This window comes from Pongo abelii, chromosome 4 (genome assembly GCF_028885655.2).
Source record: "Pongo abelii isolate AG06213 chromosome 4, NHGRI_mPonAbe1-v2.0_pri, whole genome shotgun sequence".
Classification (NCBI taxonomy): Eukaryota; Metazoa; Chordata; class Mammalia; order Primates; family Hominidae; genus Pongo; species Pongo abelii.
The window spans coordinates 157553882-157775228 of NC_071989.2; the positions used below are offsets into that span (position 1 = coordinate 157553882).

A 221347-nucleotide genomic window follows, 5' to 3' on the forward strand; every position below is an offset into this window, starting at 1 on the left:
CAGAGTCCCAGTGTGGCCATAGGCATTTAGGCTGTGGAGGGTTCCTGGGACCATCTTGCAGAACCATTCTGCTGTCTTACACTTCTGGGCCTAGGCCATTGTATCTTGGAAGCAGCTTCTAGGATCTCTGAAATGGCTGTGTGGACTTTCTCCCATAGTCCTGATGAAGAACACCTGGCTCCCTTCTAGTCATACTAATCTTTTTAGTAACTGGTAACTCAGCCACACCCTTATTTTGTTCTTGCATACATGCTTTTTTGTTCTTTTCATGGCCAAGCTGCAAATTTTCCAAATAATTATGGTCTACTTGATCTACTTCCGTTTTAATTATAAATTTCTGTCTTTTAATCATCCCTTTCCTCCTGCATCTCATTGTGAGCAGCCAAAGGTAACCACACAGCATCTTGAATGATTTGCTGCTAAGGCATTTCTTCCACCGGGAATCCTGGTTCATCACTCCCAACCTCCCACAAGGCCCTAAAGCATGACATAATGTAGACAAATTCTTTGCTACTTTATAACGAGGATGGCCTTTATTCCAGGATTCAACATCTTGCTTCTCATTTCCATCCAAGATACATCAGAATGGCCTTTATGGTCTATATTTCTGTCGACATTTTTGGTAATTTCTAGGAAGCTCCAGATTTTCTCTAGTCTTCTCTTCTTCTGCGCCCTCACCAGAATCACCTTTAACATTCCATTCATGTCAATATAGACTTTTTCCACGATTAACTTCAAAACTGTTTCAGTCTCTACCCCTACCAGTACCAAAGCTTCTTCCACATTTTCAGGTATTTGTTACTAGTAACAGCATCACCTCTCAGTACCAATTTTCTGTCTTAGTCCATTTTGCATTGCTGTAACAGAATCTCTCAGACTGGGTAGTTTATAAAGAAATTTATTTCTTACAGTTCTGGAGACTGGGAAGTCCAAGATCAGGCAGCCACATCTGATTGGCTTCTGGTGGGGGTCCTTTGCTGTGTGATAACATAGCAAAAGCCATCACTGGGTGAGAGAGGCACAGTGAGAGCCAAAACAGCTTTTATAACAAACCTGCTCTTGTAATACTCCATTAATCCATCCTCTCAATACTGTTATATTAGACATTAAGTTACATCTGCTCAACATGAGTTTTAGAGGGGACAAATATTCAAACTGTAGCAAGTTCCTTTGACCATTTTTTCATCACATTATTTACTTTTTTGCTATTGAGTTCTAGAGATTTCTTGTATATTTTGGATATTCACCCTTCACCAGATATATGGTTCTCAAATATTTTCTTCCATTCTGTAAGTTGCCTTCTCATTTTGTTGGTTGTTTCCTTTGCTGTGCAGAAGTTTTTAGTTTGATGTAGTGTTACTCATCTGTTTTTGCTTTTGTTGCCTGTGCTTCTGGTATCATTTCCAAGAAATCATTGCCAAGGCATTTGTTATTTTTTTGAAGCCATCTATCAGAAAAACAAGATAACTCTTCATTAATACTCATTAGGAAAATTATGATAAATAAAAGGGCATCAGACAAAAGCAAAGGCCAATGGATCCTACTACTGGCTCTACTGTTCAATGAGCCCTGAGGCTCAATTTCCTTAGCAGTAAAAATGGGTTAGATTCAGTACCCTTTAGAATCCTTTCAATGCCAATATTATTCTGACTTCTAAAAGATGCAAGAAATAATTTTAAAACTAATACATAAAAGAGGAAGTGAAGGATTATTAACAAAATCAATATTTAATAATTATTTATTTACCATTAACATTTATTGGAAATGTTACAATGTACCAGACATTTTTCCAAGCACTTTGTATTTATGATCTGTTTAGTCTTACAGCATCCCTATAAGCTAGGTGTTATTATTACCTTGTTTTATAGATAAGGACACTGAGGTTTAGAAAGATTAAGTGGCTTAGCCAACACAACACTGTTAGTAAGTAATGGAGCTGGGATTTTAATCCAACTGTCTGACTCTAGAGCCACTACACTGTTGATTTGCCAAAATACTAAGCTTAAAAATTTTGTAACAGATGCTGGTGTGCATATCTTGTTATGATATGAAATGTGTGTGAAATACAAATCTAAGAAAGGAAATATAAACACCTAAAGGGGCAAGATTTCTAAAGGGTCAGGTTATAATAGCAAAATTAAATTGTTCAGCCAGAACACAGATGGGAATCTATTTCATGTGTGCCCCCGGAGCCTGACATGTGGATCCCAGGGTTGGTAAGTTGGCACAGCAAGTTTCCCGAGTTGGGTTCAGGAAGGAGTGAGGTAAGCTTCAGGGTGAGTCCCAGAGGGAGGAAACTGGCAGGCATCCAAGGGAAGGTGGTGTGAGCCTGACAATGGAAACTTAGAATCCTGTGTCTCTGAACTACTAGGAAACCTAGAGGTCATTCCATCAAACCTTTCACCCAAACAAGGCACTCCCTTTATAACACCCTGTGGGCATTTATCCAGCCTTTTCCTATGGATTCCCAGAGATACAGTTTGCTCTACATATTAGACAGCCTGTTTTATTGCTGGACACCTAAAGATATTAGAAAGCTGTATTTCTTTTAATGAGACAAAATATGCCTTATGCTGATTTTTACCAAAGGTCCTTGATCTGCCTCCAAAAAATCTGAAAATGCCATTTGACCCCCTTTCCTATGACAGGAATCAGCAATTAGAAGACCAATTGAGTCTTTTATGACCAACTTAAACTTCCTTGTGACAAGTTTTGTCCCTTCACCATCTCAGTCACCATCCTGTTGGCATTATCATACTGGCCAAGGCCTACAACTCACTGACCATGGTGTCGTTTATGGGACCTAGCCAGGGGCCTGCCACACAGTTACAGACACAGTGTGATTATTTGAATTGAACTAAGAAACTGCAAGAGGAAAATATGGGAAAAATGGTAACCTGGGCCATTGACAGCATTGCTTAGACAGTATCTAGATCTAGCTCTTGATCTGGGCCCCTTTTCCAGATCCTCCACGGCAAGAGATATTTTCCCCACATGCTGAAGTTGGGGAACATTGATCGCTGCCCCAGACTTGAAAGAGGAGTTTTGGGGATCACCATTATGACATCAGTACCTAGCCAGGGCCTGGCCCACAATAGCTACCCGATAAACACTGAACAAATGAATGAGCAAGAGAAACTTACGGTGCACCTACTAAGTTCCAAGTACTTAAGTATGTTCTACTTACGGCACATATTAAGTACTTAAGGTACATACTACCTTATTCAAACCTTACAACTTCATAATTAAAATATGAACATACCCATTTTACAGATGAGGTAATTGAGAATCTGAAAGGTTAAGAAACTTGCCCAAAGTGACTCAGTTAGTAAGGGAAAAGCCATGATTCAAACCCAGACTTGCCTTTCTCTAAAGCCCATGCTTTTAAAAGCATCACAATATCTCCTGAAGGAAACAAGGAAAAACAGACAGGATGCAGATAGAAAGACAAAGTGACTGGAAAAAGAAAATGCATATATTATAAGATAGCTTTGTGAACTGTGAAATTTTCTGTTACAGGAAGCATTGAGGCCTGTCTGTGTGGAAGGAGGACCCTCTAGACCAGTCCCATTGGGCACCCTGGCTTCTTGGCATTCACTTCCTCCATCCCTGGCATTTCTTCTAGGCCCTTCCCACTTCCACTGTGTCCTTTGAACACTAGCAAGAACACCACTGTCTGGTTTTATCCCAATGCAGGCCACAAGGGCTTTACAGGGCACATGTCCTGTGCCCAGCTTCATGAGTAACACCTACACTAAAAGAAATCACAGCCGGATTCCAATATCCCAGGTGTGTGTATGCTAATGGGGACACTGAGCCACAGAGGCCATGTTGGACTGGGTAAGGAGCCAATGTTTACATCAGACCTGTGCTCACCAGCCATTCTTTTCAAAGCAGCCAGAGAGATCTTACTTAAAAAGCAAATCAAATCTCACCACTTCCTGTTCTGCTTGAAACTCTCATGGTTCTCCCTTGCATATAAAATATAATCTAAACTCCTGTGAGGTCCACCAGACCTCCCCCCACCACCACCTTCCCAGCCTCATTTCATGCCCCCTCATTCTTGCACTGGCCAATTTTCAGAGCCTCCCTCCTGCCTGCCTCAGGTGCATGCTAGTCCCTCTATCCAGAATGTATTCTTTCCTATGCTCCACGGGGACCAACTCTTGCCCCTCCTTTGAGTCTCCATCTAAACCTCATTACCTCAGTGAAGCTATCCTTTAGCCCCAGGCCAGGTTGTGGTCCCTGGTTATAGGCCCATAAAGCACCTCTATTCCTTCACTACCCACTTCCAATTATTTGTTTAAAGTCTATCTTCCCTGATAGAATCTAAGCTCCACATAGGTATATCTGATGTGCTTACCATTCTCTCCCAAGAGCTGTAGTAATCATGGAGGACATAGTTGAGGGTTATGTAGGTGTTCTAGCCCAGCCACTTACTCTAGTCAACTCCCTTCTGACCTCTCGGCCTCAGTTTCCCCAACTGCAAAATAAGACAGCTGGGCTGAGTAACCTCTGAGTTCTCTCATGATTCTAATGTTCCAGGTTTGACAACTTGAGGACACTTATGCTATAGCTTCAGCCTAAAGCAAAATAATTTTAGAGCAATGCCACTCAGGAAGGAAGACCCTGGGAATGTAAGTCCCCTCCTTGGTGTGGGTCGTGTTTACATAATAAACCCAAGAAATCATCATAAATCATTCCAAGTGGAGCTGCCGGGGTTGAAGCAACAAGACAAAAATACTTCTGGGCTCTGTTCCTCTGGGCCCCCACCCAGCTTAAGAGAAACAGGGCCAGCCAGCACTGTGCCTTCTGAAAAATCAGTGGTCAGAATTTTCTTTCTGTACAGGGCCCGTCAATGGGCCCTTCTCTCCCACCCTTTGAACTTCGATTCCCTTCTAGTGCCTGTCTGTTTTCTAGTGCCTTACAAAGAGGAAATGTCCTGAGAAGACCAGGGACTGAGTTCTAGGTCAGCCACTGCTGAGATGTGTGTAACTCTCCATAAATGATTCTTTCCTTGTGATCCATATTCTCAGCTCTGTTGCATAGGGGTTATAGCTGGCCTCTAATGACACTGAAAAAACACACAGGGGAAACATTTTTAAAACCTTAAAGGGACATACAAATGCATGGATTGCTTTTGGCCATTATTTCCGACTTGTTCACTGACTAAAAGGTACTCAAGAGGCCACCTGGAGTTTCTATTTTATCTCTAATTGGAGAATGAAAAGTTTGGTCCTCAGGTCAAAAAGTCTCAGGCATCTGGGTAGCAGGTGGTTGAATTGCCCTGAACTGGCCCTAAAGGCAGATCTAATTCAAGGCTTCAATATGTTCCTGAGTTTGGGTCAGAAACCATAACTTTAAACCAGACTTAGTCCCAAAATTTGCTACCAGGTTCAAGAAAGTCTTTTAGGCCCTGTGGCCTAAAAAGGTTTAAAGTAGCAGTGTAGCTGAGGGGTTCAGAGAATGTACTTTGATGCCAGACAGGCCTTGGATGAGTTTCTCTCTGCCACTTACCAGCTGTGTGAGTTTCTGTTTTCTCTTCAAAGAAATAGAATTCACTGCCCTCAGTATGCAAAGTGCCAATGCATGTGAAGCATGTAGCTTAGTATGCATGCAACTGGTTAGGCATTCAAAAAGTCATGTTATTGTTATTGTCCTTTGTATTCCAGAGCCAGAAGCCATACCCCCTACCCACCCTAGCCTTGTCCAAATTCCCTGGGCATTCTTTCCACTTCCTGCCTTGTCTAACCCTTGCCTTGCTCATCTTGTTTTCCTCTCTCCAACAATTCTACAAGACAGATACTTCCACATTTACCTTATTTTACTTAATATTGCTCAGGACATACCTCTGCAAGCAAAAGTTCTGGAAAAGGAAGTCTCTTGGTCAACAAGTATACTAAATTCAAGTGCCATTACAGAGACACCTGGGCATCTAAGCAATAGATGCCGAAGAAATAGATGCCCAGACCATTGGAGGCTGAGATCTTTTTAGATCTGGCTGTGCCACTATGACAATTGCCAAGATATTTAACATTCTCCAGCCTTTAGGCTTCCTAGCTGTAGAACTAAAACATCAATTTTAAAAATGTATAAGCCTTTTATTCTAGCTAGACGAAACTCTTTCCCTCTAATAAATCTTTTGCAGAAGCCCAATATATAAAATATTTAACCAAATACAATCTGCTACAACTATAGGAGGGGAGGACACACTCGTGCCTGATGCCCTTTCTCATCTTCTCCTGGTCTTGCCCCTTCCCCTCATCCCCGGGGCAGCCTGGAAGCTCCCATGCACATCCATAAGGCTTCATAGAGTTCCATTTATGTGACCTCTTTGTGCCTTATTCCTTACCTGTTGAAAGAGGATAATAACTAATTCTAATTCAAAGAAAAATAAAATGAGTTAATATAGATAAAGCCCTTGGCACAGTGCCTGGCCTAACATAAGTGCTCAGTAACTGTTGGGTGTCACTGTTATTACTGCTGCCACTTGATTAAGGTGTCTGCCAGCCAGAAGCAGGAGGCACCATGAAAACACGCAAATGTACGGAGATTGTTAATTGCCCCCACCACTCACCACCCCACTCCATCGTCTTCATGGACACAGTTCGAAATATCATGTTATTTCACAAGATGGGCAAATTCTGTTTCTACTGAAAGCATGTGTTTATAAAACAATATTTCCGTCACTCCTTGATTTATTTGGCAAAGATTTACAGAGCTCTCATTCTGTGTGCCAGGGTTGAGGCTAGGAATGTAAGTTGAGTCTAGAGAACTCACAATAATGATACCAGTCTATGTTTTATGGCTGGTGACCCATGCAGCCATTCATCCTGCAAATATTGTGCTTGACTGTGAGCCACACAGTATGCTAAGGATGCAGCCACAGTCAAGAAACACCACTTTGGGAGGCCGAGGCGGGTGGATCATGAGGTCAGGAGATTGAGACCATCCTGGCTAACACGGTGAAATCCCATCTCTACTAAAAATACAAAAAATTAGCCGGGGGTGGTGGCGGGCACCTGTAGTACCAGCTACTGGGGAGACTGAGGCAGGAGAATGGCGTGAACTCGGGAGGCGGAGCTTGCAGTGAGCCAAGATGGCTCCACTGCACTCCAGCCTTGGCGACTGAGCAAGACTCCTCCTCAAAAAAAAAAAAAAAGAAACACCAAGCCCCAGCCCTGCAGAGCTTGCTTTCTATGGGGTAGAGGTAGAATGGGCTCTGGAAATGACATGGAAGGGAAGATCCACAGGTGCCAAGGATTAGGAAGGTGGAATAGGGATGAAAAGTCAAGACTTCAGCAGAGCTAGATTCAAGACAGGAATAAGGGTGTAACCTCAGGTGAGGTGGGACTACAGAGAACAGCATGTACAAGTTATTTATCCAAGAACACTATTGTTTGCTTCCATTAATTTGCTCTGAAGAGGACATATTCTACTTTTTTGGGCACGAACTTTTTAAAAAATAAGCTCTTACATAAACAATTATTGAAGGGACATTTGTCATAAGCAAATCTTAAAGTGATTCCAGAATTAATCTTCTCTTTATGATTAATAGACCAGGATCTTGTTTCACAAAACTTTCATTCTGGGAAGTTAATTTGAAAAAAAAAAAAAAAAGTCAATTTCATTTAAAGGAAACTGAGTATGACTTGAATATGGTACACAGGAAAGAGCTAACAATTTGAATAAGAAGACCTGAGTTCGAATGCCAGCTTCTTACTAATTGAACTTCCTCTCTCTGAACCAGTTTCTTCTTTGGTAAAATTGGGGAGGGCAGATCTAACACCCACTACAGAAGGGGAATATCCTATGAAATAACAGGTGGGAACACAACCTGTAGATGTTACAGCATATATAAGCCATTTGCATTTATTTTAATAACTTCCTTTCTCTGTTCCTTTGTTTTTCTTCTCCCCATGCATAATGAAATGATAATAACTGGATCATTTTCATCGCTCCTGTTTCTTTCCTTTCAAGAAGAAAGGATAAATATCTAACAATGGCATTACAATTCTTTTGGGGCTCAATAGTGTCACCAAGGAATGTCCAATACAATCTGTCAGCAAAGCCCATTCAAACAAAGAGCCTCTTTGGGCGGCCCTAAGATCCAAAAAGAGCAGGCTGGGCTCTCTCCTGTCAAAGACAGCCATTCTGAGCTAGAGTCCAGCCTCCAGACCCCTACTATCTGCCCCCAGACACCTAGGAGCTTTCAGTTTATTCCCATAGACCCCATGATAGAGCCTGGCTCTGCCCTTCCCATTGTCCTCTCTCCCATCCCCACCACAGCAGCTCTTCCCCAGACCACACATTTTTCACATTTGAATTCACCACTTATTGCCTCAGTGTGTCCTCAGTCATGTTGGTTAAGGTCTCTGTGCTTTGTTTTTTAAAATTTCTATAGATACAAAATATTTGCGGTACCTATAATATTTTGAGGTACACATAATATTTTAATACATGCATAGAATGGGAAGGATCAAGTCAAGGTATTTAGAATATCCATAACTTTGAGTATTTATCATTTCTATGTGTTAGGAATATTTTAAATCCTCTCTTCTAGCTATTTTGAAATATGCAATACATTGTTGCTAACTACAGTCACCCTACTCTGCTATTGAACATTGGAAGTTATTTCTTCTATCTTGCTGTATGTACTTGGGATTATTTTAATCCATAAAAAGGACATGATGAAAGAATCTACCCCCATAAGATTGTTTTCAGCAGTAAAGGTTGTTATTCATTTTAAGGACTTCACACAATTTGAGGCAATTATAAATATTCAGGAAGTATTTCCTATTGTTACTATTACCAATTTTTCCTTCTTTCCTCCTCCCTTCCTTCTTTCCTTCTTCCCTTCTTCTCTCCCCTTCTTTTTTCCTTCCTCCCTCCCTCCTTCTCTTCCTCCTTCTCTCCTTCCCACCTACTTCCTTCCTCTTCTCTCTCTTCTTTCTTCCCTCCCTCCCTCTCATTCTCTTTCCCTCCCTCCCTCCCTCTCTCTTTCTCTCCCTTTCTCCTTCCTTCCCCCTTGCTTTCCTTCCCCCCCTTTCTCCTTCTCTTTCCCTTCTCTCTCCCTCCTTTCCTCTTTCTCCTTCCCTCCTTCCCACCTGCTCTTCCTTTCTCTTTTTCCTTCCGTCTTTCCTTCCCTCTCTCTCTTTCTCCTCCCCTCATTTCCTCCCTGGCTTCCTTCCTCCTTATTCTGCCACTAACCCTTACTTCCTCCTTGCCTTTCACTCTCTCTTCTTTCTGTCTCCCCTCACTCCCTTGCCCTTGCCTTCATGTACCTCAGTCCCTACCTCCCCTTACCCTGACAGCCTCCCCAGGCCTGAGCCCATATGGAGTTGGCTCCCACAGTGGCTCCCCTGCAGGAACAGACTCAGGCTTAGCTGCTCCCAGGGCTGGGATCTATCAGCCAAACCAGTACTTGACTTTAGGGTATTTCTAGGACTTAAATTACATTTGTGGAGTCACTAGCCATTATTTTTGGGAACTCTAAGAGACCCAAAGTCCCTGAGGACTGAGAGAAGATAAATGTTGTATTGCCCATCTTTGCTTAAAAGTGAGCAAGATTGATTCCGGTCATTTTAAACAGTTCTTTTAATATCTGGGCAACTCTCCACTAAGTCCTCTCCAATCTACTAGCATGAGGACTCAGCTGAGTCCTGAAGTTCTTCTCATCCTTCTTCTGTCCCTTGTTTCTTTCCCAGCCTGAATTTGGCATCACGCCCTGACACTCACAGACTTTTCTCGCTCCTCTGCTGAACTCTGAACTCTCAGGGACATGAACAGGGACATGTTTACAATCCTTTAATTACCCTGAAATGCCTTAACTCAGAGAATTTGGATTCAAAAGGACCTAGGTTTAAATACTGCCTTTGGCACTTTGTTCTTATGACCTTGCACAGATTATTTAATTTCACTATGTCCATTTGCCTATTTGCTCACTCAACAAATATTCATTGAGCCTCTACAACATTCCAGATGCTGTGCTAGTTATTAGAGATGAAGTGGTGAACACGGCAGGCATAGCCTTTGCCCGCAAGCAGCTCAGAGTGGAGGAGATATCTAACAACTGAAATCACAAGCAAATGAACAAAAATAAGTTGTGATGAGTACTATGAATAAAACATTCAGGAGCTAGGCTAAGCAATAACAAGGTGGGAAAAAGTAGAGATACCTATTTCAATATGGTACACAGAGATGGCTTAGAGCTGCATTGGCTTAGAGATAGCTCCAGTGCTATCCACATTTTGGCCTAATGCTTATTTGTTGGAGTATGGAGGGACTGTCTTGTGCATTGAATGACATTTAGCAGCATCCCTGACCTCTGCCCACCAAATGCCAATAGCCATCCCCAACCACACTGTGACAACCCAAAATGTCTCCAAGACATTGTTAATGTCCTTGGGAGAGCATGAGAGGGCCAATCATCTCCATTTGGGAAGCCCTGGCATAGAGTATGGTCTTTGCTGTTGCACTGATTTGGGTTTGAGTCTCCCCTCACTTATTTACTCGCCATGGTGACTTTGAATAGGAAACTTAGCTCTCTGAGCCTCAGTTTCCTCACAGGTGAAATAGAGATATTATCAACATCATCTTGTAGTGTCGTTAGAGGAATAAATGGATAGCAACCAGTCCATAGTAAATTCTCAATAATATGGTGATTATTGCTGACACTATTATCATCACATATATCTCTCCAACTGGCCACTAGCCCCCCCTGGGGACAGGAACTGGCCCATAATCACATGCTATAGTTTGGATATTTGACCGCTCCAAATTTCAGTTTGAATGTTAACCCCCAGAGTTGGAGGTGGGGCCTCGTGAGAGGGTGAGAGGTATCTGGGTCATGGGAGCAGATTCCTCATGAATGACTTTGTGCCTTCCTGAGGTAATGAATGAGTTCTCATTCTGCAGTTCAGGTGAGAGCTGGTTGTTTAAAAGGGCATGGCACCTCTCCACTCCCTCTCTCTTCTTCCACCTCTTACCATGTGACATGCTGGCTCCCCTTCACCTTCTTCTGTGATTGGAAGCTTCCTGAGGCCTCACCAGGAGCAGATGCTGATGCCATGTTTCTTGTACAGTCTATAGAACTGTATGCCAAATAGACCTCTTTTCTTTATGAATTACTCAAACTCAGGTGTTCTTTTATAGCAACACAAATCAACTAAGACACCAGATTTATACCCCCAGCTCACAGCACAGAAGCCAAGACACCTTACAAACCTGGTAAACCTCTGCAGTGAAATCTAAAAAGTCCCCACACAGACTGGATGGACAGAGAAGGCAATCAATGCCAAGTAAATGACTGTGACTTTGATTTGACCCCAGGCAATTCCAGTCTCTGTGCTGCCCTGCTAAGAGAAGGGAGAAGGCTGCATGAAAGCTTATTCCCCCGACAGGGAGTGGCTGATGAAAGATTATATTGCCATTGGTCTTCCTCTTCTCCTCTGAACAATTGCAGGGGTCTTTCCTCTTCCCATTTGGCTGATGTGAAACTCCTGATTCTCTTTTGCATAACAGATTTCACCTCTGTTCAGCCTTTGTGGCCCAGCCAGTGGACCAAAGGGCATTTATTTCCATATTTCCCTGCTGATCTAGGGTGAGCAGGTTGACACTTTGTTGCCTCTCTGGTTCTTTCTGGGCACTCAGTGGAACTAGGATAGTTCCTATCCCCACAGAACTGAGTTTAAGCAGAGAGACCAAGTCCAACTTCCTCCAGCCCCTCTGTTATTCCTTCTCTCTATCTCTCCCCACCTCATCACCCTTAAAGTCCTTACAGATCTAACAGTCCAGGGTTCATTTATCTTTATAGAGCCCTGAGAGATTCCTCCATGGGAGAGATAAAAGCAAATCAGAAGGACATTGGCCTTAGCAGTTTCCTTTCCTAAAAAATTATTTCAAATACTTTCCAAGACCTTGCTTGCCCCTGTGCCTGGCAATACCTACTCAAGTCCCTTGCTGCCTCTAGATCCTGTGTTGACGCAATTTTGGCAGGAGAAGATTGGCTCTGATTTTAAAAAGAGTATTTCCTGAGAAATGATAATGTACGAGATTCTGTTCTGGGCCCTGCAATGGCTATAAAAATACTAGGCCCACTGATCTGTGAGTTCTTATAGCACCTGCACAAAAGTGATCAATATATATTTGTTGAATGAGGACATGGCCCTAAAAAGAGAGATGAGAAGACAAGCATCTGTTGAACACCTGCCATGTACTAGGACCTAATTAGGCATCTAGGTACAAAGGTGAACAAGATATAATCCTGTAAAAAAACTGAGACCTGGTGGAGACCGGTCCGTTCACAAAAAAATGTAATATCACTTGATAAGTGCTGAGAGAATGCTATGTGTATGCAGCAGGGTGATACGCAGCCCAGCCTGAGACTTAGGGAAACCTTCCTAGAAGAGATGATGCCTGAGCTGAGTCATGAAAAATGGGAATGAGTTAGCATAAAAGATATCCTAGACAACAACCAGAGACATGAAAAGGCATATGATCTGCTGGGAACTGCAGGCAACTGGGCATGACTAAAATGTCAAGGAAAAGGTAGGAAGAGGCAGAGGATGAGAAAGCAGACACAGTCAGGGCTGGGCACTGGAGGGAACCGCCAGGATTCTGCTGCCCCGCTGCCTCTCCTTCAGGGTCTGTATCTGCTGCAGGGAGCCCCTGGCCTGGCCTGAGTCCCCTCCAGCAACTGAAGGAGGTGGTGCCCTGAGGGCCTGGCCATCTTGCCCCTCTGTGGGTGACACTGAAGGACAATATTCACTCCTTACTGGGTTGTCTGAGGGTTTGTCGGGCCTGCTTCAACTGCTTCATCTGCCCAGTTCTGTGTCCTCCCCAGTCCTTTCATAGGTATTGATTTGCATAAACATTTTCCACTACAAGCCCCATCTTCACATCCACTTCTGTGAACCCAGTTTGCACCAGCCTTGGATGCCAAACCAGGGGTTGGGATGCATTTTGTCACTATCAACATTCAGTTACTGTTCCTTTGCAACACAGGCACTCCAGATGTTGTCTGCCCGGATTCTAACATTCTTCAGTATATAGTGGTTACCTAGGCCATGGGCTGGGAACAATTCCCAGAGAACTGGCTGTAACCAGTTAGTTATACAGAATATTCTTTTACTCCTTTCCCACTTTTAGGTGAGAATTTGTCTTCCTCATCACCCATATCTCTAAGTGGAAGAACTTCATCTAGAAAACACTTGTCACATCTCTTCCAATAGCCCTCCTCATCGGTGGAAGAGGGAGTTATCTGACTGATCAGTTTAGGAGAAGAGATCTGAGGTTCTGGGTACCCTCTCTTCTCTCAGGATGGCCTCCCAAAGGAAATGAGACCACCATTTGGTCTGTGCTCAGAGCCATGCAGAAAGCTTGTTGGGGCCAATGCTGTCCCCTCCAGGAAGACATTGGTGGACATGCCTTCCAGGACTGGGTAGGGAGCATTTCCAAGCCCATTCAGCCCCACAGCTAAGCAACATCCCCCAGTCTAGCTTGAATCAGCAAGAATGATGACATTTTGATCTTTGTCAATCTAACTCCACTATCCTACCTGACACTCAGTTAGTTCTGAACTTGAGCAGGGAAGAGAGATGTTATTTTTCAAGGCCTCTAAAATAACCCAACATTCACAATCCAAAAGCTTACAATGTCTTAATGTATCAATTTATCAGTACTCAAGAATATCAGTGACTGCTATTGCATACATAAATGGTCAAATAAATGCATATTGCTCTATCTAAAAGATAGACTGCCACCAATAAGATTAGGTCTATATATTCTATGGAGGGCTTCACTCAAGCTCACCAGGGACAATGGGCAGGAGCTATGGGCATGAGGCCGTGGACAAAGTGACTTAAAAACTGTTTAAACTGCATGAAAGAATATTGCCTTCACAGCAATCCAGAGCATGTTTATACAAGGGAGAAGCTAATGAACTTAATGTCGGTGTATTTTGCATTAGGAATGCAGCTGAATATTTTGAGTGTGAGGACTATAAGACATTTCTAAAAAGATTAAAGGGTCTTTTCCTCTAGTATAGGTTTAGAAAAAAATCAGACAAGCCTCTTTCTTGGATCACATACCAGAAGTTAAACAGTGGCAGGATGTCATGGTTTGAAGGGCCATAGACCTTGTTCCTGACCTGATTCACCAACACCAACTGGCTAAACGACCTCTCTCCAGTCATTTTAACAATCTCAGCTTCAGTTTCCACATCTGTCAAATGGCTATGATAACTTATACGCTCTCACAAGGGGTGTTAGGAGAACCAAGTATAATGTTTCATTATAGATCATACTAAGTGATATCATTGACTGGTGCTGTGTCCTGAAAACATTGCTAAGCATTTTTCATGGACTTTCATACTTGATCTTTCACCTTAAGCAGCTGACATTTTCCCTGCTTAACAGATGAGGAATCTGAGGTGCTGAGAGTTTAAGTAATTATCCCAGGTTCTCATAACTAGCAAGGGTGAGCTAAATCTTCAGCCCAGAACCCTGATTATCTGACCCCAAGGCCTGTACTTCTAACCACTCTGCTTTATGCCTTATATATTAAAAACAATGTTGTAGAGTGGGAAGAATACTGAGCATTAGATGTATTCCTAGCTCTGCCTCAAGTGAGTCATTGACACTGTCTGGGATCCCATGTGTGGAAGATATAATAACGGCCTCCAAAGATATCCACACCCTAATCTCTGGAACCTAAGAATATCGTATGACACATGCCAAAGCAGAATTTAGGTTGCAGATGGATTACTGTTGTTAGGCAGCTGACCTTAAGACAGAGTATACTAGATTATCCAAGTAGGTCTACCTGAATCAAAAGGGTCCCTAAAAGCAGAAGAGGGCAGCAGAAGAGGAGGTCACGGTGATGTGATGTTAGACAGACTCACCCTGCATTGCTCACTTTGAAAATGGAAAAAGAGGCCATGAGCCAAGGAATGCAGGCAGCCTCTAGAAAGAAAGGCAGCCCTGCTAGCATCTTGATTTTAGTCCAATGTGATGCATATTGAACTTCTGACATACAGAGGTGCAAGATAATAAATTTGTGTGCTTCAAGCCATTAGTTTATGGTAATATGTCACAACAGGGATAGAAAGCCAATACACTATACACCTGTTTGACAAATGAAGGAATTGGGCTTGAAGTTGATTTCTACAGCTTTTGTACCTATGACATCTTTACCAATAAATAGTTTTTTACTCTTTACTCATAAATAGTTCCTTCTAAAGCATGGGAAAGAGCACAGGTATAAATGACAAGCAGTTGTTCCTGGAATATAACAGGGCACACAGCCAGAATCTCAACACATGCCTACCTCCTCCCAAACAAAACTGCTTCTGCTACTCTCAGCTCCCCAGGCACCAGTCATCTCCCCCAGACCCCTCTCCAAGCCTGGAGTCCGCTGCAGACTGGCTGGCTTTGAGCCTAACACCATTTACTGTTGTGAAGCTGCGTTATTCATGCTGCTTGACAGACACTGTCCAAAGTGGCTATTTAAAAATATGAGAAATGGAAAGAAACATGAAGCACCAAGAACAAGAGTCAGGGTTCTCTCTCTCTCTCTCTCTCTCTCTGTCTCTTTCTCCCTCTCTCTCTCTCTCTCACTATCTCTCTCTCTTTCTCTCTCTTTCCCCCAACTCTATCCCCAGCTGATCCACATTCTGGCTTTATTCCAAAACACTTGAGCCTCTTCTGTCCAAAGCATAGTCTCATTTTATATTTTCAGGAGCCATGGAAGACTGAGGGAAAAGGAGTCAGCCAGGTATGAAGGCTGGTGGTGACTAACAAAAGGCTGTTACCTAGGGGACAAAAGTATTCAATCATCCTTTGTCTTTGTTTTTGTTTTTTGTTTTTTCCAACATGTTGAGATAGACAATAGAGGATGGGTTATAAGAAGAGAAAGAGAGAATAGAAAGTTCTGAGCACAGAAAGGGAGGAGATATGAGGTCAGCATCCCTCCAGGCTGCAACTCCTGGAAAGCTCAGGTGGGGATTCCTGGCAGCAGTGCGTGGCCTGAAGATCTCTGCAGGGTAATTTCTACAGTCTCTGTCACTGACTATGACAGTGCAATAGGAACACAGGATGACAGACCTTTCCGACTGGCCATTTTCATACCCCCTTTTTTATTTTTGCCATAGCATACACCGTCTCTACCATTCTTTACCTTAAATTCTTCTTTAAGTGACATTTTGCTTTAAGAACTTCTTTCTTTAAAGGAATTTTTTAATCATTTTCTCCTATTAAAATGCCTAGTTTTAGATGAGATTTCTCCCCAGTTGCTCACCCTCTTCAGTCCTCTTGTCTCTCTAGGCACCTGGGAGGATGATCACTCCCTACACCTCCTGCCTTCTCCTTGAACTCTGCCTTGAGTTAGGTGGCACCTCATGATGGTTCTGGCTGGGAAGAAGAGACTTGTGTCACTTCCCAGCCAACCAGAGCAATTAATTACTACTGGGAATCTTTCCAGTGCTGCTGCTTCTGACAAAGAGGCTGCATGTTCCAGGTGGAGATGCTCAAGGATTCACCTTGAACCTGGATTGCTAAGTCACCAGCTGAGAGTAGTTGCCGTAGAGCTGTAGTTTTTCAAACTGTGGTTCCCAAATCAGCAGCATCATCATCACCTGGGAACTTGCTACAGATGCAGATTTTCTGGCCCAACCTAAGAGCTACTGAATCAGAAACTCTGGGCAGGAGGGGGCAGCAATCTGTGTTTGGACAGGGGATTCTGGTGAAAGCAATGGCTTAGGTTTTCTAAGGCCTATAGGGTCATGTGGCCCCACAACAGACTATGAGCAAGAAAAAAGCTTTGTTGTATTAAGCCATTGAGATAGCTGGAGTGTTTGTCACCAGGATATAACCTAGCTTATTCTGGTTGATACACTACTAGAAATGAAAAACAAGTATACTTTGCCAAAAGTAGAAGGTAACTGTAAAGTACAAACATCATAAAAATAGTTCTATTAAATTTGACGGTTATCACCTGCTAAAGGCTTTCAGCCTGGAGTCTACTCAAATTTCAATAAAAAGGGAGATCAGCACATTTTAAAATGTGGTTAAGGAGATGTTAGCATTAATGTAAGACTTTTTCCTTGAGGAAGAACTGACTCAGAATTGGAAAGGGAATATTGACTCTGCAAATCAGTGCTATTCAATGAATCATCATTTTACTGCCTGAAATCATCTCAGATACCACTAGTGTTATGTGAACTATCCTTTGGGAAAATTGATTGGATCAACCTCTTTGTCTTGTGTTTGTGGAAAGCTGTGGTCCAGAACTGTGAATGTCCTTGCCCATGGTTACACAGCAAATTAGAGGCAGAACTCAGACAAGAACCCAGGTCTCCCACAAGCCCTGATCATGGGTACTTATTTTCCCAACACCCGACAACCTTCAGTCTTTCAGCAGCCATACATCCCCAATTCAGCTCATGGTATTACTGCAGAAACCCAGGCCCCTAACATGACATGCAGGGGGTTGCTGAAAGGAATGGTCAGGGATGGGATCCTGAGGACAGGAAACTCAAAGGCAAATATAAAGCCCACTCTGATCTCATTTGTGCAAAGAACTGTGGAAGTGGGTAATTAAAGAAAACATAAAGAAACAGCTAGTATAGTGAAGGAGAAACCAGGAGATGGAGAATGAATTAGTTTCCTGTGGCTGCTGCAACATATTCCCACAAACTTGGTAGCTTATTCTCTCACCGTCTTAGAAATCTGAAATCACTATCCCTGGGCCCAAAGGTGGACCAGCTCAAGGGGAGAAACTCTTCTTTGCCTCTGGCAGATTCTGGTGGCTGTGAGCATTCCTTGACTTGTGGCTGCTTCACTCAACTGTCTGCTTCAGTAATCTCTAACTGCCTCTATTTTGTAAGGATACTGGGATAGCATATAAGTCCTGCCTGGATAATCTAAAATCATCTCTTAATTCTCAAACTCTTGGGAATTTCATCACATCAGCAAAGACCATTTTTCCAGATAAGGTAACATTTACAGGTTCCTGAGATTAGGACATGGCTAGGTTGGTGGGTGGGGTGGGGATGTGTGCATTCTTCAACCTACCGTGGAGAGTCTAGTTCAAGGTCTACCACCAGCAAGAGCTGACCTCTTAGGCAAGTCCATTTCCCTCTCCGAGCCTAGGTTTTCCTCTGGTAAAATGAGAGGGTCTGCATGAGATGATTCCAGAGGGTTCTTCCAACTTTGGCAGTAGGAGTTCCCTGGATAGTAGGAGGTCTCCTCTATGCCCCTAAAGGGCACATGTAACCCAAAGCAAGAGGTTCTCAAGGATTACTTAATGGCAGAAACTAGAGCAGAGCCCACCTCTTTTGACTGGTAATTCCTCAATACACTGACCACCCTCCTCCACTCCTTATACCTGCCTCCACCCTCTCCTCCTTATACTGGCCACTCTCCGGTGGCCACTGAAAAACTACTGTGGCCAGCTCCCAGAGAGGTGAGATGCCACGTCACAATGAGGACTTCAGAGAACCTGCCTAAGTCCTGAGGTGTGCCAAGGACACCTAGTCCTCACCTCCTCCAAGGCCCTGGGACATCATGAAAATAAACAGAGATCTAATTCATAAATCCTTTGGGGACAAAAATAGGCTGAGACAAAAGGAACCGGTGAAAGCTCCAGAGCCCCTAGAGTTGGGTTTTTGAAAAGAAGCTTCTAAAGCCCTGTCTTGACTCTTTCCTAGGACTGGAATAGAGTAATGCAAGCACCCCCAGGGCCTTGACCTGCCTGGACGATTGGCTGTGTGGAGGGTGAAATAAGTGTAGATACTAATCATATTAGCAAAAATGAACACATTTGTTAATATTGAGTGATGGCAAAGGTTGGAAAATGGGTACACCCATACAATGCTAGTGGGAATGTACATTTGTACAACCACTTTGAAGAGCAATTTGGCAGCATGTACTAAATTAAAAGGTATATGATCCTATGATTGAGTAACCCCACTCCTGGCATTGCCTGTGCTAGAAAAACACAAACAATTGTACCAAGAGGTATTCATAAAGCTATCTGTTGCCACTTTGCTGTCAAATGCACTCCCTGCTCTGTTCATTGCTGGGAACTATATTCCCAGGATTCCTTGCCCACTGGCTTCTGGGCAGATTTGGCCAATGGGAGGCACTGGTGAAAAGCTAGAGAGAGGAAAAGAGAAACTAAGGTGTTTCTTCCCTTCTGTCCCAGAGCACCTTTCACAGTCCTAGCTTGCCCTGACTTCTGTGCTCTGCCAACACCACTTCCTCCTAGGAGTGCCCTCCAGCTGTAGGAGGGGGGTCACATCTTCCTGTTGTTCCTAGTCTCTAAATAGCCTCATCTTCCTACTTGGCTTCTCAAGTCTCTTATCCCCTTGGTGACCAATTCTCTGCATTAAATCCCCTCTGTTTGAAGTGCCTAAGAAGGTTTTCTCTTTTCCTGACTAGACCCTAGCTGATAACAGTGTTTGTTTCAGCATTATTGGTAATAGCAAAAAGTTAGAAATATCTCAGATGTTCACTATTTGAGAAATAGTACAGAATACTCTGCAGCAATTTTTTAAGTTGACATAAATCTGCAACATGGAATATATACTGAAGGAAAAAAGGAAGTTGCAGACCAATATGTCCTGTAGTGTTTGATTGATGTTTATTCTTTAAAAATAATAAACCAATTGCATATGTATTCTATAGTTTTATATAATCTTTAGGTTTATATATAAGTCGATACATTTATAGAAATATCTGGAAGGATTTATGGCAAACTAATAGCATTATTTCCTTTGTGAGGTACCTAAGATAGAAGTGGAGTAGGAGAACCCTAACTTTACTATATTGTTTAAAGTTTTTACAAGAAAAGTATATTTATGTATTACTTATGTAAGTAAAAATTAATTTCAAGGTAGACAGCAAAACAAAAAAAAGACATAGAATGGGAAAGTTATGTTGAAACTACATTTCGAGGCATCTGATGTACCAAGATAAGAGTTTGCACTTAATTCTATAGGCAGCAAGAAGGTATGAAGTGTGAATGGTCATGACATGACCCAGTCTAGGCTATGATAGTGCCTCCTCCTGTGGTTGTCATTGAGGATCGGGTAAGTAAACATAAATAAACCACCCAGACAGCATTTGACATACGGTGAGTACTTTGTAAGTGTTAACTGCTGCTATTGTTTCCTTCCCTTTGCTCCAGCCACATGAGCCTTTTTTTAATCTCATGAATATGCCAAGTTATTTGAGGCCTCAAAGTTTTCATACATACTGTTCCTTATTATTTCTTTTTTCCCTCTCTTTCTCATCCTTCAGTGTTCAAATTAATATTACCAGCTCAGTGAGCCTTTCCCTTACCTGCACTTCTAAGTTGTTTCCCTGGCCCACTATGTGTGTCTGTGTCAAAGCATCCTGTTGGCTTTTATAGAACACTTGTCCCAATCTGTAATAAAGTCTATGGAGAATAGGAATTGCTACTATTTATTGAGCACTTACTGTGTGCAGATATGTTTTTATGTGTTTTATATATACTAATTCACTCCAACATCCTAATAACCCTTTTAAGATGGCATTAGTATTATTCTTATTTTACAGATAAAGAAACTTATGAATAAAAAAATAGAAATTTGATCAAGATCACAGTCAGTAAGTGTCAGAGCTTGGATTCCACCCATTAGTACACCATAATACTTATTGAATGATGAATCAATTATGAATACAAAGCGCTTTATAGTACTCTTGATGTCCTCATAATTAATTAATCCCATACACAGTACAAGTTGTTTCAGAATAAATGGGAGTGATTAGCCTAACTGATAGAGTCTCTAAGGGTAGGTCGTATCCCTTAGGAGGAGGAGGCAGCTATTCTCTATGCAGAGGCAGTAAATTGAGCTTTGTGAAGCAGGGCTGATGGCAGAGTTGCAAAAGAGGAGCAGAGTGTGCTGGCAGAGATGTAGGAAACTCACCAGGCTCCAGACCACATTACCTGGTTCTTCAGAGACTGCTCCCTGCCAAGCCCAGTCACAGCCAGAGCTCCAAGAAAGGAGTTCTGGAGCAGTGAGAACTGGCTGCCCTGAGAGGGATGCCAAGGAAGTAAGAAAAAAACAGCCCTTGACTCAGGCCAGGGAGATTTCTGTTTAATCCTGGCCTTTAGAAGCAAGACCTCCCAGAAAACCACACCTTTCCCTGAGTCCCTGTTATGTGAATCCCAGCAGCAGTGAGCCATGACTCTGTTGTTTGCAGATGTCAGGAGGGAAAAGAACCATAAGATAAAGGCAGCTCAGTTAACTCTCTTCTCCTCATGTGCCTGGCACCTTATGGGAGCTTTAGATAAATTATCTCCTTTAAATCTTTTAACAACTCTAGAGATTCCCTCAGCATTCATTTGGTCAATAAATATGTATCAAGCACACACTGTGTTGATGAAGTGAGCACTATTTTTAACTCTGTTTCACAGATGAGGAAAAAGAGATTTAGAGGGATTAAGTAACTTGCCCAACTTAGACATTGGCAGTCAGAACTTGAACTCAAGTCTACCTGATGCCAACCCCCCTTCCTTCTCTCTACTCTGAATTACCTTCTAAACTTGAAACCAGAATTTATTTCTATTTATGTATCAGGTACTGTACAATAATCATAATTAGGAATTATTCAATGAAATAATGGTTCCTTGCTGATAATAAATATTCAGTAAAGATTAGTTTGTGTTATTCTACATATTATATATTTATACATTGTGATGGTTAATCTAGATGCCAGCTCGTCTAGGCCACAGTTCTCAGCTATTTGGTCAAACATATCTGGATGTTGCATTGAAAGGATTCTTTAGATGAGAACAACACTTCAATCTGTAGACTCTGAGTGAAGCAATTTGCCTTTAGTCATGTAGAAGGGCATTATCTAATCAGCTAAAGGCCTTCAGAGGAAAAAGGATGAGGTCTCCCAAGGAAGAGGGAATTCTGCCAGTGGACCACCTTCGGATTCAAACTGCAATATCAGCTCTTCCCTGGGTCTCTAGCATGCCAGTTAACCTGGCAGGTTTTGGGTTTGCCAACTCCACAATCAAGTGACCAAATTCCCTAAAATCTCTCTCTGTGTCTCTGTGTATAGAGGTAGAGATAAAAATAGAGGCAGAGATAGAAATATCTGTAGCCTGTAGATATACATCCTGTTGGTTCTGTTGTCAGAAGCTTCACTACTACAAATATATATTCATAATAATAATAGTAATTGGATGAGCAGATAAAAGGAATGTCTATATGAGATGCAAAGAATGTATACTGCCTGAATTCTTCTAGAAATCCAGCTTCTAATGAAAAATATTGCCTATGATATTGCCTACAACTGTCACAAACAGGTCCCCTTGTATGAAAAGAGCTGATTTTCCTAATATAGTTACAAGATCCAAATTTTTTTTTCAGACAATCTCGCTATTGCCCAGACGACAGTGCAGTAGTGCAAATACAGCTCACTGCGGCTTCAAACTCCTGGGTTCAAGTGATCTTCTCGCCTCATCCTCCAAAGTAGTTGGGCTTACAGGCATGCATCACCATTTCTCCTCTCCCTCCACATCTATTTCCCCATGCACAAATTGAAGACCTCAGGACATTTGCATGACAAATGCAGGAATGAAGGAGGGGTGCACTCTCAGTTTGAGCAGGATGGCTGGCAACCTTGCAGGTACCTGCAAAAGAGCACCTGTCTGAAAGCCAGGATCCCAGCATTGCCACCCACCAGGTGGGTAACCTGGGCCAGATCTCTTTCATGGTCTAAACTTTAGTTTCTTATATACTAAAAAAGGAATAATAATCATTATTCTGAGGCTTATTGTAAAAATCAAAATAAAATCCCACATGGGATAGTATTTTCTGAATGGCAGTGTTTTCCTCGAAGAAAGAGCAGGCCAAGCTGAGGAGTGAATAGAAGCTGTTTCTGGGCTTGGGTCGGAGCAGGGTCAGCCCTGGCAGTGCTATGGGGTCAGTGCAGATGGTTCACAGCCACGGCTCATGTGCCTCACGCTGCTAAACAGGAGAACATTGATCTGATCACAACCCCTTTGATGGCACTGCTTTCAGGTTCTGAAATACCCAGTCTCATTTTCCCTTCATAATAGCCCTCCAAGGGAGGCAAACCAGGGAAAGGGGGAGCCTCATGTCTACACCACAAGTTGGAGGCAGAGCAGAGCCCATGAGACTCAAAGTCCAGCATCTGTCCTCCTCACCAGAAGGTAAGGGCACTGACATTCAGAACCCAACCTCCTGATCGAGGGGCCAGCAGAGCAAAAGGACATCAGCCACAAACTCTTCCTCCAAAGTTGAGTGTCTCACCACTGCAGGGGAACTGGGAGACAGATAAAGACTGGAAGGAAAAATTAATTTGAAAGAACAGGAAAGCATCAGCCAGACCCTAATCAGAGAATCAGGCTGCTGGCAGAACTGCAAGTCATTTATCAAACGCCTCCTGAAACTCAAACTTAATGTATCACTTTTCCTCTTATCTTAGGATTTGGGGAAAATGAAATACATTTTTATATGACAAAATTCAGCCATTAAGTGACTCTATAACGTTGAGCAAGTCATGCAGCCTCTCTGAGCATCTGTTTCTCTTCCTCAAAATAACAAAGTTGTACAAAATCAGTTTCTCAAACTTCAGGTATGAGATTTCTGGGATCATGAGTTGCCATACATAAGCACCACAGCTGCTATTTTTAACCTAATATTGCTTTTTGCAGGTATTTATTGTAAAAGGAAATGATCACCTCGTAAATGTAAAAGCACAACCTTTGGGGTTCATAATTTATTATAATGAATACATAGTTCTTGCAACTGAAAAAACTCTCACGTGCCAGGCTCCTTCAAGCATCCCTCAGACTCTCGTTGGAAAACTCTTGGCCTAGATGATCCCTGAAGGCCCTCCAGCCCTGGCATTCCACTGTGAAAATCCCGGATCCCTGGCAGCCTGGATAACCCCTGGGGAAGTTTTCTGACAGTGTGCATGAGACTAGCTCCCTCTGCATGTTCCTATCAAGGCATTTATTGTGCTTTTCTGTAACCCTAGTGAAGTCTGTCATCCCTGGTAAAGGCAGTGGCTGAGCATATTGCCCATCACTGGGTTTGAGTAATGGTGCTGGCACAGTGAGCCACTTAACAATGTTACTTCACATCTCCAAGACTCAGTTCCTTTGTCCACAAAAACGAGGTTAATTGTTCTTCTGTAAATGGAATCTCAAAACCAAAAAAAATGTCAAAATTCACTTGGGTGGGGAAGGCAGAAGAGATGTAAAATGGTGGCCCAGAAATGTTGGAGTCAAGAGAAGAATTTGCCAATTGGAGGAGAGGAGCATGTTTAAAAGCAAAAGGAAAGAAGCCACCCCACCCATGGCACTCAGTATGATTATAATGACCCCAGCTGATACTTATTTAGTGGTTACTATTGTGTGAAGTGCTTTTTAAGCTTGATTTTATTTAGTCCTCACAGTCATTATTATTCCCACTTTACACAAGAGGAAGTTACAGTCCATTGAGATGATGTATCTTGTCCAAGAACACAACTAGAAAGTGGCAGAGCAGGGACTTGAACTCAATTCTGTCTGACTCCAGGAACCATGTTCTCATCCCCAATGGCAGGGGATTACTGAAACAGGTTCTGTGATCACTACTCCTGCAGGTCCTGACCTAGCTGCCCAGTCTGCTCCACAGGCTCTGTCACTTGTCCTATGACCAACTGAATAAGATTCCTGATAAGACATTCGCAGCACAGGCCTTAGCTCTCTTGCAACTGTCAACTTCCTTTTGAGTCTTCTCCCCTCCTATCTTTTCCTTCTGATGCCTCATGAATGCATCAATAGATTAATGTACCCTGGCCACAGTCTTCATTTTGTCACAGGAAGCCAGCACCCCTTCTCCTGCCAAGGAGTGGCAGTGGCTCTGGGTGACCTATGCCAAAAGCAAACTTGGTGGCTTCTTAATGGAGTTCCACAGTGGGGCTTCAAGGAGAGAGCCATGCCAAGAGAGGGAGTCTGCTTCATCTTTACTATACAGTCGGTAACTCGGAAATGACCAGCCTGTCTTACAGCTCTAGTGGAGGTCAAAGGAGAGAGAGTGAATAATATTCATGTACACACATGAAGTATACATGAAGTGTACATGTCAACAAAATTCATATGTACAACGAAGAATTACACTAAAAGCAATGCTTTTCTCTAGCATTTATAACTACCTCTTCTCCCTTCTTCTCTTCCATGGGTCCTTTCTTCCATTATTACTGATCTCCTGTTTCTGTCATTTTTATTTTGTCTCCCAAGTCCCTCTGAATTCCATCTCCTTCCTCTCCACCAATGCAAATTATAGGGCATCTTTAGGCCCTAAATCCAGTTGCTTGTTCTCTCTGATCCAAGAGGTTGGGTCAGTGATTTGGCATGACTTAGAGTAGCCAACAGAGAAAAGAGACCTGTCACCTTAGTGCTTACTTACCTTGCCTTGGTCAAAACTGAGTCCTCATTAGCTCTCTCTCTCTCCCAGAGATCTCCAGCCATCCTGGGACAGGTAAAAGCTAAATGGGTCAGCATCTCCACAGTTAGTCTTCTCTGTTCACAAGCCCCTCACCAGGCATCCACATCAGGGTGGCCATAGCTCTAAGGACCATTGCCCTCCGTTGGGTCTGCCCTGGGCCAGCCTGCAACTGCCCTACAAATGGGAAAATTATAGATGAGCCAGGAGACTGAAGCAGCAGGTCAAGGAGATAAGGGCTCTGAATGAAATATTCCTTGCCAAGGGCCAAGACTTTTCCATGATTCAAGATATCTCCACCCGAGCTCTTTTGCAACCCAGAATGAGGGGGATCAGAGTGTTCCCAACCCCACAGATTGTTGTCCTTGGCAGGAGCCATGGGATTGAAGCCTCCTCAGCAATGACAAATTCAAGGGCATTAGACATTTAGCTGCATTTGGGGGACACTGGGCCAGGGCTCATCTGTCCCAGATGGGCAGTGATTATAAACCTGACAATAAATAAATGCTTTATCCTGAAGGAGCTTAACTCTGAGCTTTGAAATTTAATTCTTTGTGCCTCTGCCACAGATCTTCTCCTCTCCCCTCTCTGGAAATGAAGGCTGTAGATTTTCTACAATATCGGGGAACCTGCCCCGATAGTCACGTAGGTTCTTTTCTATTTTCCCTAAGCGTCAGCAGGGTTGAGAAATAAAGGGACAGAGTACAAAAGAGAGAAATTTTAAAGCTGGGCATCCAGGGGACATAGCACATGTCGGTAGGTTCCGTGATGCCCCCTGAGCCATAAAACCAGCAAGTTTTTATTAGGGACTTTCAAAAAGGGAGGGAGTGTATGAACCACGTACTTCACAAGGTAATAGAATATCACAAGGCAAATGGAGGCAAGGCGAGATCACAGGACCACAGGACAGGGGTGAAATTAAAATTGCTAATGAGGTTTCGGACACCATTGTCATTGATAACATCTTATCAGGAGACAGGATTTGAGAGCAACCGGTCTGATCAAAATTTATTAGGTGGGAATTTCCTCTTCCTAATAAGCCTGGGAGTGCTATGGGAGACTGGGGTTTATTTCATCCCTACAGTTTCAACCATAGAAGATGGCCACACCCAAGGGCGCCATTTTAGAGACCCACCCTCAGGGGCGCATTCTCTTTCTCAGGGATGTCCCTTGCTGAGAAAAAGAATTCAGCGATATTTCTCCATTTGCTTTTGAAAGAAGAGAAATATGGCTCTGTTCCACCCAGCTCATCGGTGATCAGAGTTTAAGGTTACCTCTCTTATTCCTTGAACAATTGCTGTTATCCTGTTCTTTTCTCAAATGCCCAGATTTCATATTGTTCAAACACACATACTCTACAATTTGTGCAGTTAACGTAATTATCACAGGGTCCTGAGGCAACATACATCATCCTCAGCTGACAGGATTAAGAGATTAAAGTAAAGACAGGCAGAGGAAATCACAAGGGTATTGATTGGGGAAGTGATAAGTGTCCATGAAATCTTCACAATTTATGTTTAGAGATTGCAGTAAAGACAGGCATAAGAAATTATAAAAGTATTAATTTGGGGAACTAATAAATGTCCATGAAGTCTTCACAATCCACGTTCTTCTGCCATGGCTTCAGCCGGTCCCTCCGTTCAGGGTCCCTGACTTCCCACAACATACAAAGCTGGATTCCAAGTGTTTTCACTTAATTATTTAATTAATCAGTCCGCAAAGTATATAGTTAGGTATGCCCATCATTTAGGAAAATTAACACACAAGAACCAAAGAACTATACTTTGGTATAGAAATTCACATTACAAGTGGAGCTTCTTTAAAGTGAGAGCCCTAAGTATACTCAGGATATGATTTGAATTGTAAAATATCTTTGCTTAACCACAACTCTTTTGGAATACACATAGAGCACACAATGAAGGCCAGTTCAAAGCCTGTGTCACAGATCCTTTCTACAAGACGATCCAGGGAAATGGTTCCCAGACCTCAGCATGCATCAGAGTCACTTAGAGAGCACATTAACATGCAGATTCCTGGGCCCTCCTCCAGAGCTGCCTTATCATTATCTCTGGGGGTGGAGCCCAGTAATCTCTCTACTTAAGCAACTCTCCAGGTGACTGGATGCAGGCAGTCCAAGAGCCATACCTGTGCTAGGCCTTAAAGCTGCAGTACTCCTATGCCTGGAACAAAGCTGCCCCACAGCTCCTGGCCCATTGCTCAGTGTGAGGCCATCCATGTGGAAGCCCCCTTTCACTTAAAAGCTGGACCCCAGGCTCCTTTGACGCCAGCTGAAAATGCCACACACCAGCTGCCCCAGATAGCTCAGGTACAAGCCCCTCCTAATCAAAACCTCAGGCTTGAAATGCGTGCACAATTACACAGATGGCAAAGCAGAAGGCCACAGGGGAGACGCGACTCGCCCAGCAGCAGTGGGCAAGCCAGAGAGCCATGTGGGGCAGAAGGTCTGCTCTTCTGGTCCCTCTGCCAGCCCTGCACAGCCTCCAGGTTTCTGCTACATGGCTCTTCCTCTCAGGATGAACTTGAGAATGAATCAGGTGTTCCTGTTATTATCTGTCTCCAAACATTGTCTTTCTCCTTCACACCAGTCACAGTTGGTAGCTATGTAGTATTTTTTGACATTTGTCTTTCCAACTAGACGATGGACTTATTGAGACAGGGGCCTGTTTTGTACATCAGAGTGTCTAGCACCTAACACAGTGCCCAGTGCATAGTATAAAGTCAATAAATACGGACAGACAGAAGTTACAATGATCTCTTCTACATACTAGAAAATAGAAATATTGAAAAAAAAAAAAAGAGAGAGAGAGAGGTTTGCCATGGCTAGAAACAAGTCTATGCCATGAAGCCCTGGGAGGCAGAGGGAACTCACTCTCCCTCGGGCCTCAGTGTCCAGATTGAACTACCGGCTCTCCCTAGCGTTCCAACTCATAACAGTCTATAGACTTTGGAGAATGGATTGAATAGAAAATGACTGAACATTAGACGTCCACCTCTCTACAGGGGGTTGGGGTCCTAGAGTCCACCCAGCTTTATGGCTTCCCAGCTCCCTCTAGTGGCCGGGGCCATGTTTCACTATAATTTTGTCATAGTCTTTGCTTATCAAATTGAGCTGCAATCAGTTATTTAGCTGAGTTAATAAATAAGTGTTATTAAACTGAGCTTAAGTTCGTTTAGAGGTCTGGCTTGAGTATAATTAGTAACTTACATATGTGTGGAGAGTATTAAACCCATTGAGTTCGTCGTTTATTAATTCAGCATCTCATGGCCCAGTGCCTAATCTATACCTGGGACAGTGCCAGGTGAAAAGACATAGCAATGAGCATGTCAGGGATCTCCACTGCCCATGGTGCTTATATCCTAGGGAGGGAAGGAGACATTCAGAAATTATGCAAAAGCGAGGTGTTCACCACTGGGGTGAGAGTCAGGAAGGAAATATGCAGAGCATTCATGTAGAATACAAGTGGTGGCCCCTCTTCAAGAAGGCTTCTCTGAAGAAACAACGTTTCAGCTTGGGTTTGAAACATGAGGAATAATTATCAAGGCAAAAGTGGGGAGAGGGATTGGAAGGAAGGAAAAGGCAAAGAACTCTAGGCAAGAAAGAGCCCCGTGAGCTTGAGGTAGTGAGAGAGGGCCAGGGTTGCCTGGGTAATGAGCAGAAGACAAGGCTGAAGAAGTAGGTGGTGTTATTATTCCCATCAGTTTCTCACTAATATGGAAACTGAGGCCCGGAGATGTGACATGAGCTGGTCACAGTGATGCAGCTTCTGGGTAGTGATAGAGAAAAGGGGGCCTGGGGCAGCCAGAGTGGATACTGCAGGATGGAAAGAGCTGGGCCAGGGAGACAGAGGCATGGGGTGGTTTGTGGGAGGGAGGGAGGCACACAGTTCCCAGTGTTCAGACAGCAGTTCTGGGAGGGACTCAGCGGTCATCTAGGCCTCCTTGTCCATTTGCCAGGGGAGAAAGCAGTGAACAGCAAATCTCCTTCACCCACATTCCCAGTACCCAGGCCTGCAGCAGCTGGGTCCTCATCACTGCTCCCCAGAGACACTCCCACCAGGCTCCTGCAGCCTCATGCAAAGCCCCAGTTCCCATGAGCACCTCCATCTCTCATCCAAACTGTCCACTCTCAGCCCATGGGCTCTTCAGTCATAGGCTCTGTTGCCATCACCCTAGGGAGCAGTCCTCAGGAATGAGCTGTGCATGACGGGACCCTGCCCTCCCTGCCACCACCCCCACCCCGCTGCTGCCACTCTGAACTCCTGCCATGTTTCTCCTTTTGAGGTCTGCCCACTGACTGTTCTCCTCCTTCATACCACATTTCCCCATCTCCTAGCCTGGCTCATCCTCCAGATCTTGGCTTAGACATCCCTTCTTCCAGAAGCCAGCACCACTCTCCCTGGAGCTCCTCTTCTGAATCCCCCTGGAGCACTGATCACACTGCGTATTTGTTTCCTATTTCCTTGTCCACCTCCCCAGCTAAACTTGAGCACCCCCAGGTCAAGGACTACGTCTATCCCATTTTCTCCTATATCCCAAGCAGCTAACACGGTGCCTGGCACTTAGAAAGTGCCCAGAACTATTTCTTAAATAAATGAATGAATTAAAATAAATGACTCTAAGCTGAGCCACCTGCTTTTTACCACCACGCATTGTGTTTCTCATCTCCATCTGCCCATCAACCTCTGCCTTCATTATGTCTAAGAAGGGCCTCCCTACTGCTGTAAAATAAAGAAAGCAGTCTGCCTCAGCCCAGACAGTGACTGGTCAGTCTTACTCGTGGCAACTGCTGGTGTCCCCTAACCTCCCAGGAGAAAGTGCAGTCAGAAGCAATAAGGAGCTGTCTACATTTCAGACTTGTTAGACATTCTCTCCCTCAAAATGTGTTTTCCTGGTGACTAGGAATGCATTTGAAAATTAGATTTTTTTTTTTTTTTTTTTTTTTTACCAATTTATACAGCATTCTGAGGCTTGGCTTCCTCTGAGTGAGCCTCCAAATCATTAGAGACCCCGTGGCTAAAAACCCCATATGAGACATCTTGTGCAGGGTACCCCAATATGAATAAGCTTATTCTTCAGCTTGCATGCAAATGAGATCCTGGTGGTTCTGTTCAATCAGTGGCATCTATGTATTGAAGACATACTATGTGCCAGTCTGCATCAAATGATTCTGATCTGTGGAGAAGAGTCAGCTTTATCCCTGCCTTTCACAGAACTGGCCTTCTAGCAGGAATTGTAGAATTAAGCAACTTATTACAATTATTCAATGACAAGCAATGAGATGCAAGCTGAGGAGGATCCCTGAGCACCCTGAAGCTCCCTAGAGTGATAGCAACAGAGCCTGGGACTGAAGTACCCATGGGCTGAGAGAGGACATTTTGGATGAGAGATGGAGGTGCTAGGTGCCAAGATAGCTCAGCCTGAGTGTCCTGGCCTGGGTCAAAGTGGCTGCTCTAAAGCTGTGACCTTTGGCCTGAGAGCTAAAGGATGTGTAGGTGTTCACCAGGCTAAGGAAGGGAGAGAGTGTGTGCAGATGCAATGTGTGTGCACGTGCATGTCTGTGTGCATGTATGTGTGTGCATATGCATGTGAGCATGTGTATGCTACAAGTGTATTGTGTGTGACGCATGTGTCCATGCATGTGTGTGCATGTATAAGAGCATTTGTATGCCACAAGTATGTTGTGTGTGCATGTGTATGTTACAAGTGCATGTGTGTGCGGGTTGCAGATGCATGTATGAAAACATAGATGCCATGAGTATATTGTCCATATATGTGTGTCCATGTGAGAGCATATGCAGGTGCATGTATGTGAGCATGTGTGTACAAGTATATTGTGTGTACATGTGTGTGCACATGTACATGTGTGTGCACGTGTGTATGAGTGTACATATGCCACAAGTACATGTGCGTGCAGGTTTCAGGAGCATGTATGTGTGTATGTGTTTGTGTGTCCCAAGTGCCTGTGTACTACTTATAGACACTCTTCAGCCTTTACATCTCCTTCCTATCACAAGTCAGTCACTGCGAAGTGGATTTCAAGCCTTCTCCATGTGGTGCAGTGTTTCCAAGCCTCTTTTGGATCATGGATCATTTCAATTAACAACATAACAACAACAGCTATTCCATATTAACTGCATGGAAGTCATTGTGCCAGATATTTAATGTGTGTTCTCTCATTTTCTTCTCCTTCAAACTCAAGAGGCAGGCCTATGGTTATTGTTCCATTCTACAGAAGAAGAAACAGAGGCTCAGGGAGAGGAAGGCTCCTTCCCATGGTGGCCCTGAGCACAGGTCTGTATGATCCAAAGTATATGCTCTAATCCACTAAACTCTTTCCTGCCACCAGAGCAAGTGACACAGCAGATTGACCTTATAGCAGGTCCCCCTCCCACTGTTAACTACAACATTCTCCTAGCAATGAATGAAAAGTCTTCAATGAAGTTCTGTTCCAGCTCAACCACTGATTAACTGTGTGACACTGGAAAAGTCCCCCACTCTTTGTTGCCCTGGAGTTTGCTGAGCTCTATCACTCCACATGAAGAGCTTAACACCACCATCCACAGATGGCAGGCAGGTTAAATAATCTCATGAAATCCCTGTTTCCTCATCGCTAAAATGGAGCTAACAATGGTGCACTCCTGATAGTACTGTGGAGGGATTGACCAAGCTCATGTGTGAAGAATGCTCAGCCCTGTGACTGCCTCACAATGTATGCCCAATAAACTGCAGCTGTCGCTGATGCTGAGCACACAGGAGAGCCAGAGAGCTGAGAGCACCAGCTTGGGAATCAAGTGGACCTGGATTCAAATGATTAAAATGCTCACTTTGCCTTCTAATGGCCGCATGACCTTGGCAAAAGTTATTTAGCTGTCAACTTTTCCTTGCTTGTAAAATGGGAATTAAAATAGCACCTACTTCATAGGTGTGTTTGAGGAATGCATGAGATAATACACATAGCATTGCCCTATGAATGTTAGTTAACATCATTACTATTTGCACATATTCAGTAATATCATAAATAAGGATTATGTGGGGTCTAATTTTGTTCCAGTTCAAGGTTCTAGAAAAAAATAAATAGAGGTATCTGGTTTGGTCAGATTTACCAGACATTGTACTGTTTGTAAAAAATTTAAAAGAAAAAAAAAACCGGACCTGTCTCATGGGTCAATAGAAAGTCAATTTTCTTTTGGCTGAGGCCAGCGGTTGTGTGCAGTTTATCCTGGTGCTGGCTGGCGGTTTGGTTAGGTTCAAGGCCATGACCATGAGTAAGTGATTCACTCTTGCCAAAAACTGCAATCATGGTCATATTCTAAATATTTATACTAAAAGAAACCAAACCTGCTCCACCTTCAGGGGTCACAGGCACCACTCCCTCACATACTGGAGTTCATTCATTCATCTAACTCAGGCTTATTAACCATTCACCTCGTGCCAGACACCAGGCACTGGTCATACTGGTGGCTAATGGGACAGAAACCTGCTAGCAGCTTTGGCCAATTTTGGAGAAACAACCGAATCAGGGCCCTCAATGATGGTAGCTGCACCTGGGCTGTGCAGGCTCCTACAGAGAATGCAGGCCATCTGTTTGGTGCATATCACAATGTGGTGTATTCCAGCTGGGAAAGGCACTTGGGGATCGTCTCAGGCAACACACACCCTTTACAGCCACTGAGATCTCACAGCTGAGCTAAGATCCTGCTATTCTGACTCCTGGATCAGCACCTCTCCCTCCCTCCTAGATGCCCCAAGATTTCCTCCACTTCACACAGAGCAGGCGGTCTCCAGATATTTTAGCTCACAAACGACTTCAAACATAGTGATAATGAGAATTGAAAAAGTAATATTACTCATAACAGTATCTTTCACTTATTGGGTGATTTCTGGGTGTCAGATTCTTCGTTAAACATTTTATATGGTATGCCTCATCTAACATTCAAAGAACATTATTGGTTAGGTCATTATTATCCCATTGTACAGAAGAGGACACTGAGGTTCAGACAGGAGAAGGGATTTTCCCATGTTAACACAGCTAGAAGTTGCAGAACTTAACTTTATCTGACTCCAAACCCAGTGCACAAGGCCACCACACAATATCCCCTCGGTGGGACACACAGCACAGGGGACCTGCTCTCGTGTATCCTCCTCCTGTGCTTACCTGGCCAGCAACAGTTTGATGCCTGCAGCTAGGAGGGAGGAAGAAAGAGCAGTAGGTGGGCAGAAAAGAGGCTTCAAATCTAGTCCTGGGCTTTAGCACCCACTAAAATCCAGGATTATAACGAGCTTAAGGATGATGAAGAAAGACAGCCGTGGAGAGCAAACTGGTGAGGAGATGGATGGGTGGGTCCACAGATTGTTCCAGTGTCTGCTCCAGGTGAAGGGTGGCACCAGGTGCTGGAAGAATACCTGTGTCATGTGACCTGGGGCAAACCATTTCCTATCTACTAGAGAGGGAGCACAGCATAGCAATTAAGCCCGTAGCCTCTGAAGCCAGACAACCCAGGATGAAACCCTAGCTCTGCCTCTTACCAGGTGTGTGACTTCATACAGTATTTAGCATACTGGGCGTTAGCTTCCTCTTCTGTAAAATGGGCATAATAATACCTGTCTCAGAGTATCACTATGAAAACTAAATGAGTTAATACACAGAATGCCCTCAGGACAGTACCCAACACATAGTAAGAACTATAAGCATTTTTGCTAAATGTTTTAAAATTATGTAAACTAGAGGTTATAGTACCCAACTGTTTGAATTAAGATGCTTTTGGCTGCAAAGTAACAGAATGTCTGATCCTATGTGGTTTTAACAGAAAGTTTTTATTAGTATTAGTTTCTCATTAGTATAATAAGAATTGTCCAAATGGAGATGGTTCCAGGCTCAGGGATGTCCCAGGAGCTCTGGATCTTCCTATCTCTCACCCTCCCTTTGACCGTCTTCCACAAATCATTTCCCAACCTGGCCCAAGATGGCTGCCACAGCTGCAAATATCACGTCCCATTACCATAAAGCCAAGTATCACATCCAAATGTCACAAAGCTACATCTAGAAACAGAAAGTAAGGAATAGGGGATCTCTCTTGCACTATTGCAATAGTGCACTATATGCAATAGATTCTAGGAAAGAGAAACTATTTCCTAGAAGCCTCTCTGAAGACTTCCTTTCTCTGTCATTAGCCAGAACAGGGTCATGTGACCACCTCCAGGCCCTGTAGAAGGATAGCAAAGCAATATCCTGTCATTTCTGTCACAATATAGAGCTGGGCTCCACAGCAAAGAAGACGGGAGGAAGAAGAGTAGTTGAATAGGCAATCAGCAAGCCTTGCAAGATAGCCTTGAGAAGGAAATGTGGGGAAAAGTGCAGGAACACTGTGAAAGAGTTAACCACTTCCACTGTACCTATGTAAGATATTGTTCTCAGAAATAATCATATCAATAGCAATGCTTCTCCCTGTGGGTTAGAGGTAGAGTCTATAGAAATGCAGGATGCCCCGTCTCTACTAAAATACAAAAAAAATAGCTGGGCGTGGCGGCATGCGCCTGTAATCCCAGTTACTTGGGAGGCTGAGGCAGGAGAATTGCTTGAACCTGGGAGGCGGAGGTTGCAATGGCCAAGATCGTGCCATTGCACTCCAGCCTGGGTGACAGAGAAAGACTCCGTCTCAAACAAACAAAAATAGAAATGCAGGATGCCAATAATTCTAGGTTGTCCTGTTCTTTCCCCATGGATATGGCAGGCAAGGGAAAAATAAAAGGAAACCGACTGCCCTGACACTAAAACTGACATTGTATGGCCTCATAATAACCCAGGCCTGGAAAACAATAGATTACCAACTTCCCCTCTCATTTTGGTGGATTATAAATAAAGCCTGAAGGGAAAGTAATGAAATTAGTTTAAGAACAGTGATAGGATTCCTCTGGCCAGGCGCAGTGGCTCACGCCTGTAATCCCAGCACTTTGGAAGGCCGAGGCGGGTGGATCACGAGGTCAGGAGATCAAGACCATCCTGGCTAACACGGTGAAACCCCATCTCTACTAAAAATACAAAAAATTAGCCGGGTGCTGTGGCGGGCACCTGTAGTCCCAGCTACTTGGGAGGCTGAGGCAGGAGAAGGGTGTGAACCCGGGAGGCAGAGCTTGCAGTGAGCCAAGATAGCGCCACTGCAGTCTGGCCTGGGCGAAAGAGCCAGACTCCGTCTCAAAAAAAAAAAAAAAGGATTCCTCTGAAAGCAGAAAACCTTTATTTAGAAAATACCTTGTGGGCCATTCTGTAGTGAAAAGTCAGCCCTCTGGCCATGGTCTAGATCTGAGCTCAGCAAACATTTTCTCTAAAGGGCCACACAATAAATACTGTAGAATTTTCAGGCAATATGGCCCCTGCCACAACTACTCTACTCTGGGTAGTATAGGCAATGACAATGTGTCAACAAATGAGTGTGGCTGCATTCCAGTAAAACTTTTTTTTTTTAATTTTTCATTTTTTACTTTTGAGAAGGAGTCTCGCTCTGTCACCCAGGCCGGAGTGCAGTGGCATGATTTCAGCTCACTGCAACCTCCATCTCCCGGGTTCAAGCGATTCTCCTGCCTCAGCCTCCCAAGTAGCTGGGACTACAGGCATGCTCCCTTCCCACTTTCCCTTGTTTGTCACCCTGCTTCTCAACTGCCCCCTGATTTTTGTATTTTTAGTAGAGATGGGGTTTCACCATGTTGGTCAGGCTAGTCTCGAACTCCTGACCTAGTGATCCACCTGCCTCAGCCTCCCAAAGTGCTGGGATTACAGGCATGAGCCACCGTGCCCGGCCATAAAACTTTATTTATAGAAACAGGTGGCGGGCCACATTTGGCCCACGGACAGCAGTTTGCCAACCATAGTTCTACGTGGCAATAAGACAACAACCTAAGCCAAGGGACTCAAACTCTAGTGCCCATGGGGCTGGAGAGGTAAAAAAGTAAAGCAGGCTGGGTGGGGACTGTGACATGTGGAGAACATATGACTCATGGAAAGGAGGCAGTTGCAAAAACCAATGTAATAAGACCCTCCAGTATTTTAGGAAAACCAGAAATGCAAATATTGAGGGAATCTTCTCATTTTTAAATATTGGCACGCATTCAAAATTTTAAACCTGATGCAGACCTAATTGAAAAAAAACATCTGGGGGCCAGCACTTTTTAGGGGCAGCCAGTGTGTGTCCTCTGGCCCAGATCACCCTTCCTGAGCAATGTGCTATGACAACGGAGTACACATGACACATTTGAGTGGCATGATCCAGGAAACTTAGCCCAACGCCAGTCTGACCTATTGCTAATGGAATGCATAACTGCCGCCGTCCTGCCCAGTGGCCGGGCATGTGGGAGGCCATTCGCATGCATGACTGCAATGAGCTGCACGTGCACAGCCACTCCAAGTCTGGACTGTAATTCTCTCCCTGCCTCACTAGTCCTCTGCTTTCTATAAGCAGTGTTGGCATAATCAGTGCCCTGTGACATCAGATGCCAGGTAATATTCATCATACGGACCCTCCTGACATACTTCAGAGAAGCAATGAGATCATATGAAAGGGACTTAACAAGCCATGAAACCACACAGACATCAGCTGGATTGGTTTCTGGCTTCCCCAGCCCCAAGCACAAATTCAGATCCTCCAATAATGGGTATATTCTTTAGAGAGATCCAAAAAACCCCAGAAGCATGACAAACAGGACAGACACAAAGCAGAAGGACTCTCAACCAGATTTCCTCCTGGTACAAAGGCCCTTAAGCTGTATCCAACGCTGCCCTGGGGAAGCCCAGGCGCCACTGAAAGGCCCCAGGCTGCAGACAGCTCAGCTTGGGACGTTCTGTCCTTGGCTGTCTTTCAGCCTGTGTTCTCACCTGTTCACTGACTTCTTTGCCTCTCCCTCCAGTTCCTGTAAATCTACAGCATCCTTAGTATTTGCCTTGAGCTTATCTCTCACTTGGTTCAGCTCTACATCTTCCTGCCTTCTGCCCTATTTGCCTAGGTCCTCCACTTCAAAGGTTGCACTGACCTGCCTTTTCTGATGTCTCTGGACATGCTCCACCTTCAGACCCTCAGCTCCACTGGGACCACCAGCACCAGGCTCCAGCCCACCCTGTGCAAGGCCTCCCCTTTTTTAAGGAGCTAGTTTGATGTCTGCTCATCTTACCAAGGACTCTACACCCACATCCATAACTTGCTAGTGAAGACATCAACCTAGGTGCCACCTATTTGGGTCGCAAAGATTCCCTCTCACCTCGTCTCTGAAGATCACTGAAAAACCATCCTTTTGATTCCCTCTGCTATATATTGGGGGTGGAGAAAGGGAGGGATGAGAGAAAGAAAGAGAGACAGAAAAAAAAAAATGCAAACTTCCTACCACAAATGATGTTCATCCCATGTCCACTGAATCCTATGATGTTCATCCCATGTCCACTGAATCCTGTGATGTTCATCCCATGTCCACTGAATCCTATGATGTTCACCCCATGTCCACTGAATCCTATTCTGTTCAAATTGGGTGCTGAGCCAGCAGTTTTCTAATGGCTCCTTAAGTCTTGTGATTTTTTTCAGGTTTTTCAGGGACCCAGGTAGGAGGGTTAAGGGGGAATGCTGCATATCAGAGGTGACTTCAGCAGAACAGCTCCATCGGATCTGTTTTGTATACCATAGTCCTGCATGAAACTGTTGTTTGAAAAACTTATTCCACCACTAAAAAAGTTAAAATTTCTGTGTTAGCCACTGTGACCAGGTGCAGATGGATCAAGGCAAGCTCCCTTACTGAAGAAGCCCATAGGATAAACTTGAGGTAAGCAATATTTTTGGCATAGAGCAATTTGGAAAGTAGTGGGCTAAATTTTTGTTTATAATGAAAAGTAACTTATTGAGTCTCACATTAGGTGTGTCTGTTCCCACAATTTAAGTTATCTACTTTGTTGAATAGAAGAATAACATCAAGGAAGTATTACTTTTTATATGCTTAAGTATGAATGAATGTTTCCATTTTCCCAGTGGTGATATGGGGGGAAATTTCTAATCTTTCCTTCTGAATTTACACAATGAAGCATTTCTCAGAGGTGTCATGAGGCCCTGCTCATCACTTGCCTAGTGCATAGACCCTTGGGGCCACCTCCAGAGGATTGCCAACAGGGCAAAACCTCTTAAAGCAGTGCCCAAGCTCCTGTTTTCTTCACTTCATTGTTCAAATTCATATTTCTCCCATGTGGTTTGTAGATACCTCCTAGGGGTTGGTAAGTCCCAACGAGTCTTATGGACAAGTGAGCAGACTAGGCTAGTAGTGGCCAAACAATATGGAGCCTGCAGGGAGAGTTGTGTTCTGTCAGCTGAGCTCAAAGTCTAAAAGCCCTCGCACACCCTCAGCTGACAGCTCAGGCAGTGACAGCTCATTTGGGAAAGAGATTTGCAATTGTGAACACTGACCAGCTCTAAAAGAATAGAAAAGTAATTAATCATATCGTTTTAGAGCTGTGCATTCTCAGACTCTCAGAATCAGAGCCTCTTAGAACCTCAGGCCCGGGAGAAAGCGGAGAGGCTCCAATATTGCATAATAAGTTCACCAGCTTTGAGTCAGATATACCTGAACTTCAGACCACCAAGGACTCTACCTAAAAGGAAATTTACTAGAGGGCATGGGACAACTCACAATAAGGAAGAAAAGGTGTAAAACAAACTCGAAGCAGGCAGCAGAAGTTGCAGCAAACTGGTCCAGGAAGCAGGGCGTAATCGATCCATCCTGAGCATTTCATCAGCTCTCACACATAGGTTCAGGATTCCAAGTCCTGGGCAAAAGATTCCAATCTTTTCCCTTGTCTCCCCAGGGAGGTTTGAAGAAAGTTTCAGGCATCATAATGGGAGGGGAATACATCTTGGTTTACCATGCCAACAAAACGGTAAACACTAAGGGTGAGGCTCCCAAAGGAAAGCCAGGGGCTGTGGGGAGGTGAGAATGGCTGCCTGGGAGCATAAACAACAGAGATCTACTATCCTGCACCTGCCACAGTGTTGCTCAGAGGACAGACAGAAATGTTCCACACCACGGCCTTAGCACACTTTGGGACACAAAAAAGGGCCTCCATAAACATGAGTGCCTTCATTTACAACTCATGCTCCTGCGTGGAGCTAGATCCCCTCTAGAGCACACCTGTTGAAGCAATTGCCACTAACTGAGACTCCTTCCCCTTTGTAATCATGTCCCCTAAGTTACCCTGAATGTAAAGGCCATTTGCTTGGAGAACTTTAAGAGATTTTATTCATCATGTGGACGGCCCGTGCCACTGAGAGTCCAACAGTAAATATATTGGACCAAACCTGGCTCAGAAAAAGACTCCCTCCACTGGGACTCAGAAAAAGACTCTCCCTCCCTCATCCTCCCTTAGGATTCCAATATCCTCCCTTAGGATATTGGAATAGGGAATGTATTCACTTCCCTATTCCAATATCCTAAGGGAGGATAAGGGAGGGAAAGTCTTTTTCTGAATCCCAACGGAGGGGGTCTTTTTTGATTGGAACAGGGAATACATTCCCTATGCCAGTAACCTAAGTAGTGTCCCCCTGCAGGTTCATTAGACTGAGTGAAATGTTGGGTTCTGGCAGTTTAGCTTCACACACTCTCTTAGGTCAGGAAAGAAAATAAAGGCAACACAGCCTCAGAGACCTTATATTTTGTCTTAATATTCCACTAGGTCAGGAGGAGGCTCCTTGGATGCTCATGCCAAACCTCAAAAACTCTAAAAATGCGTGCCAAATAGGGGGACAGTCTCTTGCTTCACCATTTCCAACTATGGCCCTATTAAAGGGCTGCTGCAAATATCTTAGCCTGAGGCATATCCTAAGTTCAAAATCAATTATGCAGAAAAGGGAGGGCCAATGGAAAGTCAGTCAGCCGCTGTCTAGCCAGTCAATGCCACCCTGCCCTGAGGACATCAGCTGGCCTGATGGGGGCAGAGCTACAGCACTGTCTCTGAGCTTATTTCCATCTCTATTCTGATGTTAGATGGGAGTATCAATATCATAGCTCAACAATGCTCATCTTCAGCCTGGACTCCTCTAGCTCCCTCCCCCTAAGGCAGCCAATCCTATCATGAGCTCATCAACAAACATACACTAAGACCCACTAGAAGCCAGTTGCCATGTGAGGGTTAAATAATAATAGCTATAGTTTAGGGAGTGTCTCCTACAGGTGGGACACAGCTTCCAATGCTTTACCCACATTGTCTCAATTCATCATCACAATGGCCCTGTCACTTTCCTCTTTCTGTAATAACTATTCACGCTATTTGAATCACTGGGAGGTTTTTCATTGCACTGCACATAATTCTGCTTTTCTTTTTGCTTATTTTGTTTGTCTTTTGCCCTCAGAAAAGGCTAATAAATTCAACCAAATGGCTGGAGTTGGAGGGAGGAAGCAGGGATGACCTTGTCTGAACGATGGTCTCAAACCCCTTCTCCTGCCTCTATCCAAAGGCAAGCCTTCACCTGAAATATGAAGTGAGGCTGATGAGAAAGTCCAGTCTCTGCCTGTGTTTCACCATCTCCAGTTTCAGAGGCAGCCGCTTCAAACTACTGTTGGAAATCAGAGCCAACTAGGGCCCCAGGGGAAGAAGGAAAGAGAACACAGGTTCACCTGCATGAAGGTCAGTGATGGCTCCCCCTGAGTCTGGCAATCTCCCCTGGACCTGAGGAGACCACCTGGTCCCTCAGATCCCCCTGCAGGGGCAGGAATGTCTGAGCCAGGGCATTGTTTCTGTGGAATCTTCCCACCAATGAATCTCCCAGCAGGACCAACTGTTTGGCTGTATTTAAACTGTCATTTAGCCAAGGCAGTTAGGTGGCACACCCAACTTCAACCCAGCAAGCACAATAGGTCTGCAGCTCGCGCCAAAGCTTGTTTAAACATCATTTGAACCAAACAGCCAATCAATTTAAAAATACTCCAAGCCAAGAGCCAATGAGATTTGAAAACAAGAAAAACTGAAAATGAAAATAAAAGGGAAATACATTAATTTATGTATGTACTCATTTATTTATTAGTTAAATATTGCCTTTTTCCAGAGAGAATCTAAGATATCAAAGGCCAAATTGCTTTTTAAAATAAAACAGTACTAGATATGTTCTGTAAATTTCAATGATATCATAAAAATTCAACTTGGGTAAACATTTAAAACACAAAGTGTGTGTGTGCACGTGTGTGTGTGTGCATGTATGTGTGTGTGTGTTAACAGATGAGGAAATTGAAGCTCAGAGAGGTTAAGGCCCTTACCAGAGTCACACAGCAGTGAATGGTAACATAAGGACTGCCCAAGTCCTCTGCTGTGTATGGATGCGCACGCACCTACCTATACTTGCTGAGGCCACACTCTTGTTTCAGGCCCAACAGGGTCTGAAATGCAAAGGTTTTCTTCTCTTTTGCTCCCAAACATAAAAGGGATGTCATATCTTATTTTCACCTGAGTCATGCATTTATTCCTTCAGAATCATTTGTTGAAGTCCAGCCACATGCCACCCACTGAACTGGACATTTGGGATTCAGTGGCCAAAAAGCCACATACAATTGCTGTGCACACAGAGCTTACATTTAAGACAGCTTGGAAGCCAGCAATGTGTGCTCTGTGCTGAAACTGGGGCATTCATATTTATAAGTCCTCTGAGCCAGAAAAACATTTAGAGGTCACCTAGACCAGGGTTTCCCAAAGTCCAACCATTCAGGTACCAACCCCACAGTTTTTGTCATATGTCAATAACACTTTCATATATGTCTTCAAGTGTTCTCATCTACATAAACACATCTATTTTCAGAGAAAGCCCTCTATCACTGCTATAAACAGAAAACTGGAATCACTTGTCTAAAATAAAAGGTAATCATAAAAATAAATAAAACAAAGACAAAACAATATGATTAAATTATCAGCTGAGCACAGTGGCTCCCGCCTGTAATCCCAGCACTTTGGGAGGCAGAGGCGGGTGGATCACCTGAGATCAGGAGTTTGAGACTAGCCTGGCCAACATGATGAAATCCCATCTCTACCAAAAACACAAAAATTAGCTGGGCGTAGTGGCGGGTGCCTGTAATCCCAGGTACTCGGGAGGCTGAGGCAGGAGAATAGCTTGAACCCAGGAGGCGGAGGTTGCAGTGAGCAGAGATCGCACCATTGCACTCCAGTCTGGGTGACAAGAGCGAAATAACATCTCAAAAAAATATATGTATCATCTAGAAAGACACTTGTAGTCCAAGTAAGATTGAGCTTGAAGCCTGTTCTCATTTTGTAAAAACATAAGCTCAGGAAGTGTTGAAAGGGTGTTGAAGATATTTTAACTCTACACTGAGACTTTCTTTTTTCCTTTATCAAGAAGATTAAAGGAGAATTCAATCAGGCACAACTTTCTATGATTTAATTGTTTTTAATGTTGTGTTAAACAGTCATGACATTTAGGAAATCATTATCTAATCCAACCCTAAAACCCAGAGACAGGCAGCTACTGGACCAAGGTCACATAGCAAATAAATGGCAGAAGAAATAAACCCAGTCTCTGTTCCTACAGTAGACTGCAGATCAGCAAACTAACATCTGAATAAACTCTTGGATTTGCTCTTTACCACAATTGAAGACTGATTTGATCCACTTAACTTTTGGATGAAAAACAACTGTAATCCATCTCAAAGTGGCAGATGTGGTGATCTCTCGCAATTTTCCTTTTTTTCTGTTTTATCTATCCACTCATTTTCCATGTGTCATGGGTCTTGTAACAGAAATATGCTGAGATTTCTAATAAAACCTAGAAAATTCTGTGGAAACCACTGAACACCCCAAAATTCAAATATAATCCTTAGATAACATGCTGTAATATGGAATTCAGGAAGAAAAAAATCCCCAGTGCCACCTGACAAGAACTCCTTGTCCTATAAAATCCTCAGTGTCTGCAGCCCATACTGGGCAAACCTCACCACATACCAAGTATAACTCTTTAAATCAGGCCTGGACATAAATGAGAAGAAACCCTCTCTCACCCACTGAGGTCACCTGCAATTTGCCTGCCCCTAATCCCCCTCAGAAGGCAGCTTTCAGCAATGTCCCCGGGAAATAGCTGGCTGTGAGAACACACAGAAGCCTCAGCCTGAAAAGGAGGAACATTCTGGAGTCCTTGCACATGGTTTCCTCTCCAGGAAGGTGAGGCCAGGGTTTCCATGTTCCTCTCCCAGGCCAGAATGGAAAAGAGGAGAAGATGACAGTGAATGACATCTGGCCACTTTTTCTCTTTGAGCTGACACAGGAACACTTTAGGACTGCTCAGAGGGACTGAAAGCCATCCTTTATGGAGGTAACTCAACCTCAGCTTTTCTCTGTCTGAGGGAAGGCAGCCTGCTTAACTGCCCAGATTAGACTGTACTGATCTACCTTATTTGAGTGGCAGAATAACCCTGTGCCCTCCAGAACTGATGCCCTGTGAACACCCAAAAGCAAAGAGAAGTGACTCTTGTTCCTAATGTGGAAAGAGCAGAACTTCCTATGATGCAGCTGGCACTTCCTGAAATAGAACAGGATTTGAGCAAATGGTTTTCACTAGGCGGGTAGGAAAAGCTGCGTGTGGCTCGATATTTCCTCAGCGGTGACTCAGACCCTTGCTCCTGGCTGCTGTCTCAGCCTTGTTGGGTCTGTTTTCCAATTATCACACTCAGCCCTCAGATTCCCTCTCCCAGGGTCCTCTTTTGCCAGTGTTTATTGTCTCACCAGCCTATTCTAGTTCTGGGGAGGTCACGTCTCCGTCTTACCTTTTATGTCACTTATACTCAGCTACAATTTCTATTATGAAATTGATTAGAATTTGATCAACAGTTTATGTTTGTTTCCAGAACACCTCCTGTCCGGCTCTGCCTCCTTCCAGAAGAGATGATTATTTATGCTTATCTCAGTCAGAGGCAATTCTTCCAAATCTGTAATTTGGAACTGTTTTCAAATTTTGGGCATATACCCAGTTACTACCAAAATTACTTGGAAAGAAGTGTATCAAGGGTGCTGATTCAGCAAAGACTGCCTTAGACATGCTGCATCACCCAAAATCCATTCCAGACTTTCAGGCCCTGTCTCAAATTGGCTCTTATTCAATCATCATTTAGTGAGTCCTGACTATGAACCAGGCATTGTGCTTGGGGTACAGACATAAAAAAAGCCTGGTCCACATATAATGCCCACATTATATGCCAATGTGGAAAAGACTGCAACAGAGTTATCTCAAAACACGGGGGGAGTCTCAGAGTGAGGTGTGACCTGGCCCCTGCCTGCCTCTCCAGCTGCACTCACAGCATCCTCACCATCTTCACTCTGCTTGGTCCCACTGCCCTTCATTCTGCTTTGGGTTGCCCTGCTCTTCCCTCTGCCTGGAACAATCTTTTCCCATCACTTCACTTGGCTAGCTCCTTCTCATCAGTCAGTCTCGGTTTATGCATCCTCCTCAATAGGTCTTCCCCAGTCATCTCATCATCCCCTGTAGCTTCTCTACACGAACCCCGGCAGTCTCTATCATGTCACCTTTGTTTTCTCCCTGGAAACATTCTTTCAGTATCTGACACTACCTTGTTTATTTATTTGCATATTGCATATTGCCTGTTTCTCCAAAACAAAATGGAGTCTCCACAGGGGCAGGAATTTTGAACCTGTGTTTATCACTATGTCCTTAATACCTCCAATAGGCTTGGCACATATTAGATGTGCCAACAGTAAATACTTGATGATTGAATGAATAATACTTTCTGTGGGGAAACTGGGAAAGGATTCATAAGGATGTGACTTTAGGAGGTAGCCAGGTGAGCAGTTATACAGGTGAGCATCTCCCATAGAAAGGCATGATGCTTTAGGGGAATAGCAGCAGGTACCGCAGGACATGCAAGTGATCTCGAACGAGGGTGAAAACTCAGGCAGGGCCCCCATGGTGACAACCTGTGGATGTCAATCTCAGGAGTTTTTATTTTTTTCCACTAGGGCAGTGACAAGGTCACTCTTCAACTAAATCTGAAGGAGGCAGCCAATCATATTTCACAGGAGGTCTTCACCCATACAAGTGAGAGACTAGGGGCTCACGCTGTGAAATTGCCCAGGCTCTTTGTCAGCACCCCTAATAATGCTATCATGACTGCTTACTAAAACTCACCATGTGTCAAGCACTTCACTGACATCATCTTATTTAATCCTCACAACATCCTTAGAAGAGATCTTATCTTCTCCATTTGACAGATAAAGAGGAAAAGAGGAGAAGTGATTTGCTTAGAATCTGCTAAGTAGAAGAGCTGGGATTTGAACCCAGGCATTCAGACACCAGAGTCCATACCTTACCAGCTTCTATTCCTTGGGAATGGAAAAGGCTTTCTGATTTTGCATGAAAGGGTGCCCAAGATGGAACATTCTAGATTCCTTGCTGTCCTCATTTTCAGGCACTGACCTGCGTGTTCATGATATAAATCATTCACCTTCCTGCCTGTTTGGAATGTTGGCATTTTGCCTTCAATCCCCTGCTGCATACATTCTTTGGACATTCACTGAGGATGGCATGTGTGGCCAGGGCATTGACTGAGTTACTCAGCTCAGATTTAGTCTCTTTGGGTCTCACCACTTAAGACCTAATTTCTGTCTTCAAGTATGTCCCAGGGAAGTAGGAGACTAAGGCAAGGATAAAAAAGTGGACTAAGATGAGTGCTAAGGGAGTTTCTACGCAAATCATCCATCTTCGAGCCCCTCAGTTGGCTGGACAGTACTCTTAGGATAAAAACAAAAGTCTTTGTCAGGGCCCTGCCTGGTTATCCTTCAAATCCCAGCTCAGTGGGAGAAAATTTTTGCAACCTACTCATCTGACAAAGGGCTAATATCCAGAATCTACAATGAACTCAAACAAATTTACAAGAAAAAAACAAACAACCCCATCAAAAAGTGGGTGAAGGATATGAACAGACACTTTTCAAAAGAAGACATTTATGCAGCCAAAAAACACATGAAGAAATGCTCATCATCACTGGCCATCAGAGAAATGCAAATCAAAACCACAAAGAGATACCATCTCACACCAGTTAGAAAGGCGATCATTAAAAAGTCAGGAAACAACACGTGCTGGAGAGGATGTGGACAAATAGGAACACTTTTACACTGTTGGTGGGACTGTAAACTAGTTCAACCATTGTGGAAGTCAGTGTGGCGATTCCTCAGGGATCTAGAACTACAAATACCACTTGACCCAGCCATCCCATTACTGGGTATATACCCAAAGAATTATAAATCATGCTGCTAAAAAGACACATGCACACGTATGTTTATTGTGGCACTATTCACAATAGCAAAGACTTGGAACCAATCCAAATGTCCAACAATGATAGACTGGATTAAGAAAATGTGGCACATATACACCATAGAATACTATGCAGCCATAAAAAATGATGAGTCCATGTCCTTTGTAGGGACACGGATGAAGCTGGAAACCATCATTCTCAGCAAACTATCGCAAGGACAAAAAACCAAACACCGCATGTTCTCACTCATAGGTGGGAATTGAACAGTGAGAACACATGGACACAGGAAGGGGAACATCACACACCAGGGACTGTTGTGGGGTGGGGGGAGGCGGGAGGGATAGCATTAGGAGATATACCTAATGCTAAATGACGAAGTAATGGGTGCAGCACACCAACATGGCACATGTATACATATGTAACAAACCTGCACGTTGTGCACATGTACCCTAAAACTTAAAGTATAATAATAATAAAATAAAATAAAATAAAAAATTATAGTAAAGAGGAAGACTTAAAGAAAAAAAAAAACAAATCCCTGCTCAGTAGCTTCAGGGAAGCCTTCTCTTTTATGTCAAACCCCCCTCTATTAGGCTCTCAAAGCAATACCACCTCTTTTCCTTGGCTCTTATCATAGAGGCACTGTTGTATTTACATGGGTGATTATTTGTTTAACTAGGTCTTCCCCACTAGAATGTGAGCACCATGAAGGCAAGGACCTGCCTGCTTTTCCTCTATATTCTCTCTCCAGTGCCCAGCACAGGGCCTCTTCATACTGGCTGCTCAATAAATATAGGTTGATTAAATGAACTCAGAGTTGGAAGGCAGTTACTGTATGAGTGACTGAGAGCATTACTTAATCTCTTTAATTTTCTCATTTGCAATTTGGATAATATCTGCTATGTCCTTTTGAAAGCCATGAAATAAAATTAAGTGCTTAATAAATTATTAAGTGCTGTACAGATTATTTCTACTAAGGAACTACAGACTGAGTCTATCCCCAGGATTTGGAGCACTTTCAGGAATGTCAGCCTCAAAAACTGGAGCTGAGAGGACAGTGAATGGAGGCACAACATACTGTTCCTTTGTTTAAATGGAAATGGCCATAGAAGCTTGTAAACTCAGTCATCATTGTGTCACCTGAGGCCAACTGGAAATCTGGGCCTTTCCTCCAGAAGCCATGCCTGGAATAGCACAGGGTACTGTGGTCTTTGCAATTGAACTCTGATGGGTCTGAGGTCATGGTTATTGTCAGGACAGCTGTGTGAGTGTGTGGTCTAGAGGGGAAAAAGAAGAGACCAAAAGACATGCCTGTGTGCCTCCAGCATAGTCTGAGGAAGAAGAAGCTTTGATGGGCAAAGCTCCAGTACAAATATCCTTAGAATTGGAGAAGTGAACTCACCACACTTCTGAGGAAACTCTGCCAGCCGACGGCCCCCATATTCAATTATTGCTAAGTATTTTCATTCCTAACCTCATCCTCTAGCTGAGCTGACCCCTAGTTTCTACTAACCTGGGAGAGAGAACCCCAGCTTTGGAGACTGAAAACCTAGATCAAGTCCTAGAAAATAAACAAATGACCAAATACTGAGTCCCTGCTGTGTGCCAGGATGTGCTTTAGTTCATTTGCTCTCCCCAGCGGTCCTCTAATGCAGGCAGAAGTACCCCCAACCCCATTTTACAGATGGGGAAATGAGTCTAGCCGCCTGCCCAAGGTCACACAGCTCAAACATAAGCTTCCTAAGGCTCAGTTTTCTGATTCACATAATGAGACAAAGCAACTCATCACAGGATAAGCATAAAAATCAAGTGGACTGACGGTGTGAGTGTCATGTGAGGCTTAGATTTTGGGACCAGCAGCATCAACATCACCTTCAAGCTTGTTACAAATGTGGAGTTTGGGGTATCATTCCAAACTACTGACCCAAAGTCTGCATTTTAACATGATTCGAAGGTGACATATATGCACTTTAAAGTTTTGAGAAGCTCAGATGTAAGGTTATTAGCCTCCACTATAAATTCTTGAGCTAGCATCCGACTCATTACTGTCTTCTCATTTTGGTTAGTAAGAATCTATCACTGTCTACCTTGATTGCTTCTAGGACAGTTTAACGTGAACACAAATCAATGGGGGCTGTTGAAAACTGCAGATTCTCATCCAAGGGTCTGAGGTGAGTCCCCAGAATCTGCACTTCTCACATGCTCCCAGCTGATGCCACAGAAGGCTTTGAACTACACTCTCAACAATGAGGGGTGAGAGGAACCTGGCAAATCAAATATCTGCATCTGCAAAGTGGAAACCAGGCTTTGTGCTTGAATGACATTCATCAGGGAAAGGCACCTGCACCAGGGCATACACGTCTAGAGGGAAGGGAGCATCTCCAGTCTTCCTTGCATTCTCAGCACTTAGCTGAAGGAATGGGCATTTCTCCCCTGCTTAACACTGTCCGGTGGCTTCCTATACACACAAAACCCCACACTGCTCACCAGAGCTCACAAAGCCTGACCCAATCTTGCCCCACTGGCCTCCCTGACCCCTTCATACCTCTCCTCCTTCACTGAAGCCCCACCACACCAGACTTTTTTCTGTTTCTCAAACACACCAAGCTTTTTCCTGCCTCAGGGTCTTGGCACCTGCTCTCCCCTCGACCTGGAATGCCCTCCCTCCAGCTCTTTCCATAGCTGATTCACACCTCAGCTCAAATTTCACCTCCTCAGCGAGGCCGTCCCTGACTGACCTGCCTAACCTGGTGTACCCACACCCCACCCCAAAACTCTCAAACATGAGATTTTTTTTTTCTTGCTTAGCCCTTATCAGCCTGAAAATGTTTCATTTGTTTATTTACTTATTGGTAGTTGCTTTTTCTCTCTGATTCTTACGAAAGCAGAGACTTTGTCCACAACCTCTGGTGCACAGTAGGTGCTCAATAAATAGCTGTGGAGTGAACGGATGAATGGACTAACACATCTCCAGGAACTCATAATTTGCTCCTGTCGCTACAACAAAGGAGGGGAAGATGGAGGGCTATGGGAGGCCAGAAGAGGAGCGAGCATTCCTCCTGGATGAGGAGGAGGCAGGGACGGGGAGGAGGGGCCATAATCAGGGCCAGCTCCCTGAAAGAAGTGGTGTTTAAACTTCACCTGGAAGGGTGGAAAGGATTTTGACGGGCAATGATAGGTGGAAACAGCCACCCCAGGCAGAGAGAACAGTTTGTACAGAGGCTCAGAAGCTGGCAAGTGCGGAGGGCTTAGGGAACAGTGCATACAACTGACGGGTGGAGGCTGAGAATTTGCCCCGTTCCTGCCCAACCCATGGCTCCAGGCAGAGACAGCCCTCCCTGCAGGAGTGACAGAGTCTGGCAGGAGTCCTGCAGCTGAGCAGCTGAGGTCAGAGCCTCTCCTCACAAAGCCTCAGCCACACCCATAGCCTAGATGACAGACGAGGCATTAGGAGGGGACAAGTGGGTCTGGGGATTGGGACCCACCTCCATCCTACTCCCCACCTCACTCTAGCAGGCAGCTCCGAGGCCCATCTGGCTTCTGCCCTCTTGTCTCTATGGTTCCTTTAGTCCAAGGGTCAGCAAACTTTCTGTAAAAGGCCAGGTGGTAAATATTTTAGGACTGTGGGTCAGATAGTCTGTGTTGCAACTACTCAGCTCTGCTGCTGTGGCATGAAGCCTGCCACAGACAAGACATAAGCAAATGGTGGTTCCAACAAGACTATTTACTAAGACAGCTGGGAGGTCTATGTTTTGATTTATGGATCTCCTGCCACTTTTGAGACCCCAAATGCCCTGTGCCGTCTGCCGTCTGGGCTAATCCCACCTCTACAGTCTACAGCCTCCTCTCATTGCCCCCTTGGTTCTTCCCACCCAGGCACCTGGATCTCTAAGGGCTTCTGCAAACACATGGTTCTCTCTCTCTCTGTCTCTGTCTCTCTGTCTCCCTCTCCCTCTCTCTCTCTTTCTCTCTCTCCCCTTCTCTATCTCTTTCTCACCTGTGCTCCTTTACACCTGGCTTCCTGCTCCCTGTGGAGCTCCTTTTCTCTCTCCAGTTGTGCCTTAGAAACCCTGACTTGTCCTCACTTACCAGTCACATCACTCTCTCAAGGGAACCTTTCAGATGCTCTAGATGAGGTGCCAGGCCCTCTCAGGTGCCCATATCTTCTCTCTTTACAGAGCTTGGCACATTGCAATTATTTCATAAACCACTTGTGATCATTTGTTTCAGGTCCATGCTTATCTCTAAGTCCAAATGGGAAGAAACCATGTTTATCAGCCTTTTCTATTCCATTCCCAGAGCCAAGGACAGGGAGCATGGCACATAAAATGTCCTCAATAAACATTTATTGACTGTTCCTTAGGTCATGGCCCATAAGACTTGTTCATTCATTTGCCACTGTTGCTCATGCACCTACTATGGACCAGCCATTGTGCTACACAGGGAGGATACAGGAGTGACACATGCACAGAAGGTCTCTGCCCTTTGAAGAGCTCACATTGTATTGGGGGTAACACATTCTAGAAACTGGATTCTATTAGTCTCAGTGTGTGACCTTAGCAAGGCACCTAATTGTCTGAGCTGCCTAGAAAATAGAAAGGGACAGACTGAATTGCCTAATTTAGAGTTTCCAACTACATTTTGAGGGATCCTGGGGTTCTGTAGTGCTTCCTAGGTTCAGCAAACAGTGATGTGTTTCTTTCCAGGAAGATTTCAATGGCCTAAATAAGCTATTTTGTTGTTGTTGTTGTCGTTGTTATTGTTTTGCCATTTTCTGTTATGGAGTTCCACTGAAAAGTTCACATGTAAAGTAGGTTCCACTGCTCAAGAAAGAGTTAGAAGCCACTTGCTAAGTCTGGACATGGTATGGGCCAGAAGAGCTGGGGAAGGTAGAAACTCTCAGTGCCTCCAAGATGGGGTCAGGAGAAGCTGGCCAGATGTGCATGGGGGAATGACTTTCTGGGAAACAGAAGATGGTGTCCAAGGAAATACACAGATGGAGTGCCAGCCAGAGAGAGAGAGAGAGCAATCCGACAGAGATCCAGCAAGATGGGACGGAGACGGGCACTCCCTGGGTCTTGAGCACATGGAACTGCATGCCTGGTCACTAACAGTGGTCAGAGGCCTCGGCAAGAAAAATGAAGGTTCTGAGAGTTCTGAGAGCAATAGGACCAGAGCCTAAGGGAGAGATAGGGGAAAAGGTAAGCAAGTTTCCAGTCTCAAAGAAGCTGAGACTTAAATACAAAGAGATGAGACTTAAATCAGAACTGAAGCCCATGGTGGGGACCTGGCTGGTTTCTGAGAGGGGCACCATGACCCACAAATCAGGTCAGAGTCGGAACTGCAGCAAGCTGATTCATGCTTCTAATCAAGCTTCCTGCCCAGAAGTCTTTATGTCTCCCACTACTACTTGTCCAAAGTCTCCCGGACAGCAAGAGGGAAGAAGCAGAAACACAGCTCCCTTTACCTGATCCCTTGAGCCGTGTTTTTCCCACTACCTGACCCATGCGATGCAAACTGGACTACGTTCCAAATCCAAATAGGATTTTCTAAGCCTGCACTAGACAATGAGTTGTTTATTGAGTGCTTAGTGAAAGGGAGAAGATAATGTACTCTTAACTGAGTTCTGGCTCATGTCCTCAGGAACCAGACTGACATTTATGTTTTAGCACTAGCCCATTAGGGGAACTGGAATGGCTTTTTCTGCCTCTAGCTGAGCGTCTCCGGGGCGGTCTTAATGGTGATCTTAAAGTTCCGTCTACATAATACCAAAGCTACAGGTCAGTTCAGGCCAAAAATAATAAATAAAAATCACTACTATTAATAGTAAACTTGTGAGAGCACTCTGCTCACTTTGCACTTCATCCTACTTGCTCCTAAAGATCACGGATCTTGGGGAGGAGGCAGAGGGACAGGCTAACGTGCCCCCACCTCACTTTAGGCGTTCCCTCTGCTACATCACCCTGTTGTACTCTTCAAAGCACTTAACACTCTTTAAGCTAATAGTCTATTTTTAAATGCCTTCCAACTAGACTATAAGCCCCACAAGACAGGGAGTGTGTCTTTCTTGGGTAGGGCTTTATCTCCAGTGCCTAAAATCTGATAAATGCTCAGGAAATAGATATTGTATGTTCTGAATGATGTCAATAATGAATTTGGGGTGAAAAAAAGGTGGAAACACGTGCGAGGATATTACTATCATTTGAGTGATAATAAAAATTACTCTGGAAACAGGATTCCGGTATTTTTTTTAATTTCTGTAGTTTAAATTTTAAAACATTGAGATACCATCTCACTACTATTAAACACTCAAAGACAACATTAGTAACTGGCTGTGTTGGGGAGGGCCTGAGGAAAAAGGCACTCTCGGCATCGTAGGAGAATACCTTGACAAGAGCATCATGAAAGGCAATTCAGCATCTATCAAAACAACAAATGCATATGCCCTTAGCATTCTGCTATTTCACTTTTGTGGATTTTTTCCTACATATATAATCACAATCACATGAAATGACATGTGTATAAAGTTATTGATTGCAGCATTGTTTATAGTAGCACAGTATCAAAAATAACCAAATTGATACCACTAAAGAACCAGCTAAATAAACTGTTATTCCCATCATGCAAGGAAATACTTTACAGCTGTAAAAATGAATGAGGATACTGTTTGTAGAGTCATATGAAAGATTTTCCAAGGTATACATTTTGAAATAAGCAAGGTACAAAGCAGAGTGTATAGTATGCTATAATATTTAAAATGGCGGGAGAGTATGTCACTGAATTGTTTTTATACACACAAAATATCCCTGGAAGAATACACATTTTAAGAATAAGAATTTTTAAAATGTGGCCTATGGTAGGGGAATGGGAGCATGCTATTCCTTGTTTAATTTTTGATTTGGGAATCATGAGAATTCATTATTTGTTCATATAGATTACTTAAAAATACTTTTAAAATAAAAAATGAGCTGTTTTAACACCAGTGGACCTTATGAAACATAACTTTAGGAGACTGACACAGCAGAGGCATCATGTCTGGAAGCAGAAGATGTTGGTTCCAGGCCCAGCTCTGACATTGACATTGGCATTGGCATTGACATTGATGCTGATGTCAAGGTGTTCCCTTTCCTGGGCCTCAGTGTCCCATCTATGGGATAAAGAGGGAGAACTAGCAGGTGTTTTAAATACCTCCTGCTAGTCTCACCTTCTGGGATCTAATCTGTGGCTAGGCTTTAATTTGGCTTAAAGCACATGCTGTATAAAACATGTCCTGTTAAAAGCATTTTGAGTACTGTATTTTTGTTACTTTGCTTCATTCGTTTGTTTGTTTGTTTTTCAAATTTCCACTTACCATTTTTAGTACAAATTCCTTTTGAAAAGCTCTCACTCTCTCCGTCTCTCTGAAGAGGGGCACCTGGGTGTCATGAATACACCTATGGCCTGAGATACGGTCATGGAGGGAACAGACCAGGTTCTGAGTGGATGAAAATAGCTCAAAAGGAGATAGCAAGGAGCACCAAGAAAAAATTTACTGGGAATAGGAGCATCCTGTTAGATGCATGCTGAACCCCTGAACTCAGTTTATCCAGGTGGAGGTCCCAAGAAACCAAATGCAGCTCCCTTTTTTACAGTTCTGCATATGTGGGAGCTGAATTGCATATTGGTTTCATCTTGCTGAAGTGCACATTCCCCTTCCAGTAACAGCAATGTAGTTTCCTATTTTGGGGTTTCCTTCCCCCTACTCCGCACCCCATTAGCCCCTGTCTGTGTTTTCTATCCCTGAATTCAGATGTCCCAGACTGGTCAAACAATGGTATTCTACTTCCCTGTCACAAATGGCCATCATGTCCAGAGCTTTTGTCCAAAGTGCTAGGGAATAAGACACTCTTTTTTCTGTTCCGGTCAAACCCAGGGGAGAGGGAAGATAAGATGTAAACTTCTGGTCACCACCCTGAAACTGCATAAAGCTTAGGAATGAACAGGGAAAGCACATCCAGGAGATGGTGACATCTTTGAGGTACTATCAACCTGCTCCTGGAACCAGTATGGTTTTTAAGTCACTTGAACCAATACATTTTTTTAAAATTACTTAAGCCAGTTTGAGTTTCACCTTCTGTTTCTCAAAGTGAAAAGAACCTGCATACAGCTTCTTGTACATGAATATTGATATCGCTTCCCAGATTTGGGACGTTTTTAGCTATTATTTCTTTAGATAGGCTTTGTGTCCCTTTATCTCTCTCTTCTCTTTCTGAAATTGCATTATGTAAATATTAGTTCTCTTGATGGTTTCCCATAGATCCCATAGACTTCTTTTATTCTTTTTTCTTTTTGTTCCTTCGACTGGATAATTTCAAGTGTACTGTCTTTTAGTTCACTTATTCTTTCTTCTGCTTAATTGCACCTACTGTTGAAGCTTCCTATTGAATTTTTCAGTTTATTCATTATACATTATAAATATATACAATTATTATTTATCAATTAAAAATACATTTTAAAAGGAACAAATGCCATATAAATACCAACTCCACTTGACTTATAGTGACTTCCTGAAGAACTATATTGGGAAAAACTCTGGGGCCTTGTCTGGGCTCATGACTCATGAGGAAGGTATGCAGGAAGAGGGAAAAGGTGAAAATTGAGCATTCCTTGACTAAGTCGAAACCCCTGACTCAGTCTTCTGCCTCACTCTGGACTGGGCAATGCTTCATATATCTCCAAGGTTGGTCTTTCAGGTTGGCATATAGGAAGGAATTTGTCAGCATGTATCCCTGAAGGGTAAATGTCCACATTTGCTTAGATGTTTAGTGGGTATTCCAACCCTCAAAGAGCTGTGCTTGGTGCCGTAAACAAATTTGTTCCCAGTATCTGACCTAAGAGAACTTATACTCGGAAGGAGGCATCTGCTTCCTGCTTCACCTTGAAGGTTATGTACTCCACTCACTTCTTTGACCTCAAATAATTTGTAATCTGCAAATAGTCAAAGTGAGCAATGATGCCAAAAAGCATAATGGGTTATAGAGGTACCATTTACAAAGTGTATAAAACAGGACAGGAAGTGAATCCTAGGGATGGAAGCAATGGAAGATTACTCCCATTATTTTTGATCTGGTTTTCATGGTTCCACCAATCTGGGCAAGCTAATCTGGTTAACTGAGACTCTTCTTGATAGAACTTTTATTGGTTCTGACTCCACTTGACATCCTCAGAAAACAAACACTGAATAAGAATGAGCTACTTTTCTGAAAAAAAAAAAATTATTCACTCAAAGCACTTAAAATCAAAACACACGCAAAAATATATTACTACTCATTTGAGGGTACCCTGTTATGAAGGTATAATTTATATATAATAAAATTCATTCTTTTTTAGTTACAGAGTTCTATGAGTTTTGGCAAATGCATTCAATGCCATCACTACTACAATCAAGATATAGAACAGTTCCATCCCTTCAAACAATTTTCTTGTGTCTTTTTTCATCAATTCTTCCTCCAACTCACAGCACAGATCTGTTTGCTGATCCTGTAGTTTTTAAAATGCTATATGGATGATATACAGTATGTAGCATTTTAAGTCTGACTTCCTCTAATTAGCATAATGCATTTGATGTAACTCCAAGTTGTTGCATGTATTGGGTGCTCATTTCTTTTTATTACTGAGTAGTATTCCGTTGTATGAATATACCATAGTTTGTTTATCCATTTCCCAGTTTGAAGACATTGGGTTGTTCCAATTTCTGGCAACTATGAATAAATCCACTCTAAACATTTGTGTATAGGCTTTTGTATACATAAGTTTTCATTTCTTTGATATAAATACCTAGGAGTAGCAATTCTGGATAATTTTGTAAGTGTATGTTTAATTTATAAGAAACTACCAAAGCATTTTCCAAAACAGCTGTTTCATTTTGCATTCCCAGCAGCAATAGCCACTTTTATTTTTCAATGTGTGGAATGTCATTTTTATATAGATTTGGCCCACTATCATATCTCCATTAGGGCTCAAAAGACTTCATGTCTGTGCTGGGAGCGAAGTAACCTATAGATACCACTCGATCATTTTTCTGACATGAGACTTACAGAGTATCATCTCTAGGGTGATTTTTGAAAAACACATAGATGCACAATCTTGGTGTTTAAAAGGAAATTAGAACTCATTAGTTCAACTTCTTTAAGTAGGGCTGTTTTGATCCAATTATAATCAATTTTCACTCACTAAGGCCCTGCTTAATAGCCTATTTTACTGCCCATGTGAAATTGGGTATATTACATAACTGCCTTAAACCACAGCTTCTTCATCTCTACAGGGTTTTTGTAAGAACAAGAGAAAAAAAAATGTATCTGAAATCAGAAAGCAATTAAATATTGTGCTAATTAGAAAACAGACATTGCTAGTGACTGTTCTTAAAACCTAATAGCACAAATCATGTGATTACTAAATGTTAGAACTAAAAGAACCTTAGAGATCTTCCATTAGGTCCCAGCTCTTAATGATAGACTTAGTGAGAAAACGGAGGCCCTGGAAAGCCAAGGTAACCCCACTCACTCCCTATTACATCTCCTTGTCTTACTTTTATCATAGCACTCATTTTTCTGCTGTCTCTCTGACCCTTTGTGAGTTAAGATCCGCCAGGGTAGCAACCTCTATCAACCACATCGCTTAGAACCCAGTAAGTTCTTAATAAATGCTTGTTGAATTATCATTTTAAAAGTGAACTTCAATTAGATTATTCATACACAACAGGTTTGACTACATGACAGATACCTTTTTTGACAAATTATTAAGCCACTTGTTAGGGTGACTTGTAGGCATCATAATAAGCCAAATCAGAGCATAAGAATTGCTCAGTCAACCAAATGTGACAAGCCTAAATCCCATTCCCATGCTGTAATCTCCCAGTCCTGTTCTGTCTTGCTCCTCCAAGGGACACGTTGTATAAACAGCATCAAGTGTTAACTTGTTAAAACAGTTACACCCAAAAAATGCTGAGATTATTTAACAATGCAATAATATGAGGTCATATCAAGAATTCCAAGGAGAGGCAGAGTTTGCAAAGACTCCAGTTCAATGCCAGGGAGCTATTGTTTCTAAAATGATTTTTGGAAAACGAAATATTAATTCCCCAGCTAATGTATTTCATGGTAGTTCATTGTGCTTAATTCTCTAATCTGAAATACTTTATTTTAGATCATTCCAAAATCATCTTATTAGTCTCACACTTTAGAAGAAATGTGTAAATCAAATGCTTCTAAATTTAATTTGATTTAAATTATATTTTAACCACTGTAACCCCTCTGTGGGGAGAAAAGAAAAAGCACATTTTTGCCAATGGTCTTTGTTCTGAACAAAGATTGGTTCTATCTGTCACCATTGGGAATGTTCAGGAATATTCTCACTGGATTGTAAGTGCCAAGAGGACAAGAACTTTATAAGTTTTTGTCATTGATCTATTGCTAGAGCTTGGGGCAGTGCCAGGCACATAGAAGGAATCTAACAACTATTTATTGAGTACTTAAGTAAACTTGAGGAGATAAGGTGTTGAAACTCTCCCAGGCCTTATTTAGGAGAGATCAGGCTGAGCTTCCAGCTAACATTTCTATCCCACAGCAGACCCGTATGGTCTTTACATCTATAGTCTTGGGCATATTCCATAAGACTTCCACATATTTGGCTGGGTTTCTCACCTATAGCATTTTCAGAGAGTCTCACTATGTACAAACACTGAAATAACTAAGTGCCAAGAATGACTACAGAAACAAAGGGAAACCTTATAACGAGTGTGGTGGAGTGATTCAGTGAAGATCATCGGATTAAGATTGAGAAGAACAAAATTGTGGTCACTCTCCCACCACTTAACAAGTGTGGGAAGCTGACCAAGTCATGTCCTCACTCTAGGCCTCATTCAAAATCTGTGTGTGTGTGTGTGTGTGTGTGTTTGTGTGTGTGTGTGTGTGTTCTTTAGATCATGAAACTTCTCATCTGAAAATCTCCACTCTGTGGCCCAGAGTAAGCTTACATAGTGAGTGCACCTAAAGGTGAGCCATCTCCACTTTGGCCACTTCTCCAGATACCCACAAGGAAGTGCCGAGAATGCTGTTGCACCTCCTCTGGCCAAGGACAGAGAGTCATATCATCTGCCCACTTGGAGACAGAGAAGGTGACTTGCCTAATATCTTTCCTGCGTGTCTTAAGGACAAGGCTGGGTTCTTTTGGCCTCACTGGGTAATAAAAACTCTATGCACACAGGCTAGAAGTTGAGTGGTGGAAGATTCAAGAGAACAAGCTAGATTTTATGAAAAGTGGGTAACAAATCATCTTTACTCCTTCTCCCATGGACATGAAAATCATTATCAAAAATCCTACCCCAGATGGGAGTGTTATCTGGTCTTGTAAAGCTGCCTTACTATCTAGTCCCCAAGATAGCCCCAAGTGAACCAGGCTTCCCAGTGCTCATGCCATTGAGTAATCCCCTCTTATACCAGCTCTAGGCGGGCTTTGTATAACAAATAAAATATAGCAGATGTGACACTGTGTGACTTCTGAGGCCAGGTCATAGGAAGCTTTGCAGCTCCTCGTTTAATCTCCTGGAATGCTAGCTCTTGGAATGCACTCTCTTGGAACTCAGCCACCATGCTGTAAGAAGGCCAAGCCACATGGAGTCGACATGGCTCATGGCTCCAGTTGATCACAGCCCCAGCTGAGCTCCCAACCAACCGCAAGCATCAACTGTCAGCCCCGTGAGGAAGCCATCTTCGATGCCCAGCCCAGAGGAGCCTTCGATGACTCCAGCTCTGGCCACTACTGGACTGCAACCACAGTAGAGAACGCAAGCAAGAATTGCCCGGGTGAGCCCAGTCAATCCATCAGACCAACAGATGATGATAAGCTGTTTTAAATCAGAAACTTTTGGGGTGGTTTGTTATGTCACTTGTTCCATCTCATGGTTCAAAAACATGATCCCCATAACTTTAATGTTCAAGGGTTATCGCCTTGCTTTCTTCTTTGGATTTGAGATGTCATTTCCAAGCAACCTTTTCTCTCACTCAAAATGTTTCCCTTATCTGGTCTAGTTGTGCCCTACTGAGCCCAAACATGAAGGAAATAAAAAAACAACCACCAACCACACACTCATATAACACACACAACACACACAAAACACTGTCTTGGATTGTGGAAGAATTTGCTATTGTCATTGTTTTTTAACGTATTTTCTTTATATTTCTTTGAGTTCCTTTTGGAGTCATTGAATTCCCTTTTTGAGTCTTTTTTCCAAGATTACAGGCTCAAGTCATGGGTTTTAAAAATAGCCATAATCTATTAACGACCTATTACATTCCAGCCACCATACTAACTGCTTTAGACATATTAATTCATTAATTTTACAACAACTTTGCTATATAGGTATTTATTATTCCCATTTTACAGTTGAAAGAGCCATAGCTCAGAAACATAAAGTGATTTGTTAATGCTACACAGATACTAAGCACTTTGAGACAAGATTTGAACCTAGGTCTACCTTAACCAGCATAAATATGGCTGAGGAATATCTGAATTCATTCACATCCAGAAATCACATTATAGTTGTTGAATCCTTTGGCAGGAGCTATACCTTGGTCAGCAGAACTGTGTACCTTGAAAAATCACTCTGAAGGAAGGACTTACATGTGAGTTTTGGGGATTGCAAAGTGTTGACATTTTCAGACCACCTATGTATATTGCTGCAGATGTTGGTACAATTCTGTATTGTCCGGTTTGCACTGATAATAAGACAGTCTGATAAAATCTTATGCCAACCTTCCAGAACATGAATACTGGAACCACTCATTCAAGGGGATCTGAAGAGTGACCCAGGATAGAGTGAGTCACAGGGACCCAAGAACTTCAACAATCTGGTACTCAGAAGCAGCTGGAATGAACTGAGAGAGAAGAACTATATAGCAACCAGGACATTTGGGAAATGTCCCTATGAATCAATCCATCTGCGCTGGGGAAAAATGAGATACATAACAGAAAAGAATGAGTTCTTGGGGTGTGGGGATACACATGTGTGTGCATGTTTGTGTGCATGTGTGTGTGTTTGATGGGGTGGGGGCTGCTTCTTTTCTAGGAGTCATTTCCAAGCAACCTCTCCTCTCACTCAAAATATAGCTCCCTTAAGCCAGTTTTCCCTGCTTTCTCTCATAGGTGAACCATCCTGGGGAAACTGAGATAGCCCCAAAGTAGGTTTCATGATGGTATGCTCTGGGTGCGCTAGGCTGCTCTGTTTTGTTCTTTCTCTGATTTATTCCTGTCTCTGCTTGCACTTGCAGTTCCTTTCTCCTACTAGGACATTGGTCATTTAAAATATATTCATAGTAAGATGACAAACTGTTCCTCTTTAGAAGTACAAATATATGCCTCTCTGAGCCTTAGTTTCCTTAGTTTGCTGTAAATGTTCACACCTCCCATCATAAGCAAGCTGGCCTTTGTCAACAAACACACATACCTACACAATGTTGTGCTGCCAAGTGGTTCACAGGAGAGGATTTGAGGGGAAGACCAGGTTAACCTAAAGACAACCATGCTGATGAAGCCAAGTCAGGAGCAAAAGGAGATCAGAGCAGCTTGGTGGCAAACAGCATGGGCCGTTGGACCAGATCAACTGAATGCAAATCCTGCCCCTGCTACTCACAAGCTATTGGACCTCAAACAAGTTACTGAACTTCTCCAAGACCTCGTTTCCTCACCTATAAAATGGGTATGTTAATAATACCACCCTTGAGGTTGTTGTGAACACAGAAAATGAAATCACACATTCAAAGAATTTAATCCAATACTTTATACACCATAAATGCTCAGTAAACATTAGCTGTGTTATTTATTATAGAGTACACAGGATACAAAATATAATAGCAATTATATATTAAATATTTGCAATAATCAAGACCCTGAGTTAAGTATTCTAAGTACATTATCTCTTTTAACTTTCAGAGCAATTCTATAAGGCAAGTTCTAGGATAACCCATTTGACAGGTGAGAAAACTGAGACCCAGAGAGGTTAAGTCATGTCTCCAAGATCCCAAAGCTATCTGACTCCAAGCCCTGAGGTCCCAGCCAAGTTCACAAACTTCATTTCCCAAAACCCAGAATTAGATCACTTGTTGAACACCTGTTGACACTTTCCAGGGGACTGTCAAAACCCCAATCCCTCAGAAGCCCCAAAACATTTAATATGACCCTTTGAAACAACAGGAACATTCACAGCAAAAGACCAATAACTACACATGGGGTAGAAATTAACATATGTAGAGGACTTTTTCTTCTCCATACAAAAGCTTTTTTCCCATATACCACACTGGATGTGAGAGTGAATATACTGCAAGAATGTACTTCCTGCAGCTGAAACCAGCAGGGCAAAGAAGGTGCTTTCAGTAGGGTAATGTGTACCCCTTGCTGTGCTCTGAAGAAGAGGGTCAATTTCTTTGTGGGGAGTAGCAACATAAACCATCCCGCCAGCAATAAAATCCACAGTTCCCTCAACAACAAAGCTAACTTTAGCCATATGGGCTCATCCTGTATTTCCCAGGACCCAGGAGTCTTTGGAAGTTTCTTGAGTGGGCTTCCACCTTAGCTTTTGCTTTCTGTCAGATAGTGCAGTGGTTATATCTGAAGGGTTTCCCCCAGGAGCTCCAGTTCTTTTAGTGGTAGTAACATCAAGTAGTCTCCAGACATTGCAGCTGGGTGGTTGAAATGCTTGCTCTGGGAGGGGTGGCCAGTCAGCTGGGGTCACAAAAGCCTTGTAATTAGAATCAGTGTGACTAACTTCCAGGTAGAATGAGAGGCTCTTGCAAACTGCTTTTGTAGAAATTATACTCACTGGTGTCCAACCTGCCCTGAATCACTCTATACTCACAACAGAAACAGCTGGTGTCAGAGAACTCTACAAATATGGCAGATCATCACATGGGACTTTATCCATGGAGGTGAGCCTCCTCTTGCACTGGAAGCTGGTATGTTGATGATGTCATGGTGGCTCAACTTTCCTGGTGTCTAAGGGGAGTGTCAGAGAGCAACCCTAACATGTGTTGGGTGACCGTGGGTAAGGCTTTCCCTTTTCTGGTTCACCTTTCATATAATAACAACAGAGCTGAGCTAGAGGGTCTCCAAAGCCCACCAGCTGCCATTTTGTATGACATAAAATTATCAGAACACGAATTCAATCACGAGGTAATAAGAGGTAACAATTGAACATTTAGCTGTTTCATCCAACAGCCCTATGAAGTTGTTATCATTAATACTTCCATATTATAGATGCAGAAATGGAGGCCCAGAATAGTTAAGTGTCTTGCCCAAGGTCATGCACAGAGTGGGGATTTTTACCCAGGTAGCATAATCCAAAGCTTTATGCTCTTAACCATTCATAATATTAATGAAAACACTAAGAAACCAACAATGCATACAAAGGGTTCCAGATCCTGCTTTTCTGGATGTCTTCACTTTTATCCATAAGCAGTGTGTGTGTCAGTTCTCAGGCATCACCTGGAGGATACATATATAACACCCACCTAAGCCCTAGCATGTCAACCCTGGACAGGCCCTGACAGATTACAGAGACTGAGGTTTTTAATTCATCATCCTTGGGCGTGCATTAAAGGGTCCATGAGCCCTTTGAAATTATGTGTATGGGTGTGTATACATAATTCCAAGAAGAGATTTCATAGGTTTTTTTTTTTTTTTTCAGATTTTCGAAGGGGTCTATGAACTTTTAGAGCAATCTTTTGACAATTGGTAAAACTGAGACCTCAGGTGGGAGATGGACTTGTCCCAGTATACACAAGGAGTGACAGAACTGGGTTCAGACCCCAGATCACCTGACCCTAATTCCACTGCTCTTTGACTACATTACACTGAGCTAACTCATCCCTGCAACATGCACCAAGAGTCTTCCAGGATTAAACTGCTGGGTATAACATGCACAGCTCATAGGGTTTGGGTATAGTTTGGAAAATCATCATGCTTCACATATATCATTGACTTTAACCTTGGTCCTCTGTATCTCGTCATTTCTTTGAAGTTTGAATCATTGATAGTTACCCCTGATCTGCCACTCTGCCCACCTTCTGTGAATGAAAACTTAGCCCACAGCGTTTCATTTAGATCTGGTCTGGACTGCCTTTACCTGGCCTCACTCCTGGCTCCCATAGACACTTAAGGTGATTAGGCATTTGTGCCTCACCGTTTTGATTGAAATAATCAGTTCAAAATAAAACTGACAACAGCTAACCTACACAAAGAATGTGTTAATGAGCAAACATTCACGGGGGAATCAAATTATCCCAATAAAATTCAAATCAATCAAATTTAAACCAGGAAAATTTGACTTAGTAGAAATAAAACTACAATGGAAAATTCACAGTGGCAGAAGCTAAAATTTGACCCAAATAAATTATTGTCAATAAATTATAAGCCATCATTGTAAAATTCCAAATGCAAAAGAATTAATCTCCATAAAATGATTTTGATAAAACAGAAGATGGAAAAAGGTAGAAATTGTTTTGAACATTTATCTTGGAGTAAAAATGATTGAGTAAGCATTAATTAAGAAAATACTTTCTTGATAAAAATTCAGCTATTATTGATGTTTTTAATGTTGTACTTATAAGCATGGAGTCAAAACACCCTCAGCAATATATCACAGAGGTCAAAATATCTGCCAGACTAAACATAGGTTCAAAATGACAGCTCCAATAAAGGGAGGTCACAACTTCCTGTGACTGTGCTTGGTAAGTGATGGAGGCAATCATTTACAGATGATGTTCTGACAAGGGAGGCAGACTGAGACCATCACTGTCACATGCTCACTTGAATAGCCAAGCATCTAGCCCAGATTACATTCCTCTAAGTATGCCTTAACCCCACAAGTTCAACAAGGAAGTGTTCATTAACTTCTTCGCCCAAACAGGTACTCTTCTGAAACATCTGTCAACACAATAACAATAATAGCCAACACTTATATAACATGTGCCAGGCACTTTACATATATTTACACATTTGATCCACACAACAATCCCATGAGATAAGTACTATTATCATCTCCATTTGCCAATGATGAACATGAAGCACTAAGAGCTTAACAACTTGCCTGAGGTCACGCATTCGATAAGCAGTGGAGCTGTTCAGTCTGCTACCATGTATCCCAGACAGGATGTTCAGGTGAACAAGATCTATCTAGCTTAAGTTCCATAAAATTTATCAAAATTTCAGCTGAGGTTTTATGCAATACTTGCAATATAGATAAGGCTTGGACGGGTGTCCTGAAGCTGCCACTCTCTATTTACAGGACTTTGGGTAAGAATTAATCTCTTAACCTCTTTGAACTCATTTCTTCACATGTGTTATGTGAATAATTATACAATGCAATTACTTCTTGCAGGTAGGAGAAATTAAGAGAAGTCAATGATATAATAAGAGTGTAACCTTTAGTACAGTGTTTGAGGTAAAAGTGCTCAAATCTAAGCTGTGATGGTAAGAATAATAGGTAAGTTATCAGAGGACTCTGACTTGCCCTGGAGCCCATAGGACTTATGAAGACAGGGACTGTCATTATCTTGCTCACTGGATTGTGAGTTTAGCACATAAGAGGTGTTGAATATTGGTTAGTTGGTTGATTCATTGGTTGGGTATGTGGGTGGTTGGGTGGTTAGATGGTTGGTTGGTTGGTTGGTTGGTTGGTTGTTTGGTTGGTTGGTTGGTTAATTGGCTGGTTGGATAAATGAACGGATGGATGGAAGGATGGATGGATGGATGGATAGATGGATGAATAGATGGATAACCGTCTGCCTCCTCTGTCCCAAAGGAGCTAAACTCAGACTTTTCTTCCTAGTGCTTTGCATATATGCATCCAATCTCCCCCAAACAGAATGACAGATACTCAAGAGCAAGGATGAGGTTTTTATCCACATCCCACAATACCATGAACTTATGATTTCCCAAGGAAAGAGACTTGGGATTATGAAACAATACTCTGGACCATTCAGGCCTCAAAATACCTTAAAGGTACTGCCTATCCCCTGGCTCTTAATTCCATAGAACATTCATCACTGAAGGGATTTCCTGTGATATTTGGTGCAATAAGGCTTATATAAACCAAGGTCCCTGCCCCCTAGATTTTCTATCATCCCTCCTCCTTAAGACAAAGGGAAACATTCAAATGTTCAAAAGAGAAATATTTATCTTGAAGATCCTAAGTTCTGAAAGAGAAAACATGTATCAGAATTACATAATTATATAAAGCACTGATTTTCCAGGTCAGACAAAACTGATTTTGAATCTCTGCAAACATCTGAAGTACTTTAAACCTTGATTCCATCACCTGAAAAGGGGAGATAAGGTCACCTTCTTTGGAGGATCATTTGGAGGATCAAATCCTATACTGTGGGTAAATTACTTAGCACAACGATCATTACAGCTTCAGTAAAAGACCATGATTATCCCTGGTCAAACTACTATCTGTTTAAAAATTAAGAAAAGACCTACCACATCTATAGCAACTTATTCTAAACAAACAAAAATTATGCTTATTATTCTCAATAAACTTTTGCTGAATACCTGCTATATATGTGAGCAGCCCTATCACCTGATTTCTCAATCACTCATGAGCAATAAGTAGTTATATTATAGTTTTAAAACTTTCTCCCTAAAGGTCAAAACCCAAGTCCAACATTTCATTTCTTTATTTTTTTATTCACCCATTCAACAAATCTTTATTGAGAGCCTGCCATGCATCAGACACTGGGCTGGGCTCTGGAAATACAGAGCTGAGTGACCCAAATAAGATTTCTGTTTTCATGGAACTTCTAATCTAGGTGGTGCACATGGATTATTAAAAAAAAATACTCACATAAAGTACACTTTTAAACTATGATAAGTGCTTTGAAGGAAAAGTACAGGGACAAATGAGCACAAGCAAAAGGGAGATGCTAAGGACATGAGGAAAAAGAAAAAAGAGACAAACTGGCTGGGTGCCATGGCTCACACCTGTTACCCCAGCACTTTGGGAGGCTGAGGTGGGTGGATGATTTGAGCCCAGGAGTTTGAGACTAGCATGGGCAACATGGTGGAAACCCATCTCTACAAAAACTACCAAAAAAAAAAAAATTAGCTGGGCGTGGTTGTACATGCCTGTAGTCCCAGCTACTCAGGAGGCTGACGTGGGAGGCTCACCCAAGCACCTGAGTCTAGACGGTCGAGGCAGCAGTGAACCATGGCCACACCACTGCACTCCAGCCTGGGCAACAGAGTGACACCCTGCCTAAATAAGAGAGAAAGAGAGACAGAGAGAGAAACAGACAGCTGGACTTTACACAACTTGGAAAGAAAGAAAAGAATGCCACAGGACTTGGAAGAGGATCAGAATATCAGTTTATATAAGCTCTTAGGACTGTAAAACAACCGGAAATGAAAATCCTCCAAGTAATCTTTCTGTTTGCTATCCTTTCCCTCCACCCACTAGAGCCCCAAAGCTACATGTTCTAGAACAGACAAAAGTTAGTTTTGTTTTGTTTTATGAATAAGTAGCTTTTTGGTCACCAGGATTACCATGCAGCTGTTATTTCAGCCTAGCCCATGGCAGCTCCCCTGGGGAGGAAAGCAGATGTAGCCATTGTCTGGTACAATGTTCTGCTTGCTGTCTGGTACAATGTTCAAAGAATTCAGGGGCATTCCTATGAATGTCTCTATGAAGTAGGTGTCAGATATATCCCCAGATGAACAAACATCAGAAGTTCTCTATGTGCAAGAAAGTTCAATAACAAAAAAAGTCACCTTCACACACATTTGGCCCGTGCAAGGAAGATCAAGTAGCTGAGAGTCATACAGATCATGTTTAAATATGGTCCGCTAGATTTGAAAGGTTAAAATAAAAGACAGAAGCGAGGTATCTATTTTCAAAATCCTTTTCATAGATAACAGTAAAATGTGTGACCCTAAATAAAAATACAGTAAAATGGAAGGTTAGGGAAGTAGACAATTAAGCATTCCTGAATACTAAGTGAGTAAAAAAAGTGCTACTACCAACATTTATGCATAAGAAACAAAGCATCTGTACATGAACATGGGCTCTTCCCAGGCTATTTGTTTTGCAACACATATTTGGAGGAGAAGGATGTTCCTAATAGCTTTTTCTATGATGTCAAAAGTAGGCTGTTCATGATCTTCCTTCTGCTACCACCATTGGAGCTTCGGGTACCATGATGGGTGAGACCCACGAAACTCCACCTGGCTGCTTCCCTTCCTCAGATGTCCATAGTCTTCTATGATTGGCTCTGGAGTCTCTTGCAAGTTTCCCTCATTCACCTCACTCCCAACCTGAAATCTTCTTCAAAACATAACTTATAGATCTTATAATTTGTTTTGACCAATCACTACTATAGGTCAAAGCTTTCTGTTCCTCCTTCTATTTTCCATTTGGGAAATACAGTCTCTCTTTTTTTCTAGGCTAAGTTACCTGACTGTGGTCAACAATAACACCAGTATTTCTTTTTCAAGACCTCCTGGAAAGTCAGTTCTCTCCAATCCTGTTCTAAAGTAACCGATTTTGATTGATTCAATTACACCAGAATCATTGTGTTGATTTCAGCCCAGTATTTCAGGCTGATGAAACAAGTTTTAATCTAATGCTCCTATTCACGATCATATTAGTGATAGCATTTCTCTCAGAGATGTGTCACCTGACAGAAACACAATATAATATAATGGTTTCATTTCCTAGCTCCAGCATCAGAGGACATGAGTTCAAATCTCACATCGATCACCACTAACTGTGGACTTAGACAAGCCACATCAATTGTCTAAACCTCAGTGGAGATAAAAATAATAGTAACTACACCAAAATGTTGTGTGATTACATGAGAGTCATCACAAAGGTTTTGCATGGGACTTAATGCATAAAACACATTCAACCTTAACTGTAATTTTTATTTTGAGATGTACACATTCTCTGGTCTGAAAAAGAAGTAAGCCATCAAATAATACATAGAAAAGAACAAAGGCTAGAGCCCTCCTGCACTTTTTTAGAGACCACCCTCCAGGTCAGCACTTTTCAAACTACAGGTTAATGAATGAGAAATTCATTTGGTGTGTCATAAATTTGATATTTTTTAACTAGAATAGAATGTTTTTAAAAATGAATAGAATAGAACAAAACAGAATGTATCAGAGTGCATTTCTCTATGTTGTTGCATATGCACGAACATATGCACACAAGGATACAATATAAAATGCATTTCTTACTATAGGCCACAACAACAAGAACATAACAACAAAAAAGGATTTGAAAGCCACTACCCTAGTCTGATTCAGAACTATTAATATTAAATACATTCTTTACCAACGATATACTATTTAGGAAGACATCACTGCCCCCTACTGGAACTCTTGGATTTCTCACAGAAAAGGACAGCAATGGATTAGCCTGTCTTCTCATTAGCCATGTGACTTCAACCATCCTCTCACCTACCCTGTCTGGAAGTTCATCTCAAAGAGCCTCATCCCTCAAGCTAGTGTGATGCCCTGGATAAGGAGTCAAAGGCAGCACTAGAAGTGGCAGCTGGGTTCTCACTTTTGAAATCATTTTGAAAGCACAGCATCCTTCCCTCTCACCTGCCTCGCAGTCTCTACTGGGAAGCCAAGCCAAGCAGCCCCACTGTGCAGTCCTGGCCACGCATGTTATTCTTGATCCTGCACCATGGCAGCTGGGGAGAATCCCCACCCCCTAAGCAGCCATTTGTCTCTGCTTCTCCAGGGAGAAGACACCCCTTAGAGGAGGGTGAACGAAGTACACATTCCCAGAGCCAGCACTTCCAGCAGCCTCCATCCTCAAGTCCCCTGAGTTCTGGAATAATCAGACAGAGTTGGGAGAGTGAGGGGGTACATATCAGGAAATACATGCTGTCCCACCGAAGAGGGAAGACCGCCAAGTGAAAGGCCCAGTAGCAAAGAGCAACCCTAACATACACACCCTGCCACTTAACAGTGTGGGACCCAGGAATAGATGTGCTTATTAAGAATCTACTCAGTTCTGCTTCATTGTGACAGCTACCACCAATTGATATTCATACCAAGCCATCCATACATCTCGTCTCAATTAAAAGTCTGAGCAGAGGAATAATTGAAGCTTAAAGAGGTAAAGTAAGTTGCTCAAGTCACTCAGTGATGAAAAGGAGAAAGAGCTTCAGACCCAAGTGTCCCTGAATGCAGGACCAGGGGGCCTGGCCACACCTCTAGGTTTGGCTGCACTTCTCAATGTCAAGGCTTACATGCCCCCAAAGATGGATTTCCTTTAGCCATTTCCTTGTCTATGACATAAATAAGTCTGATGTAATTCTGACAGCCCTGGGCTCAGGGAAGTTAATTAATTTGCAGAAGGTCACACAGCTAGTAAGAAACAGATTCTAACCCAAGTATGCCCAACTCCAAAACACATTACATTGCCCCCACCTGAGCTGCCACCTGAGTGAGTGCAGAGCCCATTCCCTTGAATTTCTTCCTTCTTTGCCGCTTGTCCACACATCTCAATGGGAGCAATTAAAAGAGGAAAAGAGACCACAACTGACAAGGTCATGAAAAACAAGGAAAGGCAGAAACCGTCATAGACCAGAGATGCATAGGGAAATATGGCAACTAAATCCAATGTGGTATCAGAACATTAGTGGGGAAAAGAGTTGATATCTGAATCAAGGCTGGAGTGTTTTGTTGCAATAGCCAAGTCCTAATGTGTTTTCTACCTTCTCCACTGCTGCCCTAATCTAGTCTCATGCTGCTTCTAGAATCATCTTTCCAAAGCACAAATCTGACCATGTTTCTTTCAACTGCTTATAATCCTTCTACACCTTCCCCTCAACCTCCAGGTAGAATCCAAACCCTCTTTGCTTCCCTGAATCTGCTCCAGCCTCACTGCACTCAGAGTGACCTGTTCTCAGAAAACATCACCCCCAGTCCACCCTCTGGACCTTTGCTTGACACATGCACTGTCTGTCAATACCAACCTGCTGGCCTGCAGTTAGAATTAAGTAAGTCTCCCTTTCAGAACTCAGTTTGGATATCACTTCCTCCAGAAAGCCCTTCCTGATGCCTGTAACCCTGTCTGGGTAAAATCCCTTCCCCTCAGTGCCCGTAACATCCTGTAACTAACTCCAATCACAATGCTTCTGATACTGAATCATATTACATAATATATAATTTGCCCCTTTCCTGTCACCCAGCTGAATCCCCACTTCCCCAAAATGTGTGCCCAAACCTGGCATTGAATGACACTGACCCTCCATCGGAAGGATCCTCTTCCCGGCTTACTCCATTTCTCTGAGTGTGCAAGGAAAAAGTGGTTGTTGATGGTCTAGTCTGTCATCTACACTCTCTGCCACTTATTAATCTCTCTGTTTTCAAACAATGCCAAATAAGGCCTAGGCTGGGTGCTTGCAATGAGCAACAGGACCTAGCTTGAAGTTAATGCATTGTTTTATTTTCATTGTATTTGCCATTATTTACAGAATTCTGTTTATGGAAAACAATACAAGTTTTTCTTCTATATAGACTAGTCATCCCTTATAAAAATAAGTTAATATGAGTAAAAGAAGTAAATCAATTTAGAAAATGTTTTGTAAAGGCTCTTTGGTGCATATCGTGATAAATGCATGCATACACACACACACGTGTACATACATATATACAACTGTGAAGGAAGCCCTGAACAGCAGAAATCCTGTCATTTGTGCAACTAAATCCTTGAGTCATGAGACCCCCGCCTCAAGTACCGCTGTCTTTGCCGCTAACTACCAACGTGTCTGGGAGAAAGTTACCCTTCTGTTCCTCAGTTTACTCACCTGTAAAAAGAATATAATTGGGCTATAAAAATATATTATTTCATCTCTCCAATACTATTTCTTATTCTGTTCATACAGTATAAAAATAGCACTGCTGAAAAACCCAGAGGTGAGGTTCTTTTATCAGAGGACAAATATCTGAGATGTGTAGAGGTTAAGTGACTTGCCCAAGGTCGCACTGCAATTTAATATCAAAATCAAGACCAAAATACAGGTTCCCTTTAGTGATAGGCTTCCTGATCCCTCACCCTAACACCCTCCATTCCTGCATATTCCCTTCCTCAAATAAACTTCTGCCAAATGAGGTGCATTATATTTACAAAGAGGAAGAAAATGAACACACACACACATGAATATATATACACATGCACAATATAAAGGCATCTTAAAATAATGGAAAAGCAAATAAGAAAAGGACAAAAGCAATATTGAATTTCAGAATGTTAATACTGTTGGACAGGGAACTAGTATACCTGAAAGCTGAGAAAACATGTTACAGGGTTTTCCACAATGTTGCAATGCCCTCCTTGTTCTTTATTTAGATTAGATGTAAGGAGCCAGCAGTCACACAGCCCATATAAGATTTGAGGGAACAATTAGAATAAAGAGGGTAACTAGATTATGTTTGGCTATGATACACTTATTTTTTTTTAAATGTTTAAGTAGAGACCAGATCCAATCACCACTTTACTCTCTGTGGATCATGAAAAAAAGACAGCATCAACATGTTTCCAAAGGGAATAGTTGGCCCACATTTTCAAAATGAAATTTTTAAACACTTTTTAAAAGAGTTTTAGCAAGTGATTTACATATAGAATGTAGTAATTGCAATTATATAGCACAATGTTTTTCTTATTTTAAAAAAATAGTCTTACCCTTGTCTTTGGAAACATGATAAACATTTTTATAACTGACCTGGTTACGGGTAAATTCATCAGATTTAGAGGTAAATCAAAGTGCACAGAATTGGGAAATTTTAGCTAAAATTTCCAATGAAATGTAACATGGATAGAAACAACGCTCTTCACATATGTGTGTGTATGTGTATGCATATGCAAAGGCATATCCATATTTGCAGCAATTGAGAAAGATCTGTCCAAACAGAAGTTCAAGTCAGAAGACACAGAAGTTTCAACTGATTATAAAGCTCAATGGAAGCCAAGGACAGATGTGGCTGCTGGGGAGAGGAAGAATAAAATTAAGTATAGTAACATCCCTCTGTACTCTTCACCCACCGGCCAATATCAAAAGCCTCATGCAGTTATGGGAACTGCCTCTTTCAGAGAAACAGAAACAAATCTGGCCAGAGGAGAGTGAGTGGTCAGTGGGAAAAGGGAGGGGATCTGCAACCTGAGTCAGATGGGGAATGGCCAGTGGCATGGTTTCCAGGGCTGTGTGAGCCTTCTTCAAATACACGATATGTAACTGTTCTGGAATGTGTGTGCCCCTGACTGTGTCCCAGGAATGTTGTCAAAAGGACTATGCATGGGAGATTAGACTGAATAGCCTCAACCACAACATCCCTCCCAGCTTGGGGCTTTTACAGCTTGTGGTGGCGGCAAAACCACATCTATTCTGCATGGTAGTGGATTAGATAACTTTACTAACTAGACAATTAGAAGCTTCTCCTTCCTGGAGAACACTTTCTAGAGTAGACAGTCTTTTGACAACCAACCACATCTCTAAGAGAAAATATGTGCCAATGAGTAGACAACCTTGATGACTAGAAGATGCAATGGCGGCTCAACTCACCACTCCCATCTCACCCTGCCATACAACCAATCATCTGGTCAGCCTAAGAAGCTAGAAATTAAGGGCAGATGGTCTGATAATAAAAGCTAAGCTGATGGGCGTCAGATGCCGGGAATTATGGCGGGTATCCTTGTGGTTCACAAAAGGAGCAAGGGTGAACCACCTGCATCAGGCTTGCTTGAGTTGCTTTCTAAAAATGCATGTTCCTGGGATACATCCCAGATCTACTGAATCAGAATTATTGAGATAGAAACCAAGAAGTTCATGTTCAACAACCTCACCAAGTAATAGTTATGCACACTATCTGAGGGCTCTTGCCCTGCAGTGGTGCTTCCCATACTTTAGGGTGCAATAAAATCACCAGGAAAGCTTGGACGAGTCAGGGTTCTGGGATCCAGAGATTCTGATTCAGAGATCATAGGTGGGGCCGCAGATTTTCATTTCAAACAATCTCACAGGTGATGCTGATGCTGCTAGTTAGTGGACTATATTTTCAGTTTGCTGAAATTAGAGAATTCCTGATTTCATTATCAAAGAACTCAGATACTGTGGTAGGTCACTTCTGAAATGATCCCCAGTGATCCTCACCATCTGGTATTCAAGCTGTTGGTAAACACCCCCTCCTGTGGGAGCTAGACCTAGTGACTCACTTATTATGAATTGAATAGGCAAGACTAAGGAGATGTCACTTCTGTGATTAGGTTATAGAAAGACAGTCACTCCCTTTTCTCATGCTCACTCTGGTTCTTGCTCCTCTTGTTTGCTCCCTCTAGTGAAGCATGGTGCCATGTTGTGACTGCCCTGCGGAGAGGCCCACGTGGCAAGTGGCTGCAGGAAGCCTCTGGCCAACAGCTAGCAAAAAACTGACTCCTAACCACTGTGTGGGTGAGCTTGGAAGCCCATCCTTCTCTAGTTGAAGTTGAGATAACAGCAGCCCAGGCTGATTGCAGCCTGTGAACCACCCTAAGCCAGAGGGCACAGCTAAGTCATGCTTGGATTCCTGCCCTTCAGAAACCATGAGATTATAAGTGTTTTAGGCCACTCAGTGTGCTATGCAGTGATAGGTCATTAATACAGATGCTTTGTAAAGCAGCTGCCCTGAAATCAATAAGATGCCTTGTAGTTGGGTATGGTGGCACATGCCTGTAGTTCCAGCTACTCAGGAAGTTGACACTGGAGGATCACTTGAGTCCCAGGGTCTGAGGTTGCAGTAAGCCCTGACTGTACCACTGAACTCCAGCCTGGGCAACAGAGGAGACACTGTCTCAAAAAAAAAAAATGACATGTATTGGTATTCTCACCCATCCTTCAAGTCCTCCATCTCATCTGACTCCATTGTGGATGAGACAAAATGTGTGTGTAAATGTAACTGGACAATATTTAATCATATACACTATTTATATGTAATTTATGTCATAATTTTCTTAACATTCAATTTCCAAGCCTTGGTTCTTGGAAAGCTTCCCTGGAGCTTCTGGGAGGTTATGTGGGAGCACAGCCTTATGGCAGGAGGAAGATGGTGAATCCAAGTCAGGTTTCGTGCAATCCATCTGGCTATTCTGAGGCTGTGTCTTTTGACCTAAGATCCTGGTGAATTCTCTCCTGTCAATCCCTGTGAGCATGAGGAGTGATACATACTTTGGTTCTGAAGAAAGAAATGGAAAAAACTACAGGTTCCTCTGCTGGCAAGGGGAAGGGGTCTTTCCCTGAGAAAATCGGTGAAGAGCACAAATTCCAATCTGCTTGCCTTTGCACCAGTGCAGTGACTGATTTCCTCACTGGGGGAGGAAGGAAGGTTCCTGGAGGGCAAGATTCCTCATCTTCTCCAGAATTATGTATGGAGAAAGTGCTTTTCAGAGGCTGTTTGTGTAGAAGGCAACAGTCAACTGGTAAAGGCTCCAGATGCAAAGCCTGGAACCAGGAATTCTCATCGTTGCACCATCAAATCTTTCTGTGGCCTGCAATGAGCCCCTCTCCTCCTGGACTTCATTCTTCTTGTTGTGAAATGAGGGGGCTAGGCCAGGTAATGACTCGGACCCTCCCAATGAGTATTTAAGAGCCTAGGGCAGTGGGGTCAGAGTCTGGCCATGCCAAATGTCCAGAGACAGGACAGCTGTCCTCAGAGGGCCAGGCCACCGCCACTCAGCCACCGCGCCCTCTCTGAGGAGCACCCGGAGGGCCTGCTGTGCCACAGGGGGCTCTGGCAGATGTTGTCCAGCCTGCTCCTAATGGTGTCCTGAAGCTCCTCGTCACCCAGCAGGACCGCTGCTGCCAGGGCCAGAAGGAAGTACTCAGTGGCATCATGGGCATCCTAACCCCGTGGTATGGGGGCAAAGAAGAGACAGCATTAGCAAACACTTCCAGGACAGGCTAGGAGGCTGTGCTGGCCACTCTAGTTTTTTTTGTTTTTTGTTTGTTTGTTTGTTTGTTTGTTTGCCCAACATCCAATCCCCATCTCCTGAGTCCTTAGGGAGCTCCTCTCTCCCTCCACTGTGGTCCTTGGGGCATTGCTAATCACAGTGCCCTGCACTCCAGGCACAGAGGTGGTCCCTTACTGAGGCTCAACCAATCACGAAACATCATTGCCCTAGGCACAGTGCTTCAGGGATGTGCACATGACCCAAACTTGGCCTACATCTGCCACTCCCTGGGACTTTCCACTGTCTCTCAATAAGGAAAATAGTCCCTCTGAAGTGGCAGGTTCAGAGGTGGACTTGAACCTGCCAGTAGCTAGAAGGGGAAAAGGCCAAGAAACAAAGCAAAGTAGAAACATACAGAGTCAAGGAACACAATGAGAGGTGGGGAAATCCCTGATGATGATTGAGAAACAGGATCCAGAGCTATCTGCAGTTAAATTTGTAGCTCAGCTTTCACATTCTTTGAGCCAGTAAGTTGCCTTTTTTGCTAAAGGAAGTTTGAACTGAGTTTTTCCCTTTACAATCCGTGGAGTTCTTGGTTGACATGAACAGATCACACAATTTGTCCCTGAACCACTTACTGGGAGCTGTGGGGCAGAGGCGAGATGGCTAGAGGGTGCTTCACTACCCCCTGGCCCTCCCTACATGGTAAAGATGAGAAACAGATGCTTCTTTGGGTGAGACTCAAAAAGGCTGCCTGGTTTCCATTAACCCTCATAAGTCAGTAATTAATTCAGGCCAGAAGAAAAGCCTGGCAAATAAGAAAAGGACAGTAGAGCTGCCCTGAGGGTCCCCTGGGAGCCAAACACAGGAGTGACTCAGAAGCCACTATATTAAGAGATTAAGGGTTGTGCTTCAGGGGACAGGGACCTCTAGTAAAAGGAAGCCAATCCTAGGGACACAGTTTGAGGGTCAGGGTTGTAACGGAGACTTGCAACCAACACAACTCTAGAAGTTCTGGGGTGGGCATAATGGCCTACTACACCTGTAATCCCACCATTTTGGGAGGCCGAGGCTGGCAGATGGCTTGAGTCCAGCAGTTTGAGACAGGCAACACGACGAAACCCCATCTTTACAAAAAATACAAAAATTAGCCAGGTGTGGTGGAGTGCACCTGTGGTCCCAGCGTCTAAGGAGGCTGAAGTAGAAGGATTGCTTGAGCCCCAAATGCAGAGGCTGTAGTGAGCCAAGATTGAGCCATGCTACTCCAGCCTGGGCTACACAGCAAGACCCTGTCCCAAAAAAAAAAAAAAGCAAGCAAGCAAAAAAAGAAGTTCTAGATTCAGCAAGCAAGAGAAGCAGGGCTAAAGCCTTCTTAAGATCTAAGTATACTTAGTTTAAAGGCCCCATACCTCGTTATCTCAAACATGTTAATATGCACCCACATTTCTCATAAAATGTAGCTTTACATTACTTTATAAGAAATGAGTTGCAGTTGACTAGTTGGTCTGTAACATTTTATGGACATACTCTTAAGTATTCATTTTGATCTTCATTTTAGACCTTATAGTTCTTTTGTTTTGGGGTCTTGTATATTTCCATAGGCCCTTGAGAGACTCACAGGCAATGTGCCTATAGTATCTGACAGATAAAGAAGCCACAGACATGGTGGCAAGGCAAGGAAAAAGAGGAACCATAGTCTACTCCTCAGCAAAGATGGGAGCACTTTTGCGATCTTCAGCAGGGTTAAGTGGAAAGAGCTTCCATGTCCCCTGTAAAGCCACTCCTCACCCTATGAGACAAGACTCCTCATCTTGGCACTCTGGTTTTCTCAGCTCCACCGCAAAGGATCCTCATTGTCTTTGAGTCAGGAAGGAGAATGGTTGGGTGGTGGCTGTCAGGAAATCTTGGAAGTCTGGCTCTTACCTTCAGCTGGCAGAAGGTGAGTCGGCCCAGGCGATAATACACCTTGGCATAGTACAGGGCCTCCTTGGGACTCTGCAGCCAGGGTGGACAGAGGGACAGGGTCTTCAGGTAGCAGTCCTCAGCCATCTCATACATGTTCAGGGAGTAGTACACTGTAGCCAGGCGGTGAAATGCCACCAGCTCCTGCCTCCGATCTCCTAAGAATTGGAAGATTGAGAGAGATACCCTACAACCAACACTTTGCATCATTTGTTCACTCATTCATTCCATAAAACTTTTTGAAGGTCTACTAGATGTCAGGGACTGTGCTGGAGCATAGGGAATAAGACAGAAGAGGTGCCTGTACTCATAAAGCTTATTGTCTCACATGACAGACATTCCTTAAATAATCCCACAAACAAATGTAACATTACACGTGTCATAAATGCTACAAAAGAAAACGCAGGGCTCTATAAGAGTGACTAAGTAGAGGATGGGTCAAGGTTTCCTGGAATGATTCCTGGAAGAAAATTTTCTCCTTATTGCAGATGCTACTGTAATGCAGGATTCTGAGAAAGAATTCTTCTTAAACCCTTTTAATGGGACATGGTGACAAGTCTAGCTTGATGGAGTAGCTAAGAATTACAATAAATCACTCTGTATAATAAATGTCTTCCTCACACAAAAGTCTCTCTCTTCAGAGAGTTATCTTGGGTACCACCATGTAGCAGTCTCTCCTTGGCCCCTTTACCTACTGTCAGTCTCAGATAAGCTACAAACACCTGTTCACCCTTAAACCATGCTTTAGAATGCTGGTTTCTAATGGGTCTATGACTTGTTTGGTGGATTTGTTTTAATACAGAGCAATCTTTTACAGGGAACAAAGGCTTACAATCATGTCTTTGGAATATTTGCAAGGTGGCTGTTGGATACCATCTAAAAATATCACTTTTAAGCTTCAAAGAGCCAAAAGCCAAAATTAAAAAAGAAAATCTAAGAGAGAGAAAATTCTCTGATATGGAAAAATCAGCCACAGGGGAAGTACATATATAAAGGATGCATACAACCTCCCTTCAGCTCCCATCCAGTGAGGGATAAAGAGTGCTCAGAGGAGCTGCTTGGGGCCTCCAAGGCCTTTTCTGAGATTAGCACACAGTCACTCAGATGAGGTCTTATGCAATAAGGAAAAAGGTAGGGAAAAGAGGGAAGGCTCTCTCAAGAGTGCAGTTAGACAAAATAAAGTCCGGTATCATCCACATCCGATGCCCTTGAAAATACCCAGAAGTCCCTCCTGAAATCATCACAGAATATTACATTTACCCTTACATCTAATCAAGGCTTCTCTAATCAAACCTGCTTTTCTTCAAACACCAACATTCAAGATGAGGGGTTTTTAAATCTTTTTTATTCTGCCATTTATCTGTTCTGATGACTATTATTGTTTCCCACTAGCTTTTGACATAAACACAAGATATTCAGCTATGTTCTGAGTTAGGGTAATGGGAAACTGACCTTCATTTACATTTTAGCTTCATGGGAAAATGCACTTTTGACTAAAAATTAACTAATTTAAAATTTAGAGCACAGTCTTTTTGCAATGGGAACATAGCCTATGCAGAGAATAAAATATCATTTACTTTACACTTGGGAAACAACAGCAACTGTAATATAATAATTAGTGTGGCACAGGCAACACTTACCAAGGACTTACCATGTACCCAACATTGTGCTGTGGCTGTTACATGGATAATCACTGGTCTTCATAACAACTACCATGAGGTGGGCACTATTTTTAATCCTGATTTGGTGATGACAAGCTTGAGGCTTATAGAAGTTAAGCAACTTGCTTAACTAAGGTCTCCCTGACAGTCAGACCTGGGATTTGAACCCACACAGTCTGACTCCAGGGCCTGTGGTGTTATTGCTTTGCTGTCTATCCTTGACTAATCACCGCTCTCATTCAACACACCCAATAGTGAAGACCACCCACCTGTGACTGTGCTGAGCCTGGCGGCCAGGGTGGCAAATTCCAAAGCCTTCTCATAGCCTTCAAGGCTAATCTGCAGCTCTGTCAGCTTGTTGAAAATCCGGAGCTCAGTTCTCACCACCTTCAACCTCCTTGCTAAAGGAACAGCTCCAGCCTAGGAACAGAAGCCCAAGGAACCTTAGTCTAGATAGGAATCCTCAGTGCATACCATAGCTAGGAGACTTATCTTCTACAGGCAGGGGTTGGGGAATGGCAGTGGACTAAAACAAAGGGGAGTCAGCCATGTTTCCCTGTGTGCCTTTACTCAAATCTCTCTCTCCTGATCCTTGCTCATGATGTTTTGCCCAGATCTTAAAGTAGAAGAAGTAGAGGGCATTGGGCCTCCTATAATTGGGGAAACCTGGAGTAGGAAAGGGAAGTGGCTTTTCCCAAGGTCACGTGGAATGTCGTTCCCTTCTCAGGTGTGTGCTCCCCTAGCATCCACGGTGCTATCTATGAAGCACACATGAGTACATGCATAGTGCGGGAATATCTCAAAAAGTGGTCATTTCTATGTTTTTATCATGATAGAATTTTAGGCAAATCACTTCATCTTTCTGAACCTTAGTTTTCTCATCTACAAAATGCATATGAAAATAAGCCCCTCAACAGTCAGAGACGCGTTCCCTGTTCTTCCCCCACCCCTAGCTCAGTGCCTGGCACAGACTGGGTGTTTGCTAGCATTTGATGACTGAATAAACAACTGAACAAATAAATAAATGAATATCTGAGTGAATAAAATTTTAGGATCAAATTAGATAATGAGGCTTCCTAAACTTCAGTCAGTGATGAACAACAATCACAATTTTTGACATATCTGCTTAATATCTGGACATTCATTTAATTTGTGTTATTCTTAATATCAACTCTTTTTCTTGCCTCATCCTTCGCAATAATATCTGTGAAATCATAGGTTTGATGAGCTTGTATTATATATTTTTAATTTAAAAAAAATATATTTTAACACATGCTTATTAAAAATATGATCAAACAAAAGCATTCATCTACATAACCCTTTAAATAATCTCCCACCACACCCCCAGTAGTAAATGAGAAACACTGGTAAACTCAAAAGTGTGCTGCAGACTGTAAAGTACCATGCACCCAAGAGTTCGAGATGGTCTTGAACTCCTGGACTCAATTATTTTGATGTATTATCCCAAGAAGGATAACTTATCAAGCCTGAGAATGACTAAGTTTATCAGAACCTTCCCTGAGCTCCCACTAGGTTGAAGAGAGAGTGAGTAGGTGGGCACTGGACAAGAAAGAAAGAAAAATGAAATACAAGCAAGAGAGGAGAAGAGGAACCCAGGCCGAAGTCCAGTCTGACCCTTCCCATGCCCATGCCAGGACCTGTCTCAGCAAACTGCACAGCTTGGACTTACTCGGTAGTACTCCACTGCATGATGCCTGTGGCGGGTCCCATTGAAGAACACATCACCTGCTTCTTCATAAAGTTTGAGAGCCAGCAAAGGCTCCTCTGACTTCAGGGCTGTCTGGATGGCTGCCTAGGTGGGACAGAGACAGCTGTTAAAGGCAGAGAGGAGGGCTTCCCGACCTCCACAGGACTGGCAGAGCTAAGATGCAGACCACCTAAATCAACTAATCCTCTGATAAAGTCCCCCAAATCCTAAGTGTCTTCACACTCCTAGGGCTGGTAAGAGGACTTTAGACATTCTCCAGTCTGGCATTTCCCCATCCTGGTATGAGAGATTGCTTTTGGTGGTGCTAGATTATTTTTAACAGTATATAGAGAAACATTTTGTTTTACCAGTTAAGTATTTATTTTAATGTGTTTTAGAAAAAAAAAAACTAATAATGCATCCAACCTGCAACTCTAGATAGTATTGTGTAGAATAAGGCTAAGTGTAAAGAAAGCTACGTTGATTTGATGTTGAGTCAAAGAAAAAGAAGTAAACAATGGTATAGAAGGTACATGTATATAGCAAAACCATGAACTTAATATGTAAATAACTGAAATGGAAAAATAGTGATCCAGTTCAACATCTTACACTTTCCAGATGGAGATAGTGTAGCTCAGAAAGAAAACAGAACCTCCCCAGCTTCACGCCAATAGTCAGTGGCAAACAAATGTTGGTGTCTTCCATCCCAGTACCCTAGCCTCCACAGCTTCTTTATCTCTAGCAAGCTATTTTGGATTTCATCTACACCAAATGTGCTAAGGAAGTTGAAGAGTAAAGAATATGCCGCTGTACCTGCAGCACAGTTACAGGACCTCAAATAGCCTCAGGTCCAGAATGATTCACTTCCATGGAAATGACCCTGCACAACATCAGTTAGGTGGCAGCCTGGGGTTGGGTGAGGCCTGGGACCTGTTCTGGCCAGTGAACATTTCATCACTGGGGCAAGACGCTGTAGTTGCTGTGTTATTGCATGGGCAGCTACAGAGAGAGAGAGGCGCAGTGAGATGGAATCCTGGAGTCAGGAGGCTTTGCCACCAAAACAATGCACAATCGGAACAGTGCCCTTTGGGCTTCAGTCTCCCACAACATGAAAGGAGAAGACTGAATTGTCTGCTCTCCAGAAACCCTTTCAGCCCTAAAATCACAAGGCAGATGGCGTAGAGGCTGAGAGTGAAGGCTCTAAGTCACACTGTGTGCAGTTCTCAGCTCCACCACTTACCAGTTTTATCACCTTGGGCAAATTACTCAGCCTCTCTGAGCTTCTTCTGTAAAATGGAAATTATAATGGAAAATCCTACTGCGTTTATAATGAGGGTTAAACTACGTCATGCAAGTGAAGTGTTTAGCAAAGTCTCCTGTACATAGGAAGCATGCAATCAGGGTTATGCAGCTATTAAGTCTCAGTAGAAGTGAATTTGTGCAAGTTTATGTGCTAGTATAAGGAGAAGTAAAAAGAAAGAAAATAAAACATGGGAAAGAAAAAAATTGGTATATTTTTGTAGAATTAAACATCTTACATATCATCACAGTATTTAATGTCAATATTGTACAGATAGTAATAAAACACTAAAATATCATGTATTAAACATTTAATAAGTTCTGACCACTTCATAAATGCTTACTATGCATTTACTACTATGCAAGTGAGATATATAAATTTTTGTTTTACTAATCCTTATGCTAAAAGACAGAGTTCAATTTCCCCATGAAGAAACTGAATCCCAGAGATGTCATATGGCAAGCTCAAAGTCACATAGTCAGTCCATATGTGATGACCCTGGGATTTGACTCTAGGCTTTTCTCTCTTCAAAGCCCAGGCTTTTAACCACTACACTGTACCACATCTCTGATACTAAAAGTATGCAAACAAACAAAAAAATAAGAGAATAATATTGTTAATACCACACATACACACCAACCTTGCCTCAAACTGCAGCAAAACCCTAAAGTCAAGGTGTATGTTGAGCTTTGGAAAGACAGGTATACTTAATGGGACAAGTGACGTTACAGATGATATGTGAGTCTCCCCTCACATCCTCCCAGGGTGCACACATGTATATGGGTCTCAGCGACTGGCCCTTTGCTGTCTGTACTCAGCTTGTCAGACCACCCTGGTTTCCACCATGTGTTCAGGGAGCAGCCCAGTGTTGACCCTCTCTCCACGGGCTTAGGGTGAACACCATCCCGCTCTGGTTCCAGTTGGTTGATTTGGAGAGTACAGCTGCCTCCCCAGATGACCCAAGTCAACAGCTCCCAGAGAGCTCTGCAGGAGGCCTACCTGCAGGCACAGCTCCACCAGCTCGTCTTCCTGCATGAGGTAGTGGAGTCGCCCCGCCCCAAGCCAGGCCTCAGCAGCCTTGTCTCTCTCCCCCAGGTCAATGAAGATACGCAGGCTCTCCTTGATGCATGTGAGTGACCTCCTGAGGGACCTGGGGACAGACATGAACTTGTGAGGTACGAGGGCTCAAAGGGGCCTCAGGGTCCACTCAGCACAGAATGAAACAGAAGCTCTGAGCAGGAACAGCCACATCCCACATCACACAGGGAGGTGGGCCTGATTGAATCCCAGCTCTACCCCAATTAGCTGTGTGACTTTGAGAAAGTACAGGATTCTTCTGTGCCTTGGTCTCCTTATCTGTAAAATAGACCTATAATTGTGCCCACCTGAGTGGATCGTTGTGAGGATTAAATGAGATAAAACTAAGTGCTTAGAACAGTGCCTATTATGTCCTTGGCACCTGATGAATGTTTAAAGATCACTTATAATTATTATTATTACTGATGCATGGTCCATCAACCCTTTTACTGCTCTATAACCTTTTTTGGTGTTATGCTATTGAAATGGTTTGGCTGTGTCCCCACCCAAATCTCATCTTGAACTGTAGCTCCCATAATCCCCATATGTCGTGGGAGGGACCTGGTGGGAGGTAATTGAATCATGGAGCCATTACCCCCATGCTGCTGTTCTCATGATAGTGAGTCTCATGAGATCTGTATAAAGGGTAGTTCCCCTGCCAGTTAAGATGTGCCTTTGCTCCTCTTTTGCCTTCAGCCATGATTGTGAGGCCTCCCCAGCTATATGGAACTGTGAGGCCATTAAACATCCTTCCCTTTATAGATTACCCAGTCTTAAGTATGTCTTTATTAGCAGCATGAGAATGAACTATTACAGTTACTAACACAAAGCAGACACCAAATGCATAACTATTGAGTGAATGCATGAATGAGTGACAACAGTGATAACTTTAAATCATCAAAAAGATTTTGATGTTTTGTTTATAAAGAAAAATCAAAGTAGGGTGAAAGTTTTAACAGGCTGGTGCTTAATGAGGTGCGCTTTAATTTTTTGGAAAATTGTATTTTATAGAAAACTCTCCCTCCGTGACAATGGAGGGACCAATGAAGAAATGAGACATAGGTAATACATTTTCTCACAGACGATTCAGTATTCAAAAACAAGGAAGGAACACTGTGCATCATCTAGATAGTAGTTCTCAGTCCTGGCAACAACTAGAGTCACCTGGAAGCATTTTAAACGTGTACACTGCCACACTATTTCCCAGTGTGTTGCAACGTCATGATAGCCTGAGCACCAGGCTCTCGGAATATGGCTCAGGCACAAGCACTGTGTCTAAGTTCTCCATGTAATTCTGTTGCGCAGCTTGGCTTGAGACTTGCTGATCTAGTCCAATCTTCTTATTTTATAGAGGAAACAAGCCCAGAAACTGGAAATAACTTACATATGTTTGCACAGCACATTAGGGGGAGATCCAAGGCCAGAACTCCCTTCTTCTGAGTAGCAGCCTAGGACTTCTCCCATAACACTCATATTTCCCAAAACATGATTTGTGGCCCACCTGCATTAGCATTTCATAGGGAGCTTAGTCAAAGCACAGATCCCCCAGAGCTACCTCAAACTGACTGAAAAAGATTCATTACAGTTGCAATCCAGGAACCTGAATTCCTAAGACACATCCAGGTCACACTCCTGCACACCAAAGTTTGAGAACCACTGCAGTAAACCATGCAACTCTTCCCAGAAACACTGATCATCATCAACCACGTCTGTGGACACTTAAGTAGAAAGTCCTCAACAAACGTGGTTACCACTTGATTATGGACCTCTCAGCCGCCAGGCCCCTTTGTGCACCATGAGGGAAACAAGCATTGCTCTCAACTCCTAAGGCCCGGATCCTTATTGGCAATGAGGCAGCTGTTGGCCTTCTGGAGAGCGTGCCAGGCATTTGGCCCTTGTAAGAAATAGAAAGAAAAAACTCAAGTTTTCTCTTCCTCCCTGCTCTTAACATGGATTTATTGACATCCTGATGGGCGCTGGCCACCCTTTCTCAAGTTTTAAAATGTGAAACTTCCTCTGAGAATACAATGAGCTGAAAAACTCCACACCATGCTGCAGTGATCACCACCCTCCTCAGCTCAACTACAGTAACCACAGGCATCTTTCACTATAGGAAGCCCTGCCTTTCTCTCCCCACTTTTGTACCCTGCAAACTCAAGCTGGGTTGAGATTCAGCAGGCCTGGCCTCCACAACTCTCCTCACTCTCACTGGAGCAATTGATGAAGACAAGACTCATAAATCTCATCCTCATCCTATTTCCTGCTCTGTTTTTTTATATTCCCATTTACTGTCCTGGGATGCCCTTGGGCTACTATAGTTGTTTTCTCCAGACCTTCAGGGAACAAGATTTAGGTTATTACAGACAGGCCAACTGACAGAGCCAGCATTTGTTTCTGGCACTTTCTCCCTCTGAGTTCATTATGACTGTGGAAGAGAGGAGATCTCTATTTCTTTCCAAGAAACGCCCCATCAGGGGAAGACAAGACTTACAGAGACCTAGTGGCTCACACAGCACCATTGAGACACCTTGCAAATGGAAGATTTTCCAAAGACAACTGACTCTCACCAAGACTTGCACATGATCTATGATCTCCAGTAAAAAAACAAGTGCTTCTGTGGTCTAAAACTGGGCAGTAGTCCAGCTTCCTTGGTTCCTTCCTATCACCACTCACCCCCATTACTTTACATCGGCCAGTGGCCAAGCAGTGTCACCTACCAGTTGAGTACCAGATAGCCCAGCATGCCAATTCCTCCAGCCGCCACCCACAGACTCTAGGTTTGGTTTGGCTTCCAAAGCCAAAGAAGCATGGAGCACTGCTGGTGGGCCAGCACTGCATCAGCCTTGTGTACTTCTGAGTCTCCTGTGCCTGTGTTCCGGCATGTTATCTCCTCTCCTTTCCAATCTTGACTCTTCTCTTTGTCTCATTTTTCCTGTCCTCAAATTCAGTCTCTGGGGCTGTCTTTGTTTCTTCTTCCATGCCTGAACATCAGCCATGAGCCCATGGCCAAGTGACCCCAATACACCTGCATTTCCAGACTTCCTCTTACTACCCCCTGCTGGGGCTTCCCAGATCCCTGCCCTGCCTGGATGAGTCTCTCTGACCTCTGGCCAAAGCCCAGCCTCCACTAATTGGTCTTGTCCTGTTTTGATGACAAAGATGGCCAAAAACTGAGGGCTGATTCTGTGTGAGGTGTTGGGTGTATATTTTCAGCATACATTTTCTCATTTAATCCGCATAGAAACCCCAAGCCATTAGAATTCTTAGCCCATTTTGCAAATAAAGAAATCCAGAAGGATGTTGTTGTTTTGATTTGTTTTTTGAAACGTATCTAAGTTTTCCTGCACGTTTCTAAAGCCTTATTTTGAGCTCTCAGCTGCTTTGTCTTATAATAGTAACAATGGTAGTATTATTACCTGACATCTATTGAGCACTTAGTGTGTACTAGGTGCTTTACACGCAAAATCTCGTGTAATCATCACAACAGCCCCAAGAGATCAGTACTATTACCATATTCATTTTACTAACAGAAAAAAAATAAGGCTTGGTAAGGCTAACTATCTTGGACCAAGTAATAAGCCCTGTTTAAACCAGGATCTAACTCTCAGAGTCTGACCCAGAACCCTTACATTTACACCCTCAAGCAGTGCCTAATTTCTGGCTCAGATATTAGCACTTGGGAAGACTTTTGTTTCATTTACCACTTTAAAAATCCTGAAGTTTTAAAAGACATAAGCTATTTTAAACCTCGAACAAAGTTTTCTCATGTGTGAAACTGGGGTGGTAGTGTACATTATAGCCTTGTGATCAGATGATGACATTTCAGGAAAAGCAATTCTTTCCTTATTTACAACAAAAATGAGAAAAGAATTGCTTCTGTGTTAGGATTAACATATTAATTATATTTTTTAAAATGTACCACTTTTTTCAGTTCCAGAAAAATAAGAAGCATAAATATAAGAATAAAAGCCAGGCGGCCGGGCGTGGTGGCTCACGCCTGTAATCCCAGCACTTTGGAAGGCTGAGGCGGGCGGATCACGAGATCGGGAGGTCGAGACCATCCTGGCTAACATGGTGAAACCCTGTCTCTATTAAAAATACAAAAAATTAGCCGGGCGTGGTGGTGGGCGCCTATAGTCCCAGCTACTTAGGAGGCTGAGGCAGGAGAATGGCATGAACCCAGGAGGCGGAGGTTGCAGTGAGCCGAGATCGCGCCACTGCACTCCAGCCTGGGCGACAGAGTGAGACTCTGTCTCAAAAAAAAAAAAAAAAAAAAGAATAAAAGCCAGAAGCAATGGCTGCTAGGCTACTGTTGTATTCACATGCAAAGAGTTAATCATTATTTTGAGAGGACCTATTACATGCAAGGCATCCCTTCTTTCTAAAAATAATAATATGCACATCCTTTGTGGCACTTACCACAATTTATACGATAACTTTAGTGGCTATTTATATGTTTATTTTCTGTACTATTCTGTTATCATTGTGAGCTCATGGACTATTATCACCCTTGTTCAGTTTTTAGCACAGTTCCTGGGCAATAGTAAATGCTCGGTAAATTGTTGAATTGATTTAATAGATTTAATAGAGCCACAGAGTTCTCATGGACCCCATCTGGCTCAGTTCTAAGGCCAGTCTGTGTTGTGTCACCTCAAGATAGAAGACGAGACTCCCTAAGATCCCTCCCATTGAGAGATTGCAAACCTTTATCAAACTAAGTTCTGTAGTTGTTCCCTGGAAGGCAGAGAAGGCATGATCCTGCAGATATTAGACAAAGGGACAGAAAAGTGTCCCAGAGTAAAAACCTGAAGGCTGGGACAAAGTTTTCACTATCTACCTGTGCACCCCCCCGCCCCACACACACACACCATAACCCACTTCTAAACCCTAGAGAAAAATCTTTCAAATAAGAGAAATTAAAATCAGTAAAAAGGCAGCATGAGATCATAAATTGAGAAGTCAAGGATCTGAGCTAGTGCCAGTGAAATCAACTGGTGAAATTGTCTGGACTCTCTGTGGCAGGCAGGGGACAGACTGATGAAAAACGAGGCCCCTCCATACAATTCTACAAGGTTTCACTCTATAGCCTTCCACACCTATTTCTTTTGCCTAGGGCAAAAATTACTGGCTGGGTGGACAGAATACATAGAGTGCTTAAGACTATGCATTTTAGATCAGGAGTTGTTAAACTATGGCCCATGAGCCAAATACAGCTTTCAATCTGCTTTTGTAAATAAAGTTTTATTGGAACACAGCCATATTTATTCATTTATGTATTATCTATTTTCATACTACAACTGCAGAGTGGAGTACTTGTGGCGGAGATCATATGGCCCACAAGGCCTAAAACACTTACTATATGATTCTTTATTTAAAAAGCTTGCTAACCCTGCCCTAGATACACACTGTTTGGATATCAATCCCCGCCAGGAAGCCTCATGCAAGTTGTTTGGCTTCTTTAGTTCTCAATTTCCACAATTCTTTCTACGTCACAGGGTGATCCTGAGATTTACATATGGCTTAGTAAACAAGGCATGCTCACTGAAGGCTATTATGGCCATAATTTTCACTATGGATGTTCACTGTACAGGTCTGGATACCCATTGCAACTCCCCGCCCCCATGCCCACCAACCTCCATATCTCCTTCTAGGGAAGAAGTTGAGTCTTCTTTGCACCTGTATTAGTCTGTTTTCCCACTGCTGATAAAGACATACCCAAGATTGGGTAAATTATAAAGAAAAAGAGGTTTAATGGACTCATAGTTCCATGTGGCTGGGAAGGCCTCACAATCATGGCAGAAGGTGAAAGTCACATCTTACATGGCAGAAGGCAAGAGAGAGAAGGAGAGCCAAGCAAAAAGGGTTTCCTGTTATAAAACCATCAGATCTCATGAGACTTACTCACCACCACAAGAAGAGTATGGGGGAAACCATGCCATGATTCAATTACCTCCCACCAGGTCCCTCCCACAACACATGGGAATTAGGGGAGCAATAATTCAAGATAAGATTTGGATGGGGACACAGCGAAACCATGTCACTACCCAGCTGATCACCAAAACCTGTCTGTTAAATCTACAAAATGTCTTTCAAATGTGTCCTGACCTCTCCATGGCTACTGCTATTCCCTCCACCTAAAACCTACCCTTCTCCACTTTTCAAAATATTACTTATCCTTCAAGGGCCTCCTCAAATGCTACCACCTTGATAAAGTCTTCCCTGACAGATCACCCCCATCCTTTGCTGAAAGCATTGTCTCCTTTCCCTCCAAACCACCCCCTACAGAAGCCTGCCACTTCTTCCATGAACACTTCCTGCTGTGTTCATGCTTGCTGTGGCTTTGAGCTTTGTGAGAATGCAAATCCCTAGAGGGGAATTTAGTTGAAGAAATCTGTCCATTACTTCAAGACCCACTTAATAAATTCCTCCTAAGCAATCTGTGCCAGGAAAAAAATTGCTCCAACAGATACATGTGTTTATGTTCTTTTGTCAGACAGTGAGAACCTCATACAGCTTTCCCCTTTTTACTCAGCTACCAGGAAGCTTAATGCTAAATTACAGTAACCACCCCCAGGTGCATAGAAACACCCGTTTATCTGTGTCTGTAGTTGGTCTTTGTTCTTTTATTTTTTTAAAGCGTTCTGTAGGAGAAGGTGATTTATACATGCTAAATAAATATAGCATTACAGCATGTTCTCTTTGTTGAACTGGCCATTCTGCAAAGGGACAATGACCTTATGTGTACAGGGGTTTCCTCTGACACCTAAAGTATTTCCCAATCTTCCATTCAATATCACTCATATTAGTGGTAAGGCAAAAGTGGATATTTATTTCTTCCCAATTGTACAAATAGGAATCTCAGAGTTTAAAACTATAAACTATTCAAATTAAAAATCCTAATCTAGATCAATTTACAGAACAATGGAATAAAAATTTCCAAAAGTTTTCTCCTCCATAAAAGCAATGAAAACAGACAAAAATTATCTAAATAAAATTTTTCAGAACTCTGGATATTAACCAAAGGTTTGCAAGGAGTGTTTATTCAGGAAAACGGCTGAAACTTGTTACGAAAGTGAGCTTCATTGCTTTTCAACTTGCCTTAGAGACATTCTGCATGTCCCTAGCTCTGTGGTACACTTAAAAACCAACAGCCTCACAATAATGGTAGCTGGAAAAACCAGCAACTTGGCAACCACTGAAGGAGACAATGAGCTTGAAATCCCCCAAAGTTCCATCCCCAGAGAACTGTTACTGTTTGATCTGTTTGGAAGTTCCCTGGAAGCCTCTGCTTACAGGGCTTGTTTTCATTTAACCTCACTCAGAGCTCACTCAGCGCAGAACAGCCTTTTCCCTGAGGCATATGTCAAAAATAATCATCAGCAATTGTTTAATATGATCACTGCCTTAGGTGGTGAAAACATTTGGAGCAAACAAGAAAGGGTCAAACACACACACACACACACACACACGAGAGGAAAAGTTGGGAAATGAGATGTCCATAAAAAGTTTTAAAAGTTCTTACATATTCCTGGGAATCTAGAAGACCACATGCAAGTGCAGGGCTGTGAGCATGACCAGGAAACTGCTAAGATTTTTATTTTTAAAAAATGCTAATTATTACCCCAGGGTAACCATTAAGAAAATAACTGAAAGAAATACAGGACAAGAAATAACAAGGAAATTAAAATAGTATACAAGAAAAAATCTATTTAACACAAAAGAATGCAGTAATGGAGAAATAGAAAAACAAAAAGATATAAGCTATTAACACAGAGAAAAAATAGTAAAATTGCAGACATAAATCCTATCTTACCTGTAATTAAATGTAAATGTATTAAACACTCCAGTTAAAAGACATTGAAGAATGGAGAGGAAAGAAAATGTTTCTACTATATGCTGCCCACAAGAGACATACTTTAGATTCAAAGACACAAATAGACTAAAAGTATAGACCACGTTAACAGTAACCAAAGAGAGCTAGAGTGGCTATGCTAATATCAGATAAAAAGACCATAATTGTCATTAAAGACAATGAAGGACATTTTATAATGATAATAGACTCAATCCATCAGAAAGGCACAATTATAAATATACATGCAGCACCTAATAACAATGCCCCAAAATACATGTAGAAAAAGCTGACAGAATGGAAGGGAGAAATAGACAACTCAACAACAATTAGAGATTTTAATAACACACTTTCAATAATGGATAGAAGAACTAGACATAAGAACACCAAGGAAATAAAAAATTATAATTAGACCTAAAAGATATTTATAGACTACACCAAACAACAACAGAATACACATTCTTCTCAAGTTTACATGGAACATCCTTCAGAATAGACCATATGTTGGGCCACCAAACAAATCTCAGCAAATGTAAAAAGAATAAAATCATGCAAAGTTTGTTTTCCCACCACAATGAAATGAAATTAGAAATCAGTAACAGAAGGAAATTTGGAAAATTCACAAATATGTGGAAATTAAACAACATACTCCTAAATAACCAATGAACTGAATACGAATCACAAAGGATATTAGAAACTACTTTGAGATGAATGAAAATAAACATAGCATACTGAAATATGTAAAATGGTGTAGGCACAATACTCAGAGGAACATTTATGGCTGTAAATGCTTGTATTAAAAGATAAAAAAATCTCAAATCAATAACTTAATATTCCACCTTAAGACACTAGACAAAAACAGCAAAGTAAACCCAAAGCGAACAGAGGAAAGGAAATAATAAAGATGAGAGCAAAAATAAATGATATAGAGAATAGAAAAAAATCAATAAAGCCAAAATTTAATTTGTTGAAAATTTTTTTTAATAACAGATCTTTGGCTAGTCTGATCAAGAATAAAAAGAGAGAAGAGTTTCAGGAATTAAAGTGGACATTACTATCAACTTTATAGAAATTATAAAAAGGATTATAAAAGAATACTATGAACAATTGTATACCAACAAATTAGTTAATTTAGATGAAATGGACAAATTCCAAGAAAGACAAAAACTACCAAAACTGCTCAAGAAGAAACAGAAAATCTAAATAAACGTATAACAACTAATGATATTGAATTAGCAATTTTCAAAAGCAAAACAAACTCCTTGCAAAGGTAAGTCAAGATTTAGAAGTCTTCATTGGTGAATTTCATCAAATGCTTAAGGGAGAATTAACTCCAATCCTTCACAAACTCTTTCAAGAAATAGAAGAGGAAGGAATATTTCCCAGCTCACTCTATGAGGGATCAAGAAGTGAAATGACAACCCACGGGCTGGGAAAAAATATTTGTAAATCACATATCTGATAAAGGACTTGTATCCAGAATATATAAAGAATGTTTACAACTCAAAAATCAAAAGACAAACAACCCAATTTAAAAAATGGACAAGTGAATAGACATTTCTCCAAAGATACACAAAGGGCCAGAAGCACATGAAATGATGCTCAATGTCTTTAGTCATTAGGAAAATGTAAATCAAAACCACGATGAGATACAATTTCACTCCCACTAGGATGGCTAAAATTAAAAAAAGACAGACACTAACAAGTGGTGGTGAAGATGGGAGACATTGGAACCCTTATGCCTTGCTAAAGGGAATGAAAAATAGTGCAACCACTTTTAAAAACAACCTAGTAGTTCCCCAAAAGTTTAAATATAGAAATATGGTATGACTCTGTAATTTTGCTCCTAGGTCTACCCAAGAGAACTGAAAACACTTCTTCACACAAAAATTTGTTCATGAATGTTCACAGCAGCATTATTCATAATAGCCACAAAGTGGAAACAATTCAAATGTCCATCAACTGATGAATGAATAAACAAATGCGGCATATCAGTACAACAAAATATTATTTGGCCATAAAAAGTAATGAAGTATTGATACATGTGACAACATGGATGAACCTTGAAAACACTATGCTAAGTGAAAGAAGCCAGACACAAAAAGACAAATACTGTATGATACCATTTATATCAAATGTCCAGAATAGGCAAATCCATAGTTACAGAAAGCAGATTAGTGGTTTCCAGGGTTGCAGTGAGGTTGGGTAATGAAGAGTGGGTAATGAGGAGGCTTTCTTTCAGGGGCCATGAAAATGTTCTGAAATTAGATAGCAGTGATGGTTACACACTGTGTGAATATACTGAAAACTAAATTTCAGACTTCAAAGGCTGAATTTTATGGTGTGTAATTAAACCTCAATAAAACTGTTAGTAAGTAGTTCCAGATCCAGCTCAATTCAGGAAACTCTTTTATATAATTTTTGAATAGTCGGCCTCTGTTTGAATACTTGTAAAGGCAACAAGCTCACACTTACACAGGGCAGACTGCTCTGTTTGTGGGTACTTAGATTGTTTTTTCTAACCACTGAATTCCCCAATACCTACCACAGTGCCTGACACAATGGAAGGGCTCCCATAGTGTGATAAAATGTTGGATTGACATTTCACAGTGATATTTTTAAGTGAAAAAAAGCAAAGAACAGAACAGTATATTATGTAATAGACATTTTATCATGATTCCATTTATGTAACTAAAACATGTACATATTATATTTTAATATATCTAATATCTAAGATAGAAAATATGTATCATATACAATCTTTAATATGCATGAAATATTCCTTGATGTGTATTCAAAAATCTTTAAGTAGTTATTTCAGGAAAGTATCAAGGAAAGGGAAGTTGGAAGGGGACCTTTATTTTCACCTATAAACTTCAATACTAGTGTAATCCTTTTTTTTTTTTCTTTTGAGACACAGTCTCACTCTGTCACCCAGGCTGGAGTGCTGTGGTATGACCTCGCCTCACTGCAACCTCCGCCTCCCAGGTTCAAGCGATTCTCCTGCTTCAGCCTCCCAAGTAGTTGGGATTACAGGCACCCACCACCACGCCTGGCTAACTTTTTTTGTATTTTTAGTAGAGACGGGGTTTCACCATGTTGGCCAGGCTGGTTTTGAACTCCTGATCTCAAGTGATCCACCTGCCTTGGCCTGGTTAAAAAGGTGTAATGCTTTTTAATCTTAAGCAACTACATAATTTTAGAAAAAACTATGTTCCTAATGAAATAGAACATCAAATCTCTGATATTCTACTTCACTATATGTAATTTGGTTCTTTATCAGAGGAGAATCCTTAAGAAAAGACACACTGTGTTCTGTGGCTAATACTATATAGGCCAGTGTTCTCAAAGGGCTGTTGGAATGGGCAGCTGAGCTTCCACTCACGGCACTGTGACTACTGTGCTTGTCACTAAAGACCAAAGAGCCTGCCTCCAAGCTGCAAACACCTTTCTTTCCTTACCTGAGCCCTGAGCAAAGAAGCCAGGGACTCCCCCACACAAAGCTCCATCATTCTCTGTCATAATCATCAGTGGCCATGTCAGCATATAGCTTCAGCTCAAGGGCTGTGAGCTAGTGAACTAAGTTACTCACTAATGACTTGGCTACCCCAAACACACATGCACAGTATGTCTCCTCCACGCCAAGCTCTGTGCTAGACATAATGTCTGCCCACAAGACCTTCTGAACATTCTACAAAGTCTTTCAAACCCTAAAAGCTTAGGTCTCTGATTTCAAAGGTACCCTAGAAAGCCCACAACTTTAAGAATCTGCACCAAAAATTCAATACGCTTTGGAGGCAGCAGGAATTCTAGTATGAATATTCAGTGTCAGAATAGCATAGCTAGCTGGTCCCAGACTCAACGTTTTACTGGAAGGTATCTGATTCAACTTATCTTTACAGATGGAAAGAGACCAAGAGGAAAAGTGACTTATTTAAGGACACGTTATTAGGTCATGGCAGGATCAGGTTTTCTGTCCCTAATCCAGTTTTGGTTGCTTTTCTCCCAGCTCTGTGGCTTCTGACTCCCTCCAGTAACTTCTTGGGCCATCTGTAGACTCACCCCTGACCTCCACTCCATCATCCCCATCACATCAGGACAATGATTCTGCATCCTATCTTAACTAAGGCCTCTGTGGTCCATGCTGACAGCAACCAGGGCCTTCTCTCTGGCTTCCCCCCTTAATATTTCAGTGGGTTTAGGCATCTGGAGTGCGGAGCTGGTGAATAAAGGATGGCAGTGGGGTAGGTGATGTCTGGGAATATTTAAGACTGAGCTTGCTCAGTAGCCAGAGGTGCCAATAGCCTGACACATATTTGGCACTCTTGCTCCTGTTCCTTAGAATCTAACTTTTCCAGAGCCCAGTCCTACAATACCTCACCATGAGCATATGACTATGTCATCTCAATAGTTAATTCAAGCCTGCCTTCTGGATCTTCTCCAGAAGCATCCAGACTCCTAGTGTGTCCTAGAATGAAAGCAGGGTGGAGCTGAGGCCTCCTGACTCCTCACACGCTGCATGGATCCAAAGCTCCCTCCCTGGGACTGAAGGCAAAGACAGCAGGAGGTTTGGAGGATACCTGATTCTTGTAAGAGAGGGAAAGAATGAGGGAGAGTGAGAGGGAGATAGACTGGAGGAGAAAGAGAAGGGGGAGTGGAATTCATTATCTGATTATTCCTTATCTGATTGTCCAGGTGCACACAGTTACCATGTTGCTTAGAAATGCAAAAAAAAAAAAAAAAAGTCATTTAATTACCCTCTCCTCAACCACCTCTCTCTCTGCTTAACAGTAGCGATTTTAGAAGCTATTATGAATGCTCTATTTTAGAAGACATTTATAATTATGAATGCAATACTGCAAGGCAAATCTGTTGCAAAGTGAACTTGAAGATCTTGCAAACCACACAGGATTTAATGGAATCAATTTAAGGCTTGTTACAGAGCAGAACTTCAGTCTGCCCACTGGCAAATGAGGATGAAGCAGTATTAGACCAGTGAAGAAACAATGAAGAGAAAATCAACAGAAGATGGCAAAATCTGCAAGTGATAATAATGTGAATACCAAAGGGTTAAAGGAGGCATTTGGGTTAAACTGTTAAGTTTTGATTTATTTTTACAAAAATGAGGATTTTTAAGGTAGTCCTAAAAAATCAATCACAAAACAAAGAATGCTCCATTGTGCTGTTACATCATTTTGTCAGCACAATTAAGCCAAAAAGTCAACACTCCTTTTATTCCATGTTTATTCTAAGACTTAATGCAAAGTTGAAATTATAATCTAAATATTCTTAACTAAAAGGTGAAAACACACTTCATTTCATAATCTACAATTTCATTTTAAAGGTAAGTTCCCAATAAAACTTTTTTTTACCATGACATTTTACACCCCTGCTTTCAGTGGGGGTGACCTTTCTTTAAAACCAGTTGCCCCCAGTAATGAAGACCTCCTGAAGGTTCCTCTGTCCTTGGTATAACTGCCACTTCTCTGAATTATGCAGCCTCAGCCATGATCCCGTGATAGGTGGTTATAGAAACACACAAGTAATAGTGGCATAGTTAACATTACTGAGACCTATCTATGTATCAGGCACAGTTATGAGTGTTTTATGAGCATTAACTCATTTATCCTTCACAACAACACTGAGATAGATGCTATTATTATCTTCCTTTGGCTGATGAGGAAACTGAGACATGGAGAAATTAAATAGCTTGCCCAAGGCTACACCACTAATAAGTGATGGATGCACTGTGGTGGCTGCAGAGCCCTTGCTCTTTTGCACAAAGCCCCACCTGTACCATGTACATTTAGACTTGCTTCCTGTGGGAAAGAACACTGTTTCTCCTTAAGGAAGGAAGGCTGCTTCTAGGACAGTTCCTGACCCTGACTCACCTGGCAGTGTTTAGGTTCCGATAAAGCTGCCCCAGGGACTCCAGCAGCCTCCCTTCCATCTCCCGGTCCCTGAGTTGCTGAGCCAGGGCCAGCCAGTGCTCATGGTAGGTGATGCATGCCTCAGGGTTTGGGGACACAGAGCTGTAGAAATGGCAGAGGGATTTGGTGGCCTGAAGCTGACCTGAACACAAAGCAGGGACATGAATGAGATGACTTTAGATAGGAAATGGATAAAACTTGCTCCAACACTTTTCTCTATAGCTTCCCAGCAGCATGGGACATACTTACTCTTTAGATGTTGATGCCTTAAGCCAAACAGCAATGCCATTTCATAACAAAGAAGGCCATCGGTCAGCTGGCGTCCAGACACCAGAACTTGGGCCAACCAGAGAAACACCTGTACTAATTCCATGTCTGTCTCCTTACTGGCCTGAAGTTCACAATAGAGTCGTACAGCCTGCAGGAGATAGTTTCTGGCTGGATGCTGAGCCCAGGACTTAAGGCTCAGGTGGCCAAGATTGGCCATAGCCACTGCCTGGTTATGCACATCTCCCACCTCCTGGGCTCTGTTCAAGGCCCGAAGATAGCTCTTGGCTGCCCTATTCACCCGACCTTCACCTTGGAGTGCAAGTCCCAGGAGGTTATAGACGACTCCCCTTTGAGTGAGACTCTCTGTCTCCTTCAGGGAGCATAGCAGTGGCTCAAGCACGTCCAAAGCCTTCTTGGCCTGGCTGGCTAAGAGATAGGCCCATGCCAGGCAGAGAGAAGACTCAAAGGATTCCTGCTCACCCAGCAGCTGCCCTAGCACCAAGGCCTGGCTCAGGTAGTGGATGGCACCATCAGGAGACCTGTGCTGGAGGTACACTTTGGAAAGGATGAGACACAGGGCCCTCTGGGTGCTCCGGTCTGCTAGTTCCTCACAGGCAGGCAGGGCCTGTCTGAGCATTGGGCAGGCCAAGGCAGAAACTTCACCCCAGCCTGGGGAGGGAAAGCCAAGGAGCTTGGTTGTGTTCTGGAGGACCAGGTGGACCTGCCAAATAGGAAGAGACATCCCTTGGGCACTCTGGATACCATGTTGCTGGACAGAGGCCACTGCAAGGTGTGGAAGATATTTCTTGTCATACAGAAAACTCAAAACACTGGCCACAGCCTCAGAGGCAGGAGGGTGTCCAGAGAGGAGCTGCAGGCGCTCGGCAAAGGGCAGGACCTCCTCGTGCCGGCCTAGGCTCAGGAGCAAGCGGATGGCCAGAAAGCAGGCCCTGGCCTCCAGCAGGCTGCTGCCCACCACAATCCCCTGTCGCAGCACGTAGGCCACCACGTCGAGTTCATGCTTGGCACTAGACTCACGGTCAGGCAGGCAGGCCAGCAGGGCACCTGCCTTTTCCAACAGGGTGGAGCCTTTATGTCTCAGCCTCTGTTTCAGGTAGATGGCAGCCAAATTGATGTACAGAAAGGCCACCAAGGATAGGTCCTCAAATGCTCCATTGAGAATGTGGATGGCCTCCTCAAAGTACACCCTGGCCTGAGAGAGTTTGACCTTCCTGACGCTCAGCCGGCCCAGGAGGAAGCAGAGCCGGGCATGGGCCCAGGTCATGTGGCTCTTCTTGGCCCACTTTCTTGATGCCTCCAGGTAGGCCACAAACTCATCCTCCTCAGAGAAGCTATAAAAGGAAGAAGTGAGGAAAGAGAAGGAGAAGTCATAGAGACTTTTAAAGTGGTCAGCATAACCTTCATGATCCAGAAAAGACAATATGGGGGCGAAGTTCTCAGCCTCCTCCTCCTGACCAGTGCTTAGGTCCATGAGCAGTTCCGGGTCATCAAGGTCATCAGGCTCCGGCAGGTGATAGCTGTCTGAGGTGGCTGAGAGGAGCTCCTCCTCCAGGCTGGAGTCCTCAGAGCTGCTGGACTGTCTGGAGCCCACGGCCTGATGCTCCTCCCAGGCTCTGCCAGGCCTGACCTCCTTGAAGCCTTCAGGCTGGGATGCTGTAAGGACAGGCAAAGTTGAGCAACCTTGGGCACCTGCACCTAAGGTGGCTGCTCTTGGCAAGAGGACAGAAGTGCTGTCCTCAAGGATGAATGTCAGGTTCAGCATGATCGCTACTCACCACTCAGATCATTTGGAGGATTCTGGATGGATTCAAACCCACCTAAGTAGAGATGAAGAACAGGTCTGGTGTTAGGTCAGGATGGGCCACATGCCCATGCCTCCAGGTGTACCCCAGACCAGTGGCCTCTTAGGAGACTTGGTGTTTAAGACCTTCAGTCATCATTAAGGAACAGGGCAGAATTATCCTTTCACCATCATCTTAAGAGCTGCAGGGGCCTAATCATCTTGTTTAACCCATGCACTTTACAGTTGGGAACCAAGGTATACGTGAAACTCAGAGTCCGAGAAGAAAAGCTGGAAACACAGGCTCTGTGTCAAGAGGTGTGGGTACCATAGGGGGGTGGGGGGTGGGGACAGTGGGGGTTGTGATAAAATCTGAAGATCAGAGAGATGTAGCTCCCAAATCTCTCAGCGAGTTCACGATGGAGCCAGGACACAACTTCCGGCACAGAGCACGTGGGAGCACATGGCGCTGCCTCCCACTTCCAAATGTATCACATCTTTCCTTCTTGCCTCCTCCATTCGTTCATCATTCATTCACTTGGCAGACATTGGTTACATGTGTCCACTGGGCTGGACACTGTTTTTTTAAAAGTGGCAGGGGCGAGGGGCCAGAAGTGAAGGGCGAATAAAAAGGAGCAAGGATGCATCTGAGACTGAAGTAGAGGATGGGAGAATCTGGAGTGCAGTTTTAGACCTCTGGGGTTTGAGGTAGCTGTAGGAGCTCTAGGCAGATAATGATGTAGGTCTGGAGCCAAGGAGAAAAACTGAGACTTTGCAAACACAGGTTTGTGACCCACAGCAGGTCACAAATTGCTGGCCAGAGTCCCAGGACTAAATGTAATCACACAGGTGAGGCATTTGGGGGAAAAGAAAAGCAGTAGGGGAGTGAGGGAGGGGGAGTTTGTTAATAAGCCTGGGCAACCCACTGGCAGCCAGTAGCCAGTAAGGGAGATTGAAAAGGCACAGTCAGAGAGAAAAGGGGGTTACAGAGGCCAAGGTGACTTAAAACATAACCACCTATTGCCACCAAGTGCAACCGGACTAGGTAAGAACCAAGAAGACACCTTGGGTTTGGCAGTGAAGAAGTGACCACTGTTGGCTAAAGCAACCACAGTGGAACTGTGGAGGTGAAGGCTAGCTTCACACTCCACAGGATGGCAGCTGCTAGAGGGAAGATTCTACCTCTTCTTAGCAGAGAAGTAACAACTGTCTGTGCCACCACCCTGAGTTCTCCAGTGAACTTTGAGGACCAGCAAGCCCCTCACCAATCAAACCTTTTCCTGCTGTTCTCCAGGAGGGCTTCTCCAGAGACTGTCATTGCAGAACCTCCAGATCTGTAACCCCCAGAGGGTAGAAAGCCCCACAGCTAAAGATGGAGAGCTATAGAGCTTGGCTAAGGAGAGCTGTTCAAGTGCCCTGGCCTCTCTGATGTGGAGGGGTACATGCCCCTCTTGGGCCACCTCTTCTCTTCTGGCCAGGACACCAAGAGTATGAGTGATGCGCAAGTTACAAAATGGTGTCCCCTCTCTAGGAGGAAGAATTACAAAGGGCCATCCTTCCCTAGGGTATAAGCCTTGGGGAAGCTGCAATTTACCAACAAGATGTTCTCCTGCTGCTTGTCTTGGTGCTAGGGCAGCCTACACAACCATAAGGTGCAGACTGCACACCGCAGAGCTACACTCCTGATCTTTGAGTGAGAGTCAAGTGCTCTCTGGGGCCTCCTCTTGCATCCTCCCCACCACTGGACCAACAGCTGGCAGAAATCATGATCCAAGTCTGCGCCCAGGCCTTCTCCCCAAGGAACACTGCTAGTACACCTCAATTTTCAGACAGCAGACTCCCACCTACTGGGCAGTGCTTACAGCTCTAGCTTCCCGCTCAACCTCATAAGGCAATATGATCTGCTTGTGGCTTGTGGCAAGAAAGCTCTGCTAGGGCAGGGTGCTGATGCCTGAGGCAAGTGCTTTCACAAACACTCTTTTTGCACGGACAAAGCTCTCAACTCCCTGCTGTACTCCTGGGAGATGGCCTGAGGGCCCCTTCAGCAGAATCTCTAGCTGTATCCATAAAATATGGATCATCTAATCTGGCTACACAACAGCAGACACAACGTCACCATCAACAAAGAGATGGGAGAAACAAAAATTCTTCCTCAAGTCACCATCAATGAGAAAATATACTCCCTGACACAGAGCAGTAGGCCTTTCTCAAAGCAAAGGAAATGAGTATCATTCATTCAGTCAGTCAGTCCTTCAGACACTGCTGAAAACTAGTCAGTTTGTCAGAGGAATCTTTCACAATTGTTGAGATCTGTTTCCATGACACAGAAAACACCCAAGACTAACACACCCAACAACTCAAAGTCATTTTGTGTCGGGGGCAGTGTGGTAAAGTGGACTGCTCTGACTAGCAGTTCTTATCCTAGCTCAGGCACTAATTCCTTTGGGCCTGTTTCCCAATCTGTAATGTGAGACAAGAAATCATCTCTTAAGGCCTTTTCACAGCGGTAACATTTACAGCCCCACCCGTGTCACTGGGGGCCTACTTCAGTCCTAGAAGGTACCTCAGCCAGGACTCAGGAAGTTCTCCTTCCCCAAGATTAGGAGGGAAGACCCAGTACAGCCGACCACCCATGATATAGGTGAGTTGGTTTCATCATGTCTCATAGTTCCCCTGCAACCCCAGAATTACCTGAAATCCAAAATGAAATGCTGCTAAGCAAATATGATTCAGATCATCAACAGAATAGTGGTCATGGCCACCCAAATTTATGAATAGGATTAGAATTTAGGGGTATTCTATTCCTGGTTAGGGACACTATCTTATTGTTGAGGACCCCAGGCTTTTGAAGGTGTCTGAGGACCAACACTCACTGAGCCGGTAGACAGATGTGATGTCAGTGCGAGCAAGAGTGTGGAGAAAGCTGGAACACTCAGTCTGCTTATCACTTCCCAGGGCCAACAGGGAACATCTCTCCTCATCACTGAGAAAGGCAGAGTTCCTGCTCCTGCATCGGGGCAAAAAACATAGAGACAGATTAGTGCAAGGTTTCAGACTCCATCTCCTCTTCTCTCCACACTAGGATGTAGTGGAGGATGCAGAAAAGCCATCAATCCACTTGCCCGTAGATGAAATTAGATTCCTCATCTCACCGTTGCATACGGTATTTATACCGCCAAAAAAGAAGAGCTATTAGCACATCATGCTGGGAGAACTGAGGGATGTGGTTGTCCAGTAGGTCAAAGTGGGGATGAAAACACCCCTCCTCTTAAAACCCCATCTCCCAAGAAAAACAAAGCCCCTTCTCTCAACCTCTACCCATTTTTTGAGATCCCATGGTACCCATTTTTAGTGGAAGAAAGAGGAATTGATTGCCCTACATGGAAGGGTTGAAAAGGGACCATTAAAAAAGTTTATTTGTCCTTAGGTTATTTCAAGAAAAAGTGAGGGACAAGTGACACAATCTAGAGGAATAATGAAGAAAATCTGACCAGAGTCAGAGGAATCTTTCACCATTGTTAAGGTCTGATTCCATGGCATAGAACAACAGTTTAGTCAACATTAAGAGGATTGGAATCGCTAAGGGAAAGAAGTGGGTAAAAGGAAGATTAGGGGAGCTGAAAGAAATGATTATAAACAATAGAGATCTTGATACTCATGCTGTTGTATAAACTAACTGTTAAGCCTAATTTGCTTACTAGAGATTTGTTACAGAATTAAATAATTAAAAACTAGAAGTGCCTTAGAAGCTACTGGATTGCATCTATCTGAACAATTTTTTAGGCCACTTTTAGTTCTAAATAGAGAATGTTTTAATGTCAGAACCCATTTTTAAAACAAAATTAACTTGGAAGCCCAGGAGTTAATAATAGCTAATACTTTGGGAGGAAGTGGTATGAAGAGCCAGATACTCTTATTTTATTTAATCCACACATTTGCCATACCAGGCAGGTACTACTCTTATCCTTTTTACAGATGAATAAACTGAGGCACAGCAAAATGAAGTTGGTGGATAGGGAGTGGTAGAGCAGGACATAAGAACTTCTCTAGTTAAAGCATTGTTCAAGGAGGGGATGGGATGGGGGTACTGTAATCAGCCATTACCATTTGTCCCCATAACTCAGGTAAATGTAGTTTGAAAGCCCATGATGAGAAAACTATTAATAGCACCACATTTACTGGGCCCCCATCTCCCTGGGCTGATCGCCAGATTCCCCCCAACACCACGGAAGCTTCTAATCTCAAAACAGCATGTAATTGAAATCTACAACTAAATTCAATTGGGATAAATTGAGCCCAAAGTTTTATAGATCTCTTAAATTTTACAATGTATCCCTAAATTTACTATTTCATTTACTGTTTATAACAACTTTACGGTGCGGGTTTTTTTAATCCATGTTTGTAGATTAAGAAAAGGATTCAGAACCATTCAGTGACATGCTAAGAATTGCAAGGCTAGAAAGTGGTAAAGCTGAAACTAAAACTGAGGTCTTCTACCTCTGTGTGCATTGCCTCACAGCATCTGCTAAAGTCCTGAGTTCCAGGACAACTTAGAGAATTTAGAATTTAGAGAAAGGCCAAGAAGCTTGACAAATTGCATTAGAGATTTCCAAACATGAAAACTGGGTTAGAAGAACATGGTAAAACTTCTGGCAATATGGCAAGTTAAAGGGCTCTAAAAGGGCCACTCTCCCCCATATCTATAGAAAAATCTGTAACAAAGATGAATATTTTAGTACATTCTTTAAAGAAAGAAAGGGAAATCACTGGAAGCCAGTAACAAAAGCAAAAACCAAACCCAGATTGGCAGGTTAGAGCAGATGGCCCAGAGCTCCTGTTGGTTTCAGGTGGCACTTTGGCCTTCAGAACTGGGGTTGACCTTCTAATGTCCACCCCAAGAACAGGAGCTGTGATTTAGAACTGCCTGAAGCAGGGAGCCAAATTAAACTCCCTGGAGTCTGAAAGGGTTCAACTGCTGTAAAGAGCAGATTGGAAAATTTCTTCCTACCTACTAAGAACACACTTTTCATCTATTTGAGTTCCTGGAAAACATCAAACACCTAGGCTTATGCCATTGGGAAGTGTGGGATCTGAATTTACACTACCTGGTGTTGGTACCACGATCCAAGAATTAACAGTAAAAAATCAGTCCTGGATCATTACTCCCTAAGGTTCCAGGAGAAGCAAATGCAAAACCTAGTCAGCAAGGTTTTCTTCAGCCCAGGATCCATATAAAGCCCATCTTTTAAAATGTTGAAAATTAGTTCATGTAACAAAAATACAAACCGTGCAATAAAATGAACTATTCATAAAGAGAGCCAGCAGATGTACAAATAACTATATTAACACTACAAAAAACTAGAAATGACAATAATCTGAAGAAGAATGTATATGAACAATTACAAAGGTGAAATAATAAGAAAAAATAGAAGCTACAATGAAAAGATGGAACACTGTGAGAAGAAACAGCCATATATGAAAAATAGCAAAATACAAATCCTAGAAAATGGAAAATAAAGGCACAGAAATTAAGAACTACATGAGTGGGTTAAACAGCAAGTTTAGTCATAGCAGAGGTGAGAATTAGTGAAACTGAAGATCATGTCAAGAAAATCAATCAGAATTTAGCCTGGTGTGACAAAAAGATAAAAAATGTAAAAGAACTGATTAAGCAAGAATGAGGATAGAGTAAGTCCAACGTACCTCTAATAGGAATTCCAGAAGAGAGACTAAAAAGAATGAGAGAGAGGCAATATTCAAAGAAGAAGGACTGAAAATTTTCCAGAATTGAAGAAAGACATGAATCTTCATATTGAAGATACACACCAAGTCCTGAGCAAAATAAATAAAAATAATATCATTTTTAACATGATGTCCATTTCTTTATGCTTACAGGTCTTTTAAAGTTCTCTATTTCTCCTACACCTCCTTTCTTGGTTTAATTACTATTGACAGCTCAATTTCAGGGAATGAATGAATTAAATATAAAAGATAAGATCATAAATTAATGAAATAAAAACAAAGAAAGTAGATGAAAATAATCAAGGCAAATGCTGTCATTAATGAAGTATCATTATAAAAACAAAAATCAATAAAGATGGTCAACAAAAGAAAAAATGATTCTCTGAAAAGACTAACAAAATGGACAGGGCCCTGGCAACATGGATTTGCAATTTTATAGTTAAAGTTATTTTTTCCTGCAAACTTTGAAGATGTTATGCTATACCTAGCTAAATTATCATTCAAGAGTATATTTTAAGTATTATATGTATTTAAGAAGGCCAAGACTCAGGACTGAGAGTATTTGTAACCTACAGATCTTCACTGAAATAGCTACTAAAATAGATCTCTATGAAGAAGTGGACAACTTGCTGTCAATATGTAATAAAATATATTACACGTAGACACATCATGCAAAGAAACGGCTATGAGACCAAAATTATTAGTAGCAAAAATAGATTCCACAAGAAACTGAATTATAAAGACACAAGCAATATGAAGAATAAAAGAGGGGATATAACAAAAGAATGTTTTCTAACTGTAATACTATAAAATACTAGCTTTTTTCCTATGTTCTTTTTTCTGGTTTTGAGTACATTAACTTATCAGTCTTACTTACTTTTTTAATTTAGGCACTTAAGTATACACACATACTTTAGGGAGTAACATACAAGCACAAAAAGAGAACCTACACGGAGAAGATGGAGACTTCAGCAAAGGCTGAATTACTTCTCAGACCCTGACACCCAGCGAACATAGACGAAGAGTGACACCCAGTGGCCAGTTGGAAGGCAGCATGCAGAGACTTCCGCTGCTTGCTTGCGCAGAGTTGGGTCATTCCTCTGAGCTCAAAACCCAACCCATGGTTGCTGTGATTCAAGGAGCTCTGATATCTGGACAGTGCTTTGGGGGATATGCAAGGAGCCAGTTCCCCTCTTCTCCTTGTGCCACCCCTCCCTGTTTTCTGGCTCATTTTCCCCTTCTGTACCAATTGTGCAATCTCTGGTGCATTGGGTCCCACAACTGACCAGGCACAGGAGAATGTCATAGTCCACCTCACACAGCACGGAGGACGCTGCTCTTCAGTGTGAGAGGACCCCTTACAACTAAGCCAGTGAAAATGTGATGACTGAATTAACTCAGTAGTGCTGACTTACTGTCATTTGAGGTAAATTAGCGTGAGGTGCAGTAGTCCAAATATAAGTTATGAAAATGACACCTGTCCCCAATATCCTATCAAAACTGCCTCTCAAGATCACCACCCACAACAATGGCAATGGCACAAACAACAAGAACAAGTGCCTCTGGATCATACACACACACACTGTGCCACGCACCATTCTAAGGGCTTTGTGTGTATTATTAGTTCATTTAAAGTCACAGCAATCCTATTAGGCAAGTGCTAACATTCTACACATTTTACAGATGAGAAAACTGAGGCATGGAGAGATAAATGAATATGTCCAAAGACACAGAGCTGGTAAGCCAGTGGAGGTACAAGCTGCACTCACATGCTCATGAATGCCTTTTGGGCAGCCTGACTCCGCAACTCTGTAAGCCATTTAGCTACTGTGCTTCCGAAAGACCTCCCAGTGGCCAGTCCAAAAGGCCTTTCCTCATCTGGCCCTGCTGTACCTCTCTGATGACAGCACAGGTGTCAGCCCCGCCTCCCCCGCAGCTTGTTTCTTCCTCTCTGTGGCTCCTCTGTCTCCTCTCTGCGTTCTCTTCCTCCGCTCTGTAAATGGAGGCATCCTCCAGGGTTCTTCCCCCATTCCTACTTTCCATCCTCTTTATTCTTTCTCCCTTTCCCTGGGACTTCTCACCAGAATGTATTGGATTTAACATCAGGATTTAAAATCACCAGGACATTTAACGAGAGCTCACTGGATTTAATGTCAGGATTCTAAGGTTCCAGAGGGAAGGCCTTGGGTTCATCCCCTTCACGCCGGGGTCCTCAGCTCCCCCTGTGGTAACATGAAGGGGTGGCTCAGAGCAATGTTCTCACCTTGGCTGCCCACCAGCCACACCTGGGGAGCTTTTATCAATATCATTGCCCAGGCCCCATCCAGACCAGTTACACGACAGCCTCTGGAAGCAGAACACAGGTATCCATATTTGTAAAGCTCCTGGAATCTTTGACTTCCTGTCAATTGGTCCTCAGCAGTGGCCTCTCCTCTCCATTCTCATCCTTTTCTAAGTGCCACCCTAGGCTTCTTGCTGGTCTCCTGCCTCCAGATTCCCCCTGATGATGCATGCCTCCCCCAAAGCCAGGTTTCATTTCCTAGAGAAAAGGTCCAGTCATATAATATGTCACCCTTGCTCAGAGACATGCAGTGGCTCCCCATTCTCTGCCAGGTTAAGGAGAGGGCCCTGACACAGGCATTCCCAGGTTTCCAGAGCATGGACCCACCTTTGCTGCACCAGTGCCCTTCTGGTAACTTCCTCCCAACTACATGAGTCGTTCTTCAAGCATTGACTCACTTTCCTACCTATGACCTCTTTTCCCATCAACATCTGTTGAAATATTTTACATTGTGCAAAGCTTAATTCACACGTCACCCTCTTCATGAAGTTCTCTTGATATCCTTTTCTTCCTTACAAGTCCCGATAGTTCTCCATACCTCTCCAGGAGCTCAGTGAGTGGTCTTCCTTGTTTATAGTTATTTGGACTCCCACATTTCTACATAGAAAAAAAATAACCTTCTGTCTCCTCCTCTCCCCACGAAGGGCAGGGCTTACAGGGAGCTTCCGCCCCTTGGTCTACTCTCTTCATTGGCTATTTCCCACAAGAGAAAAAATTTCAGTCTCTGTTCAGATCGTTAGACATTTCTTGGGCCACATTTTCCCAGTGTGGGGAGCTATGTTGTGTCAATGTTAGGAGCCAACTCTCCCTTTCCCCGTATACTTCCTGAGCCCAGGCTTTCTACTGTTTCCTAACCCCACATCGGAAGCCCACTCCAAAAAGATGGAGCAATACCCCATATCTCTGTCCTTCCATGACAGGGTGGGTGGAGCAGGCTGGTCACCTTCTCCTGATTGGCTAGGCAGATGGGTCTGCTCCTCAGAACCAGCCTTTCTGGATTAAAGGCAGAAAAGAGCAAGAAAAGCACTCTGCCCTCCTAGCCAGTGCTGAAGTCATACATTGGCATTCAGCTTGAAAGCGGAATGAGTGAAGATCTACATGGGACCTACCTCCCAGCCCTATGTGGGATCAGCATGCTGCCAATCTATTGCTCCCTGTGTGTGCCCTTCCTCTGAAGGGGACCTGTGGTTAGACAGGGTGGGTAGCAGGATCCAAGTACCAAAACCACACCCTCAGTGCCTAACAGCACACCCTTTGTCTTGGAGTTTTGCTTCCCTCCTTGCACAGAGGAAGTCCTCAGTGACCACCTGTTAAAATAAACTGAACTGATGCATTCTCTCCTTTCTATCACTCTCTGTATCAACCTTGGTGTCAGAATGTGCTTTTGTGGCTCCATGTTACCAGGGCATCCTCAAAGTTCAACTGCAAATCTGCTCAAAGAGGGGAGGTACCCCTGGGAAAGGCAGCCCAGCTCCAGGACATGCTCACTGTCAATACTCACATTGGGGAATAAGAATCAGGATCTATGTTCCTGGTGGGGACAAAGCCCACTTGACCTGAACTCGTCGACTTTCCAATGAACCACTGAAGCCCAGGTATGACAAAGCCAATGATCTCAATGCTTTCTCCCTGGTAGAAACTCAGTTCATCCTTTTCTCCTGGCTCATAACCCTTCAAGGCCTTACAGCGTCCTCTGCCTGTAGAAAATAGCACACAGATCAGCTACAGAAGACATGAACAGCTGAGCCTCCCATCACCTTCCAATGCAATAGAAAATGGGGGGTTCCCAGACTTTAGAATGTCAAGGACCAGTAACATTTCACCCCCTTCCCCACCCAAAAATTGGCAGGAATGACTCAGGACAACTGACTTTTCATTTTGCCAAACTAGGACATATTTTTAAAAGAACTACAATCCACTTTTACCAAAGAAAAGATGTTTTAACAAACACAAAAAAATTCTCAGATAGTGGATATGCCTTAAAAATGAATAAACATAGCTTATGGGAAACTGGAAAGCTCACTGTATTGTCCTGGTTTGTCTGATTTTGCCACTGTCATGTAAATGCTTTGTCATGGTTGGCACAAATCCACAGACCAGTGTGTGAGAAGCACTTGACCAGAGAAGCTCTCCATGTCCTTCCAGCTCCTTTGGCCTCTATGACCCTCAGTCTCCCCAACTGGAAAATGGGGATAATAGGAATACCTGCTGCTTATAAATATTAAAGAGAATCAAAGAGATACAGTGCACAATGCCTGGTACCTGGTCAACCCTCAATAAACATTAGCCTCATTACCACTGGTGGAATAGAAAGCTGCTAATGACTTAGAAGGATCTAAAAGACTCCCTTTCTGACTATGGTACTCAATCTGATAAATTGCCTACCTAGGATCTAGCAATTACCTTTTGATGAATGTTTTTCTGTCCAGTTTACAAAGTACAATTTGCACTCACTTTCTCAGGTCTTCTCAAGAGCTTCAAAGGGCATGGAAACTATCAGAATCCCCTTTTCCCAGATTACGGAGGGAGAGAGAGGGTATGAGATTTGTCTAAGGATCTTATGCATGGCAAAACTGGGTCTAGAGCTTAAGTCTTCAGGCTGCTGGTTAGCCTCTCCATTATTCCTACCCTGGTGGAGATAAAGGCTTTTATGTGCCTCAGTTTCCATATTTGCTTTAGCTTCTCTGCTAAAACTACTAGCCTATTTTTTCTGACATTTTTGGTCAAGTTTCTAGATTGTGTTTTCAAGATCAGAAATTCTCACTGTTTTATGGGTTGATGGGATCTACCATGTGTTAAATATCTACATTGTAAGAGAAACTGTGCAAAGTGATTTATGGATGTCATTTTGTTTGGTTCTCATAACAACATTTAAGTTGGTTTTATTGTATCATTTTACTAATGAGGAAGTTGCAGCATAGGGCAGGTGGATTGGCCAAGATCACACTGGTTTTAAGTCAGGGAGCCAGAATCTGAACCCAGAACAGACTTCAAACCCTTGCGTTCTAACTACAAGGCTGTACTGCTTTAGGAAGCTGAAAATCTTGTTTGTCATCAGTAATTTATTAGATCTGATGTCTGGGTTTCATAATCCTTCTATTTCTTTTTTTGTGTTATTTGGGCTCAGCACTTATAAAATTGTACTTTGTAGTAGGAGTGTGTGGGAGGGGGGTGAAGGGGAGTTCTAAAGATGAAGATGAACAGAAGGTATTTCTAGATGTCTAAAAAGTGTTGACTTCATTATCCAGTTGATATGGATCTACAGTACTTACAGATATGTATGTGTATACACACATACAGATTACTTAAATTGTGTGTGTGTGTATAATTCATTTATTCAACAAGTTTTTACTGAGTACCCTTATGTGCCAGGCATTTCTACTCTTCCTAAATTCAAAGTTAATTTTACAAAACTCTAAGGGAATTAGAAAATGTTTTGACCAGAGATTGAAACAGGCAGCCCACAGGCCGCATTTGGCTCACAAAACATTTAATTTGGCCCTGTTTTTTCACTCATATATCTTAAAATCCCTAATTATTCCTTCCATTCCCTAACACCTTCCATCCAGGCCCCCTAGCATCTGTGTGTCCTGCCCACACCTGCAGGCATTTGTAGCTGCCTCCTGGATTGAGACCTCTCATTTCACAGGCAGGGAAAACCATGTGCACAGACAGAAACTGGCTTCCCTAAATCCAGCTCCTAGCAGAGACGAGACAGAAATTCACATCAACTGACTCCAAACCTGCAGATAAAATTGAGAGGCAGGACGACATTATCTCCCTAACAATACTATGTTTTTGACTCAGCCATACCAATCTGATAGGAGCCTGTCCAATCCCTCTTCCTGGAAAGGCCACAGCTTCCTGGATAATTCTTTAGGAACCACCTGCCAATGAAAACATGGGGTTTGCAAACACAGATTTCAAAAAATTGCAACAATTAACAGAACAGTCCATCAGAATAATGATGATGATGATAAGTATTGTTTTTTCTCTTATTTAAATGATGGCAAACATTTATTGAGAACTTACTTTCTACCAGGACCTGTGAAAACGTGAGAAGTTAGCGGACCTGGGATATTTTGTGGCTCCGAAAGTAGTTTGTCAGTTAAATAACTAACAAACAATCCCTTTACATTTGAACTGTCAGATCTCTGCCAGAGCCACACAGGTCCATGGTGTGGGGTAATGTTTACTGTCAATCTGTATATTTAATTTTATCATATCTTCCAGCAGGATTTCTTAAACTTTAGTGTGAAAAGCACCTCCTAGGAAGTTTATTTAAAATGCAGATTCCTAGACTCAACCCCAAGAGAGTCTAAGGAGGCGCAGACAAGTGGTCCCCCGTCCATACATGGAGAAACACTACATTGGTGGTCATATGGTATATTTGCTGCTAGGTACAATGCCCATCTGAAATTTAGAGTTGTCTCCAATTTCATCAGATTGTTAAAATTCTTGGTTGTTAAAAAAGAAAAGAAAAAGACAGAAAGATAAAGACCCACCCAGAATCTGTTCTCTCCTCCACACTATGGATGCCCATATCTGAAAGCATGCCTATTCTGTTCTGTGCAGACCTCAGTTGGCTCTGGGACTTGCTCCCAGGAGGCAGATGGCTACTCACTGGTGGAAAGGGAGAGGCAGAGGCTCCAAGGTTGACACCAGTACCAGGCCCCGCTGACCTGTCACCAAAGACACGCCTTCCAACTCGGACCCTGCTTCTGCCATCTTCACTGAGATTAACTCATTCTTGCAAAGTGTCAAGCATTCCCCTTCCTTCTCAGCTGGTGGAGTCACAGAGCACAGGGCTCTGCAGAAGAAGTGGCCTGTGGATAATGAGAAAAGCTATGGCTTTCTAAGGAGTAGCAGGGAGTAAAAATGGATTATCACACAAAGTAATGTTTCTATCCAGAGCTGGAGTACTTTCCTTCCTGGAAGTAAAGTAGACATTTCACAGGGGAGACACTAAAAGAGGCCTTATGATCCCAGGAACACTGATACCAGGAAGAAAAAAGCCATTGAGAGGGAATTCAGTTAAAACAGACACCAACATTTCTAATAATCTATGAGAAAAAGGCTTAAGTGGGACTTTATCTTGAAAAAGAGATGAAAACTTATGAAAATATATTTATATTTAATAGAATTTCATTTATTGTTGCAACCTCATGATTAAAATTAGAACCAAAAAAGAATTGATTAAATTAGTTTGGGTGAATATAATTACTCCAATAAGTTTTATAATAGCATGATATTAAATTCTTTCCTTCATGCAATATTTGTGCAATGCAATCATAAGAAGAATCCTTTTTGCAAAAATATCATATGCAAATCTGGCTGTCTCCACGTGTCTGTGATGTCATCAGGCTTATCCACCTCATAGTTGTTAATTGGTAGATGATAACCTTGATGGGACTCTCACCTATAAACAGATCAAGAGGTGCTCCAAGAGGTTCCTCAATATCACTTTCCTCAATTTCATAAAAAACTTCAAGTTTTGCAACATTTGCAACTTTATCTTACAATCAAATTTTATCACGTGTTTGGAAAAGGGTTTCTCGAATTTGAGTAGACATTAGACTTATGTGGAAAACTTTCCAAAATATGCCAATACCTGGGCCCCCACCTTCAGAGATTTAATGGGCCTAAGTGGAGCCCTGGCATGGGTATCTTAGTAAAACTCTCCAAGCAGTTCTAACATCAATCAGTGAGACTGACCAGCACAGCTGTTCGTGTAATGTCAGTGTTGAACTCAGAGGAATGTTCGAAGTACTATTATAACAGGTGGGTTCATTTGTGAATATTCCATGTTTGAATGATTTTTCCCTCCCTTTGCATCCTGCTTATTTCAGGGCCTCTGGTAGCAAATATCTGAATAAGATCCCATCTCTACCCCTATGCCGCACTCACCTTCCTGTATCAGGAGTCCCAGGTATATTGTTTCCAGGTGTTTATCATCTATAGACACTTGGATCTCTGTATCCTCCACCAATATGCAGTTAAGCCAGTACTTGTGGTCAAAGAGGAGATGTTCCAGACACATGGATACGTAGCCTAAGAAGTCAAGCCAACAAGATTTCTGAACAAAATGATTTCTGACATAGCTGAGCACAGAAGAGAGTGAGAAAATTCCTTCCTGAGCTTGATTCCCAGACCACAAGCCCCAACCTGCCATTTAACTGAAATTAAAACAACATAAGAGGCAAAGCTAGCCATTTTCTAGAATGAGTTGAGTCTTCTCAACATCTGTTGGGAAATACAAGTCATTTCTAAATGTTATTTACCATTTCAACATATTGTGAGTTTCCATAAATGCATAATGAGATGACCAAAACCAACTGCCTTTTTCTAATACAGCCATGGAGGTCTCCAAGTTTACAGTGTTGACTATGGGGATTCCTAGTGCCCCCTTAAAGTTCTCCTGACCTGAGGTTCAAACTACTGTGCCCCTGATGATGCAGTGGCTGAGGAGGTTCTACATGGTTCCCCCTCGGTGAATTTCAGGAGTCAGGATTTGCTTCCACCCACCAGCTCTGACCCTGCCCTCCTCCAATGCCCAGAAGATCTCTCTGGTAAAAGCAGACTAAAAACTATGTAAATCGTAAAACTCTAATAATTATACATAGTATTTTAAACATGGCCATAAACATGAACTACTCATATTGCTCCTCTTGAGGCTTCTTCTTTTTCCTAAGATGCAAAAGCCTGTCTGTTTCCATCCTGACTGTCCATTGTGCTGATCTAGGCCTTATGTATCTTCTATAATTGCACTTTTGAATTTTAATGTGCACACAAATCACATGGGGAACTTATTAAACTACAGATGCTTAGTAAAGTTCTGAGATAGGGTTGAGCTTCTCCTTTTTTTTTTTTTTTTTTAACAGATCCTATGTGCTGCCAACGCAGCTGGTCTATGGAGCACAGTTTGAATAGTGAGGACGTCTGATGGTCAGGAAGGAGATGTGTAGTGTGGAGAGCAGATCTCCAGACCATAAGAGGAGAAGATATACCTTATGTTTTCCAGTCATGAGTCGTCTTGACCCTCCACCCCTGCACAAAATCTGTCCTTGTGTATGTCGGCATGGAGCCCAGCATTTTCTGGGAGATATAAAACAACCATCAAATTAGGTGGCCTCTTGTTTTGTTTGGCTTCACTTTAACTTCCGCATTATAAGTTGTTCTGTCTGGAGAAGGCAGGTGAACAATTTCCCACCACAGTGGAACTGATGCTGCATCCCAATGTCCTTCTTTACCTTCTAGAAAATGCTGCTGCCTTAGGTTGCTATAAGCAGATAATTTCTCTATTTCTTTCTTTAACTCTTTTCCAAATACATGCAATAAAACATCCGGAACTTTGCTATTGACTATGTTGAGCAGCTACTTTGACCTTACTCAAGATTAGTTCCCTATAGTTTAAAACACACACACTAGCACCAAGTTCACATCCATTTCAGTACTTTGAACTTAGTAGATGACCAATAACTGTTTTCCAATTTATTGTTTATCTAATAAAAAAAGATCTCCCTGGACACAAAAAAGCAAACTTCATCATATGGCATTTTAGAATAATAGTTAATATTTGCCTTAGATTTAGTTTGAGGCACTTTGTGATATTTCAAAAGTTAACCATCTTTTTTAAGGCTCTATTTCTCTTAATTACCAGAGCCAGGCCAATTCCTTCATGTCAAGCCCTACAAATTGGCTAAATTGTGGAGGAGGTCATCCTCCACCTGCTTGCTTTGTACCATACCTAAATTAAGGTAGGTGGAGAACTTCCAGATTTCCTCCATGGTCTTGAAGGTGATGAGAAACTGAGCCCTCTGAGACTGGATACTGACCAACCTTGCTGAGAGGTCCTACATAAAGGAAACAATGAGTCAGCCTGGGATGACAGAAGTGTCCCATTAGCAAGCTCGTATATAGACCAAATACTCTGTATGAATTTCTTGATTATGGCATTGATTTTTACATCACCAAAAAATGGAAACAACTTAAATATTCATCAATAAGAGATTGGTTAAAATGGAGTACAATTTATCCATAAAGTGAAATATTGTATTATGCAGCCACAGAAAAGAAGAAAGAAGCTCTTTGTGTACTGATATAGGCTCCAGATATAATACTGCTATACAGTGGCAGCAGCAAAAAGAAACCAGGGAATAGAACTATGGGCAGAGAATGCTACTTTTTGTGTTTAAAAAAAAAAAAAGTGTATGTGGGAGGATAAAGGACGCTGATTCATAGAAGGCATCCTGAAAGCAAATTTGATTGTGAGTCTATGTCCAATGATTATTTTTATTAATACAAAGCTGAAAACAGAAAAACCAAAACACACAAAAATAATCATCCCTAGTCCCTACTCCTAAAGATCATCAATGTTAACACCTTCATGTAATAAATTTGAATCTTTTTTCCTACACAAGTTTCCATATAACTATTTCACATACATAGAATCACATTGCATAAATTATTTTGCAATCTTCTTTTGCTGCTAAGCAATATTTTGCAAAGCATCTTCTACATCATCACAAAGTTTACACCATTCTTAATGGTTATATGTGCCATTGTTGCATTAGCATAATGAATTATTATCATTTTCTTATGGTTTCATGTTTGGATTGCTTACATTTTTTAAAATCCTAAATGGTACTGTCATAAACATCTTTATAGCTAAATATCTGTGCACATTCTTAATTGTTTTAACACAAGTATTTCTAAGAGGTGCAATTGCAAATGCAAGGATATGCACATTTTCAATCCTAAAATGCAGTCACTCAACTGTCCCCCAGGAAGGCTTTCCAATTTACATGCTCACAAGGAGAGCGACAGGAAGACTATAAGCCTCTTAGAGTTTTTTTTGTTTTCTTTTGTTTTGTTTTTTTAGACGGAGTCTCGCTCTGTCGCCAGGCTGGAGTGCAGTGCAGTGGCGCAATCTTGGCGCACTGCAAGCTCCGCCTCCTGGGTTCAAGCGATTCCCCTGCCTCAGCCTCTCAAGTAGCTGGGACTACAGGCACCCACCACAACGCTCGGCTAATTTTTTGTATTTTAGTAGAGACGGGGTTTCACCATATTGGCCAGGATGGTCTCGATCTCTTGACCTCGTGATCCACCCACCTTGGCCTCCCAAAGTGCTGGGATTACAGGCGTGAGCCACCGCGCCCGGCCTGGTTTTTTTTTTAATACCTAAAAAAAAAAAGCAGGTCTGAATCACTGCCCAGACTTAGTTTTCCCTTAAATCTGTTGTTTTTCCAAGCCTCCAGAGTTGACTATAACAAGTGATGATCAGAACATCCCTCCACCAGGCCAGGTCCTGTCATCAGTACCAACTCCAGGAGCTCTATCATAAGGGAAACTTAGAGGAAGAAGAAGATAGAAGAATCCAGAAGAAAAGCCCCAGTTCAGTAAAATCAGAACTCTGGGGTTCCTTCTGCCATACCAAACGCCAGGAGGCCCCAGATCCATCATTAGGGAAGGGGTGCTAGGTAAAAATCAACTTACAGAGAATTTACTACATCCCTGGCACTTCACCCAGAGCTTTATGAGCAATATGTCATTTAACTCCCACAAAAGCCCTATGAAGAGAATGCAATGACAGTATTTGGGCCATTCCAAAATGTGCTTTTATCACATTTAACCACTTCTGAACTAAAAGATAAGGAAGTATGTCATCAACCATAATTGGCAGCATTTGTTTTCTTTCTTGGACGTACATAAAATAACAGTGCATTTTATAATCAATGGCATCTTAGATCTAACGAAAAATGGCATTATCCCTGTTGTATATTCAAGGGGGCCAAGGCACAGAGAAGTTAAGTAAATTGTCCAAGGTCACCTTCAGGGAGTAAGTTGCAGAGCCTTGATTAGATTTCAGATCTAGCTGACACCAGCCTCAACTGTAGCCCACAAGTATGTCTGAGTCAAGCTTCAGCCCAGCAGACCAGCTCTCTCAATCAACCCTGCTCCTGCCATACCAAATGAGACTCAAAATAAAGGAAAATCTACGGTACCAATAGCAGCCAGTGTCTCCCAGTTCCTGAATTCCAGGTATTAAAAAAATAAAATAAAAATTCAAAAAAACGTAGCTACTATTTATGGAACACATATCACCAAACACAATGCCAAGCTCTCTACTCATACAATCTCGTTTTCCCCCTGAAAAACCAGACATTATCTTTTTTTGCTGCATGACATTTAGAACACTTTTCTCCTTCAGTTTGTACCAGATTCATGCAGAAACTGTAAAAAGTAACTAGAACATATTAGTTTATGTAAAGTAATATTATCCTTTCCCTACCTCTAGTTGAAACAACTTTTTTCCATTTCTGACTTTAGTCCTCCTACTTAATACATCCTAAACTGTAAATAATTTGATCATACCATTCTTCCTTGGTTTTAACAAATGAAGATATTATCTACCTACTATGAAAGATGAGAAATTGGTTTATTTACTTTATTGTTTTTTTCCTCCTCTCACCCAAGTATTTATAAGGTATTGTTTTTTGATTGGCAATCTTGGTACTTTAAAAATATATACTTAGCGGTTACCAGGAGCTGAGACATGGGGATAATGGGAGTTATTGTTTAATAGATATTGAATTTCAGTTTGAGATGATGAAAAAGTTCTGGAGGTGGATAGGTTATGAATGTACTTAGTGTCATAGAGAATTGTGCACTTAAAAAATGATTAAAATGGAAAATTTTATGTTATATATATTGTATCAGTAAAAAAAAAGAATTTGAAATTACTGCATTAGAAAAAAAGTATACTTAATGAAGTAGGTATTATAACAATTCCCATTCTATATAGGTTAAGTAACTTGTCAAAGATCACAACTAATAGAAGATTTGAAACCAAATTTTCTCTGACTCAGCAACTCCAAGTTGCCTCATTCAGAGTTCCTGCCCATTCCTCTTCACTCCTGTGCAGAGATGTGCACGGAATCTTTCATTCATTCAGTCTACCTATTAGATGTTTTTTCTGAGGGCCTACTTTGTTCTAGATGCTGTCTTAGGTGCTAGGGATCCTGTAGCAGACTGATACAAGTCAGTACTCAGCATTCACCTGTTTCCTTCATGCTCACCTTAAACAGCATGCGCACCTCCTGGTCCTCATTTTCCAGTGCCCAGAGCCGCCTCCGAGCAGCTTCCTGTAGGGGTCCATTTACACACCTCCTGGAGCGGCTCTTTACACAGAAGGAGAGTGTCAGGTCTTAAAGAGAACAGAGAGAGAAGGATCAGGCTGAAAATAGAATAAAAAGGAAGAAAGAGTTAGATAAGCCCACAGTTTCCCCTACACCTGAACCCTCAACTGGTATCCTCATTAGTTACAGATTAGAGTGGTCTTAACACTCCTCGGAGCACCCCTTTAAATGGTCCTCTCTAGAGGAAAAACACATACTGAACCCAGGAGGACTCTGGAATCGCAGGAGTTGATGCGCTCACGTTGGTTATTTCTGCTTTGTACAGGGTTAATTCCTACACTGCCTGGCACTGATGTAATGGTGCTGACACAGGACCAGCTAGGACATACATCACTCCCTGTGAATGACTTGTGAAAGTTTACAATCAATAGGACTTTATCCATATTTAAGGAAATGTACTTATGTGTCAAAGTTATCATATGTAATAGACATATACTTTGTGCATTACACATTAACACATACACATAAACATGAACACATTACACATAAACACATTTTCTCTAACCTGACTTTTCTGATACTGCAATTATTAATGTTTATCAGGGTAATTAGTTAATGTATTAAAGTCTACCTTTAATTTCTCCAAAATGTACATTCATTTAACAGATACTTATTGAGAGCTTTCTATAAGCCAGAAGCTGTTTTACGGGCTCCTCAGCAGAGAACAAAACAGGCAGTCCCTGTTCTGATGGAGCTTGTATTCTTCTTGGTAAGTGAGTAACTAGGCAAGAAATTCCACAAACATAATAGTTTCAGATGGAGAAGAGCGCTATGAAAAAAAAATTAATGGGGTCAAGAGACAGAGAGATGGAGTGCTTGAAGGCAGGGGATACGTTTGGATAGTGTTGTCGAGAAAGGCCACACTGAGGAGGTTCATCGTATAATTGCACTTTGCATTGTGTCTTCTTTAGACAGTAAGTAGCAATACTGTTAATAATTATTCAACCAATAAACCGAGAAGGCATTGGAATAGATCATCACAGAGGTCTCACTTGCAGCCTCAACTTGCCAGGACCTCTGCAAATTCCTCAGCACATTAGAGATGACCCCTATCATGCTGGCCTGAGTCCACAAGACAGCTGTGGACTTCCACCTTTAAAAGGCCTGTCTTTAACCTGAAAATGCTGTGGCTGCAAATGAGCTCTTCTATGACATTCCCAAATGACCTGACTTTGATGTAAACTTCACGTGGGTGTTTGTTCCACACAGTACCTCCTAGGCTTATGCTCCAATCTCATGCAACCCCTTTTACTTCAGCACCCCCCATCCATCCAGGCCTCCATCTGGTATCCTCATGGCATGCTGAGCTCTAGGAGGAGGTACAGTGCAAAGATGAAGCCCAGGGAGGGGTCACGCAGTCTCCAGCTCAAGACTTGGCTCTGCCCCTCAGTAAATGTGCCACCCTAAACAATTAATCACCTCTCTATGCATGGCTTTTCCCTTTAGCAAAATGGCTTTTATAGTACCTATCCCACACGGGTTTTAAGATGTTTACTAGACTGGGCGCAGTGGCTCATGCCTGTAATCCTAGCAGTTTGGGAGGTCAAGGAAGGAGGAGAGCTTAAGCTCAGGAGTTCAAGACCAGCCTGGGCAACATGCCAAAACCCTGTCTTCTGACAAAAAAGAAAAAAAAATTAGCCAGACATGGTGGCCTGGGCATGGTGGTGCATGCCTGTAGCCCAGTTACTCAGAGGCTGAGATAGGAGGATGGCTTGAGCACAGGAGGCTGAGGTCACAGTGAGTCAACATCACACAAATGCACTCCAGCCCGGGGAATGGAGTAAGACCCTGTCTCAAGGGGAAAAAAAAAAACCTTCCTAAATAACATCGTGCATATAAAACTTTTTACTCAGTGCCTGGTATGTATTAAATATTCAGTAAACACATTAAAAGCATTAGCTGTTGCCCCTCCTCACCTGCCCACTACCAGCAAGTACTGCTCATGGCTGGCTGCCCTCAGGTGATCATGACTATTAACCTTGGCAATAACTGATTCTGTGATTCCTTTCTACCAAACCCATCTCATCCATCCTTCCAACATCTGATCCAAAATCCCCATTCGTAGCCCTTGCTGACTGACAAACAGGGCCTTTGGTGTGAATCTCCTTACCATGCACATGAATCTATGTATATGGAACTCAAAAGACCTGGACTTAAATAAGCAGACTGCTCTTGAGATCTCAACCGTGAGAACTGATACTTAGAGCAGAACCTCTGTGCCCACAGTGGGATCCTACAGTACCCTCTGCATCACTAGAGCAGGGAAGAAGTCAAGCTCAATATCGTTTTCATGAAGTGTATTGTGTCACAGATTAATCCTTCTCAAAGTCAGTTCTGTAATTGTGATAATATGTCTGACTGATTCTGTCTGCAACTGTACTGCATTAAGGAGAGGTTGGCAGCTACAGCCATCTCCCCTTCTCATTCCATGACCTTCCTGGAAACTGCATCAGGGTGGAAAATGCTGAAAGATGGACAAGTTCAGCCCGAGGTCAGTTCAGTTTCACCTACAGATACCCTTTGTTCACTGGCCTTCATGCATTGATAAGGCAAAATGCTGACTCTACTGCGTTCATAAAACAACAGATGGTAATTCAGGTTTTTTCAGGGGTGGTCCAAGCTGACAGACAGATAAGCAGATTGACACAATATCAAGAAACAAAAGGCAAAGTTTTTCTCATTGTCAACCAAGAAGTTTGACAGAATTTGAAACTGGGCTTATGGCTATACCACCCTGAACATGCCCGATCTCGTCTGAAATTGGGAAAAGAAAACCTGGTATGACATGTGTACAATATCTATTTACACAGTCTAGATCCTTTAAATATTTATAATCTTTTTCACAAGTCTATATTTTGTATTACAGGGAGAGCTATATTTTTGGAGGGTGAAGGAGCGTTGTGGTTTTGAACAAGGCCCTTCCTCATCACATGTTAACTGTGTCGTGGTGAAGTCATTTCCCTCTCTGACACTCTGTTTCTCATCAGCTAAATGGAGATTTGGGTGCTTCCACCTAGCGATGGGCAAGCAAAAATGAGAAAAACATGTGAGGATTATTTGGCATGCAAATTGCCCTCTAAAATGGTCCCATCTACTGTACAACAGAAATCAAGTCTTCTACAGGTTTGTCCTCAGAGTTTCTGTTACAGAGTTCTGCCCAGGTGCACGTTTCCTCTGATAACAATTTTCTCTTTGCGGGCTTCATCGACGTCTTTTAAAAGGGATTTTGTGAGAGATGTGTATTAAGAATAAGATTTTTTTCACATTAATTTCAAAACTTTTTCTGCTTCTGAAAGATTCATACAGATGCCCTTCTGCTCAAGCCAATCTCACTTCACATATTCATTTAGTTATTCACTTATTTAACAAATATTTACGCAGAACCTACTACATATAAAGTACTATGTTGGGTATCACATAGTATGTAAAAGTGACCTCCACATATTCATTCAACCATTCATGTATTCATTTATTTAATTATTTTGAGGCAGGGTCTCACTCTGTTACCCAGGCTGGAGTGCAATGGTGCAATTACAGCTTACTGCAGCCTCGACGTCCCAGGCTCAGGCAGTACTCCCATCTCAACCTCTCAAGTAGCTGGGACTGCAGGCATATGCCACTGTGTCTGACTAATTTTTTGATTTTTTGTTTAGAGATCAGGTCTCACTCTGTTGCCCAGGCTGGGCCCCAACTCCTGGGCTCAAGTAATCCTCCCATCTCAGCTTCCCAAAGTGCTGGGATTACAGGTGAGAGCCACCACGTGCAGCCCATGTATTTATTCATCAAAGATTTTCTGAGCAGCAACAACGTATGAACAACTCTTTGAGGTACCATGTTGAATATAAATATTTTTAATTACCTCATCTCTCAACACCTTCAAATCTAATTTATGATATACTTTCTTCAACAAAGCAAATAAGTATGGAGCTCCTAATAAATGCCAGATTGTGAAGAGCTTTGAGTGATAGCTTGAGAAAGTTAAAATTAATTTTGTAGGCAATGGAGTGCAACAGAAGATTTGTGAGCAAGCAAATAGCATAGTCAAAATCTTTTCATCAAGAGGGAAAGAGGGAGGGGCTCCTTAGATGGGAGAGATAAAGAGGTTATCGCAATACTCAACATGGAAGAATAGGGCTTGTCTTTGGGATTTGGATACCTGGATTAATGTTCTGTGGCAGAAAACATTTTTCCTTGTATTCAGATGAGGCTATACACTCACTCGATACAGTTGGATCCTTGGAAGGAGTTTCTTTACCTGGAGAAGATGAAATAAAAGGTCATCTTAAGAGTGTAAGGAAACTGAAAGCAAGTTATAAGCAAGGCAGTAGTTTTGGTCAAGTGACAACTTTTTTCCAGGATTAGTGGCATGGAAGAATTCTAATTGTTATCACCATTGCCTTGTAATTATCTAAGCTATTATCAAAGAACTGTCATACATGGCATCTCAATCCAGCAGCAGCCTAGGTATGCCCATCTTATTAAAAAGCAGATCCCCATTCACATATCGAACTAAGTCTCATGGCTTAGAACACTGAAGGTGCTCAATATACATTGAGCCTACACAGGTCATCACAGATCTGACTACAGCAAGGCTTAAGGTTCAATAGGGGCAGATAGTGAAAGGGCTGGAGTGGACACAGACATTGGCATCATTAGGGAGACAATTGGGGTGTGGTTATAATGGCCCTGAAATGTATAATTGTCCCCAGCTGTCCTTCTGTCTGCCCCTTAAATAGTGTCCTGTCAGGCCTGTCTTTCTTCCCAACTCTGAAAAGTTACTGTCTTCACAATGGTAGAAGTGGAGTAAAAAGAAGAAGAAAGAAGATCAAGACACAGGCTAGGGCTGGGGAGGAGGAAACTTTGATAGCAGAAAGTTGAAAAGAAAGAAGATGGTGCACCTATAAAGCATAATGTAGTAGATACAGATGGAAATGTCAAAAACATTGCTGTAGAACATGGGTCTCCTTTACGGCATCCCCAAAATACAACAAGGAAACTGAAGTCCTTCACACATTAATTTTAGTTGATGGTTTCTGTCCTTTTTTCCATAAAACTGTTCAAGAACTGTACCATGGAGTCAGAATGTGATAAGTATTACCTGGTCCTGAAAAGCAGAGTTAGGGAACCTTGGCTTAACCACTATTTGTGAGTCACTCCTTTAATTTGCTTGTAAAATTGTGCATCAGAGCCAAAGAGGCCTACCAAGTTTTGCATACTGGATCTGTGCCTCTAATTATACAGCTCAAGAATGCAACAGGGGTGGAGCAGTCACAGTCACTTCTGGTTAATGTTGAACCTAAATTCTCATATTGCTGCTAATAGCCTGTGTCTCCATTCTGTGCCTATGGAGGGGGATTTTGACACCCAAGTTGAGGACCTTCCATTTCTTCACAGTGGGAGCAGTTAGCACTGTTCTGGGTGATGTACATGAAGAATGAAGTAGATTTCAGCTGGAATAGGCAGAAGCAGGGGCCTGTCAGCTCTTCATCCAGTAAATCTTGTTAGCTGTTCAGTGCTGAAAGCTAAGCAGCTTAGCTGGAAACCTGGTAGCAATGAGCTATAGTCGAACAGGATCATTTTTCAGTTCTGCCCCGAGGAACCAAAAGCAACTGCAGCAAAAAGGCACTGGCTTGGGAATAATGAGAAATGAGAATGAGCACAAATCAAATCTTTCCATACACGAGTTCAATGACCTTGGGCAAGACATTTCACCTGTCCACTTTGTGAGTTTTCACTTTCCCCACTTATAAATGAAGGACTGATCTAAATTAGTGCTTTTGAACCCCAGCTGCCTATTTGAATCATCTAGGTTGCCTTTTAAAAATATTGCTTCATCCCAGCTAAAAAAAAAAATTAAAACAATTGGACTCATGAAGATAAAGAGTAAAATGATGGTTACCAGAGGCAGGGAAGGGTGTGTGTGCTAGGGAGAAGTAGGGATGTTAATGGGTACAAAAATGCAGTTAGATAGAATAAATAAGATCTAATGTTTGATAACACAACAGGGTGACTGTTGTCAACAATAATTTACTGTACATTTAAAAATAACTAAAAGAGTATAATTGGATTGTCTGTAACAAAAAGAAAAGATAAATGTTTGAGTCGATGTGATTTACCCTGATGTGATTATTACCCACTGTATACACCTATATCAAAATATCTCATGTATTCCATAAATATATACACCTAATATGTACCCACAAAAATTAAAAATAATAAGGGAATAAAAAGAAAAAATATTGCTTCATCCTTAGAGATTCAGATTTTTGTGGTCCATAGTACAGCCATAGATTTTTTGTTAATAATAAGTCCTTCAAATGATTCTAATTTGAGCCAGTGTTGAGAACCATATGTCTAGATTGGTGCTTCTGAAACTTTATGTTACCTATGAATCACCTATGGATATTGATAAAATGCTGATTCTGCTTCAGTATTTGAAAGCTGAGGTTCTGCATTTCTGATGTTTTCACAGGTGATGCTCTTCCTGCTGCTCCCAGGACCACACTTGGAGTAGTAGCCTGCTTCCCTGGGACAAAGTTTGACCGTAGACTACAGCAAACCCACAAACATCGTCTTTATTTTTTTCCGGCCCACACAGTGAATTTTTAGTTTGAACTGCTTGACATCATTTAGAAATTGAAATGTTTCCCATAACCCAGATGCTTGAGTTTGTTTTGAAACATGGAAGATCTGTAGCCCAGGAGCCTCATTGTCATATGGCAACAGTCAGCTGGGGCCAAGTGGTTGCTGTCGCTCTGCAGGGCATTTGTTCTCCAGCCACCATGGTCCCCACCCTATTCCGTCACTCATTTACACCTGACCCTGGCAAGTTTGTGAGTGTATTCCTGCTGTAGAATTCTCCGAGAAAATACAATAGCCTGACAATGAGGGCTTGTGAGCTGAGCCCACCTTGAAGAAGGGAAGTCAAGGATGGGGACCCTGGCTTGGGGAAAGGGTGCACAGCTTTTTAAGGATTTGTGAGGCTTAGGGCAGAAAATTGCAAGGTTTTGCAAAATGTGATATATGAACTGTCTGTATCAGAATTTTTTAGACAATTGTTTTTAAAAAGATGTCTATGCAAAAAAAATCTTATAGAAAATATAGAAGAATATCTGCATGACTTGATGTTGCCAGTGATTTCCAAAACAGGATGGAAAAAGTGCTACCCTCAAAAGGAATAATGGATAAATAGTAATACATTAAAATTAGAAACTTCTGTTAATCAAAAGATGCAATCAAGAGGCTGAAAAGCAAGTGACAGAGTACAAGAAAATATTGATCATACATATGTATAGTTATCAAATAATTCAAACATAGAATATATAAGGAATGCCAAAAATCTTTGAGAAATAGGTAGCCAGCCCACCAGAAAAATGGGCAAACGGTTTGAATAAACTTTTCACCAAAGACAATATTCAAACAGCTAATAAATATATGAAAATTGTTTCACCTCATCAGGGAAATGAAAATTAAAACCACAATGGAACACAACTACACAAACTGGCTAAAATGAAAAAAAAAAAAGACAGATAAAGCCAAGTGTTTGTGAGGATATAGAGCAAGTAGAATACCTACAATATACTGCAACTAGAATATACTGCAAGTGTGAAGATAAACTGAAGTTCTATCTTTGGAAAGCTGACAGTGTCAATTCAAGCTGAAAATATGCATGCACTAAGACCAAAAGAAGATGGTGCACCTATAAAGCATAATGTAGTAGATACAGACGGAAATGTCAAAAACATTGCTGTAGAACATGGGTCTCCTTTACGGCATCCCCAAAATACAAGGAAACTGTTGTATCCACTAAATATTCCACTAAAATATTCAGAACAGCACTATTTATAAGAACCCAAACTTGGCTACAATTCAAATTCAATTTACACTAGAATGGACAAGCAAATGATGTATATATAATATATAATTAAATCTTAACACAGCAAACCGGGCATGGTGGCACATGCCTGCAATCTCAGCTATTTGGGAGGCCAAGTCTAGAGGATCATTTCAGCCCAGGAGTTTAAGCCCAGCCTGGATAACATAGCAAGACCCATCCCCCAAAAATTAAATAAATAAATAAATCCAATACAACAATGAGAATGAATGAATTGCAACTGTATAAAACAATATAGATAAGTATATTCACTTGTGAAAAGTCACCACACTGTACACATGATTTCATGCACAATTCCATATAAATGGTAAATTTCTTTTAATCCTCTTAAAGCCTTTACTGACCTCAACATTCTTTTTTTTTTAACTTTTATTTTAGGTTTTGGGGTACATGTGAAGGTTTGGTTCTTAGGTAAACTTACATCATGGAGGTTTGTTATACAGATTATTTCATCAGCCAGGTATGAAGCTCAGTACCCAATAGTGATCTTTTCTGCTTCTCTCCCTCCTCCCAACCTCCACCCTCAAGTAGATCCCAGTGCCTGTTGTTTTCCTCTTTATAAGTTCTTACCATTTAGCTCCCACTTATAAGTGAGAACATGTGGCATTTGGTTTTCTGTTCCTGCATTAGTTTGCTAAGAATAATGGCCTCCAGCTCCATCTATGTCTCACAAAAGACATGCTCTCATTCTTTTTTATGGCTGCATAGTATTCTATGGTGTATATGTGTTAATGGTAAATTTTTATGAAAAGCTGAATTTTAAAATATTCCTGGAGCCCCTCTCTACCTACTCCACCTTGAAATATCTAGGAGTAGAGTTCTGAGGTGTGCGTTTTTAATTCGCACTTTGGGTATTTCTGATGTCTTCTAGAGTGTGAGAATGCTCAAGCCAATTCACCAGAGGCCTCGCATCCCATGAACCAGAAGGGTCCCTCTCTGAGAAACAATAAGGAAGCTGGAAAATTAGAATGCATTCTATAATAGGAAATACAGCTAATAGTTACACATGGATTGACCGTTTACAGCATTCTTTTACACATGGTGTTATATTTCAACATGAAGAAGTTTGAAAACTTGAGCTGGGCCTTGGAAAAGAACCAGAGATGATTCAAGGCAACAAAAAACTGTCATATAGAATAAATTACCTTCGAAAAAAATGTATGATTTTTATAACTGAAAGAAAATAAACCAAAAGGTCTATGGTAGTTATTGCTGAGTCATTTTAACAATCTTTTTTATACTTTCATCTACTTTCCAAATATTCTAATTTTTCTTTTTTTATAGGCACATTTAAATATTATTTAACTGAAATATTAACTTTTTGAAAAATAAAAGTTTTGTATATTAAAGATGATAACACAATCTGCTAACAATACAGGCTGCTGATTAATAATTGTTTTAATATTAATACTTTAATCTACTATTTAAATTCCAGCTTTGTCAATTGACCCAGTAATATCAGTAATATCCTTTTTATCATCTTTTCTTCTTCAGTATAGAATGCAGTCTAGGGTCAAGTACTACATTTAGTTGTCAAATGTCTTTAGCCTGCTTTCATTGGGAACATTTCCATACACTTTTTTTATGACTTTTTTTTTCTCTGATGACATTGACATTTTTGAATGATAAAGTCCCTCCTCCACCCTTCTTTTAGTTTTTCTTCAACTTTTATTTTAAGTTCAGGGGTACCTGTGCAGGATATGCAGGTTTGTTATATAGGTAAACGTGTGCCCTGGTGATTTGCTGCACAGATCATCCCATCACCTAGGTATTTAGCCTAGCATCCATTCATTATCTATTCAAAAATATGGAACACTTCACAAATTTGCATGTCATCCTTGCACACGGGCCATGCTAATCTTCTCTGTATCTTTCCGATTTTAGCATATGTGCTGCCAAAGCAAGCTCTCTATTTTTCAAATATTCTGTAATCAGCATGCATTTGTTTTCTAATACTGAAGGCAGGTAGAGAAGTGGCTAAGAACAAGTGGCAATCAGACAGTCCTGGACTCAAACCCTGGCTTCTTCATTAGCCATGTGACCCATGTGAACCCAGTCTATGTAGTCTATGTGGAGCTGACTCTCTCCCTAGCTCCAAAAGTGAGCACATAATTCAGGCATAATCCAACTGGGTTATGCAGTGCCATGGCCACATGGTCAAAGTTAAGCCAATGAGAATTAGCTCTAGGACCCTCATCAGCACACTTAGTGAAGAGATTTCTTTTCACTGGACTAGAAGCTATGAATATGACAGCCTGGAGCTGTGGAGCCCACCACAAGGAGAAAGCCTGCCTGACATTGAGTCCAACCCATAAAAACAGAGCTTAGGAAAGATAGCTTTCTGATACCATCATCTGAACACCTTGATTTAGCAATATCTGCAGAAAAAAAAACCTAGACTTTCAGTTATTAATCAATAAATTGCTTTTGATATAGCTAGTTTTATTTTTATTATTATTGATCAGAAAAAGTTACTAACCCTCAATTCAGAAAAACATTGAGATTCATTTGTAAACTGCCAAACTGGTTTCTGAAGAGGCTGTAACATTTTGTATTCCCACCAGCAATGTGTGAGAGTTCTAGTTGCTCCACATCCTCACTAACACTTGATGTTATCAGTCTTTTTAATTTGGGCCATTCTAAGTATGTAGGCCATTTTATCTGATTGTTTCAATGTGCATTTCCCTAATGACTTATGATGTTAATCACTTTTTCACATACTTATTAGTCATCTACATACATTTTATATGGAAGTGTCCATTCCAACATTTTGCAATTGTTATTGGGTTATTTATCTTATCATTATTGAGTTGAAAGAGCTTTTTTTTTTTTAAATATACTTGTTCTGGATATTACTCCCCAGTTGATGGCTTGCTTTTTGCGTTCTTGGCAGATGTCCATAAGTGAGAGGAAAGCAGGATAGGGTGGGAATGAGCTTTGTACACGCATGGGATGGTAGAAGCCAGTCTATGCATGCTGGGGAGGTGGGTAGTTGTGGGACTAAAATAGATAAGTATGGTAGGGTCAAGATGGGGGAGCACTTTAAGGCAGGCAGGGGTGTTTAGAATGGATACAGTAAGCAATGGTGAGGTGTGAAATATTCTTGAGCATGGCAATGGTATAATAAAAGTGAAAATTCTACTTGGGTAACATGGGAAGGATAAGGAGAGAAAAGCACAATAGGCAGGCAGACCAGCTGAAGAGGTGCTGTGAAAATCCAGGGAGGTGAGTGTGAGAATGTGGGCTGTGGCCCTGGCAATAAGAAGTGAGGGCATAGAGTGAATGAGGCTATATTTTAAAACAAGAAAAGAGAAGGCATCTTGACATATTGAATATGAGGGATAAACATGGGGAAGAGGCAAGAATTGCAGAAAATGAATGAAGGAAGGGATTTAAAAGATCACCTAGTTCCACTCCCAATTTTACTGTTGAGAAACTAAAGGCCCAGAGAGGAGTCGTGATTTTACTGAGATCACACAGCAAATTAGCAAAAGAGCCAGAGGCCATCCAAATCAATGGGTAGGGACCTTGCCATTTTCACTACATTAACCTGACCTCAGAACTCTAAAGTCTTGGGCCTCTGATCAGGGAAACATCTCACAACAACTTGCTGAAAATGAGAATTCACCTTCATTTCTCCTCTCTCAGCCTCTCTTTGCTCCTATCCACCCACCACCATGCTCAACTTTAAAAAGAAGACTAAACAGTAAACATTTCTCTGCATGTTTTTTTTTCCTGTACCCACATTTTCGTTTCTTTTTTGACCTAACAGACCTACCTTCAGCAGTTTTTATGATGTAAACCCACTTTCTCCTTGTTGGGACGAATAGCATGTTAGAAGTACAGCTACATCTACCCACATGAATATATTTTAGATTATAATGTTTCGCAAAAAAAAAACTTGCATCATGATATCATTTTGTTTAAGTTTTAAAGTCTGCAAAACAATTCTTTGGAATGATTGTGAGTTCATGAATATGTAGTAAAAGCACATAACCACTGAATTCATGAAAGTTATTAACTATGTGGAGAGAGAAGGGGAATGAGATTGGAAAGAGATATCCAGGGGCCCCTAAATATGTTTGTGATGTTTTATTTCTTCAAAAAGTAAGAGAAAGAAAAAGATAAAGTTCTGAAGATAACATGGCATAATGCAAAAATTTGTTACAGCTAGATGGTGGGCTAACTATTCTAATATCTTCTATTATCAGTAGTTTTAAATGCTTTACAAGTCATTTAAAATTCAAAAGTGAAGCATCATTTACTATTATCAGCATTCACCCTCGATCTCCTGTTATTATACTGATGATTCACATTTATCAAAAAGGTTGGAAGGAAAGTTACAAGCACCAGTGATCAGCAGAGGTGAATGTATCTCTTCCACATCTTCTATTTAAGGGTGTAAATCTGCCAAATTTCTTCCAACAGGCATTGAAAATAAGGGTGAAGTGCTAGAAGTTTTTTGATCAACAAACTTTGACAAGGCTTTCTCTGTGATCCAAAGTGAGCAACTGTAGCTTATTAAATAATGGCAAGAAACAACTCATAGATACGGTGGGGAAGTCAGAGATGACAGCAACTGATCAGAACTTATCCTCTCACCATGTGCAGTCCCCCCGATTAGGGGACTTCTGTGAGCAGTTGAGAGCCATCCCAGGGAACAGATGCTGCAGGCAGAGTCCACATATAAGAATGCAGGTGCCTGGAGTAGTCAGAGTCAACGTTCATTATTGTGTCACTCCACGCAAACCAGTCTGGCAGCTCAGTGCTATCAAGAGTCTTCTCCTTTCCTGTGTCCCTTAGCCCTGAGGACTCACTGTTTTGGTGTCTGCTGTTAACTCCCACTTACACAGACACAAGGCAGAAGCACCCCAGGAAACATAAGTACAGACTTCTCCAGGCTAGTAAGGAATTAGGAGGAAGTGACGTAGGAGTGGCCCATATTAACTAAGGATAAAACAGCCTGTAGTTACTGAAGGGTTATCAAAAGCCAGACCTTGTACTAAGTCCATGAGAGGAATTATTCAATTTAATCCTCACGAAAGTTCCATGGGATAAATACCACCATTAGATACAGCTTACAGCCAGGAAAACTGAGGTTCAAAAAACATGAGGGACTTGCCCAAGGTCACACAACTATTAAGTTGCTCCAGGATGGGTCTCATACTTTGTTCTTTTTCTCTAGGATAAATAGGGGAATCTGGAATGGGAATATCCAGATCAACTGGACACGGACCTACAACACCAATATCAGCCTCGCTAGGAAAAGGCCCTGACACATACAGGGAATAATATGGGGGAATGGCATGAAAAGTCTCAAGGGAGATACATAGCAGGCTAACTCTTGGTGAAAAGGCGAATGCGGGGTGCCAGCCAGTAATCAATGGCAAAAAGAAGGTAAAAGAATAAAGTAATTGAATGATAGTGTTATTATAATTTTGAGCTTTTTCAATATTTTTGTTTGTTTGTTTTGAGCTGCGTAACTCTGTTCTACAGGAAATCTTTGGCTGAAGGACAGATGTCAACTAGAAGCAGAGCCGCTCTAGGTAGGGATGAGGGAACATGAGCAGAGCTCTCTGAGGCACCTCTACACAGCAGTTTACAACCCTAAAATTGTGTATATGACTAAATGGAGGCCCAGAGAGAGAGCGAGATATACTAGGGTCATCAAAATGGAATTAACAATGGTTAATTTTATTGTGCTCAACTAACTGCACCAGACTGTTTCACCATTTCACATGTAGACTTAATCACCACAGCTCTGAAGAAGACATAATCATGTCGTGAAAGCTACAGATAAGGAAACTGAAACACAGAGAAGTTAAATAAGTTGTCCAGGCAAGTAAAAGAACCAAGATCAAATCCAGACACTTTGGCCTCAAAGACCAAGTGAGTAGCCAAGATGACATCTGCCTAACCAGAGCTAGAGGAAGTCAGATCTAGAACCCTGATCTCCGACCAGTGGTCCTGCATGTCTCCCTCCACGCTGTTTCTGCTCTCATGGGGCACAATGACAATAGGACTTAGGGGGGAGGGACTGAAAAGTGTTTACATCTGAGAAATCTAGAGAAGTGAAATTGTTCATAGCTAAAGTTGTGCCTTTTGTGCCAAGGGCATCGTTTGGGGGGACACTCCCTGCTGTAGGTGCCAAGGTGCCTAGATCAAGACTTCAAGCACAGGAAGCAGAATATGGTTGTTTTGGGTTCACTTTAATGACCTCAAGTGCCTTCTACAAGCCCAGGTGATAAGACTAAAGAAGAAAGTTGACTGTCAGAGAGTAGAAAGCCCTCAGCTAGAGGATGCTCCTTAGCTCCTTCTCCCAGGAACCATGGTGGAGCTCCAGGAAGACACAGAGTTCTAACAAGGGTTAGGAATGATTCCTTGGAGCAATGTTCCCCTAACTCCCAAGCAAGCCTCCCCCCACCAATCTACCCCCTCATTTCCCCAAAGCCACCACTCACCCTGATAAACACCACACAAGAGAACACAGGGCCCTACCTTGATTCTCCTCTGAAAAAAAGCAAAAAGGTTGCTTCAGGGAGACCAACCAGCCTGGTTGGCCTGGAACTGACATATCCCAGCAAATTCCTCAGTCCCAGGCAAACCATAATGGCTGGTCACCCTAAGTCACTCTCTCATGAGTTGACAATTTCTTAGAGCAACAACTCTCCATTGCCTCAACTTGATGCACACACTCACACACGCACTCACACACAAATCACACTGTAATAGGTGGAGGCAGGAAACTGCCTGTTTTTCTCCAGTAACAGCAACCCTGACAAAAATAGGCTTGAATGACTAAGGCCAAGTTTATGACCACCCATAGACCACAGAGGAACTCACTGCCTGAACTTTCTTCCTGTCCTGGGGGATCTCGGGAAGAAAGGAAGGAAGGGCTTAGTCACACCCTGGGAGTGGCAGCCAGGAGCAGTGCTGCCCAGCTCCTGACAGAGCAAACTCAAAGCCTCTTTCTTCAGGAAAAAATAGATGCTTCCAGGCTTTGCTCCCTTTTTACAGAGCCAACATGACAAACACTTACCCAGGGAGGAAGGAGAGGCAGCCAGAAAGCACAATCATCTCCCCATCTTTGGGAGAAAAGTTTCTCCAACCCAGCAGGTCCCTGAGCCTCCACTGGACCATCCACTTTGGCCAAGCCACAGGCCAAGGGCCCCCTGGGAAACTCACCTGGGCCCCGGGTCAGACTCCGCTCCCTGGGGATGCAGAAGCAGCCACCCATGTGTGTACCATCCTACCCTGGCCGAGGCCCTTGGGAACACCGGCCAGAAGAGTGCTGCAAGAGACAGCCTCCCAACGGTGTCCCTCCTCCCGCCTCCTCCCTGGCACACGAGGGACCGAGGCCTGCTCAATGCACAATGCAGCCTTTGATATCCCGGCTACAGCAGGAGGCCCAGGGAGGGTGGGAGGGGCAGCCCAGCCCAGCCTGCAGGCCCACAGCTCCTGCACTGTCAGGCCTGGGGAACAGGGCTCCTCCCTGCCTCTCAGCAGATCGCTTCATGCCTATCAGCCTGCAGCACATTCCTCGCATTCTAGGATTGAGATACACAGTTTGGTTCTTGTGGGGGCAGCCAGGGCCGGGGAGGAGGGCAGAGAACATCCCAGAGATCAAGACTGCTCTTCTTGCTCCCTCCCTGACTGACTTGGCCCACACTGACTGACCTGCCACCCCTTTACAGTGATCTCCACCCAGTCTCTCTCTGCAAAGGCCTCCCTTGGCTCTCTGATAAAGTTGGAGCTGTGGGTGCAGCATTTCACTTCCACCTAGCAGCATCAATGAGCCAGCTGCTTACTGGGGAACACGCAAACCCCCAGCTGCTGGCGTGCAGGAAAAGAATCCAGGAGATCACCTGATGAAGCCCAGCATTTTACAGGTGAGGGGATGGAAAACCAAATACATCAAAGGATGGGGAGAGGTTGGTCAATAGGTAGAAGGTTAGAGTTACATAGGAGGAGTAAGTTCTAGTGTTCTATTGCACAGTAGGGGGACTATAGTTAATAATGTATTGTATATTTCAACATAGAAGAGAGGATTTTGAATGTTCTCACCACAAAAAAAAAAAATGATGTTTGAGATGATGGATATGCTAATTACCTTGATTTCTTCATTACACAATATATAGATATATTGAAACGTCACATTCTAGCCCACAAATGTGTAGAATTATTATGTGTCAATTAAAAATAAAACTAAAAAAAAAAAAATACAGCAAGTCTACAGGTATGCAAACAAAACTGGTCCCACAAGACTAACCTCTTTCCTGTTTCAGATAGGCAGTGGAGCAGGGGAATCCAGTTGACACTGGGGCTAAATTTCAGAACACCTCCCACGAGATCTTGCAAAGGAGATGGAGAAAATATGGCTGAATGCCAGCAAGGTTGGACGGAAGCATGACTGCTCTAACAACCAAGCTCAAAGAGCACTGCTCACCCAATGTTTCCTTCATGACTAGAGCAAAGTGGTGAAAGGACCCTGGTGAGAGGCCCAAAGAACAGGAGGTGTGAGCCAACAGAAGGTGGGGTCCTGCTGGGCCTATGTTGCAGGCTATTTGGAGGCTGAACTTGAGGTCAGTATCACCAGCATTTTAAGGACGGCAGTGGCCAGATCAAGTTTATATTCTGAGAGGAGCACTCGGGTGACCAGGTGAAGAATGGCCTAGGGGTCACTCCCACCAGAGATCAGGAGTATCCACCTCACACACCAGCCCCGCCCCAGAGGACAGGGTCTTTCTTCAGCCTGTCTCTGAAGTACCACTCCCGTCTCCATCCTGACTCATCCTGAGACACAGTTACTGAATGTTTACTGTGGGCCAGGCTCTCACTGTACATTATTCTATTCAAATCCCATAACAGCCCCATAATGTAGGCATCATTTCTACTTTGTAAGTGAGGAAATGGATAAAGAGGAGTGTATAACTTGTCCAACTCCCTCCCTTCTCCCACCATTTATGAATGTCAGAGTCAAGACTGAGCCAGGTCTAGTTGATTCCACAGCCCAGAAGGATCACGTTTCTGATACATGGGATACATTGTGGGTTCTCCCATGACTACTAGGACACACAGTGAGAAAGGCCTAGGAAGGACTGAAACATCTGGAGCCAGCTAACCATTTACACAAAGCCCAGGAGATGAGAGCTGGGGCGGAGAGTAGAGTGCAGGAGGGATGGGGTCTCTCTGATCACATTGCCACCGGGGAGGATGTTTTCTCTGTGCAGGTCTATTTAAAGTATCTACTTCCCATACGTTTCTCATGTGTTTCCCTTACTGAAGCACAGTGTTTTTGAATACGAATTAGAATGTTTTCTTGGGCCCACAATGAAAGGATAAGAGTTTCTTTAGAAAACAGCCACTTAAAACTGGGATGTACATGAAAATCAGGCAGTGACAAGAAGCCCATGCTCTAACTTACACACGCTGACAGATGCGCAGACTTATCATTGCTCCTTGGCTGGTCTGCACACCACTCTTACACAGGTACAACAACAATCAGACTATAAATGATCAAAACCAACTATTGAAAGGATCCCAGGCCATCTGTCAGAGATTACACCCTAGGCAGTTGGCTAACACACACATTGCGGCAGGTCTTAAATGAATAGTCCATTCTGGATAAAGTCATTGCTTCCCTTGAGATGCAAGAAACTGTGCTGTTCTGCTCCTGGGTAGCCTGATGAATTGATTAGAGCAAAGAGATTTCCAGCAGGAGCAAAGGCCCTGAAGCAGGAACTTGCTTAGCATGTTAAAGGAAGTATGGTTGAAGGCTAGTGAGGTAGGCGAGGGCACAGAGATGAAGTCAGAGAAAGCAGCAGGAGACCAAACAGTGTAGGGCCTTAGAGGTCATCTAAGGACTTCAGCTTTTACTCTGAATGAGGTAAGAGCCAATGGAGGACACTAAAAAGAAGAGTAATATGCATGACTTACGGTTTTAAAGGGTCAGCCTGGCTTATAGGCTATAGATGGAACTCCAGATATGCAGCAATTGTAACATCCAGCAGAGAGATGATAATGTCTTGAACCAAAGTGCTATTGGTAGAGGTGATGAAAAGGGTTTAGATATTAGACATATTTTGAAATAAGGGTGTATTAGTCAAGGTACTCCAGAGAAACAGGACCAATAAAGGTTGATAAAGATAAAGAGAAAAAAAAAAATTAACGAATTGGCTCATGTGAGGGTTGGCAAATCTGAAATCCATAGGGCAGGCCAGCAGGCTGGAGACTCAAGTAAGAGTTGCTATTGCAGTCTTTAGTCCAAATTCCACAGAGCAGCAGACTAGAGACCCACACAAGTTTCCCATGTTGCAGTCAAGAATTCTTGATAAGAATTTCTTCTTTTTCAGGAAACTTCAGTCTTCAGTCTTAAGGCCTTCAACTGATTGGAAGGCCCCCAGTCAGCTGGTGGGGAAGACCCATGCACATTATAGAGGGTAATCTGCTTTGTTCACTGTCTACTGATGTCAATGTTAATTATCTTTAAAAAAAAATACCTTCAATATCTATTTTGTTCTTTGGTCAAACAACTGGGCACCATGACCTAGCCAAGAGAACACATGAAATTAACCATCACAGAGACCCATGAGGATGTGTTGATATATTGAATGTATGAGAGGAAAAAAAATCTACTTTTGAGTAGTTCTGAGTTTTTTTACCTGAACAACTGAAATAATTTAATATTTATTGAAATGTTAAATGCTAGAAGAAAAGAAGCTTTGTGAATGGAAACCAGGAGTTTGGTTTTGTATATGTAATATTTAATAGTCCTTTAGTATATCCAAGCAGATGTAGACAAAGCAATCTGGAGTTCATGGAGAAGTTAAAAGCTGAAGGTAAGTATTTGGGAGTTGTCACTGTGTAGAGGGTATGTAAAGTTAGAAGACCAAATAAGATCTCTTAAGGTTGAAAGTGGAGGATAGAATACAGAGGATATATAAAGAATGAGCCCTACAAGCACATTAATTTTTATATGAATAAGAAAGGAGTAGAAACCAGCAAAAGCGATAGAGAAAGAGTGGCCAGTGAGAGGATATGCACCAAGAGCATAAGATGGTACAGAATTCAAGTGAAGAAAGTGTTTCAAGAGCAGAAGGTGATTAACTATGTCAAATGCTGCTAATAAGTAAGATGTGCACAGAGAATTTACCACTGGACATCTTGGTGGAGCAGTGGAGATAAAAGCTAGATTGGGAAAGCTTCAAGAGTATATGGTAAAAAAAAAAAAAAAAAAGAAGTGGCGCTCCAACCCACCTTCAACTCACCACCATCACCATCATTGCCATCATTATGGAATACCTGTTGTTCCCTTAATATTTGTTTGGTGTTCAGGGGTTACAAGCTCATATGCCTACAAGAGCCACACAGCTGATAGAAATGAGTGAACTGGCCAGGAGATAAGTGGCAGCTGATCCCACTGTAATTGCCTAATGGATTCTTTCTGCCTGCTGCACAGACAAAACCAGTTCACTGAGACTGGTATTGCAGCAAAGAAAACCTTTCATTAATGTGAGGCCAGCCATGCAGAACAACCAGGGTTATCACTCCAGTCAACCTCCCTGAAGACTCAGAGTTTAGGGTTTTTCAAGGATAGTTTGGTGGGCAGGTGGGGAGGGGTGGGTGCTGCTGATTGGTTGGGGGTGCAATCATAGGAATGTGGAAAATAGCCTTCAGGCACTGAGTTTGTTTCTAGATGGGAAACACAGGACAGGTGAAGTCATGAGTCATGAGTCTGGGTGGGCTCAGTCAGTTGCCAGAATGTAAAAGTCTGAAAGACATCTCAAAAGACCAATTTTAGGTTCTACAATAGTGGTGTTACCTACAGAAGCAATTGGCGAAGTCACAAATCTTGTGACCTCTGACCACATGACTCCTGAACAATAAGGGATTATAGAAACTATATCTACATTTTAGCAGAATTCAGGTCCCTCCCATAATCTTAATCTTATGGCTTTTCATTAGTCTTACAAAGGCAGTTTCAGCCCCCAAACAACAAGGGAATTCACTTTAGGGAGGGACTGTTATCATCCTTGCTTCAAAGTTAAACTACAAACTAAATTCCTCCCATGGTTAGCTTGGCCTACACCTAGGGATGAGCAAAGACAGCCAGCCTGTGAGGCTAGAAGCAAGATGAAATCAGTCACATTAAACTTCTCTCACTGTCATAATCTTTGCAAAAGCAGTTTCATTGGCGTCAAGGTTGGGGCAACAACAGGGAGAGGTGTACCTGTGGGGCATGGAGGGCACTGCTCTGTCTAAGAAGAAGCCCCTGCTAGGCTTTGGGCAATGAGGAACATGGTGCAAGACAGGCCTGTGTAACCAGACCTTCTCATTTGTCATGGAAACCAAAAATCCAGATTTGTAAGTGAAGCTTCCTAACGTTTAAATGTTTATAAGATATAGGAGGCCAAGGCAGGAGAATTACTTGAGGCTAGGAATCCAAGACCAGCCTGGGCAACATATAGATACTCTATCTCTAAGAAAATGCTAAAAATAAATAAATAAATATTTATAAATTATTTCAAAAAACCTTTCAAAGCACTATGTGGGCCAATACCTCAGGACAGACAAACTTGCCTGCAGACCAAATCCAACCCAAGAGCCACCCACCAGTTTGCCATTTCAGACACAAAATTGAACTTTTTTCTTAGAAAAAAATGTAATCTAGTTGGAGCAATCATAACTTAGGTACTATAATTCCAGGGAAAAACTGAAAAGATCCCATTATCAGTTGAATTGTGTCCCCCTGAAAAAGATAGGTTGAAGTCCTCACCCTCTGAATCTGACTTTATTCAGAAATAGGCTTGTTGTAGATATAATTATTTAAGACGAGGTTACACTAGAGTACGGTAGGTTCCTAATCCAATATGATCTTATAAAAATATCCTTATAAAAAAACAACCTGTGGGCCAGGCGTGGTAGCTCACACCTGTAATCCCAGCACTTTGGGAGGCCAAGGCAGGCGGATCACAAGGTCAGGGGATCGAGACCATCCTGGCTAACATGGCGAAACCCCGTCTCTACTAAAAATACAAAAAAAATTAGCCGGGCGTGGTCGCCTATAGTTCCAGCTATGCGGGAGGCTGAGGCAGGAGAATGGCGTGAACCCGGGAGGCAGAGCTTGCAGTGAGCCGAGATTGCGCCACTGCACTCCAGCCTGAGTGACAGAGCAAGACTCCGTTTCAAAAAAAAAAAAAAAAAAAAAACTGTGAATAGACAAGGACACACAAGGAGCGCTCCACGAGACAATGAAGGTAGAGATTGGAGTTACGTAGCCACAAACCAAAGAATACCAAGCATTGCCTGCAAACCACCAGAAACTAGAAAAAGACAAGGAAAGATTCCCCCTACAGGTTTCAGAGGGAGTACAGCCACGCTGACGCCTTGATTTTGGACTTCTAGTTTCCAGAACTATAAGACAATCCATTTCTATTGTTTCAACCCAGTTTGTGGTTCTTTGTTAGAGTAGTCCTAGGAAACTAATACAGATCCCATAAGAGATAAGAATATGTCATTTTTCAACAAATTGTTCAGTGAACAAATATTTATTGAGCACCTTCTACACCTAGGCATTTATCTAAGTCTAGAGGATAATCAGCAAGGAAAAAAGACAACATATCGCCCTCATGTAGCTTTCACATTCTAGTGAAAGGAGAAAGGAAAGAAACATAATAAATAAGTAAATTATACGTGTGTTAGATGGTGGAAAGTGTTATGAAAAAAAAAGGGTCTGCCACAGTAGAGGGGCTGCAGTTTTCAGAAGGGCAGAGAGACAGAAGTCATCACTGAGAAAATGACAACTAAGCAAAGACCAAAAGGACATGAGGGAAGGATCCAGGGGCAGCCAGGGGAAGAGCATGCCAGGAAAAGGGAAGAGCTAGTGCAAAGGCCCTGGGGCAGAAGGGTGCCCAGCATGATAGAGGAAGGGCAGAAGAGAGTGTGATTTGAACATGGTGAGAAAGAGGTAGGAAGCAGACACATTCAAGGTCATAATTAAAGAAAGAATGAAGAAAGAGCTTCATTACAAAAGTGTAGGCAGGCTTAAGGCAAACCAGCAAGTATGATGACGCACTCCAGGGCTAGAAATAAAAAGAAGCCATAACATCCTTAGGCCTGAAGGCACAAAAGGAGAGGTAGCTAGTGGAATCTGGCAAGAGCTGGCTGCAGCCAGGGCCCAGGGCCAGGGGCTGTGTCTTTGATAGAGGAACATAGCTATGGCCTAGCCAAGGTCATGAATGGAAAGGGGCCAGCAGAATAAATACTCCATCTTCTCACTTTCCATCTTCCCATGACTGAATATAACTGGAAGCCAAAGATTAAGAGAGTTTTGTGGAGGATGCCCGTAGAGGCCAGCCTCCTGGGGGCACAGCACAGGGTAGAGAAGAGTGCGGAGTGGGTTCCAAAGGATGACTGAAGATTGGGCAGCACAGGGAGATTAGCAGGAGATGAAGTCAGAGAGGTAACAGGGGCCTGGGTATGTAGAGCTTGCTAGATCATTTTAAGGATGGTGGCTTTCATCTGAGTGAAATGGCAACCATTGGAGAATTTTCGGTGGAAGAGTGATATGACTTATGATTTGAAAGAATCACTCCAGCTGCTGTGTTGAAAATAGACAGGGTGGAAAAGGACAAGAGTGAAGCAAGGAGACTGGTAAGAGGCTATTGCAGTAATGCAAGCAAAAGTGTGGCTGGACCAGGGGGTTGGCCTAAAGGAAAACAAAACTGAGGCAAACTTAATATAAGTAGAGTTTATTTGAGCCAAGTTTGAGGACTGCAACCCAGAATTACAGATTCAAGTTGCCTTGAATATGAGCTTGGATTAGCCACAATTACAGGTGGGTTTTTAAAGGAAAAGAAGCAGCAGTTCCTAAGTTATTTACCAATAATTTACATTAAAATAACATAAGCTATTGATTGGCTACACATTGTTATTAACTTCCAGGAAAATGAAGATTATGAGTGAGGCAGCTAGTCAGGAGCAAAATGCCTTTAATAATGGACCCACGGTATGGGTGCAGGAGACATTACTGAAGTCCCATATTCAGGTCTCTGAGCCTGATAAATTTTGCATATCTCGCACAGCTCAGATTGTTCTGAGCTATTTTTCTTTTCTTAAAAATAATGTTAAACTAAATTTGGCCTAAGGACGCCTCCATATTTGATTTCTTATGGTACAAACTATAACCTAATTTAGTACATAAACTAACTGAAACTAACTTGGGTGTATACTTTTGTAACAAAACTGAGCCTCAGCCAATCACAGCAGCAGAGCTTCAGTCAATTAAAGGTGGCCAACTGATCAAACCATGATCAAATAAGGCAAATACTGAGCTGTAACCAATCAAGCAGCCTCTGTACCTCACTTCTGTTTTCTGTCCGTAAATGCTGCCTGCTCAAGTTGCAGCCTAGAGCTCTCTGAAACTGTTCCTGTTCTGGTGGGGGTGCGGCAAGGGTGGGGGTGCCCAATTTGTGAATCATTCTTTGCTCAATTAAATGCTCTTAAGTTTAATTTTTCTAAAGTTTTTTCTTTTAACAGTAGAAGCAGTGGAGGTGATGAGAAGTGGTGAGATTCTGGTTTATTTTGTAGGTTGAGGCAGAATTAACTGTTGCATGAGATGTGGGGTATGAGAGAAGGCCTGAGCACCTAGAAGGATTGGGGGTGCCATGAACTGACAGAGGTTGTGTAATAGTGTGATATAATAAGAAATACATGGCGGGCATGGTGGCTTATGCCTGTAATCCCAGCACCTTGGCCACCAATGCAGGACCATTGCTTGAGTTCAGGAGTTCGAAACCAACCTGGACAATATAGTGAGACCTCATCTCAAAAAAAAAAAAAAAAGAAGAGGAAATACATATTTGGTCTCTGCCCCTGGTTCTTGAGACAGACCTCCTAAAACTTTTATGATTTCCTAAGTGACAAGATCACCTGATGCAGAGCTCCTAAATCCCTTGGAATTTCCTGGAGGACAGGAGCATCTTTTGTTCTAAAGGTCACTCTTGGTGGACTCCTCAATAGCCTCATAATGGGGGCTGGTAGCCAGGGGAATCAACCATGTGATTACATTAGAACTTTCAAATCCCACTGACCTGACCTCTGGGGAAGAGAGGGGGTGCTAAAGATGAGCTAATCACCAATGGTCAATGATTTAATCAGTCATGCTACATAATGAAGCCTCTATAAAACCCCAAAAGGACAGTGTTCAGAGAGCTTCCTGGTTGATGAATCAGTAGAGGTGCTGGGAGGGTGGCACACCTGGAGAGGGCATGGCACTCTGTACCCCTTCCCACATACCTTACATTATGCCTCTGTTCCATTTGGCATTCATCCACATCCTCTGTAATGTCCTTTATAATAAATGGGTAAATGTAAGTCAAGTGTTAGTCTGAGTTCTGTGAGATGCTCTAACAAATTAATCAAACACAAAGAAAGGATCATGGGAACCCTTGATTCATAGCTAGCTGGTCAGAAGTACAGATCACAACCAGGGACTTGTGACTGACACCTGAAGTGGAGGGCAATTTTGTGGGACTGGGCTCTTAAACTGTGGGATCTGACACTATCTTCAGGTAGATGGTGTCATAACTGAACTGAATTATAGGACACCTGGTTGGTGTCTGCTGGAGAATTGCTTGGTATGTGAGGAAAAAAACAGACACATTTTGGTGAGAAGCAATAAAATACTCTATATGCTGTGTTGAGTGTTGTATCATGTGTCCCAGTAGGAATAACAGCTTGTTTTTCCTATTGTTACAGTTGGCACTGGATCTATCTCATATGGGGGTCAGGAGGAGGCCTGCCAGGAGAGCAGGCTTGGCTGAGTGGGTAGGTGAGGTGGAACTGTTCACAAGTCTGGTATTTAGGGGAAAGGTCTCTATGGAAAATACAAACTTGGGAATCATCAGTATATAGATATATATTCAATATGAAAATGAAGTTAGCACTTCCCAACGGGAAAAACAAAGTTTTTTGGAGGAGGTGGCATGTGATTGGGGACCTTGAAGGATGAGATTTTCATAGTCAGAAATAGGTGGGAAGACAATCCCAGATTAAGAAAGAGCCATTATCAATGCTAGGATTCGTATTGAGGCTAGTTTAGGGAACACTTTTTCAGTTTGAATGAGCAGAGGACTGATTTTGGAGGGAGCCAGTGGCAGAAATATGAGAAGAATATTAGCCTTGTAACTTGCTGTACACTCATGCATCTATCTACGAATTCATCAGACACCACTGGTTACCTTAAAAGCTGTGTTTGTTGTGGACATTAACAACAACAATCATAAATGCATATTGAGCCCTTATCATGTGCTCATGTGAAAATTCCTCACTTAATGTTCACCCCCAACTAAAAATAAGGAAAGTAAGAGTGTGAGTGATTTTCTCCAGTTCTGTCTGCCGGCCAGATTAGAACCAAGGCAGTGTGACCACAGAGCTTTTGCCTTACCACTCAGCTCTACTTCTTTGTCAGAAACACCAAAGCAGGCATCTGTAGTGGTGGGGCCTGGCAGCCACCAGAAATATAGGCTACTAAGTCTTGGGCAAGGATTTCTCCTGACTTTCTTCTATATGAGATGTGAAACATGCCCTCTCCAGGGGTCAGCTGAGGAACCAGCAGTGGTAGCTCAGGAAAGAAGGTAGGGCTGCTGACCAGGGCTTAGGTCACCAAGCTGCTGACTCTGACTCACCCGGGAAAGCTGACTGGCTTTTAAAGCATCTGCTCCCCATTTTGTGTCTCCTATGGGCAAACCTGAGGTCAAGGGCAGAAAAACCAAAGCATCACCCTGGAAGGTTAGCACTGAAAGTGCCCTTGAACAGTAATGTGTCTATTCCTCTACTCCTTATCTCCTCCAAACCCACTTAAGACCATAGAGGCTATGTTCCTTGTCCTACATTGTCTTGGAAGGTTTGTGACAAATCCTATACTAGAACTCAAATATGAGGACTTTCATGTTCAGTGTGCTTCCACAAAAGATGCTAACATGAATTAGTTCCTGGTTTGAAAGAAATAGTATCAACAACAAAAAGGACGTCCACTCAGAGACCCCATCCGAAGGTCACCAACATCAAAGACCAAAGGTAGATAAATTCACGAAGATGGGGAGAAACCAGCGCAAAAAGGCTGAAAATTCCAAAAACCAGGATGCCTCTTCTCCTCCAAAGGTTCACAACTCCTCATCAGCAAGGGAACAAAACTGGACGGAGAATGAATTTGACGAATTGACAGAAGTAGGCTTCAGAAGGTGGGTAATAACAAACTCCTCCAAGCTAAAGGAGCATGCTCTAACCCAATGCAAGGAAGCTAGGAACCTTGAAAAAAGGTTAGACAAAATGCTAACTAGAATAACCAATTTAGAGAAGAATATAAATGACCTGATGCAGCTGAAAAACACATGAATTAGTTCCTGTTTTAAAATTAGGTTTCTTAGTGAGCAGGCTGGAATAGAATCAAGTGTGTGTGTGTGTGTGTGTGTGTGCATGCATGTGTGTGTGTGTGTGTGTGTGTATCTGTGTATGCATGTGTGTGTGTGTGTGTGTGTGTGTGTGTATCTGTGTGTGTGCCAAGTTCATGATACAAGCCCAGGACTGACACTCCCTACCACTCCCAGGGAAAGGAATTTCTCCTCAGTTCAGCTTGTCTTTCAGGAAAATTTAGATTTTAAGCATCTGACCCAGTAAATGGGACAGGAAAGAGGAGCCCTGTCATCCAGTGAGTCCTGCTCAGTTATCTTTCCTGGAGAAACACTCACACCTGTGTAGCAAGAAGCCCGTGCAAGGAAGCCTACAGCAGCATCACAAGAAATAGTGAGGAGTGGAAGGAACTCAAATGCCCATCAATACAGGAGTGATTATCCAGCAGTTAAAATGAATGAAGTGGGTCTTCATAGAGTCAAGGAAAGATCCCTAAGACATTATTACACAAGGAAGAAGGAGAAGAAAAGAAAGTTGGCAATACAATGCATACAATATGATCCCATTTGTGAAAAAGAAAAAACATCCCAACCATATGCGTGTATGTAGAAAGTAGATCCTCTTGCCTGATGATTTCAGTGGATTTAATTCCACAATTGTGCACTGAGTGCCCTCTTTGTGCTGGCCTTGTAATCCATAAGGAAATCATCTAGCAGGGAGCAGTGTAGGCAACATCCCTGCCCTCTAATAGCTGGATAAGGGAGGGGTAAATCATGCCTGAGCCAGGAGAGCATACCTGAGTTCCCAGAGCCTTAACCAACCCCATACCTCACCCCTCAGAATCACAGCGTCAGCCCAGGAGAGTAGCCACAATCCCAGCATTCAAGCCCATGTGTCACCAAGCCCCTTGGGGATCCAGAGACGGTCTCACCAGAGCAGCTGCACCTCTGGTGCTTGAACGGATGTGGTGCCCTACCCCCTAGGGAAACAGAGTCTTGGCTGTTCTATTTCACCCTACCCTTTGGGCTGAGCAACTGCAGAGCTCCATCTTCTTGGATCTGAACCAGCCCTCTGGAGTCTGAGCTGCTGAGGTGTTGCACCTCCCCAAGGTGTTGAGCTATCATTGCACTGCTCCCCACCTCCTAGAGCCCAAGCCACAACTGTGCACCTCCATTCTAGGAATTCTCTGCCACTGCACCTGGACTTACACACCCTGGGCCACCGTTGTGTTCCACCTCTGCAGAGTCCAGAGTCACCATGATGTACTACCTCCTCTCCTGATGCCTGAGTTGCCACTGTACCCTATTGGCTCTAGACTCAAGTTTCTGGAACACTCCTTCCCCCCCAGAGCCATACCAGTGCTGCGCCCTGACCCCCAGCATCAGAGTCACAGCTACACACCTGACCCCTGGGCCCAAGCTACTGGGGAGTGCCTCAGAGTAACAGTCCTCTGTTTAGTGCGAGGGCTTCATCCACTTGTCACAGAGAGTGAACACCCACCTTTCAGGTTCTACAATAGTACAATAAGACATTGAAGCCAGGACCCAAACTCCACAGCTACTCCAAGCAGCTGTATTCTGGAACACAGAACCACTGTGGCTGCCTGTGGCCTGTGTCAGACCCAACACCAAGAGGGATCCCCTCAGCTACTTCTTCCCACTGTGGGGAAAAAAAAACAAGAGGACTCCCCCAAAGACTTTTCCACTGAGAGCTCTAACAACCGACCCTGCCACCACTGCTGCTACAAACTCTTGTAGCCTTAGCCACTGATTCAGCTGCAGTTATCAATGATGTCAATCACAACTGAAAAAAACCTCATGGAGACTGCTCTACTGCACCCACCTGGAACCAGAGCCAACACACGACCAACCTAGGACTCATATGCCAGTGAAAATCTTTCCCTATGAAAGGTACTCTAAAATGGGAGATGACTATTTCATCAGAGGCACAGACATCAACACAGGGACACAAGAAGCATGGAAAAGTAAGAAAATATGACACTATCAAAGGAATGTAATTCTCCAGTAACCGACCTTAAAGAAATTAAACTTCACAAATTTCCCAAAAAGTAATCAAAATAATGATCTTAAGGAAACTCAGTGAGATACAATTGAATACAGATAGAAAATTCAATGAAATCAGGAGAACAACTCATGATCAGACTGACAAATTCAACAAAAAGATAGATATAATTTAAAAAGAACCAAACAGAAATCTTGGAGCTGAAGAATTCAATTAATGAAATTAAAAAAAAAAAATACAGTTGAGAACTTCAACAGAATAGATCAAGCAGAAGAAAACGTCTCTGAACTTAAAGATAAGCCTCTTGAGAGAAGAATCAAATAGACACAATAAAAAATGATAAAGGGGATATCACCACCGATCCCACAGAAATACAAACTACCATCAGAGAATACTATAAACACCTCTATGCAAATAAATTAGAAAATCTAGAAGAAATGGATAAATTCCTCGACACATACACCCTCCCAAGACTTAAACCAGGAAGAAGTTGAATCTCTGAATAGACCAATAACAGGCTCTGAAATTGAGGCAATAATTAATAGTTTACCAACCAAAAAATGTCCGGGACCAGATAGATTCACAGCCGAATTCTACCAGAGGTACAAAGACGAGCTGGTACCATTCCTTCTGAAACTATTCCAATCAATAGAAAAAGAGGGAATCCTCCCTAACTCATTTTATGAGGCCAGCATCATCCTGATACCAAAGCCTATCAGAAACACAACCAAAAAAGAGAATTTTAGACCAATATCCCTGATGAACATCGATGCAAAAATCCTCAATAAAATACTGGCAAACTGAATCCAGCAGCACATCAAAAAGCTTATCCACCATGATCAAGTGGGCTTCATCCCTGGGATGCAAGGCTGGTTCAACATACACAAATCAATAAACCTAATCCAGCATATAAACAGAACCAACAACAAAAACCACATGATTCTCTCAATAGATGCAGAAAAGGCCTTTGACAAAATTCAACAATGCTTCATGCTAAAAACTCTCAATAAATTAGGTATTGATGGGACGTATCTCAAAATAATAAGAGCTATCTATGACAACCCCACAGCTAATATCATACTGAATGGGCAAAAACTGGAAGCATTCCCTTTGAAAACTGGCACAAGACAGGGATGCCCTCTCTCACCACTCCTATTCAACATAGTGTTGGAAGTTCTGGCCAGGGCAATCAGGCAGGAGAAGGAAATAAAGGGTATTCAATTAGGAAAAGAGGAAGTCAAATTGTCCCTGTTTGCAGATGACATGATTGTATATCTAGAAAACCCCATCGTCTCGGCCCAAAATCTCCTTAAGCTGATAAGCAACTTCAGTAAAGTCTCAGGATACAAATTAATGTGCAAAAATCACAAGCATTCTTATACACCAATAACAGACAAACAGAGAGCCAAATCATGAGTGAACTCCCATTCACAATTGCTTCAAAGGGAATAAAATACCTAGGAATCCAACTTACAATAGATGTGAAGGACCTCTTCAAGGAGAAATACAACCACCGCTCAATGAAATAAAAGAGGATACAAACAAATGGAAGAACATTCCATGCTCATGGGTAGGAAGAATCAGTATCGTGAAAATGGCCATACTGCCCAGGGTAATTTATAGATTCAATGCCATCCCCACCAAGCTACCAATAACTTTCTTCACAGAATTGGAAAAAACTACTTTAAAGTTCATATGGAACCAAAAAAGAGCCCGCATCGCCAAGTCAATCCTAAGCCAAAAGAACAAAGCTGGAGGCATCACACTACCTGACTTCAAACTATACTACAAGGCTACAGTAACCAAAACAGCATGGTACTGGTACCAAAACAGAGAAATAGACCAATGGAACAGAACAGAGCCCTCAGAAATAATGCCACCTATCTACAACTATCTGATCTTTGACAAACCTGACAAAAACAAGAAATGGGGAAAGGATTCCCTATTTAATAAATGGTGCTGGGAAAACTGGCTAGCCATATGTAGAAAGATGAAACTGGATCCCTTCCTTACAACTTACACAAAAATTAATTCAAGATGGATTAAAGACTTAAATGTTAGACCTAAAACTATAAAAACCCTAGAAGAAAACCTAGGCAATACCATTCAGGACATAGGCATGGGCAAGGACTTCATGTCTAAAACACCAAAAGCAATGGCAACAAAAGCCAAAATTGACAAATGGGATCTAATTAAACTAAAGAGCTTCTGCACAGCAAAAGAAACTACCATCAGAGTGAACAGGCAACCTACAAAATGGGAGAAAATTTTTGCAACCTACTCATCTGACAAAGGGCTAATATCCAGAATCCACAATGAACTCAAACAAATTTACAAGAAAAAAACAACCCCATCAACAAGTGGGCAAAGGATATGAACAGACACTTCTCAAAAGAAGACATTTATGCAGCCAAAAGACACATGAAAAAATGCTCATCATCACTGGCCATCAGAGAAATGCAAATCAAAACCACAGTGAGATACCATCTCACACCAGTTAGAATGGTGATCATTAAAAAGTCAGGAAACAACATGTGCTGGAAAGGATGTGGAGAAATAGGAACACTTTTACACTGTTGGTGGGACTGTAAACTAGTTCAACCACTGTGGAAGACAGCGTGGCGATTCCTCAGGGATCTAGAACTAGAAATACCATTTGACCCAGCCATCCCATTACTGGGTATATACCCAAAGGATTATAAATCATGCTGCTATAAAGACACATGCACACGTATGTTTATTGCAGCACTATTCACAATAGCAAAGACTTGGAACCAACCCAAATGTCCAACAATGATAGACTGGATTAAGAAAATGTGGCACATATACACCATGGAATACTATGCAGCCATAAAAAATGATGAGTTCGTGTCCTTTGTAGGGACATGGATGAAGCTGGAAACCATCATTCTCAGCAAACTATCGCAAGGACAAAAAACCAAACACTATATATTCTCACTCATAGATGGGAATTGAACAATGAGAACACATGGACACAGGAAGAGGAACATCACACACCAGGGACTGTTGTGGGGTTGGGGGAGGGGGGAGGGATAGCATTAGGAGATATACCTAATGTTAAATGACAAGTTAATGGGTGCAGCACACCAACATGGCACATGTATACATATGTAACAAACCTGCACGTTGTGCACATGTAGCCTAAAACTTAAAGTATAATAATAAAAAAAAAGAAAAGAAAAGGGCTACAAGACAAAAAAAAAAAGTCTCTTGAAAAAACCTAGTTAGAAGAAAAAGGGGAAAAATTTTAAAGAGTGAAGAAAACCTACAGGATTTATGGGACACCATTAATTGAGCAAATGCTCAGATTATGAACTTCAAAAGAAGAAAAGAGAAAAAGACATGCAAAGTTTATTTAATGAAATAACTGCTGAAAGCTTCTTAAGTCTTGGGAGAGATATGGACATTCAGACCCATTAAGCTCAAAAGTCACCAAATTTATTCCAAAGGCACATTTTTATCAAAGTGTCAAAATACAAAGGCAGAATATTAAAAGCAGCAAGTGCCATAAAGGGAATCCCCATTAGACTATCAGTGAATATCTTGGCAGAAACCTTGAAAGTCAGGAGAAAAGTGGGATAATATATTCAAAGTACTGAAAGAAAAAAATGCCAGCCTGGAATACTATACCCACAAAGTTATCCCTCAGAAATAAAAAAGAAATAAAGTATTCCCCACTTCATTACTATAATGGTAGTATGTAAATCTTTCAAATTGCTAGTATGAAGATTCAAACTGAAAATGGTCAAAATAACTATAGCTACAATAAAGTACAAAGGAAGATACAATATAAAATGATGTAAATTGTGACAGCAAAAATATAAATGGGGGGAATATAAAAGTCTAGAGTATTCATATGCAACTAAAGTTAAGTTGTTATCTGTTTAACATAGTCTATTACAACTACAAGATGTTTTAGGTAAGCTCCATGGTAACCACAAAACAAAAAGCCACAGCAGATACACAAATGAGAAAGAGAAAGAAATAAAAACTTAACACTACAGAAAATCACCAAATCACTAAGACAGTAAGAAAGGAAGAAAGAAACAAAGGATCTACAAAACAACCAGAAAACAATTTAAAAAATGGCAGGAGTAAGTCCTTATTTATCAGTAATAACTTTGAACGTAAACAGATTAAACATTAAGCTGGATGTGGTGGCACAAACCCATAATTCCAACTACTCAGGAGACTGAGGTGAGAAGATTCCTTGAGCACAGAAGTTTGAGACCAGCCTGGACAACACAGTAAGACCCCCATCTCAAGAAAAAATAAGACATTAAGTGGCTGACATAGAGTGGGTAAAAAAAAAAAAAAAAAAAAAAGATCCAACTATAAGCTGTCTACAAGAGACCTATTCTAGCTGTAGAGACATACATAGGCTGAAAGTAAAGGAATGACAGAAGATATTCCATGCAGATAGCAACCAAAAGAGAAAGAGCTTGCTATGCTTATATCAGATAAAGTAGACGGTAAGTCAAAAACTGTTGCAAAAAACAAAGATCATTATTAAATAAGAAAGGAGTCAATTCATCAAGAGGTCATAACAATTATAAATACATATGCATCTACCATTGGTGCACATAAATATATAAAGCAAATATTAATGGACATGAAGGAAGAAATCGATAGCAATACAATAAAATTAGGGAACTTTAATACCTCATTTTCAATAACGGATAATCAACCAGACAGAAAATTAACCAGAAAATACTGGACTTGAACTGCACATGAGACCAAAATGGACCTAATAGACATATATAAAACTTTCCATCCTAACAGCAGGAGAATATACATTCTTCTCTAGTGCACATGGAACATTCTCCAGGATAGACCATATGCTAGGCCACAGAATAAGTCTTAACAAATTAAGGATGATTAAAATTATATCTAGTACTGCTTCTGATCAAAATTGCATGAAACTAGAAATCAATAACAGGAAGGATCTTGACAATTCACAAATATGTGGAAACTAAACAACATGCTCCTGAACAACCATTGGTTCAAAGAAAAAAATCAAAAGGGAAATTCAAAAATGTCTTGAGACAAATGACAATGGAAACACAACATATCAAAACTTATGGAATGCAGCAAATGAAGTTCTAAGAGGGAAGTTTAGCAATAAATGCTTCTATTAAAAAAGAAGAAAGATTCCAAATAAATAGCCTAACATTATACCTCAATTATCCAGAAAAAGAAAAACAAACTAAATTCAAAGTTGTTAGAAGGAAAAATAATAATAAAGTTCAGAATAGAAATAAGTCAAAGAAAGAACAGAAAAACTATAGGAAAATAATCCATAAAACTAAGAGTTGGTTCTTTAAAAAAATAGATAAAATGGACAAACCCTTAGGTAGACTAAGAAAAAAAAGACTTAAAGAAAAAGAAAAGTGAAGACATTACAAAAAATGCTTCCGAAATTCAAAGGATCGTAGAGACTATTATGAACAGTTACATGCCAACAAACTGGTTAACTTTAAAGAAATCAATAAATTCTTAGAAATAAATAAACTACCAAGATTGAATTGGAAGAAATAGAGAGATTGAACATACCAATAACAAATAAATTGAAGAAGCAATTAAAAGCCTTCCAACAAAGAAAAGCCTAGGACCAAAATAGCTTCACAGCTGAATTCTACCAAACAGTCAGAGAAGAATTAATGTCAATACCTCTTAAACTCTTTCAACTAATTTTTAACAAGGGCACCAAGAGGACACAAGGAGGGAAGGATGGTCTCTTCAAAAAGAGTGCTGGGAAAACAAATTTTAACATGCAAAAAAAAATGGAATTGGACCCTTATTTTACACCGTACATAAAAATCAACTCAAAATGAATAAGAGACCAAAATGTAAGATCTGATACCATAAAATTTTAGAAGAGAACACAGGGAAAAAGCCCCTTAACATTGGTCTTGGCAATGAATTTTTGGATATCACACCAAAAGCTCAGGCTACAAAAGCAAAACTAAATAAATGGTACTACACCAAACTGAAAAGCTTCATTATAGTGAAGGAAACAATCAACAAAATGAAAAGGCAACCTATAGACTGGGAAAAAATTTGCAAACTGTGTGCCTGATAAGGGGTTAATATCCAAAATTTATAAAGAACTCTTATAACTAAACAGCAAAAAACAAATAAATTGATTTAAAAACAGGCAAAGGATATGAACAGACATTTCTCTAAAGAAGACATAAAAGTGGCCAAAATGTATATTAAGAGACACTCAACATCACTAATCATAAGGGAAATGCAAATTAAAACCACTATGAGATATCACCTCACACCTGTTAGAATGGCTATTACCAAAAAGATAAGAAATAACAAATGTTGGTAAGAGTGTCAAGAAAAGGGAAGCCTAGTATACTATTGTTGGGAATGTAGATTGGTAGAGTCATTATGGAACACAGTATGGAGGTTTCTAAAGAAATTAAAAATAAAACTTCCATATAACTCAGCAACCCTTCTTCTGGGTATATATCCAAAGAAAATGAAATTACCACTTCCGCTGCTGAGTGTGTTAGCTCATGCCTGTAATCCTAGCACTTTGGGAGGCTGAGGCAGGAGGATCACTTGAGCCCAGAAGTTCAAAACCAGCCTGGGCAACATAACAAGACCCTTTCTCTACAAAGAATAAAAAATTAGCCAGGTGTGGTGGTGCCTGCTTGTAGTCCAAAGTATTCTGGAGGCTGAGGCAGAAGGATCAACTTGAATCCAGGAGTGAGTCTGCAGTGAGCTATGATCACACCACTGCACTCTAGCCTGGGCAACAGAGCAAGATGCTATATGAAAAAAAAAAGAACAAAATAGAAATAGCCACATCATAAAAATATTCGCACCCACGTGTTCATTGCAGCCTTATTCACAGCAGCTAAGAAAAACAACCTAAGGGTCCATCAATGGACGAATGGATATAGAAAATGTAAATATATATGTATAGGAATATTATTCAGTCTGAGGAAAGAAGGGATTATTCTGCTATTTGCCACAACACAGATGGATCAGGAGGACATTTTGATAAGTGAAATAAACCAGACACACAAAGAAAAAAATTGTGTGATCTTACTTATATGTGGAAACTGAAAAGAAAAAAAAGGCCAAATATACAGAGCTAAAAAATCAACATTGTCATTTGTCTCAGTGGTTACCATGGTGAGAAGTATGGGGAGATGTCAAAGGATACAAAGTAGCAGATATGTAGAATGAACAAGTCTAGATATCCCATGTACAACATGACTGTAGTAATAAAATAAAAGTAATACTGTATTAGGATTTTTTGTTAAATAGATTTTAGCTGCTCTTGTCACACATACACAAAAAATAACTATATGAAATGAGATATGTTAAGCTGCCTTACTATAGTAACCATTTTACTATCTGTATATATCCCATAATATCATGCTGTAAACTTCAAATATATGCAATAAAATGTATTTTAAAATATATATATATGAAAAAAAGAGGAGATGAAAAAGGCAAAAGAAAAAGAGGAGGAGAAATTCTAATGTAAGCATGGTGTATCAGGGGTGCTCTTGGAAGAGAGGTCCAAGGTGTCTCCTAGGCTGTTATACTCTTGATCTGACTTGAGAGATGGTCCCTCATACTGAGCATCACAGAAGATACCAGATCTCAGTGCCAAACACAATCTCCACAGCAACTCGGAAGGGAGAAGAAGCAAAATCAAGAAGCATTTTCTGTAACAGGCATATTCCAGTAATGAAGGTCCCTCAACTCCCCAGTTTCTTGATGGCCTTCATAGAGCACTGCCTGTAGCTGATTACAGCACCCTGGGGAAAGCAACTTTGTACTACCAGTATCTTCTTCTGGGACAGACGTCATGCAGGAGTTACACCATCTGCATGAACGTAGCCACCCTCCAAGTATGACCTCTACACTCTCCCCTGCCTGAGGAAGTGCCTCCATTCGACCAGCAATCTGTTCAGAGGGCCCCCACTCTTGCTGGGAGCCTTGGGTAATAGCAGAGGAAGCTTATTGTCTTCTTGAAGATGACACACCTCTTTTCATCCAGTCTAACTGAGAGCAGGCTGAAGAGTTACATGGATTACATGGAATAACATACCCTTCCACCACAGCACTTCCCGGTCCTTGGGCTTGTCTTCCCTGGGTGGCGAAATCAGCCAGATAAGCTGCTATCCAAGAGGGTAACAGAAATCTTACCAGTACTTGGATGTGTTTGTACCTCTCAGCGGTCAATTTGGGCATTAGATTTGTGGTCAGAAGACTTGAATTAAATCCTGGCTCTACCGGTTTTGAGCTGTATGCTCTTTGGCATATCTCCCCCTTTGTAAATAACAATAATAATAATAATTAAAGAAAGATAACAAAAAAGGTTATACCTCACTAAATAATGGTGAGAAATTGAAAAGATTTATTTTTTACTTGTGCAAAGCTCGTGTGCATGGGTGTACACGTGCAAACACTGTTCTACTTGTCTTAGGTGTGTTCTTCAAGCATCTGGAACATATAGGTCTATGGGGAGGAAGGGGATACAGGTGAGCAGAATATGCCAAGCAGTCATGACAGAAACAAAATCTCAGTTTCAATCAGAAGTCATATCCAGAAACATCACTAAGCAAAACCGCATCCACCTGTCCTCAAAGATAATCAGAAAGATTCTTTTCAGATTCCTAACATCTGTAACTGTAAGAAAATAAAATTTGTGTTGTTTTAAGCATTAAGTGTGTGGTAATTCATTACAGCAGCCATGGGAAATTAATACACCTGGGAACCAGTGAGGTGCGATTCTGAACCTGATGGGTGGGAAGGGGCTGGAAGATCTGCATTTCTAATGGGAGCTTGCCTGTGGTACCTGTTCCACTGATCTGCAGACCATACTTTGAGCAGCAAGACCATAGGTAACTCCACCTGCAGCCCTTCCTTCAGTGACTGGAGCCTCCAGTTAGCATGGCATGGGAGCAGGGACCCTGCAGAGTCCATAGTTCCTTACCTTTGACTGCCTGAGCCCTGAGCATCTGTCCCATTGAAACTGGCATGGATCTCTCACCAGGCTTTTAATGTCACCTCACCTAAGAGATACTCCTTTTATTCCCTTTTGTTGCCCTCTGTTTATTTACTTCATGGAGGATAATCATAAGTCTGGGTTTTTGTTTATTTATTTTCCCCCTCCTCATATTTCTGCTCCCACCCACTCTGTGCAGCAAGTGCCTAGCACAGAATACATACTTCTACGTAAATAAATAAATAAATACGTGGATGAAAGAATGAAGGGGTCCCTAAGGTTTTTTTCAAATGAATGTGTGCCAAAATCTCTCACAACGTACATTTGGTTTTTGGTTTTGTTTTTATTTTGAGAAAAGGTCTTGCTCTGTTGCCCAGGTTGGAGTACAGTGGCATGATCACAGTTCATTGCAGCCTCGGCCTCCCAGGCTCAAGCAATCCTCCTGCCTCAGTCTCCAGAGTAGCTAGAATCACAGGTGCACACCACCACACTTTTTACATTCTTTGTAGAGATGGGGTCTCTATGTTGCCCAGTCTGGTCTCAAACTCCTGAACTCAAGTGATCCTTCTACATCAGCCTCCCAAAGTGCTGGGATTACAGGCATGAGCCACTACTCCCAGCCTACATCTTATATTTGTACAACTGGACTTTTCTTTAAGCTACATAATTCAAAAGTTTACAACGATCCAAGGAGCTTTATCTTCTCAGACTGGGCTCTGGCAGATGAAATCAATTTGAGTATTGATTCTTCCCGTCCATGTTCAAGATTTCTTCCCAGATTTAAAAAGCCTGCTGTAGTAGGTTAGTTTCCTAGAAGCAGACTCTGAGAAGAAGAATGGCAGGCAGGAAATTTACGGGGATGTGCTCTTGGGATCCACACCAGTGGGTAGAGCGAGAGAAACAAGATCAGGCAGGAGGAGTTGCTGGGCAGCAATACAGATCCAACAGAGGCCTCAACTGGTTCCTACAGAGTGCTCTAGAGTGGGTGGACACTTCAGAGTTCCTGAATTGAGGTCAGGGGGCTCGACCTTTTCATGCCTATAACAGCCTATCATTGGAGTCAGGCTGCTTCAGAAGGGTCCACGCCCAGGAGATTGTTCTCTTCAATTCTAAGCAAGCCCTAGAGAGGGACTCAGCTGAGAGCCGTCAACCTTGAAAGCTTCCAGCAACTAGGGGATAAGTGGGTCCGTCCTGATGTGGTGGGAATGTAGGCAGCCTCCACAACATTCTGTTCGCATGCCTGTTTTTTCAGCCATTTTGTGGGGGGAAACTATTAAATAAGTCCAGAATAGAGATGTGTGGCACACTGATATGAACAAAAGAGAAATAGACTAATGATGCAGAGGAGAAGAAAAACACCGTTATTTTTTTTCTGGAGGGAGGTTCTTGTACACACACTTTTAAATGACTAGATCTCATAAGAATTCACTCACTATAACGAGGACAGCACCAAAAGAAACTAGGATGGACTTGAGGGTATATACAAACAGCCTGTCTCGGAGACAGAGTTCTTCTGAGATGGGCCACAAGGAAAATGTGATATACAAAAATGTTAAGAGTTTGCGAGAAGGAGGGGAGCATTTGGGGCAGTTCATGGGTGGAGGTCTCAGTGCTCTCAATATAAACCAGGAGAAGAGGAAAGGTCTACATGGGAGGGCAGTGTAATAAGAAGTCAACAGAAAGGAATAAGATGATTGCTTGGGGCAGTGAGGGGCAAGCTAGGCTGGCTGTTAGGAGTTTTCAGGGGACCCAGTCATGGGAATTTATGGTGCCCCTCCAGCAGTCTTGAAACACTGCAGGGACGGCAGATGGTTCTGAGCTGGCAATGTAGGGGTGGCCGGGGAAAATGGGGTGACAGAATCCCGGGAACTGGTGAGAGTCACTGAAATAGGTGACCTTGGAGTCAGGCTGGATGGGGAGGCCAAGGTGGGTGGCAAGGGAAATGAGAGCAAGAATGGTCCATGACATAAGGTCATGAGAAGACTGTTCAGCAGGTTCAGGAGTCAGTTTGTATATTTTCCCCATCCAAATCTCATGTTGAAATTTAATCCCCAATGTATGGAGGTGGAGCCTAGTGGGAAGTGATTGGATTGTGGAGGCAGATTTCTCATGAGTTATTTAGTGTCACCCCCTTGGTGCTGTCCTTGTTATAGTAAGTGAATTCCCATGAGCTCTGGTCACTTAAAAGTGTGTGGTGGGCCGGGCGCAGTGGCTCATGCCTGTAATCCCAGCACTTTGGGAGGCCAAGGCGAGTAGATCACCTGAGGTCAGGAGTTCAAGACTAGCCTGGCCAACATGGAGAAATCCCATCGCTACTAAATAAAAATACAAAAAAAATTAGCCAGACATTGTGGTGCATGACTGTAGTCCTAGCTACTCTAGAGGCTGAGGCATGAGAATCACTCGAACCTGGGCAGTGGAGGTTGGCAGTGAGCTGAGATTGCACTACTGCACTCCAGCCTGGGCAACAGAGCGAGACTCTATCTCTATTTAAGAAAAAAAAAAAAAAAAAAAGGTGTGGCGCCTCCCCTTTCTCTCTGTTTTGCTCCTGCTTTCACCATGTGATGTGCCTGCTTGTGCTTCACCTTATTCTACAAGTAAAAGCTTCCTGAGGCCCTCCCAGAACCTGAGCAGATGCCAGCACCATGCTTGTACAGCCTGCAGAAATGTGAGCCAATTAAACTTCTTTTCTTTGTAAAGTACCCAGTCTCAGGTATTATTTTTATAGCAATTCAAGAACAGCCTAACACAGAGTAGGACAGCAGACAAAGTGGATGGTGCAGAGGGGCACGTCAGAGACCGTGTTTGTAATGCTGGAGAGTAAGAAGGAGTCCTAGTCCCTGTGGAAGGTGATGATGGAAGTGCCATCCTGCAGATAGGTCAGGTCCCAAAACCACCCAATGTATTCTGCTTAAAATGATGTTATTACAGTAAGTGCATGTGCATTAAAAAGTTCAAACTATATGGTGAACAAAAAAGCTAGTCCCCTTTCAAACAACTTCAGCCCTAACCCAAGCTTAGCAACCCTTCTCTAAAGGTAACCACTGGTATTTTGGAGTGACCTTCCAGATCTTTGGCTCTGTATTCTAGACACAGGCATATGTGCTCCCATTTCTGGAAGAAAGATTATATATATATTATATATATATAAAAATATATATATACACATACACACCCTTAAGATAATATTAATCACATAATAATCAAACATATCCATATATAGTCATACTATATGTAGTATTATATAATTACAAATATATAATTACAAGATAGTATATAATATATTATATTATTATATAATGTATATTAATTTGCACACCACTTCATGCTTGATTTCACTGGAATTGCCCCACATTGTGAAAATGGCAACTCTGACTTTACCTGTTTAACTTGACTTGTCACTGGGTCTTTCAAGTAAGAAAGATGGGTGCTCTTCATGGAAAAGAGAATTTTACTGAGGGCAGCCCAGATGGCAGCCTGTGAAGGGTGAGGTCCATGGGTAAAGCTGGACCAGAAAGGTTTTCTCTTTCCTCCTGCTAGAGGCAGTAAAGTTATGTCTCAGTGTTTTTGGCACATGGTTTTCCAACATCTAGGAATATTTTCCTCTTTCCGGTGGGAGCTGTATCTCCCTTCCTGGAATCTAAACAAGTTCAAAACAAACTCCTAAACAAAGGGACTCTCTGCTCCATGGTTCTCAACTCCATTCCCTTGAGAGGCACAAGCCGAGATTCTACTCTTCTGATTACTTTCCCAGGCAAGCCCCACAGAGAATCCCACACCAGGCCTTCCTCTTGCACCTTGCCAGTGGCCACCAATTGTTATGAACATCCTTATGGGTGTAGCATTTCATACCCTTTATTTATGCTGTCATAATTATGCAAGGAAAAGAAGATTATTTTCCTGATAGAAGTTATTTGGGGACTTTCGATGACCCAAGGTTCAATGAATGGTCTTGCCTAAGACGAATTGATCACCATTAAGCTGGATGAGATAAAATGAATCCTAGACAAAGGATGGTGAGAGGCTCACATTTAAGTCCTGATTCTGCCCCTCTGCCTCATCACGAGGCTGAGAGGCTGAGCAGCTTTTCCAAGGGTGCGTTCATCAATTATGAAATTGAAACATAATCTCTTCCCTATGTGCTTTACAGAGTGGCTGTGAGAGGAAATTCAGAAGTATCTTTGGAAGCATTTTGTTAATTTTGAAATGCAGGGGACATCATCAAAATGAAAAACTTTTGTGCCTCAAAGAACACCATCAAGAAATTGAAAAGACAACCCAGGAAGAAAAAATTTGCAAATCTTATATCTAATATAATATAGAATATATAAATATATATATATACACATATCTATAACATATAAAGAATTCTTACAACTTAAAAATCAAAGTAAAATAAACTAATTTAAAAATAAACAAAAGATCTGAAAAAATGTTTCTCCAAAGAAGATATATAAATGGCCAATAAGCTCATGGAAAGATGATTGACATCATTAGTCCTCAGGGAAAGCCAAATCCAAACCACAATGAGATACCACTTTATACCCACGAAGATGGCTACAATCAAAAGGCCAGATAATAACAAGCATTGGCAAGGATGTGGAGCAATCAGAACCTTAATACAATGGTGGTGGGGATGTATAATGGTGCAGCCGCTTTTAAAATCCAGTCTGTTAGTTCTTCATCATCGATATGGTTTGACTCTGAGTCCCCACCCAAAACTCATCTTGACTTGTACTCCCATAATTCCCATGTGTTGTAGGAGGGACCCACTGGGAGATAATTTGAATCATCGTGGTGGATTCTCCCATACTGTTCTTGTGGTAGTGAATAAGTCTCACAAGATCTGATAATTTTATCAGGGGTTTCTGCTTTTTCATCTTCCTCATTTTCTCTTGCCACCACCCCATAAAAAATGTCTTTCCCCTCCTGCCATAATTCTGAGGCCTCCCCAGCCATGTGGAGCTGTAAGTCCAATTAAACCTCTTTATCTTCCCAGTCTCTGGTATGTCTTTATCAGCAGCATGAAACAGAGTAATACAGTAAATTGGTACCAGTAGAGTGAGGCATTGCTGAAAAAATACCCGAAAATGTGGAAGCAACTTTGGAACTGGGTAACAGGCAGAGGTTGGAACAGTTTGGAGGGCTCAGAAGAAAACAGGAAAATGTGGGACAGTTTGGAACTTCCTAGAGACTTGTTGAATGGCTTTGACAAAAATACTGATAATGATATGGACAATGAAATCCAGGCTGAGGTGGTCTCAGATGGAGATGAGGAACTTGTTGGGAGCTGGAGCAAAGGTGACTCTTGTTATGTTTTAGCAAAGAGACTGGCAGCATTTTGTCCCTGCTCTAGAGATTTGCGGAACTTTGAACTTCAGAGAGATGATTTAGGATATCTCGTGGAAGAAATTTCTAAGCAACAAAGCATTCAAGAGGTGACTTGGGTGCTGTTAAAAGCATTCAATTTTAAAGGGGAAACAGACATAAAAATTTGGAAAATTTGCAGCCTGGCAATGTGGTAGAAAAGAAAATCCCATTTTCTGAGGAGAAATTCAAGCTGGCTGCAGATATTTGCATAAGTAACAGGGAGCTGAATGTTAATCCTCAAGATAATGGGGAAAATGTCTCCAGGGCATATCAGAGATCTTTGTGACAGCCTCTCCCATCACAGACCCGCAGGTCTAGGAAGAAAAAATGGTTTTGTGGGCCAGGCCCAGGGTCCCCATGCTGTGTGCAGCCTAGGGACTTGGTGCTCTGTGTTCCAGCCACTGAAAGGGGCCAACACAGAGCTCAGGCCATGGTTTCAGAGGGTGCAAGCCCCAAGCCTTGGCAGCTGCCATGTGGTATTGAGGCTACGAGTGCACAGAAGTCAAGAATTATGGTTTGGCCTGGATTTCAGAATATGTATGGAAATGCCTGGATGCCTAGGCAGAAGTTTGCTGCAGAAATGGGGCTCTCATGAGGAACCTTTGCTAGGGCAGTGCAGAAGGGAAATGTGGGGTTAGAGCCCCCACACAGAGTCCCTACTGGGGCACTGCCTAGTGGAGCTGTGAGAAGAGGGCCCTCATCCTCCAGATCCTAGAATGGTAGATCAACCTACAGCTTGCACCATGTGCCTGGAAAAGACACAGACACTCAACACCAGCCCGTGACAGCAGCTGGGAGGGAGGCTATACCCTGCAAAGCCACAAGGGCGGAGCTGCCCAAGACCATGGGAACCCACCTCTTGCATCAGCATGACCTGGATGTGAGACCTGAATTCAAAGGAGATCATTTTGGAGCTTTAAAATTTGACTGCCCCACTGGATTTCAGACTTCCACGGGCCCTGTAACTCCTTTGTTTTGGCCCATTTATCTCATTTGGAATGGCTGTATTTACCCAATACCTGTACCTGCGTTGTATCTAGGAAGTAACTAGCTTGCTTTTAATTTTACAGGTTCATTGGCAGAAGGGACTTCCCTTGTCTCAGATGAGACTTTGAACTGTGAACTTCTGAGTTAATGCTGAAATGAGTTAAGACTTTGGGGGACTTTTGGGAAGGCATGATTAGTTTTGAAATGTGAAGACATGAGATTTGGAGGGGCCAGGGGTGGAATGATATGGCTTGGCTCTGTGTCCCCACCCAAATCTCATCTTTAGTTGTACTCCCACAATTCCCATATGTTGTGGGAGGGACCCGGTGGGAGATAATTTGAATCAGAGTGGTGGAGTCCCCCATACTGTTTTCGTGGTAGTGAATCAGTCTCACAAGATCTGATGGTTTTATCAGGGGTTTCCACTTTTGCATCTTCCTCATTTTCTCTTGCCACCACCATGCAAAAAGTGCCTTTCGCTTCCCGCCATGATTCTGAGGCCTTCCAGCCATATGGAACTGTAAGTCCAATTAAATATCTTTTTCTTTCCAGTCTCGAGTATGCCTTTATCAGTCAGCAGCATGAAAATGGACTAATACAATCATGTTAAACATAGAGTTACTATTTGATCCAGCAACTCTACTGCTAGTTTTGTATCCCCAAGAAAAATGAAAACTTATGTTCACACAGAAAATTGCACATGAATGTTTATGGTAACATTATTCATAATAGCCAAAAGGTAGAAACAATCCAAATGCCTGGCCATTGATGAATGAATACAAATGTGGTATATGCATACAATAGAATATTATTCCCCAATAAAAATAAATGAAATACCAATACATGGTACAACATGGATAAACCTTAAAAACGTTATGCTAAATGAAAGAAGCCAATTACAAAAGACCACATGCCGCATGTATGATTCTATTTCTTTGAAATGTCCAGAATAGGCAGATCTATACACACAGAAAGTAGTTGCTTGGGGCTGGGAAGTATGGGGGAATTGAAGAGTAATAGCTAAAGGGCACAAACTTTCTTTATGACATGTCACAAATGTTCTAAAATTGATTGTGATGATGGTTGCACAACTATGTGATTATGCTAAAAATCACTGAGCTGTACAATTTAAATAGGTAAATTGAGAGGCTTCAAGATGGCTGACTAAAGGCATCTGGTGCTTGCCTCCTCCACAAAGAAGAACCGAAATAGAGTAGAACACTTTGAATATATCATCTAAGAAACAACACTGGAATTCAACTGAGAAATGACAGGAAAAACCCAAAGCAAGGAAGGAGAGGGAAGTCAGGCAGTCTGCTTGGCCAGGATTGGCTGGGAGCCTGGGGAGGCTCCACTATTCAGCAAAAGGATGAGTGAGTGATTCCCAGAGATTAACATTTCCACTACAGACTCCTGCATCCTCTGCATGGGAAAGCCCTAGACTCTTGCAGTCTTCAAGACTAATATCAAAAGCTGCCTGAAGATCAAAGGCATTGTTCCAGAAAGAGAGCTCATGCTGGGCCCCACACACCCCAAGCCCTAAGCAGCTACAGCAAAATGCCATATTGAGAGCCCAGCTTCCAACAGACCACAGACTCCAGGGCAGAAGAGTAAGCCATTAGCAAAACCCCACTGCCCCCCACAATGAAGCCACTGCATATTTTCGTGCATCGCAATGACAAACCCCCCTACCCTCAACAGCTGCTTATGGCTGCCACTGCCAGGATTCAAGCATGAGCAAAATGCATACTCCCCAGCCACCTGCATATGGCTCCTGCCACTAAAAGCAACCCTGCCCCTCCCACAAGCCCTGAGCAGGCCTGCAGTGCAGCCACTGCAATTCCCACCTGAACATTCTGCCTTGGGCCTGGAGATCACCCCACCCCTGCTGACCACAGCCAGCACCTGCAAGCCCCACTAGCAGACCTAAAGGACACAACTGCGTGGCTCACTCCAGCACCCAAACCTCCTAGTGCCAGAGCACACAGTGCAGGGACCTGGAGACTGCTTAGTCCAGTCTATCACCATTGGCACTTCAGCACTTCTCCCAGGGGCCTGAGGTGAGGCTCATTTGGCCTGCCACTGCCACTGCAGTTGACACTCGCCCACACATGCTACCAGTGGGCCTAAGGCTCATCCTGTCTCTGCCTACCACGGCTAGTACCTGCAAGTACCCCTGGGAGGACTAAGCACCAGTTTGCCCAGCCTTGCTCTGCTCCCCCACCACCAGTACCAGAGCATGTGGTCCAGAGACCTGGGGACTACCCAGCCCAGTCCACCATTGTTGGCACCTGAGCACTCCTCCTGGAAGCTTGAGTTCAAGCCCACCCAACCTGCTGTTACCACCACAGTGGGCACACAACTATAGGCCTAGGGACTGGTCCACCCAGCCCATCACAGTCATTGTCAACACAAGTATAGACCATGTAGGACCCAGAGATTAGTCTATCTACTGCTACTACAATCACCCATGCCATGACCATTGCCCAAGGGCCTAAAAACCCACCCATTTGCCTGGCCCAACTCTGCTACTAACAGCACCTGAGAAAGCCACTTGGGGATCCAAGAATTGGGCTTTCTGGAACCACTGAAACCAGTGCCAATATATGCCACCCTGGAGCCCAAGGACAGGCATGCTCAGCCCACTGCTGCCACCATAGGGGTCTGAAGATAGGACCACCTAGCATTGCTGTATCCAGCAAAACTTTGCCACAGTCTCCACTCCATTAACAATTGCATCCTAAGCCACTCAGGAAATCACAGACACCACTGACAATGTTTATAGCTGAAGAAATCATATGGAGACCACACTGCTGCACACATCCAAAATCAATGGCAAAGTGCCCAACCCAACCAACACCATAGATACATCTTCAAAAAAGTACCCTCCCCTATGAAAGCAAATTCCAAAAATTGAAAGAAACAGCTGTTACACCAGATGCACAGACATCAATGTAAAAACATATGAAACATGAAAAAGCAAAAAAATATGACACCTTCAAGAGAACACAGTAATTCTCCAGCAATAGAGTTCAGTCAAAAGGAAATCTATGAAATCCCGGATAAAATACTCAAAATAATGATGTTAGAGTAGGAGGGAAAATGGCAGCTAGGAGGCAGGACTAACTTGCAGCTCCTACTTGGATGGACAGAGCAGCGTGTGGAGACTCACACTGCGAATGTTTGCTCCAAGAATCACCAAAAGAACATACCAGGAAAACCAAAATAATTCACAGACCCTTTGAAGGAAGTATAGTTTGCTGCTGCAAACTATGAGAGGGGAAAGTCTGCCTCCAAACACACATCCTTACTGGGGAACCTGAAAACACAGATCACTGAAGAAGGATTTAACCTTACCTAGAGCTGAAGCAAATTTAGAGAGCCAAGTGAAATAAAAAAGCAGAAGCAGCAGCAGGAAGAGCCTGTAGGCACTCCCAGTCCCCAGGGAAGCCATTTCTGACTTTATCTCACAGGGGTCCTTGAGGGAAGGCAGACAGTGGAATTAGGGAAGGGCCACAGGGTAAAGGAGGCTTCCAGCTGAACTATGTAATAATTTCAACCAAGTGCGAATTTTCTTGGGCAGAATCTGTGGGATAGCAGGGTGAACGGAAAGTGTAGAGATGAGCACAGAAGCCATGGCAGGCAGGGAGGGTCAAGACCTGAAAGACCTGCTTGCTTTCTCAGCAAGGAGGCTTGTAGCCTGAGGCAAGATCTCAGCCCTGCACACCGGAGGCCTGGATACAAATTCAGCTCTATGGAGAGCATGGTGGGAGTGAGACTGGCCTTGCTGGCTGCACAGGAGCTGGGTGAGGCCTGTCACTGCCAGCTTTCCCCCACTTCCTTGGCCAACTGTACAAAGCAACAGAGGCAGCCATAATCCCCCTTGGAACATAACTCCATTGGCCTGAAAAATACACTCCCATCCCCCACAGTGACCATGGCAAGCCCTGCCCAAAGAGAGTCTGAGCTCAGACACACCTAACCCTGCCCCAACCTTATGGTCTTTCTCTACCTACCCTGGTAGTCAAAGACAAAAGACATAAGCTCGTGGGAGCTCCATGGCCCCAACCATCACCAGAGAAACCCAATACTTATCCAGGTGACTTTAGGACAAGTTCGTATCCTCCTTCTACTAGCACAGCTGGTGCTCTCTTGAAAGTGCCACCTCCTGGCTGGAAACCAATCAACTCAAGCCATTACAGTAACCCATAACAGAACAACCCTACTCCAAGGAAGGAGAAGACAACAGCCAATTCCACCACCTAAAACATCCTGGCTACACAGAGGTCCTGAGTCCGTCCACATTACAACTTTACTGCTAGCATAACCAGCATCAAAAAAAAAAAAAAGTGCACTAAACAAAACTACAACCAAGGACTGTCACAGAATCCACTTCACTCCCCTACTACCTACACCAGAGCAGGTGCTGGTCTCCATGGCTGGGAGACCTGAAAATAGATCACATCACAGGACTCTTTGCAGACACACCCTAGTACCTGCCCAGAGCCTGGTAGCTTCACTGGGTGGCTAGACCCAGAAAAGCAATAGTAGTCACTACAGTCCAGCTCTCAGGAAGCCCCAACCCTAAGGGAAGGGGGAAAGCACCACATCAAGGCATCACCCCCTAGGACAAAAGAATCTGAACAGCAGACCTTGAGCCCCAGATCTTTCCTCTGACATAGTCCACCCAAATGAGAAGGAACCAGAAAAACAATTCTGGTAATATGACAAAACAAGTTTAACACTCCCAAAAGATCACACTAGCTCACCAGCAATGGATCCAAACAAAGAAGAAATCTTTGAATTGCTAGAAAAAGAATTCAGAAGGTTGATTATTAAGTTACGCAAGTAGGCACCAGAGAAAAGCAAAAAACAACTTAAATAAATTTTAAAAATAATACAGGATATGAAACACAATGTCTTCAGAGAAACAGACATCATAAACAAAAAGCAATCACAACTTCTGGAAATGAAAGACAAACTTAGAGAAATACAAAATACATTGGCAAGTTTCAACAATAGACTAGGAAAAGTAGGAGAAAAAACTTCAGAGCTCAAAGACAAGGCTTTCAAATTAACCCAATCCAACAAAGACAAAGAAAAAAAGAATAAGTAAAAATGAACAAAGCCTCCAAGAAGCTGGGGATTATGTGAAATGACCAAACTTAAGAATAATTGGTTTCTCTCAGGAAGAAGAGAAATCTAAAAGTTTGGAAAACTTATTTGAGGGAATAATTGAAGAAAACTTCCCTGGCCTTGCTAGAGACCTAGACATTTAAATAAAAGAAGCTCAAAGAACACTCAAAAAATTCATCACAAAAAGATTGTCACCTAGGCCAGGGGCAGTGGCTCACACCTGTAATCGCAACACTTTGGGAAGCCCAGGCAGGTGGATCACCTGAGCTCAGGGGTTCAAGACTAGCCTGGCTAACATGGTGAAACCCCGTCCCTATTAAAAATACAAAAATCAGATTTGAGGGAGGAGCCAAGATGGCCGAATAGGAACAGCTCCGGTCTACAGCTCCCAGCGTGAGCGACGCAGAAGACGGGTGATTTATGCATTTCCATCTGAGGTACGGGGTTCATGGTTCATCTCACTAGGGAATGCCAGACAGTGGGCGCAGGTCAGTGGGTGCGCACACCATGCGCGAGCCAAAGAAGGGCAAGGCATTGCCTCACTCGGGAAGCACAAGGGGTCAGGGAGTTCCCTTTCCTAGTCAAAGAAAGGGGTGACAGACAGCACCTGCAAAATCGGGTCACTCCCACCCAAATACTGTGCTTTTCCGGCGGGCTTAAAAAACGGCGCACCAGGAGATTAATATCCCGCACCTAGCTCAGAGGGTCCTACACCCACGGAGTCTCGCTGATTGCTAGCACAGCAGTCTGAGATCAAACTGCAAGGCAGCAGCGAGGCTGGGGGAGGGGCGCCCGCCATTGCCCAGGCTTGCTTAGGTAAACAAAGCAGCCAGGAAGCTCGAACTGGGTGGAGCCCACTACAGCTCAATGAGGCCTGCCTACCTCTGTAGGCTCCACCTCTGGGGGCAGGGCACAGACAAACAAAAAGACAGCAGTAACCTCTGCAGACTTAATTGTCCCTGTCTGACAGCTTTGAAGACAGCAGTGGTTCTCCCAGCACGCAGCTGGAGATCTGAGAATGGGCAGACTGCCGCCTCAAGTGGGTCCCTGACCCCTGACCCCCGAGCAGCCTAACTGGGAGGCACCCCCCAGCAGGGGCAGACTGACACCTCACAGGGCTGGGTACTCCTCTGAGACAAAACTTCCAGAGGAACGATCAGACAGCAGCATTCGTGGTTCACAAAAATCCACTCTTCTGCAGCCACCACTGCTGGTACCCAGGCAAACAGGGTCTGGAGTGGACCTCTAGCAAACTCCAACAGACCTGCAGCTGAGGGTCCTGTCTGTTAGAAGGAAAACTAACAAACAGAAAGGACATCCACACCAAAAACCCATCTGTACATCACCATCATCAAAGACCAAAAGTAGATAAAACCACAAAGATGGGGAAAAAACAGAGCAGAAAAACTGGAAACTCTAAAAAGCAGAGTGCCTCTCCTCCTCCAAAGGAACACAGTTCCTCACCAGCAACAGAACAAAGCTGGACGGAGAATGACTTTGACGAGCTGAGAGAAGAAGGCGTCAGACGATCAAATTACTCAGAGCTATGGGAGGATATTCAAACCAAAGGCAAAGAAGTTGAAAACTTTGAAAAAAATTTAGAAGAATGTATAACTAGAATAACCAATACAGAGAAGTGCTTAAAGGAGCTGATGCAGCTGAAAACCAAGGCTCGAGAACTACGTGAAGAATGCAGAAGCCTCAGGAGCCGATGCGATCAAATGGAAGAAAGGGTATCAGCAATGGAAGATGAAATGAATGAAATGAAGTGAGAAGGGAAGTTTAGAGAAAAAAGAATAAAAAGAAACGAGCAAAGCCTCCAAGAAATATGGGACTATGTGAAAAGACCAAATCTACATTTGATTGGTGTACCTGAAAGTGACGGGGAGAATGGAACCAAGTTGGAAAACACTCTGCAGGATATTATCCAGGAGAACTTCCCCAATCTAGCAAGGCAGGCCAACATTCAGATTCAGGAAATACAGAGAACGCCACAAAGATACTCCTCGAGAAGAGCAATTCCAAGACACATAATTGTCAGATTCACCAAAGTTGAAATGAAGGAAAAAATGTTAAGGGCAGCCACAGAGAAAGGTCGGGTTACCCTCAAAGGGAAGCCCATCAGACTAACAGCGGATCTCTCGGCAGAAACTCTGCAAGCCAGAAGAGAGTGGGGGCCAATATTCAACATTCTTCAAGAAAAGAATTTTCAACCCAGAGTTTCATATCCAGCCAAACTAAGCTTCATAAGTGAAGGAGAAATAACTCCTTTACAGACAAGCAATGCTGAGAGATTTTGTCACCACCAGGCCTGCCCTAAAAGAGCTCCTGAAGGAAGTGCTAAACATGGAAAGGCACAACCGGTACCAGCCGCTGCAAAATCATGCCAAAATGTAAAGACCATCGAGACTAGGAAGAGACTGCATCAACTAACGAGCAAAATAGCCAGCTAACATCATAATGACAGGATCAAATTCACACATAAGAATATTAACTTTAAATGTAAATGGACTAAATGCTCCAATTAAAAGACACAGACTGGCAAATTGGATAAAGACTCAAGACCCATCAGTGTGCTGCATTCAGGAAACCCATCTCACGTGCAGAGACACACATAGGCTCAAAATAAAAGGATGGAGGAAGATCTACCAAGCAAATGGAAAACAAAAAAAGGCAGGGGTTGCAATCCTAGTCTCTGATAAAACAGACTTTAAACCAACAAAGATCAAAAGAGACAAAGAAGGCCATTACATAATGGTAAAGGGATCAATTCAACAAGAAGAGCTAACTATCCTAAATATATATGCACCCAATACAGGAGCACCCACATTCATAAAGCAAGTCCTGAGTAAACTACAAAGAGACTTAGACTCCCACACATTAATAATGGGAGACTTTAGCACCCCACTGTCAACATTAGACAGATCAACGAGACAGAAAGTCAACAAGGATACCCAGGAATTGAACTCAGCTCTGCACCAAGCAGACCTAATAGACATCTACAGAACTCTCCACCCCAAATCAACAGAATATACATTTTTTTCAGCACCACACCACACCTATTCCAAAATTGACCACATACTTGGAAGTAAAGCTCTCCTCAGTAAATGTAAAAGAACAGAAATTATAACAAACTATCTCTCAGATCACAGTGCAATCAAGCTAGAACTCAGGATTAAGAATCTCACTCAAAACCACTCAACTACATGGAAACTGAACAACCTGCTCCTGAATGACTACTGGGTACATAATGAAATGAAGGCAGAAATAAAGATGTTCTTTGAAACCAACGAGAACCAAGACACAACATACCAGAATCTCTGGGATGCATTCAAAGCAGTGTGTAGAGGGAAATTTACAGCACTAAATGCCCACAAAAGAAAGCAGGAAAGATCCAAAATTGACACCATAATATCACAATTAAAAGAACTAGAAAAGCAAGAGCAAACACATTCAAAAGCTAGCAGAAGGCAAGAAATAACTAAAATCAGAGCAGAACTGAAGGAAATAGAGACACAAAAAACCCTTCAAAAAATTAATGAATCCAGGAGCTGGTTTTTTGAAAGGATCAACAAAATTGATAGACCGCTAGCAAGACTAATAAAGGAAAAAAGAGAGAAGAATCAAATAGATGCAATAAAAAATGATAAAGGGGATATCACCACCGATCCCACAGAAATACAAACTACCATCAGAGAATACTACAAACACCTCTACGCAAATAAACTAGAAAATCTAGAAAAAATGGATAAATTCCTCGCCACATACACTTTCCCAAGACTAAACCAGGAAGAAGTTGAATCTCTGAATAGACCAATAACAGGAGCTGAAACTGTGGCAATAATCAATAGCTTACCAACCAAAAGAAGTCCAGGACCAGATGGATTCACAGCCGAATTCTACCAGAGGTACAAGGAGGAACTGGTACCATTCCTTCTGAAACTATTCCAATCAATAGAAAAAGAGGGAATCCTCCCTAACTCATTTTATGAGGCCAGCATCATCCTGATACCAAAGCCTGGCAGAGACACAACCAAAAAAGAGAATTTTAGACCAATATCCTTGATGAACGTTGATGCAAAAACCCTCAATAAAATATTGGCCAACTGAATCCAGCAGCACATCAAAAAGCTTATCCACGATGATCAAGTGGGCTTCATCCCTGGGATGCAAGGCTGGTTCAATATATGCAAATCAATAAATGTAATCCAGCATATAAACAGAACCAAAGACAAAAACCACATGATTATCTCAATAGATGCAGAAAAGGCCTTCGACAAAATTCAACAACCCTTCATGCTAAAAACTCTCAATAAATTAGGTATTGATGGGACGTGTCTCAAAATAATAAGAGCTATCTATGACAAACCCACAGCTAATATCATACTGAATGGGCAAAAACTGGAAGCATTCCCTTTGAAAACTGGCACAAGACAGGGATGCCCTCTCTCACCACTCCTATTCAACATAGTGTTGGAAGTTCTGGCCAGGGCAATCAGGCAGGAGAAGGAAATAAAGGGTATTCAATTAGGAAAAGAGGAAGTCAAATTGCCCCTGTTTGCAGATGACATGATTGTATATCTAGAAAACCCCATCGTCTCGGCCCAAAATCTCCTTAAGCTGATAAGCAACTTCAGCAAAGTCTCAGGATACAAAATCAATGTACAAAAATCACAAGCATTCTTATACACCAATAACAGACAGAGAGCCAAATCATGAGCGAACTCCCATTCACAATTGCTTCAAAGAGAATAAAATACCTAGGAATCCAACTTATAAGGGATGTCAAGGACCTCTTCAAGGAGAACTACAAAGCACTGCTCAAGGAAATAAAACAGGATACAAACAAATGGAAGAACATTCCATGCTCATGGGTAGGAAGAATCAATATCATGAAAATGGCCATACTGCCCAAGGTAATTTATAGATTCAATGCCATCCCCATCAAGCTACCAATGACTTTCTTCACAGAATTGGAAAAAACTACTTTAAAGTTCATATGGAACCAAAAAAGAGCCCGCATCGCCAAGTCAATCCTAAGCCAAAAGAACAAAGCTGGAGGCATCACACTACCTGACTTCAAACTATACTACAAGGCTACAGTAACCAAAACAGCATGGTACTGGTACCAAAACAGAGATATAGATCAACGGAACAGAACAGAGCCCTCAGAAATAACACCGCATATCTACAACTATCTGATCTTTGACAAACCTGACAAAAACAAGAAATGGGGAAAGGATTCCCTATTTAATAAATGGTGCTGGGAAAACTGGCTAGCCATATGTAGAAAGCTGAAACTGGATCCCTTCCTTACACCTTATACAAAAATCAATTCAAGATGGATTAAAGACTTAAACGTTAGACCTAAAACCATAAAAACTCTAGAAGAAAACCTAGGCATTACCATTCAGGACATAGGCATGGGCAAGGACTTCATGTCTAAAACACCAAAAGCAATGGCAACAAAAGCCAAAATTGACAAATGGGATCTAATTAAACTAAAGAGCTTCTGCACAGCAAAAGAAACTACCATCAGAGTGAACAGGCAACCTACAAAATGGGAGAAAATTTTCACAACCTACTCATCTGACAAAGGGCTAATATCCAGAATCTACAATGAACTCAAACAAATTTACAAGAAAAAAACAAACAACCCCATCAAAAAGTGGGCAAAGGACATGAACAGACACTTCTCAAAAGAAGACATTTATGCAGCCAAAAAACACATGAAAAAATGCTCACCATCACTGGCCATCAGAGAAATGCAAATCAAAACCACAATGAGATACCATCTCACACCAGCTAGAATGGCAATCATTAAAAAGTCAGGAAACAACAGGTGCTGGAGAGGATGTGGAGAAATAGGAACACTTTTACACTGTTGGTGGGACTATAAACTAGTTCAACCCTTGTGGAAGTCAGTGTGGCGACTCCTCAGGGATCTAGAACTAGAAATTCCATTTGACCCAGCCATCCCATTACTGGGTATATACCCAAAGGACTATAAATCATGCTGCTATAAAGACACATGCACATGTATGTTTATTGCGGCATTATTCACAATAGCAAAGACTTGGAACCAACCCAAATGTCCAACAATGATAGACTGGATTAAGAAAATGTGGCACATATACACCATGGAATACTATGCAGCCATAAAAAAGGATGAGTTCATGTCCTTTGTAGGGACATGGATGAAATTGGAAATCATCATTCTCAGTAAACTATCGCAAGAACAAAAAACCAAACACCGCATATTCTCACTCATAGGTGGGAATTGAACAATGAGAACACATGGACACAGGAAGGGGAACATCACACTCTGGGGACTGTTGTGGGGTGGGGGGAGGGGGGAGGGATAGCATTAGGAGATATACCTAATGCTAGATAACAAGTTAGTGGGTGCAGTGCACCAGCATGGCACATGTATACATATGTAACTAACCTGCACATTGCGTACATGTACCCTAAAACCTAAAGTATAATAATAATAAATTAAATAAATAAATAAATAAAAAAGAAATAATGGCATTTGCAGCAACCTGGATGGAATTGGAGATCATTATTCTAAGTGCAGTAACTCAGGAATGAAAAACCAAACATCAGATGTTCTCACTCATAAGTAGGAGCTAAGCCATAAGGATGCAAAGGCATACGAATGATCCGACAGACTTTGGGACTTGGGGGAAAGGGTGTGAGGGGGGTGAGGGATAAAAGACTACAAACTGGGCACAGTGTATACTGCTTAGTTAATGGATGGACCAAAATCTCAGAAATCACCACTAAAGAACTTATTCATGTAACCAAACACAACCAGTTCCCCCAAAATCTATGGAAATTAAAAAATAAATTAAAAGTTTAAAAAAAAAATACAAAAATCAGCCAGGCGTGGTGGTGCACATCTGTAATCCTAGCTACTAGGGAGGCTGAGGCATGAGAATCGCTTGAACCTGGGAGGCAGAAGTTGCAGTGAGCCAAGATCATGCCACTGCACTCCAGCCTGGGTGGCAGAGCAAGACTCTGTCTTCAAAAATAATAATAAATAATAATAATTAATAATAATAATAATAGTAATAATAATAATAAAGGTCATCACCTAAACACATAGTCATCAGGTTATCTAAAGTCAAGAAAAAATAAATAAATCTTAAGAGCTGTAAGGCAAAAGCATTAGGTAACCTATTAAGGAAGATCTATCAGATAAACAACAGATTTATCAGCAAAAACCCTACAAGCTAGAAGGGATTGGGGTCCTATCTTTAGCCTCTTTAAACAAAATAATTATCAGCCAAGATAATTTATAAATGAAGGAAAGCTTTATAAATGAAGGAAAGATAAAGTCTTTTTCAGACAAACAAATCCTGAGATAATTCACCACTACCAAGCCAGCATGACAAGAATTGCTAAAAAGAGTTCTAAATCATGAAACAAAACTTCAAAACACACCAAAATTGAACCTTCTGAAAGCATAAATATTGCAGGGCCTATAAAACAATAACGCAATGGGAAAAATGTATTCAAGCAATAACTAGCACTAGGAATAGAATAATACCTCACAACTCAATACTAACACTAAATATAAATGGCCTAAATCCTCCACTTAAAAGATACAAAACAGTGGAATGGATAAGAATTCAACAACCACGTATCTGCTGTCTTCAAGAGACTCATCTAACACTAAGGACTCACATAAACTTAAGGTAAAGGGGTGGAAAAAGATACTCCATGCAAATGGACACCAAAAGCTAGCAGAAGTCACTATTTTTATATTGGACAAAAGAGACTTTAAAGCAACAACAGTTAAAATAATCAAAGAGAAACATTATATAATGATAAAAGGACTAGTTCAACAGGAAAATATCACAATCCTAAATATATATGCACCTAACACTGGAATTCCCAAATTTATTAAAAATTACTACTAGACCTAAACAATGAGATAGATGGCAACAAAATAATAATGGGGGACTTCAATACTCCACTGACAGCACTAGACAGGTCATCAAGACAGACAGCCAACAAAGAAACAATGGACTTAAACTGTACCCTAGAACAAATGGACATAGCAGATATTTACAGAGCATTCTACCCAACTACTGCATAGTATACATTTTATTCATCAGTGCATGGAACATTCTCCAATATAGACCATATGATAGGCCACAAAATAAGTCTCAATAAATTTTTAAAAATTGGAATTATATCAAGCACTCTCTCAGACCACAGTGGAATAAAATTGGAAATCAACTCCAAAAGAAACTCTCAAAACCATACAAACACATAGAAATGTAATAACGTGCTCCTGCATGATTGTTGGGTCAACAATGAAATCAAGATAGAAATTTAAAAATTATTTGAACTGAATGATAACAGTGACACAACATATCAAAACCTCTGGGATACAGCAAAAGCAGTGCTAAGAGGAAAGTTCATAGCATTAAATGCCTACATTGAAAATGCCTACATTGTTCTCTGAAAGAGAACAAATAGACAATCTCAGGGTACACCTCAAGGAACTAAAGAACAAACTCAAACCCAGCAAAAGAAAAGAAATAAAGATCAGAGCAGACTAAATAAAATTGAAACAAAAAATACAAAAGATAAATGAAACAAAAGCCTGGTTCTTTGAAAAGATAAACAAAATTGATAGACCATTAGCAAGATTAACCATGAAAAGAACAGAAAAGATTCAAATAAGCTCAATTAGAAATGAAATGTGAGATATTACAACCAATACAACAGAAATACAAAAGATCACTCAAGGCTACTATGAACACCTTTATGCACAAAAACTAGAAAATCTAGAGGAGATGGATAAATTCCATCTAGAGGAGTTGTGATAAATATAGAACCCTCCTAGATTAAACCAGAAAGAAATAGAAACTCAACAGACCGATAACAAGCAGTGAGATTGAAATGGTAATTTTTTAAATGGACAACAACAAAAAAAAGTCCAGTACCAGATAATTCATAGCTGAATTCTATCAGACATTCAAAAAAAATTGCTACCAATCCTACTGAAACTATTCCAAAAGATAGAGAAAGATGGACTCCTCCCTAAAGCATTCTATGAAGCCAGTATCACCTTAATACCAAAACCAGGAAAGGACATAACAAAAAAAGAAAACTACAGGCCATATCCCTGATAAATATACATGCAAAAATTCTCTACAAAATACTAGCTGACTGAATCCAACAGCATATCAAAAAGATAATCCACCATCATTAAGTGGGTTTCGTACCAGGGATGCAGGATGATTTAACATACACAAGTCAATAAATTCAATATGTCACATAAAAAGAATCAAAAACAAAATCATATGATCATATCAATCGATGCAGAAAAAGCATTTGACAAAATCCAGCATTCCTTTATGATTAAAACGCTCAGCAAAATGGACAGAGAAGGGCCATATCTTAAGTTAATAAAATCCAGCTATGGCAAATCCACAGCCAACATTATACTCACTGGGGAAAAGTTGAAAGCATTCCAAGAACAGGAACAAGTCAAGGATGCCCACTCTTGCCACTTTTATTCAACATAGTACTGAAAGTCCTAGCCAGAGCAATCAGACAAGAGAAAGAAATAAAGAGCATCCAAAATGGTAAAGAGGAAATCAAACTGTCGCTGTTAACCAATGATATGATTGTATACCTAGAAAACCCTAAGTACGCATCCAAAGAGCTCCTAGATCTGATGAATTCAGTAAAGTATCAGGATACAAAATCAATGTACACAAATCAGTAGCACTGCTATACACCAACAGCAACTAAGATGAGAATCAAATAAATAAATCAACTCCTTATACAAGAGCTGCAAAAAATAAATGAAATACTTCAGAATATGCCTAACCAAGGAGGTGAAAGACCTCCACAAGGAAAACTACAAAACACTACTGAAAGAAATCATAGATGACACACGCAAATGGAAACACACCCATGCTCATGAATGGGTATAATCAATATAATATAATCAATATTGTTAAAATGAACATACTGCCAAAAGCAACTGACAAATTCAACAAAATTTGTTGTTGAATACTCATCAAATTTGTTGTTGAATATTTATCAAAATATTATCATTCTTCAGAAAACTAGGAAAAACAATCCTAAAATTCATATGAAACTAAAAAAGATCCCATGTAGCCAAAGCAAGACTAAGCAAAAAGAACAAATCTGGAGGCACCACATTACCTGACTTCAAACTATACTATAAGGCTATAGTTACCAAAACAGCACGGTAGTGGTATAAAAATAGGCATATAGACCAATAAAAGAGAATAGAGAACCCAGAAGTAAAGCCAAATACCTATAGTCAATTGATCTTCGACAAAGCAAACAAAAACATAAAGTGGGGAAACGACACCCTATTCAACAAATGCTGCTGGGATAATTGGCAAGCCACATGTAGAAGAATAAAACCGGATCCTCATCTGTCATCTTATACAAAAATCAACTCAAGATGGATCAAAGACTTAAATCTAAGATCTGAAGCCATAAAAATTCTAGAATATAACCCTTCTAGACATTGGCTTAAGCAAAGACTTCATCACCAAGAACCCAAAAGCAAATGCAAGAAAAACAAAGATAAATAGATGAGACCTAGTTAAACTAAAAAGCTTCTGTGCAGCAAAAGACATAATTAGCAGAGCAAACAGAAAAGCCACAGAGTGGGAGAAAATCTTCACAAACTGCATCTGACAAAGGACTATTACCTAGAATCTATAAGGAACTTAAACAAATCAGCAACAAAACCACAATCCAATCAAAAAGTGAGCTAAGGACATGAATAGACAATTCTCAAAAGAAGATATACAAATGGCCAACAAACATAGGAAAAAATGCTCAACATCTCTAATGATCAAGGAAATGCAAATCAAAACCACAATGTGATACCACCTTACTCCTGCAAGAATGGCCATAATTAAAAAATCAAAAAATAATAGAAGTTGCCATGGATGTAATGAAAAAGGAACACTTTTGCACTGCTGGTGAGAATGTAAACTAGTACAACCACTATGGAAAACAATGTGGAGATTCCTTAAAGAACTAAAAGTAGATCTACCATTTGATCCAGCAATCCCACTACTGGGTATCTACCCAGAGGGAAAGAAGTCATTATATGTAAATGATACTTGTACATGCATGTTTATAGCAGCACAATTTGCAATCACAAAACATGCAACCAGCCCGAATGCCCATCAATCAATGAATGGATAAAGAAAATGTGATAGATAAGTAGATAGATAGATAGATAGATAGACCATGAAATACTACTCAGTCATAAAAAGGAATAAAATAATGGCATTTGTCACAACCTGGATGGAATTAGAGACCATTATTCTAAGTGAAGTAACTCATGAATGGAAAACCAAACATTGTATGTTCTCACTTACAAGTGGGAGCTAAGCTATGAGGATGCAAAGGCATAACAATGATACAATGGACTTTGGGGACACAGTGGGAAGATGGGGGGTGGTTGAAGGATAAAAGACTGTACATCAGGTACAGTGTACACTGCTTGGGTGATGAGTGCACCAAAATCAAAGAAATCACCACTAAAGAGCTTACCCATGTAACCAAAAATCACCTGTTCCCAAAAAAACTATTGAAATAATAATAAATTATTTTTTTAATTTAAAAAACAAAATAATGATATTAAGAAAGCTCATTGAGATACAAGAGAATACAGAACAATAATACAAAAAATCAAAATAAATTCAGGATATGAATGAGAAATTTTCCAAATAGACAGGATAAAAAAGAGTCAAATGTAAATTCTGGAACTGAAGAATTCATTAAATGCAATATGAAACACATTTGAAAGCTTCAATATTAGACTTAACCAAGCAGAAGAAAAAATTTCAGAACTTGAAGATAAGTCATTTGAAATAAACCAGGCAGACAAAAATACAGAAAAACGAATTAAAAAGAATGAACAAAGCTTACCTGACATATGGAACACTGTCACATGACTAAATACTCAAATTTTCAGTATCCTGGACGAAAGAGAAAGTGAAAGGGTTAGAAACCCTATTTAACAAACCAGTAGCTGAAAACAGCCCAAGTCTAGCAAGAGATTTTGACATCCAGATACAGAAAGGTCAGAAATCCCCAGACAGATACAATGCAGAAAGATCTTTCCACAGCATATTATAATCTAATTGTCAAAAGTCAAAGACAGAAAGAATTCTAAAAACAGAAAGAGAAAAATGTTTAGTCACTTATAAGGGAACCCCCATCAGACTAACAGTGGACTTTTCAGCAGAAACCTTACAGGCCAGAAGAGAATGAGATAATATATTTGAGATAATATATTCAAAGTGCTGAAAGAAAAAAAAAAACTGTCAGTCGAGGATACTATTCCCAGCAAAGTTATACTTTACACGTGAAGGAGGAATAGTCTTTCCCAGACAAGTAAAGAATGAAGGAATTCATCACCACTAGACCATCCCTACAAAAAAATGTTTTAGGGAATCCTGCACCTGGAAGCAAAGGGATGATATCTGCCTTCATAAAAATGCACAAAAGTATGAAACCCACCGGTAGAATGAAAACACAAATAAGAAAAAGAAAGGACTCAAATGTTACCACTATAGAAAACCACAAAAACACAATGATAATAAGAGTGAAAGAAAGGAACAAAGGATACATAAAACAATCAGAAATCAATTAATAAAATGACAGAAATAAGCCCTCACATATCAATAATAACCTTGAATGTAAACAAATCGAACTTTACACTTAAACTAGATAGCCTGGCTGAATGGATTTTAAAAAACATGACCCAACTATTGGCTGCCTACAAGAAAATCATCTCACCTGTAAAGACATATAGACTGAAAGTGAAGGGACAAAAAATGATATTCCATGCAAATGGAAACCAAAAGTGAGCAGGAATAGCTATACTTAGATAAAACAGAGTTTAAATCAAAAACAGTAGAAAGAGACAAAGAAGATCATCATGTAATGATAAAGGAATCAATCCAGCAAGAGAATATGACAATTCTAAACATACATTCACCCAACACCAGAGCACCAAGATATATAAGGTAAATACTATTAGATCTAAAGGGAGAGATAGGCTCCAATACGACAATCATTGAGGACTTCAACACCCCACTCTCATCAGTAGACAGATCATCTAGATAAAAAATTAACAAAAAAAATCGGATTTAAACTGCACATTAGACCAAATTTTCCTAATAGACATTTACAGAACGTTTCACCCACAGCTACAAAATACACATTCTTCTCATTAGCACACAGAACATCCTCTAGGATAGACCATATATTAGGACACAAAACAAGTCTCAACAAATTTTTGAAAATTAAAATTATATCACTATCTGCTAAGACCACAGTGAAATAAAACTAGAAATCAATAATAAAAGGAACTTGGGAAACTACAAATACATAAAAATTAAACAACATGCTCCTGAATGACCACTGGGTCAAGGAAGAAGTTAACGAGGAAGAAGATTCCTTGAAACAAATGAAAAGCAAAAATTGTCATACCAAAACCTATGAAACACAGCAAAAGTAGTGCTAAAAGGGAAGCTTCTAGCAATAAATGCCTACCTCAAAAAAACAGAAAGATTCCAAACAATCTAAAGGATGCACCTGAAGGAATTAGAAAAGCAAGAATAAACCAACCAAAAATTAGTAGAAGTAAAAAAAAAAAAATCAGAACAGAACTAAATGAAATAGAGGCGAAAAAGCTACAAAGGCTCAATGATATCAAAAGTTATTTTTTGGAAAGATAAACAAAATCAATAAACCACTAGCTAGACTAACCAAGAAAAAAAGGCAAAAGTCCCAAATAAACAAAATCAGAAATGGAAAGGAAACATTACAACTGATACCAAAGGTATACAAAAAATCATCAAAGACTGTTAAGAACAACTGTATGCTGACAAACTGGAAAACCTACAAGAAATGGATAAATTCTGGACACATAAAACCTACCAATATTAAATTAGAAATTAAAAACTTGAACAGACCAATAACAAGTAATGAGATTGAATCAGTGATAAAAACCTTCCAACAAAGAAAAGTTTAGGACTAATGGCTTCACTGCCGAATACTACCAAGCTTTCAAAGGAGAACTCAGACCAATTCTCCTCAAACTATTCCAAAAACTTGAAGAAGAGGGAACTCTTTCTAACTCATTCTACGAGATCAGCATTACCCTGATAGCAAAAACAGATAAGGATGCAACAACAACAAAAACTACAGGCCAATATCCTTGATGAACATAGATGCAAAATCCTCAGCAAAATACTAGCAAATTGAATCCAACAACACATCAAAAATTTAAACACCACGATCAAGTGGGATTTGTCCCAAGGATGCAAGGATGGATATATATTTTATATATATATATAATGGATATATACATATATATTTATATAAATCAATAAACATGATCCATCACATTAACAGAATGAAGAACAAAACTCATATGATCATCTTAATGGATGCAGAAAAAGCATTTGACAAAATTCAACATGACTTTCTTATAAAAACTCTCAGTAAACCACGCATTAAAGGAGCATTCCTCAACATAATAAAGGCCACATATAACAAACCCACAGCTAACATTATACTGAGTGGGAAAAAGCTGAAAGCCTTTCTTCTAAGAACTGGAACAAGACAAGAATGCCCACTTTTACCACTCCTATTCAACATAGTACTGCAAGTCCTGCTCAGAACAATCAGACAAGGGAAAGAAAAAGCATCCAAATTTCAAAAGAGGAAATCAAATTGTTTCTCTTTGCAGATAATACAATCTTACATCTAGAAAATCCTGAAGACTCCACCAAAAAACTCTTAAATATAAATAAATTTGATAAAATTACAGAACACAAAATTAGCATACAAAAATCAGTAGCAATTCTACACACCAATAATGAAATACTTGAGAATAAAATCAAGAAGGCAATTTCACTTACAATGGCTACACAAAAAATAAAATAAAAGCCAGGCATGGTGGTTCACACTTGTAATTCCAGCACTTTGGGAAGCCAAAAAGGATTGCTTGTGGGCAGAAATTCAAGACCAACCTGACCAACATAGAGAGGTGCCATCTCTACAAAAAAATAAGAATAAAATTTAATTAGCCAGGCATGCTGGGGTCATGAATTTGCAGTTCTAGCTACTCAGAAGGCTGAGGTGGGAGTATCACTTGAGCCTAGGAGGTCAAGGCTGCAGTGAGCTATCATAGCACCATGGAACTCCAGCCTGGGTGACAGAGCAAGACATTTGAGACACTGTCTCAAAATGTATCAAATGGGACTATACTAAACTAAAAAGCTTCTGCACAGCAAAGAAAACAATCAACAGAGTGAAGAGACAACCTGTTAATGGGAGAAAATATCTGCAAACTATTCATCTAACTAGGGACTACTATCCAGCACATACAAAGAACTCAAACAACTCAATAGTTAAAAAATAATAACAATAATCCCATTACAAAGTGGGTAAAAGGCATGAATAGACATTTCTCAAAAGAAGACATACAAAAGGCCAACAGGCACATGTGTGGAGATTTCTTCCCACCAGCAGTCAGTCAATTTTCCAGCAGATTATTCAGCTAGGCGTCCTCGTATTCAATTCAATTCTGACACTATCTACTCATAGATTGTACCAGCTCCCATAGGGTAAGGGCTCAGTTTTACAAGACTGTGTCCACTTCAGACACAAGTCACAGTTCCTAGGACCTCCTGCTTGGATTTCATTAATTTTCTAGAGTGGCTCACAGCATTCAGGGAAACACTTTGCTTATGTCTACTAGTTTATTAATAAAGCATATAATAAATGATACAGATAAATGGACAGATGAAGAGATGGATAGGGCAAGGCATGTGGGAAGGGGCATGGAGCCTTTATGTCCTCTCTAGGCATACCACCCTCTAGGAACCTCCTCATGCTCAGCTATCCAGAAGCTCCTGAGCCTAGTCCTTTAAGGTTTTTATGAAAGCTTCATTCTATAGGCATAATTGATTAAATCACCATTGGTGATCAACTCAACTCTCAGCCCTTTGCCCCTCGCTTCTCCCTAAAAGTGGGGAGCTGGAGCTGAAAGTCCCAACCCTCTAGTCATGCCTTCATGTCCTTTTGCCAACCAGCCCCCACCCTGAAACTATCTAGGGACTTAAGACACTTTTATCACTCTGGAGATTCCAAGGGGTTTAGGAATAGCATGTCTGGACTTGGGGACCAACACCAAATATGTATTTCATAATAGGACAGCCTCATACAGCCAAAGAACTTTGAAAAGAGCAAAATTCTTCAGACTCTATCATGCTATGTTGAAGCAAAGTAGCAAACATAAGAAGTAATATTTGCTCATTTTTGCTTAAACCGCTATCTGTGATTAAATGCAACCCTCCGGAAGATGCTTTGAAGACAAAACAGGATAGAACACACACAGCCTCCACATCTCTTGCTTGAGTCACTATATTTCTTAAAAAAGAAATGACTCTGGCCCTTGTCTTTACTTACACATAAGATAACACCTGCCAAGATTAGGGATTATGCCCCTGCAAACTGTAATCAGATGTGCTCTTGTGCTCATTTGATGTGATTTTGCATGTGCCGAATTCCCAACACCTGTACAAGTAATAGGCTAAACACTGCTTTGGAGGTGTCTGACAGAACCTCTCTGAAAGCCTCCTCCCAGCATATATGCCTCAGTCCATAGGCCTCCATAGGCCTCAGTAAGATTTCTAAATAAAACTAACTTTAACTCTTTAAAAGCTTGCTTGTGTTTTTCTTTAGTCAATGGTCATGTCACATCTTTTCATCTGCACACATTCAGATACATGTAGGCTGTACTTTGCCTGTTGCTTCTCGATTTTGCCAGAAAAATACTACCTTGGGAGCCCCTGTCTCTCTCAAAGAGGAAAGAAATGAGCAGTGGTCAACTATTTTCCCAGTTAGTAAGAAATAAGAGGACAGGTGACCAGCTCTGGGCTTCGCCTCTCTGGAATCCTCAGGAACTCTAGGCTTGTTAATACCATAACACTGCGTATTCCTGAAACAAAGGAAAAATACTTTTAAATTTTTTAAAGAAAATATGGCCTATAATATTGAATACTAAAAACATGAATAGTAAGAAAAATGCCATTCTAGGCTCACATCTTTTTTTCAAATAAGCAGAGGGTGTGAGTACAGTTGTCCCTCAGTATCTGTAGAGGGTTGGTTCCAGGACCCCTACAGATACCAAAATCCACAGATGCTCAAGTCCCTGATATAAAATGGTGTAGTGTTTACATATAACCTATGCACATCTTTCCATATGCTTTAAATCATCTCTAGGTTACTTATAATACCTAATAAATGTAAATGCCATGCAAATAGTTGTTACACTGTATTCTTTAGGGAATAATGACAAGAAAAAAGTCTGTATACATATTCAGCATAGACATGACCACCCTTTTTTTCCTGAATATTCTCAATCTGCTGTTGGTTGAATCTATGGATGCGGAACCCACAGATATGGAGGGTCAATTATTTTGTGTCTTAGAGACACTGGAATATGCACTGACCTCATTTTAAGAGTTAAGCAAAGAGAGCAGGATGAATGGCCTTGGGAGACCCTAACCCCTCCATCAAGGGAAGTGTTTCCATTCGTGAATACTAGGTGGGATACTGCAGGGGGGTTAATCACAGGGCTCTGTGGTTGGATCATTGAGATTCCTTCCAAAACTGTTAAAAGTAGAAATCAAATATTTGTGATATCTCATGTCATGTAGCCTATGGATTAAAAGGAATCAATTACTAATACAACCAACAACATGGATAAATCTCAAAACTATTATGCAAAGGGGAAGTAGCCAATCACAAAAGAATACATACTATGTGAGTCCATTTGTATGAAGTCCAACAGACTGAATGAATGCTTGGTTGCCTCTGGAGTGGAGATGTGCACTGGGGATGATATTCATTGGGAAAGGACATAAGGGGACTCTCCAGTGATAAAAGCTGTCCTCTATCTTGATTGTGCTGTTGAAATATGGAGATATACACTTGAGATCTGTGTACTCTATGTATGAGAACACTTTCTGCTGTTCAATGGCTCCATCCCATCTATCTCACTTATGTCAACAGATTGGTATCAAATAAAACAGCACATGTTATTTTATGATTAAATGCTTTACAGTTCAGGAGCCTCCTCTCCAACTTATTTTGTGCAAGCCTTTCCTTGGCCCTGATGCTCCAGCTGCACTGGCCTCCCTGAACTCATCATGTGCTTTCCAGCCTCAGGACCCTTGAATGTGCTTTCTACATCTAGATTGGTTCTTGCCTCTGGTTTTCCATGGCTGGGTCTCACTCATCCTTCCAGTCTTATAACTGAAATATTTTATCTTCAGATTACTTGTCCCCACCCCTTGTACAATTCCTTTATTCTACTGTCTTACTTTGCAATTATCTATTTATTCATCTACTTAATGAATGGTAAGCTGGTCTCTTTTTAACAGTGAATCTTTAATGCTTAACCATACTACATATCTACAATATTTACTGAAAAAAGAAATATGTTAGTGAACATGGACTTCAGGGCATACATTTTGTAATCTAGTTTTGGTGACTGTAAATTGCATTATTCATCCCTGAGCCAGGCATCAGTAGCCTTGTTTGTCTCCCCCAGGCCAATGAAGATACACAGGCTTTCCATAGCGCACGTGAGGGAGGACATGGACTTGAGAATTGTGAGGCTTGAAGAATCCTCAGAGATCACCTAGCATAACAGGAAACCAAGGATTTGGAGACAACAGTCGTGTCGCAGATCACACAGAAAGATCAGGGCCTGGTTTGAATCTCACCTCTGCCCCAACCAGTTGTGTGACCTTGAGAAAGTGAAGACCTTTTTTGTGCATTGGTTTCCTCATCTGTAAAATAGGGATTTAATTTTACCTGCCTCAGAAGATTGTAGTGAGGATTAAATGAGGTGATAAAACTGCAATGTTTAGGACAGTAAATTGTATGTAATATAATATTAATAAATATTAGCCATTATTAATATTATTTTGCCCTGAACTCTAGTCCATCAATCTTTCTACTTCTCTATGTCACTTCTATAACAGACGCCTAACACACAATAGATGCCAAATAAATATTTGTTATATAAATGAACAATGCTCATCCATAATGGTGACTCTAAAATATAAAAAAAACAAAATTTTCTTCTGATTCTTCTGCTTAAGAAAAAAAAATAAATACAGCAAATGTTTTAAAAGAACAGCATTTAGGTTGGGCGTGGTGGCTCATGTCTGTAATCCCAGCACTTTGGGAAGCCGAGGCAGGTGGATCACCTGAGGTCAGGAATTCAAGACCAGCCTGGCCAACATGGTAAAACCCCGTCTCTAAATGCAAATCAAAACCACAATGAGATACCATCTCACACCAGTTAAAATGGTGATCATTAAAAAGTCAGGAAACAACAGGTGCTGGAGAGGATGTGGAGAAATAGGAACACTTTTACACTGTTGGTGGGACTGTAAACTAGTTCAACCATTGTGGAAGACAGTGTGGCAATTCCTCAAGGATCTAGAACTAGAAATACCATTTGACCCAGCCATCCCATTACTGGGTATATAACCAAAGGATTATAAATCATACTGCTATAAAGACACATGCACACGTATGTTTATTGTGGCACTATTCACAATAGCAAAGACTTGGAACCAACCCAAATGTCCATCAGTGATAGACTGGATTAAGAAAATGTGGCACATATACACCATGGAATACTATGAAGCCATAAAAAAGGATGAGTTCATGTCCTTTGTAGGGACATGGATGAAGCTGGAAACCATCATTCTCAGCAAACTATCACAAGGACAGAAAACCAAATACCGCATGTTCTCACTCATTAGGTGGGAATTGAACAACGAGAACACTTGGACACAGGGTGGGGAACACCACACACCAGGGCCTGTCGTGGGATCGAGGGAAGTGGGAGGGATAGCATTAGGAGATATACCTAACGTAAATGACGAGTTAATGGGTGCAGCACACCAACATGGCACATGTATACATATGTAACAAACCTGCACGTGTGCACATGTACCCTACAACTTAAAGTATAATAAAAAATAAAAATTAAAAAAAAACCCTTCTCTATTAAAAATACAAAAAATCAGCCGGGTATGGTGGTGGATGCCTGTAATCTCAGCTACACGGGAGGCTGAGGCAGGAGAATCGCTTGAACCCAGGAAGCAGAGGTTACTGTGAGGTGAGATCACGCCGCTACACTCCAGCCTGGGCAATAAGAGTAAAACTCCATCACAAAAAAAAAAAAAAAAAAAAAAAAAAAAGACTGATATTTATTAGTGTATTCTTTAATTGTCTGTAAAATGCTCTTATGCAGAACTCTTCCTTCATGACAGGGATTAATGCAAAAATGAAATGTAAGGCAGCATAGTATTGCACAGGCTGAGAATCTAGAACCTCAAGGAACAGTGGACATCATCCAGATTAATAGTTCTCAACCGTGGTGGCAAGTATACTCTCCCAAAAATATTTTATACATACATGTGCAGTGTACTGAAATCTCATGCTAGTCTGAGGCTCCAGACTCTCTGGGAGCGAGGCCCAGATTTTAGTCTTGGTCAGAGAGCTCCAAATGACTATTGTGCAACCCGGGTTGAAAACTGATCTAGTCTAATGCTCTTATTTTATAAAGGAAACCTTGGGCCCAGAGATGAAAATGGACTTGCATAAGATGGCGAAGCACATTAGAGGACTTTCCAAAGCAAACATTTTCTTCTCCCAAGTCACGGTCCAGCTCTGGTCTCACAACACTGAAATAGTTGTCATGATTAATGGTGTGCTGGTAAACCAGCAATCCAGAAAAAAAAGGCTCTGATTTGTACTATTTGCCAATTTCCATGGTATAAATACTACCACCATGGTTAATTTCATGCTACCAATGTTTAAATAACCAGCTCACAAAATTCCTGTGTATTTAATAATCAGGTCTCAAGGGCTGGTACATGCTGGCTCCAGAACACTACTGTGACCATCGCCCATCTTCATCAGTATTACATCAGAAACCCTAGCCCTATCTGAGACTGACTCAGTCCAAATTATTATAGTTGCAACCCAGAAGTCTGACTTTCTAAGAAGCAACCTTGATAAAACTCACACAAGCCAAATTTGGAGCACCATGCTGCATGGAATAATGCAGCAGTGTCATAGGTACCCTGGATAGTCATGAGTGGATCCTATGAACCAGCAGGAGGACCTTATCTAATGTGGTTGTCACCTCATCATGGACAACCCAGCATCCATGCCACCTTGTGCACAGTGATGGAAGCATAGCATTGTCTTTGACTAATGAGACCCTGATTCATTTTGACAGGAAGACAGATGTCAGCTTTCTGAAGAAAGTGTCAAGCATTTGTCCCTTACAAGGACTGGGAAGAAAGAGCACACATCTTCCCTGTTGCCCTGCCCTTGACATATTTATAACATCCCAGGACTGGCCCTGACCATCCTCTCCCAAGTAACGGAATGTCAAGACGAGTGCAGAGATTATGCTGTAAGTAGAAAAGCTTTACAGTAAGCCGAGGTGATCACCAGCCTCCCTGAGCTAAAATAATCACAGGCTTTTTGTCTTAGTGACCCCTGTCCTACTCTCAGGCACCTTATATCCTCAAATCTTAAATAGAGTTAAGAGATTACGCAGGCCTGGCCTATTATTCTCCCTACTTCCACTGGACATAAGACATGTTTTACATAATCCTGGAATTTTTATACCAATCAAATACTATGAAAGTCATCAAGCTGAATAGTGATCATAACCCCAAATTCATGGATGCCCTGAACTCTAATCCAGACTGAACCACCCTATTCCCAGTTAGAAAAACTCAATTAATCCTGATGAGCTTGGATCTCCAGAAGATATTAGGAATATAGAGTCAGCTGGTAGGCATATGTTATATCAGTCCATGAGCATCATGCCAGGTAGGTGGCACACTCTGACTTCTTGCCACTTCCATGATCCAAAGAGAGCATCTCGCCTTGTCACTGAAAATGTAGAGTTTCTGCACCTGAATTAAGGCCAAGGGGAAAAATAAAGGTGCAAGGCCTGAGACCTTCCACCATCTGCACGTCTCACTGTGATGTGGTGAAAATCTTGGGAAGATCCTCAACCTTCATTGCTCACCGCCAAACCCCAACTCATGCTCTCACTAGCCCATAATGCAGTCACGCTTCCAAATAAGAAGAGCTACCACCAGCTCATCAATGGAAAATTGTGCTGAATAATTGCTGTGTGGGAATAAAAATGCCTCTCCCAATAGCACCTTCTCTCATGAAACAAAGCAAAGCCCTTCCCTTAACTCCTGTCCTTTCAGTGAGACGACATAGACCCTGTTTGCATGGGAAATGTAGAAGAAGTTGCCATAAATGTAAGGGTTAGAGAGGGAACTATTAAATAAGATTCCTTTGTGGTTAGGTGATTTCAGTACAAAATCTAAACAGAGGTGACACAAAGTTGAAGAACCAGGAAGCAAGGCTGGCTTCGGTCAGATAGAAGCTTGCATAACCATTAAGACTTGATTCCATGACTTAGGACGAATTCACTGTGAATCATTAAGAAAAAGTATAACTGCTAAAGGATGGAAAGTGGGGTTGAAAGAATGTCAGGGGGCTGGAAAAAAATAATTATAAACAATAGAGATCTTTATACCCACTCTGGTAGGCTTCAAACTTGGCTAAAACTAACTTTCCTACTATAGAGTTGACATAGAAGTAAAGAATTTTCAAACCAGAATGTCCTTTAAAAGTACAATAGCCAGTCTAGAAAGTGCAGTGCTTTTAAAGCCATTTCTAGATCTAAAAACACATTGTTTTTTCATTCAGAATAATTATTTAAAAATAATAAAACTTGGAGCTCAATAACCACAAGGATCACCTACTGAGTGATTACTTCGAACCAGGCACTAATCTGAGTGCTTTCTATGTATTATCTCACTTAATCCTCATATCATTCCTGTGAGGCAGGCATTACCACTGTCCCCTTTTTACATGTGTAGAAACAGGCATAAAGAGATGAAGTACTTGCCAGGGTCACACAGCTGGTCTGTCATGGAGCAGGACACAGGAAGAAGTGCCCTGTTTAAAGCAGAGGAGAGGGCAGGGGTCTGCAGTCCTGCCACTGATCCTTCCCACGGCACAGGTGACCCTGCTTGAAAACCACTGATAAGAAAAACAGAAAAGAAATAGAATTGCTTAAGGTCAAGCTAGGATAAAGTGTGACAAACATAAATATTTTAATGCATATTTAGCTTTAAGAAAAAAAAGGGTTGGCAGGGACAGTGGCTCATGCTTGTAATCCCAGCACTTTGGGAGGCTGAGGCAGGGAGGGTTGCTTGACCCCAGGAGTTTGAGATTAGCCTAGGCAACATAGGGAGACCCCATTTCTACAAAAAATCAAAAACTTAGCTGGGCATGATAATGTTCACCTGGAGCCCCAGGTGCTTGGGAGGCTGAGGTGGGAGAATCACTTGAGCCAGGAAGTGAAGGCTGCAGTGAGCCATGATCATGCCACTGCAAGATTCTGAGAATAAAAACAGAGAAAGAAGGAGACAGAGAGAGAGAGAGAGAGAGAGAGAGAAGGAGGAGGAGGAGGAAGAGAAGAGAAGAGGAGAGGAGAGGAGAGAGAGAAAGACAGAAGAAAGAAAGAAAGAAAGAAAGAGAAAGAAAGAAAGAAAGAAAGAAAGAGAGAGAGAGAAAGAAGAGAAAGAAAGAAAGGAGAGAGAGAAAGAAGAGAGAAAGACTGAAAGAAAGAGAGAGAGAGAAAGAGAGAAAAAGAAAAAGAAAGGAGAGAGAGAGAAAAAGAGAGTAAGAAAGAAAGAAAGAGAGAAAAAAGAAAGAAAGAAAGAAAGAAAGAAAGAAAAGAACAGCACAGAACAGACAGACCTGGGAGCCAGAAACAAAAGCAGAAATCAGTGATCAGAGCCCGATCAGGAGGTGAAAATAGATGCCATGGAGATCCTGGAGTTTCTTAGCCTACACTGGTCCACAGAGCTGGGGGCTGGCCTTCTGTTGCCCCCACCTGTTAACAATGACCTTGAGCCCGTGTGAAGCCAGGGAGTGGGAAATTTGCTCCCTGCAGAAAGCCTGCAGGCTGGAAGGGTTGATGTTCCATCTAAAAGCAATCGGAAAACTTCCTTTGACAAGTCTGAGAAGACCCTGAAGAAGCTTTGAATCTGTTAGAGGCCTTACAAGGAAAAGTCAAACACCCAGGCCTGCACCTTGAGAAAGTACCATGCATTGTGCAGCAATCCCATTCAGAGGAGTTCGTGACAAAAACTGGTTTCTGGATGTTGATTCTCTAAGAATACAACAGAAACAATGGCAAAAACAACTCCTTAAGGATATTTTCATAGTGCGGGGTTCACACGAAGCCCATTTTCTTAAAACATTGAAGAATACAGTCATGCACTGCATAATAACATTTTGGTCAATGACAGGCCACATATATGACAGTGATCCCGTAAGATTACAAATGGAGCTGAAAAATTCCTATCACCTAGTGACATCTTGATGATCCTGACTCTGTGTAGGCCTAGGCTAATGTGTGTGTTTGTATCTTCGTTTTTTAACAAAAAAGTTTCAAAAGTTAAAAAAAAGTAAATAATTTTAAAAACAGAAAAAAGTCTTATACAATAAGTGTATTAGTCCATTTCCACACTGCTATAAAGAACTACCTGAGACTGGATAATTTATGAAGAAAAGAAGTTTAATTGACTCACAGTTCCACACGCTTAACAGGAAGCATGACTGGGAGTCCTCAGGAAACTTACAATCATGGCAGAAGGCAAAGGGTAAGAAAGCACCTTCTTCACAAGGTGACAGGAGAGAGAAAGAGCAATGGGGAGAAGTGCCACACACTTTTAAACCATCAGATCTTGTGAGAACTCACTCACTATCATGAGAACAGTAAGAGGAAATCCACCCCCATGATCTAATCACCTCCCAGCAGATGCTTCCCCCAACACTGAGGATTACAATTGAACACGAGATTTGGGAGGGGACATGGAGCCAAACCATATCAATAAGGATATAAATAATGAAAATATTTTTGTACAGCTTACAAGTGTTTGTGCGTTCAGCTAGGTGTTATTACAAAAGAATCAAGAAGTCTTAAAAAATTAAAGATTATAAAGTTAAGAAGCTATAGTAAGCTAAAGTTAATTATTGAAGGAAGAATTTTTTTTTATAAATTTAGTGTAGCCTAACTGTACAGTGTTGATCTCAGCTCACTGTAACCTCCGCCTTCTGGGTTCAAGCGATTCTCCTGCCTCAGCCTCCCGAGTAGCTGAAATTGCAGGCGTCCACCACCATGCCAGGCTAATTTTTTCTACAGTAGTATACAGTAATGTTCTAAGCCTTCACATTCACTGACTCACCCAGAGCAACTTCCATTCCTGCAATATCTATTCATGGTAAATGCTCTATACAAATATACCATTTTTTATCTTTTATACTGTATTTTTGCTGTACTTTTTCTATGTTTAGATAAATAAATACTTACCATTGTGTTACAATTGCCTACAGTATTCAGGAAAGTAACATGTTGTATAGGATTGTAGCTTAGGAGCATTAGGCTATATTATACTCTAGGTATGCAGTAGGCTATACCACCTAGGTTTGTGAAAGTACACTCTATGACGTTCACACAACAAGAAAATCATCTAATGACTCGTTTCTCAAGAATGTACTCCAGAGTTAAGCAATGCATGACTATAGTTCAAAGTAGTTCATAGTTAAAACAGATACAAATCAAATAAGGAAATTAAACACCAAGAGAAAAAATACAGCAGATGCAACTGACCAGTGAATCAGCACTGCAAGAATGAGAAATTAAAAAACTATGAATGAAAGAGATAGAATAAGCATGTTAAAAGGTAGACTTCATAGTAAGTGCTCTTCTCACAACTTTTTTTAAAAAGGGAGAAAAAACACAGACTAAACTGCAAAGAAATGACTATTAAACTGACAGCAAAATTCTAATAAACAAAATTAGAAACAAAAAGAAAATGGAATTATACAGACAGCACAAGTAAATGGTATTGGGCAACAATTTGTTTAAACTTTTAAATGTACAAAGCCATACTGTTAAATATTTATGAACATGTACAGATTTAATAAGAGCATCAGAATATGGACAGGAGAGAGACCACTTACATCAGAAGAGAGAATGCCTCTAGGATGGAAGGAAGGGGAATGTGATTAAGGAGGGCTATAAAGGAGGCCTCAACTGTATCTGAAACCTGCTATTTCCTTTAAATAAGTACACACACTCACACGCACACACACAGAGAACACAAACACATTTGGACACAAAATATTCTTAAATGTCAATATGAAAAAGCAAGTCCTGTCACCTTCACAGATGTAAGATTCCCATAGCCACCTTGGCCAAGCTCAATAACATATCTACTTCATTAGAATGTCTGCTCAATGCTTCTAAGACTTGTTTTCAACTGCTATTGCTGTAAAATTAGTTACTGAGGCTGGAATCTCCTTACTTTCGTGACAAGCAGGCTGGTTTCCCATGTGTGGATCAGAAGTCAGCTTCCTGATGTGATTTCACTCTCAATATACTGCCTGTCTGGCCAATAGAAGGTTCTAGGGGTAATGTATCAGCACAGGGAGAGAACTCAGCAAAGGCTGAATTTCTTCTCAGAACCTTGACACCAAAGGAACATAGATGAAGAGTGACACCCAGTGGCCAGACAGAAGGCAGCGTGCAGAGACTTCAGCTCCCTGGCTGCTTGCTTGTGTGGAGCTGGGTCATTCCTCTGAGCTCAAAATCCAACCTTTGGTTGCTGTGATTCAAGGAGCTCTGATATCTGGAGGTGCTTTGGGAGATATGCAAGGAGCCAGTTCCCCTCTTCTCCTTGTGCCACCCCTCCCTGTTTTCTGGCTCATTTTCCCCTGCTGTACCAATTGTGCAATCTCTGGTGCATTGGTTCCCACAGCTGACCAGGCACAGGAGAATGTCGTAGTCCACCTCACACAGCACGGAGGACACTGTTCTTCAGTGTGAGAGGACCCCTTAAAACTAAGCAAGCGAAAACGTGATGACTGAATTAATTCAGTAGTGCTGACTTACTGTTATTTGAGGTAAATTAGCGTGAGGTCCAGAAGTCCAAATATAAGTTATGAAAATGACAGCTGTCTCCAATATCCTATTAAAACTGCCTCTCAAGATCACCACCCACAACAATGGCAATGGCACAAACAACAATAAGAACAAGTGCCTGTGGATCATACACACACACACACACACACACACACACACTGTGCCAGGCACCATTCTAAGGGCTTTGTGTGTATTATTAACTCATTTAAACTCATGGCAAGTGCTAACATTCTACGCATTTTACAGATGAGAAAACTGAGGCATGGAGAGATAAATGTATGTGTCCAAAGACACAGAGCTGGTAAGCCAGTGGAAGCACAAGCTGCACTCACATGGTCATGAATGCCTTTTGGGCAGCCTTCCTCCGGAATTCTGTAAGCCATTTAGCTACTGTGCTTCTGGATGACCTCCTAATGGCCGGCCCTGAAGGCCTCTCCCTTAGTTGGCCCTGCTGTGCCTCTCTGAGGACAGCACCAGTGTCAGCCCCCATCTCCCCCGTGGCTCGTTTCTTCCTCTCGGTGGCTCCTCTGTCTCCTCTCTGCATTCTCTCTTCCTCCGCTCTGTAAATGGAGGCATCCTCCATGGTTCTTCCCCTTCCTGTTTTCCATTATCTTTGTTCTCTCTCTCTTGCACTGGAACCTCTCACCAGAACTCATTGTATTTAATGTCAGGATTTAAAATCACCAGGGCATTTAACCAAAGCTCACTGGATTTGATGTCAGGATTCTGAGGTTCCAGAGGGAAGGCCTTGGGTTCAGCCTCTTCACCCCTGGGGTCCTCATTCCCCACTGCAGTAACATGATGGGGTGGTTCAGAGCAATGTTCTCACCTTGGCTGTCCACCAGCCCCACCTCGGGAGCTTTTATCATTATTGCTGTCCTGGCCTCACAGACCATTTAGATGACAGCCTCTGATTGTGGAATTTCTATTTCTTCCTTTAATTTTCTCAATTGCTTCTTTGTATATTTTGAGAGCTTGTTTGGAGGTCCTATCAGCACAGCTACTGGTATACCCTTGACCCAAGACTGGTCCTCCTCTATCGGGGATGGTCATCCTCTTCTACCAAGCACACAGCTCCAGGAGGGATGCATGTGGAGCGGTGAGGGAGGAAGGGGACACCCACCTAGCCAGCCAGATCAGCCAAATCAACCCTGCAGATCAATGGGGTGACAGATGTCGCAGCCAGCTTGCCCTCACATCTTCTTTGTATATTTTGAACATCTATTATTCAGCACACGCCTTCACGATTATATGTCTTTTGGGGTATTAATATAGCCACTTTAAACTTCTTGTGCTCTGCAGTTTACATGATATATCTTTTTCAATCCATTTGCTTTTAACCTCTCTTTATACTTAAATTATAACTTCTGAATAGCATATAATTGAATCTTACTTTTTAAAAATAAATTCTGATAGACTGTCCGTTTTAATTAGAGTGCTGTTTCACACTCTTCTGGCCTCCATGATTTCTGGTGAGAAGTCAGAGATCTTTGGAATTGATATTCTATTTAATGTAATGTGTCTTTTTCTCTGGCTCTTTCAATATTTTCTCTTTACCTTTAGTTTTCAACACTTTGACTATGATGTGACCAGGTGCACTCTTCTTCTCATTTATCCTAAGCTATGGTTTATTGAGATTCTTAAGAATTTGTACCTTTCAAAAAAAAATCTGCTGGGCACGGTGGCTCACGCCTGTAATCCCAGCATTTTGAGATACTGAGGTGGGCGGATCACCTGAGGTCAGGAGTTTGAGACCAGCCTGGCCAACATGGTGAAACTCTATCTCTACTAAAAATACAAAAATTCGCTGGGTGTAGAGGCAGGCACCTGTAATCCCAGCTACTTAGGAGGCTGAGGCTAGAGAATCGCTTGAACCTGGGAGTCAGAGGTTGCAGTGAGCCAAGATCATGCCATTGCACCCAGCCTGGGCAACAAGAGTGAAACTCCATCTCAAAAAAAAAAAAAAAACCTGAGAAAAACAAGCAATGGGGAAAGGATTCCCTATTTAATAAATGGTGCTGGGAAAACTGGCTAGCCATATGTAGAAAGCTGAAACTGGATCCCTTCCTTATACCTTATACAAAAATTAATTCAAGATGGATTAAAGACTTAAACGTTAGACCTAAAACCATAAAATCCCTAGAAGAAAACCTAGGCATTACCATTCAGGACATAGGCATGGGCAAGGACTTCATGTCTAAAGCACCAAAAGCAATGGCAACAAAAGCCAAAATTGACAAATGGGATCTAATTAAACTAAAGAGCTTCTGCACAGCAAAAGAAACTACCATCAGAGTGAACAGGCAACCTACAAAATGGGAGAAAATTTTCACAACCTACTCATCTGACAAAGGGCTAATATCCAGAATCTACGAAGAACTCTAACAAATTTACAAGAAAAAAACAAACAACCCCATCAAAAAGTGGGCAAAGGATATGAACAGATACTTCTCAAAAGAAGACATTTATGCAGCCAAAAGACACATGAAAAAATGCTCATCATCACTGGCCATCAGAGAAATGCAAATCAAAACCACAATGAGATACCATCTCACACCAGTTAGAACGGCAATCATTAAAAAGTCAGGAAACAACAGGTGCTGGAGAGGATGTGGAGAAATAGGAACAATTTTACACTGTTGGTGGGACTGTAAACTAGTTCAACCATTGTGGAAGTCAGTGTGGCAATTCCTCAGGGATCTAGAACTAGAAATACCATTTGACCCAGCCATCCCATTACTGTGTATATACCCAAAGGACTATAAATCATGCTGCTATAAAGACACATGCACACGTATGTTTATTGCGGCACTATTCACAATAGCTAAGACTTGGAACCAACCCAAATGTCCAACAATGATAGACTGGATTAAGAAAATGTGGCACATATACACCATGGAATACTATGCAGCCATAAAAAAGGATGAGTTCATGTCCTTTGTAGGGACATGGATGAAATTGGAAATCATCATTTTCAGTAAACTATCACAAGGACAAAAAACCAAACACTGCATGTTCTCACTCATAGATGGGAATTGAACAATGAGAACACATGGACACAGGAAGGGGAACATCACACTCTGAGGACTGTTGTGGGGTGGGGAGGGGGGGAGGGATAGCATTAGGAGGTATACCTAATGCCAAATGACGAGTTAATGGGTGCAGCACACCAGCATGGCACATGTGTACATATGTAACTGACCTGCACATTGTGCACATGTACCCTAAAACTTAAAGTATCAAAAACAAAAAAAAAACTACTCAATTCTATCTCTCCTCTCATCTTGGGATTCCAATTACACAATGTTAGATCTTTCATTATTTTCTCACATATCCCTGAGGCTCTATTCATTGTTTAAAAATTTTTCTTTTCCTCTTCAGATTGGATAATTTCTATTGATCCATCTTCAAGTTCACTGAATCTTTCTTCTATTATTTCTATTCTGCTCATAAATGACCTGGCAAATTTTGATTTTAGAGATTGTATTTTGCATTCTAAAGCCTCCACTTGGTTTATTTTTATAGTTTTTTGGTTTATGTTTTTCTACTATTATTTTGAATATATTTTTATTTGTTGAAAGTATATTTTTCTTCGCTTCAACCAGAATAATTACAATAGCTGTTTTTCAAAATCCTATCTGTTAGTTGTAGCTTATGGATTATATCAGGATTGGTCTCAGTTGATTTCTTCTTCTCTTAAGATTTTCCTGACCTTCATATGTCAAATAATTTTGGATTGTTTTCTGGATATTGTGGATATTATGTTTTAAAGACTGATGATTCTGTTATATTCCTCTGAAAAGGTGTTTGTGTTTTTCTTTTGCTATGATATTACAGTTTGTTTAGACTCACACCGTAAGCTCTGCCTCATGAGTATTAATTCAAATTTAAGTTCAGGGTTTTTCTCTATAGGTAAGGCACTAGGAGTATCCCTCCATATGAATTTGGGGGAGAGGGGTCAACCAGAGACAGGAAGAGTTTATACACAGAATTTGGAACTGTCCTTCTCTGGTTCTCTCCTTTCTATAGTTTACTCCTCATTTTCTAATGACTGATTGCTCCAAACTCTGTCCTCTGATATTTTAGATCATAATCACTGCAGCTGTTCTGTCAGAATTTTAGTCACCCTATGTGAGGCAATGAGTTTGATAGCCGGCTGTCCATCAAAATTCAAAAAGAAACACACCTCTCACTTTCCCTTCTTTCAAGTTTCAACTCCCCTCTGCAATTTGTCTGCTTTTATTATTGCTCTAATGCCTACAGATCATTGTTTTGTTTTAGTTTGGTTTTGGTTTAACCAATATGAACTTACTTGGGCATCAACAAAACCAGAAATCCTCACCTTGTCACCTCTTGAGATTTTTATTTTTTCTCCCTAAAATGAAGGATTGCTCTAAAAGAGCAATTCTCAACCCTGGCTTTATAGTTAAATGACCTAGTACCTTTTAGGAATGCTGCCTGTACCCCATCCCTAAAATTCTGATTTAAGTTTCCAGAATGGGGTTTGGGCAAGAGTTTGGCTTTTGTTTGTTTGTTTGTTTTTGTTTTTTTCTTATGATTCTAATATGCAATCTGAGTTCATACCCACTCTTGAAGATAGGTACTTTTTAAACTTTATTGGGCACACAAATCACCTGGGGATCTTGTTACACACTGATTCTGACTCATAGCCCTGAAGGAGGCCTGAAGCTATCCATTTCTAACTAGGTCCCAGGCAATAATAATGTCACTTGCCTGAGGACACGTTCTGAGTGGCAAGATGCTACTGAACTCTTATATCCTAGAACAACGGTTGAAAAAACCATACCTTTCCAAAACCATGACTTTTTTCCCACACAGTGATTTTCTGAATATCTGTAGCCCTGAACCTTCATTCCCATGTGGCAATAGATGACACCAAGTGTTTGCTACACTTCACACAGGATGATAGTCTCCATATTTCCAAGTCCCCACCCTGTTTATAGCACTTATTTGCATATGCCCCCTGCAGGCTTTGAGTTTAGGATTCTAGCATAGAATTCCATGAGCAGAGAAGGTAAACATCATGAGAGAACATATACTACAGGGTTGTTCTGAGAATGAAGTGAGATATTATAGGTAAAGCAGCACTGTTTGCAGCCCATATAAAATGTTGAATAAATATTAATTATTTGTAGTCAACGTCTATTGGATTTTTTCCCTTTTTCAGTATTCCTCTTCTTATAAAAACAATACCCCGATTTCCCTGTAGAAGCCAATCCTTAACCATTCTCAGTATATGTGGTTCATATGGGGCTAACACCATCTCTAGCTCCAAAAGTAGGCATTGACCTAGGTGTGTATATAATCCTAGGTATGTGTATTCAAGAGAAATAAAAGCATTCTGTCCACATAAAAACCTGTACATAAATGTTCGTAGCAGCATTATCCATAATAGCCCAAAACTGATAAGACCTAAATGTTCATCAATCAACAATTGGATAAACAAAATGTGACACAGCATGGGAATGGAATATTATTCACCAATAAAAATTAATAAAGTACTGATACATGCTGCAATATGGATAAACCTGGAAAACATTATGCAAAATAAGAGAAGCCAGACATAAATAACACATATTGTGTAATTCCACTGATATGAAACGTCCAACATAGTCAAATCCATAGAGACAGAAAGTAGATTAGTGTTGCCTAGGGCTGGAGAGGATGGGGGATTTGGGAAGTGACAGCTAGTAGGTGAAAGGTTTCCTTCTGCAGTAATGAAAATACTCTAAAATTAATTGTGGTGATGGATGCCCAACTCTGTGAATATACTAAAATTCATTCAATGTTATGCTTTAAAAGGGTAAATTGTATGGTATAATAATTATAATGCAATAGAGCTACTTTTACAAATTGTCTTTCTAAGGCCAAAAAAAGTGGGTTTAAAACAGACTTAGCAGTAAAATGTATTATAACAATAACACAAAAGACAGGAGAAACAAAAAGGAAATAATCTTATAAGGTGCCTGTACTATATGTAAAGGTAGCCTCTGATAAGTTAGATGTTAAATTATATGGCAACCACTGAAAATACCATAAACCAAAAAGTACTTCTAAAATTAAATGCAATCATTAAAAAATGCTCAAAGCCAAAGAAAACAGGAAAACGGGAAAAAACAAAGAGCAAATAGAACAAACAAATAATGACAAGATGGTAGATTTAAACCCAACCAAATTATAAAGTACATTAAATAAAAATGTCCTGCATTATCCTTAGCAAACTAACGCAGGAACAGAAAACCAAATATCACACATTCTCTCTTGTAAGTGGAAGCTAAATGATGAGAACACATGGACACATAAAGGGGAACAACACACACTGGGTCATATTGGAGGGTGGAGGGTGGGAGGAGGGAGAGGATCAGGAAAAATAACTAATGGGTACTAGGCTTAATGCCTGGGTGATGAAATAATCTGAACAACAAACCCCCATGACACATGTTTTCCTATGTAACAAACCTGCATTTGTACCGTGAATTTAAAATAAAAGTTTAAATAAATACATACAGGCCTAAACTCTCCATTTAAAGTTCAGGGATTTCCAGATTGAATAAGAAAATTCGAATACATAGATATAAAGATAAACATAACTAGGTTAAAATTAAAAGAATGAAATAAGGAATGCCATTTGAATACCAGTAAAAGGAAAGCTGGCAAGACTATATTACTAACAGTTAAAGTAAACTTCAGGGGGGTTGGGGGCTCTTATTTTCTTTTTTTTTTTTTTTCCAAGATAGATTACTAGAGATCTTAGACACCAGTTCTCTGCAGAAAGAAGAACCAAAGTTACAGGTGAATAATCATAACTTGAATGAAGTATCAAACAGAAAGTGCTGGAGCCTAGCAGAGAACTCATGGGAAGAAGCTAGGACACAGAAAAAGAAGAAAGCAAGAGGCTGGCAGAGATCAGCTAGGAACTCCAAGGGATTTGGTATTACATACAAAAAGAATAGGTGGAAGTGGTTTTGTCTCCCCTTACCCCTGCAGGAGACCTCTGGTATCTGAACTGTTGGAGAGCTCTTCCGCCCTCATGAACCCAAACACTGGTGTGGGCAGTGATCTGGGGACTTCTTAAAGGCATCACACTAGACTACCAGCTCACCCTGAGTTGCCTGCCCTCCCCGTGAATCTAAGCAGCAACAGCAGGTGCCATACTTGGGGCACACCCATTGGACGACTGTGTCCTTTCAAGGGAACATCAGCCCCTGTGTTTCCACATTACTGGAGCCCCTGCAGACATTCCTTGGCACCTATTTGAATTGTGGCAGCCACACAGGGCTGCCTGGGCCAGGGGAGCTTCAGGGTCCCCAGTGGTCTAGCCCTTGAGAAATGCTGCTCCTAAGAGAAGGGAGTGCAGCACACCAAGGGGGAACCCCTGGGGACCAGGAGACCAGAGCATGCACTTTCCTGTGCCCAAGAGCAACCTTGGGCTGAGAGTGACTGCACTACCTCCAGTGGAGAGGCAGGCACTGGGCTCACTAGAGATATCAGATACCAGTTCTCCACAGAAAGAAATTCTGCAAGGGAGGAGTATGGTTTTGTTCCAGCAGCCAGGTGGTTGCAGTCCTCTGGCATGGATGTGAAGAGGAGACCTTCTCCTCCCCCTAACTCCCACTGCTGTGGGAACAGCAATGGCTGCTCTCTTGGGAAGTTGGTGCAGATGTGTGGAGAATGACCATTCTAGGGTTATAGGGGTGGCTGCACCCCCACTGGTGGTGTACATACCAGGCCTAGGCTTGCACAAAAGATGGGGCCCCTCCTCTCTACATGAAGTGGCAGCATTTCTGCAGCAGAGAGCAAGACAGCCACAAAGCTGCATGTTTGACGCTAAGGGAGGAGGCTCCACACAGAAGACATCTGAGATGAGCCATGGGACAAATGTCTTTCATGGTGCTCGACTACATTGCAGCCTGGAGACAGACAGCAGTGTCTGTCTAATCTGAGTGTCCTGAGTGCCAGGAGGGGGCATGACAGGGAGGCAGGAGCTGCAGCAACCTCCTACCTCACTGTGGAGACCTTGGTGCATTTCATTGGGAGCTCCCCTCACCACCTCTGTCGTGACTGGTGCTTGTGCCTGCATTGGGGTATCTGAGAGCAGGATTGGAAGTTCAGCTTTGCCCAGCTCTGTCCCCCCATTAGGGGCTAAGCAGGAAGCTAAGGCCACCATGCATTCCACAGCCTAGCCCATCATCTGAGGTAACAGAGAAAGCTTCTCCTGGTAAAGAAAGGTGATACACATGCCATCTTCTGCTGCTGCAGCCAGCTCTTAACCATAAGTGTCATCTACTGACCTACAGGTTGAAATACACAATGCAATTTTTTAAAAAAAGATCTGCTAACAGAAGTGCATGGTGCCGAAGAATGAGATAAGCTTCCTGAGACCTTTACTATCCCAGCCATGCAGGAGATGGAAAGCCTTCTCACACACTCAGTACATCACTGCTACAACCAGCATTTGAGAAAGCCACCACACAAATACTATCTAAAACCAAGGAGCTGATACAGAGGCTTTGACACTGAAAGTACCCAGAACCAAAGCCAAATGATCATACACAACACATATTATAGTCACATCCTCAAGAGGAAAACAATCCCCTCTAAACAAAAGTAAGTTCAAAAATAAGAAGAGATAGTTTACCCAGACGAAATGGAACCAGAGAAACAATTCTGGACATGTGAAATTGTACAGTGCTACAATACCCCCAAAGGGTCACACTAACCATCCAACAATGGATCCTAACAACAAAAGAAAATCTCTGAAATACCAGATAAGGAATTCAAAAATATTGATTTTAAAGCATCTCAGTGAGATCCAAGAAAAAGTTGAAAACCAACACAAAGAAATCAGAAAGCAATACAGGATGTGAAGGAAAATTTTACTAAAGAGATAGATTTAAAAAAAAAAAAAAGCAGGGGTCCATTCCAAGATGGCCGAATAGGAACAGCTCCGGTCTGCAGCTCCCAGCATGATCGACACAGAAGATGGGTGATTTCTGCATGTTCAACTGAGGTACCTGGTTCATCTCACTGGAACTGGTTGGACAGTGGGTGCAGCAGAAGCAGGAAGGGGCATCGCCTCACCCAGGAAGTGCAAGGGTCAGGGGATTTCCCTTTCCTAGCCAAGGGAAGCTGTGACAGACTGTACCTGGAAAAACAGGACATTCCTGCCTAAATACTGCGCTTTTCCAACAGTCTCAGCAAATGGCACACCAGGAGATTATATCCTGCACCTGGCTGGGCAGATCCCACGCCCATAGAGCCTTGCTCACTGCTAGCACAGCAGTCTGAGATCGACCTGCGAGGCAGCAGCCCGGCAGGGGGAGGGGTGTCTGCCATTGCTGAGGCTTGAGTAGGTAAACAGGGCAGCCTGGGAAGCTTGAACTGGGCAGAGCCCACCGCAGCTCAGCAAGGCCTGCTGCCTCTGTTGACTCCACCTCTAGGGGCAGGGCACAGCTGAACAAAAGGCAGCAGAAACTTCTCCCAGCATGGCGTTTGAGCTCTGAGAACAGACAGGCTGCCTCCTCAAGTGGGTCCCTGACCCCCGTGTAGTCTAAATGGGAGACATCTCCCAGTAGGGGCTGACTGATACCTCATACAGGCAAGTGCCCCCTGGAACGAAGCTTCCAGAGGAAGGATCAGGCAGCAATATTTGCTGTTCTGCAATATTTGCTGTTCTGCAGCCTCTGCTGGTGATACCCAGGAAAACAGGGTCTGGAGTGGAAGTCTGGCAAACTCCAACAGACCTGTAGCTGAGGGACCTGACTGTTAGAAGGAAAACTACCAACCGGAAAGGAATAGCATCAACATCAACAAAAAGGACACCCACAACAAAACCCCATCTGTAGATCACCAACATCAAAGACCAAAGGTAGATAAAACCATAAAGATGGGGAGAAACCAGAGCAGAAAAGCTGAAAATTCTAAAAACCAAGCGTCTCTTCTCCTCCAAAGGATCACAGTTCCTCGCAGCAACGGAACAAAGCTGGTCGGAGAATGACTTTGACGAATTGACAGAAGTAGGCTTCAGAAGGCCGGTAATAACAAACTTCTCCGAGCTAAAGGAGGATGTTCGAACCCATCGCAAGGAAGCTAAAAACCTTGAAAAAAGATTAGACGAATGGCTAACTAGAAAAAACAGTGTAGAGAAGACCTTAAATGACCTGATGGAGCCAAAAACCATGACACAAGAACTATGCAATGCATGCACAAGCTTCAGTAGCTGATTCAATCAAGTGGAAGAAAGGGTATCAGTGATTGAAGATCAAATTAATGAAATAAAGCGAGAAGAGAAGTTTACAGAAAAAAGGAATAAAAAGAAACAAACAAAGCCTCCAAAAAATATGGGACTATGTGAAAAGACCAAATCTACATCCTTACAATCTGTATATCCGACAAAGGACTAATATCTAGAATCTACAAAGAACTCAAACAAATTAGCAAGAAAAAAAAAACAATCCCAATAAAAAGTGGGTTAAGAACATGAACAGACAATTCTCAAAAGAAAATTTACAAATGGTCAACAAACATATGAAAAAATGCTCAACATCACAAATGATCAGGGAAATGCAAATCAAAACCATAATGTGATACCACCTTACTCAGCAAGAATGACCATAATCAAAAAATAATACATGTTGGCATGGATGCAATGAAAAGGGGACACACTTCTACACTGCTGGTAGGAATGTAAGCTAGTAAAACCACTATGGAAAACAGAGTGGAGATTCCTTAAAGAGCTACAATTTTTATTAGTTCAGAGAGATATGTGATCACTGAGAAGGTGACCAGTGGGCAAAGGCTTAAGAATATGAGAGAAAAAGAGCTCCACGGATATCAGGAGAAAAGCATGCTAGGGAAATAAGAGAGCAGTGCAAAGACACTGAGGCGGGAGTGTGCCCAGCATGTTGGAGGAAGCCCAGGGTAAAGAGTGCTGCTTGAACAGAGTGAGCTGGGGTGAGTGGATTGATCCGAGTTATATAGGAAACAGAGGGTACCTTTTAAAAAAGAGTAATCATCATGCCTGTAATCCCAGTACTTTGGAAGGCCAAGGCGGGTGGATCACTTAAGGTCAGGAGTTCGAGACCAGCCTGGCCAACATGGTGAAACCTCGTCTCTACTACAAATACAAAAATTAGCCGGGCATGGTGGTGCACACCTGTAATACCAGCTACTTGGGAGGCTGAGGCAGAAGAATCACTTGAACCTAGGGGGCGGAGGTTTCAGTGACGGGAGATCGTGCCACTGCACTCGAGCCTGGGCAAGAGAGTGAGACTCCATCTCAAAAAAAAAGGAGGAGGGGGGGGGAGAGAGAGAGAGAGAGAGAGAGAATTTGCAAAGCTGTGGGCAAAGTTAAGGTAAATCAGCAAGGTCAGGCACCTATGAGCTGGCAATAGCTAAATGCCTTTAGCACAAGTAGGCCAGAAGGGGCCAGCAGAGAGCAAGATTAGTGGAACCTGGAGAGAGCTGGCTGACAGAGAGGGCTGCGGATAGGGATGCATCTCTCCCGGGAAAGGAACACAGCCACGCTTGCCAGGGAAGGGACCAGAGAAGCAAATATCCGAACTTTCTCAGCAACCACCTCCCCATCCCATACCAGTGCCTGCCATCGAGTGATCTAACTGCAAGCAAAAGGCAGCAGGGAATGTTTGAAGATTTCTGTGGCCAGTCTCCTAGGAATGTGAGCACTGTGAGGAAAGCTGGAACATGGATCTGGCGGGACAAAAGGAGAACGTCCACGACAGGAAGAGTAGTGGGAAATGAGTCAGAGAGAGGTATGTGGTTTGTAAAACCTGTTTGGCTGCGTTCAGAGCCCAGCTTTTACTCTAAGCGAAATGTGCTCCACAGCAGGATCTTGAGCAGAGATCGATAGGACTCGACTTATATTTTACAAAGAACACTCTGGCCACTCTAGGGAAAGCGACTGTGGGTAAGGGAAGAGCAGGAGTGGAGTCTATTGGCCCTGACTTTGCCCACAATGGTAGCAGTGGAGGTCGTGAGAAGTGTTCTGATTCTGGCTATATCCAGGTAGATCACCAGGATTTCTGAATGGATTAGATAGAAGGTTGTGAGAGAAACAGAAACATCAAGGAAAATTCCAAATGTTTTGGCCTGAATACCTGGAAAGATGGAGTTGTCTTTAACTGAGATGGGAAAGCCTGCAGATGGAGATGACTCAGTGGAGTGGGTTGGTAGGGTGTGGACATATTAAGTTTGGGTCTATTCAGTACTTCATACTGAAGATACCAAATAGACAGATACACTAACTTGGAATTCATAAGAATGATAGGGACTTAAAATATAAATGTGGGTATCATTAACAGAGAAATATATTGGAAATATGAGAAGGAATATGTCACTTCCAAATGGGAAAAACAAAGAAAGCTTCATGGAAGGGGTGACATTAATTTGCATTTTAAAGGGCGGAATTTTTGACAGCAGAAACAACTGAGAAGAATATTCCAAATGGCAGAGAAACCACTAGTAAAAGTGCTAGAATAGGAGATTGGAGGAATGTTTCAGGGAGGTCAATAGAGTTGGGAGGAGCTGTAAGCTTGGTGTCGAAGTCAGAGATGGAAATAGAACTAGAACATGGTCCTGTCTTCCAGTTCATTCACGCATTTGTCATTTACTCCGCATGCATTTATTGACCACCTACTTGATCTAGGGGCTATGCTCCTTTCTGAACATTAATAATAAAAGCATTTATTGGACACGAATTATGCACTTCATGAATAAAAACTTATTTAATCCTTGCAGTGCCGCATAAGAGCTATACTAACATGATCCCCAGTTTAAAGATAAGGAAACTAAGAGTCTGAGTGGTTTGCTCTGGCTCTGTCAGTGGCAGGATTGGAACCCAGGCAGTGTGACCCCAGGGCCTTTGTCCTTATCACTCTGCTCTGCTGCTGTGTCAGAAACACCAAACCAGGCATCTGTGGGAGAGTAGCCTGGCGGCCATCAGAAATGCAGATCAGGAAGCCATAGGGGAGATGTTCTCCAGACTTTCTTCTGCGTAGGATGTGAAACGTGCCCTCTCCAAGAGTCAGCCAAGGAACTGGCAGCAGCAGCTCCAGAAGAGGAGGTGGGGCGGCTGACCCGGGCAGAGGTCACCAAGCTGCTGGGTCTGACTCACCTGGAAAAGCCAACTGCTCTTTCCAAAGCACCAGCTCCCCTTTTCTTGGCTTCCACAGCAAACCTAAGGTCAAGGGCAGGCAACCGAAGCCTTACCCTGGAAGGGTAGCATTGAAAGTGTCCTTGAACAGTAATGTGTCTACTCCTCTACTCTTTGTCTGCTCCAAACCCATTTTAGAGATGAGGAAACTAAAGACCATGGAGGCTTTGTTACTTGTTCTACATTTTCTTGGAATGTCTGTGACAAATCCTACAATAGAACTCCCCAAATCTCAGGACTTTCATGACCACTGTGCTTCCACAAAACATGTTAATGTTTGAAAACTAGGTTTCCTAGCAAGCAGGCTGGGATAGGATCGTGTGTGTGTGTGTGTGTGTGTATGTGTATGTGTGTGTGTGTCTGTGTGTGCCAAGTTCATGATACAAGCCCAGGACTGACACTCCCTACCACTCCCAGGGAAAGGAATTTCTCCTCAGTTCAGCTTATATTTCAGGAAAATTTAGATTTTAGGCATCTGACCCAGTAAATGAGATAGGAAAGAGGAGCCCTGCCATCCAGTGAGTCCTGCTCAGGTGTCTTTCCTGGAGAAACACTCACACCTGTGTAGCAAGAGGCCCGTGCAAGGAAGCCTACAGCAGCATCACAAGAAATAGTGAGGAGTGGAAGGAACTCAAATGTGCATAACACAGGAGTGATTATCCAGCAGTTAAAAAGACCTACTTCTATGAGGTAGGTATTCATAGAGTCAAAGAAACAGCCTTAAGACATATTACACAAAGAAGAAGAAGGGGAAGGAGAAGACAGAGAAGCAAAAGAAACTGGCAATGCAATGCATACATTATGACCCTTTTTATGGAAATAAAACATCCCAGTTACATGTATGTGTCTCTGTGTTTATAGAAAAGGAAGCACCTCAGCCTGGCGATTTCAATGCATTTATTCCCCCAGCAAATGTGCGCTGAGTGCCTCTCCATGGAAGCCTGAGGGGAATCCAGCAGGGTGCAGAGCAAGCAACATCCCGGCCCTCTACTGGCTGGATAAGGGAGGACGGTGAGATGCCATAAGGGAAAAAGAGACATTCTTTTTTTAAAGTACTCTGTGTTATCTAAAGTTTTCACAACAATAATTTATTCCTGAATGTGTCATTACAAATGTGTAAATATGTGAATAAACAAAAGAATAAGGTGGAAGCAGAGAAGGGGAAAGAGAAATGCATGGCTAAGTGCAAAGTATCGGAGGTGCTCATGGAAGGGAGGCTGGGGCCTATTCTTCTAGGCTGCTGTATCACCAGTTCCCCACCCCAAGTATAATGTCCACAGTGTCTTGGAAAGTAGAGGAAGGAAGTCAAGTAATATTATATTTTCTGCAACAAGTATATTCCAATAACTGAAGATTCCACATCTCCCATTGCCTCCTAGTGACCCCCATAGAGCGCTGCCGGCAGGTTACAGCCCCTGCAGGGTGCTGTCTGCATCATCCCCCATGAATGTCATTACCTGCAGATGTGGTCTCTGCACTGTCTTCTCCCTGATCACATGTCTCTTCCCAGCCCATGTTCTCTGTAGAGAGTCAATCATTTACAGAGCCTCCTCCCTATTCTTACTTCTTGAAGGTGCACTCTGCTGCCCACACAGACTACCCAAGGGCAGATCACAGAGAGAGGCACATACCTTCCAACCTGACCCCCACCCTGTCCTTGGACTTGTCTTCTGGTTTGCACAGGAAAATTGACAAAATAAACTATTGGCCGATAGGATAGCAAAAATATTGCCCTTAATTCAGTGTGCTCTTTCCTCTTAATAATAAACTAGATTATTAGATTTGGGGTCAGAGCTCTCCATTCAAATTCTGGTTCTGCAAGTTTCAAGATATATTACCTTAGGCATATTTACTCCTATGTAGAAAAATATCACTATTAAATGTGGAATTAAAAGGCCTACCTCACAGAATAGCTGTGAGGATTAAAAGAGGCATTTACAAGTGTTTGGGTTTTGTTATTAATATTGGTGTGTGAGCATGACTGTATCCCATTCTGCTGGTTTCAGGTGCCATCCGTGCATCTGGACATCGCAAGGTGAGGAAGAGAAAGAGGTGCCCAGGATAGCAGAATGTGCCTACCACCCACAACAGAGATAAAATCTCAGTTCCAGCCAAGAAGTGTACACAGAAATACCTCCAAGCAAAACCAGATCTGCCTGACCTCAGAGATAATCAGAAGGATTCCTTTCGGTTGCCTCAGACCAAGAGCAACCTGGCTGCATTTTTTGCCTCTTGCTCCTCAACTGGCTGGCATTTTCATAGACTTACATTTTAAAAGGCTGTTTACTTAGGAACAAAAAATGAAGTTACATACTCAATTAATTTTAACTTTATGATATTTGGCTTCATTGTCTAATAATCTATTTTTTCTATTTTTTTTTTTTTTTTGAGATGGAGTCTCATTCTGTCACCCAGGCTGGAGCGCAGTGATGTGATCTCGGCTCACTCCAACCTCCGCCTACCGGGTTCAAGGAAGCAACTCTCCTGTCTCAGCCTCCCAAGTAGCTGGGACTACCGGTGCATGCCACCACACCCGGCTAATTTTTGTATTTTTACTAGAGAGGGGGTTTCACCATATTGGTCAGGCTGGTCTAGAATTCCTGACCTCAGGTGATCCACCAGCCTCAACCTTCCAAAGTGCTGGGATTATAGGCATGAGCCACCACACCCAGCCTAATAATCTATTTTAATAATTAAAAAATAGTGTCTCTCTCATCCTTTTTCCTGTGTGTTTTTATTGATAAATTTCAATGCCTTGAGCAAATAAAACATTTCCCCATTCGATCGCTTCCCGATTTCTTATATGATGTAGCTTTGAGTCCTTGTACTATTTTGGTCTTGCTCCTCTGAAGACCTTGGCTAAGTCCCACTTAGCCAAGTGGTATCCCCAGATCGGCATCCAGAAGTCCAGGTATGTGGTGTTTAATACACAACTGGAAGGTACTGGTCCCTTACTTGTTTCACTCCCTATCCTATTTTAGGCCACATCCACATCAGCCAGCAAGTCAGGAAATGATCATAGGACCACACTTTGAAAACACACATGGGCCAGTGAAACTGAGTGCATTTGCAAATCACTTGGACACATTAACACAACACAGATTCTCAGACCTTGCTCAACCAGTGAATCAGAAGCCCTGAAGGTAGGATCACTGGAAATTTTATTCATACTTCCTAGGTGATTCTGATTAGCTGAAATATTGGCAAACACTACCTCAAAGCTCCCTTTCACAAGGATGAGGGATAAGGCATAGAATTTAGGGGTCCTCAATGCCAGAGTTTCCTTTCTTAATCCTCTGAACCCTCTTTAAATTTTCACTGCCAAGCCAGCAGGGGGTAGCATCTGCAGGGCATTTGGACTACAGAGAACATAATCTGCAGTAACCTTTTTGATTCCTCACGTCTATGATGATAACAAATAACCTGTAATTGTACAGAAAGTCCCTGTCCAAAGTCATGGATTCATTGCATCCTTACACCATGTCTGCAAAGTAGGTGTTGGTCCACCTTCGTGTACGGGAGGAATGTGTTGTCTGAGAGCAGTCAAGTGACATTTCTAAAGCCTTATTTATAATAATTGGCAGTGATAGGGTTTCTCACACATTCCAGGAGAGGAATGAACAGAGGAAGAATTATACATAGTAGCTTCATATTTTAAAACTTACGAGAGAACACACACACACCACAGCACAACCTTTACTCCCATACCTCACTTCCACCTTCAGCAACCCTGCCTAATAAGAAAGTCCAGGATGCTTCCAACCTACACAGAACCACATTCTTATAGAGGTTATGCAAACAAGTGAAGCAAACTTGTCATCCACACACTTACATGCACAGTCAGCAAAAGTGAGGGAACCATTTAAATACCACAGGCTAGTTCTCAATTCTTGAAGTGCATGTTAATACCGTAGGCTACTACATTTCAAACCTCAAAGTACAAACAAGCTGCCTGAGAATCTTATTAAAATGCAGATTCTGATTCTGCAGGACTGGGGCAGGGCCTGAGTTTCTGCATTTTTTAGCAAGCTCCCATGTGACATAATGGCAGCTGGTCCATGGGCCATACTTTGAGTTCTAAGTCCAGAGCCTATGTCACCATCTAGCCTCTGCTATTTCTCTCCCTGGACGCAGGCATGAGATGAGAACAGTGGAGTGCTGACCCTTCCATTTCTTGCCTTTTATTAAGTGAGTATCTCTCCCCATGGGGGGCAATTCTGGAGTTCAAAGACACATATTGTTCATCCATGGCCCCTAAACCATATCTGTTGTTTAATCTCATACCTGAAGAAAGAGTGATCACTCCATAGCTCCAGATTTCTAAGTCATTCCAAGAATTGTCTTAACTAAATGAGATTTTGAGTTCCCACTCATCATATATCACACATCACATATGATGTGTGTCTCACATATGCAACACTATCATTGCCTTAGAGCATGAGGAGGGTTTTTTTTTTTTTTTGGTTTTTTTTTTTTTGAGACAGAGTCTTGCACTGTTGCTCAGGCTGGAGTGCAGTGGCACGATCTCGGCTCACTGCAAGCTCTGCCTCCCGGGTTCATGCCATTCTCCTGCCTCAGCCTCCTGAGTAGCTGGGACTACAAGCGCCTGCCACTATGCCCGGCTAATTTTTTGTACTTTTAATAGAGACAGCGTTTCACCGTGTTAGCTAGGATGGTCTCAATCTCCTGACCTCATGATCCGCCCGCCTCGGCCTCCCAAAGTGCTGGGATTACAGGTGTGAGCCACCGCACCCAGCCAAGGAGGGGTTTTTGTGTTTTGTTTTGTTTTAATTTTCTTCACTGTCTTCCAGCAGTTTCAACCAGGGAAGATTTTTGCCTGCCTGGGGACATCTGGCAATATCTGGAGACAATTCTGGTTGTCACAACTGACTACTAGCTTCTAGTGGGTAGAGGCCAGAGATGCTGCTAAACATCCCACAATGCACAGGACAAAACCCACAACAATGATGTATCCTGTCCACAAGGTCAATGATGCCATTGCTGAGCAATCCTACTGTCTTCTAGTCAACTCATAACCATCAATATCTTTGGCAACTTACTGAATGCTTTTTAAAGATACCTCCACAAATCTGGGTAAGAAAAATATTATAGACAGCCATTCAAAACAGAAGCCACTGAGGCCTTGCTTTCCATTGGGCAGGAAAGTTTAGTGGTCTAGGGGCCCAATGACTGGGTTTGAGTGCCAGTTCTCCCACTGACAAGCTGGATGGAATTGGACATGTTTCTCTAGGTCTCTCAGATTTGATTTCCTCAAGCATCAAATGACTACAAGCCCAACAAGAGCAGGGACCATCTCTGGGGCAGCAAAGTATATACATTCTCCTGGCACCTAATAAGCACTTGTGTATATATCAATGAAACAAATGGTGCCTGACTTACAACATAAGTTTTTCAATCTGATGGTGAGTACTACTTTTTAAATCTTGATTAGAGACTTGAATTTTAGGGATTACTGTTACTAGCTGTGCCTTATCCTGGCAGAGCAGGACTTGTGCTCCAGGATATATATAGGATCTTATACTGTACACATAGCAGCATATAGCGGTGGGAAAGATTGCAAGCTCTAGTATAACCTGGTTTCAAATCTTAGCCCCACTACTACATCAGCTGAGACATTTGACTTACCCTCTCTACACCTCAGTTTCTTCATTTGAAAAATGAGGGTTATAACAATTCTTATCTCACGTGGCTCTTGGAAGAATTAAAATTAAATAAGATAATGTACGCAAAGCCCTTTGCACAGTGCCTGGCACACAGCACACGCTCAGTAAAAGAAGTTTTTATTATGCTTTTGGCCTTCAGCCCCCAAATCAAGGGCACCTGATTAGTTACCTCTCAAAAGAGAGGTAGAGACACAGTGCTGAAACCAGAACCTGGCCCCAGAGACCGAGCTGATCCAACTCCTTTCTGCTGGATGGAAAGTCAGGAGCTCACCCTCCTCACCAGGGGCTTGGGAATAAATATTCCATGCTCTTCTGCATGCCTGCTTTGTCATATTTGGAATACAGATCCAATAATGAGATGCCTAGCATGTTCATTCTGCTACAAGGCCAAAGGACACTAATAAAGGTGTCAAAGCTGATAATTGTTTGGAAAGCAAAGACAGAAGTGAGGAAAGGAAACTGCAGCCTTTGATTCAATAATGAATTTTGCATAAAGGGCTCCATATTACAGTGCACCAGAGACCATACTGCCATACTCTTCATGTTCTATTTTTTATGAGAAAGAGGAAAATGGGAGGAAATTTTCAAACAGATATTAGGAGAGTATTCAAGAAAGTAAGTTCACACATATATCTTGATTTAAGCAGGTGGACCCAAGCCATTTATATTTTATAGCATAGTAAAAGCTTAGAGTGGAAAAGAAACATCTAGTCCAATCCCTTCATCTTCCAGATGAGCAAATTGAAGCACCTGGGGATTAAGTAACAAGTTGCACACCATCAGCCTTGTAGTGGCTGACTTAGGAAGAAGAGCCATGGGGCTTGTCTTTTTGTCTAATCCCTCCTGACTCTTGGACTGTAGGGCTAGAAGGAAAGTTGGAGTTGTTCTTCTCCAGGGGCACACTTATCTCTGGGCTTGTGAAGTTCATTCATTTACTCAAGTAATAGTTACTGAGCACTTATTATGTGCCAGATGCCATTCTTGGTACTTGAGCACACAGCAAGCTCTGGACAGAGAACAGAACAGGTGCCTGCTCCTTTTTCATTTTCATTCCAGTAGGCGATGTCAATTAACAAATGCACAAATAAAGTGTACAGCACAACTTCAGACAGCATTCTGTGCTCTGAGGGAAATAAAATAGAGCATTGTGACAGAGAGGTACTGAGGGAGAAAGGACAACTGGGAAAGCCTCTCCAAGAGGCAACGTTCACTAGAGCTGAGACCTGAATGACGAGAAGGAGCCAGTCACATGGAATTCAGAAGGAAGGGGTTTCAGGTCAGAAGGAACAGCACCATGAGCACCCTATGCAAGTACGGGATGTGGTGTGTACAGAAAAGAAGCCCATGTCTGGAACAGAGTGGGCGAGGGGGCGATGCTAGAAGGGGAGGTCAGATCAGTGGGCAGAGGCAGGATGCTGAGGTGGCAGGCACTTGCCCTGGAGCCCCTGGAAGGTAGAAACAGGACTGAGATCAGAACTGGAGCCTCCAGGCTCACAAGTTTTATGGTTCTGTGCCAGCCATGGTGTGCAGGCTCTTCCGTCCTGGAGACCTTATGCTGAGTCACCAGGTCAGTTATGGGAGGTGCCACACTGGCCCCTGGACACGTTGTCCTCACACTCAAAACCTGGCAAGGGACAAGCTCTCGAAGGCCAAAGGAGCCCCCAGGAGCAGAGAGACCAGACAGTATTGAGATGGAGAGTGGCCCTCTCCCTTCCGTTTAGCCACCATGACTCATACAAGCTTAGTCAGTCATGAATCAGCCCTACAAGCCCAAAAGGGCTCAGTAAGGCCTAAGGCTAATTTTAAAATCATTATTATTAATTTTTAATTATACAAGAACTCATGAATACATTTTCCTGGTTAAAAAATAAATACATAAACTAAAACACGGTCCCTATAGCTAATGTCCCCATAGACTCCGCTCCAATCCTGTCATCTTGTCATCACCCCCCAACTTCTATCCCACTATTATTAGTAATTCAGTGAATAGCCTTCCAGACGATTTTTTGTGTGTGTGAGACAGAGTCTCACTCTGTCGCCGACCATTTCTTATTCCATAAAAGGCATCCCTCACCAGACAATAAGTCTTGAATAGTCCAGGTTACTACATAAATATGCACCCCATTTTTCAAATTGCTATGTAGTATTCCTCAGTATGATATTCCACAGCTTATCTCCCTGTGAATTGTAGTTTAGACTGTTTCCAATCTTTTTATATTACAAAAAAAAGTTGAAATAAAATTTCCTTCTGATATATTTTTGTGAGTGTGTCTCTACAGTAGATGGAAGGGTTTCCTCTTAGATGTAATTCACAAATGGAAACTGAATTGATCATGGGAATTTCTAAACACTGAGTGGCTGTTGAGAGCTGGGAGACTTGTCTTTATTATTACTGCCATTGTGGACTCACTGCATGATTTTACCCAATTCCCAACTTCTTTGGGACTCTGTACAAGGAGAAACTTAGTTTTGATGAACGCTAAGAACTCTTACAGTTCTTGCCTCCTACAACTCTATGATTTGGGGTATCAAACCTATGGGGTTCTCTCCCAAGTCGAGGTTTGATTCCCATTCCAAGGTTATAGGGCACTTGCAGGAGGGCATTGCTGTGGGTTGCAACACATCAAGATCACAGTGTTCCACTCCAGGCAGTAGAACATACTGTACAGAGGTCAATGGGGAAATGACTAGCACACACATAGCCACTGACTTCTGCCTTTCCTTTTCCATGCCCTTCCTGGATATTAGGGGATGTGATGTCACCTTGTATAAATGCTGTATAAATGCCTGAACCTGAACCCCTAATTTATAATGAGATGTAACCACAACCTACTCTGCACAGACTTTAGTTTACAAAGCACACAGTTTCTCATGACATTCCTTGAACAATCCTGAGATACATTCCATGAAGGGATAATTATAACATATAACAATGTGCAGTGAATATTATTATTCATTATACCTTAGTAGATTGAAACAAAAGAATGAATTGATTGCCCAAGGTCACCTAGCTAGGAAGTGAGGGCAAATCTGGAGCACAGATATTCTCATTCCCAGTTCTTTTCTCTTGCACAGGGTAACAATGGACTTCACTGTTGTGTGGCTGTGAACCCATTTGTAATTATTAATAACCAGAAGAGACATGCATCCTCAGCAGATTCTAAAGGATTTACTGGAAGACCATATTCAGAGACAGAATTTAGGTCTCAAAGAGCCAAGAAAATAAAGAGGGAAGAGGACCAAATATTGGGGAAGGGGGCATGGGAGTTAATTAGCTGAACTCCAAACTGAAATAAATAAGTCCATGTTGTCTGAAAGGCTTTTACTCCATGGATTAATGAAAGATGCTGTTAGGGATGATTTAGCTAGACTGGTCATGGAAGGGAAGGTTTTTCTAGAGCAGAGGCAACTGAGGTAATATCTAGAGCATAACAAGGTTCCAGCTGTGTAAAGTATCAGAAGAGCAAACCAGGTATAGGAAGCAGTGAGTACAAGGTTCCCAAGATGAACAAATTCACGGGAAGGTCAGTGAATTTCCTCTGCTCAGGAAACCAAAGGGGGATAGGGTAGGGGCATGGGATAGAGTGAGCCTTCTCAATGCTTGACCTGGGTAGTCAATGCTAGAGGAGCTCTGAGGACAGAGTCAAGAAGATGGAACTTAAAGGAATCTTGAGGAAATAACCAGCTTTATTCAAGGGAAACAGAGGAGGTGGGCACTACAAGCAGGAGAACTGAAGCTGAAGAGAAAATGTGGGTCAATAATGAGTAATCCACAAAACCTGGCAATGGACAAGCTTTCAATGGTCAAGGGAGCTCCCAGGAGCAGAGTGAAGCCCCTCTATCCCTAATCTGTAAAATGGAACAGTAGGATAGAATGTTCCCTGACATCTTTTTTAGATGGTTCTACCAATAAAATAAAAAACAGCCCAGAGAAGGTCAGCCAAGGGAATGGCAGCACTGAGTCCAGTTTTCAGATCTCCCAAATTCCTATCCAGAGCTGGCTCCACCTCAGCTCCTTACTTCTGCTCGAAGAATGACCATCAGGAAGGAGGTTTGGGCTGTGGCCACATGTGAGTGTGAGGCCTCAGAAGAATCCTATGGTGGGGCCATCTGCCTGGAGCCCCCCTGGAGCCCATGCTGTAGCCTCTGGCACTCTGATCTCAAAGCCAGTTCCTTTGTTCCCCCAAGAAACTTCCCAAAGATGTTGGGAGCCACTTTGATTTTGGTTTTGTTTTCCTTAACATTTCCCCACAAAACAATGTGAGGAACAAGAGCAAAAGCATGGCCCAGTCACAAAGCTATTTCAACCAGAAAAACAGGTCTGAATCCTATCAATTCTACCTAGGTTTCAGAGATCCCCAAGAGAGGAAAGGGGGACAGAAGCTCAGAGAGCTTCATACAAAGCACCACTCCCTGTGGGAAGTCTATTCTGTGTTCAGGGCCTGGGGCTCAGCATAAACCAGTGGTGTCCCTTGGGGAACAAAGGTCCCCACACCAACTGAGAATGTGGTCAGATCTGCCAAACTTCAAACTTGGTTCAACCGCTCTATGCTTAGAACCAAGAACACTAGAGCGAAAGGAACTGAAGAAATCATCCAGTCTACTCCTTCAACAGCATTTGCCATCACACATACAATAACCTAAAGAACATACTGTATATATTTTCCATAATTTTCTTTTTATTTAATCACATACTATGAAAACCCTCCCCCACAATTATACATAGATCTTTCTCATGTTGTTAACCATAACATATTATTTTTCAAAACTAAGAAAAGAAGTAGTCACCTTTGGTGAGATATTCAGATAGTCTAGGGATGGCAAGTAGAAACTATGGGACTACAAGCACCCTCCCCACCATTCCCACACCTTATAGACTAAAAGGACTTTGTATTCAAGATGAGGGTGAGTGAGCGTTTATTTGTAAATGAACAGGAGCAGGATGAGGAGGAGGCAGAGATGCAATGGGACGGGAATGAGAGAAAGGCAACCAGAGAGAAAAGTCAGGGGCCAAGAGTTGCCTTAGTCAATAACAGCAATGGGAGGCAGGGAGCAGAAAGTGAGGAGAGCTTGAGATGACCCCAGTTAGGGACAGGGAGTCAGGAAAGATGGGAGTTCTTTGTGGTGAAGAAGAGCCCAGTAACGGCAGCCCAGCAACAGCCCCTGAGGTGCGAGGCCATGGCCATGGGTGAAGCTGGCCCCAAAACCTTTCCTTTTTCCCCTCAGAGAAGTTGGAAGGTTTGTCTCCCAATGATTTTGCCACGTGGTTTTTCAACACCCAGAGCCTTTGCCGGTTTCCCGGTGAGATTTGTTTATCTCCATTCTGGAGTCTTAATGTTCAAAACAAACTTCCAGACAAAGGGATCCTCTGCTCTGTGGTTCTCAGCTCCATTCTCCTGCAAGGACATAGTCAACAACACCGATCCCCTGATGACTTTCACAGCCACATCCACAGAGAATCCCACCCCCAGCTTCCTCCTGCGTCTTTCCCGCTGCCTCTGATTGTTGTGGACATCCTCAAGGGCATAGCTTGTATAGCTTATTTTAGCCCCTTTTTTCCTATCCTTATAAACTATGCAGAGAAAATAAGATTGTTCCCCCGGCAGATGTTATTTGGGCCTTAAAAAGTGGCCCAAGACCCAGTGATCTCTTCTAAGAGGTGAAGTCATCGGCGTCTAGCTGGATATATTATCAAAAAGAACACCAGACAAGAAGAATTCATCAATTAATCTCATTAATTGATGAATAATTAATTCATTAATTCATCAATTAATTTATCAATTAATTAATCACTGAAAATTTTCAGGCATATTTTCGTGGCCACCACTCTGTGGAAAAGCCCAACAGATTTCCTTAAGTAGAAAATGACAGCATTGTCACTGAGGGCAGGTATAAGTGAGGGGTGATATTAATAATTAGTATGCAACCAGCCTTCATTTGTCATGCATTACACTAAGTCCTTTAATATATACGACAATCCAAAACGTAGGCACTGTGGTTGTACCCTTGTACAGATGAAAACTTTGAGGCTTATAGAGGCTAAGTATCTTCCCCAAAGTGAGACAGCTAGAAAGTGATGAAGCTGAGATTAAAAGTCAGGAAGGCTGGAAACGGCACCTGGGCTCGTCCCCAGGCCACCATCAGGTTTAGCTAATTTATATTTTGCTTAGTTAATTGTCTCCCTGCTGTCCCAGGATTGGATTCATGCTTATGAGGTTGGAGTTCTTTTTATTTATTTTTTATTTTTTCTGCAATCATCCATTATTGGGTAGAGCTCTTGTCTATCCTGTTCTCCACGGTATCCCCAGAAGCCAGCACTGGGCCTACCACAAAGCATACCCTCAATAAGTAATTGCTGAGTGAATGAACTAATGAATGAATATCATGCTTTCATTTGACTATTTCTTATAATTTGAAATTTTCTGAACATTGAGGCTTTGGGTGATAACTAAATATGTTCATGGAATAGAACAGTTAATTTTACATGTCTAATTTATCTGAACTTTCTCCCAGAAAAATGTTTTTCCAAGCATTAGAACCTAGCAAGTTACCTGCAACTTGGAAATTGAATAAGGAATCCCATCTGAAAATGTAGAGGACACATAAAGTGGAATAATTTAAATATTTACTAATCACTTATGTTTTCAAAGCTATTTTAGGCCTCTACCCTTTTCAAAGAGCTGTCTATGAATCACCTGGGATGCTTGTTTCAAATGCTGAGCAAGGGAGTCCAGGGCCTGGGAATCTGCATTTTTGGAGGTATCTCAGGCATTTGCTATCCATACAAAATTTTAAGAACAACCGTGAGGACATTAGGGCTATTTTTACCTCCACCCCATTGGACAAAATTCTTTTTTAAAAAATTATTATTATATTTTAAGTTCTAGGGTACGTGTGCACAACGTGCAGGTTTGTTACCTAGGTATACATGTGCCATGTTGGTTTGCTGCACCCATCAACTCATCATTTACATTAGGTATTTCTCCTAATGCTATCCCTCCCCCAGTCCCCTACCCCACAACAAGCCCCAGTGTGTGATGTTCCCCTTTCTGTGTCCATGTGCTCTTATTGGTCAACTCCCACTTACGAGTGAGAACATGTGGACAAAATTCTTAACAAGCTATCAAATGTGTTTCAAATCCATTGATCCTTAGGTTTATCCAAAGATTCTTTAATCCTGATCACCTCTCGGGGTCATGAGCCATATCCTTTTTCTCCTCCCTGTGTAAGGTAGAAACATTGTATTTATCTAAAAGCATTGTATAAAAACATCGTATTTGTCTTTCCCCAATTTCAATAGGGCAGCTATCTAATCTCACACTGACATCCCAGACCCTAGTGCACTGAGCCACTCTCACACAGGATCAAGCTAGAAGTGAGAAGATCTGGTCTGATTCTGCCACAAGATGCTGTGTGTCTTAGGGCACGTTGCCCAGCCTCTCTGACCCCCTGTTTCCTTGTCTAAGCTGGGGCTGTGAGTGTTCACAGCCTTTTGAGTCTGCACATGCTCTAATTGGAGTCATGCTATAGACAAGGATCATGTGCCCTCTCAGTCTTGTTTTTCAGCACTCAAAATCATGCTTCTATGACCATGAATTAGGTTCAGAAAGTGACAGAGTAAGTAGTCACAGGAATGTAAAGAGCCCTACCCCACTGAATCAATTGTGACCAAAACACTTTGGAATATAAACTTCTACAATACACACGTATAAGACATAATTACAAAAAAAAAAAAAAAAAAAAAACTTGGGGGAAGAGTTAGTTGACCATACGAAAACTAGGGTGGACCTGTGAGGCCACATACCTGCTGTTCTCCTCAGACGGGGAAGTGTTTCAAGGTGGGGCGCCTAGGCAGTCTACTCTTAGGGCTGTGTAATATTAAAC

The 221347-nt window shown here is 42.0% G+C and overlaps 1 protein-coding gene, 2 long non-coding RNA genes and 1 other non-coding gene across 9 annotated transcripts; 2 read left to right on the plus strand and 2 right to left on the minus strand.

The window, feature by feature from the left end:
- Positions 1-64398: 64398 nt before the first annotated feature.
- SH3TC2 (SH3 domain and tetratricopeptide repeats 2) lies at positions 64399-179420 on the minus strand. 6 transcript variants are annotated; one of them, XM_063724311.1, is made up of 18 exons: positions 133677-133919; positions 122754-122852; positions 118478-118605; positions 116511-116579; positions 115147-115252; positions 113307-113450; positions 112024-112225; positions 111213-111286; positions 108901-109096; positions 102190-102323; positions 99312-99353; positions 97495-99189; positions 97207-97387; positions 83389-83539; positions 81072-81194; positions 79651-79801; positions 77682-77878; positions 64399-75709 (listed from the first exon to the last, which is right to left on the minus strand). In XM_063724311.1, exons 1-18 carry the CDS (start codon positions 133726-133728, stop codon positions 75518-75520), a joined length of 3936 nt encoding a protein of 1311 aa, XP_063580381.1. In that variant the 5' UTR covers positions 133729-133919; the 3' UTR covers positions 64399-75517. The 6 variants fall into 6 exon arrangements, with proteins under 6 accessions (XP_063580381.1, XP_063580382.1, XP_024103289.3 ...); XM_063724312.1 differs by lacking the exons at positions 116511-116579; positions 133677-133919 and adding an exon at positions 179371-179420; XM_024247521.3 differs by lacking the exon at positions 116511-116579 and having other exon boundaries at positions 133677-133980.
- LOC112133523 (U6 spliceosomal RNA) lies at positions 128293-128395 on the minus strand. Its single transcript, XR_002915171.1, has one exon. It is a non-coding gene; the product is annotated as a U6 spliceosomal RNA (small nuclear RNA).
- LOC134761440 (uncharacterized) lies at positions 134047-138021 on the plus strand. The gene is made up of 3 exons (XR_010140051.1): positions 134047-134380; positions 134777-135073; positions 136844-138021. It is a non-coding gene; the product is annotated as an uncharacterized LOC134761440 (long non-coding RNA).
- Positions 179421-206010: 26590 nt separating the features above from the next.
- On the plus strand, positions 206011-212182 carry LOC134761497 (uncharacterized). The gene is made up of 3 exons (XR_010140178.1): positions 206011-206379; positions 208641-208790; positions 209786-212182. It is a non-coding gene; the product is annotated as an uncharacterized LOC134761497 (long non-coding RNA).
- Positions 212183-221347: the final 9165 nt, after the last annotated feature.

Coding starts and splice junctions, on each gene's coding strand:
- SH3TC2 (XM_063724311.1), bottom strand. CDS start 133,728: ATGGGTGGCTGCTTCTGCATCCCCAGGGAGCGGAGTCTGACCCGGGGC. Junction 118,606..122,753: donor GCCACAGAACATTAATCCAG/GTATCCAAATCC, acceptor GTTCTCTTTAAG/ACCTGACACTCTCCTTCTGT. Junction 111,287..112,023: donor CTGCCTCTCCCTTTCCACCA/GTGAGTAGCCAT, acceptor TTTCATTGGCAG/GTGGTTCCTAAAGAATTATC.